Raw genomic sequence first — 285,560 nt, 5'->3', positions numbered from 1 at the left:
AAAAGGGAAATAAAAACAACCCAGGAAACTACAGACCAGTTAGTTTAACTTCTGTGCTAGGGAAGATAATGGAGCAGGTAATTAAAGAAATCATCTGCAAACACTTGGAAGGTGGTAAGGTAATAGGGAATAGCCAGCATGGATTTGTAAAGAACAAATCGTGTCAAACTAATCTGATAGCATTCTTTGATAGGATAACGAGCCTTGTGGATAAGGGAGAAGCGGTGGATGTGATATACCTAGACTTTAGTAAGGCATTTGATACGGTCTCGCATGATATTCTTATAGATAAACTAGGAAAGTACAATTTAGATGGAGCTACTATAAGGTGGGTGCATAACTGGCTGGATAACCGTACTCAGAGAGTAGTTATTAATGGCTCCCAATCCTGCTGGAAAGGTATAACAAGTGGGGTTCCGCAGGGGTCTGTTTTGGGACCGGCTCTGTTCAATATCTTCATCAACGATTTAGATGTTGGCATAGAAAGTATGCTTATTAAGTTTGCAGACTATACCAAACTGGGAGGGATTGCAACTGCTTTGGAGGACAGGATCAAAATTCAAAATAATCTGGACAAATTGGAGAAATGGTCTGAGGTAAACAGGATGAAGTTCAATAAAGATAAATGCAAAGTGCTCCACTTAGGAAGGAACAATCAGTTTCACACATACAGAATGGGAAGAGACTGTCTAGGAAGGAGTATGGCAGAAAGAGATCTAGGGGTCATAGTAGACCACAAGCTTAATATGAGTCAACAGTGTGATACTGTTGCAAAAAAAGCAAACGTGATTCTGGGATGCATTAACAGGTGTGTTGTAAACAAGACATGAGAAGTCATTCTTCCGCTTTACACTGCTCTGGTTAGACCTCAACTGGAGTATTGTGTCCGGTTCTGGGCACCGCATTTCAAGAAAGATGTGGAGAAATTGGAGAGGGTCCAGAGAAGAGCAACGAGAATGATTAAAGGTCTTGAGAACATGACCTATGACGGAAGGCTGAAGGAATTGGGTTTGTTTAGTTTGGAAAAGAGAAGACTGAGAGGGGACATGATAGCCGTTTTCAGGTATCTAAAAGGGTGTCATCAGGAGGAGGGAGAGAACTTGTTCACCTTAGCCTCCAATGATAGAACAAGAAGCAATGGGCTTAAACTGCAGCAAGGGAGATTTGGGTTGGACATTAGGAAAAAGTTCCTAACTGTCAGGGTAGTTAAGCACTGGAATAGATTGCCTAGGGAAGTTGTGGAATCTCCATCTCTGGAGATATTTAAGAGTAGGTTAGATAAATGTCTATCAGGGATGGTCTAGACAGTATTTGGTCCTGCCAGGAGAGCAAGAGACTGGACTCGATGACCTCTCGAGGTCCCTTCCAGTCCTAGAGTCTATGAGTCTATGCTCCTTTCATAGCAGCACTAGCTTTAGCTGTCGTTGTCTCAGAGAACTGGCTGCTACCATAGCCTGGAAATGGGGAGAAGCAGATGTCAGCAGTGCTGTAGTTCAAAGTAACAACAATGTGTCCATATAAGGATTTTGAACCGCCTGTCTCTCTTGGTCTCTATATGCTGTAGCGTTGAGATGGAGCCACCTACCCTTCCCTCACAGGATCTGGACGTCTCCAAGGACTAAGATGACATGCATCTGAGGAAGTGGGTATTCACCCACGAAAGCTCATGCTCCAAAACGTCTGTTAGTCTATAAGGTGCCACAGGATTCTTTGCTGCTTCCAAGGACTAAAGCACAGGGGCTGGATTCAGTCTTCCAGGAGGATATTTTCTGACCAGTCTAAGGGTAGCCTGGACTACTAAGCAGGGGGCTGTTGCTGCTCTGGGCCTAATTAGTCAGTGACACTTTCCCAGGCTTCTGCTGCTCGGAGAGGCGTATCTCCAGGAGCTTCAATTATACATTAGCAAAGCGACTGCACAGCCTGGTATGGAAGTGTTCATTGCAGTGAACAGGCTGGATGGAAGTGTAAACTGTGGCCACAGAGACCAAATACAGAGCTGTTTCCTCTGCAATAGGAAATATATTCAGAATGTGGCCAAAAATCGTCCCTGGCACTCTCATTACCAATGCGTCCATGGGAACAGGCTGCACTGAGCTAGCCCAAAGTTGCCAACATGTCTGCAGAGAAAGAGAACGGGACCATGTTTTTAGAAACTACAACCAAAGGGAAAAAGATAAAAACAGAACCCTTAGCAAATGGAAACTAAAACATACCATGCAACAGTCAATTAGCCCAGGAAGTCTTTAATATTCATCTGGGTCCAAGCAATCAGTGGCAGAGAGGTACCTCTCTGAGCAACAGCTGCCATGGGATGGAAGAGGAAAGGCTAGAGATTAAGAAAAGAGGCTTATATCTGCAGTCTAGCTTGATAGCATTCGGAACCACAGGGCTGTGTATGCACCCAAAAATCCCCGAATAACAACATTGCGGCCACACTGTTCTGGATCAATTTTCTGCCAGCTGAAGTGGCCACAAACGGAACATCTCTGAAAGCAGATCTCCTGAGCTTGTTGGAAGATAAGGCATCTGAAGGGTTGTTACTAGTTATGTGTATTACTGTAGCACTGCCACTGTGGCTTACCTTACCCTTGTTGGGATGGAGCCTCAGTTTCCCCTCAGCGGTTGGTTAGTTTAGCCTACTGGCTAAGCCAATAAAATTCCTCCTCTTCTGGCCTAAAGCCAAAATATATTAAATTTAGGAAGAAATGAGGTTGTTTCCTATCATTTTATTCAGTTTTTTTTTCACAAGATTCGTGGGGGGTTGATAAAGACTTAAAACAATTATTGTGGGCAGGGGGAAAAAACCCTTCATATTTCTTCCTCCCCCACACGAACATTTTCCCACCAAACCAAAATTTTTACCACAAACAAACCCTTCCTCTGCCATTTTCCCTGGGTCACAAGTGCAGCCTGGTCTGCCCACGCCCAGCTCTCCACCCACAAGAGCTCATGTAAGATCCAAAAAGTAAACAATAGCTTTTCCCATGTGTCCCCGAGGTTCCCAGCCCCGCACTGCAGGCCAGGGCAAAGGCCCCAGCGTGTTGCCAACTCTCCTCATTTTATCCCAAGTATTGCAATGTTTGGTGCATTTGGAAGCCTCAGCTCCTAGAGTCAGGTGACTAGTTAGGTTAAATCCAAAGCAGATTGTGAAGAGATAAAAAGGGATCTCAGAAAACTGGGTGACTGGGCAACAAAATGGCAGATGAAATTCTATGTTGATAAATGTAAAGTGATGCACATTGGAAAACATAATCTCAACTGTACATATAAAATGAGGGGGTCTAAATTAGCTGTTCCCACTCAAGAGAGAGATCTTGGAGTCACTGTGGATAGGTCTCTGAAAACATCTGCTCGGGGCAGCAGCAGTTAAAAACGCGAACAGAATGTTGGAAATGTTGGAAATCATTTGCAAAGGCCTAGATAATAACAGCATAATGCCACAGTGCGTGCAGTGTGTGCAGATGTGGTTCCCCCCAGCTCAAAAAAAGAGCTATTGGAATTGGAAAAGGGTCAGAAAAGGGCAACAAAAATGCTTAGGGGTCTGGAACAGCTTCTGTATGAGGAGAGATTAATGAGACCAGTGGCATAGCCAGATTCTAAGGGCAGGGGGAGCAAACATTAAAAAGGTGCCCCCCCTTGGCTCCTCCTGTAGCCACGCCTCCTTGCTCCTCCTCCGGCCGCTCCGTGCCCCCCCCCCCGCCACTTTGGCTGGCTTCTCCGGCCGCACCGTGCCACGCCGCCACCTCCCCCCATGGCTCCTCTGGCCGTGCTGTGCCACCCCCGTGGCCACCCCCCATGGCTCCTCCGGCCGCACCGTGCCATGCTGCCCCCCCCATGGCTTCTCTGGCTGTGCTGTGCTGCCCCCGTGGCCACCCCCCATGGCTCCTCCGGCCGTGCCGTGCCATGCTGCCCCCCCCCATGGCTTCTCTGGCCGTGCTGTGCTGCCCCCGTGGCCCCCTCATGGCACCTCTGGCCACGCCCTCCCCATGGCTCCTCCAGCCATGCTGTGCCGCCCTCCATGGCCAAGCCCCCCATGGCTCCTCCGGCTGTGCCGTGCCACCCCCCACAACCCCCCCATGGCTCCCCTGGGCACGTTGCCCCCCCATGGCTCCTCCGGCTGTGCCGTGCCACCCCCACAACCCACCCATGGCTCCCCAGGGCACGTTGCCCCCCCCCCATGGCTCCTCCAGCCGTGCCGTGCCACCCCCACAACCTTCCCATGGCTCCCCCGGGCACGTTGCCCCCCTCCATGGCTCCTCTGGCCGCGCTGTGCGCTGCCATGCTGCGCCCCCCTCGCTCCTCTGGCCACGCACCCCCCCCGACTCCTCCGTCTGTGCTGTGCCACCCGCGCCCCCCACTCATGGCTCCTCCAGCCACACTGCAGGCTGCCATGCTGTGCCCCACTCACTCCTCCAGCCACGCTGCCCCTCCGTCTCCTCCAGCCGTGCCGCCCCCTCTCCATGGCTCCTCTGGCTGTGCTGCCCTCCCTTGCCTGCAGGAGCCCAGCACAGGCCCGGCAGGCCAAGCGTCAGAGCAGAGCATGGGCCCCGCCCGCTGGCACCATGGAACCCCTAACTAAGGCGCGACTTTTGGAAAATGTCCTGAGGGGAAGCGGCTGCTTCCCCTGCACCTCCCCAGCTACGCTACTGAACGAGACTGGGACTTTTCAGCTTGGAAAGAGATGACTAAGGGGGGATATGATGGCTATGAAATCATGCCTGGGGTGGCGAAAGTAAATAAAGAAGTGCTTTTACTCCTTCTCATAACACAGGAACAAGGGGTCACTCAATGAAATTAATAGGCAGCAGGTTTAAAACAAACAGTAGGAAGTATTTCTTCAGCCAACACACAGTCAGGCTGTGGATCTCCTTGCCAGGGAATGTTGTGAAGGCCAAAATCACAGTGGGTTTCAAAAAAAAATAATTAGATATGTTCACGGAGGATAGGTCCATCAATGGCTATTAGGTAAGATGGCCAGGGAGGCAATCCCATGCTCTGGGTGTCCCTAAACCTGTGATGCCAGAAGCTAGAAGTGGACGGCAGGGGATGCATCACTCGATAACTGCCCCTCTGACACATCTGGCACCAGCCACTGTTGGCAGACAGGACACTGGGCTAGCGGGACCATTGGTCTGACCCAGTTTGGCCATTCTTATGTTCTTAATCTCAGCTTTCCTTACCGCATATAGTGCTTACCCAGCATCCCTTATGCAAGCAACTTTCCCAAGGCAGTGTTAACCCTCTGCTTGGCCCCCTTTGCAGAAGGGCCTACAAGCTGCTTCTCATCTCGCAGCAGAAAGATTCATCAGCCACCCGTTGCCTTTGCACCCAGACCCAAGCCACATCCAGCTACTTCCCTGGCCTTTTCCAAAGCCTGTCAGAGGTGCTGAAAGAGAGCGGATACACTACGCTCTTCGGGGCTCATTTACTTTGGGGAAGGAGGCTGTCTTTCCACCCCTGCTCCCTTTCCCAGCATGCCTTGCTGCCCCGGCCTGGGTTGACACCAATAACAGGCCGATAATGCCTCAGGCCCCATCCTTAAAGGGCGAGAGCATAAGCACATCATAACAGCCACTGGTCTGACCTGCTATGGCTGTTAATGTTGCACCCTGTTACACATGCCGCAGCGAGCTCAGGGCTCCGGGTGTTCGGTACATACATAGCAAACAAGACCGTTCGGAACGCTCCCCACGTGGCCAAGTGCCGTCAAAGCCTTCAGCCAGTTCTCAGGCGTGGCCAGCCTCCAGGAGTGGTGCCTCCAGCTCAGCTGTGAAATACACCGACAGCTAGCCTGATTGTGCCATAGGTGGTGACTCCACGGGTGCTCTGGCACTCAGGCACCCACCAAAAAAATAGAGGGGGGCTCAGCATCCACCAGCCACAACTGTTCAGCAGGGCCACAGGTCAGCTATATGGCAGGTGGCAGACAGCGCGCGCACACACACACACACACACACACACACACACACACACACACACACACACTCAATTTACAAGAGGTGACAAATTCTAACGTGTATCCTGTTCCTAGCAAGAGGGGCATCTCTCCACTCAGCAAAATGGCTGCACCGAGGCACACAGAATTAACACGCAAACTGCAAGGGTCTTGCTCAGTGTAATGAATAGCAGTGGATTCTGAAATTCATATTAGCCCATGCAATGAGTCTGAGCGGCTTTCACAAGATATTGCATGTCTGTTTACCGAGACGCAGTCTGTGAAGCCTGGGGTAGCGCTGGGATAAGCTGTGGGTCTGCTTCTGTTTTCATGATGACGTGTAACCCTGATCCAAGGGGAGCTGTGACTAATGGTCTGCATTAACATCTGCCCTTCCCCAGACACGGCGAACAGCCAGAGCAGCAGTAAACTAGGCCACCCGCTCTTTCCCCGTTCCATCACCACGAGGACATTCTCTGCACAATAAAGCCGATCTGTCAATTAGCAGCACCTCCTCCTCTGTTCCATGCACACTGGACTAATGCAACCGGTGCGGGAAGCGCCCACCTCTACACCAGCTCTTGCTGCCGGAGTGGTGTCGTTTCATTACTAGTGCTATCAGTTCATTTGCTTCTGCAGTGCATGGTGCTGCTCGCTGGGGGGTGGCGCTATTTGTAGGGCCTGGGGAAGGGTTCGAGGCCTAAGGGCTCTGCAGTGGCCCCACTGGGCATAGAGGGTTGGAGCTGAAGCCCACTGCACTGTGACTATTCTCTGCTTGCCAGTGCATTTATTAGAGCAGCCCTGAAGCTGCTCTAATTGACACGGGGTGCTGAACAGGCCCATAGCTTCCCCAGTACATTGGCACCACAAAAGTGACTTAAATTCACTTTCCCTCTTGCCTTCTGTTCACGCCCCACGTACAGGAACGGAGTAACCGAGGCAAGGGGCCAACATGTGTGAGAACATGCATGATCGTGTGAGTGAGTGACAAGTGATCATAGCTGGAAACAGTTCAAATACCTGGAAGACTGACAGTCTGTATAAACATGGCCCTTGGTGCTAGGACAAAGTGCAAGCAGAAATATGAAGTCCAGCGCTGTCCATAAATTAAGCTTCTTCTGTGGTTACTGTGAGGGGAGGTTAGCAGGACTAGAAAGTGACCCAGGCACTGAAACTCAGCTCATCGAGGAATTTCACCAAAGCCCAGATAATAGCCAAGCACTCAGAGGAGACCAAAGCTCTGTTTACTAATCCAGTGCCTGTCCTTCCCTTCCCAGCGATGGCAAATCTCACACGCCAAGATCGCAGGCTTGGGAGACCCATTATTTATGGTTCATAACTAATCCATCAGGGTGCAGAACTCCCATGGCCAAGCAGCAAACGGTGCAGCAGGTAAAAAGGCCACCTTAGCACCCCTTGACAGGAGGGCAGTTTGCGGGACTGTTGTGCAGGCAGCTTTGGCTGGCTTTGGAAAGGTAACCTAGCGGGAAAGCAAAGCGCTGGCTTTGGAAAGGTAACCTAGCAGGAAAGCAAAGTGCTGGCTTTGGAAAGGTAACCTAGCAGGAAAGCAAAGTGCTGGCTTTGGAAAGGTAACCTAGCAGGAAAGCAAAGCGCTGGCATTGGAAAGGTAACCTAGCGGGAAAGCAAAGCACTGGCATTGGAAAGGTAACCTAGCGGGAAAGCAAAGTGCTGGCATTGGAAAGGTAACCTAGCAGGAAAGCAAAGCGCTGGCACTGGAAAGGTAACCTAGCGGGAAAGCAAAGCGCTGGCTTTTGAAAGGCATCAGCAGAGCACAGCACATCGACTTGTCCTGCGCTGAGCTGCCAGCTGCCGGGCAGAGGTGGAATTATGCAGTTACCACGCATGCAGGGAAGCTCTTTGATCTGCAGCTGCTTTTCAAGCTGGCTAATGAGAAGAAAACAGCCCTACTCACAGTAATGGATAAACTGTCACCCCGGGGGATCAGTCACACAGGCCTGGACCAATCACTAACAAAATTGACACAAAATAGTCCTCTTGGGGTGATGGCCAGTGTCCTGGACCAAGTCAGCAGAGCTGGGGGCTAATCCTGGCTCTGCCACTGAGCTGCTGGGCGACTGTGGACAGGTCAGTTCCTCTCCTGGCCTTTTCCTGCTCGCTCTGTGGTAAGCGCTTGAGGGCAGGTTGCAGCTCAGTGTGTGCACACATCCTTAGTGTGATGGGGCCCCACTCTTGGGAGACACCGCTAGGTGCTACCGTACTACTAAACAATCTCACATTTCTCTCCATCTGGCCCTCTCAGTCTTTCTCTCCGCACACCCTTGCACTCTGTCCACCCCTCGGCGCTCCCACAGGCTGGCGGAGGGCTGGGCTGGACTCTGCTGGGTGATATCCCAGCACAAGCAGAGGCTAAGTGCAGCAAGTGGTTTGGCTGGCTCAGGAGGTGCACGTGTCCCTCGCAAGCTGGTGAGGGGCAGAGGGATAGCACGGGTGCTGGCTTTCCGGGCAGAGCATAAGACACAAGGTGAAGTGAGTAAAGCGCCCACAGTCTGGTTACAGGAGCAGTTTACCCTGGCCCGAGTCCAGGCTGAGAAACGCTGTTCTGCAGCGGAAAGCCAGCTCTGTGGCTCAGGCCTGGACTAGGACTCTGGAGATGTGGTTCAGTTCCAGTGTGGATGCAGCTTTCCACATGACCTTGGCCAAGGCACAGAGGCCCAAACTCAAAGGTATTTAAGTGTCTTTCAATGGGAGTTAGGTGGCTTCTTGTCCCCAAGAATCTGGCCTTTAATCTCTCTATGCTGTAGTTTTCCAGCTCTAGAATGACCCTGTGATGAGAGATAGTGAGACGTACCCAGATACATGTGTCTAACTCATTTTGTAGCTACTCTTCCCAAGAGAGCAGGGTGGGGTTAACCTCTTTGACATGCCTTCCTCGGAAGGATTGATTGGAAAGCTCAGGGGAGTTTGATAGCATCAGCTGGGGGACTGGGGCCAGACTTCCTTGTTAGCGCACGGAATTGGATTTCCTGGAGCCACCAACCTAGAGACAACCTGTTCTTTGTTACTTTCTAACCATTCAAGACATTCACAAGATGCCGGGCTGATCTAAAGCACTGACATAATTGGTCAGACGAACCAATCTATGGGCTAAGTAATATAGATTTTCTTTCAAATGTGAATGCACGAGGCATCAACTTGTGTTATAACTAAAGTGCTTCGGTTATGAATAACATTGTACAGCAGAGACAGAATTATAGGTGATTCGAGGCAGTTAGGGATGTGAGACTACGGAGAGCAGGCAGAAAACGCAAACAGCTGTTAATGATTAGAGCTGGGAAGAAAACTCTTTTCCCGTCCCACAAATATTTTCGAGATGGTGGAAATCCCCCCCAATCAGGATGAAGCAGAGACCACTTGAAGTTTTTTAGGGAAAAACAGCACAAGACATCGCAAGGGCCCGGTGCCTTGGGCACTGCTGGGAGATCCCAGCAAGTCCTGCGCCACTGAGCAGAACAGCTCGAGCAGAAGACACGGCTGGGCGCTGGGCTGTAGGAGATCGGGCTGATCAAGGCCCTGTTCTAACTCAGGTACAGCCAGGACTTGGATGGACACAGCTGCGTCCCCTAAGCACCAGCTATGGGCTGCTCTGGAATGAAGGGGGCAGCTTTATCTCCCCTTCTGACCAGGAAGTCTATCCTGGGCCCGAGAAGCATCTCCTGACAAAACTTCCTTCAAACTTGGCACGACCTCACCCAGAGTTTCAATGAATCTATTTTTCCCCCCAAACAAAAAACCTTTTTGCCAGAGAGTTCCCGGCTGGCTCTGTTCATTACGCATAACGCACCCTCAGCGCGTATGTGGGGCCCTACAGGGACACAATACCAATATTTTGACACAGGAGTCCCTGAAATTTGATGCTCAATCCCTCACAGCAGAGAAATTTGCTGCGGGGAACCTTCCCGGTGCTCAACTGCTCTGTTCATTTCTCTTCCCATAAAGATGAAAACATTTGTGCACACTTACAGCAGTGAAACGGGGAGGCACCATTACTTGGACAGGTTTCCGGGGGCTGTGAACCAGGGCCAGAATGCAGGTGTTTTGCTCCTGAAGATTATTAATGCACACTAGGTGAAAGTATAACTGGCTCTGGGTGGCACTCCCTCCCCCTGCTTCCTTACATATAAAGCTGATTAGCCTGCTCTAGTGTTGGCTGAAAACGGTGGGTCTTTTGGAATCGGAGTCCCAGGTTCAAGCCCTGCTCCCAACACCACACGGGAACACGGCATTACAAAAGTACTCCACTCTGTGGGCAGATTTGATTATCAAAGCAGTGCATCTCCCATGCCCGCCCATCACTTCAAAAATTCCTTAGCTAATAATCTGCAGCGTAGGGCTCCTGCCCTCGGATGGCATTGATTAGCCCTGACTGGGGGCTGCATAACCAACACGTCTGCCTCACTGAAGACATGAATAGAACCTTTGTATCTCTGGCCAATTACTGCTTGGTGACCTCTAGCAGAGAGTTCAAAAGTGCCACAGTTCCAAACCCAGCAGCCCACAGCGAAGGAGCACATTAACAGTGCAGCCCGAGGGGCACGTGGAAAATCGAAGTGCCCTGAGAGAGCTGCTGAATGAAAAAGTCTCAGGTCAGCAGTGGGATTTACAAAAAAACCAACAAGGTTTTGTATGCTCAGAGCCCCATAATGACCGAGGTCACCCAATGGCAAGGGCCTTGCCGTGTGCAGACGTGGAAATTGGTTGGGTTAGTCTGACAATTGGCCCTTTACAAGGATCTCTGCCCTCTTCGACAGTATAGGGCAGTGGTCAGTGGGCTCCGTTGGCAGGGCTTGGAGATCAAAGACCTTGTACGGGATTCTGAGAACATCCTTCCCAGGGCGCTGGCTTTCCCCGGGCACCTCCCGCAGTGGCAGACGGAGGCATTCCAGAGCCCTCAGGAGGGAGATTTTGATAAGAAAGATGGTGTCAGGGTCAAGGCCCTGGACTAGGGCTGTGGATTCAATTCTCGGCTTTGCCACAGACTCTGTGTGTGTGACCTTGGGCCAATCACTTAATACCTTTGTGCCTCACTCCCCATGTGCAGAACAGAGATAACCCTTCCTTTCTCCTGTCTTTGTCGTCTCTATGAAGGCCGTGTGAGTGGGAAATGCCGATATAGTTATAGAGTTGCAGCCCCGCCCGTTCTTACTGTGTCTGAGCATGGCTTAGCCCCCGTTCCCAAAGAGCAAAGAAAGGCCACTCTGACACCAGAATCCGTGTGCGCCCAGAGGGTTATACCGGCACAGCCACATCCGTTTAAATGCTGACCTTGGGTTATACACAAAACCTCCCCATGTAGTCAAGGCTGCAGGGATAAGCTCCTCAGGGGCTGTGTGGTTCACAGGGCCTAGCACTGTCTCAGGTGGAGCCATTAGGTCCTTCTAGAATAGAAATAAATAATAATGTTGATCCTCTGCTTAGCTGTAACAGATCTCAGGCCTGGTAGGCCGGCTTTCGCACCAGAGGAGAAATCAGCGCCATAGCGTCTGGGTCTGTGCTTGGTAAAACTTCTTTAGTTTACACAGATACAACAGTCCTGAGGGCCAAGCAGCATGCTGGGCAAACCCTTCTTTCAGGGCTCTCAGCCCAGCACCGATACCCGGTTCCCGGACAGCACCTTTGCCTCACGTAACACAGAGCGCAAACTCCCTGGTTGCTAGCCCCAGTACCCTCAAAAAACTGCATCAGCAAACTAACACTACAAGACGTCTTCCCAAGACTGAACACCAGCTCAGCCACTAAGAAAAAGCGTTTGTGAGACTTTGTATAACAGTGCCGCCCGGTGACTCCTGTCATAACAGTAATAACGAGGAGTCTCAGGAATGAGTTAGCTTTGGCAGCCATCAGGTAAGGTTAAGCATCAGCTGTCTCTTAGGTGTGGTGGCAGAATTTTAACAAGACATTTCTCTCAGCTGCTGCAACTCCATGCACCCCAATGCTCCTCCGTGACCTCGATGCACTGATTTCAAACCAATGGGAGCACAGCATTTGGCCCATGGAACGTAAGTGTCCTTAGTGACTATTTATGGCCAGAGAAATACACATGTACTCCGCATGCCCTTGGGGAGAATGATTTACAGCTGCAATCCTCATTTACATTTGCGGACAGCTGCTGACATCCTGATAAGTTCATGTTCGTTACATGGTGCTGCACACACGGCTCACACCACAGACACCCTAATTGGTTTTAATTATTACAGCCTGACAACAGGCTTTACTATTCTTGTACACATTGCTCCTCTCGGTAAGGATCTGAATGACAAGAGTGTTGGAAGAAGATTTGGAGTGACAGGCAGAGACAATGCATATCACAAAGGTTATCTTTATCTTCTTGCTTGATCAAATTGTTCCTTAGCTTTCCTTTGAGTTCACAGTCAATGGTTCCTTAGCAGTTATTGGGTTTGCTCACCAGCACAGTCTGATTAACAGAAAATGGGCAAAATCAGCAGGAATTATCTGCTATCTTGCTCCTGGCACATAACGGTAATTGGAGCTGGTTGAGAAAATTCAGACAGAACATTTTTCCCCTTGGAAAATGGTGTTTCCATTTAAATCAAAATTTTCTGCTGGGTCATGTGAATTTCAATGAAATTTCATTTTTAAAAAAGTCAAAAGGCTGCATTTTGATAACAGTGAAACAGAACATTTCAATTCTTCATTTAGAAACTTATTTGATTATAAAAATCCCCAAAATAAATAGCCACACTGAAACAAAACATTTCAGTTTTATTGAGACAAAAAGTTTTGAGCGAACTGAACGGAAAGTTTTTTTTAAATGTTGTTATGTTGGAAATATCAAAAATGGATATTTTGTTTGAATTTGGACTCAACTCACATTCTGAAGTTGTTGTTATTAGTTGTATTCCCAAAGCCCAAAGGTGCTAGGCACTGTATGAACAGAACAAAAAAATCACAGAATTTCCCGTGCACAGGATATTCCAGTTCACACACAGCTCTACTGGTGATAGACTGGGAGACAGATTTTAACTGATGCTTTCAGGAATAGCCACAGTGGAGCCATCCTGTCCAGTTTCCTGTCTCCAGCAGTGACCACACTCTTCTTCCAGAACTAAGAGTCAGAGTCTTTATGGCTGGAGGCACAGGTCAGGCAGAGGTGCAGCTTTCTGCTCTGTGGCTCTGACACGGGGGGGGCTCTGTAACAGTGGGTAAGGAAGGTAAAGATACTTGCAAGGATGGCTGCAGAAAGGAAGGGGAAGTGCATGTTCCCACCAACCTCAGTGTCCAGAAAAGGGAGGCTGGAGGCAGGGCCCTGCTCTTCTGCTATGCTGTAGCCTCATGGGCATGTTCACCCAGCCTCAAGGAAGGAGGGCTGAGCTTGAATTCTGCCTGGCTGCTCCACGGGTCTGTCCAGGGTGGACAAATTGTATTCGAGCAGCCACAGGTTCTTCTGCTAAACTCATCACAGCCATATGGCCCCTGGGTCCCTTTACGCATTTAGTGCATCCTTGTAATACAGGGCAGGATTTTGTTTGATTCCCAGACCATGGCCAACCCGGTGGTATCTGAGCACAGAAAAAGCCTGAAGCAAAGGCTGTGGGAGAGTGGGACAGGTGGGTGTGGGGCAGAACGCTGACCTGGAACAGATAGATCACTGTGTCTGGATGTGTCCTCTGGAGCCCAGGGACTGCTGACTGAGCCAGGCAGATGGTGCAGCGAAAGGCAGTGGGATGGAGTAGCTTTAAAAAAAAGTAATATCGAGTTCTTCCCAATCTTGTGCTGGTCACAGCAGCCAGCCCCAGCTGGAGGTGGTGGAAGAGACACATTGGGTTACAGGGGAGGCTGGTTTTTGGGGATTTCATTTTTCTCTTGCCTTAACCCCCCACCCCCTATGAGTGTCATGTCTGCGGCCGCCAGGCAGCCTGGCTGCCTGCTTGTGCATCCAGCATTAACCCAAAGCTTAGCAAAGAAACGCCTGATTCTCCCCAGTGGTTTGGCTCGGATGAATCCAGGAGGGTGAGCTGGGCTACTGGAGCTCAGCAAGTTCATATTAACCAACCAACTCACAACAAGCCCCTCTTGAACCTGCCCTTTCTGCATTTACTCACCATCGCCTATGCCACGGGCCAGGAGACTGGAGTCTCCCCCTCCAGCGCTCTGCTAAGGTGGGTTGCAAATCCTCAGCTGGGTCACCCACCGTGGCTGGATGTTGTGAGCTGGCAGCTTCCCTCTGGCCAGCCTGCCAACAGACCTGCTGGGCCACTTCCCAAAGCCAGGCAAAGCACCCAGGAGCTAGTGCCAGCCGTTGGGTCAGAACTACTCCCGGCCTCTCACTCCCTCTTTCAAATGTCTCTCTTTCCGCCATTCTTTACATTGCAGGTGCCCCTGGAAGATCCATCTCACATCAACCCACCTGCGAGGTGCTGGCCACACCCCTAGTAAGAGACAGCGGCTGCACCACGGAGCTCACAGTCTAAACACAGGAGAAAGGAAGAACGATGATCTTCCTTTTACATATAGGGAAACTGACGTACAGAGCAATGCTGTGCGCTTGCCCCAGGTCACCATGTCTGTGGCAGAGCTGGGAATTGAACCCAGCCCTCGAGCCCAGTGTTTTACCTGCAAGTCCAGCCTTTCTACCCTGGAGCCAATATCCATTCTTCTCCTCCTGACACAAGCACAAAGAAAAATCCAGTAATCCTGTAATGACTGAATTCTAACAGACCAGCCTGAAAGCTGAACAGCTAAAGATTCAGCCTGCTTTGCTGGCGCAATGGCTAGAGCCCTCAAGGCCGGTGACATTTGGCTCCAACAGTCAACTCGGCTTTTGGACCCCAATGCAGAAGGGTCATTGTGGGTGCTATAAATAGAGCACACAACAAAATCTGCCACGGAGACCTCACGAGCCAGGAGACCCATAGACGGGCCACCTGGTATCGCCCACATGAATGCTGTGGGGAAGAAATGTAGGTCACAGAAGTTGGTCCAATAGAAATGGCCTCACCCAGCTTTTACAGAAGAAATCACAGACCTGCCATCAGCAGTCCGAGGGAACATCTACGCTGTGATAAGAGACCCCTGGCACGGACCCACGGCACAGACCCACAGCACGGCTTCCCTTTACAGCACACACCTATATTCCGTTCCCCAAACTAACGCCAGCTCTAATGCTTTAATTTCACAGTCATCCCACAACTTTCCCCAGTATGGAGAGCTGGGCTCTCCAGGCTCCGCTTCAGATCCCAGACTCAGTCGTTCTGTCTCCACCACAGCTGGGCCAAGCCTCACAGCCCAGGCAGGCAGAGACGCTCTAGCCTGGCTCGAGCTAGCGCACTGCACACAGTGGCATGGACACGGTAGCCATGTGGGCAGCAACATGGGCTACCTGCCTGAGCTCGGCCCCAGGGGGTCGGGGCCCTTGTACCTGGGCAGCCAGGCCCCACTCAGTGAGTGCACTGCTATTCTGAGCACGCTACTGCTGGCGCCTGTGTCTCTAATCAGGACAGGAGGCTCACTCCCAGCTGCAGCGTAGACAGACCTGAAGGCAGATCCCAAATCGATTCCCACTCTAAGCTAATGCCTGGCAACTGGATTTGAACTGGATTTGCTTGACTGTGCTAATATGTCCCTGCGTCTCAGCCAAGCGCCTGGTTCTGGGGCTATTTCCATGGGTACAATGACCTCAACCATCCTTGGATCTGGCCAGACTTGTCTGTCACTGCATAGATCTCCCACGTGCCAGAGACTGATTGCGTTCAGCCCAGCGGGTCGGTCATTCCTGGCCAAAGTAAGGCTCCTTTCCTTGGCACATCACACCTGCTCTCCCTGTGCGGATCATCGCAAATACCACAAAGCAGCGCACAGGCAGCAACTACGTCCACCTCAGCCTGATCCTCCCGCAGATGGGTCGTGATGCTTTAGCCCAGCACGGGCAATTTATTATTAATACTGTAGGGCCCACAGGCCCCGGTGTGCTAGGCACTGGACAGACACACAGCAGAGCCAGACCCTGCCCAAAACTCAACGTCTGGGAAGAGAACTGGAGGCCCAGAAAGGGGAAGCATTTTTCCAGGGCCCAGACCCCGACCCAAAGGGCTGCAGCTGAGAGCTTATTTCCCCACAGGAGAGCTGAAGGTACAGAACTTTTTTCTTTCTCTAGCAAGTCAGCCCAGCAAACCCCTTGGCTTGCACCCAGCTCTGAAGTCATGCCTGCATTTCGAAGTCTAGACATGAGCTCCTCAGCTGATCTGACGGAGCAGAGCTGCCAGCTGATGGCATCCTTCCAATGTCTACAACTCCTTAGCCTGGAAGAAAACTGGGCAGCGACCACACCGCTGGTGTCTGGAGTCACAGAATAAGCTCTAATTGTACTCTGTCAAGTTCAGTTGGTGCTTTCTCTGTGTTAACGACACAACACAATGTGGGGCGAGGATTGTTGATGGTGCCCTGGTATCTGTGCCAGTGTGGTGTGTTCCATCCTTAATATGTCATTAGGGCCCCAGCCTCGTTAAGGCCTTTAAGAATGTCTTCTTTATTTTGCTGCACGGGCAGGTTATACGCTCGCTGTATCATCTGCATTTTCAGCTTGCTCTTCAACCCAGGCACACACACAATTCGGGTTTGTTTCAACCTTACTGAGTGGTATGTCCTCAAGCTCCTCCCTTCTCTGTGTTCAGTGTTTGCGCAGTGCAGAGCACCATGAGGGCTGATAGATGGCTCAGGCCAAGTGCTATGGGAATATAAATAATAAATAATAATAATAATAATAATACAGACATAGCAGCTTTGCCACTGGATTCATTGTGTGTCTGCTACATCAAGCGAGCTCTAGTATCAATTTTAACATGCCAAGGAATTTTACAAGTGCTGGAGTATCAGTTCTGATCCTTTTATCTTTTTTTATCCCCAAAGTCCCTGGTTGAGCTGCTGGAGATGTGTTAATGGATCCAACAAAGAATTCTGTTTCCATATCATCATCAGAGCTTTGTACTCCAGTGGTATGCTCGTGCACATAGCTTGCTTCTGCAATTTATGCAAGAGAAAAATCCACATGCAAAATTATTGCTTTTATTGCAGTCATGACACCTTACCCCTTTGAATTGTGTTGTATTTGCCTCCTCCATTCCTGTGCACAAATTGGGTCCCTGCTGATTGTGTCTCGTTATATTCCATACCTCGGTGGGCATTTCCAGCTAAATGCATTTAGTTTCTTCTGCCCTTTGCTAACCTCTTCATTAGGGAAGCACAATTTTCACTAGCCCTGCAAATAGCCAGTGTCCATTCTAATGGAAAGTTTGCTTTTTGGGCTCCCCTTGCTCTGGCCTGAACATCAGTTTCACTACGAATGAAGCAGTCTGTAACTGGCCCAGCTATTGCCTGTTCTCATCACAGGACCTGGCTTCAGTGTCTGCTTCTGAGGCAGTTCAATTGCCTCACAAGGCAGCTGCTTTGTTGTAGAGGAAAATGTGTCTTTCCCAAGTGACTTTGGTGCAGCATAGGAGGTCTGAGTTTTCCAAATCACTTTGCCTAGCTCGTGCGGAACAAACCCAGCTGGGTTGTCCAAAGGGAAATGAACCTGGCATCCCCCAGGCTAAGAGCAGAATCCTCCATCACGTGAGGTAGGGGACTAAGGCCAGGTCTACACTATAGACATATCGGTATAACTACATTGCCCGAGGGTGTGAAAAATCCACCCCCCAAGCGATGTAGTTATACCGACCCACATGCTGTGCCGACAAAAGAGCTTCTCCAGTCACTGTAGCTTCCTCCTTCCGGGGCGTGGATTAGCCATGCTGATGGGAGAAGCTTTCCAGTTTGCTTAAAGCGCTACAGCGCTGTGCATCAAGACGACCCCTAAGTCTGGTAGTGTTCAGCCAGTAGACTCAGATGGCTTTCCTGGTCCAAACACTAGAGGGATACAAGCCCCTAAACTGTGTTAATGTTTGCTTGCTCTTTTTTAGGGGTTTCAATAGTAATTAGTATTGTACAGTAGCAGCTAAGCAAGCGATGTTTGTTTATGTTACATAAATAGAAGTGTGCAAAAATGTAAGTTGAGTAAAAGTTTTTGGGCTGAAGTTTAAACTTGATAATGAGGCAGGAGAAATTCTGGGTGAAGTGAAGTGAGCCAGCGCAGGGGCAAGTGAGAAGAGTGAGGAGATGGACCCAGGCTTGCTAACAACAGGGCCTGGCTTAACAAGAGTGTCAGATGCAATGTGGAGGGAGTTGGAAGAATGCTATCTATACTGATCGTTATTGGCATGACATTTACACAGATGTTAATTAAAGGTGATGATAAATATTAACTAGCCAGTGAGGGAGTAGAAGGCATTTTAATTACAGTAGCAGAAATACAGATATGATAAAAGGCAGGCTTAATGCTAATTAATTACAGAGGGTTCTTGTAAATGATTATAAAAAGGGTGGCATGCTCAGTTCAGATCAGTGTGCTCAGCTACATCCAGATACCATTTGAGGGCCGATTGTGACCCATTCGTCTCATCCAGGTACCAATCGCCCTGGATGCACCATTTCATCTCAGAATGGGAGGATAAAACATAGTGCACAGTTACATTGTGATGCCCGTTCGCTTTAACTGTTCTTAATTCTATCACTCACCATGCCATTCAGCCTTCTCCACTCAATTAAGTTGATCTGTAACTGCCCTGGAGGCTGAAACCTAGAGAAATTAGAACACCAATACCCAAATTCAATTACATGAATTGAAACCATTTTAAATCCAAAGTTACATACTTAGAAGCCCCAGTCACAGACCAGGAGCTCACTGCACCAGGTGCTGTATGGACAGAGCAAAAAGATGGTTCCTGCCACCGAGGGGCTTATAATCAAAGTGTAAAATGAGAGACAACAGATGGATACAGGTGGGGAGTACAAGTACAACAGTGAGACAATGTTGGTTGGCTTGATAGGCTGCGGTCTTTACACCAGAGGTTCTCAAACTGTGGTCCATGGGTCACCAGTGGTCCGTGAGCTCCATTCAGGGGGTCCGCGGATAATTCCTCCCTCTAAGCTGCGCACCTGGGCAGCCGAACACAAGAGAATGAAGGGCCACCCACCTAATTAGTGGAGCCGCGCAGGCGTGACTCCATTAGCTAAGCACCTGGACCCTGGAGAAGATACACATGTAAGGTGAGGTGGTGGCCTTGCGGAGGGAATAGGGGGTAGGTGGGAGAGGGCAGAGGGGTAAGAAGAGGGCATGAGGGGAATTTGGGAGGTGCAGGGCTGCAGCAGCCAGAGAAAGAGGCGACTTTCCCCAGCTTGGGCGCTGCCACGGTGGGGGAGAGAGAGCACAGCCATTGCATTGGAAAGGTAAAACTACTGGTATTAAAATATGAGTTGTGCGCTTTTATTTGTAGAACAAAAAATTATCACTATTAAGGGGGTTTTTATCCAAAGCGCGTTACAATAGTTAACTAACGGTACAAATGACATTTGGAAAGATCATTAAATGGTCCACCCAGACCCTCAGCAATTTTCAAATGGCCTGCAGGAAAAAAAAAGTGAGAACCACTGCTCTACGCCAAAGAGCTTAACTAATGCCCAGTGGGTTGTAGGTGCCACAGCAAAGGAAAGTTTGAAGGGAGGATTTGAAGAATAACCAGGTAGCTCTGTGGGTGTCTGGGGAGCTCCTCCAAAGCCCCAGGGACTGCAGCATGGGAGGAAGCACACGGGGGCTTGTTTGAAAGTGCAGCAAATGGGAGATGAAGGCCGGTCTCGCTGGCAGACTGGAGGCAGGGACTGACAGCTCTCCAGTGAAAGAAAGAGCCATATGCTGGGGGTGGACTGAAAAGGGCCCTGAAAGCAAGGACAAGCAGCTTCTGTCTGACACACCAGCGAAGGGGGAGCCAGTGGAGGGATGCAGAGAGAGGGGTGACAGGGTCAAAGCGACAGGCTAGGAAAAGACCCTTTGCAGCAGCATCCTGAGCAGTTAGCAGGGCCAGAGCCCAGGACAGGCAGTAATTGAGATGGGAGATGGAGAGAATCATCAGGGCTGGTTGTCTGGTGAAGGTTATTTCAATAAAATTACACTCAACACCCCCTGCCCCTGGAATCCTCCCAAATTAGTTTCCTACCGTTTCCCAGCGTTTATACAGCCAGCCAGGAGCTTTTCCAAACTCCCTCGCACCTTTGCATTTTCCTTGAGCAACTCACAAAGCCTTTCCTCACCTGGAATCTGCCATTTGCTAATTGAACTAATTAGATTTAATTACTAATTTTTCATATTACTACCATCCTCACGTTACACATGTCATGGGAATAGAGTTTAATTACCACATAATATCAATCAGCTGCATAAATTAAAATATTCAAATTTTATCACAAGCCTGATTTCCATATTCATTTACCTAAGTGGTATTTTTGGAAAATGAGCCTTGCACAGAAGCATCTCTTATGTGAATTTTGTACCGTGCACGCGAGGCCTGTAACCAGGGCAGGGCAAGTGGGGCAGCCGCCCAGGGCACAAAGCCACAGAGGCACAAAAATGGGGCAGACAAACAACAGAAAAAATATGGTAGGGGGCAGAAGTGACCCGAACAGTTGATAGTGGGGGGGGGGGGCAGAAAACAATGTAAAGGTTCCAGGGGGCACAGAGATTTTCACAGTGTGGAGTGTGGGCAGAGAAACATTTTGGGGGGGGCAGGCAGTGCCACTCAGTGGCTTGGGCCATGGGGCCAGCCCTGTACGTCCACCCCGATTCACCTCAGCAGGCCACCCAGCCTGGGGGTGGGGGGAACATGACCTCAGTGCCAACTCTGCCTCGGACAGCCTCCCTTCGCCCTGCAGCAGTGCCCTGGCTGAAGCCCCGGGGCAAGTTCTACTCCTCACTGCTCCTGCATCTACCCTAGAACAGCTCCACTGATCGCCATGTGATGCAGGCCTGCGCGTGTGAGCAGCGTCAGGCCCTATGTCTGCCCCCTCTAGAGGGGCACAGGGAGGGAAGCGTCTCTCTCTCAGCACCTCTGCACCCATCCAGGACCTGGCCCAGCCTAGCCCAGGTTTGAGTCCTCTTGCCCTGAGGACACTCTCTGGAAGTAGAAAGTCAGCCCAGAGAACAGCCCCTGGGGACCAGAATTTGGCTTTTGCGCTATACTGATGAGGAACTGTAGTTTAACTCTTGACTTTGATAAATTACTTGATTAAATTAGAAGCCGTTAAGAGATAAAGGAACTGCATTTGGGGGGCAAAAACCAGAAAATTAGTCATTTGGAAAAATGCTTGAATAAAAAAAAAGGAGTCATTTTGTACAGGTATCCAAAAGCTCCAGTTATTTGGCTAAATACCTGCTTCGACATGTGCTATTAACCCGAACAAAATCATATTGTGTTTTGGGGCCTCTAATGCTCCCATAAGACTTTCTGGAAATATGCTTAGAATGTGTTTTATGCTACGTATGCCATGTAACATCTCTCAAAGGTTATGATCTACTGAATGTATTAATCCTATTTGTATGCAAGTATCATTTTTGTATTTGACGTTATGAATGTTGGCTTTGTACTGCTTGATTTCTAAATAACCTTAGTAGAGCATTTGGTCAGTTCCTGGAGAAAGGAATGTTGCAATGAAGTGCCTAATCAAGAAATACTTCAAGGACACTGGATCTTGGAATGCTCCAATCCCAGAAGAAGTCTACTTATGGAGTTCAAGACAGCATGTAAACAATGGATGCGACCTGTAAAAACTGTGAGTCGTGCATGCACATGTGACTTGCCCAGGTCATCTTGGAGCTGGACTTTGCGTAGGAGTGAGGAGGGGGTCTCCACCCACAAGAGAAAGTCTAGTTAAAGCCCTGGGAGACCCCTCCATTTGGTCTTCAGCTGGCTAAAGACAGAGCCTCTCCACCCCACCCCCTCCACCCTACCCCACCCCAGGATACCTGAAAGAAACTGGAACAAAGGGCAGTGACTGCAAGGGCTAAGAGTGATTGCTGGAGCCAGGCTAAAAGGAGATTAGTCTGTAAAAGGGAGCATTCTGGAACTGGTGAGGGTCTTATCTGTATTCAGTTTGATTAGACATAGATTTGCGCATTTTATTTTATTTTGCTTGGTGACTTACTTTGTTCTGTCTGTTACTACTGGGAACCACTTAAATCATACTTTCTGTATTTAATAAAATCACTTTTTACATATTAATTAACTCAGAGTATGTGTTAATCCCTGGGGGAGCAAACAACTGTGCATATCTCTCTGTCAGTGTTATAGAGGGTGAACAATTTATGAGTTTACCCTGTATAAGCTTTATACAGGGTAAAACAGATTTATTTGGGGTTTGGACCCCATTGGAAGTTGGGCATCTGAGTGTTAAAAATTGGCTGCTTTCAGGTAAACCTGCAGCTTTGGAGCCAGTAATTCAGACCCCGGGTCTGCGTTGGAGCAGACGGGAGTGTCTGGCTCAGCAAGACAGGGTGCTGGGGCCCAGAGCTGGCAGGGAAAGCAGGGGTAGAGGTAGTCTGGACACGTAAGGTGGCAGCTCCCAGGGGATTTCTGTGATCCTCCCGTCACAGGGTACACCCAGAAATCCCCAAAGGTGTGTCACTTGCACTAGTGGGCGGATTGTAAAATGGATCAAGTTAAATAGTTGCTGGAAATGTACATCCCACTAGCACCGACAATAACCACGTGCTGCAATTGATTCTGAAAGAGCAACAGCATACAGGAAGCCCACTGGGACTGGACAGTTTCGCTGCGGAGAACAAGACTGTCTACAATTACAACAAGACTATCTACAATTACAACAGTTACTGCTAACAAAAGAGCTCTTGGAAGGGATATAAAACGTCCTGCTTCTGAGAGTAAGACAATGTCTAGCTAGAGTGAGGCTAGGACTCAGGAGATCTGAGTGCAAATACCAGCTCCACCAGACTTTCCGGGTGACCTGTGGCAAGTCATTTAGGCCAAGATTTTCAAGAGTTACTCTGGATTTTGGGTGCCTCCGTTTTTCAGCATCCAGTGTGAGAGGTTGTGGAAGCGCCTGATTTCCAGAGGCTGGTGCTCAGTGCATTTGGAGAACTCAGGCCTTCAGGTGAGGCAGCCTGGGAACCTAAACATGGAGGCGCCGAAGTCACTCGTCACTTTAGAAAATGTTGGCCTTAGTCTCTGTGCCTCGGTTCCCCACCTGCACAATGGGGACAATAGCGCACAAGGGTGTTGTAAGGATAACCACAGCAAAGGTGATGTGCTCAGATACGGTTGTAAAGGGGGCCAGATAGGCACCTAACAGCTATGTGGGACATTCGGGGGCATGGGCTCTTATCTACCAAATTCTTTGCTCCCCCAGCAAGAGGCTTCTCGGCGCAGGGCAACAAAAATGATTAGGGGTGTGGAATGGCTGCCGTATGAGAAGCGGTTAATAAGACTGGGACTTTTCACCTTGGAAAAGAGACAACTATGGGTGGATGTAATTGAGGTCTATAAATCATGACGGATGAGAAGAAAGTAAATAAGGAAGTGTTCTTTACTCCTTCTCATAACACAAGAACTAGGGGTCACCAAATGAAATTAATACGGAGCAGGTTTGAAACAAACAAAAGGAAGAATTTCTTCACACAGCACACAGTCAACCTGTGGAACTCCCTGCCAGAGGATGTTGTGAAGGCCAAGACTATAACAGGGTTAAAAAAAAAAAGAACTAGATAAATTCATGGAGGATAGGTCCATCAATGGCTATTAGCCAGGAGGGGCAGGGATGATGTCCCTAACCTCTGTTTGCCAGAAGCTGGGAATGAGTGACAGGGGATGGATCACTTGATGATTCCCTGTTCTGTTCATTCCCTCTGGGGCACCTGGCATTGGCCGCTGTCAGCAGACAGGACACTTGGGCTGGATGGACCTTTGGTCTGACCTAGTATGGCTGTTCTTATGTTCTTATGACCCCTGACACTGCCCTACTGTTCCCTTCATGAATACAATCAGCCTTACAGAAAGCACATGCACAATGCTACCTGCAGCCCTACCGCACTTTTCGGGCACCAGCTGCCACCAGTATCTTGTACAAACACACTCGGCATTGCTCGCTTGATATTCACAGCTGCACGTTGCGCTCATGCTGAGCCAGATTTAAAAAGAATGAACTTGCTAATCCTTCGAAGGAAGAGAAGATCATTCTGCCTAATTGACGTCACTCAGCCTGCTGAGCGGTATCATCCCTGAGGAGCAGCAAAGCGGGCTGGGTAGGGCTAGAGTGCTCAACCCTTCTCTCTACCAAACGCCTGCTCAGGAGAGTATCCCCATATCCCCAATGCTCGCCAGCGTGAACTGCACAGTCAAACCCGTAAGGAATTCTGCTGGGTGCAGCAAGACACCTTCACAGCCGGACAAGCACCAGCTACCATAGCACCATGAATTCCAGCCCACTGTGTTGCAGCTCCACGCAGAGAAAGGCACAGCAATTATGGAAATTGCTGCCACAGTAAGATTCAAATGCAGGTTGTGTAGCTGTGTGTGACAGTAACGTCACCTCTTGTAGGTCTATTGCCTCATGGCAGCCTGAGCAAACAAGAGTCTTTCTGGCTGCTGCTGTTTTACATACCTGCGACCTAAAATGGACCAACATTTCTCCCACACACAAACCCTTTTCTGGGTGAAAAAAATGCATATTCCAAGTCCGAGACATTTCTTCAGGACATGTTGATTTCGCTGACATTTTTTTGTTTAAAAAAATGTTCAAAAAAATTCTGGAAAAAAAATATCAAAACCTCCAGTTTCAGCATTTTCTAAACAAAATGGTTTTGATTTTTGGTTTGAAGCAACTTCTCATTTCAAAGTTTCCTTTAATTGTATTTTTAAAAAATTCAAAAATATTTTAAAAGGCTCAAAACTGAAATGAAGTGTTCGTATTCGGTCAAAACAAAATGTTTTGTTTAACCCCAAATTGTTTGTTTTCATTTTTACTTTTCAAGCTTGCCAGTGAAACAAAACACCTGTCTCCCCCCCAGCTTTACAGGGGACACCTCGGCTACGTCTGCACTGCACTGACAAACCCGAGACACCGAACCTCAGAGCCCAGGGAACGGACTCAGGTTTGTGGTGCTCAGGCCAAGGGGCTAAGCAATCACAGTTAGATGTTCAGGCTGGGGCTGGAGCCAGGGCTCTGAGATCCACCCCAGGCTCCACCCTGATCCCAAACGTCTACACTGCAATTTTTAGGCCTCCATGGTGGTGCCGGAAGTCTTATTGCAGTGTAGACGTGACCATAGAGGCCTCAGCCGGTCAGGCTGGGTGAAGAGGGCAGAGACTGAAATTGTCTCCTGTCCCCAGAGCCCGCTCCCAGGGGTCCTGAGGCAGCTAGAATCTGGGGTCTCCCAGGCAGTGCCGCTCCATAGGAGCCATGGTGCCAGGGCTGTGGGGAGAGAGACAGCCCCACCCTGAGGGCCCTAGCAGGGCTTTTGCCTGCAGAGGTGATGGATCGACCATTGTACTCAGTGGCCTGTGGGGTCTCCCAACATCACAGCCCAGTCTAGATCCCATGAGCAGCCGTACAGTGAGGGAAGGACCCAGCCTGCAGCAGAACAGAGAAAGAGCTACGAGAAGTAGCCAAGGACAGCACTGCTGCCCCACAGGGAGGGGTCAGGCGCTCAGTGCATCTTTTGTCCAAGTGATGGCAGCAAGTGCTCTGCTGATCTGGCACTGGAGCCCACCCGCTGCCTCAGTTTACCTGCCATCTCACCTCAGTCAAACCCTCACAGCTGGTCTTTACACTGCACTGCTCTCCTTCTGGATCTGCCTCATTGCCACAAGGACTATAGCCCTGCAGCTCTGACTAACGAAGCTACAGGCTGGCTTTATATATGGGGGCTGGGCATGTGGCTACAACTCCCCACATGCCTGAGCAGGGCTGCCCAGAGGATTAAGGAGGCCTGGGGCAAAGCAATTTCGGGAGCTCCTTCCATTAAAAAAAAAGTTGCAATATTATATTCTCATGGGGGCCCGGGGCAATTGCCCTACTCGCCTCCTCTTCCCCGGGCGGCCCTGCTCCTGAGGGAACGACGTGTCCCAGCATGCCTGGGCTGAGAGGGGCTGGCCTTGGAACAGGGCTGGCGGTATCTGAACCCTGTTCCCCTTAAAGGGGACAGACCAGGCTCAGGGCTGGAAGCTGAAGCCAGACAAATTCAGAATGCAAAGAAAGGCCCAGACATGGGCGGCCTGTGACGGAGGCTGGGGGAGGATCGGCCTCTCCAAACATCACACCACCAGAGCAGGGGCAGTGGTGGATTACAGCACAGCCCATGAGGCCTGGGCCCAGGGCCTCCAGCCAATTTGGAGCCCCCCGAAAAATCCCCCCCCCAGGGGCCACGGCACAGAGCGTTTCCAGTCTTGGGACTGGGGGGAGGGCTCAGAGGGAAGAGGTGGAGTGGGACAGAGGAACAGGGGCAGGGCCACAGGGTGGAGTGGAGGAACAGGGGCAGGGCCATGAGCAGGCTGGGACCCATAGGGTGACACCACTGTCCTGGCCGGGACAGAGAGCCGGACCCCAGCCAGGGCTGAACTCTCAGCCCTCCTCCATGGCCCCGACCAAACTCTCAGCCACCACCCTCCTGATGTCACATATCCCCTGTGGCACCGAAATGAAAACCAGGCCACTGACCACTAGGAGCCAAGAAGCCCTTGGCACAAGGCACAAAGGGCAGAATAAACAGGAGGAGCATGCTGCCATCAGTGCTCAGCATTGGGGTATTTATCAGAGCTGCCCGGAGTTCTGAGGTCAAGGCACAGCCGCCTGCCTGCCGATTTCACCTGCCAGCCTCATCTCTGTTCCCCATTCCCCCCAGCTCCTTGCCTCCTGCCTCCCCACGCTGGCACAGCCGGTGATTTACGTTCCCCAGCTGCTCTGATTCCCATCCGGAGCACTCCTGGTGCAACTGGCCTCCTGCAGTCCTGCTCCAACCCGCATGTGCTCATTCTTCTCCTTTAAAGAACATGCTGCCTGGCTCTGCTCTGCTTTCTCCAGCTGGGTCACTGTGGTCCGTTGGAATCCCAGCTCCTCCCTCCTTCCTTCCTTCCTTCCTCTCTCCAGTGCCGTCTTCTGGCTCCCCAGTCTCCCACCCTCATCTGCCTGACTTCCATTCCAGGTCAGCGATCGAGGCTGCAAAACCCTCTACACTGGGGCGAGGAACATTTCCCTGTGTGGTGGCCTAAACTTTCCGTTTGTGCCGAATTCAGGTTTTCACTTCAACACAAACAAACGTGCTTCCCGCAGTTTGAGGCACAAAGACGCGCTATGGAACATCAATCAATGAGGTGCTGCCTTCCTGAGTCTGCAGCCAGACAGCATCAATGATTATGCTATTACGTGGTTTACGGTAGCAACGCAGGCCCTAACTAAGGTCCCAAGCGAGATCAGGGCCCCCTTGTCCTGAGCACCATGCACAAGTGAAACAAAAAGACAGTTCCTGCCCCAAAGACTCTGCAGTCTTTGTATAAGGCAAGAAGTGGATATGTCAGACCGGGGTGGGCAGGGGGGCAGAGGAATCGGGACATTACAGCGAGTCAATTATGATTAACATAATAAATCTAAGGCACAGCACACCAGTCACCTAAACATTGGCTTCAATGGGCTACCAGTTGGTCCTAGAGGGCAGGTCACATGGAGCTCATCGTGGGGTTGGTGCTTTGCATACAGAACAGCCTACATGGGCAGATGCAACTTGCTCCTGACAAGCTCTGCTGGCTCATCCTACAGCCCTTGTGAATGACACCCGCGAGGTCCATCCTGACGAGGCTGCAGGCAGAGCTCTCAGTGGGAACTGAAGACTCAAGAGGAACCTAGACTCAAAAATAAAAGATTTTGGTGACAGCAATTTAGCACCAGGCTACAAAGGGGACTTAATTCATTCAATTACAGGAAGGCCTTAAAGGACTAGAACTTCCCAACTCTGGAGAATCTGTTTGAAGAACTCAGCCACCGGGTTGACTCACTTTCACAGATATTGATCTGTGGATTAATAAACCGGTGACTAAGTATTGGTCTATTTTGAGCATTACTGCCGAAAGGCCAGTCCTGGCTTCTAAAAGCAATGAAAACAATCAGGCTCTAGTGGAACATGCAGGTGATCTCAAATATCTCGAGAGAAGTCATTTCCATAGCAGCCCAGCCAGAAGGGATTTTCCTTGAAAACACTGCACACAATGCCATGCCTTTCCTGCTGAACTAGAATCTATTGATTCGCTAAGTTGGGATACTAACCCAAGATAGTGATTTTGTATATCTCTGTATTGAAATACCCACACAACAGGATGAAAACTATGCCTTGGTCTAATAGCCTTGATTCCTTCATTTCTGTCTTAATATTGCAGCGTTATTAGGCTGAAATGCATAGTCATTTCACTAGCTTCTCCTATTTATACTAATATTCATGCTCCTTCTTCCCATTGTGGGTATCATACACCCTGTGGGGTTCAAACTTGCGAAGGCTCCACAGCTAATATTTCTCTGCCATGACTCTGCGAAGGGAGATCACAGTTCTCGCTTGCAGTCGGCACTGTTACCATTGTATAACGTCTGGTGCTCAGAGTGGGGAGAACTGGAACACTTGTGAGCCGCAGTCTTTTCCAGCTGACAGAGGCTGAACGTCAGTGAAACATCCTCAGGCACTTTGAAATACCACACACCTTTTTCTCCATGTTAAGTTGCTTTGGCGTTTCTTTGTGTAGCTCATCCCGAGTTATGTCTGAGAACGAGCACCTCATTGTTTACCCCTTTTCCCGGATCATTTATGAATATGTTGAACAGCACAGGTCTAACTACAGATCCTTGAGAGACCCTGCTATTTATCTCTTTCAGTTATAAAAAAGTGCCCATTTATTCCTACTCTTTGTATTTTTTAACCAGTTACTAATCCAGGAGAGGACCTTCCCTCTTATCCCATGACTGCTTATTTTGCTTAAAAGCCTTTGATGGGGAACCACGTCAAAGTCTTTCTGAAAGTCCAAGTACACTATAGCAACTGGATCAACATCTCCATGTGCTTGTTCACACCTTCAAAGAATTGTAATAGATTGGTGAGGCATGATTTCCCTTTATAAAAGCATTGTTGACTCTTCCCCAACAGATCATGTTCACCTACGTGTCTGATAATTCAGTTCTTTACTACAGTTTCAGCCAGTTTGCCTAGTACTAAAGTTAGATTTACTAGCTTGTAATTGCTAGGCTTATCTCTGGAGCCTTTTTTAAAAATCAGTGTTACATTCACTGTTCTCCAGGCGTCTGCGATAGAGGCTGACTTAAGTGATACATGTCACTGTTAGTAGTTCTGCAATTTCACATTTGAGTTCCTTCAGAACTCTTGGGTGAATGCCAGCTGGTCCTGGTGACTTATTCCTGTTCATTTTATCAATTTGTTCCAAACCTCCTCTAATGACACCTCAATCTGGGACAGTTCCTCAGATTTGTCACCTAAAAAGCATGGCTCACGTATGGGAATCTCCCTCACACCTCAGCCGTGAAGATTGATGCAAATAATTCATTTTTCTTCTTCACAATGGCCTTGTCTTGCTTGAGTGCTCCTGTAGTACCTAGATCATCTAGTGGCGCCAGTGACTGTTTGGCAGCTTCCTGCTTCTGATGTGCTTATAAAACAATGCCGTTCGGTTTTGTCCTTTACTAGTTGCTCTTCAGATTCTTTCTTGGCCTGTCTATTTATACTGTTACATTTAACTTGCCAGAGTTTCTGCTCCTGTCTAGTCTATTTTCCACACCAGGATTTGACTTCCAATTTTTAAAGGAGCCTTTTTGTTTCTCCCAGCTTCTTTTACTCTGTTGTTTAACCACAGTAGCATTTTTTGGTTCTTTTACTGTGTTTTTTGTTATTATTTGGGGCAGACATTTAATGTGAGCTTCTATTTCTGCTGTTTTTAAAAAGTTTCCATGCAGTTTTCAGGCATTTCATTTTTGTGACTGTTCCTTTTAATTTCCATTTAACTCACCTCCTCATTTTAGGGTAGTTCCCCTTTTCGAAGTTAAATGCTGCTGCGGTGGGTTTCTTTGGTATTTCCCCTCTGACAAGGATGTTACATTTAATTACATTATAGTCGCTATTACTGAGCAGTCCAGCTGTATTCACCTGTTGGACAAATCCTGGGCTCAACTTAGGACTAAATCACGAACTGCCTCTGCTCTTGTGGGTTCCAGGACTAGCTGCTCCAAGAAGCATCACTGATGTTGTCTAGAAATTGTACCTCTGCAGCCCGCCCTGAGGCGACATGTTCCCAGTCACTATAGGGATAGTTGCGATCCCCCATTATTATTAGGTTTTCCGGTTTTGTAGCTGCTCTTTGGCTCCAAAGACATGACTTTGGCTCTTTTGCTGCCAGGGACCTGCTGCCTCTTTGTGCTAAGGGTCTGGCCCTATTCACACCCTGTTTGGTTGCTCACCCTTCCTCTCTCCCCCATTACAGGTACAATCTGAAGGGAGAGCGGATATGGCTAGTAGCCAGTCAAATTGCAGACTGCTGCAAAGACCAAAGTGCTAAACCTCCTGACTGTCTTTTCACCAAACATTTGATGGATTAAATCCTTATTCTTGTGACAAAGATTATAACCAGAGCAGAAAGTGGCACCGCAGGAATCCCTGCTCCTGACAAGGCTCAGAATGAAAATGACATGAACCTTCACTGCTGCTGTACAAATGCTGCGCAACTGTCTTGCTCACGCCTGTCAGAAAAAATACAATCGTCGCAACGTCTTCCTAGCAAGACAAATGTCTAGCATGTGATGCAGTGAAGGGATTGGAAATATCTCTGTTTCCCATGCAGCTGTGTTCAGAACAGCTGGAATCCATTGACATACAGGCAGACCAGAGAAAAAGCAAACATCATGTCTCAGCACAGGGTATTCTGCATACATAAAGCAGGTTGGAGGGGTATTGCAGTTTGAGACACCTTTTCCATTGTGCCGTGTTGTCATAAACCCTTTTCACCGTGTGAACGAGATAACCTGTCATTGCCCTCAGCACATGCAGTATCTTCTACAATGCTGCATGCATCTTCCTTTTCTTCTATGCCCTTCAAAACACCCCAATACATCAGTTCATTACAAATCAAGTATATAAAGGACTAGCCAACTTGTCTTTTTTTTCCCATTTCCAGCTGCTATTGTTCAGCCTCCCTGTAATTTTCTGTAAGTATCACAGACTTAATTTGCTGCTGAAAGATCTATACCACTTCTGCTCCCACAGATGCAGGGCCGAGACTAGCAATTGCACCGCAGGGTGCAGTGGGCAGATGAGATAAAGAAGAAAATAAAAGTGGGACAAGATGAGATGTGATTAGAAATGGAAGAATAAAAGCTGATCGTGAAGAAGCCTGAAGTCCCCTTCTTCCCCTCACTGCCTCTGGCAAAGCACATCAGCTTTGGAACAGCTGCAAGGCCTGCTGCATGGAATGCAGGCACCACGGAGACTGGATGGTCCCACTACTCATGACTGCTGGTTTTCAGGAGCTGAGCAGTTGCTGAGTCCAGGCATATTTAAAGCCTCCCAGCCACGGAGAGTCTGAACTTAGTGGCTGTTCCAGCTAGGACAACTGAGGGGTATATTTCAACAGGTCCTGCAAATTACAGCGCGAGCCAACAGCAGGAAAATGTTCACTGTCTGTATTGCAGCTGAGGGCCCAGTGCTCATTTCTCATGAGGCGGGGGAGCCAATATCTGTGCTGGATGATGAGTTACCAACACCAGACCCTCCGCAGCTGTCAGTCTGCAGAGCCACGTTCAGTGACACCAGGAGCGGACCTGACTCAGAAGCAGGTGGGGTGTGGGGAGAGGGATCGCTGGGGCAGACTCACGGGCTGGATGGCCAGCCCTCAGCTGAGATGGGCATTGCAGTCTGCTGGGTCGGGCCCTGAGCAGAGACGTGGGCTGTGTTCCCAACTCTGACCAGCTGGCTGGTATCGGCCAAGTCACGTCACTAACAACATTTTGTGGTTAAAGGGACACAGACGGTTCTCCCTAAGGTGTCTTGCTTTCCGTTGGAGTCAGCCATGTTTTGTTATGGGCTGTCAGGTGGCTCTCTGATCATATGGCTATTAGGAGCTGGACCCCAAGTTTCTGTTCACTCTAACAGGCTGAGGATTAGTTTCTTTGCCCGAAGCATCCTCCCGTTCAACTTTATGGTGTGCCTGGTCACAAAATCAGGCGCCAGTGGCTCGGGGCTGGAGGTCACTTTTTACTTTCCTGCTTTTATGTGGAAATCAGGACAATTCATAAGGGATATCTGATCTGTGATACGAGTGTCCAGGGGGCTAAAATCTGGCTCGGATTATGCCCCTCCCCAGGGGGTGAGAGCCCCTTGGCATCCGTACATGGCTTCCTGGACCCGCAGCCCGTTGCAGAGGAGTGAGCAGAGCTACTGGCCAGTTTTACTCCCTGGCCAGGGCAAGGGGGCCGGGAAGTGGCCAGGGGAAGGTTGGAGCCAGGAGACAGCAGACCGAGGGGTGGAGTATGGCAGAGCTGTGGTGCATGAGTGGCCAGCTCAGCCCAAGGACATGTGGGGAGGGAGCTGTGCCTCTGACAGCATCTCTGAGATACAGCGCTCCCCAGAGCTAGGGCCTGTCACTGCCCCCCTGGGCTACAGGCACCATCTAGCCCCATAACGCCTCATGGCATGAGGCAGCTGCTGCCTCGGGAGTGATAAAACACAGGAGCCCCCCCCCAATACCTCCTTGGGAACCATCCTTCCAGCACAGAGTTCCGTTTTGTTATCTTTTGTCCTTGGCGAGTCCTTGGGGGGTGACGGAGAACAGCCTGAGAACCAGCCGCACACCCTCATTACAGTGGGAAACTCCTCAGAGCTTTTGCCTTCTCCCCTGGCCTGGCCCTGCCAGGTGTTCTGACCGCTCGCCAGAAGATTTATGGGGCCTGCACCTTCGCTAACGAGTGCAGTATGGGGGCAGTCGAACTGCTCCGGCTGCACGCCCTGCTGCTCTGAGCTTCCAAATCCAGCTCCCCCCTCTCCCATCACCGACATCTCCTCAAAGACCCACCACAGGCTCATCCTGTCAGCGATGAAAGCCTGGCAAAGAGCCGACTTCGTTACCCTTTCCTGGTTCAACTTTGTGGGTACTTTCATTTCGGAAACCTACATTACAACATGGCTGTAAGACTGAAACCGGGGTGGGGGAGGGCACATCTCGCCCTCTTTGTAATGCCAGGCCTGTTCTTCATCTCTTACCACTTGCAGTAAGAGAGATTTATAGTGCTAACAGGGTTCCACAAGACGAGTGGGGGTAGCCTGGCCTTCAGAACAGAGCAAAGCCGAAAGCACTGTCTTCTCCAGGCATCTGGCGCACACAGTGTTTCAGCCATCACTAGCCAGCTATTGGAATGCCCCTCTGAAGAAGGAGTTGATGGTCACACGCCAGACATGTGCAGTTATCTAGGAGCCATAAATGGCTTCAAATGCTGGTGCTTGTTCTCCAGCCTCAGGGAAGGCCTCTTGATTGATCTGGTTTGAGTCACCCACAGGATTAAAGTCTTTCCTTCCAACTTGGCTGTCTAACAAGAGACTCCAAAATTCCCATGAAGCCTTCCAAGTTTGCCCTGATTTCTCAAACATGCCCAGTACCTTCAAGCAGCTGTTGGCTTCAGCGGGAACTCAGGACGCTCCACATTTTAGGAGCGTAAAGTTAAGCACCTGTTTTTTTAAATCTTGACTTTGTCGTTGTATTGCAGAGTCAACAGCCAATTCCCCGCTAGGGCGCTTGGTTCACAAGGCCATTGCATTCATAGTGGCTTCCTGGCCTTTTCACATACAATTGTGCCTGGGTCAAAAGTCTGGTCTTCAAGTGGCTACATTTTTGGCTCCAGTATTTGGATTTGAACCTGAGTCAGTGGAAGTCGAGAGCATTCAGTACTCAGCACGGTGCAGCATTAGACCTTGCAAGCTAGATTGTCATGTGCTCAGGGCTGGAGTTTCAAGTGTTCAGTTCCCATCTAGGCACCGAAGTCAGGGCTAGACGTTCAAAAGTGCTCTGCACCGCACGTACACCCAGTCTGCTGAGCAACTGGCAAATCAGGCCCTTAGTCACAGGGAAGTTTATTTTGTTCAGAATTATTAAATCTGCATAACAATGGGCACATTGCTCTTCATTGTTGTATATTATGCTATTCTTTTATATTGATGACAATGGCCACTTGTCATAAACAGATAGCTAAGGGTTAATGTCTCTTTCACCTGAAGCACCTGACCAGAGGACCAATCAGGAAACCGGATTTTTTCAACTTTGGGTGGAGGGAATTGAGTGTTTTTGTCTTTGTTTTCTGGCTGCCTGCTTTCTCTGAGCTTTGGAGAAGTAGTTCTACTTTCTAGTCTTCTGTTTCCAAGTGTAAGGACAAAGAGATCAGATAGTAAGTTATATGGTTTCTTTTCTTTGGTATTTGCATAAATATAAGTGCTGGAGTGCTTTGATTTGTATTCTTTTTGAATAAGGCTGTTTATTCAATATTCTTTTAAGCAATTGACCCTGTGTTGTATCATCTTAATACAGAGAGAACATTTGTACTTATTTTTCTTTCTTTTTATATAAAGCTTTCTTTTAAGACCTGTTGGAGTTTTTCTTTACTTCAGGGAAATTGAGTCTGTACTCACCAGGGAATTGGTGGGAGGAAGAAATCAAGGGGAGATTTGTGTGTTGGATTGCTAGCCTGACTTTGCATTCCCTCTGGGGGAATAGGAAAGTACTTTTTGTTTCCAGGATTGGGAACAGAGAGGGAGATTCACTCTGTTTGGATTCACAGAACTTGTGTCTGTGTGTCTCTCCAGGAGCACCTGGAGGGGGGAAGGGAAAAAGGATTATTTCCCTTTGTTGTGAGACTCAAGGGATTTGGGTCTTGGGGTCCCCAGGAAAGGTTTTTCAGGGGGACCAGAGTGCCCCAAAACACTCTAATTTTTTGGGTGGTGGCAGCAGGTACCAGGTCCAAGCTGGTAACTAAGCTTGGAGGTTTTCATGCTAACCCCCATATTTTGGACGCTAAGGTCCAAATCTGGGACTAAGGTTATTACATGAGTGGCAGCTGGTGGGAGACAGAATCCAGAAGCCAGTAGAAATATTATATTTTCTTTTCTCTGCTAAGGGCTTTTTAGCAGAGAGAAACAGTTGGTTTTAAAAGGGAACCAGAGAGAATTTTTTTTTCTGCTCTCTCTGGCAGTTTGTGGCTTGCATGTTAAGCGAGAAGCCATTAAGAAACTGTTGAGGGTCTTTTGTCATGCAATAGCCCTCCCATTAGGAGGCAAGTACCGGCACTTATATGCATGCAAATAAAGTGGTTTTTCTGGTTTCCCTTCATTGAACATTAGCTAGAGAGAGAAAGGGAAAAAAGCACTGTTGCTAGGCAGACTTCAGGAGGCAACAGAGAACCTGCAGTTCAGAAGATAAACACCGGAGGGCACCCCAACACAAGAAAACAGGAACCATGACTTCTAAGGCAAAAATTGACGCCGAAGAACAAATCAAAGAAGCTGAACACAGGCGACAGATGGAGATGAAAGAAAAGGAAGAAAGCATCAAACTGGCAGCCTTCCAAAGAGAACAGGCGGCCCAAGAGGCAGCACACAAAAGAAAACTAGAAGAAGAAGAGGTGGCCCACCGCCGAGAAATGGAAAAGCACCAAAAAGAAATGGAAAAACAACAAAAAGAAATGGAAAAAACAACAAAAAGAGAATGAAGAGAAGGAAAAACAGAGAAAACATGAACTGGAATTGGCAAAAGCTGGGCTGCATGTGCCAGCCAACCCTAACAACCCGGTGCCAAATATTGCTCCACAGCACAGGAAATTTCCCACCTACAAGGCAGGTGATGACACCGAGGCCTTCTTGGAAAACTTTAAAAGAGCCTGTCTTGGGTACAGCATTCCCGAAGACCAGTACATGGTAGAATTGAGGTCACAGCTCAGTGGACCTTTAGCAGAGGTGGCAGCTGAAATGCCTAAGCACCAAATGAATGACTATAAACTTTTTCTAACCAAGGCCAGATACAGGATGGGGATAACCCCAGATCATGCCCGTCGGCGCTTCAGAACCCAAAAGTGGAAACCAGAGGTGTCATTTCCCAAACACACCTACTACATTGCAAAAAACTATGAGGCCTGGCTAACAGGAAACAACATTCAAACCTTGGAAGAACTGAACCTCCTCATACAAATGGAGCAGTTCTTGGATGGTGTTCCTGAAGACATCACACGGTACATACAAGATGGAAACCCCAAGAATATCGCTGAGGCGGGGGAGATTGGAGCCAAATGGATGGAACTGGCAGAAAGCAAGAAAGCTACTGTCAAGGGGAACGATTACCCCAGGGGGCACACAGACCATAAACCCTACAACCGAGGACAGCCAAAGACCCCACATACCACCCAAGTAAAGCCACAGATACCCTACCCTTCAACCTCACCAGTCTCCAGTAACTCACCTCGGCCCAGTGACCCATCAGATGGAAGATGCTTTAAGTGTAATGAACTGGGACATATCAAGGCCAAGTGTCCCAAGAACACCATGCGAGTGCAATTCATTACACCACCATCACACCCAAGATCCCCAGGCCCGGATGCCTCTCAAATACCCTTGGAGCGAAGGGAAAATTTGAGAGTGGGCGGAAAGAAGGTTACTGCGTGGAGAGACACGGGGGCACAAGTGTCAGCTATCCACCAATCCTTCGTTGACCCCAAATTCATCAACCCAAAGGCCAAAGTTACAATTTACCCCTTCATGTCACAAGCTGTAGACTTGCCTACAGCTCAACTGCCTGTCCAGTACAAAGGCTGGTCAGGAATGTGGACTTTTGCAGTCTATGACAATTATCCTATCCCCATGCTACTGGGGGAAGACTTGGCCAACCAGGTGAGGCGGGCCAAGAGAGTGGGAATGGTTACACGTAGCCAAACCAGGCAAGCTTCCAGACCCATTCCTGTTCCTGAACCGTCCACAGAGGCCCCGTCTGTGTTACCAGAGACCCAGACAGAGGTAGAGGACCCGGATTCCATGCCTACCACTGAAACAGCCACAGCATCTCCAGTCCCAGGCCCGGAACTGGAACAGCAACCAGCACCCGCAAGTGCAACCCCATCTTCAAACTCAAAGCCAGAGGGCGCCAGCGAGCCAGAACTGGCAGAAGCAACAGACAGCCATACCCAAAAGGCTCAGCCAGAGCCTGAAATACCCTCAGGTGCACCAGCGGAGAGCGGTTCACCAGCAACGGAAACAACCCCATCACCTACATCGCTTCCAGAGGGACCAAGCCCAAGTCCACAGTCTGAGGAAGAACTGGTGACCCCAGCCTCAAGGGAACAGTTCCAGGCTGAGCAGGAAGCGGATGACAGCCTTCAGAAAGCTTGGGCAGCGGCACGGAGCACCCCACCGCCTCTCAGCTCTTCTAATCGATCCCGGTTTGTTATAGACCAAGGACTTTTGTACAAGGAAATTCTTTCTGGTGGACACCGGGAAGAATGGCAGCCGCAAAAACAGTTGGTGGTTCCAACTAAGTACCGGGGGAAGCTCTTAAGCTTAGCCCATGATCATCCCAGTGGCCATGCTGGGGTGAACAGAACCAAGGACCGGTTGGGGAAGTCCTTCCACTGGGAGGGGATGGGCAAGGACGTTGCCAAGTATGTCCGGTCTTGTGAGGTATGCCAAAGAGTGGGTAAGCCTCAAGACCAGGTCAAGGCCCCTCTCCAGCCACTCCCCATAATTGAGGTCCCATTTCAGCGAGTAGCTGTGGATATTCTGGGCCCTTTCCCAAAAAAGACGCCCAGAGGAAAGCAGTACGTACTGACTTTAGTGGACTTTGCTACCCGATGGCCAGAAGCAGTCGCTCTAGGCAACACCAGGGCTAACACTGTGTGCCTGGCCCTAACAGACATCTTTGCCAGGGTAGGTTGGCCCTCTGACATCCTTACAGATTCAGGGTCTAATTTCCTGGCAGGGACCATGGAAAAACTGTGGGAAACTCATGGGGTGAATCACTTGGTTGCCACCCCGTACCACCATCAAACCAATGGCCTGGTGGAAAGGTTCAATGGAACATTGGGGGCCATGATACGAAAATTTATCAACGAATTCTCCAATAATTGGGACCTAGTGTTGCAGCAGTTACTGTTTGCCTACAGGGCTGTACCACATCCCAGTTTAGGGTTTTCACCGTTTGAACTTGTGTATGGTCACGAGGTTAAGGGGCCATTACAGTTGGTGAAGCAGCAATGGGAGGGGTTTACGCCTTCTCCAGGAACTAACATTCTGGACTTTGTAAGCAACCTACAAAGCACCCTCCGACACTCTTTAGCCCTTGCTAGAGAGAATCTAAAGGATGCTCAGGAAGAGCAAAAGGCCTGGTATGACAGACATGCCAGAGATCGGTCCTTCAAGGTAGGAGACCAGGTTATGGTCTTGAAGGCGCAACAGGCCCATAAGATGGAAGCATCATGGGAAGGGCCCTTCACGGTCCAAGAGCGCCTGGGAGCTGTAAACTACCTCATAGCATTTCCCAATTCCTCACTAAAGCCTAAAGTGTACCATGTTAATTCTCTCAAGCCTTTCTATTCCAGAGACTTACAGGTTTGTCAGTTTACAGTCCAGGGAGATAATGCTGAGTGGCCTGACGGTGTCTACTACGACGGGAAAAAAGACGGTGGCGTGGAAGAGGTGAACCTCTCAACCACCCTGGAACGTCTGCAGCGGCAACAAATCAAGGAGCTGTGCACTAGCTTCGCCCCATTGTTCTCAGCCACCCCAGGACGGACTGAACGGGCATACCACTCCATTGATACAGGTAATGCTCACCCAATCAGAACCCCACCCTACCGAGTGTCTCCTCATGCCCAAGCTGCTATAGAACGGGAGATCCAGAACATGCTACAGATGGGTATAATCCGCTCATCTACCAGTGCATGGGCATCTCCAGTGGTTCTGGTACCCAAACCAGATGGGGAAATACGCTTTTGCGTGGACTACCGTAAGCTAAATGCGGTAACTCGTCCGGACAACTATCCAATGCCACGCACCGATGAGCTATTGGAGAAGTTGGGACGTGCCCAGTTCATCTCTACAATAGACTTAACCAAGGGGTACTGGCAAGTACCGCTAGATGAACCTGCCAAGGAGAGGTCAGCATTCGTCACCCATGCGGGGGTGTATGAATTCAATGTCCTTCCTTTCGGCCTTCGAAATGCACCTGCCACCTTCCAGAGGCTGGTAGATGGTCTACTAGCTGGACTGGGAGAATTTGCAGTTGCCTACCTCGATGATGTGGCCATTTTTTCAGACTCCTGGCCCGAACACCTACTACACCTGGAAAAGGTCTTTGAGCGCATCAGGCAGGCAGGACTAACTGTTAAGGCCAAAAAGTGTCAAATAGGCCAAAACAGAGTGACTTACCTGGGGCACCAGGTGGGTCGAGGAACCATAAACCCCCTACAGGCCAAGGTGGATGCTATCCAAAAGTGGCCTGTCCCACGGTCCAAGAAGCAGGTCCAATCCTTCTTAGGCTTGGCCGGATACTACAGGCGATTTGTACCCCACTACAGCCAAATCGCTGCCCCACTGACCGACCTGACCAAAAAGACCCAGCCAAATGCAGTTAAGTGGACTGATGAGTGTCAAAAGGCCTTTACCCAACTTAAGGCAACGCTCATGTCGGACCCTGTGCTCAGGGCCCCGGATTTTGACAAGCCATTCCTAGTAACCACAGATGCATCTGAGCGTGGTATAGGAGCAGTGCTCATGCAGGAAGCAACAGATCACAACTTCCATCCTGTCGTGTTTCTCAGCAAGAAACTGTCTGAGAGGGAAAGTCACTGGTCAGTCAGTGAAAAGGAATGCTATGCCATTGTGTACGCCCTGGAAAAGCTACGCCCATATGTTTGGGGACGGCGGTTCTAACTACAAACTGACCATGCTGCACTAAAGTGGCTTCATACTGCCAAGGGGAACAACAAGAAACTTCTTCGTTGGAGTTTAGCTCTCCAAAATTTTGATTTTGAAATTCAACACATCACAGGAGCTTCTAATAAAGTTGCTGATGCACTCTCCCGTGAGAGTTTCCCAGAATTCAGTAGTTAAAAAGTGTTCTTAGAATGTAGAAGTCTGTTAGTTATATACTTAGGAGTATATGTAAAGGTGTATGTGTTGTATTAATCTGTTTATTTTCAAGTTCTAGAAGGAAATCGCCGCCAGTGCGCTTCCCCACTGTCTGCAATTTGGGGGGCGTGTCATAAACAGATAGCTAAGGGTTAATGTCTCTTTCACCTGAAGCACCTGACCAGAGGACCAATCAGGAAACCGGATTTTTTCAACTTTGGGTGGAGGGAATTGAGTGTTTTTGTCTTTGTTTTCTGGCTGCCTGCTTTCTCTGAGCTTTGGAGAAGTAGTTCTACTTTCTAGTCTTCTGTTTCCAAGTGTAAGGACAAAGAGATCAGATAGTAAGTTATATGGTTTCTTTTCTTTGGTATTTGCATAAATATAAGTGCTGGAGTGCTTTGATTTGTATTCTTTTTGAATAAGGCTGTTTATTCAATATTCTTTTAAGCAATTGACCCTGTGTTGTATCATCTTAATACAGAGAGAACATTTGTACTTATTTTTCTTTCTTTTTATATAAAGCTTTCTTTTAAGACCTGTTGGAGTTTTTCTTTACTTCAGGGAAATTGAGTCTGTACTCACCAGGGAATTGGTGGGAGGAAGAAATCAAGGGGAGATTTGTGTGTTGGATTGCTAGCCTGACTTTGCATTCCCTCTGGGGGAATAGGAAAGTACTTTTTGTTTCCAGGATTGGGAACAGAGAGGGAGATTCACTCTGTTTGGATTCACAGAACTTGTGTCTGTGTATCTCTCCAGGAGCACCTGGAGGGGGGAAGGGAAAAAGGATTATTTCCCTTTGTTGTGAGACTCAAGGGATTTGGGTCTTGGGGTCCCCAGGAAAGGTTTTTCAGGGGGACCAGAGTGCCCCAAAACACTCTAATTTTTTGGGTGGTGGCAGCAGGTACCAGGTCCAAGCTGGTAACTAAGCTTGGAGGTTTTCATGCTAACCCCCATATTTTGGACGCTAAGGTCCAAATCTGGGACTAAGGTTATTACACCACTGAACAATACTGAAGTGATGAGTATATTGAACCAAACAGTAGATATATCTGGAGTATATAACTAGATCCTGCTTTTACTGTTCCATTTTTTCGGCACGAGCGTAGGAGGAGTAGCATGTGCATTCACAATGTACAATAGAGCTAATACTGATGGGCTGCCTGTTTGCAACCCCTGGAAAATGTAGAAATTGGATTAAGAAGGGAGCTGCATCTTTTGTTCATGCAGTTTAAAGTGACACTGTCAGCTTGAGTCCTTGTACATCTGAAACATACAAATACAGGCAGGACCTTAATATTTAGGCTCACTGACTGTTCAGCACTTCATTTTGTCTTCACTGTTTATGCCTCTCCCCTGTCTTTTTAATTGTTGTTTCTCTTTGTTGTGTGAGTCACATCGGCAGTAGAAAAGTTGTGCAGATTCGGAACAAACATTTTCTAGCTGGAAATTTTCCATGGAAAAGAAATTCTGGATTTCTCCATTTCGGAAAAGCATCACCATTTCAGTTCTGTTTTCTCAAAAGGCCACGTAGCAGCTGGCTGCCCCAGCTTCCAGGCGTTCCTGTCTGGATCGGGGCCTGCAGCGAGCACCCAGATCAGACTCCTGGATTGCCTGAGAGGTGTCACCAGACCTTCTCTTAAGCCCAGGGGCAACCACTCCTGGGTCTGTCTTGTTTCTTGCCTTGCTCCAGCCTTTCTTCCCTATGTTCTCCTGACTCCAGCTCTGATCCTGGGCTTGGCCCCTGGTTCCTGACACCCTACGCCTGCTCCAACCACTAGGCATGATTCCTGCCCTAGTCATTAGGCCTGACCGCCCATGCCTCAGCTGTGACACTCTCTAGGCTGCTCTCAGGGAGTCGAGGGCAGCCCACGAAGTTCCCAGGAGTCAGGGAGAGTCCAATTCTGGGGCAGGCCACATGGCAGGTGTGTCCTGGAGCTAAGGACCCTGGAAGCCCAGGCTCCCAGCAGCCGCCAGAGGAACTAGCTGGGAAGCAGGTCAGAACCTGCCTGCAGCTCTTCAGAAGTTCATGGAAAGGTAGCAGGTTTGACAAAACTTTCTGGGTTCAACAAACTGCCAATCAGCTTCGGCTTGGCTTTACAGCCATAAAGTAGGAGACAGTCCTCCTGCCACCAGACATCGAAACAGGCAAGACAGACAAAGGGCAGGAGAAAGGAAGGGTTACTCTCCCCCTGTACAGAGGAGAACTAGGGCACGGTGCAATTGCAGGGACATTTTGATTATTTTAATGGGAATTCCATAAGGGATTCCCTGCCCGGGGACACTAACTGCTGTTATTTTTCTCAGATAGGTTCTTAGTGGTACCCAAAGACATTACACAGTAGTTAAACCTCATTCCAAGGTCATTTTAAATCAACGCTCTTGCTACAGCGAGCCCCATTTGAGTCATTCCGAGGCACACACTTCTTTGGCTGGAGAACACCAGGGGAACGCAAAGGCGTTGCCTGTGCACTGACTGCAGGGTCAGGCATCATGTGGAGCTCCCTCGATACCTAAAGTGAGCCCGACTCTTATTATTATGGTAGCAACAAGAGGCCACAACCAGGATTGGAACCGCTTTGTGCTAGGTGCTGTCCATACACACCGTAGCTGTCAGAGTGGTTGAACACTGGAACAAATTGCCAAGGGAGGCTGTGGGCTCACCGTCACTGGAGGTTGTGAAGAGCAGGTTAGACAAACACCTGTCAGGGATGGGCTAGTTATTACAAACTCCTGCCGTGAGTGCAGAGAACTGGACTAGACTGCCTCTCAAGATCCCTTCTAGACAGCCCCTGCCCCAGAGAAACCACAACCTACCTAGACAAGGCAGACACAGAGTGGAGGGAGAAAAGGAAGATTAATTCAAAATGATCTGGACAAATTGGAGAAATGGTCTGAAGTAAACAGGATGAAGTTCAATAAAGATAAATGCAAAGTGCTCCACTTAGGAAGGAACAATCAGTTTCACATATACAGAATGGGAAGAGACTGTCTAGGAAGGAGAATGGCAGAAAGAGATCTAGGGGTCATAGTAGACCACAAGCTTAATATGAGTCAACAGTGTGATACTGTTGCAAAAAAAGCAAACGTGATTCTGGGATGCATTAACAGGTGTGTTGTAAACAAGACACGAGAAGTCATTCTTCCGCTTTACTCTGCGCTGGTTAGGCCTCAGCTGGAGTATTGTGTCCAGTTCTGGGCACTGCATTTCAAGAAGGATGTGGAGAAATTGGAGAGGGTCCAGAGAAGAGCAACGAGAATGATTAAAGGTCTTGAGAACATGACCTATGAAGGAAGGCTGAAGGAATTGGGTTTGTTTAGTTTGGAAAAGAGAAGACTGAGAGGGGACATGATAGCAGTTTTCAGGTATCTAAAGGGGTGTCATCAGGAGGAGGGAGAAAACTTGTTCACCTTAGCCTCCAATGATAGAACAAGAAGCAATGGGCTTAAACTGCAGCAAGGGAGATTTAGGTTGGACATTAGGAAAAAGTTTCTAACTGTCAGGGTAGTTAAACACTGGAATAGATTGCCTAGGAAAGTTGTGGAATCTCCATCTCTGGAGATATTTAAGAGTAGGTTAGATAAATGTCTATCAGGGATGGTCTAGACAATATTTGGTCCTGCCATGAGGGCAGAAGACTGGACTCGATGACCTCTCGAGGTCCCTTCCAGTCCTAAAGTCTATGAATCTATCTATGAATAATCACATGCCACAGCTGGGCGAAAAGGCAGAGAGAGTAATTCGCTGGCTTGCCCGAGGAAGTCTGTGGCAGAGCCAAGAACCGAAGCCAAATCTCCCGAGTCCCAGTCCAGTGCCTTAATCACAAGATCATCCTGGCCCCTTAAAATAGCATGCTTTGCCCCCAGCTCTCACCCTCTGTCTGCAGTGCAGGCATCTCCCACTCCTGTGCATACACCCAGAGGTGCAGGCATGATGGCCACCCTATTGGCCAGCACACCAGGGATTGAATCGGGATTTAATCAGAAGCACTGCAGCTTGAGCTAAAAGTGCTGCATTTTGGGCCTACAAAACCTCAGGAACTCTGTGGGTCAGCACCGAACGTGCCCTGTAACACACTCCCTCCCCAGTGGTCCCATAATGCAAAGGGTACAACCTATAGCTCTGCATTTCCACCTGCCATCCGTCCCCAGCCCTGTACCCCATGCCCTGCGCTGTTCACCTCCACATATATTTTCATTTACTTTTTTATTTTATTTTTCCTTTCTCCCCTAGAGACGAGCCGCTCCTTCCCCCTCCCCCCGTCCCCGACACCAAGCGTTAAAGGAAACATAAACTTTCTCCTCTGTGACACCTAGCACCTCCGCAATCTCTCCATGGCCCTGAGCAATATTAACATATCCTAACGCTAACGACAATGACAGCCGGCTTCTGCAGCCGCATGCAGCCCTGAAGCAGTGCACGCGCACACACAGATTCAAGGAGGACAGGCTGCAGAGAGCTGCAGAGCAGCCGTCAGAAAAAATTATTGGCAACTTTGGAGGAGCTTAAACGGGAGGCAAGGTGGATTTTTCAGGCCCTGGTTTCTAGTTTAGTCTTGACCAGAGTGGCTAATGCAGGTTTGTAACCATGTCGGTCTCAGGATAGTGGAGAGACAAGGTGGGTGAGGGGATAACTTCCATTGCACCAATAAAAGAAGCTGATCTAATCAAAGATATCACCTCACCCAGCTTGTCTGTCCGAGTGCTGGAACGGTTAATCAAGTGGCTTTCGAGTGCATTTCCAGCCATGGAAAAGCAGGTTGTTTCAGGTGAGTCGATGACAGAAATTGTGCTCTGTGGGATTTCCTCCCTTCATGTCAACCACATGGAGGCAGCATGCATAGAAATGGCCATTTCCCCAGCTTTGACTCAAGTCAGTCTAGTTGGAGTGCTCCCATCCTCCAGTCCCATCCCGTCCCAGTGAGGGAGGTCAGACGGAAGGGTAAAGCACCCGACTGGGACTGCTCGCTCCGTAGAATGTCCAGAGGTTAGTGCAGGAGGAGGAAGCGTTTGCCCATCCCGTGAGAATGAAAAGATTTGGAACAATTCTCTCACCCCAAAGCAGGATAAAAGGTCAAAAGTGCAAAAATGTTCATGTACCAATAATTCTGGGGGTAACAGGATTGGGTCAAACAGAACATTGCACAGTGATTCATTTCTAGACGTTTCCTTTCGATTTCAGCCTTTCACATTTTTCATTACCTTGTTTTTAGTAAAAATTAATGAAACTTTCATAAGAACATAACATGACAAAGGCATTAAAACAGCAAAAACAACGTTTCGTTTGGGGGGAGGGAAATGTTGTGTTGAAAAATTCCCAACTGGCTCTCCCTAGCCTCGGATTGGCCTTCAACTGGGATGGGTGCGGGGACCTGAATGGGCCAGATCCTGAACTTGTGTCACTCTCTGCAGCCCAGCTTTCTAACTTACACCGGCTTGCGCACGGCAGCTATTCCTTATTGTCTGCTGGTCCTCTGCCCGTTCTTTGGCCTATCTTCTAATTAAAGCATCTCTTGGATGTGTGCAGCTGTGGGAGGGAACAGAGAGTCAAGCTTTCCAGCTACACAGAGCTCGTCTTCATTAAAAGGAGCCCAGCATCATTAGCAGGTCATGAGAGGAATGGAGGCAGCGTTCACGGTAGGTGCCCTGTCTGGGCAGCCCACAACCAAACTACCTGTGACTATTTCCCGGCCAGGGGAGGGCTCTGGGGAACACACAGCAGCCGGGCATGGCCAATAGCAGGCAGGGGACAGGTTGGAGAAGCAGTGGCATGAAAGCCCCATGGCCAGGGCTGATGAGGGGGGGAAGCCAGTACAAATTACCGAGGCCTGGCAGTCCCGAAGGGGGCCTGGGGCCCGGCTTCCCCTGCTTCATCAGGCCTGTTTAGCCAGTCCACCCTTGCTGTGGGACCCGAAAAAACATTTTCACCGGGGCCCGAACCTGCTCTCAGTGGCCCTGCACAGTGCCAATATGGACAAACAAAGGGGGATGCGTAAAGGAGAAAGCAACTCATGGACCCAAAATCTGTCAACTTCAGCCTGGCCTGCAGTCAGGGCCAGAGTAATCCATCCCTGGGCTCTCAGCAGGCACACGCCGATGCTGCTCCATTAGCCGTGCTGCTTAATAAACCTCTCCTGTCCTGGGTCAGTCCATGGCTGGCTGCCACTGCACAGACACTGCCCTATCAACTCTCCCGTATCCATACCCCCCGCCCCCAGGCTCCTGGCCAGCTCCCCGAGGGGCTGTTCAATGCAGCTCCCTGTGTAGCATGTGGACGAGCGTGGTGAAACCCTGGCTGGTGGCTTGTGTCAGCTGGTCCAGGAGCCAGTCCCCTGGCCGCGGAGAGGAGGAGCCGCCCTGGCCACCCCACCGCCCAGTCAGGTCTGGCCTCACTGCCCCTCTGTTCTGATGGGGGACAACAGGCCCAAATCCTAGCAAGTGGCGTGACCTGGAGCACAGATTGCAGCACCGCTCAGGTTGGGCCCACCCACGAATTTGGCCCTATGCACGTGTCTAGGGTGCTTGTGCCTCAGTCCAGCCCTGCTCCGGTGGCCAGCAGGGAGTGGCAGAGGACGGGCACAAGCCCCGGGTCCTGCAGCTGCATGGAGGAGGTTGGGAGACAGGGACTGATCCACACAGCACACGTGATGGATCAGGCTAGCCAGATGGAGCACAGACCACAGCCTGCTCCCGCTGGCACAGAGGCCATGGGCACGGGGAGTAGAGCCAACACCTCCCCAAAGCAGGGTGGGCCAGGCAGGTTCCGCTCTGCAGGGAGAGTTGGGCTGGCCATTAGGGAACGCGATCCAGCTCCTGGGACAGCGAAGCACTGGGACAGGCGAGCTGTGAAACCCCCGTCAGTGGAGGCTTTGAGGAGGAGCTCAGAACACCTCTTAAGGCTGACGCAGGCATCCTCAGTCCTGTCTGTGGCTACGTGTACACAGCGTCTCGGTGCAGGAGTCTCCTGCTCATGTACATACACCGGTGGTAGCCCTCATCCAGCCAGCAGCATCGCCACGGGAGCACAGGTAGCATCTGCTGAGCCGGGCTGAGGCCATAGCCATTGATTCCAGGCCCTGACACCCAACATTTCTGTGAGCCTGTGAAGGCTGCTCTGTCCTATCCCCCTCCACCCTGGGGCGGCCTGTGGACCTGGTCCTGCAGTGGCACCATCCTTTCTGCCCGCTGGGCGTGTGCTGTCAGGCACAAGCTCAGTGCACATAGTCCAAACCTTCCTTTTGCAGAGATAAATGCATCTTCCCCTATACAGACTATATTCTTCAGGACAGTCCCCTTCGCAGCCTAACACTTTATAGCAAGCTCAAATTTCGGACATAGCCTAATGGGGCCAGAGCCTCAGCAGGCGTAAATCAGTGTAGCCAGATTGACTTCAGTGGAGCTGTGCCAATTTACGCTTGCTGCAGCCCTCGCCCCAGGCTGGAGAGTAACTAACTGCAGCACAGAAGTAAAAGCACTTCACGAGAACTTGGCCAAGTCTAACTGAAAACAGTTGCATTTTAAAATCGAATCAAAACAAAATGATGGAAAAAAGACGCAGTAATACCCAGCCAGTGAGTTCCCTGAAACTGACACAATAAATGCAGAACCATACCAGAAGGTCATGCTTACAATTGCTGACATCCACGGTAATCATGAAGAATAGACCAGCATGACAATGCTCTAATAATGTATTCGCAAAAGCAAAAGACGGCCCCCCAAACCCACAAATCAGACAGTGCCCTGTTGCTCTGTCTGCAGATCTTAATGACTGAGAGAAACTGTTTTTAGAAAGCAAGGATTAAAATAAAAGTTGCAGCCAGTGCTACTGCAGAGCCAATTAAAATTTAATCAAGCCAAACGCATTCATTAGGGACTGCTTGGCTTACCTGACAGTTAAGGTGCAGTTTTCAAACTTGGACGTTTGAAGTTTTGGCAGCCGCTCACACACAATGATGGGTGTGGTATAGAAACTTGAGTAGAACAGAATTATTGGCCTGATTTTCAAAGGTGCCGTGTTGCAGCCATTAGCTGAATCAGTGAATACCGTCCCATCATGTGACCTTTGTCGGCTTGATCCCTTAGCATTGGGCTGGAACCAGAAAATAAAATCAAGTGGCTTTCCAAGAATCTGTATTTATACACAGCACCTCTGAAAATCAGGCCACTAGTTTTTTTTCTATTCGATGCTGCTGTGGGTGCTCAGCGCCTCTGAAGAACAGACTGTTTATATTTAGGCTCCTAACCATGGAGTTAGGTTACGCATCTATCTTTTTAGACCCATTCGTTCAAAGAAGAGCCAAAGTAATGCACATGAACCAAGGTAAGACAAAAATGCTTTTCCCCTTGATCTTGCACCTCAGTTCCAGCACTGACCAAGCTCTTCCTCACCTAGGCTGCTTAGAGCCACACTCTGATCCCCCTGGCTCGAGCAGTCTGTCTTGCAACGCAGGGTGTGTGACTACGGGAATCTGGCACTTAACCATTTTCATTGCTGCTTGGAATTGGATGGACCCAAACTGAAACCCCAGATCTCAACCGCCCCTTACGTTGGGGAAGTTGAGACCCAGAAGCAAAGTTCATGGTGCCTCCTCATGCCATAGAATGGGCTGAACTGAAAGCCCAGGTCTGAACACCCCCGGCTTTGAGGCGGTTGGGATCCAGGCTGGGGCTCCTGGACGCCACCACAACACACATCATAAATATTAATGATGCTCAGCTTCCTGGCCCCCTATAATGGACTGAACCGAAAGCCCAGGCTGGACCATCCCCAAACTCAGGGCACGTTTAGATCTGAAAATGGGGCCACTTTTAGTATCCTCCCAGTCAAACCCAAACTTTACAAAGTAAACATAAGAAGCCAACTTTACAGAGCCAGCACTTTCACAAGAGTTATCAATCAAGGTAATCCTTTGGCATGCTTGGCAGATAATCTTATCCCCACTTGGCAGATAATCTTATCCCCCAAAGCACATCACAGCCTCATAAGGGCCTCAGCGTGTTACACTGTCATACTTGGATCAATCCTGTTTGCCCAGCGCTCAGGTGCAAAATGGCTTTGCCAGGCAGCAAAGGATGAAGTGGCGAGAGTAAGAACAAATGGTCTTATCGCCTGGACTCCTCCGAATCCAATTGTAGCTACAAATGGTTTATAATAGCTGAACTTTATCCTTCTCCAGGGTGTAATTCACTGCGAATCTCTTGTTAACCTCTTTTATTCAAATCAGTTTTCTCAGCAATGTCTTGCCCTTCACGCTTTTGATTATTCTCCTGTTTGTATTTAAATAAACCCCCAAATCAGCGGCTGTCCTGCTGTCTAGCAGGAGTTCTCAGATGCTGCCAGAGATTGCCTCACACAGCAGGCCACACGCTGCGATACAAACGCAGGCCGATGTCGGAGGGAGTGCGGGTTGGTGTGTCAGGATGAAAATCCATTAGAACTGCACCGCTAGAAATGATGGGTGGCACGGCATGTACTTGTGAGCGTGGGTGTGGTTCTGCGCTGGGCCGTGTACCCCACAACGGTACAGCGAGGGCCAACGGGAGCACAAGAACTCCATTTACCCAGCTGATGGCACCCAGAGGGATGGTAGGTAGGTTGATTAGCAGGACCACCTGGAAAGGAGCCAAGTTTTCTTCAATGGATGAGGTACCCAGGGAAGTGGTGGATTGTCTATTGATCAGTTACACCACTAGCAGAACAGACCCTGGGAAACCAGCACAAACCTCTCCTGAGATCATCAAAGAAATCATTGTCGCTTCGTCCTGCCATTTTAGGTGCTTAGGAAACCAAGAAGAACATCCTTTCCTTAAGAAAAGCAGCAAGGAGGAGCTGGCAGATACCTCCCGCTAGCCCAGCGCCAGTGCGGCTTGTCAAGGTGAGTTTTGCAGAGATAGCTTGGGCCCGCAGGACAGGATTTTTCCAAAGCAATACACGAAATGTTAGTTTAAAAAAAGCACACACTGTACAGCCCTTGACAGAGGCTTGAAACACACTGCAGCTCTCCGCTGGGCTAAAACGCAAAGGAGACAACTCGGATGAGAGCTGGCTGTTCCAACAGCCATTTTAAAGGCCTGCTTAGCACACTGAGACCCTTTAAATATATCCCTTTGTGACTAGTCCATGTTTACATTTCTGTCAGCAGCAGCCTTTTATTTTAGCTCCATGCCTTGAGCAAGCTCCTTAAGCCATGTGCCCAGAAGGATGTTCCTGGTGGAATTGCATATGGCCAGACGGAGGCTGAGATAGGACAGAGAGCTGTTCACCGGCACTCTGCTCAGAAGTGCTTCTAGCTATGAGCCCCCAGGAGGGAAGAAAATATCCATCGCCAGATGAGCAGGGTCGGTGCAACCATTTAGGCAAACTAGGCAGCTGCCTCGGGTGCCTAGTGCTTGAGGGCGCCTAAAAGTCCCCTCAGGCGAGGAGGTGGAGTGGAGGTGAGCTGGGGGGGGTGCACAGGGAGGGCTACCCGCAGTAATGGGGGGGCGCACAGGGGAACCGCTCCCCTCCCCAGCTCACCTCCGCTGAGCACACAGCCCAGCTCTGAGTCTCCTCCAATCAGCGCCGCACGCCTGGGCGGGGAGGAGAATTAGAGCAGCGCCGGCGTGCTCAGTGGGGGAGGAGGAGCCAAGGTGAGCTGGGGCCGGCTACCCAGGCGGGGTTAGCTTCCACGGGGGTGGGGGAAAGGGGGAAGTCTCCCCAAGCAGGCTTAGCTGCCGGGGGTTGGGGGAAAGGGGGAAGTCTCCCCAAGCAGGCTTAGCTGCCGTGGAGGGGGGAAGTCTCCCCAGGCAGGGTTAGCTGCCGGGGAAAGGGGGAAGTCTCCCCAGGCAGGATTAGCTGCCGGGGGGGGGAAGGGGGAAGTCTCCCCAGGCAGGGTTAGCTGCCGTGGTGGGGGGAGGTCTCCTCAGGCAGGGTTAGCTGCCACGGGGGGAGGAGAGGAGGGAAGTCTCCCCAGACAGGGTTAGCTGCTGGGGGGGGGGGAAGGGGAGAAGTCTCCCCAGGCAGGGTTAGCTGCCGGTGGGGGAGGGAAGGGGGGAAGTTTCCCCAGGTAGGGTGAGCTGCCGTGGGGGGACAGGGGGAGTCTCCCCAGGCAGGGTTAGTTGCCATGCAGGGACGGGGGGAAGAAAGGTTAGCTATTGCGGTGGGGGGGGTAGCTGCTGTGGGGGGGCTCCCCGGGTGTGGGGGCTGAGTTAGCTGCCATGGTGGGGGCGGGGTTAGCTGGAGGGGGGGTGCAAGGTGGAAGTTTTGCCTTGGGCGCGAAACTTCCTTGCACCGGCCCTGCAGATGAGAACACCTGGTGAGTAGAGCCTGGCTCCCCACGCAAGTAAATCCACAGATATATACCAGGGAGAAGCAGGGGTGCTCTTGTCTTCTGACTGGTGCTCTGTTAACGGTGTTGAAGCATGTATCAGGGCCTAATTCTGCAACTACCTGAGAGCACAGTAGGGGGGTTTTAGTGCACACCAGCAGGGTCTACACAGACCAGCTAACATGCAACATGTGAGTGTGCTTTAGAAGTCACCCCCCGCCACATTGGAGCACATTACTTCTTTGTGGAGACAAGGCCCTAGGCCACTGCGAAGTGCTTACTCACATGAGTGATTGTGCTCTCACCAAAGTCCAGGGGACTCTTTGTATAAGTGGTCCTTGCTGTGAGATCAGGCCTGCACTGATATGGGATAGCACAGAGCAGACTGAAAACCCTGTGCTATATAATAACAATCTCTAGCTTTTATCTAGCGCTTGTCAGCAGGCAATCTCAAAGCACTTCACACAGGACATCACTATCATTATCTCCATTTTACAGATTGTGCAAGTCACTGCAGCCCAGCACCTCAGTTTCTCTTTGTGTAAAATGGAGCTAATGCTGCTGACCTTCTTGGCAAAACGCTTTGAGATCTACTGCTGAAAGGCTCTCCATAAAGGCTGGATATTACTACTGTTAGCAGTGTAGAATACATGCACAGACATACTAGAACAGGTTGGAAAATATTTTTCAATAAAATAAAACATATTTTCATCTAAAATGTTCCATGAAAATTTTCCAGTTTTTGGCAACAAGCCCAAAAACTGAACATTTTGGGGGTTAAAATCAAAGTTTGCAGCTGCTAAACATTTTTTGGTTTGCGGGATTCCTTTTTTGTTCCCCAATGATAAACTGAGTATGTTCACTAAAAACTACGTTTTTCCACCAAAAATTCATTGTTGATAAAACCCCATTTTTCAAGGAGACTGTTTTTTGTTAAAATAAAGTTGACCACCTATAAATCTTTACAGTTGCTAAAACATACGCAGGCCTCCTACAAGGGAACACAAAACATAACCCTGTTATTAGAGCTGAAAAACTTTTCAAATGTTAAAAATGTGATGAAAACTTCAATTGAAATTGGCAAGTGAAAGATTTTAGATTAAAATGTCACTATTCCGCATCATATCTCCTTTTTTAGCCAGCTCTAGCACCAGTTGTTTCAAACTCACAATTACAAAAGAATTGTAAAAAATAAAATCTTTAATTTTAATAAACAAACAGGAAATTGTCCTTGAAAAAACTTTCCATGATTTGATTTACCCTGTTTTGTCAGCCAAAGTACATCATGTATGCAACTAGAAACTTTTAAAACAGGGATATGCCTGAGTACAGTCAAGCTGTACTAAGTGGAGAACAAAGTAAAATATGGGGCTCGAGGGAAAAATATACATAGAAGAACTTCTTTGAACATCTAGAAGAAAAAAACTGAAGTCATTGTAAATTTGCTCTGTATAACAGCTCTTTAATGAACATTTCTCTTGAAAATCTGACAGCCAATAAGATCAGGACAAATGCCCGTATGAAATACCCAGCATGATTAAGGTACTATAACTGTACCCTGTAAATCTGCCTCAGGTGTTTGTAAGATTTGTAGGTTTGTACCCTAACCCAATCAATTTTGCCTGGAAGCCAGAATGAATTCCCATTATGGAAGTGATTTATTGCATGCGCATAGAAGATGCAGGTGAGGAGCACTAATTAAGAGCCTTTAATTATCAACACACCAGATCCAATGTCCCACTAATGTGTGCTGGGCAGCCTGGACTCAGCTGTGATGAAGACACGTCCATTTGACTCTTTGGTGCTTTTCTTGTCCAGTTCAGGCTATCAGTGACAGGGAGTGTGTATAGCTGACTGGCAACAGTCAATGTCAATGAATAGCTGCCTTTGTTCTTCAGCCATCTTGGATCAATTTCCCCTGCCAGAAGCAGACAGGGTCTCGCTAAGTCTGAATTGCCTTTCCTAAGGCTGGGGAGCCTCACCGGACACAGTAGCAGTTTCTTTGAGAATGACAAAGATCGTGATGAAAAGGAGCCTCAGAGTAGTCAGGCTGAATTATTGCTCTTTAAATCACTGGAGAGGGAGCATGTGTGAGCAGACCTAGCAGGAGAAAAGAAATCCAGGAGCCAGCTGATCGAGAGAACTCAACAAGGAAGCCAGGTTTTTTAACATGAGTAAGTTTTCTGAGTAAGTCCAGGGCAAGTGTTTCTTGGAGGAGCTGACTCATAGCAAATCTTGAATGTCAAACCAATGAGCAGAGATTAGACAAGTCGGAAGGAGATTGTCTTAGTAATTTAACAATGGGGAATTGGTTTCTTTCGCATAAGTTTTGGGGAAGGAAAAAACCCCAAGCCTAAATGTTAAATGAGACGTGAGATTCTAATAATAACAACAATGCTACTTAGCTCCTCTACACTGCTTTTCACCAGTAGGTCCCCAAGTGCTGTTACCAAGGAGGGTGGTATCATTAGCCCCATTTTAAAGATGGGAAACTGAGGCATAAAGAGGCGCCCTCGTGCAATGTGCTGTCCGCTAGCTCCCGCTGCCTCCCCGGTACAGACTGTAGACATGACCACAGACAGGCTGGTTTCTCAGGATCTGCTCCTGGCTGTGCTGCACCAGAATCCGCGTGGGTCTGCGTTTTGCATCACGGAGGCTGTGTGCTGATGTAGCGAGGTGAAATCCAGCTCATAGCAAGAAGCAGCAAGGGTGGGATTTTCCAAAGCTTTTCCCATTGCCTCCTCTCCCACCGAGATTGGCAGTAAAACTCCCTTTGATCTCAGAGGGAACAGGGCTCGTCCCACCCTAAAGGCCTGAGCACAGGGCAGGCTCCCTTTCCAGCCCACCGCCAACGACCCATCCGCCCTGGTTGCAAAACCTGTTTCTGCAACTGGTCTCTGCTCATAGACAGGTGCTGGTTAGAGCTCTGAGGGCTAAGAGAGCATCTCCTGAGCAGACCTGGGGGGGGCAGAGATCCTGAAACTGTGATAGCTGCAATATTCTATTCACGCCTACCAGCCACTGCCCTATTCACCTACTCAGCTGCAGAAACGGGGGAGTGTGTGAAAGGCTCCCTATGGCCTGTTTGAAATAACGTATTTCTAAGCCTGGCTGTTCCAGGCGTGCACGGTTCTGGGAGTGTGACTTTCAAGGCACAGCCGATCCGGGGCGGCAGGGCTGATCTGATGATTTAGTGTCGGTGTTTTTAACATTTGCATTCACTGGGCCGAGTTATGTCGATTCTGAAACTTGTTTTTGTCTTATATTTGTTGCATTGTGCTGTGGCCACAGGCTGACGCTGTATTAATAGACCTGAACCACCCAAGGCCAGTAAGTGTGAAAGTCAGACGCTCACAGTCTCAACTGTAAAGCCAGAAGGCTGAGGAGTCACTCAAGAATCGAGACCAAATTCACCCCCAACGTGGACCCAGAGTCACTTGACTGATTTCCCAGCTTTAAAGAACCCTGAGGCACCTGATCTACAATAAAATCGGAAACAAGGCACATTCCGCTCAAGGCTTTGTTAGAGAGAAGTAAACAAATCAATACAATTAAAAAGGCACAGACCCAACTGCAGAGCATTTCCTTTGCAGGTCCCCTGTCAAGAACAAAGCAGTGGGACCCAGCCGACCGGTATATACCGACCCTGAGCCTTCCCGGAGTGCTTTTCTGAGGGCGGGGGAGTAGCTGAGACAGACAGACAGCTTCTCATCTCCTACACCAGTGTCAAGCCAGTGTGACTCCAGATTTACATTGGTCCCTGGGATCAGAATCCGGCTCCTGTGGAGTGGAAGCCAGCCAGCCACAGGCCTGCGTTACAGGAGGGACCGACAGGTCCCGATCCAGCAAAGCACGGGAGTAACTTTAAGCACCAGAGTGGTCTCACTGAAGGCTACTCACACGATTCAAATTATGCCCATGATTGGCTGGATCGGGGCCTGCAGAAACTGATGCAAAACCTGAAAAAATGTTTCCAGCTGTCTTCGGGGGAGGGGGGAAAGAGAGAAATATTTGGGACAATTCCAATTTTGCACATATCAGCTGATTCATTCCTAACCCTGTTGTGATGCTCCGGGATGTCAGGATCCTCACACTGACTCACCATCTAATACATTATACGAAAGCCGCTCCTGGGCCTTTGTCACTATTCCCATTGCAAAATTACCTAATTTGGGGGTTTGTCTTAATGTTTCTTTATTGATTTTTTTCAAGAAAAATATAAAACGTGCAAAAATGCCACAGGCAAGATCTTTGCATTAAGACAGTGAGTGTCATTAGCAGCATCAGACCAAAGCTATGTAAACACGCTGCCAGCCTAGCAGGAAACCTCGGGCATTGCATCTCACAGCGTAGCTACCTTCACTGGATGCTGCTCAGTGATGGCGCCTCTGGCTTTCCTTAGACCTCCAAGCAGGTGAGCTGTACTCACTCTTTATTATACGCGAGGAAACCAAGGTGCAAGGAGCTGAAGCAACGCCTCCAGGGTCACCTGACAGAGCTGGGAACAGAGTGCAGGGCTCCTAAATCCCAGCCAAGCCATGCCACAATAGCCTCTCAGGTTTGGGAGCCCAAATTCATTGTGACTCACAGCGATCACAGGAGAAACGAGGAAGGGAAGGATCCAGAAATTGTCCTTTTTACACTGGATCGGAGCGTCTCTACAGAGAACAGCCCTCTAGGACCCAGACCACCAGGGAGGTGCCACCAACCAGTGTTGTGATCACATGTAACAATTAAACCCCTGTATGCTCCTGTGGACCCAGCATCATTAGCCAGCCAGACAACACTGACTAGTGAGCCATTTTTCTCGGGGCTAAAGGACAGTGCTGGTGGGTCCATGAAAAGGAAGACCTGTTTGTTTCACTCTTTCGTTCCCTGATGTTTATAGATACCCACTGTAGATAGATCTTGCCAATCGTGATGGGACAAAGAGGAATGGTTGGGAGGGGGAAAAGAGGAATATCAGAGCTGGTTTGAATTTTTTTCCCCATGGAATTTTTGGCCAAAAACTCAAAAACCAAAAGTTTTCAACCAAAGACGTTTGGTTTTCAGCTGAAGCATCTTGAAAATTTTCCACAGAAAGCAGACACTTTTCTCGAAAATGTTCATTTAATCAAAAATCCAATGTACCATCAAAAAACTGTTTCAGTAGGAAATTTTTGACCAGCCCTCAGGGATATCAAATAGTAGTTGGGTGGTGGTATCTCTTCTGTATGCGGCATCAGAAAGACTATTACTGGAGGACTGTGGCCAGTGCTGACATCCACACTTTCAAAAGGATGCTGAAAAACTGGAAAGGCTTCAGAACAGAGCTCTAAGAATGTTCTGAGGTCTGGAAAACCTGCCTTATAATTAAATACTCAAGCAGCTCAATTTATTTAGTTTATCCAAGGGAAGGTTGTGAGCTTATTTGATTATGGTCTACAAATACCTACATGGGGAAGAGATGTCTGAGCGTAGATGGCTCTTTAATTTAGCAGAAAAGGACAGAACAGGATCCAATGGTTAGTAGCTGAAGCTAGACAAATTCAGACTAGAAATAAGGCACAATTTGTTCACGGTAAGGGTAATTAGCCATTAGAACAATTCACCTTGGGACATGGTACGGTCACCATCATTTGAAGGCTTAAAGGCGGGCTGGATTTCTTGCTATAAAATATAATCTAGTGCAAACAGAAGTCATGGCCTTGATGCATGCATCACCAGCGGAGGTTCTCCGCTGTTATGGAGGAGGTCCGACTAGACGACTGTAATGGTCCCTTCTGGCCTTTAAATCTACACCTCTCTGAATAATGCAGCTCATTTCACTACAGTTTCTGACAGGAATCGTCGCCCCAGATCCTCGGCTGGTGTTAATCACCAGAGCTGCATCGAGCTCGCTGGAGCGACGCTAATTTACATCAGCTGAGGGGCCAGCTGACCAAGTGGAAATGTACAGAGATCAAGCAAATGAACGGCTTCCCCAGCTCAGCAAAATGAATTTGGCTCTTCTTCCCTGGGAGCGCTCAGCACTTGTCCTCTTACGGCTGTAATTATGCGGCACTGTATATAGTTCTTTTGCCTACCCCGAGGTTTACACAGCACCACAGTATTTTAGGTGATTAATCTAGACAGTTACTGCTTTCACCTTATTGCAATTACAGCTGATGTTTGTATTGACCGTTAGCTTTATGAGGGTCTGTGGTTATTTTGCATGGAGTCAGTTAGGGTAGGAATATAAAGACCCTCCTGTACTCCCCTTCAGGAACCCATCAGCTAGACCTGTCACTTCAGTGGCCAAGTTTTGAACCCGGATTAGGAGAGACCAACTGCAATTCTGTTTCTCACATGCCAGCATGGCTGGGGCAGCAGAGACATTTTCTCCTCCTTTCACTTCTCCTTGAATGTCAGGAACTCTGGAGGACACTCCCCATGGGGCAGTGATAGACGCACTTGTCCTTTCCCCTGGCCGTTGCAGGAACTGACTTCCACGGCAGCCAAATTAGCTCTTTCCCTGGTTTATATATGGTCACTTCCGAGCGGCTGGTTCCTGGGGATAGATGATTAGCTGTGTTATCACCACATTATTGGCTGCCTCTGATTTACTGCAGTATTTACTCTGGTTCCATAATGTGCTCAAATTTATGTTTTCATTTATTTTTATGGTTTAAAGAGACCAACCCCGGTTGAGTTTTGAGCTCTCTCTCTCCAGGTCTTAATTGCACCCTTCTACCATTATTCTTTGCAACGTGCCAACAGTAACATCAGTGGGCTCATTTTATGCAAGCAAGATTTACTCATAGTCATAGTGTAAGAATAAAAGAAACTGTGTAACGTATGACGAACAACTTGGTAACAAACAAACTGGTTTTACAACCTCTAACATCTGCCCTTGGAAATGGCTTTTGACTGCAATGCATCCACTGGCCAAGATTTTAAAAGAGCAGACTCCTAAAGTCAGGCTCCTCAGCCCCAGCATTCAAAGGTGCTGAGCATCCAGCTTCTTCCACTGACGTCAATGGGTGCTCAGTCCACTGAAGTCAATAGGGATTTTGCCATTGGCCACACAGCCCTGCGGAGGAGTAAGAATGCACCCTCGCACCCATAGCCTGGCTACATTGGCCTTGGGGTGGGGCAAGCAGGAGTGATGGATTGATGCACACTCACCTCTCCCTCCCTGTAGCCGATGGCCAGAGAGAGGGTGCAGGACAGGGATAGCGGGGGCTTGCTCCCTACCCGCTGGCCAGCACGGCTGATCTGTGATTTGCAGCAGCTGCTCCAGGCCAGCAGTACGTCACACCTCACAGAGAGGAGGCAGGGAGAAAATTGTATTTCAGAGGGTTTCTCTGCATCACGGCTCCTCCCAGGGCTGCTCTTGGGATGGGGCGGCTAGCACAGCGCCCCTCCCCAGGGTGACCTGAATTAAATAGCCTTTTCCAGGCCAGATTCAGAGCCTTCTGCACAGGCTGTGGAGTGTTTTGCAATCAGTGGTGCTGCCTGCACAGCGAGGTGCTACTCCAGGGGAGCCACGGTGGCCCAGTTGGGCCCTGAATTGTTGCCACTGTTCCCATTTGGTGGTCTCTGAGCTGCGCGCCCAGCAAGGGCTTTGTCCTGACACGTGGCCGGAGAGCAGCGCTCTTTCAGCGCAGCGCCCTGCCAAGCTGCTATTGCCTGGACCCCTTGGGCAGCCATTTCCACCCGGCCCAGCCTGTGAATGGACAGGTGTCCCCTGCCCCTGGCTGAGGGGCTGCTGTGCTAATGTAACAGTAACACACTTGGGAATTGGCAGAGCAGGGCTCAGTTTAGTCCAGTATCCGGGCCCACTAGCCAATCCCAGATGCTTCAGATCAAAGGTGCCAGGGACCTTCTGGGGACAATTAGGGACCAATCCAGAGCCCACTGGAAGACACACTCCCCCGCTGACTTAAACTGAGACTGGCTCAGGCCTGTGGGAAGTAGCACATCCAGAGGGGAAGGTTCTTTCGGTTCCCCAGGGTTGGGATATGTCAGAAGCACAAAGGATTCTCCCTCCCAACAGGAGATATTTGAGTGGCCCATTATTATACCCACCTGGTGCATTGTGAAACACCAGTGCAGAGACTGATCCCCCTAGCCACCTGAGGCAGGTATTGGTGGACGATGGGCATATGCCTGGCAGCAGGATAGAGATGCTGATAGCAGCGCCACGGCTAAGCCATTTGCACTGATTTTTGCACGGAAAGCACAGACTCCCTCTCTCATGTGCACAATGAAAGCTACAGTGGCTCCCTCCCAAAGGTGCAGCACTGGCCCTTTGAGCGAAGAATGAATATTCCAATTCTCATGGCTGAAAAATGGAGACGTGGCCCCTCTTTGATCTTTCCAGCTTGAATCTAACGTTTGTTCACTTTCCACTAGCTAAGGAATGGCTGCATTTTGAGAGCTGGAAATTGTCTCCCTCGGAGGTTTTACATAAATCTAAGATGGAAAGATTTGATTTGAGTTGCACTTTTCTTTACAACAGGTTCAGCTTGCGCCATGGAGACCGATGGCTAAAACATCTTTGTCAAGTGATGACACTGGAAATGCACTCCGGGAAATGCCTGCATTTTAAATTGGGATGGAAATGCTGTGGAGGTTGAAAACTTCAAAAGACAAGAGCAGCAGGGATGCCCTTCACATCTAGAGTTTATTTATTATAGAATTTTTCAGCCAGCTCTGCTTAGCTCCCCTGAAAACGCAAGCCACTTATGTAGGTGCCTACGTTTGGATTTAGGTGATTAACTTTATGCACCTGACTTTTAAACTGTTTGCCTGATCTTCCTCTGCCACAGCACACCCATCTGTGAGACCGTAGAGTCACTTCTCCTGCTAGGGATGGGATGACTGATCACACAGTCGTCTGAGATCCTTGGAGACCAGATCCGACATAGGGACAAAGGGGTAGCATTGTAACTGTAACCCTGGTTACCAGCGACAGTAAGGGCCGGATTTGGTAAACCTAGGATCCCTCTTGACAAATAACTAAACCACTTGGGACCCCACCCAGAAAAACTAACTGCACTTCCCTTGGTGCCCTTTTCAGGCAGCACCTCCTTATGCACAAGCACTCAGAGACCCTGCCCAGACAAGGAAATCCTTATGAGGGGAAAGAGAACACAGTCATAAGCTTGAGAAAACAGCAACAGAATACATTTGCACACGAAGAATAAACTACCCCCTTCCCATGACGTTGACAGTAGCCTGTCTCCTCCCAAACACTGGTGAGGATGTCCCACAGAGTACAGCCTCTTGACTGCACCACTTCACCCACCCCACCCCACTCACAAGCAAGTCTTCCATCTACATTGTCTCTCATCACAGAGTCTTCAGCTCTTACAACTGTCCACCATAGTCTCAGCAGGTAGAAAAGAAGCTCTTTGCAATGGAGTAAAAATACTTTCCTCTTCTAAATGCTCTCTGAGTGCACTGCCCAGAAAATCCACTGCACAGCTATGGTGACTCCCAAAGTGTCACTAGAGGAATTGTGGGTAAGCAGCCTATGCAAATGAAGTTTTCTATGGCAGCACTTTCCCCTTTTCACAACAAAGGGAGTAGAAAGTTATTTCCTCTCAGGGCTCCGGCCACAGGACTTTCACAACCCTACTGTCGATTTTGGACAAGAACTGTTTTGTAATACAAATTGTGACAAAACATGGCTGTCCTAGGATGTAATAGGCATCCCCGAACATGCTGTATATATTTTCTTTTATCTTCCTGAGACTATTTGTATGTTTCCTGCAGTACAAAAATATGCACCTCCCGTATTGGCGAAGGAAAGAGTCTGGAACTTCTGTAAATGTGGCCAATTCGATATGTAAATGGCTGCCATCGCCGTGGCACCTCCCAGTCTGTAATGTATTCTTCCTCACACACCCCAGGGAGGCAGGGAAGTGCTACTGTCCCTATCGCACAGATGGAGACTTGGCCAACAGGTCACTTAGGGGGTCTAGGACTGTGCTGGTAACTGAACCAGACATCCCCAGGCGTGGTCCAGTGCAGTAGTTGCCAGTGGTGCATTAATAAATCAAAAGCACATTGTTTATCTGTGACTTTACGTTGTCTGCATTCAGAAGAGAGCTCTACTCAGCCACTTGGCTTCCATTGGCCCTGGAAAACGTCGCAGTGTCTGGTGGTGTATGCCTTGAGTGGCAGCTGCTCTGTCAAAGTCCGCTTCATGTACAGACCCACGCAGCTTCTGAATTCAGTTTTTAATGGCATCTTTTAGCCTGTACCAGCTGTTGGAGAGTTTTTTCCTGTTGGAGTCAATTCCAGGGGTTTCTTCTTTTTCTCTTCCTTCCTTCCTTCATTTTGGTTGTTTGTTTCCACATCTGTGGTTTGCACACTGCTCAGTCAAGCACAGATTGAAAAACATCCTGACAAGCATTTGTGGAGCTGGAAAAGAATTACTCACATCACTAATGCTCTTTCACAGCCTGTATTTTTCGGCAGCTTCCATGGTCCTGAGGCACAGTTACTTCCCAGGGTGAGCATATGGAGCCATTGGCTTCCTGAGGAATTCAGAAGTGCAGTGTTGGTTCTGAAGTGCATTAATCTGAAGTTAATTATTGGTGATGTCATGATGTCCCCTAAAACTACAGTGGCCAGTACCACGATCTTCTTTGCAAACAACAGATAAAGAGCTGAGTCAAGTCAGAAACCAAGTCACTGAAGCTTGCTGGCAGTCCACATTTAAGTTTCCTTCTAGGATCTGGGGCAGTTCGCGGCTTCTTGTAGACCAAAAGGAAGACAACTGTGTAGCAGCTAAGTGACTGAGTGAAGCAACTGCCTTCTGTAACCGAAGCCCCCGGATTAAGGCCACAGCTCTCTGCCTGCTGAGCTCCAGGATGAAGTACTTTGTCAGCTAATGTAACACCACACCTCCCAACGTGGAATTTCTGGCTCTGTAAGCATAAGCTTCTACTGCCTGAAAGAAAAGTCCTGCCTCTGTTAGCCCAGGCTGTACCAGGCCCATCGCCCGTGGTCTCTGGCCCAGCCACCACAGGGGGACAGCACAGTGCACTGAGTGGGCGGCTTGCACTAGCCATAGGTTCGTATGCTCTGTGACTAGGCACAAGGGGGATGGGCAATGCAGGGGCCCACAAGCACTTTGCACTGAACAGGTTTTCTACTAGTCGGGAATAACTACTCAAAAGCCGTTCTGACAGCAGCTTCAGCCACCCTCCTCGCACATGCATGTCCCCCTATCTGCCTTCCAGACAAGCACCAGGAAGGAAACTCAGCTCTTTGTTAAGAGAATGCTCCTCTCAGCACCCATTCGCTGCTGCTCCGGCCAGCCCCGGTCACGGGAAAGTGCTTGGCTTGGCTCACAGCTAGTGAGCGTCCGGACAGAGCTGTCATTGAGGGAGAACCAGTACAGGCCTGATCCAAAGCCCACTGAAGCTTGCCTGAGTCTCTCCATAGACGTCACAGGGGCCATCTAACACAGTGCCACACGAGATGTCCAATCCCCTGGACTTCAGCAGGATGAGGCCAGTTTGGGGCCTAAGGGCCTTGCTTTGCTTTGAATCTCGTGAACGATCGGGACAGCGTGTAAACTGAGTGGAGATACACGTGGGCTTAGAGAGGGGGAGCTGCATGGCATTCAAGGGGTTCTAATCCACTCTGGCCACTTTGGGGATTTACAGGCGTCACCTTGGCTGAGGTTCTTCCTCTCTCGGTAATTAGTCCCCATTTTTTGGAACTTTGATACAATTCAGGTGATTCTAGCTGGTGAAAAGTGAGTGCTACAGAGATAACCTTGCCTCATTACAGTGCCTCTGTTTATAACCTCAATTCACATTGCTGCTAAATACATTAAAGCTAGTGAAACGCTTGGAGATCTACTGCTGAAAAGTGCTAGACAAGAGCTAGAGTTTATTAGCACAACCAGTGATTAAATTCCTGAGTTCATAGTCTGGGGGTCTTTTCTTCCCAGCAGCCTGGACATTAAGTCTGTTGCTTATGCTAAGATGTCGCTGATAACCATATCCTGCCGCACTATTGATGACACTGTTCCGGCGATACATCCCCCGCCCTGCTCAGACGCACCATTCAACAGCAGCAAATACAAAAAGCAGCTTAGGACTCCTGCGGAAGGGATTTCAATTGGCCAAGAAGAGCCTCTAGAAAGAGAAAAATCAATTTAAAAGTCAATTTTGAAGACAGAACCATGGAGAGCAGCACTTTCCCTCCCATGACCCTGGCTGCAGGCCAAAATACACTCAAATCATTTGGTTTTTTGCTGCTGCTAACCAGCCAAACAACAAATCCCCTTTGCTTTTGATTTTGAGTCTTTGGGAACCTGCCCAGAAATGAGAGGGGAAATATGCGGTTGTGTCTCTTATGCCAGTTTCATCTTGCTGACACCTTCGAAAACAAATTGAATAATGAGCTTCTCTGTATTATAATGCCTCAGGGCAGACATACTAAAGAAACGGCGAAGATGCAAACAGGCTGCAACATTAACAGCCCACTGAAAGTCCCAGCACTGGATCTCATTTTGCTAGCTGCGGCACAGCGTTCAGATTCCCTTACATAGCACAACTGGTATCGTATAAACATCGGCACATGATCTTCTCTTAGAACTGTTCTGCCTAATCGCTCCCTTGCAATCCGTAGCAGGAGGGGAAATGAAAGGCCATACAGACCCAGTGAGGCAAAGGGAGGCAAGGGTCTCCAGAAGAGGGAGAGGGACGACCGCAGTTTGTGTGAAGAAGGCACAGATTTAGGGGTTGGGAGCGAAGGTAGTTTGAGGCGTAGCACTTTCTGATAATCAAAGCCCCTTTACGGTTCACCCACAAACTGAGACACCCAATAGCATGAGTCACTTTTGAAAATGCAAGCCCTGGTTGCTTAACAGAACGTCCCTTCCCATCAGCAAGTGACTGTGTTAGCGAATTCTGTGCAGGAGGCTGCCCTTTAAAGGCATAAAGTATCTGTTTTGAAATACCTTACTGAAATTCCAACCGCCAGCTGAGATGTCCCAGGTCATTTTTTTTCTTGCCACAATTTCTGTTACAGAAATATATATGCAAAGGGAACTGCACATAGATACAGCTTTCTCCAAAAGTCTGGTACAGTACTAGCAGATGAATGAAATACCCCAGTGAACATTACAAACTGAGTGTCTGTTACTAACCAAGCAGGTAATGGAAATGTAACACACCTCCAATTTATTCAAGAGAGCTGGAAAAGTTGTCAAACCCAGCTTTGATGGAGAAAATAGCTGTCTGGTGTCAAAAAATGGAGAGAAATACATTAACAGTTGGTGTCATGTGTCTGTGTCAATGCAGCTGTGACATAACATGACTCAGGCACGTTGCCATTATTAAAACCTCACGCTTTACATCATAATTTAACATTGGTCGCCTCAGTGAGAACGGTGCTGCACAAACACGTCAGCCCTTTGTAACACGTATGCACTGGGATTAGACTCGCACACTGGCCGCCTCCTGTGGCACAATTTGAAAAGGAAAAGCAGCAGCAGATGTGTACATTTGCATTCCTTCATCCTGGGGTCAATAATAGCGATGGTGCCACCATTCGATGGCCTGCTCATGGTCTTTTGGGTGGTTTTGCATAGCCCCATAGGTAAGTCATGCCACTGGGACTCAGGACACCTTGGTTCTATTCCCTGCCATGCCACAGACCAGCAGGGTGGGTGACCTTGGCCCAGTCTCTCTCTATTTGCCCATGGAGCTCACTGGCTGGGGCACAGGCAATAAGGCCTAGTGGTTGGAGCAGGAGTCAGAAATCAGGAGTCAGAGCCAAGGCTGGAACATGGCTGGGAGCAGGGCAGAAACGAGTTATCACAGCTGTGGCAGACGCATACAACGGTCTAATGCGGTTGTTGGGCTTAAGAGCAGTACTGTTGGTTCCTGGCCAACCAAGTGATTCCATTGTAAGCCCGCCGTAGTTCAGCTGCATGTCCTCTGTGGCTCACGCAGGCAGCACAGCTAGCTGGTCCCAGGCTCAGCTGCAAGCCCTAATCCCTGACCCCCTGCGTCTCTCTTATCTGTTTCAGTTGTACGCTCTTCAGGGCAATGCCTGTCTGGCTCTGGGTGCAGCTACACTGCAGTTGGAGACATCTCTGCAGCATGTACAGAAAAATGCGAGCTAGCTTTGAATAACAATAGCAGTGAAGGCTGTACAAACCCACCCTGCCTCCAGCCTGCAGCATCGTCTCTGCTATTGTTATTGAAGCTGGCCCGATGAAAGCTGGCCCAGGTAGGCTTGCCGTCACCCCTTGGAGTGTGGGGTGAGCATACCCTGTGAGCACATGTGTGGCCCCAGCACAATAGGGCTCAGAGTTCTGCTAACACAAATACGTCATCCTATTGCTGCAGAATGGATAACGACAGTTTTCTTTGAATGGCCTGTCATTAAACCGACTGCACTTCAAAACATTTCTTCGGGGGGGTCTTTGCTCTCCCTCTGCCCATCCATTTGTCCTTCCTGCTCCTTCCTCCCCGATTTTATTGTGTGTGGTTGCAGCCTGTGAAGCGGTGTGCTCTCTTCCTGCTGCCTGGGGGCCTAATCCGTGCGGTATGTATTTATTAAGACCGATTCCCCACGGACCACTTCCCGCCACACAATGAATGGCCTGTCGAGAGCCATTACTAATTTATGGCTGAGAAATGTGGGCTCAAAAGTTTTTTATTTATAAAACCATTAGTCACAGTTAATAGTCTATTTGACCCAAAAGCATATGATGATTATTTTACCTGGAGTATTTCAGAACACTTGCCTCCAGTGTTGCCATGACAACATGCTGAGTGCATTTGACTGTAGTGTGTGCACTAATCAGCGGAGGGCCTGTATAAAAGGTGTGTTCTGACTGTAGAGGAATTTTTGCAAGATTGCCTGAAGTTCTATCCCAGGTGTGGGCGTGGGAGTGAGCTGCGTCTCTGGCCTCTCTCTGGCCCATCTGAGTGCACCCCGTCAGGTGTCAGGCCTCAGGAGGGTGTTAACACCTAGACTGGGGCCTGGGCTACAGGACCCTATGTATTGACCATGCCTAGCCAGCAGGCCTGGCTGCATTTGGTACATGCCCATCTTCCACATGCATGACCAATAGCAGCCAGCAGGCCTTCTCCAAACAAAGTATTGTTTGATCTTAAGAGTGGGAACTACGTGTGGCATCAGAGCAAAAGGATTTTAAACGTAATGCACATCTGTCTCACCGAGAGTTGTGCCATCCCTTGGCAGATCTCTCTTTACTGTCTTTCCCAACCACTACGCCTCACTTGAGTGTGTCCCATTTCTCTCTCTCTCTCTCTCTCTCTCTCTCTCTCTCACACACACACACACACACACACACACACACCCTTCGTTTCAGAATCCCGGGTGCTTTGGTTCTCCTGTGTTTACATCCCGGGACATCCCCCATGACCAGCTAGTCCGGTGAGCTCAATGAGTGGTTTGCAGCAAAGCAGATGGCTCCTGCACTGTCTCAAGTGTCAGCTGATGAATGCCTATCCGAAGTCACTGGCCTCTTTCCTACCTTCGTACGTGCACCCCCTTCTTGAATTACCACCATCTTTCCATACAGTAAACCCATGGACAACATCAAACACGTAAAACGTGCCGTATTCATAAATGGTAACAGTGCAGCCCCACATCCTCCGCATATGTCCAGCCTCATTCTATTTCTTCATATGCAGCAAAATTTTGTTTAGGCAGCACCTTTCGTCTCAATACTGGAAAGTAAAACAGTCCTGTCAGCACCCACGGGCTGTTTGCTCCTCACGGCTGGTTAGAGTCTCTCTGCAGTGCACACTCCTGCCAGGTCAAGGTTCTAAATAGTGACGGTGCCTCCGTTTTCAGAGAGCCCAGCTTGAAGGGCTTTCACTTTCCAAGGGTGGGCGCACTGTGTTACAGGACAGGTCCATGTCTGCATATGTGTGACCAGTGAACAGATGAGGTTCCAGGAGATGGTGCTCAAGGACCAATAACGTTTCTTCGTGTTGTACAGTGCAATTTGCTTCTGGCATCCAACTTCTTCCATGCAGTTGTCAGCAGCATTTTAAAAAAATAAGGCCCATCTATAGGGTTTCAAGTTGCACACCCAAAAATGGAAGCCCCCAAATCACTAGTTAGTTTAGAAAATTTTGGCCTAGGTTTCTAATTTTTGGCTTTGGCTCCAAATGATTTGTTTGTTATCAGGTCAAGCACACCCAGGCTAGCAGCACACAGGGCTTCCCCAGGACAAGAGGAGCTACTCATGGCAAAGCCCTGGAGGACAAGGAGACCTTCAGGCTGGGAGCAACTACTGTGTCTGGCCACTGAAATCTAAGGTGTCTGCCATCTTTGCGTGGGGCTGGGGAGAGGGGAGAAATTCACACTTTTTAAAAAGAGAGCAATGATTGCTGGCTGGGGAATACGGGTCACGTACCTAGGTGCTAACAGAAATAAATCTATCCTAGGACTATAGCCTGCTGCCCCTCACCATGGTATCGGGGCACTTCCCATTTGAATTAGATTGGCTGGCATAGTGGACTTTTATAGAGTCTTCAGCTCTTCTTTCTTCTCTGGCTTCAGGACACTTTACTTGGGGTAGAGTTTTCCTGGGATGGGAGGAGGACCACCTGCGGTTATAAATATCATATCATTATACACCTCTACCCTGATATAACGCCGTCCTCGGGAGCAAAAAATCTCACTGCGTTATAGGTGAGACCGCGTTATATCAAACTTGCTTTGCCTCCCCTCGTTCTTTGTTCCATAACTGCCCCCTCCAGAGACCGCCCTCCCTAATCACCCGCAGGACCCCACCCAACCCCCATGCTCCCTGTCCCCTGACTGCTCCAACCTCTATCCACACCCCCTGACAGGCACTCACCAGCAGTGGTGGGAAGCGGAGCAGCCCATCCCCAGCCCGCTCCACTCTGCCACCTCCCAGCCATGGTGCTCTGCTTCCTGTCCCCGGTGAGTGCGGGGAGGTTGGGGAAAGGACGGCCCCCCGCCACTCACCTGCAGCGGGAAGCAGAGCGCCACGGCTGGAAGCTGGCGGAGCACAGCGGGCTCCAGCTGGGCTGCTCCACTTCCCGCTGCTGCCAGTGAGTGCAGGGGGGATCCCCTCCCCCAATCCCCTTCCTCCGAGTGACACGTCTGGGCTGGGGCGAGGGAAGCAGAGCGGGTTGCTCCTGGCCCCCCGCTAATCCCTTGGGCCACTCTGGGACTGAGGGGCCCCCAAAAATGCCCCCACACAGCTCCTGCCTCCCAGATCCTGGTGGGGAGCCCCTGACCGCCCCCGAAACCCTCTGCCTCTTATCAAACCCCTCGACCCTGGCCTGGCCCAGCGCCCTTAACACACTGCTCTGAGCAGCGTGTCAGAGCTTTGCCGCCTTGTATGCAAACCCGCGTTCTATCAGGGCGCGTTATATCAGGGTAGCGGTGTATTATGATAGCATCAAGAGATGAACCAAGAGGTTCATTGGACCCATTGGACTAGACATTCTACATACACATAGTAAAAGAGACTCTCTGCCCCAAAGAGCTTATAGTCCAAACTGACAAGACAAAGAATTGGAGGGGAAACTGAGGCAGGGAGCGAGGAAGTGACTTAGTCCAGGGCTGGGAATGGGACCTAGGTCTCCTAGGACCTGTACGGTGCACTGTCCCTGGACCACACTGCCTCTATAGTTATGGTGGAAAAGTTGTATTACAAGGGAGTATTTTACAACATTACCTAAAAGTGGTCAGGCTCTGCATTTGGCTAATCTCCTCTAGAAGTTCGCTCCACAGCCCAATCCCCTCCCTCCCTCAGCTCCAGATCTCACGCGTGTCTTCTTGGCCTTTGTGCCCCGCCTCATCCCTGAGGAGCCTGTGATGGGTTCGGTCACAGAGATCCCCTTGGGACTATCACCTAATGCACTGAAATTACCCCTGAAGCTGTTTTCCCTGCCAGCTTGGGACTCCAGAGCCCTGCCTTGTTGAGCCAGACATGCTAGCCTGCTGCAACACAGACCCACACCCCCAAAGCTGCAGGCTTTAACTAAAAACAACTCAGCAGGTTACCTGTCTCCAGCACCCAGACACCCAGTTCCCAATAGGTTCCAAACACCACATAAATCCATTTTATTCTGTATAAAGCTTATACACGGTAAACTCATAAATTGCCCGCCCTCTGTAACACTGATAGAGAGAGAGGCACAGATGTTTGCTCCCCTAGGTATTAACCGCTTACTGTGGGTTTATTAATAAACAAAAGTGATTTTATTAAGTACAAAAAGTCAGATTTAAGTGGTTTCGAGTAACAACAGACAGAACAAAGAAAGTCATGAAGCAAAATAAAGCAAAAACACCCAAGTCTAGGCCTAATACATTAAGAAACTGAATACAGGTAAATCTCACCCTCAGAGATAAGCTTCTTTCACAGACTAGACTCCTTCCTAGTCTGGGCCCAATCCTTTCCCTGGTATAGTCCTTGTTAGATCCTGCAGACATCTCAGGAGGTAAGCAGGAGTTTTCTCATGACTAGCAGCCCCCTTTGTCTTGCTCCACCCCCTTTAATAGCTTTGGCACATAGTGGAAATCTTGTGTCTCTCTGGGCCCCTCCTTCAAAATGGAAAAGTATCAGATTTAAGATGGATTTCATTATCAGATGACGTGGTCACATGTCACTGTAAGACCTCTAGTCTCATTCTCCATGGGCTGGCCCACAAGTACACAAGAAGGCTTCCAAGTCACTACGGCTATTTACAACTGATTGTTTCTGGAGCACCCTTAATGGCCTCCACTTAACATGTTTACATCAGTGATACAAGTTTATATCTTATTTTCCTAACTCCAGATATAGAAATAATACATGCAAGCAAATAGGATGAACACACTTAGTAGATTACAAGCTTTCTAATGGCACCATACAAGGGGTATTTAGCGTAAGGCATATTCCAGTTATGTCACATTTATAAGCATATTTCAATAAAACATATGGAATGCAACATCACAGAGCCCACTTGTCTTGGCTGTCCATGGACAGAGGCGCAGTCTCTAATGTAGCTGGGGACCCGAAAGGCTTTGATGATCAGGCCTGAAGCTTTGAAGTGCCAGGGGACAGGAGCACTGGTGTGCTACATGCAGAATGGAGTTTGTGGTCAAAACCAGAGAGACCCCCATGACAGCCAACAGCCCTGGGGTCTGGGCACTCAGCAGGGAAGCGGCAGACCCAGGTTCAGGTCAAGTAATGCAGGGACTCGACCCTGTATCTGCCACAGCTGGCTCTGGTTTATTGGATGAAAAACTTCAACAAAGGTCAGTTTCCTCCCAGTGCAGAATGAGAACATTTTCAAAATTTGCAAACCATTTCCTGCCCAGTTCTAGGGAAAGAAGGAGTTTTACAATAGGGGGCAGGACACTTCACTCCATGATACTCCAGTGTCAGACCATTAAAGTCTGTGGGGTTAGACTGCAGCAGTAAATCAGGCTCTGTGGGTTTTAGAAAAGTTGACAGCGCCTCTTTTAAAAAGATTGTGAACAGCATGCAGCTAAAATAATCATTCCATGTATGCAAGGTGGGGGAGGGAAATCATGAAATATTTTTGGGAGGAAACCAATTTCAATCACACATACTGTGCACTATTAAGTGGTACAAATGGATTGCATGCAATTAGACAATTACAGTGAAGGTTAACAGGCTCAGAGAACACCAGGCAGGAGCCCTTACAGAGCTGTTAGATGCAAAAGAGCTAGATATGGTAATTAAATCACTTAGCACACAGAGCGATGTTGGACTAGGGGCAGGTTTCTCTAAATCGTCTCTGGAGCTGAGGATCTCTTGAAGGCTGTTGGCAAAGTCCCTGAGTGTCTCGGTAGGTTTTCAGGCCCAAGCAAAGAACTCTTTAATCTATTTGTGGAAGGCCAGGGGCCCATAACTCTAATCTAGGCACTTTGACGTCTTTTTGTTGCACTCTTCTGGTCATGAGGCCAGGTCTGCACCTCCAGCAGGACAGGGCCCCTGCCCCATCTGGCCCTACCAGAACCCCACCTTCTGGTACTCAGGGCCTGTGCAACATGCCTTCAGCTCCCACGAACTCCCACTGTAGTTGTGCCCCTGTGAAGAACAGAGACTTGGGCACCCTCTACCTAGGGTGTGTTTCCTGAGCAGTCGGAGGTGTGATGGCAGCAGGTGTAGACACCCCAGCTAACTGTGATCTAGCCCACTTGTGTACCCTGAGACTAGGGCAGGCGGGTGGGCCTAGCCCGTGCAACTGCCTGTGCTGCCGTCAGTGTTGCTGTCTACACCTGCGGCCATCACCCCTCTGACTGCAGTGCAGACGGACCCTGGGTCAACCAGGCAAAACGGGACTCAGCACAGCGAATGTCTTGCTAAAATTCCCCTCTACTATCTACCGCTGATAGAGCCAACAAGCCACTGTCTATGGTATATACATAGAGATATGTACACAAGTACACACACACTATAGATACACACAGATATATGTACACACACATTATCTACATATATCTATGTATACACACACTATATATACATAGATTGTATGTATATGTGTGTACACACACACACACACACACACACACACACACACACACACACTTACTTGCCCTGCAAGATTTAGGGCCGGCTCCTGCCCCATCACACCTGCTTTGAGTGCTTTCGCTTGTCAGCTTGCTGTTTGTCAGAGCGTGAATGTTCCTACAGCTTTATCTGCAATAACACTTCAGAATTTAGCAAGCGCTTTTAACCCCACCCTAGTTACAACTCTGTAGTTGCTTCCTGGGACCAGGCCCCTTTCACCCTCCTTAAACCTTTTTGAAGCCCCTGTCCCCTGTGCGACTAGAATCAGAAGGGAACAAAGTGACAGCAGGGATCCCAGCATTAATCACAGGATCAGGGAAATGCAGGGTGCAGAGAACCTCAAGGAGTCTAGTCAAGCCCCATGCATGGAGGCAGGGCCAAGTAAACCTAGACCCTGTCTGGCAGGGATTTGTCCAATTGGTTCTTAAACACCTGCAGTGATGGGGATTCCACAGCCTCCCTTGGAAGCCTGTTCCAGAGCTGAACTGCCCTGAGAGTTTGAGATGGTTTGCTAATACCTAAACCTCCCTTGCTGCAGATTAGGTCTGTTACTTCTTGTCCTACTTCCAGTGGTCACAGAGAACAATTGATCACCGTCCTCTTTACTGCAGCAGTTCACATAGTGGAAGACTCTTTTCATGTTAACCTTTCCTCAGAGGTTTTCTACCCCATCAGCTCTTCCCACAGATTGAGCTTCACCGGCCTGATCTTTTTCTGGTTCCCCCTAGCTCTATGGTTTATAAAGCTTTCACTTTTTGAATCTCAACATCTTCTGTCATTAAATAATTATCTGACCTCCTCCCATGATCTCCAGCATCTGTGAAAAACTAAATTGATACAAAACTAAAAAAAGATGCTTAAGAACATTAATATTTTCCATTGAAACTATAAGAAATGAAACTAAATTACTGTCGATTCTAATTACACCCTAGACGAGGTACAGCTACACTGGCCAACCCCTCCTAGTGTAGATGCAGATTATACTGCAGAGAGTGCTTTTGTCAGCATTGTTTATACCAGTTCAGTGAACAACAGGACTTTTTTGATGCTATAATTCCACCTACACTAGGGTCAGGGGTGGCTCTAGCCATTTTGCTGCCCCAAGCATGGCGTCATGCCGTGGGGGGCGCTCTGCCGCTCGCCGGTCCTGCGGCTCCGGGGGACCTCTCGCAGGCGTGCCTGCACAGGGTCCGCGTGCCTGCGGGAGGTCCACCGGAGCCACCTGCTGCCCTCCCGGTGCCGGCAGAGCGCCCCCAGAGGCATGCCGCCCCAAGCACACGCTTGGCATGCTGGGGCCTGGAGCCGCCCCTGACTAGTGTTTTTGCCATCACAGCTAGTTCAGTTAAAAAACCAACCCACCACTGATTAACAGTGCCCTGCCAGCCCAAGTTTTAAGTGTAGATCAGGTTCAGTGTAAAAGAAAAGCAGGCCCCTGAATGGATGAACACAGAGCTGCCATGAAAAGATAAATAAGGGGTGAGGAAAGTGACAGAGAAACATTTCTCCTTTCTGATGTATTACCACCATTGTCCTAGCTATGACAGCAAACAGTTACACACATCTAAGAAAACGAGTTTGCATTCAATTCACACAATTTGAAAATGGTCCTTGTTTTCCTTTCTGTCATCTTATATTTCAGCCCTGTTCCTAATTGTGCTGCTCAGCGTATTAGTGTTCTCCTCAGCAGGCTTTCAGCGAATACAGAAGAAGGGAGTGTCATTGGCTTTCTGGATAACTAGAGCTTTGATAAGGTGCTCTATTCAATACACTCGTAAAGCTCTCTCTCATTCCCAGAATGAGGAATCAGTGAGGAACCTCAGGTAAATTTTAGTAGCTCAGCAACCTGTGTATTGAATTAGGGCACATCATAAAAATAAATTAAACAAAAGTTACTGCAATGTGAAAACAATAAATGTCTCCCCCTTAAAAAAATATACTGTTGATTTCAGATAAAAGTTTCTATTAAAGTTGTTAAAACTTCTCAGAATAGCCAGAGGCAGAGAGGTGATAAATCAAGTTCTCTACGCTTCTGGGGCTGAAGATGTGGGAACAGTTGGATTCTAGTGAAAACTTATGGAATCCTCTTAGAAGTTGTCTTGCATGAGCACAGATGGATGCTGCGGTGGACCAGAGGGACAAAATAAAACTATTTAAAAATGGTCTTATGTAAACTGCAAATTCCCCCGTGGCCATACAATGGATATAGAGAATGATAGCGTCCAGAAAACAACAACTGCTTCATTGTAACCCTATCTACACTGCTCACTTTGCTCGGTCACGGACGTTCCAGAACCGCCGTACATCAAAGGTTCCTGCATAACTGGTAAATGAAGAACGAATGAAGAAATACAGACATACATGAGCAGATGCTTCAATAAGGTTTTTCAGGGGCCTGAGGTTAATGGGAGTCTTTCAGTGGGTTTTTGGACCAGACCCAGAATGCTTACAATCGATTAGAGCGCCACTTAATTTGTGTCCCAGATCCAGTCCTTGCGAAGTTGGCATCATGGGATGTATTAAAAACAGTGCTCCCCAAAAGAACGGTCTTCCAAGCACACTGTTCAACCATGACTCCACATCATCATACTTGGATCTGAGACTGAAGTTTTCATAAACACCGGTACGCTAGTGAATGGGCTGGATCAGCGTGTGTATGACGCCATGCCACAGAGACTGTTTGTACAACCAACAGCAGTAGCAGTACATACCTTTGGAAACCCAGAGCCACTGATGATGAGTGGTGTGTTCTCAGCTCAGTTTCTATTTAAGGATAGATCTGTTACCAGTCCAATGGACATGGTGACTAATGGCACAGATACACCGATTGGTTATGCCACAGCAACTGCACAAGAACTGATTCAGATGATCCAAATGGTACGGCCTACCAGGCTAATTCAACTCCTGAACATGTTAAGAGACAGCAAAGAAAACTGCACATTGATAACATGGTTCAGCCCATAGCTCTACCGTACAGACGTATTCCTTCCCGTGTCAGAGAGCCAGCGGAAGAAGTATTAGCACAGCTTGGCATCACCACATCAGGGGTCTCCCCTACAGCAGTGACCAAATCAACCAGACATAATCCAGATCTGCATGGATATGTGTTTACCCAACTAGCTATCAAGTGTTAGTGATTCATCACCCCACCACAGATGACATTAATGAAGATCTAAATGGAGCAAAGTTCTTCTCCAAACCTGACTTCACAGCAGGATACTATCAATCTGTGCTCCATCCTGAATCAAGGTACCTAACAACCTTCACAACACATGTGGGTCTATGTCAATATCAGCTACTCCGTTTTGGCATTTCTTCAGCCACAGAAATATTTCAAAACACCCTAAGTGAAGTTCTAGCTGAAATCCCTGTAGTTCTTAATAGGAGTGCTGACATATTAGTATGTGGCGCCACATCTGCAGAGCACGACATTCAGCCAGCAGCTGTTGTTGAACGACTGCAGGAGCAGAATCTCAGGTCAAACTCAGACAAATATGAATGCAATAAGCCCACATTTGAATGTTTTGGATACACATTCTCCAAAGACAGCGATGGAGCAGATCCAAAGAAAGTGAAGGACATACATGATGGCCCTGTGTCCACAAACCCCACTGCAGTTCGTAGCCTGCTAGGCCTTGCAAATCACTGTGGCAAATTCATTCCAAGGTTAGCCGCTGTCCTGAAGCCTCTGAGATACCTAACCTAGAAGGATCAAATATGGGTTTGGTCAGATGACCATCAAAATGCATTTACGGAACTAAACAAGTCCCTTACCAGTGCTGTAGTCATGTCATATTTTGATTCCAGTAAGAGAACAAGCTTTTCTTAGACTCCCACAGCCCTGATGGATTAGGAGCAGGCCTCACACAGGTTGACCAAAGCGGTCAGAGTTACATCATTGGCTCAAACCAGCAAGACTCTTTCCCCCACTGAATAACGATACCCGCGGACAGAAAGAAAAGCTCTTGCTGTAGCCTGGGAATGTTCCCATTTTCACGGATGCGTTTACAGATGTCTTCTCACAATTCTGACTGACCACAAACCTCTGGAACAATCCCTTCCTGCGCCCACCGGCTCGCATCGAGCAGTGGATGCTCAGACTTCAAGGTTATGATTGCAAAATTATCTATTGGCCCAGAAAAGCATAACCCTGCTGGCTACTTCTCCCAGTGCCCTAGTCCTGAAACAGTTCACAACCACAACACCATGGAGAAAGCAGAAGCTCATGTAAACCTCTTCCACTCACACCCCATTCCTAAAGCGCTCTTGTTACAACAAATAAAAACAGCCACTCAGTCTGACCTGACTCCAAATGGTCACCAAAACCATTGAAAGTGGTCAATGGCAGGAACTTCTGCGTAGCCTACTGCACTTGACTTCTGAAACACAAGGTGTTCTATGATCGTTTGCCCAGGTTAAAGGTGAACTTACTGTGACGGACAATGACATCCTACTCCGAGATACAAGACTTGTTATTCCACGTTCATTGTGGGATCACACAATTGATTTGACTCATGCTGGTCACCAGAAAACAAAATCCCTTCTCAGAGAAAGTTGCATTCAGTCCTGCAGAGTGTGCAGCAGTTCTGGAAAAATCACACTCCTCCACTACATGTATCACCTCTGCCCACGTCCTCTTGGAGGGAAGTCAATGTGGATTTTTGTGATCTCTCTAATGGAAAACATTTTCTGGCTCTTATGATGACTGTCCTCATTACCCAGCAGTTGAAATGATCTGTGCTACTTCTGCCAACACTGTTATACCCAAACTAGACAAGCTTGTGTGATCCTGTGGCACATACAAGGGGCAGAGCTGAGGTCAGCAGTCAGGAATCAGAACCGATGGCACGTTAGAGCCAGGTTACATGGAGTAAGAGAAGGCAAGAGCTAACGCAATTGCAGGCAAACACTTTGGGCTACCACCAAATTGCTGCTGCTGCTGGGCTTAATAGCTGGTCTGCTGATTCTTCCAGTCCATCAGGTGGTGTAGCCAATCCACGAGCCTACCCCAGGCCAGCTGCGTGCGCTAGATGGCCCGGAGACTGGCTTTGCTGCAGGCCCTGATTCCTGACGCTGTGAGTCTTCAAGCATAAGTTGTTGGAAATCGTACGTGAACTTTATATTTTCTTTGCAGAAAAACAGATAAACCTGTTCAATCAGCATCAAGCATCTCCATGACAGCATAAAACCAATCCGTGGGGGAGAGTGGTTTTAAATACCTTAACTATCAACTGTAACAGAACACTCAGAACATCTGATTAGATGATAATGGAAACGGTGTTAGGCCGAATATCCATTTGAAATGTGCTTATGTCACACTTCACAGAAAGGTCAAAATTAATGTTACTGCAAAAGCACTTTTCAAAGAACAATTATCTAGACTCTTGAAGCGAAAAACATTCCTATTAGGTTTACAGTCTGGGGTTTAAGTCTCACAAGTTTTATCTGGGGAAAATCGCAGATCAAATTGAAAGCTGAATTAAAGAGATATTGTAATGACCTTATCCCACCTGCTGCTTTTCTTCGTCCACTCTAATCCGTCAAACCTTACTCTCCAAAGTCTGTGATGCGACGGTTCTGAAATAAACTTCAAACGTAATGTTTTAGTGTCATAAACAGATAGCTAAGGGTTAATGTCTCTTTCACCTGGAAAGGAGTAACCTGACACACCTGACCAGAGGACCAATCAGGAAACCAGACTTTTTCAAATCTGGGTGGAGGGAAGTTTGTGTGTGAGTCCTTTGTTCTGGTCCTGTGCCTGTCTCTCTCTCGGCTATGAGAGGATTTCTGTCTCTTGCTTTCTAATCTTCTGTTTCCAAGTTGTAAGTACAAATATAGTAAAGCAGTAAGGTTTATATTGTTTTCTTTTGTATTTACATGTGTGTAGTTGCTGGAATGTGTTAAATTGTATTCTTTTGAATAAGGCTACTTATTCATATTTCTTTTAAGCAATTGACCCTGTATTTGTCACCTTAATACAGAGAGACCATTTTTATGTATTTTTCTTTCTTTTTACATAAAGCTTTCTTTTAAGACCTGTTGGAGTTTTTCTTTAGTGGGGAACTCCAGGGAATTGAGTCTGTGCTCACCAGGGAATTGGTGGGAGGAAGAAGTCAGGGGGAAATCTGTGTGTGTTAGATTTACTAGCCTGACTTTGCATTCCCTCTGGGTGAAGAGGGAAGTACTTCTGTTTCCAGGACTGGAAATAGAGAGGGTGGAATTCCTCTGTTTAGATTCAGGGAGCTTGCTTCTGTATATCTCTCCAGGAACCCAGGGAGGGAACACCTGGAGGGGGGAAGGGAAATGGTTTATTCCCCTTTGTTGTGAGACTCAAGGAATTTGGGTCTTGGGGTCCCCAGGGAAGGTTTTTGGGGGGACCAGAGTGCCCCAAAACACTCTAATTTTTTGGGTGGTGGCAGCTTTACCAGGTCCAAGCTGGTAACTAAGCTTGGAGGTTTTCATGCTAACCCCCATATTTTGGACACTAAGGTCCAAATCTGGGAATAGGTTATGACATTTAGCAGATTCATCTTATAGTCTTATGACTATATTACTTTACACTTTGCTTGAGGACTGACACTTCTCTCCTCTTGAAGGCATTTCTTTACCGCAGGAAGGAAAGCTGGCCAATCCTGGGGACACAGCAATTACAGGATGTCACAACCAGAGCCAGTTTTCTGCTGCCCGAGTCTGACATTTGCCTAGGACATTTCACTGGCTTTTCAAGCTCATTTGTCTGCAAATATTTCTAGTGATTTGATGTTCTTAGATGCAAGCAGACGGCATCGTGTCTTACAATCTTACACCTGCCACGTTACATCAAACGCTTGCTGACTGAAACCTATTCCCTACATGGTAATGTGGCCCCCTTAGCCCAGGCAGTTAGCCAACATTCAGAGCCTTGCTGGGCTGTTTCCAGGAGGAGGAAAAGCAGAGATTTCTCTGATGGAATCCTTTTCACAAAGAATGTTCCAACTCCTGCCTCCTCGCACACAGCAGGAATCACACAAAGGGACACGGTTTCCTGCCTCACCATTCAAAGCCTGCTTGTCTAGCCAGCTGCCGAAAAGCTCTCTCTTAAATCCATGCTAAGCACTTCTCCTGCTTTCCGGCTGCTGTATCTTAGTCTTGGTCTACACGACACACTAGGCAATCAGACTAGTTTTAGGCCAGTGGCTTCCACTGTTTCAGCCATCACTAAACAAAGGACATGTTCCCTCACTGAACCCGAATAGCTAGCACACCCATCAGCGTCAGCACTGCCTAACTGCCAAAGAGGAAAGCCACTCCTGCCGAGAACCACACACCTGCCAGCGTAATAATACAGAGTTACACAGGGCAATAAAACAATCTGATCTCTGACATGGGCCTCATTTTCCACTGCTTTGCACATGGCTTAGTAGCTGTATGCGTAAAAGGCTGCAGTCAGAGAGCAGCATCTCACACACCTCATCCATGAGTTCGCACAGGTTTAAGTGACAACACAGGGTGCCAGGCAGTGGGGGAATCAGGCACCGTCACAGTATCCGTAATGCCCCATTGTGATGTGCACAAAGGAGGGTGGCTTTGATTGTCGCACCGATCAGAGGATCAGATTCATTCCTAGGGCAGGCTCGTCAGAACAGCGAAAGGTCAGACCCATGCACAAAAATTGTGTTGAATTTCCCTTAGTGGCAGATATGTAACTCTTCTGCTTACAGATATAAATCAGATACTTGCGTGCACAGGTGAAGCTGTTTGCACCTGCATTTACATGTGCAGTTGTGGCAATTGTGCGTGACAACTGATGGTGCAATTGCACATGCATTGTTCTTGCACAACTCTGGGATTTTAATGTGTTGAAAAATCAAACTCCTCAGGCACAAATATCCTGTCTTCTTACCCAGGACATCAGTAAAGACAAAAGGTAGACAGGGAAAACAGAAATTCAATGATATACAAGCAGATTTTGATTTAAAAATCTAACACTAGAACCACCACGGGTGTAAAGCAGCCAGTGTGACTCCATTGAAATCAGAAGCACTATGCTGATTTGTACCAGCTAAGGATCTGACCCAAGACATACAATAAAGGATAATTGTCCAGTTGCAAGCCTGTAAAGACTGAAAATGTCCCTCTGAAACAGAAGTAGGGAAGACACGCTGATGGCCGAAACATGGTAGCAGCCACTAGATCTGTAGGACACTGAAGTACAGTTTACCTGTGCTTTGAAGGCAAGTTCTTTCCTTATACGACAGCTCTTCACTCTGCTGCCGTGTGATGCTAGAAGGCAGAAAGCCCTGCTTCTTAGCAACCCTTGTACGTATCACTTGCATGTTGGCAGTGGAACCTGGAGACGGTTGTGCGGTAAACCTCATTTTTGTTGCATTAATCAGAGCCATTTCTTGAGCATTTGTTTCAGAGAAGGGTTCATATACTGGAAATAAACCTTAGCACATGGCCCCTATTCTCCTTTTCTTCACCTGGTCACAGATATTTTGTTTCTCTTTGGCCCATCTCTGCTTGGAAACAGAGAAAATGAATAAAAGTAGGACATCTTGTACCTATCAAAAGTGAGGGCTCCAGAGGACTCATTATCTATGGGAGGCTATGCATGATGTGTGTAGCACTCGAGCAGCGAAATGCAGTACATGTTCAATTAATTTGACCAGAGTCCTGGTCCTGAGAAATGTTCTTACTCAATACGGAGATGAGACTCTTAACTCTGAATGACCCTGACACGCACAAACAATGCTGCCTATGAGTTAGACAAATTATGTAGCTATGCAGCTATGCTTCAATGTACAATTTTCAAAGTGAGTTTTGTGACGGCTGATACTCTGAAATTCCGCTCTCAGCCTCCTTTACGCACAAAAATTGTTAGCTTAGGAGAAGAATTCTGAGCTCCATTTAAACATGGGTCTTTTCCATTCCATGGTATTTACCTGTACCTTGTCCACGATACTTATGGTAGTCCAATCATTTCCAATGGGAAATGCAGCCAACACCACAGTAAATTTAACTACTCCTGGAAGTATCATTAGTAATAGAAACTGAAAGGCCCCGACTGAAATCAGGGCCCTGCCATGCTAGGCATCACACATACACAAAGGCAGAGACAGTCCCTGCCCCAACAGCTTACAGGAGAAACAGACAACACAGACAAAGGAAGGATTAGCATCATCAGCCCCACTACACAGACTGGAAACTGAGAAACGGCATGAATGCAGAATTGCCAAGTCTCAAGATTTTATTGTGGGTCACACGGTATCTGGGGGTTTTCTTAAAGCCCCAGATCCTGGAGTCAGGGGATTATATGAAAATCTCAGCCTTCTTTTAAAGTAAGTTTCTATCCTTCATGTTTGCAGAGAAAAGCTTGAAAACATGATCCTGAAAGGCTCAGCAAACAGAAAGCAAAAAAAAAAAAGTATTATTTTTGAGATCTCATGATTTTTAAGCCAATCTTTTGATTTTGAGGAGGGCCTCACTCATGATTTTTGAGCTCTCGTGATAGGCAAATCTGCGATAAGAGGCAAAAGTCACATGGGGAGTTTTTGGCAGAACCAGAAAGTGAACCCAGGTTTGTGTGTGTCTCAGAGAAGCGCTTTAACCTCCAGGGCTTCCTTTTCTAAATATGCAGTTTTAAGGCTCTGTCATTACATAGTGAACAATCAGCATTCAGCCCACCCTTGTAAACAGCCTTCTGTCCCAAGTAAACAGAACTCCTCATTCAGTGAAGGTAGAATTTTATATCTGAAATGAGCTCTCAAATTGCTGTACCGCACTCAGATGAGAGATGCTGCCGTATTGAGGTCAGGCAGCCACTGACAAAAAACTCGAAATGGTTTTCCCTAAATTGAGCAGATATGCAGCATCACGGGAGAAAGACAATGCTCTCAAGCTTCTGCCAAGCTTTGTGATACCGCCGGCAGTCAAAGCAGAGAAGGGCTGGAGCTGTGAAGTTCTCCTCTGAATCCAGATTCAAAGATTTGCACATTTCCACAGGACTTGAACGGAGAGTTTTGGTTCAGCCCAATGTAGAGAAGGGGGCTGCATCCTCACTCACTCAGGGCCACACTCCATGGAACACAAGCTCATGCCAATTCCGCTGCTGCTCTTGGCAACACTGCTTCCTGCTCTCGCTTGGTCAGGGAGGCAGCAACCCTGATGGGCTAAAAATGCAGCTGAGGAGGGACACAGTTCCCCTGCCCCACCCCCTTTCCATTAGCCACCTCCCCTGCGACACTGGCACAAGCCTTAGGAGCCCCTACGTTGGATCTATTCTCTGGGCCAGATTACAGCAGCAATATGGTACCAAGCCACCACCTCACACTGGGGGAGTGGGCTCATTGGCTGAGCCGAGCCCCGAAGCGTTAGCGTAGCCACCAGCTAATTTCATTACGAGACCACAGTTAAAGCTGTGAGCAGTGAGTTCCTTCAGAACACGGTTAAATGGCTACACAGTCTGTTTCATTTGGACTGGTGCTATATGCAGAACTGGGGCACCACCAATCATAGGCCTTCTTAGAGAAAGGGGTTTAGTACAGTACATTAGAGACAAATTAAATTACACTTGCTGACAAAAATCCATAAGCAACACTGTACAGTCAGAGCCTAGATATTCTGGGGAGAACAGGGAGGTTGAACTCCCAAAAATATAAACTCGAATCAACAGATTGTAAGCAAGATTACTGCACTCTAAGTGTGCACTGAGTAAGGGCTTTTATGAAAGCCAGGGCACAATGCTGATTAACATCATTGTGCAATGTCCATACTAACCCTATGTGAGGAATTATGGACATTCTCTGATATGATGCTTTTGGCTGTGAGTTCTCTACTTAGATTTCACCAATCAAGTGTAAACTTCTCAGGCACTATAACAGCTGTAACATGGAGTCCGAGACAGTCCCCTTGGGCAGTCTGATCTATCCTGCCATCTAGGTGAGCTTTTCTTTGTGATGGGTGGTCCCTTACCTCAAGAATCACAGCGATATTCAGGTTACTTCCAGAACCAAAGGACGAGCCACATACCCCAGTTCAACTGCAATTAGCTCTCACACCAAAGACATTTGTAGTCAGTCCTATAATAAACCATATAAAGAGTTATTAAACAGAAAAAGGAAAAGAGTTGTTTACAAGGTTAATGCAGGTAGACAGACACACAAATGAGTTACAATCTTAAATTTCAAAAGGTAGCAGCGGGCTGCTATAATCGACAATCTTTGTCCGTCCTTTAGGGCTAGCCCAGGCTAACCAGCTGAGGGTCTGTTTCTTACACCTAGCAAACCCTTGGCCCCCAGAGTCCAGGCAGCAGAGAACTAATCAATTCCTTCTTGTTAGGGGTTTTTTAATCCCCCTCCTGCCATGTGCTCTGAGCTGCAAATGCAGCAGATGTGAGAAGTCCGCTTGCATGACTCATCTTCATGGTGGAGAGAGCAGAACAAGTCTTTTGTCCTCTTTGATGTCCCACAATAATCTGTCTGTGTCAGGACCTTTCCTGTTGGGAAGAATGTAACACCTGCGGTTAACGATCAGCACTTTGTACTAATTAATGTCTTCCTCCTGTCTGATTTACACAGTCACAGGGCTCACAGGACAACCACTCAAATATTCCCTTACAAGATGGGGTGCAGATGTTACAAGGGAGACTAATGCCGGTAGCAACTCACAAGCTCTTAATAAAGTCTGAACACTCCACACATTCTTATCATTCTGTACCTGTTTTACCAACACAGGTGAGCCAGACGGGGCCCAGGCGTGTACTTCTCACTGTTCCATTGAGCCTTGGCATGAGCGGGCACCTGGTCTGCCAGCATCACAGCCAGATGGTGATGTGACCCCATAGCGGTCTGGGGGAAACCCCAAACGCTGCTGGCTCGGAGACACACACAGCGGGGAGTTAGGACAGCAGGATTCAATTCCCTGCTCTCCCCCAGACTCCCCAAAAGACCTTGAGCTAATCACTTAGGCCTGGGTTTTAAAGGTGTTTGGGCAGCTATTGATGAAATCAAGGGGGTCAGGTGCTTCTGAAAATCCCACAAGCTGCCCATCAGCAACTGTAGGCACCTAGATACCTTTAAACATCGCACCCTCCGTCTCTGTCCCTTAGCCCCACAGCTGTGAAATGGGGATGAGGATCATTCTTGTGTTTGTCTTGCCTGTGGAGCTTGTTTGCTCTCAGGGCTGGGACTGGCTCTTGCTATGTGTCTGCACAGGGCCAGTACAACGGGGCATCTAGCTGCTACCACAATATAACCAAGCTGGGCTCCTCCTGACCTCGGTGAGTGTCGCACAGGTCAGCTCTGCCCAGGCTTCCTGCGTCTCAGCTCACAGGAGAGGGTTTGAGCTGCATGAGCCCCACGCTTCTCGCAGACACCCCTGAGCAATGGGCAGGATATAGAGGATTGGTGCCTCCTTCCAAGCAGTGTCAGCACTGCAAGGCTCTCTCCTGAGAAGGGGAACCAGTGAATTTCCCCTTAATTGACTCTTACGGCTCCTCCATGGGGTGCATGAGTTTATGGAGCAAAGCAGACTGGAGGTTAAGTGGGAAATGGCTCAATAAGGCTCTTCTCAAGTCTGCTTCAGAATAGCACATCAGGGACAAGTGGCGACAAAATGAAAATTACTCACTCCAAGGGTGCAGCTGACAGACAGCACCTGGCGAAGGGAGCCAGCAGAACGTTTCCCCTCGGCTTAAAAAACCGCACTTTTCCCAGCTTGATCCTGCTGTCAGACACAATTGCTCACAACCATGAGATACATGTACAGACACACACGCATACACACAGACAAGCACAGATCCACGCAGACACGCACACAGAGACACTCGCGCACACGCAGATGCACAGACACGCAAGAAAAAAAGAAAAGAATCTTCTAATTCTGCTTCATTTTCTGACCCTTTTGTACAAACTCTGGCATATTTCAGGATTTACCTTGACCCACCTTCTCATTGGCTCAGATTCTGGCTGCTCCTCTGATCAGTGGGGTTTGGGTTTGGTGGAACCCCTGGCAAGCTCTTCCTTGCTGTTACTCTCGTGATTTGTGCCTGTGAGCCTCAAACAAATCTGCGGCCCTATTGTGCTGGGGTGAACCTGCATCTAGTGAGCTCAGTCTGACCAGACACACCAGGGAAAGGAAGCTACACACTCCATGGTACAGAGGGGAACAGAGGAGTTTCCCTAGGGTCCCATAGTGAGCTCAGGGCAAATGTAGACTTGACTCGAGCTCTCCTGAGGCCCAGTCCAGTGATTTAAGCATCAATTCCATCCTCCCGTTCACTCAGCCATGCTCCATACAGCACATGGACAGATGATATTCATAGCTCCTTGAAAGAGGAAGTCCAAGGGAAGCCTCCACCATGGAAGCCTTCAGCTCACTTGGAGAGTCTCCCCCACCCTGCCGGAGCTGGAGATATGAAATCGGAGCAGAGCAGGTGACTTCTTTTTTTTTTAATTTTTTTTTTAAAAGGTAGCCGACAGATGCAGGGAGCTTCAAATAAACCAGACTCCAGGGCTCAGGGGATTCATTGATGAAAGAAAATCAAAAACCGTTTGTAAAAGAGGAAAATCGGTCAAAAACTGACATTGCAACACAAATAAATCTCCTGAACCCAGATGTAGCCTCGGCTGGTAAAACCCATGGCAGGAGACTAACGCGGAGGAAAACTCTACAAGGATCTCTGCTTGGAGTATCTCCCTCCTCATTCCATCCAGGGTGTGGAATGGGTCATGGGGAACACCCCAACCTTCAGGGACCAAAGGCTGAGGTACACAACTGCTCTTGGGATTAGGTACCTGGAAAGATAGTTGCTTCTCTTTAGTAAAGGCTCTGCGAGAACTTGCACAGTTTGACTAGGACTTAGTGTAGGGGGAGGGTTTGGTTTTGTTTGATCGCAAGTTATTATAAACAGGGCAGAGCTCAACGAGTCACGGCCCAGCTGTCCACTCTGAGCTAGGCCCTGGGGGAGCCAGTCGCCTGGCAGAGTGGCTGGCCAGAGGGAAAAGGAAAGTTCTGTGCTTCCCAGCTCAAGAAGGGCAGGGCCATCTCCAGCCCCACTTGCAGCAGACCGAGAGCTGAGTACGGGCCTTCCCCCTACTTTCAGCCCGTACATCTAGTTTATCGCCAGGACATTCCTTCTGGCTTCACACTTTTCATTTGCTGTGGCTCCACCTCTCCTTCTTCCCCGCTCACCAGAGACAAAAACAGCTGAAACCCAAGAACAGTACAGCTGGCCGCCTGGGCCTTTAGACTGATTCATCACAGCTCTGCATCAGAGCCCCCCTGCAGTTCCAGCTGATTCCCAGCCCTCCTGGTCAGTTCCATTCCCTGCTCTGTCCTTTCCTCTCCTGGGACCTGATCCAAAGCCCATTGAAATCAATGGGAAGACTCGAATAGGCTTTGGATTGGGCCCGTAAGCCTTATACAGTTCTCTGCAATAGGATGGAGCGCACTGGTGCAGTTTGGACTTTCCTGCATGTAACCAAACACTCCAGCACGTTTCCATTTCCCTCCCACTATTCATCTAAACTACGTCCTGCTTTTCCACAGCCTGGGGATACAAGGAATATCAACTGAACATAAGAATGGCTATAGTGGGTCAGAGTAAAGGTCCATCAAGCCTAGTATCCTGTCTGCCGACAGTGGCCAACGCCAGGTGCCTGAGGGGGAATGAGCAGAACAGGGAATCATCAAATGATCCATCCACTTTCGCCCATTCCCAGCTTCTGGCAAACAGAGGCTAGGGACCCCATCCCTGCCCCTCCTGGCTAATACAGGAACATATTTCAGATCTTCTAGTGTGTATATTAATGTTTGACTAACGTCTTCTTTACCCATGAAAATCACACCGACAGCGCAGCTCAGCTCACATGTTCAAAGGTTTACAAGTGAACATATTATATCTTAATCATCTCTTTCAGACCAGGCATAAAACAGACCCTGACCATTTTTGGTTATTAAAGATCCCATAGCACATTTTGCAAGAGAAGAGGCATTAACCCACCTGTACATCTACCAGCATCGCCGCTCTGGGGGGAGAGCAGGGTCTCTCTTTCTGCAACCCTACCAGGCCCTTCTGTCTCTTCCTTCAGCTCCCAGGCTCTTTTCTAGAGTCAGTATAGAGTTAGCTACTGACAATAATACTCCCTGTGAATTTAGTCCCTTTTTTCAGTCTGTATCTATCCTCATTTCTGCAAGTGGGCCTGCTACTTGCATCTTTTCTTTGCATAATTTGAGCAAGTCATTTTCCACCTAAAATGTACTGTTCATGGTGGGGTCCCAAGCGACCTAGTACTATTTTGGCTCCCTGATTGGAAACCTGAAACCATGTAACCAGGAGCATAATGAATGCCACAAACAGGAATATCCCTGTTCGCATGTGAATTCCCACAGGAACATAGGAATTGCCATATTCACACAAATGTTTGCGAATAGCAAACAACAAGGCACTGTGGGCATGACTGAACTGAACAGTGATTCAGAATCTGGATGCATTAATTACTATTAATTATTATTATTGTGACACCACCTCAAGGCCCCAGTCATGCTGCAGGACCCTATTGTTCTAGGTGCTGTACATATATATAACAAAAAAATGTCCCTGCTCCAAAGATCCTGAATGCTCATTAGTCCTGCTGTGCTCTTCTCAGACAGCTCTGCTCCTGTCTGATGTAGGAATTCTCTGTCTGTGCCCTTTTCTCCTCTACCACCCTTCCTCTCGTTCTCTCATCATCTGTGTTTGCTTGTGGAGCGTTAATCCCCTCTCACTGGTCCGAGGGCCATGTCCAGACTGGGAATTTTTGCCCTGATGTAGTTACGCCAATGCAAACCTGCATCTAGCCATGCTGCTCCAGTGTGAGATGGGCCTTTCACTGGTGTGACTTACCCCAGCACATTACCAGGATACGTCCTATCAATGCAAGCTCCCTTTTATCCCTTCCAGTGTGTTTGCATTAGGAGTAGAAACCAGTAGCTACATCAGTGCAAACGACTGTAATCTAGACAAGCCTTCACACGCCATCTCTCCCCTTCTGCTTTCAGTACCTTGTCTCTATCCTCTTCCTCTCTTCCAAATGTCTCTTCCTCCAAAAAGCATTTCTCTCTCTGCTCTGTGAGTACTCCCCTATTTGCCCACAAGCTCTTTCCTCCCCCTCCCCCTTCTCTTCACCCCCTTTTTTGTTCCTAGACCTCCTGCCAACTAGTCCCTGACTCTGTGATCTTATTCCCGGTCAGCACCTCATCTTCCTTTCCAACGCTGCCATTTGCTAAGGATGTGGCACCTCCTCAATTGCTTTTTAATCATCAGATGCCAGATCCCAGCTATGAAAATCTATCAGATGCCAAATGAATCTAGGTGATGAGACAAGTCTATCACTTTGTGGGAAATCAATGTCCCGGTTCTTTAAAAGCAAAACCCACTTACAATTACATTAGCTGGCCACGGTGGCATATCTGGGCCAGTCCTTTCAGAGTCTGTAATGCAAAAGGTGGGATGGAATGATAAACTGGATTACGCTGTTCAGCCACGAAGTGGCACGGTGTGTAAAATACCTGATTTAAATACACCTCAGCCATACCTGGCAGAGCATTAAAGGATCTTAGGATGAACACATCTGCTATACATAAGCAAGCTCTGCAGCCAGGCCAGATCTGGTACAGAAACATATGACATGGTGTCAAGAGTAAACTAAGAACAGCAACAGAAGGAAAACAGTAACAAAGGTTGCAGGATCTCATCAACATGCCCTTCCTCAATGCCCCAGAGACTATCAGCTTGGACAAATCTTCAGAATGGACAGACTGGAAACAGTATTTTGCAAGATTTCAGATCACAGACAAACTCCACACAAAAATGGGAGATATGCAGCTATCTTTAATTTCTGCTATGGGGAAGTAGGCAGACCATATCTTTAAATCCTTTGACTCTAATGAAGACAGTCACAAAGATGACTATGAAAGGATTCTGGCTGTGTTTGACACACATACTTTATATATATATATAAAGATATCTCAGAGAAATGCAGTTTATGAAAGAGCATGTTTTCACCAGGGAATTCAAGAGCCAGAGGAAGAAGGTGAATGTTTTATAAGAGCTCTGCACGCACTGGCTGAAAACTGTGGTTTCATGCAAAACATGAAAATACCAGAGACAGGTTGATTATTGGGTTAACAGAATAAAACCTTTCCCAGCAGCTACAAATGAGAATTTTAACGCTAACCACAGCTATACAGAGAGCAAAGCAGTCTGAGCTTGTAAGACAGCAAAATCTAGAGCAATTTGACAACCTAAAAAAATCTTTAATTAGCTTAGAAACTGTAAACAGACACTTGAGTGTTAAAAGTCATGACCATAAAACCCTGAGGCAAGGAGAGAGAACTCTCAGACTAAGTGGGACAAATTCAGCCTACGTGCACAAGCTGTGGAAAAAGTCATATCCCAAGAAATGATCTATGTCCAGCCAGAGGCACATGGTGTAATAAATGCGTGAACTACAGACATTTTGCAGCAGCTGGCTGCACCAAAGAGGCCAGGGAGTTGACTCATATCACAGACAATTAAGAGCAGTTGTTTCTGGGATCTATCACTTGTGATGACATAGATCTTGCCTGGAGAGTGAAACTGAATATTCCTGGCAAGATGATTGATTTTAAAATTGACTCAGAAGCTGATGTCAGTCATCTCAGAAGGGCCTTACAATCACCTTCATCCCCTCTCAGAGCTGAAGTCACCTGACACAGCTCTGACTAGCCCTGGGGTTATTCTGATGCGCATGGGCCAGTTCACCACAGAAACAACTGATAAAGACAAAGGCTTTGCATTCAGAGTGTATGTGATCCAAGGATCAAAGACCACAATCTTCTCAGCCACAGTGTAGCAGCCATGATGGGCCTAGTGAGAAAGGTGGAAGAACTCAATGGAGGATTTGATGATACTGGACTTTTGAAAGGAGAGTCAGTAGAAATCAAGAGACAATGCTGAACCACACAGTACACAAACAGCTCTACCAGATAGACCTTGGTAGAGACTGCTGTAGGTGATGCGTAGGGGGTGCATGCAGCATCAAGTGTCCCCCCCAGATTTCTGCTTGGCCTGCTGCATGGGGAAGGGAGAGAGGCTCTGTCCTTCTCCCACTGCACCCATTCCCCACATGCTCAGCCCCTGTCTCTGGCAGCTGGGCCTGGGCAGGGAGCAGAGGGAGTGGACCAGCCACTTCTCTCATCACCCACTCTGGGTCACTGCTCTGTGCAACACAGCAGCTGCCTGAGAGAGAGACCGGCTGGGGAGGGAACAGCAGTGGACTTGGGAACGGGCCAAGAGAGCTGGAGTCCCGTTTCCCCCAGCACGTTTCCAGCTTGCTCAGCCTCTGTCCCTAGCAACAGGGCCTACAAGGCAGGGACGGCCCACAACCACTGCCACCCCAGCTGAGCTCTCTCTCAGGAAGCTGCTGTACTGCACAGAGCAGCGACCTGGAGCAGCCAGCTTCAGCCGCGTGAGAAGCGGCTTCCTCCCACTCCCCGCCTGGGCCCAGCTGCCAGGGGAGCAGCCGAACATGCCGAGGCCACGGCGCAGCAAAAGAAGGACAGAGCCTAGGCACAAAGGATTTGCCTTTGGCTTAGCTGGGAAATTTGTTTAGGAAATTCCCTGAACTGGTTCCCTGACCCCAAGGCATGTTCTGAGTGGCAGCACAAGGTCCCGCCGACAATTCCAGACCTCCTTTTCTAACTAATCTGCCACCGCTTTGCTAGCCACATCCAACAGACAAGAGAGCCCATGCGAGGCAAACGGAAACCCTGGGATTTATAAACCAGAGTTCATGTTCCAATAGAAAATGGTAGAAAGCACTGATCTATGAATATAAACCTGTGCCCCTGTCAGTTCTACCCCATCCCTACTGTTATCTATTGTTTGTCTTGCAGGTAGCGTCTAGGAGCCCTGTTCGTGGCCCAGACCCCGCTGTGCCAGGTGCTGTACAAACACAAAACAAAGAAAGACAGTTCCTGCCCCACAGAGCTTCCAATCCAAGTATAAGACAAGAGACAACAGATGGATCCAGATCGAGGACTACAAGGAAACAGAGAGACAATATTCATCAGCATGATGGGCAGGGCTCTCAGCTCATCAGCTGTAATTCATGTCTGAGTGAGACAATGGCTCCAGATCCACATACACACACCCCACATTACAGTCATTGTATCTGAGCAGCAAAGAGTGAGCAGCTACATCACACACTTTACAGGGGATCTTAGGGCCCCACAGTGGTTTGAGCATTGGCCTGCTAAACTCAGAGTTGTGAGTTCAATCCTTGAGGGGGCCACTTAGGGATCTGGGGCAAAAATTGGTCCTGTTAGTGAAGGCAGGGGGCTGGACTCAATGACTTTCAAGGTCCCTTCCAGTTCTAGGAGATTGGTATATCTCCAGTTGGTAAAAGTGCTTCCTTCTGCAAACCTATGCCTGAGTTACGTCCTTTGGCAGATATCACACTGTGCTCGAATATAAATCCACTAGAGTTAGTCTCCAGAACAATGGCTCAGAAATTTCAGGTCAGTCTCTCTATTATGACAATAAGTGATGGCAAATCCACCACAGCCTTTTAACAAGCCTCGGTCTTGTCTGCCTGACTCTAAGGGGAACCCTAAGGACTGGAGAGCCCCACATTTCCCACAGCTCTCAAATGTATCTGCCTGAAGTCCAGCCAGACGAGAGGAAGAGAGAAATGGTCCATGTGGATCAGAAACTTTCAGTTACTGAACTACAAATGTAAATGTTTATTACCTGGACATAGTGGTGCCAACTGAGACCAGGTCCTCATTGTGCTAGGTGCTGTGCACGCGCACATACACACACATACGAGTAAGACAGTCCGTGCCCCAAAAGGCTTACAGTTGAAAGACAGGTAAAAGGGTATAAGGGGAAACAGAGGCACAGAAAAGGAAAGGGATTTGTCCATGGTTACTCAACTGCTGGCAAAGGCAGGAATACAACTCAGATCTGCTCACCCCTTTTCTGATGCCCTAGGCCCACACCGCACTGTCCCCTCTCTTTGTCACACTGTTTTCAAATGTTCTCACTGACATATTGACCAGCGCTGCAATAAGTGGCCCCAAAGAGCCAGAGTGAAGGGACAGTCAGCACAGGACTCAATGTAAACTCACTGCAGCCCCCAGTCCCTGCCCTCTCAAATCCTGCGGCCCTAGAATTCTATGATTAGCCCTGGGATCCCTTGCAGCTGCTGGACTGAGAGTCAGATCAACCACAGAGCCCTCTGGAACACAGAGTTGGTCCCTGGTGCGTTCCATACGTCCAATCTCTCTGTTATATGGTGCAGGTTGGCAAACTGTTTCATTATTTTATATCCCTAAGGCCATGTAGCCTGTCAGTCCTTTGGGGCAGGGTGTGTCTTGTTCTGAGTTTGTACAGCACCTGACACAGCAAGTCCTGGGCCAGGACTGGGGTTTGGAGGTACTACCACAATACAAATAGTACAGAGGCTATAAAACATCTGGCCCTGCTTCTTAGGACTGACTCATTTCTCCCAGATGCAGGTCCCAAAGGTGCCTTCAAGCCATGCATGCGATCCTTGGACTCAGGAGCTGCTCTTCCGTCCCAGGAGCTGTGGCAGCAGCTGAGAATAGCCAGAGCAGTTGTGCTTCCCACGTAACAGGCTGCAAGGCAAAGTGTTACTCCCGCCAGTGGCGTTCCCCGTGGGCTGTCAGCCAGAGTGGCGCACAGGGGCTGGATCAGATCTCTCACTACATGTTCATGCTTTGCAATTCCGTGCCATATAACTGCCCCCGCTGCAAAAGCCTATCCCCCACTAGAGAGCAGCTCCATGGCCCAGGGGGTTTCAGAGCAGCGGTGATGTCAGAGCCTGTTGCATGATGGGGCATCTCCATGGAGCAGGAACCAGCCTGTGGAAAGGGAGAGAGGAGGAAAGGCACGCGGAGTTCTGTTCTGAATGTCCCCCCGTGGCCTTGCTGCACCAGGCATTCAGCACCTCAAGATCCCTTTGGCTCATTTTGTTTTAAAGCTTTGCAGGTCAGCTTGAAGTTTTGGTTTTTAGAGCCAGCCATTCAGGGCCGTCCTTAGGCATAGGCAACATAGGCAGCTGCGTAGGGCACCTGAAAATTTGGGGCACCACTGGGTCTTAGTGTCCACCCTCTTGTTTTCCTATCCCTGTTCTGACCCTTCCTGCAGCCGCCCACAGATGGCTGCTCTAGCCTGGTGAGTCTTCCTTGGGAGGGAATCTAGTAGTTAAAAGTGAAAAAACCTCCAGCCTGCCAGACCTATTAGCACAACATTGAAACTGTTAAAGAGACATTCAAGGGGTAATAAAGCCATTTAACAGGCATTTGCCAACCCCAAGGTATATACTGACAGGTTTCAGAGTGGTAGTCCTGTTAGTCTGTATCAGCAAAAACAAGGACGAATCCTTGTGTCACCTCAAAGACTAACAAATTATTTGGGCATAAGCTTTTGTGGACTAGAACCCATTTCATCTGATGTCCATGAAAGCTTATGCCCAAATAAATTTTTATACTGTCAGTTTCTGACTTTACTGACAAAAACAGTTGTGCATTAATGTAATATTTACACAGAACACGTCAGTCTACAGGACCTTAGTTTAAAATTTGCTTTAAAAATATTTCATTAGTGAGCTGGTGAAGATTATAAAATCACATTTCTAAAAAATGCTTGCATAGAGTTTTAGATGCACAATCATCTTTAGCCTTAAATGCGTGGATCTTCAGACATACAGTTTTTTAAATAAATCCTTCAAAAGAACTCCCTTATCTAAAATACACATTTTAATTACTATAGTTAAAAAAAAAAAGTGCTTCCAAGTCTTCCTGTCCTTTCTGTCCATCCCTTCACCACCTCTCCCCCCACTCCCCACTGAAGAGAGCCCTTAAAGGGACAACAGTCCTTCCCTTCCAGATAGCTGGACAAAGAGTTTCCCTTTCTTTACTTCTGACTATCCAACGAACTAGTTTTAAAAGAACCCTCCAGCAAAATCAGTACCTTAGTAAGACAAAATCCTTGTTATATCTAAAATCTTTGGAAACATATTTTTTTAAAGTTGGTGAAATTTCATAACCATGTCTCTTGTTATGGAGATCACACAAAGTAAATTACTGTTCCCTTTTTCTAAAAGCAATGAACATTGTTATGAACACACTAAACCTCTCTGATTAATTTAAAAGAATGTCTTTGTTTCAGTGAGTTAAATATGTAATAATCTGGAATGCTGGCTTAAGGTTTGAGTACATTTAAAATATAAATTCAACTTAGAAATACTGAATAAGAAAATGTAAAACAGAGAAGAGCTGCATCATGTATTCCATTATATGTAATGTTGTATTCAGCAGGACAGCTGACTCATCCTTACTATGAAGTTTTCGCAAATAAATCTCTGACAAACTTCAGGGCATATCAAAAAACTGTGACTGACATTTTTTATTCCCAAATTTTAGTGCTTTTAATTAGGTACTTTCTTCATGTCCATTCTGCATGAGGGAGAGGGCATGGAAGTCTCTGCAGGGAACTGTGACTCTCCGCCACCATGAGGCAGGCCGGGCATCTCATTATCCTTTGCTGTCAAGTCCCTCCTCCCCCTCCCGCACCAGGCTGTGAGCTTGGGCTGCCATCAGGCACAGGGGCACCAGTTTAATAATACTGCCTAGGGCCCCATAAATCCTAAGGACGGTCCTGCAGCCATTCGTCCTCAGAATTGCTGAAGAAATTACAGCTGTACTCGGCAGATGGTTTGTAAAAGGGGCTGAGGAAAATGGAACAGTCTCACTGACTATTAGCCAGGCTATTACACGAGTCTAACAGCCTGAGGCTAGAGTCATTTGCCACTTCAGAGAGCAAACACAATTCATATTATCCATAGGGGTAGCAAGCTGCTGGCTACAGGATTGCAGGTGTTAGTGCAGACGGGGGAGGGCAGCCCTGTTCAAGAACCCACCCCTCAGAGCCTGACCCAACAAACTCACGCTGACCAGGGCCCAGACTCTCAAAGGTATTTAGGTGCCTAACTCCCGTGGGAGGATCTGGGCCTGAAAGGCTGAGTGGGGCAGGATGTCTCACTTTTCAACCTCATCCCTTGCACTGGCCGGCCTGAGCCAGTTGGGATGATCTCCCAGCTCCCCTGTGAGACAGGGATTGCCTCCACATGTCACGGATGGGGTAACTGAGGCAGAGAGAGAGGAAGGGCCGGGCACCTTGGGGTCTGTTTCACTCAGTCTATTTCTGCACTCTGCAAAACACAGGGGCTGCCTACTTCTATTCCCCTGCCCCACACAAGGAGCTAGCTATGATCTGTGGATTCCTTTCACCAAGAAGGTCTAGTGAGACTAGAATGAAAGTTTAGTAAATAAAAGCAGTAGACTTCTCTCCATGGCACTCCTGCAGTTTCACATGGTGTAGCGCCATGGAGTCAGACCGGCACAAAACTGGACAAGCCCAGCTGTGACTCAGGGCCAGTATTTCCATTTAGTGTGTGCGCTACCAGAGAACAAAGACTGAGAAAAATATTAGCAGCAAATAAACTTCTGCCTTCCCATAGTTCCAAACCTATAGCTAACAACTGACATTGTAAGCAGCCCTATATAACTAGTGAGTAAAAATTACTTCTTTCAAGACTATTATCATGAAAAATTTGAAGGAATTTTACCGACTGGTAATTAAAATCTCATTCTTTTTTGTAGCATGTGGCAACTGAGGTAAAGCTATTTTGTTAAAGGTACAGGTTCCAAACTGCATTAGCAATCAATGTGTTTTATCTTCCTGGGAAAGTACAATAAAAGATTCAGAACTTACACGTGAGCCATATAAAGATACCAACAATCAAAAGTCAACATGGCATCTTATCAAACATCCAGTTTAAAGATGCCAGTATTTAAAGGTCTGGTTTTGTCTGTTTTTATTCTGCACTGTTTACTTGTCTCATCTAATGATCCAACTGTGAGATGAAAATTACCCTGAATCTCTCTTGAAGTTTTCTCCGTGTGACTATCAAAGGATGTTTTGTTTTGAATGGTTTGGTTGTTTCCCCTCCCCCCAACCAAAGTAGATAAGAAGACTAAGGGTATGTCTACATCTACAATTTTGCAGCGCTGGTTGTTACAGCTGTATTAGTACAGCTGTATAGGGCCAGCGCTGCAGAGTGGCCACACTTACAGCAACCAGCGCTGCAAGTGGTGTTAGATGTGGCCACACTGCAGCGCTGTTGGGCGGCTTCAAGGGGGGTTCGGGGAACGCGAGAGCAAACCGGGGAAGGAGACCAGCTTCCCCGCGGTTTGCTCTCGTGTTCCCCGAACCCCCCTGCAAACGGCAGGGAAGGAGACCTGCTTGCACAGGGGTTCGGGGAACGCGAGAGCAAACCGGGAAGGAGACCAGCTTCCCCGCGGTTTGCTCTCGCGTTCCCCGAACCCCCCTGCAAACCGCAGGGAAGGAGACCTGCTTGCACAGGGGTTCGGGGAATGCGAGAGCAAACCGCAGGGAAGGAGACCTGCTTGATTACCAGAGAGGCTTCCTCAGGTATGCTGGGATACCTGCTTATTCCACGAATGTCAAGAAAAGCGCTGGTAAGTGTCTACACTTGATTACCAGCGCTGGATCACCAGCGCTGGATCCTCTACACCCGAGACAAAACGGGAGTACGGCCAGCGCTGCAAACAGGGAGTTGCAGCGCTGGTGATGCCCTGCAGATGTGTACACCTCCTAAGTTGCAGCGCTGTAACCCCCTCACCAGTGCTGCAACTTTGTGATGTAGACAAGCCCTAAGGGCTTGGCTACACTGGAGAGTTGCAGTGCTGGTGGTGGGTTTGCAGTGCTGCAACTTAGTAACTGTCCACACCTGCAAGGCACATCCAGCGCTGCAACTCCCTGGCTGCAGCGCTGGCTGTACACCTGGTCTGCTTGGGGTGTAACGATTGCAGCGCTGGTGATGCAGAGCTGCTCATCAAGTGTGGCCACCAAAAGCGCTGTTATTGGCCTCCAGGGTATTAGGAGGTATCCCAGAATGCCTGCTCACAACAAACCAGAAGAATGGCTGACCTCCGAGCTCCCTCGAGCTGCTTATCTAAAAAACAAACACAGCTCCTGTTTGCTGGAGTGAGTGGAGGCAGGCAGGGGAATTGCTTTGGAAGGTTCACAGCTGTTTGCTTGAAGAGACAAGTCACAGGGCAGAGGAGGAGGGGGGAGTCCGTGTTGAGCAGCTGCTTATGTGGTCTGAAGGCTATTTAGGAGTGCATAATTTGCATTTCGTGAATAAGAGAGGGGTGGGAGAAGGGTTCGAAACTTTTAAATTGATTGCAGGTTGGTGCTGTGTATGTTCCAGTCCTTAGAACTTGCAAGGCAGGGAGCTGACAGCTCCAAAAATCCACTCTCTCTCTCTCCCCCACGCTCCCTGTCACTCTCCACCCCACCCCCCTCTTTTGAAAAGCACGTTGCAGCCACTTGAATGCTGGGATAGCTGCCCACAATGCACCACTCCCAACAGCGCTGCAAATGCTGCAAATGTGGCCACACTGCAGCACTGCTAGCTGTCAGTGTGGCCACACTGCAGCGCTTTCCCTACACAGCTGTATGAAGACAGCTGTAACTCCCAGCGCTGTACAACTGTAAGTGTAGCCATACCCTAAGAAGATTTCAAGAGGAATGAAAAAAACCCCACCAATGTCCTTGTACACTGGAGGCAGGCAGGGCAGCTGCAATCTTGGCGCAATTCATTAAAGGTCTGATCCAAAACCCAGTGGGAAAGATTCCCATTGCTTCAACTGGCGTTGGATTGGACCCTCAGAACTCACAATTTGTAAGAGCACCTCTTTAGTGACTAGGCTGAAATAATTATGTTTGACCTGTCATGACCTAAGTGATCCTGTCCAGATATGCCTGTGATTTCCAGTTAACTACCACTCTGATATATTATGTTCTCACAAAGGGAATCGATAAATGTGTCTGTTGGGTGTTGCCACCTCATCCCTCTTGTCAGCAGATACCCCAGCCTGCTCTACCCTTTGATCCCTATCATGGCGTTTCTGGAAAGTGAATTCATTCATGTTTTGCACAGAGACCGGAGCAGTGAAGAGAAGTCATCTGCAGCAGGCTTGTCCAGATTTCCAGAACACAACTTTTAATAAACAGACATTCCCAAGAGTATCGCAGATAAAATTTCGTTATTGCATTTGTAAAGTTAATACATCAAGCCAATAAAAAGAGAGAGAGAGAGAGAGAGAGAGAGAGAGAGAGAGAGAGAGAGAGAGAGAGAGAGAGAGAGAGAGAGAGAGAGACTGCAATGACTAGGGAATTACATTCTGTAAGAAAATGTCTGAATTTTCGTATAAAATGTGCGTGGTATAAAACTTTGTAATATATTGGTCAAGAGGGCTGAGGTAGAGAGAGAAACTTTTTAAAGTGATGGACCCAGGAAAAAACCAAGATCAAAAAATAAATCAGGTCTGATAGCTCCTGTGACTAGAGCTCCTAAATACAAAGCATGTTTGCCAGTCAATGCAGTATTGTAGTGCATACAAGTACAGTAGAACCTCAGAGTTACAAACACCCAAGTTATGAACTGACCAGTCAACCACACACTTGGTTTGGAACCAGGAGTATGCAGTCAGGCAGCAGCAGAAACAAAAGAAAAAAGGCAAATACAGCACCACACTGTGTTAAATGTAGACAACTAAACAGATAAAGGGAAAGTTCAAAAAAAGAAGTTTTGACAAGGTGTGATGCAGTAGGGACTGTCTGTGTGGGGAGTGGGAGAGCAGGGGAGGACTTTAAGGGATGGACGATGCCAGGGCCTGTAACCTGAGCTAGGTAAGGGAGGGGAAAGGTCAAACACCTTTGCCCGGGAAGGGGACAAAGGAAGGGAGCGGCAGGAGGGAAGCAGTTGGAGTTTGGGCTTGGGGCTGGATGGGCGGAATTCAGGGTATCCTAGCTAGGATCTAAGCACCCTGAAAGCCCAGAAGGACTCGGTGGAGGGGTCCTGACTGTGCCTGCAAGCTCTGCTGTAACCTGTGTTCCTGTTGTCCAATAAACCTTCTGTTTTACTGGCTGGCTGAGAGTCACTGTGGGTCCCAGGAAGAGGGGTGCAGGACCGGACTCCCCCACACTCCGTGACAACTGGTGGCAGCGGCGGGAGATACTGCACCCCGTGGACGGCGCTTCCTGCAGTAAGTGACCGGGGAGCAGTAAAACGAAGGGGTGGTTAACCCCTGGGAGTGTGTGCCCAGTGAGAAGGACTTTGCAGTAACAGGGTCCCCCGGGGGATTGCAGCGAGCGGTCCCAGGGGCGGAGGAGTCTGCAGCTCGACCCTGGCAGAGAGGTGGTGACCTCAAGAAGGGCTGGTGCACTAGGGGTCCCCTGGAAACCCGGGGAGCGGCGAGCACCCCGGCCTGTGAGTGGTCAGCAGTAAGATGTATGCCAAGCGGCGCAAGTGTGACCTGCTGGAGCTGTGTAAGCAGAGGGGGCTGCACCCGGGGAGACGCACCAAGGACCAGCTGATTGCCCAGCTGGAGCAGGGAGACCGCATGAATGAACGGAGCCCTGTCTCTGAGGGAAGCAGCCGAGCAGATGCAGCGCAGGCACCAGTGACTGTCCCTGCTGGGAGTGATCAGCCGGCAGACGAGGGCTTCCCGAGACCCCCCCTTCCTAGGCGTAGAGGAAGGGCGGGGAGGAGCCCAGTGTATACCGAGGGCACCGTGAGCCCCCCGGCCAGCAGGGGATCCTCCCGGCAACGCTCGGCATCCGTGGAGCGGATGCGGCTGGAATATGAAAGGGAGCTGAGACGGGAAGAGCTCGAGTTAAAGAGGCGAGAGCTGGAGGAGAAGGCGAAACAGCGTGAACATGAGGAGAACCAGCGTACACATGAGGAGAACCAGCGTAAACATGAGGAGAACCAGCGTAAACATGAGGAGAACCAGCGCCAGCGTGAGTGGGAGGAGAAGGAGAAACAGCGTAAACATGAGCTGGACCTGGCCCGGCTGAGGAGAAGTGAGGCCCCGGCTGCGGTGAGTGAGGGGGGACCCAAGCCTACAAAGAGCTTTGATAAGCACTTGCTGCCCCGGCGTAAGGAGGGGGAGGACATAGATACCTTCCTGACGGCCTTTGAGAATGCCTGCGAGCTGCACAGGGTTGACCCTGCAGACAGGATCGCAGTTCTCACCCCCTTACTGGACTCCACAGCCGTGGAGGTGTACAGCCGACTGAAAGGGGCGGAGGCAGGGGACTACGAACTGTTCAAACAGGCCCTGCTCCGCGAGTTTGGGCTGACTCCTGAGATGTACCGGAAAAAGTTCCGGAGCCAGCGTAAAACCCGTGAGGTCACATACCTACAACTGGTCAACCGGGCGCAGGGGTATGCTCGCAAGTGGACAGCTGGGGCCCAAACTAAAGAGGACCTGCTTGACCTATTCATACTGGAGCACCTGTACGAGCAGTGCCCGTCCGACCTGAGGCTGTGGTTGATGGACCAGAAGCCGGAGAACCCGCAGCACGCAGGCCAGCTGGCCGACCAATTTGTGGACAGTCGGGCAGGGGATGGCAGGGAGGAGTCTCGAAGGAGCAGGCCTGCCTCAACGCAGAGAGAGAGTCATCATGGGACCTCCCAAAGGGGGCCTATGGAGAACCCCCCCAAAAGGGGAACATCCAGCGGCAGGTCCCTCCGACCCACTCAAGGGGACCCACGAGATATGGGCTGCTATCGCTGTGGCCAACGAGGTCACATACGGGCCCAGTGCCCCAAGCTCAGGGACAGACCAAGCAGACCCAACCCGCAGAGGGTGGACTGGGTAAAAACCCAATCGGAGGAGGGGCTACATTCCCAGGAAAGGGGGGCTGGCAACATACCACCTGTGGATGCTCCCGGTTCAGGGTTTTTGGTTTACCGGGTGGGCGCGGGGCTACCCCTCCGGAAGGAGTGCATTGTTTCCCTGGAAGTGGATGGGAGGAAGGTCACTGGGTACTGGGACACGGGCGCAGAGGTGACGCTGGCCCGGCCCGAGGTGGTGGCCTCAGATCGGATGGTGCCCGACACCTACCTGACCCTGATGGGCGTGGGCGGGACCCCATTCAAGGTACCCGTGGCAAGGGTACACCTGAAATGGGGGGCCAAGGAGGGCCCCAAGGATGTGGGGGTACACCAATATTTGCCCACTGACGTGTTAATGGGAGGGGACCTTGAGGACTGGCCTAGTAACACCCAGAGTGCCCTGGTCGTGACTCGTAGTCAGAGTCGGCAAATGGCACTGCTCCCCGACAACGGGGAAGGTACTCGACCTGAGGTGCAGGACCCTAACTCAGGGAGCGGGGAACGCCCAGGGGCACGGTGCAGAGAGGCTGCGGCCTCAGACCCAGCCAGCAAGAGAGAGCCGGTCCCCATTCCTGTCCCAGCTGCTGAGTTCCAGGCCGAGTTGCAGAAAGATCCCTCCTTGCGGAAGCACAGGGACCGGGCTGACCTTAGTGCGGTACAGACCATGAGGAGAGGTTGCAAGGAGAGGTTCCTGTGGGAGAAGGGGTTCCTGTACCGAGAATGGGCTCCCCCAGGGGAAGTAGAGTCATGGGGGATCAGGAGGCAGCTGGTGGTTCCCCAGAAGTTCCGTCACAAGCTGTTGTACCTGGCCCATGACATCCCTCTCGCAGGGCACCAGGGAATCCGGCGCACCAGGCAGAGGCTGCTACAGAACTTTTACTGGCCTGGGGTCTTTACCCATGTCCGACAGTACTGCCAATCCTGTGACCCCTGCCAGAGGGTGGGGAAGGCCCGGGACAAGGGGAAAGCGGCTTTGAGGCCTTTACCCATCATAGAAGAACCTTTCCAGAAGGTGGCCATGGACATAGTGGGACCCCTCAGTAAGACGACCCGGTCAGGGAAGAAATACATCCTGGTGGTGGTGGATTTTGCCACTCGCTACCCCGAGGCGGTGGCCTTGTCCTCTATCGAAGCAGACACAGTGGCAGATGCGCTGCTGACAATTTTCAGCCGGGTGGGGTTCCCCAAGGAGGTCTTAACGGACCAGGGGTCCAACTTCATGTCGGCCCTGCTCCGGTCCTTATGGCAGAAATGTGGGGTCCAGCACAACTGGGCCTCAGCGTATCACCCCCAGTCCAACGGGCTGGTAGAAAGGTTCAACGGGACGCTGAAGATGATGCTAAAAACATTTATGAACCAGCATCCGCAAGATTGGGACAAGTACTTACCTCACCTGCTGTTTGCGTACAGGGAGGTACCCCAGGAATCTACCGGGTTTTCACCTTTCGAACTGTTGTATGGAAGGCGGGTGAGGGGGCCCCTAGACCTGATGAGGGACGAATGGGAGGGGAAGGCCGCTCCCGAGGGAGAGTCAGTGGTGGAGTATGTCCTGACCTTCCGGGAAAGACTGGCCGAGCTCATGGGCCTGGCCAGGGAGAATCTGGCCCGAGCCCAGAGGAGGCAGAAGGTCTGGTATGACCGCACAGCACGAGCCCGTGCCTTCGCCACAGGGGATCAGGTGATGGTTCTCATCCCCGTGAGGAGAAACAAACTCCAGGCCGCCTGGGAAGGGCCCTTCAAGGTTATCAAGCAACTGAATGAGGTAAACTATGTGGTGGAGCTGTCAAACCGGGCACATCACCGTCGGGTGTACCATGTGAACATGATGAAACCATACTATGACAGGGGGAATGTGGTGTTGGCCGTGTGTGGACATTGGGAGGGGCAGGGAGATGACCCCTTAGTGGATCTATTCCCTGGGACAAAAACTGGTTCCCCCCTGGAGGCGATTCCCCTCTCTGAGCAACTGACCCCGGGCCAGCACGCTGAGATCAGAGGGGTGCTGCATCTATACCGACAGATGTTTTCCAACCAGCCTGGATGCACTAATTTGACTGTCCACCGGGTGGAGACCGGGTCACACCCCCCTATAAGATGCTCCCCTTTTCGGGTCACTGGTAAAACTGCCCAGGATCTTGAAAGAGAGGTCAGGGACATGCTGGCTTTGGGGGTGATCCAGCCGTCTTCCAGCCCTTGGGCCTCGCCAGTAGTGCTGGTTCCCAAGAAGGATGGGTCAATCCGGTTCTGTGTGGACTATCGAAAGCTCAATGCCATCACCGTATCTGATGCCTACCCTATGCCCAGGCCTGATGAGCTCCTAGACAAGCTGGGAGGTGCACGGTACCTCACCACTATGGATCTTACCAAAGGCTACTGGCAAGTGCCGCTGGACGCAGATGCCAGGCTGAAATCGGCCTTTATCACCCCTCTGGGGCTCTATGAGTTTTTGACCCTGCCCTTCGGCCTCAAGGGAGCGCCGGCCACCTTCCAGCGCCTGGTGGATCAGTTACTGAGGGGGATGGAGAGTTTTGCCGTGGCGTATATTGACGACATCTGCGTCTTCAGCCAGACCTGGGAGGACCACGTGTCCCAGGTTAAACAAGTCCTGGACCGACTCCGAAAGGCTGGGTTAACAGTAAAGGCTGAGAAGTGCAAGGTGGGGATGGCTGAAGTATCTTACCTGGGCCATCGGGTGGGGAGCGGCTGCCTGAAGCCGGAACCAGCCAAGGTGGAGGTGATCAGAGACTGGCCTGCTCCCCAAACCAAAAAGCAGGTCCAGGCCTTTATTGGGATGGCGGGGTACTATCGAAGGTTCGTGCCCCACTTTAGTGCCATAGCCGGCCCCATCACTGAGCTGTGCAAAAAGGGGAAGCCAGACAAGGTGATCTGGACTGAGCAGTGCCAGGAGGCTTTCCAGGCGCTGAAGGAGGCTCTGGTTAGTGGCCCAGTTCTAGCAAACCCAAATTTTGACAAACCCTTTATGGTGTTCACTGATGCCTCAGATACGGGACTGGGGGCAGTGTTAATGCAGGAGGATGAAAAGGGGGAGAGACACCCCATCGTGTACCTGAGTAAGAAGCTGCTACCCCGGGAACAAAGCTACGCGGCCATCGAGAAGGAATGCCTGGCCATGGTGTGGGCCCTTAAGAAGCTAGAGCCATATCTCTTTGGGCGACACTTCACCGTGTACACCGACCACTCTCCCCTGACCTGGCTGCACCAGATGAAAGGAGCCAACGCCAAGCTCCTGAGGTGGAGCCTGCTCCTCCAGGACTATGACATGGACGTGGTCCATGTGAAGGGAAGTGCCAACCTGACAGCGGATGCGTTGTCCCGGAGAGGGGACCCTGAACTTCCCCAGGTCACTGGGCGGAGTGACCCCGCTCAGTTCAGTCTCGAAGGGGGGAGAGATGTGATGCAGTAGGGACTGTCTGTGTGGGGAGTGGGAGAGCAGGGGAGGACTTTAAGGGATGGACGATGCCAGGGCCTGTAACCTGAGCTAGGTAAGGGAGGGGAAAGGTCAAACACCTTTGCCCGGGAAGGGGACAAAGGAAGGGAGCGGCAGGAGGGAAGCAGTTGGAGTTTGGGCTTGGGGCTGGATGGGCGGAATTCAGGGTATCCTAGCTAGGATCCAAGCACCCTGAAAGCCCAGAAGGACTCGGTGGAGGGGTCCTGACTGTGCCTACAAGCTCTGCTGTAACCTGTGTTCCTGTTGTCCAATAAACCTTCTGTTTTACTGGCTGGCTGAGAGTCACTGTGGGTCCCAGGAAGAGGGGTGCAGGACCGGACTCCCCCACACTCCGTGACACAAGGTAAGGAAACCATTTCTGTGCCTGTTTCATTTAAATTATGATGGTGAAAAACAGCATTTTTCTTCTGCATAGTGAAGTTTCAAAGCTGTATTAAGTCAATGTTCAGTTGTAAACTTTGGAAAGACAGACCCTAATCTTTTGTTCAGAGTTACAAACATTTCAGAGAGCTCCAAACAACCTCCATTCCCGAGGTGCTCACGACTCTAAGGTTCTGCTGTATATCAAACACCGAAATACTGTATAGCATACAAATATAGCTGACAGTACAGTGCTGTATTACATACCAATACAAGTCTACCAGACAATACAAGTGTACCATCTCTTTACTGTGCACCAGGCAAGCTCCTTGGGGAAGGGCTCACTTCATTAAGCACAATCTCTTACAAACTGTGATAGAGCTTTATTCAAATCCCATTGAAATCAATAGGAGTTTTTCCATGAACTTTGGTTAACAAGCCTCGTCTACATTAGTCAGTTTTGTTGCTTTAATTACATTAGTGCATTTAGAGCAGTACAACCTCCAGGGCATGGACACAGTTGTATGTGTATAAAGCTGTCTTATACTATTATATCTTATTCCAGTTCTGGAACTGAGATAAGCTACAGTGGTATGAGACACTTTTATATTGGTATAACTGCATCTATATTAGGTTTTCTTCCCAGTCTAACTATGTTGGCAAAAAATCATACCTGTAAGCTAAAACTTTCAAGTCTAGACGAAAAAAAAAAATTGGAGATATACCAATCTCCTAGAACTGGAAGGGACCTTGAAAGGTCATTGAGTCCAGCCCCCTGCCTTCACTAGCAGGACCAAGTACTGATTTTTACCCCAGATCCCTAAGTGGCCTCTTCAAGAATTGAACTCACAACCCTGGGTTTAGCAGGCCAATGCTCAAACCACTGAGTTATCCCTCCCCCCAAAACTGTCCTTTTGCCTGACCAGGCAATTGAACCCTGGACTCTCAGATTAAAAGTCTGATGCTGTACCAGCTGAGCTAGCCAGGCTCACAAGCCCAGGCTCATATTCACCTGTCCTCACATTAGCATTCGCACATTAGCCCATTTGCTGGTAAATTCATATTGATCACTTTAAAACAACATTACTAAAATATTGTAGTGATGAAAAAGACACGCCATGAGATTTTGAGTTAAGGCCCCACAAGCTATTATAACTTTGAACCTGTATCCCTGACCCTAACCTGCATCTAACTAACAGGGAGACTGGTATTTTGCAAGCATTTGGTTAAGTATTGCAGTACAATCGGGGCGGCTCCAGGCCCCAGCACGCCAAGTGCAGGCTTGGGGCAACAAGCAGCGGAGGGCGCTCCGCCAGTGCCACGAGGGCAGCAGGCAGGCTGCCTTCAGCAACTTGCCTGCGGAGGGTCTGCTGGTCCCGCGGCTTCAGTGGACCTCCCGGAGGCGTGCCTGTGGAGGGTCCACTGATCCTGCTGCTTAGGAGCTTCTCCGAAGCCGTGGGACCAGCGAATCCTCCACAGGCAAACCGCCGGAGGCAGCCTGCCTGCCGTGCTTGGGGCGGCAAAATCCCTAGAGCCGCCCCTGAGTACAATCAGAACTTTTTCAAATCACTGGCTCCATTGCTGACCAGAAATGGAAATGCAATTCCATATAAAAATACACTGAAAGAACATAAAGGTTGGAAACTGATGCACCAAAAGTCAAGAAATGCTCAAGTGAAGGTTGCCCGGAGAACCCCTTGTGCATAGGCACTGATCTCTAATCGCATGCTGTGATTTCCAGGACACACCTGCCCCATTCAGTGCCCAGGTTAAACGCTGAGGGCCTGGTCCAAAGCCCACGGAAGCCACTGGACGTCTTTCATTGATTCATAGACCTTAGGGCCAGACGGGACTATTGGATCATCTCATCTGACCTTCTGTAGAGCACAGGCCACTACATTTTACCCAGTTACCCTGCACTGAGCCCAATAACGCATGCCTGGCTAACGCGGCTCTTCCAGCAGGCAGTCTCAGTTTGAAGATATGAGGAGATGGACAATCCACCCCTTCCTACACTAGGGTGTTCCACTCCACCCTCACTATCAAACATTTGTGAATTATTTCCCTTTTGAGTCTGTCTGGTGTCAGCTTCCAGGCAGTGGGTCTTGTTACGCCTCATTCAGCTAGGCTAAAGAGCTCTTCAGTGACCGGTATTTCCTCCCATTAAGGCACTTACACACTGTAATCAAGTCATCTCAGTCTTCTTTCTGAGAGGCCAAGCACTTTTCCCATTGATTCTATGGAACTATGGGGTCAGGCTTGGGAATGAGACAGGGGAGAGGTCTGTATTTTTGTTCTTGTTCAATGAGTTAAACAGTCCATCCAGACTGTTCTCTGAGGGCCCAAAGCCACCCCCAGATAAACAAGGGCCACTTCTAAAGGCTGCCACTGGCTTCAGTGGACTAACACTGGGGTAACAGCAAGAAGAATTTGTCCCAAAAAGGAAGCAGAGATCCACAGGACTCCAGCTTCGTTCACTGTGCACTCTGCCTCAGTCACGGCCTGCCGTCCATCCCGCACAGGGGAGTGAGACGGGTTATAGGTTTTCAGGCCAGAAAGGACCATTAGGAACACCCTGTCTGACCTCCTGCCATGACCCAGGCCATCCTGATCGTTAACAATCTGCATCCAATTTCCACTTTGAACGTTTTTTTCTTCACCTACCAGCTAATGGCTTTTGTTACATCTTCACCGGCTAGATAAAGAGTGCATCTGATGAAGTGGGTATTCACCCACGAAAGCTCATGCTCCAAAACGTCTGTTAGTCTATAAGGTGCCACAGGATTCTTTGCTGCTTTTACAGATCCAGACTAACACGGCTACCCCTCTGATACTAGATAGTGTCGCTTTGCCCAGGCAAGTCTTTGATCAATCCGCTCTTCACCTTCTCTTTCACTCACAAGAGAGATCGAGAGCCCTGTGGTGGCTGTATCGGGCTTGTCACCCTTGTTGTGGGAGGGCTGCGGGGCTGTGTGAAGTCTGAATTCTCCACACATACACTTCATATGGATTCCAAAGCAAAGATGTCAACACAGCAACCAATCAAATCATCGGGGTGGGGGGGATTGTTTGGTGTGAACGATGTTCAGTCCAATCTAATGTACAAGCCCCACCATTGCCATGGCAACCCCACTAATGGTTCTTTTCCTCTGTGACATTTCTAAAGGGGTTGGTCCATACTCAAGCGACTGCACTGAGGGCTGTGGCTGACAACTCACGTTTCTGCTGCTTTCTTCTTTCCCGCGGCAGGAGCAGCTGCCATTAATGAAGTGTGCTGCCCAACTCCAGCGACAAATCAGACACAAAAGCAGCAGTAAGGCCGTGACCCTGCAAATAACAGCAGCACTATTGACGGCTTAATTTGAGGGCTCGGTTTTATTTTCTTAGTAATCTGCCTTGTTCTGTCTGCTACCGTCTTAACCACTTAAAATACACCTGTTCTAGTTCATACGTTTGTTTCTGGTTTGTAATATAACCCAGTAGATGTGATTTCTAACTGGGGGGGCGGGGGTGCATACCTTCTTCCACATAGAGGGAAGAGGAGAGTATAATATATCTTTGGGTCTGCATGCCAAGGGAGGTGCACAGCTGAGGGCTGGAGCAAGTCCCCGAAGCGGAGTCTGCCCAGAGCTGGTCTGCGGCTGGGGGTGGCCCTGCCTGCAGGTGTGTTAGAGGAGGTTTTAAGAGCCCGGCTCAGCAAGACAGGTTAATGGAGGCCTAGGCTGGCAGAACAGGTAGACTTGGGGCGTCCCAACACACCAGGTGACTTCCCAAGGGGTCCAACCCATCACACCAGGCTTCCAGATTGAGAGCAGAAAATGAGGCCTCATTGGAAACATGGCATCTCTCATGCCTGGAAGGCCACCTCATGCCTTGCAATAATCTCCTGTATCCATTCACTAGTTACACAGGTCTGGGGCAGGGGAAAGCCGGAAAGCCAGGGGTGGATTGAGCTGGGTTAGCAGGCTGGCAATCCATTAAAAAGGCCTTGGTTCTCCAGAACATGGGTTCTCCACTGCACAGGTGGCAACTCATAGGGGTCGCATGCAGGTTCCAGGATATCATGACCCTCCTGCTCTTCCCGTACTGTTAAATGGGAGAGGGACTACATGGGGGAGGTGCTGGGGGGCTGCCGGTATGGAAAAGAGGCCCTGCTATGAAACAGCTAGAGAACCACTGTCTTAGTGCAATAGGTTCAAATCCCCACGGGACGGATTCATCCCGCCGAGGCACATCTTGAGTACTGTGCAGCCGAGGCCATGGGAGCAGCCTGTGCCAGAGTGCTAGGTCCCACTCTTCACAGCAGCCCCAGTCAGGCAAAGCAGATTGGAGCTGACTATGCCAGGCAGGGTGGGGCGGGGCAGGGCAGGGCAGAAAGGCCAATTAAGCCATTAGCCAAGAGCCCACAAATAGGCACAGGAAGGAGGAGCACAGGGGGAGCAGGCTGTAAGAGGGAGGGATACAAAGAGAGAGAGAGAGAGAGACTGATTGATTGCTCCTCTCCTCTGTGTGGGAAAGGTTTCTGGGATGCTGTGAGGCGCTGGGATGCAACTGTAAATAAACTGCCCAGGGTGTTTATTTAACAGAGCCAGAGATAAAAACACAAACAAAGACAAGTATAAGGATCCGGAAACAAAGTCATAAGCCAAAGAAAATCATAAGAACAAGCCGTAGCCTCTACTCATTACCAAGTTACTTTCCTGGCTAATAAAGTACGGCTCCCCCAAAAGCCAGTCCTTGCAGTGCTTGACCAACCCAAAGAGCTTTTCCCCTCCCCCAGGACTGAGAGTCCCCTCCTGGGTCATTTTCTGTGCTCCTCTACAGTCACAGACTATTGTCTCTTAGCTGAGGGGTCCCCACTTCCGAGAACCCTCCTGGGGTCCGTTTACCTTTGTAAATCTCCAGCCTGCATCTAATCCAGACAGTAAACATGGGCTGTCTCCATGGATTGTCCATTGTTCTCTCTGGGAACTGAGACAGTTTAGACACCTGCCTTGCCTCAGGTGACAAGGGTAATTCAAGAGTTTCAAACCCAATATCCTACATGTTCCAGAAATCAGATTATTTCCTGTACAAACATCTCGCAATTGTCAGGGTAATCAGCTCCTACTTAGCTTTTGGCAGAATCCACGCAGGGCTCCCTCCAGTGAAATAGCGAGAAGACGATGGTCTGACACAGGGGTAGCAGGTAATAGGCCTGCCTGGGTACACCTGGGGATACCTCTGACACAGGTCTGGTCTGGTGTGACACATGGCCAATGGAAGTGCCTGCAGCATTTCAGGACATTTTTCATCTCCTCCCTGTTCAGCTAAACAAAGAAAGTGAGAGCAAGATCTTGACAAGTCTCTTGTCTATTCTGCAGATAGAATAACCACACTGCAAATAACCAAGAATTATTGACACAGAGCTGGAGCCAGATTCTCTCTGTGGCTGAAGGGGGAAATAGTGACATATTCTTCTCGTTTCTTTCCCCATTACATTCCTGATGATTCCTGCAAAGTTATTGCTAGATCTCCTTGCAAGGAGCTCTGTATTTGCCCACAGGAAAGAGTCAAGGGTTATTTATTCACCAGCCAGGAACTATATTAACATAAGCAATTGCCATAGTGCCCCACGTAGAAACATGGTGCTTCTGCTAGAGACCACTGCAACCAACCCCTCAGGATCAAAGGCAGCAGGCAATTCAACGCGTTCAAAGAGATGTATTTCCGCATCCAAAAATATCATTCTTGGGTTCCTGGGCTGCCTGGGTTCTAAACCATCCAAAATCGTTTTCCAAGGGTGGTTTATGCATTTATCGTTGACAGTTTGACACTTTCCAGACGAGCTGACCCAGCCTCTCATTAGCCCGTTGGTGCGGCAATGCCCGAGCGCAGCTCTGACACCTAAAGTAATGGCACATCTCGTGCCTTCTGCCCCCAGCCCCGCACATCAGTGATTTCTGCCACAAGAGCTCTAGCCCCCTGCACATGAAGACTCGGAGAAATGCACATCCCTGACCTGGGGGGTGGTGACTTACAGACACATTACCTGTGGGCAGTATACTCCCCAACACCGTCACTTCTAGCTTGGCACAGCTCTGGGGCCCACTTCCTGTGCCATGCGATGGGCCAACACACAACAGCGTCTCAGCCGCTACTAATTATCACTCGCTCTTCTGCAGCGCCCAGCTTTGGCCTCCTAGCTAACTACATTTGGATCATCCTTCAAGTCCAACTCGTGACACAGTGCTAAGGGAGTGCCGTGCTGACGGAGGGCCTGGTCCCTGGTGGTTAAAATCACGGGGGATTTTTGTCCTGCCAGATCCTAGCCCCTTTCCGCTGCCAGTCGCTTTGCACTGACCCAGTGCTGCAAAGCAGCCTTAATATTGGTTTCCCCTTCTACAGAGAATCAGTGACACGGAGCTGGTGTTGGCTGTACGGCACTTCCCCCAGTGCAGCGATCATGTCAGGCTAGTCAGGGAAAAGGGACATGGCCCGACCACATGGAGCCCTGCAGTGCCACGTGCAGCACTGGTGCAAATGAGGGTCCCACCCTAGGTATTTACATTCCACCTGCTTCAGAGCTGAAGTTTCAGCTGGAGAAGTTATTCTTCACTTCCCTTTCTAAACTCTGCGCTGCAGTGTCCTGGGCAGCACAATGCTGCTACATTTCACCTCAGAGGCAGCTGCATTTCTGTGATGGGCCTTCACCAAGTCCCTGGAAAGTACGCTGGGGTCTCTGACCATGAAAGATGTCATGGAAATGTACGTTCCTGTGATTCCTCCCTCCTCTTCTCTCTGCTCTGTCAGCCCGTTCAGCCTCCTTTAACTTTAAACCCCAGATGGGAACAAGCTGAACCCGCAGAGGGCCAAACACAGCCTTTTGATCCTGGAGCCCTTTTAGCAGCCATCGTCATCCTAGAAAGTCTCTCTGGACCCTGCAGCCGGCTCTCTCAGAGTGAACAAGGTTAAACACCCACTACGCTATTATCCTGCTCTGTTCTTCCAACCACCCTTTCCTGGGGTACGTGGGCGAGCAGTGAGCTCCTGCTGTGCTGGCTGCAGAACGAACGTTGTGTTGGTTGCAGTGCCTGCAGCCAGTGCATCGCAATGGAGATTCCAGTCCCTGCTGCAACAGAGAGCGCAGCGCGGTCAGCAGCCTCGCCGGCTCCAGGGAGACCATTAGCTAGTTATTCCTGAGTTGGTATTTCTGGGGCAGCAGTGGAACAGGCAGTGCACCCACGGGAAATCCCTGGGCCTGCCCCCGAGTACTCTCAAGCTAAACAGCAGGTGAATTAGCCCTGGGCAGGTCCTCCAGCCCCTCTAGGGCAGCAGAAGGCCCATTCTGCAATGCTGCCCTCGTGAGTGGGCAGGGGAGGGAGGGCAGGTGAACACCAGTGGGGGGCATGGCCCATTGGGACGTGCCCGGATCCAACGTTCACAACCTTTGCATGGGAGGCGAGGCCGCTGCTCCTGTCCAGGAGTTACTGCAGTGCCACATCCTGGCACTGGGTCTGCCCTACAACCTGCCCCCAGGCTCACACTGGGTTAATTAAACTGCCAAACTGCCCCAACCCTGGGGGAATGAAAAGTGATGCCCCTGATAGGGGTGTTCCAGGCTGAGCTACCCAGGCAGAGAACACCATGAGCAGAGAGTGATCTCTGAGCACCATGGGGGTGAGTCTGAACTGCGCTGCCCCAAGGGACTCACTGTGCTCCATTGAGTACCTAGAGCAGAGCTTAGGTTTGGCAAAAAGCCCCCTAACAATTGCAAAACACCAATGCCCTCCAACAACCTTCCCTGTTGCCTTATCAGAGCCATTGCTGAAGCTGGGCATGCACAGACTGACACATGGGCAGATCCCCAGCTATCAGTAGTCTTACCTTTCTAATGCAATGGATTCACACCTGAATCCACGTCGCTCCAGGGGTCAACGGGCCAGATGTTCTGCTGGCATAAATCGGCACAGGTCCATTGAAGTCAGTGGGCCAGCACCTCAAACTCTGTAAAGCTGCATAGCTCCACGGAGTCAACAGGCCAGAGCTGCAGCAGGTGGAAATCACCACAGCTCTGTTGGAGCTTTGCCAATTTACATCAGCTGAAAAATCTAGTCCAAAATACTTTCACTCCCTTTTCATCTTCGTTAGTCCGTCCAAAGGAGGCAGAGCAAATCTCTCTTTTTACGTAATAACAAAGGTTAATAGTAAACAAACTGGGAAAGCTCAATAAACACCATAATCTAGAAGCACAGCCAGAGGGGAGCCTAGGTGAGTGAGACCCAGAGTAAGAAAGATTTCCTGTAAAAGCAGCAAAGAATCCTGTGGCACCTTATAGACTAACAGACGTTTTGGAGCATGAGCTTTCGTGGATGAATACCCACTTCCTCAGATGCATGTAATGGAAATATCCAGGGGCAGGTATATATATGTGTGCTAGCAAGCAAGCTAGAGATAACGAGGTCAGTTCAATCAGGGAGGATGAGGCCCTGTTCTAGCAGTTGAGGTGTGAAAACCAAGAGAGGAGAAACTGGTTCTGTAATTGGCAAGCCATTCACAGTCTTTGTTCAATCCTGAGCTGATGGTGTCAAATTTGCAGATGAACTGAAGCTCAGCAGTTTCTCTTTGACGTCTGGTCCTGAAGTTTTTTTGCTGCAGGATGGCCACCTTAAGGTCTGCTATAGTGTGGCCAGGGAGGTTGAAGTGCTCTCCTACAGGTTTTTGTATATTGCCATTCCTAATGTCTGATTTGTGTCCATTTATCCTTTTCCGTAGAGACTGTCCAGTTTGGCCGATGTACATAGCAGAGGGGCATTGCTGGCATATGATGGCGTATATTACATTGGTGGATGTGCAGGTGAATGAACCAGTGATGGTGTGGCTGATCTGGTTAGGTCCTGTGATGGTGTCGCTGGTGTAGATATGTGGGCAGAGTTGGCATCAAGGTTTGTTGCATGGATTGGTTCCTGAGCTAGAGTTATTATGGTGTGGTGTGCAGTTGCTGGTGAGAATATGTTTCAGGTTGGCAGGTTGTCTGTGTGGGCAAGGATAGGCCTGCCACCCAAGGCCTGTGAAAGTGTGGGATCATTGTCCAGGATGGGTTGTAGATCCTTGATGATGCGTTGGAGGGGTTTTAGCTGGGGGCTGTATGTGATGGCCAGTGGAGTCCTGTTGGTTTCTCTCTTGGGTTTGTCTTGCAGTAGGAGGCTTCTGGGTACACGTCGGGCTCTGTTGATCTGTTTCCTTATTTCCTCGTGCGGGTATTGTAGTTTTGAGAATGCTTGGTGGAGATTTTGTAGGTGTTGGTCTCTGTCTGAGGGGTCAGAGCAGATGCGGTTGTACCTCAGTGCTTGGCTGTAGACAATGGATCGTGTGATGTGCCCGGGATGGAAGCTGGAGGCATGAAGGTAGGCATAGCGGTCGGTGGGTTTTCGATATAGGGTGGTGTTAATGTGACCATCACTTATTTGCACCGTGGTGTCAAGAAAGTGGACCTCCCGTGTAGATTGGTCCAGGCTCTACAATACCAAATTCTACAGGCCACTTCCCTCAGATCCCACTGAGGAATACACTAAGAAACTACAGCATCTACTCAGGACACTCCCTACACTAACACCAGAAGAAATCAACATACCCCTAGAGCCCCGACCAGGGTTATTCTATCTACTACCCAAGATCCACAAACCCGGAAATCCTGGACGCCCCATCATCTCGGGCATTGGCACTCTCACTGAAGGACTGTCTGGATATATGGACTCTCTACTCAGACCCTATGCCACCAGCACTCCCAGCTATCTCCGCGACACCACTGATTTCCTGAGGAAACTACAATGCATTGGTGACCTCCCAGAAAACACCATCCTAGCCACCATGGATGTAGAGGCTCTCTACACAAACATCCCACACACAGATGGAATACAAGCTGTCAGGAACACTATCCCTGATGATGCCACAGCACAACTGGCTGCTGAGCTCTGTGCCTTTATACTTACACACAACTATTTCAAATTTGATGACAATATATATCTCCAGATCAGTGGCACTGCTATGGGCACCCGCATGGCCCCACAATATGCCAATATCTTCATGGCCGACCTGGAACAACGCTTCCTCAGCTCTCGTCCACTCACACCCCTTCTCTATCTACGCTACATTGATGACATCTTCATCATCTGGACCCATGGGAAGGAGACTCTGGAAAAATTCCACCATGATTTCAACAGCTTCCACCCCACCATCAACCTCAGCCTGGACCAATCTACACGGGAGGTCCACTTTCTTGACACCACGGTGCAAATAAGTGATGGTCACATTAACACCACCCTATATCGAAAACCCACCGACCGCTATGCCTACCTTCATGCCTCCAGCTTCCATCCCGGGCACATCACACGATCCATTGTCTACAGCCAAGCACTGAGGTACAACCGCATCTGCTCTGACCCCTCAGACAGAGACCAACACCTACAAAATCTCCACCAAGCATTCTCAAAACTACAATACCCGCACGAGGAAATAAGGAAACAGATCAACAGAGCCCGACGTGTACCCAGAAGCCTCCTACTGCAAGACAAACCCAAGAGAGAAACCAACAGGACTCCACTGGCCATCACATACAGCCCCCAGCTAAAACCCCTCCAACGCATCATCAAGGATCTACAACCTATCCTGGACAATGATCCCACACTTTCACAGGCCTTGGGTGGCAGGCCAATCCTTGCCCACAGACAACCTGCCAACCTGAAACATATTCTCACCAGCAACTGCACACCACACCATAATAACTCTAGCTCAGGAACCAATCCATGCAACAAACCTCGATGCCAACTCTGCCCACATATCTACACCAGCGACACCATCACAGGACCTAACCAGATCAGCCACACCATCACTGGTTCATTCACCTGCACATCCACCAATGTAATATACGCCATCATATGCCAGCAATGCCCCTCTGCTATGTACATCGGCCAAACTGGACAGTCTCTACGGAAAAGGATAAATGGACACAAATCAGACATTAGGAATGGCAATATACAAAAACCTGTAGGAGAGCACTTCAACCTCCCTGGCCACACTATAGCAGACCTTAAGGTGGCCATCCTGCAGCAAAAAAACTTCAGGACCAGACGTCAAAGAGAAACTGCTGAGCTTCAGTTCATCTGCAAATTTGACACCATCAGCTCAGGATTGAACAAAGACTGTGAATGGCTTGCCAATTACAGAACCAGTTTCTCCTCTCTTGGTTTTCACACCTCAACTGCTAGAACAGGGCCTCATCCTCCCTGATTGAACTGACCTCGTTATCTCTAGCTTGCTTGCTAGCACACATATATATACCTGCCCCTGGATATTTCCATTACATGCATCTGAGGAAGTGGGTATTCATCCACGAAAGCTCATGCTCCAAAACGTCTGTTAGTCTATAAGGTGCCACAGGATTCTTTGCTGCTTTTACAGATCCAGACTAACACGGCTACCCTCTGATACTTGACACCATGCAAAGATTTCCTGGAAATCCTCCGATTTCATTCTTAAGGATGACAGAATTAGCCAGGCCTCTGCGGAAAGCCCGAAAGACAGGGGACACAACACCTTGGTCTACACCAAAGGTTCCCAAACATTTTTTCATGGACCACTTGAAAATTGCTGATGGTCTCGGCGGACCACTTAATGATCTTTTCAAATGTTGTTTGTACCGTTAGCTAACTATTGTAAAGCGCTTTGGATAAAAGCGCTATATAAAAAAACAACAACAATAAACGTTTTTTTTTGTTCTACAAACAGAAGCCCACATCTCATATTTTAATATCAGTAGTCTTACCTTTCTAATGCAATGGATGTGCCTCTCCCCCACCACAGCAGCCCCCAAGCTGGGCTGGGAGGGAGGCGGGGCTCTCCCTCTCTCTCCTGCTGCAGTACCCCCATGGTGGGGCTGGGAAGAAGAGGGGGTGTCTCCCTCCAGCAGCTGCAGCCCTGGAGCTGGGGAAATCACCTCCTTCTCTGGCCACCGCAGCCCTGCACGTCCCAAATTCCCCCCATGCCCCTATTCTCAAACCAGTGCCCCCTCCCACCTACTCCCTATTTCCTCTCCCTCCCCAGGCCACCACCTCACCTTACATGTGCGTCTTTCTCCAGGGTCCAGGCACCTAATTAGTGGTGCCACACCTATGCAGCTCCACTAATTGGTTGGGGGGCCCTTCCTTCTCTTGTGTGTGGTCGCCCAGGCACACACCTTAGAGGGAACTATCCACAGACCTCCCTGAATGGAGTGATCCAGACCACAGTTTGCGAACCTCTGGTCTACACTACAAAGTTTTGCCAATGTAGCTATGTCAGCTAGGAGTGGGGGGGGAGGGAATCACCCACACACACACCCGACACAGCTCTGCCAGCTACATCCCTGGAGCAGATGCAGCCCCGCTGACAGCAGAGTACTTCTATTGGTTTAGCTAATGTCATGTAGGGAGGTGGTACAGCTAGACTAGCAGAATTCCTGTCTCCACTAGGGGACTCTGCCAGCAAAGCTATACCAGCCAAGGGTCTGTAGTGTAGACAAGACCTCAAGGAAACCAAAGGTCAGCAAATTTCAAACTGATGAAAGAAATGCTTTTCCACACAATGGACAGTTAGCCTGTGGAACTCACTGCCACATGATATAATTGAAGCCAAGAGTGTTGTTCTCCTTATTAAGGCACAGATAGCTTTAGCTAGCATTTCCATTACTTTCATTTAAGCATTACATGACTCTGACAATAGCAATTAGAGTCTCATGTTGACTGCAGCTTATAGGTCCCTGCTGCTTCACCTACATCCTTACATGACAGCTACTCCCAGGGCCGGCTCCAGGCCCCAGTGTGCCAAGTGCGTGCTTGGGGCGGCATGCCGCAGGGGGCGCTCTGCCGGTTGCTGGAGGGTGGCAGGCGGCTCCGGTGGACTTCCCGCAGGCATGCCTGCGGAGGGTCCACTGGTCCCGTGGCTCCGGTGGAGCATCTGCAGGCACGCCTGTGGGAGGTCCACCGGAGCCGCAGGATCGGAGAGCAGCAGACCGCCCCCCACAGCGTGCCGCCGTGCTTGGGACGGTGAAATAGGCAGAGCCGGCCCTGGCTACTCCACACATACAGTTCAGCAGAGTTCCAAAGAGGCTTGGACATTAATATGGGTAACAAGAACATCCGTACAGCCGTAAGGATAAAGCAAAGTTTGGAAGGTCTATAAACACTCATGCTTCAGGGTTTGGGCCAATCTCTAATGGAATCAGGAAGGAACTTTCCTTGTGGGCAAATTATCCCATCTTTGCCTTCTACACCTTTCTTCTGAAGTAGTTCGTACTCACCACCATCAGAGGCAGGATACTGGCCTGATGCTCTGATCTGATTGAGGGGAGAGGGGTGTTCTCCCCCGCCCCCCCCCAAAAAAAAAAACTTCATCAGAACTGACACTTCCATGAAACGTCTGACTTTGACAAGCTGGTACGTCCCGATGGAAAAAATGTTCCACCAGAAAATTTCTGACCAGCTCCACACTTAACCTACTCAACAATGTTTGGGACGTGCTACATAAGTGGGGCGCATTGCCATGGTTAGCCAGAGGTGAGATTAGAATTCAAGATCTCTTCTCCCAAGCCACAAGGCTACGTGACAATCAGACTCTTCCTCTTGCATTTTCTTCCAAATTCTTAAGTGCAAATCTTACAACAAAAATGGCCTTTTATATCTTCCCATGACTTCTAATGCAGAATTTCCTAATCTCCCAAAAATTCAGGGCTATGAAATCCTGCAAAACAGACTAGCAAAATATTTTGCACAAATTGCCATGAATTAGCGATTTTTCACTACTTTCACCCAGCTCTGCCTGTGACCAGTTCCTACTCGGCTTAGTGCACTGGGCTGTGTGTGTAACGGAGTGTGTGATGGAGCGTGTGATGGAGCCCCTCTGCGCTGGTCCGCCGAGAACACAAGTTGTTACAGCCCATTGCTAAACAGCCTAGGCTCTTTCGTTCAAGCTATAGCTGCTTGTGTTTTTAGCTCTGGAGGTCCCACACCAATCAATCCCAAGTGTGTTGGCCAAGATGGTAGCTCTTACCTGTGCTACTGACAGACACCCTGCTTACTACAGCAGTGCTAGATGCTGGGCTTTTGAAGGGCAGAGTCTGAAAAGCCCCTGGGATTGTACTGCCCATCTGCTCCCAAGACATCTACGTTCCTGGCGGGTGGAAGACTGCCCCATTATCTAAGTGATCTAAACCTGTGCAGCTGCTGGCTACAACCGAGGCATAGCTCCAGAAAGGATGAGAAAGATACTTTACTGTCACGTTGATAGGAACTGCCAGACTGGACCAGCCAGGGTCCATCTAGCCTAGTGTCCTGTCTCTGGCCGGCACCAGATGCTTCAGAGGAAGGTGTAAGAACACTGCAGAGATGGAGGTGGGATAATCTTCCCCCACGTTAGGTTTCTTCCTGATCTCTAATAGCTACAAACTGGCTTCAGCCTTGAAGCACAAGGTTGAAAACCCTTCCAATACCTATCATTAATAATATTCTTCATATCCATCTAAACAAACATCCAGTCCCTTTGGAATCTTATTAAGCTCTTGGCCTCAGTTACACCCTGACGTCTCCCTTAATGCCAGCATCACGCCTGGGCCCCACCAGCTTTATGTGGCTGTACACCTTGTCAGACCGGCCATGTGTCACTCGTGTCCCAGTTCTGCACTAGGATCCAGCACTGACCCCAGAGCCCCAGCCCATGGGTCTGTCTTTACTCCCGCAGCCCCTGACGGCAGCTCACACACCACAGCACGTGTGTCCTCACAGCCCTTCTGCTAGCAGAACGGAGCCAACATTTTTTACAAAATAAGTTTCCCGCCGACAAATTGGGCTGGATTGAAAGCGACGTTTTTCGGTGGGACGATGTTGCTTCTGTTCATATTGATTTGAAATTTCCTGTCAATAAAACAGGAAAGTCCATTGTGAACTGAACTTTTTTTTTCATTTTGGTTTTGACAGTTGTTCAAAAGTTTCAGATTTGGGGGTTATTTTTCTTTGTTTTGTTTCCTATTTCTCCCCCTTTTTTTTTTTTGTCATTGACTGCAATCAAATGAGTGATGTTTGAGGTGCTATTTTTCCATTTCCCCCACACCATGTAACTTTTCCAACCTTCCCCGACTTGGGGAGAGCGACGGGTTGGCGAAGGGCTCTGTGAAGTTCTGTAACACTGCTGCTGTTCTGGTGCTTTTCTGAAGGGAAGGTTTGAAAAGTCAGAGAGTGAAAAAAAGAAACGGGAAAGGAGGGAAAGACCTCAACACCTCTGGATGTTAATAACTTTACTGCCAGGAAAGAGGGAAATGAAATTTCAAAATCTCAAAAATTCAAAATTTTTGAAAAAAAATCATATATTTTTAAATTACAAATTGTTCCTCTTCAAACCCCACAAACTGGGAATATTTCTGCTTATTTCCACGCAGCTCTACCTGTGAGGTAGCTGGGGATTTCATCCCTGTTTTCCAGAGGGGGAGGCCGATATGTACCTGGCCCAAGGTCACGCAGTAGACCTGGGAGTTGAACCCAGCTATGCTGAATCCCTGCCTAGTGCTTTAACGACAAGCCCAGGAGCTGCTGCCCAGCTGGGGTGTCAGCGGAATTCCTGACCACTGAGCCTGACGGAGGCCGCTGGGTAAGGGGCTCCCACATCGTTCTTACAAAGGGATGGTCTAGACAGTATTTGGTCCTGCCATGAGGGAAGGGGACTGGACTCGATGACCTCTCAAGGTCCCTTCCAGTCCTGGAGACTATGAGTCTATAAAGCAGTTTTCTGGTCCCTGCTCTCCCTGTATTCCCACGCCGCGTGTTCTGTGCGCTCTGCATCCTGATCACACTGCACCAGTGGGGCTGAATGCCAGTGAGATCAGTGCTGGCCCTACCTCCAGAGATGTGCTCTTTGGAAAACCCTGCTATTGCCATTACCCAGCTATGCACTGTCCTCCATGGTACCGATCACACCCCGTGCAGGGGTAGAAAGTTCAGCCCCCCCCCACTCTCAAACTAACCCGCAGGGTATTGCACAAGAGCTGTAGCCCTCCCTGGGACATTAAGAGCAGAAAGCACAAGCTACTCGACCCTTATTCCTCCCGCTGTTCCATCCTCTCTGCTCTAGAGAGCTCACGTCTGTTGGCTGCTATAAATCATCACTCTGAATGCTCAGTCATCATTATCATTTACTCCATCGGGTTCTGCAAGGCTCTTATTTTTCCCCCCACTGTGTGGTTTGATTGTGAGCAGTTCAGAGGTACTTAGCGTTCACCACCCACTTTCCTTGCTGAGAAACCCCTGCCTGGGTGAGCACCGCACCTATAACCAGGGAGGGCCGGGCTACCGGACGCCAATGGAGCTTTGAATCTCTCAGAGGGAGGGAGAGGGAACAAATAAGGAAGATCAGAGACATTTTCATCCTTGTCTGCACTGGCCAAGGCGCTGTGCCCAGACACACAGGGCTCCTGGGAGATTTTTTGGCTGGCGCAGAGCTCACATTTAAGTTTCTCTTGTCATATGCAGCACAAAGTCATTGCTTGCCTGGTCCTAGTCACAAAGGACGCGATTGGATTCTTGCCTGGCTCATTCACTCACCATGTTGCTGTCGGACGGGGGGACCCAGCCTCCCCCTGCTTCACCCAGTAGCAAATGCACCATGGCCACGTTTAACATTGACGCCTCATGACAGCTCATGTGGGCAGCTTAATCTGCCCTTTCCACCAGCACCAGGGCAGGGAAGTCAGCTGGAGTGTGAAGACCCCCTCCCCTCTTCATCCCTACATACGTGGGTGCAGAGTGGGGCAGTAAACAAAGGGCTGCCCATTCACTCACTACTTCCTCAGTTCACAGGGGCAGGGAATGGCTCACCCCACACTCACTCCCCAGCTGGTGCAGGCCTGCAGCAAATTCCTACCCCTCCACCAGGCCGGGGGCAAGCAAGGGAGACAGTGCGACTCAGAGGGGTGTCTCTGGAGCACAATGGCTCCTGGGACGGTGTAACTTATACGCCTCCCATAGCGGAGAGCTGGGTCTAAGGGCATCATCCCTCCCCAGATGCAACCGGATACTGGTCAAAAGGTTTATGCTGCCTGGAACTGGTGAAACTGAGTAAATCCCTCAAGACAGGGCCTCCTGGGATTTCTGAGCGGGAAACACCACATTACTTTGATTGACAGCTCTTAAACTGCCTTTCATTCACTAGATCCCATCAGCATTGTCTGAGCCTTCCCCAGAAAGGTTCACCATTCAAAGAACCCTTCACAAACTAGCCCTCCCTCACTCTGACTGCGCCTTCCATTTAAATTCACCAGAAGATGATAGAACATTATGTTGGCTTATATGTGCCAGAGAAAATCCTCTGGGTTATTGACATTGGCTTCCCTGTGGGTCTCCAGTGTTGCAGCCCCAAGGCATCCTTGCCACTCAGACACATGGCACTACCGATGGTGCTTTATGGTCCGGTGTTAATTTGCCATCATGGCAGCTTTGCAGTAAAACCTGAAGTTATGTTAACAGGCGAGTCACAATTTGCTCAGAATCAAGTGGCTTAGGGGACAAGGAACTTTACCTTCACTGCTGGGATTCCAAAGCAAGCTGCCACCCCAGGAAAAGGGATAAGGGACCCTCAGGTCATTTAGCGACAGATAGCAGCACACTTCTATCACCAGACCTACCCCAGCACTATGTAGTGGGATCTAGTGTTTGACAAGTATTTACCATCTTCCGCTTCTGCAGAGAGACCCCCACTTGCGGGTCCATCCAAGCTACAATTTCAACCATAGGCACTGGAGATGGAAGGGCCAAACAGCCACCTCCACCCCCATTTTTAAACAGGGGGGGCCAGGCCCCCCCTTTTGAGAACCTTAATTCATATGGGGCACAATGTGGGGGAAGGTGGGTCTTACAGAGAAGAAGATGATACAGGGAGAAGAAAATACACTGAGGAGAATGGCAGGCAAAGGGAGGGTAGACAGAGTGTACGTAGAAGAAGTTTGTGGGGAGATGAATTTGGGACTCTCAGTGATAGATCAGCTGGAGAGCACATGTGGACATGTGGTAGGAATGGGAGAAGGTGACAAACAAAGAAAGCATAGGAGGAAAAGGACAGCAAGCAAGGAGATGGAAGACCAAGGACATAATGGAAAGACCATCAAGAGAAGTTTGAAGGGAAAAGAACCAGAATGCCAAGACCTATGAGCCTGTGCTGTGGGCTGGAAGGAGTGGGGAAGAAACGTAGGCACCTCCAACCCCACATAAATGGGAAAAGGAATTGAGAAGTGAAGTTGAAATTAAATGTTCCATTTTGAATAGTTTGTAAACCTTTCACTGAAAAATATAGTCAAAACCAGCACGTTCCTGTGAAACATTCGTTTTCAATGGCATTGCAGTTTGTGAGGAAAAGCCATTAACTGAAAAATTTCAACCAGCTCTACTTAGAATCAATTGGTGAAGGAAGCAAACCCAGCACAGGGAAAGCTTTTTAATCTCCAGCAGTTTCTTCATTAGCTCAATAGGTGAAGGGCTGCCCATATGGCTTCCCAGAGCCTGGCACTTTCCATCGGGCTTGGAGAGGAAAATTTTGGATTATGCAACATTATTTCACTTCCTTGTGAGCTCCCACAGTGCATCAGGGCAGTCTGTGACTGCAGTGCATCATGGGAAATGGGGCCCAGCCCATAGTGGAGAATGTCTGCATGAGGTACCTACACTACAGCTCCCATGAGGCACCGTGGCAGCTCAGGGATGCAGAGATTAGGGCTGAATTTATTCTATTCTATATACATTTTCATACCACACTCGTCACCACAGTATCTGAGAACAAAAATGTTTTGTTTATTTTTCCAAAGGCAAACTGAAATTTTTCTGCAAAATCTGAGAATTCTGATCTTGCATAAACCACATTTTCCATCAAAAAAATGAATCCAACAGTAAATGTCCAGCTAACTCTGGCACACAGGAGCAGTCAGACGGGCTCAGACTCCTGATCCAGCTAGTCCAGGATTCCGTCTCCGGCAGTGGCCATCACCGGCTGCTTCAGAGGATGGAGTAAAAATCCTGCAAGAAGCCATGATGGAATAAGCTGCGGCAAGAGAAAATTCCTTCCTGACCTCGATTAGCTAGAGGTTAGTTCAGGCCCTGAAGCATGTGAGTTTATATAATACTACCTAGCTCTTGTAAAGTGTTTGCTGTCAGTAGATCTCAAAGTACTTCCCAATCAATAATGTATTTATCCTCACAACACCCTTTGGAGGCAGGGTGTTATTCCCATTTTACAAATAGGAAGAAGAGGCACAAAGAGACTAAGTGACATGCTCAGGGTCACTCAGGAAGTCTGTGGTTCAGCTGGAAATTGAATTCAAGTTTTCCAAGTCCTAGGCACGTGCCCTAGCTACTGGACCAGCCTCCTAGAACTTCTGAATTGTTTTTTAATTCTTATTATTGTAACTCTTGATGATTCTTTTGTCAATATAAATACCCAGTCCGTTCTGGAGGATTTTCCTTCTCTTGCTAAAACGTTTTATTTACCAGACAGACATTTTAAAAAGCAGGTTCCTTCTGCAGCTGACATAATGTGAGAAGCTACATGTTTTGAGGAATGGTGTCTCTTGTCTCTAAAAGCTCTTCATGAAAGGAACCCCCCTAGTCATCCTTGTCTATTCTTTGGGTAGACACTGGATCTTAAAGGCTGGTTTCAGCAACGCCACAAGAGGGATGTTTTTTGTTTGTTTGTTTTTTCCAATGAAAAGCTGTTAATACCCGCTGCTAGCTACAGAACAGAACAGCCACAAGCACAGAGCTGGCAGATTTGCTATACAAGTGATTTTTTTTTTATTTAATCTCCATGCAAAATTGCCCCTATTACGGCTGTGTAAAGTTTTGAGGCAATATATTTATTCCTTGTTATGCCGATCAATTGTTGCTGAAGGAAAAAGACCAAATGCGGTTAGAAGATTCATCCACTCCCTCCAAAGGGAAACTAGTATTGACGCTCACATGGAAGATAATTAAGTACAGATTGATTCTTTAAACTCTTCTCTATAGAATGCATTTAATGAAATTTCTTTGGTGATGTATTTCAGCAGCTAGCATTTTGCTTTATGAAGTTGGGGCTGGGCTGTGGCTTCTCAGCCACAGCCTGAGCTACTGGCAGTGCAGAGGGACTATGCAGCAGCTGGTACCCTGGGTTTGGGGTGCATATACTGGCGTGGGTCCAGCAATGCCCTTTAAAGAAGAGCAACTGGCCATTATGCCACCCACGGACCCAGCGGATGCAGTCACCAGGTGTCTCTGTGGGAGGCTGCAGTACATCGTTCTAAATGAAACCGCTTCCTGACGGTATGCAACTGGAGGGCATGTGCACGGGATCAAACCTGCCACGTTCGGGGTGTTTGGAGCCCTAATTTCCAGACCCTCTCCATTGGTTAGATCCTAGTCACCCTCCTCCAGCAGAACACACACCCAGGCCCAGCTCAGCTGTTTACCGACACGCTGCATAGGGAAAGGGAACCTGTGAGGTGACCATCTGTTTTATACATCCTCTATTGCTACAGTATCCAAACACCTCACCATGGCAATGTATATCCCCTCACAACACCCTGGGAGGTAGGTGATCCCCATTGTACAGATGGGGGAACTGAGGAACATTGTACAGATGGGGGAACTCAGGCACTGAGCAGATAAGTGACTTGCCAGTGGTCACACAGGAAATCTGTGTCAGAGCAGGGAGTTGAACCCCACTTTCTAGTGCCAGGGTAACACCCTAACCACTGGACCCTTTTGCCTCTCTCTAATCTGAATACAAAACCCAAACATGACCCTGACATGGCAGAGCAGCAAGATGTGTGCGTCACTGCTCCAATCCCAGGCCATCAGAAAGGTGTTGCACACGGTGCCCACAACACTAATAAATCCTGGGGGAGGTGTGGCAGGCTGGCTGCTGGAATGCATGCATGCGGCATGAGGAATCCCCTACAACCTTCTGGTGAGACTCCAGCTTGTTCCACGAGAGAGAGGACAGCAAGAAAGCTGCCTTTTGTATCGCCTCAGCTGGCCACTGTCCCTTGTTAAATTGCTGCTGCGGAGAGCTTGTGCATAGCCAGACAACTCGCTGACTAGGACAGTGATCTTAGCTCTTTGCTTCATCCATCCTGGTTATTAGTGTGCTATGAAAACTAGCTTAGGGGACTGTTCCTACAGCATCTGTTCGGTGAGAGTGAATAGTTCCTCTCCCGAGTGTCTCCTAGACACAGACCCTCAGCCTGTGTAGACTGGGCTGACTAACTCCAGTTGTCCCAGCATCCTACCTAGGCAGTCTCCAGAGCTCCTGATGGGGTGGCCAGGGTCCCCCGCCAGCCTGGGGAGGACAGCGTGAGGCTGGTCCTACAGGGGCATAGAGCTGACGTAGCACACTTTGCCGCTAGCCTAGCAGAGGGACGAGGCCGTGGCTGGGGGAAAGGAGGCATGACAGGATGCTGATCTCCACCTGCACTTTTGGCTCCCTGTGACTGCTGAAGCCCAATTGAAACTAGGGCAACCCTTGGGCTACTCTAACATAGCACAGGGCAACTGGCCCCACTCCTCCTCCCCCCAGACAAGATGATGGAGGACAGTTATGACCGTCTTGATACCAGCTAAGAGACTGTCAGACAAGGGGGGTTTTCCTCCTAAAAACGCTCTCCAGCTAAAGGGAATGGGAGCCAGGGACACTATTCAAATGAAAGCCTGACTACACACCTCACATTTCAAAGGCTTGACCCGTTTTTGTCGAAGATACAGGAAAGAAGGAAAAAGTTCAAAGGCTGCTGAATGGCGTTTGTGTCAAGCACTGAGCAGGTGAAGGTCTCTGGATACCAACAGCCCTGCCCTGGCTTTACACGGTTTAACGCTGGACAGTGACTGGGTTATGTTAATGCCTTTGGCCCATGTTCCATCTAAATTAACAGGACAGGTCTCGGCCCAACTTGTGGAGAGTTTGTCATGTCACCACGTGCCCCAGCCAGCCCTCTGGAGTGGATAATGGAGGCGCTGCAGAAGCTGCTGAGAGACTCGAGGAGACAGCCCAGGAGAAAGGACTGAAGCAGTGTCCTGGGGAGGGAGGCTGGGAGACTGCACCGCAGCAGAGACCTGGGAGCAAGGGCGATGGCGAGGAAGGTTTTGTTCTGGTTGCGAGCCTGAGTGGAACTGCTGGAGGGAAATGGGAGGGAGCAGAGAGTAGCACAGCACCAGAGCCACATGGAGGGCTGTGGGATCCCAGATCCAAGAGGGAAGAGCCACTGGAACTGGTGCGTAGAGACTCAGTACGTTAGACTCAGAAGGGGAATCTTATTTTAAGTGCTTTGCACTGTGGAAGGTACAGGGAGAGCCAGGGAACCGAGAGTGGGAGGGCCTCATCTGGAGATGGCATCCCAGTCACACCAACACAAACCTCTTCTGAAAATCCCACCTGCAGATGCCCTTCATTTTCAGAAAGACGAAGGGACGGTCTCTGGAACTATACAGCTCTCTGACATCTGATCCCTTCCTCTCCAGAGCTACCTGCTTCTCTACATGCCGTCTGATGCGTTCGGTTGTGTACATCTCCTTTAAAGGAGTTGGTGTTTCCCAGTCATGTCCTGTACTGAATGTACCAGTGAACTGACATCACAGCTCTCCAGACTCATGCTTTCTGCTGTACATTAAACCCTATTTCTATATCTCAGCCAGAAGATCCCTCCATCTCCACCCTGTCAACAACAGCACCAAATAATCCCACCTGTCAGCTGGGCTCAACAAGCAACACGCTCATCAGAGCGCAGCCCTGCCCTTCCCACTCGCGTGGCATTATCTTAGCCTCACCTCTCAAGCACCGAGGGGGATACGCTCCCTGAACGTGTGGAGTGGAAGGAAGGGGGGTGGGAAGAACACAGCAATGCCAGCCCACGTGCTGACCACCTAGCTGAAGAGCATGTAACAAAGGGGCTGCTCGCTGTCTAAAGGCTGAGGCTCTCAGGACAGGCTGTGGCTCTCAGGACAGGCTGTTCTCATGGAGGTGGCCGCAGGCACTGAGAAGAGAGCACTAAGTAGCTGCCATGAGGTTAGTGCCATCCAGAGATACCAGGGGACGGGGGTGCCCAGAGAACTGTCTGTGGGGACTGGGACTTCGTTCACCTAAATCACTCCACACCCCCTCCCCAAGGAGCAGGTGCTGGTCCGAGCCACATCCGGCCTGGCCTGTGGGGCCAGCCAGCCCAAGGCACAGCATGCTGACAACACCCCTTTATAACTGAGCAAGCAAATCACAAGCCCTAGGTCCATGGGAATTAGATGCTATTTAATTGTCACTTTTCACACCCTTTATGTACATCTGCTGCCTTGTAGGGACAATCCTCTGAAGGATGCACAGCTGGTCTCTGTCAGAGATGGGATACCGGGTGTGGTGGACGTCAGGTCTAATCTAGTCTGGCAAACCCTCTGCTCTCGTGTCCTGTCCAGAGGCTGAACTGGGGGCCTAGGTGGAGATTTTAAAGGCAAAAATGGGAATCAGCTGGTGCCTTTGAAAATCTCCTCATAGCTGTAACAATTCATATGTCTGCATCAGACCTGGGCTCACCTCCCAGACTGAGTTCCTTGTTCCTCAGGATGAGTGGTGACCCTGGGTGTGGGAGTTGTTCACAAGCACGGTGCTGCTCAAAAGTGACCCCCTGCTGAATGTCTCCCAGGCTCTAAAGACAGCAGCAACTTTCAGCCTCCCTGTCAGAGGTCAATCGCTGGTGAGTGTGCAGGACCATCTGGAAGAACAGTTGAAAGGAGGTGAAAACAGAATAGGGCAAATCTTTGGTTCTGAAGCCGTCTCTGTTCTCTGTGCTTTCGCCTGTACTCATCTGGAACTGGAATCTCCAGAGCACTGTTTGGTCACAGACATGAGGCATTGATGTACTGTTATTGGTTACACTCTTATTTTTACACATGCATCTGATGAAGTGGGTATTCACCCACGAGAGCTCATACTCCAAAACGTCTGTTAGTCTATAAGGTGCCACAGGACTCTTTGCTATTTTTACACTCTCACTTCTGAGATTGTAACTAAGGCACTAGGCTGGGACTTGGGAGGTCTGGCTTCTATTGCAGCTTTTCCGCAGAGTCCCTTCATCACCTTGGCCAAGTAATTTAACCCCTCTGGGCCAAGTAATTTAACCCCTCTGTGCCGCTATCATTTCTATGCAGACTGTACCCTCTCTGGGGTAGGTACTGTCTCTTACATTTTCTCTGTGCGTGTGTGTATGTGGCTGGTGCTCAGTAGATGGAAACCCAGGGCTACTGTATGTGTCCCATGCCATTAAAATGTACTGCTATTAACTACTTGTACTCTATTAATTTGCATTCACGATAAAGGATTTACAATGATTTGCTCAGATTTACATTTTGCCTAATTAAATCCAGCACGGAGTCCTTCAGTTGCGATGCCCATGTTGGACGTGTACTGGATTGGCTAATTGGCTAGAATGTGAAGTCACTGAAGTGTGGAGTGTTTATTCAAATCAATGGAAACCACTTTGCTGATTCAGAGAAACCCCTTAACTGATGGAAGCCTGGTAAAAGTAACTAAACCCAGTACGCTAGCATTCACGTACACGAGAACTGATCAGGTGAGAACATACCTGATGTAGGAACACAGTCCCTCATTAGACCTGGCCGAACTATGGTTTTAAATTCCTTGGTCTATTAGCATGAGCAATAGGCCCAAAGCACATGTCCAAACAGAATGAGCTCCTAGGAAAGAGGAGCTGTTGTGTTAAACTTGTAGTGACCCTTCAAAATCCCAGCGCTTTCTTAGTTACGGTGTGGGCTAAAGCAGTGGAAACAAAACATGGTTAACTGGGCACCAGGCAGGGTAAATAACTGGCTATGTAAGTTTGTTTCATGTATTATAAAAAGTTGCTTCATCCAGACTTAGCTAAGGTCTGATAATTGGCAATGACCTCACTTGTTTGTTAAAGGGTATAAAAAATAAACTCTGAAAAGGTTCATTAGCTGAGCATGCTGGAGCTGACCGGTTGGCTCTACGCACTCCTTGGGTTAGCCTGTTTGTAAGTATCTTGAGCAGATGCTTATAAATGTTTTGTCAATATTTGGATGTAGTAAATTCCTTCTTATTTAGGCCTTTTCAGCTTGTTTATAGCAACTGTATAAATAGCATTGGGCCTCTGGATTTAATAAAGGAATTCACTGTTAAATTAGTGTCATGGCAATACACAAATACTACAAAGTCCAGCACTTGAATTAGTTCAAACTAAAAGCTACATCACACAATTCAGCTGCAGTTGAAGTCAATGGAAAGACTCCTGCTGATTGCAATGGGAGTTTGACTGGACTGGTTGAGCACGAAGGGTGCCCATATGCTACTGCATTAATAATGCACTGTATTGAGTCTTGCAGGAAAGCTAGTCTGGAAATGTAGTCACAGATTTGTAGCAATGTGGGGCTGGAAGGGACCTCCAGAGGTCACCAAGTCCAGCCCCCAGCCCTGAGGCTGGACCAATAACCCTAAACCATCCTTGATAGAGGTTTGTCTAACTGGTTCTTAAACACCTCCAGCGACAGGGACTCCACAGCCTCCCTTGGAAGCCTGTTCCAGAGTGTAACTGCCCTGAGAGTCAGAGAGCTTTTCCTAATATCTCACCTAAATCTGCCTTGCTGCAGATCAAACCCATTTCCTCTTGTCCTTCCTTCGGTGGCCATTGAGAACAACTGATCCCTGTTCTCTTTAGAACAGCCCTTCACATATCTGAAGACTGGAATCAGGTTCCCCCCCCTTGCTCTTCTTTTCTCAGAACTAAAAAACTAGACTTGTTTACCTTTCCTCACAGCTCAGCTTTCCTAAACCTTTGATCATTTGCTCTCCTCTGGCCTCTCTCCAGTTTGACCTTTCCTGGAGTGTGGTGCCCAGAACTGGACACAGTGCTCCAGCTGGGGCCTCACCAGTGCTGAGTAGAGCACAACAGTTACCTCCTGTGTCCTACATACAACATCCCTGTTTGTACATCCCAAATTATTAGCCTTTTTTGCAGTCGAATCACATTGTTGACTCATTCATCCACTAGCCGCCTCCGACCCTGTTCAGCAGTACGACTGCCTAGCCAGTTAGCCCCCGTTTTGTAGCTGTGCATTTGATTTTTTTTTTCTTCCTAAGTGGAGTACTTTGCACTTGTCTGTATTGAATTTCATCTTGTTAATTTCAGACCAATTCTCCAACTTGTCAAGGCTGTTTTGATTTCTAATCCTGTCTCCAAAGTGCCTGCAACCCCTTCCAGCTGGGTGTCACCCAGAAATTTTACAAGCGTACTCGCCACTCCATCATTCAAGCCATTAATGAAAATGTGGATAGTATTGTTAGACGAGGCACAGTATCTACCATTTCTTGGTATTTTACGCTAACCCACTAACCCTGCAGACACGTGCCCACATGAGTTTGGGGCAGGTCTCATGTATACAGTTACTCATGTGAATAAGCCTTTGCAGGACCAGGGCCTTAATGAATCTCACTCAGAGATCTATTCTGAATTCGTAGTAAAACTCCCAACCTTCCCATTCTGAGCAGAGAGACTGGGTGTGGCAGTGAACAGAGCACTGGACTAGAGGGCAGGAAACATTCTGCACTCTGGTTTCTGCCCCAGACTCGCACTGTATCTTTGTATAAGTCACTTCACCTGTCTGTGTCCCCTCTAAAAGAAGTATCATGAAACTTACCCCCGTTCTTTCAGTGCTTTTCACACACAAAGACTCCAGGAGAGGTCAGGAATCCACGGTGCTAGGCACTGCACTGATGCACTGTAAAAACAGTCTCTGCCCCCAAAGAGTTTACAATCCAAACAGCCAAGAGAAAGGGTGGGAGTGGAAACAGAGGCTCAGAGAGAGGAAGTGACTTATCCAAGGCTGCGCAGCAAGTCAGTGGCAGAGTTGGGAATAAAATCCAGTTCTCCTGAGTGCCCAATTCACTGTTCAGTGACCTCTGATCTAGTCTAACCCCCTCATTAAAAAGGGATCCAGAGATGGAATTCTATACAAATTGCTAATTTCCATCTCAGATATCCTTCGGGAGGGAGCTGGTGGCGCTGAGGGTTATTAATGCGCTGAGACGCTCCTTCCCACCAAGCTGCTAAAAGTGAACATCAGGATGAAATGAGTAATAAGTGTACCCAGGTGCTCCTGTAAAGCCAAAACCCACATCTCAATAAAATAAATGTTCCCTTTTTAATGCCACCACTGTGGCTGGAGACAAACTGACTGTCACTGTAGTATACATTTAAAATGCCCAGGAGACGGAGTGTAGGAGATGTGCAGTCATATCAAAAAGATAAAGGGGCAGGCCAGGAGTGAAATCTGGGTATCCTACAGCCCCACAGAGGGGAAACAGCAACACAGCAGCAAACAGTTGAGGGACCCTGCGTCCCGTCACCCCACACGCAGAGGCTGTGACTTCGCTGCAGAAAAGCTGTGAGGGGTTTATATCAAGGCAGGTGAGGGGACAGGGCTGATCTGGATGTAGTTACATCAGTGACCCATGCCTGGGCTCCAGGAGGATTCACGGGTATGTCTGCAGAGCCACGCGAGAGCAATTGCACTGACCCAGGGGACTCAGGCAGCTAGTCTGGGCTGCAGCAGAAGCCACCAGGGCCACCCTACTTTTTCTAGCCAGCTATCTCAAGCAGTCCCCAGACCAGGACTCGCACCACCCAGCTGCTACGCAGACACACCCCTAGATCGATACCTGGAGGGAGAGAGCTTCAGGCCAAGCAGCAAAGACAGAGCCCGAGTGTTTGCTCTTGCAGGGCACAGCGCTGCTGCTGCGGGAGACAGGGAACAAAGTCTCCCATGGAGCCACCCCTCCTACTTCAGGGCTGGAATGTCTCCACCGCAGTCCCTCCGGCTCCAGCTCCCAGGGCTGAGGGATGGAGTGAGAGCAGGAGGAAGCTGCTCTAAGCGGACAGGGCTAGTGGTAGGCAAGAGGGGTGGCTCCTGGCAAAGGAAAGTGGGGACATCTCCTGACCCAGTTCCTTCTCCCAGTGGCCATGGACTTTCCTTCCTCCCCAGCATAGAGCTCGCAGGTGGCCCCACCAAACTGCTGAGTCTTAGCCACTCCTACGTGCCAGAGGATGTTGTGAAGGCCAAGACTATAACAGGGTTCAAAAGAGAACAAGAAAAATTCATGGAGGATAGGTCCATCGATGGCTGTTAGCCAGGGTGGGCAGGGATGGTGTCCCTAGCCTCTGCTTGCCAGAAGTTGGGAATAGGCGAAGGGATGGATCACACGCTAATTGCCCTGTTCTGTTCGTTCCCCCGGGGCACCTGGCATTGGCCACTGTCGACAGACAGCACACTGGGCTAGATGGACCCTTTTTGGTCTGATCCAGTATGGCCGTTCTAAGGCTGTCTACACTGCAATGAGAGGTGTGACTGCAGCAGGTGTTGACACACCCCAGCTAACTTTGATCTAGCTCACTCGTCTACCCTGAGCCGGGTCTAGCCTGTGCAGCTGCCTGTGTGGCCGCAGCTTCACTACCAGCATTACTGTCTACACCTGCTGCCATCACCCCTCTGACTGCAGTGCAGACGGACCCTGGGTGCAAAGGGGGAGAACTTGTCCATTCCTAGCACTCTGCTGAACCAATACAGGCTTTTCAAGGGATAAGTCTGCCAAACACTGAAATTCAGTGACTTCTAAATTGAAGTTGGTAACCTAATCCTCTACACGGTCCAGATCCTTCATTAAAACAAACCCATCTGAAGTAGTCACCCTGGGGACCCTCGTGCAGGCTTGGTAATGTGAAAAAGATTAAAAACAAACAAAAAGAAACTATTGACGCTGGCAAATGCGTCTTAATTAAAACTTTTCTAAGAGTACAAGTGCATCCACTAGCTCCTTTCACTCTCCAAATGCATGTGAAAGTTAATGAAATGTATTATTCTTGCAGTCCTTATTGTTCCATTAATGCAGTCGGAACATCTAACATTATAAATGAAAAATGAGTTAATTGTATATACGGGCCAAACTCTGGTCTCATTTACACTAGTGTAAATGTGGAGTAACTCCACTGATGTCAACAAGGCATCATTTTAGATTTACTTTGGCAGCTGAGAATCGGAGCTGGGCTGATTTCTTCAAAGCCAAATCCTACCTGCATGCAAAATGGCATGAAAAATCAGTCTTATGCACCGCATGCTTTGCTTTTTCAACAGAAAAACAAGATGAAGATATGTGCTTCGTTAGATCAGTCCTGCACAGATAATAAGGAGAATGGTTGTTTTTTTTAAGTATCAGATGCTACTGTGAATCCTCACATCTAACAATCCATATCAGTAGAGACAATCACATAGGGCTTGTGATAAATATCAAATGTTTAAAGGGAAGTAAACAAGATGATTCTGTAGTGCTAGTAAGTCCCCTCTATTTGATCTAGCCCAAGGCAGAAGACCGTAAGTTAGATTTAGAGTAGGTCAGAGAGAACAGTTTGTTTATACCAGATACAATGTTTGTCTACAGATATTAGGTTCACCTTCTTTTTCAGTTAATAATCAGCCCTGAAAGAGCTGTCTCTCATAGAGATGGATGGAAATCTTTGAAAAACTATTTACTCCACTGAAAAATGCCCATTTGTGGAAACCAAAACTGCTCATAAAAAAAGGTCAGTTCTGACAAATCTCCTGACTTGAAATATTTCTGGAGGAAAAAAAACGTTTTGAAATTGACAGAACGTCCTCTTTTGACATTTTCAAAATAAAAAAGCTTTCTTTTTCAAGTCAAAGTGACTTTTCCTTTTGAATTTTAGCTAAGGTAGACACACACAAAAAACAGTTGTGAAAGAAAGAAAGAAAGAAAGAAAGAAAGAAAGAAAGAAAGAAAAGGCCAAAATTGAAACAAAACATTTTGATTGACCCAAACCGAAAATTTTCTGAAGCAACAACAACAACGCGGTTCAGTTTCTTGTCCTGATTTGGGACAGGAAAAATATTTGACCTCTTGAAAATTCTCACAGGGCAGGAAGAGAATTTCCCACCCAGCCCTGGTCTCATGGAAGGGATCCCTGCACCTAAAGAAACTATTACAGAATGTGATATTATGGAGCAGAAAACACCCCTTGGGGCATCCTGCATGCTTCATAGAAATCATAGAATCACAGAAATGTCAGGCCGGAAGGGACCTTGAGAGGTCATCTAGTGTATCCCTCTGCAATGAGACAGGACCAAGTGAACCTAGACCATCCCTGACAAGCGTTTGTCCAACCTGTTCTTCAAAACCTCCAATGATAGGGATTCATGTTTACGTAAAGGAGACATTTGCACTGGTTTTAGCAGTTAATATTTCCAGATAAGATGGGCCAGATCAATGTTAATAGTGCCAGAGGGGTTGAAAAAAGAAGAGAACCTGACTCACTATTTGAAATTGGTCTTAACTGACTTTAGGGTGACCAGATGTCCCAGTGTTATAGGGACAATCCCAGCATTTGGGGCTTTTTCTTATATAGGCTCCTATTACCCACCATCCCTGTCCTGATTTTTCACACCTGCTGTCTGGTCACTCTGCCTGACACGTACGCTCAGATCAGGGACGATACTGTTGCACTTTGCATTCCAAAATGAGAATGCCACATGGAAACAGTTGGAGTATCTCCTTAGAATACTATAGGCCAAATTCCACCCTTGGGTACATGCTTGTTACTTCCAGTGGAACCAGTATGAGTTGCAAAATATGGGTCCAGCTGTGATCAAATACATTAATTATTATTGTCGTGGTTATGCTGTGCGGCGGTCAGTCACACTGCCTCATTGAGTCTGTTGAGCACAGTGGCTGTCATCCATTCAGGCTAAATGAAGGAACAATTAAGTGTCTCTATGGTTAGTATTAGTGGATACAACGGGAAACCACTGCCCAAGGACCAGATCATATACAAACCTGGAGAATGGCAGGGCCATAAACTCCAAGGGATTTCCTGGGGTTCTGATAACAAGCACAGGGGCAGGAGATAGATTGTACTGCAGCTGAGTGAGAGAGGAGCAGGGCTGCAGAAAGCCAAAGAGACAGCCAGAACAGGCACTGGCAGCACGGCTCTGAGAAAAAGCCTAGGGAGAGTGTTTTGGCCAGAGTGCTAGCTGGAAGAGGCTTGGAACTGTGAGCAAAAAAACCTAGCTCCTGTTGTTCGATATAATCCTGGTCATTTACAAAGAATGCACAAAGTCCTTTTTCTCTGAACACAGTAGGCATCAAGGAAATACTTGAGTCCTCATCAACTTTGCCTACTAACATACACACACACAAAACCCCCTAACACCTTGAATATGCCTAATACTTAGGCCTAAACACTATTATAATGATCATTGTAACTCTTCTACCAGGTATTGTCAGCAGCAAAAACAGCCAGGTCCAACTTTCTAGGAGCTCCTTCTCAAAAACCTTAAACAACACTAGGTCACACCCCCAACCAGAAACCTGCGACACTGCACAGGCCTGCATGCCCTTGAGGGGCAAAACTTCCCCACGCACAAGCACTGAGTCCTGGGGCTTAAAACAAACAATGTTATTGGGAGGAAAGGAAAGGGGGGGGACAACAGATTACATTTGAGAAAACCAGAAGCAATTAATAAATTAACACTATTAGGCAAGACTCTGCCCTGCCCCAGGCTGTTTTAACACTAGCCCCAACCTCATTACAGCCACATCCCTCCCCCCAGTTCCCCACTCACAGTTTGTACTCTTGGGTTGGTGGAGTCCAAGGACGCTGGAAGGTCAGGGCTGCTCTGGAGGCTCTGCCCAGCCGGGGTGATTGCAGCTTTCATCGCCAGATACATGGATTGTTGCTCTCTGTACACCACAGCTCACCTGGAAGCTGCCTCAGACCTGCTGTTTGCTAGAGTCTCAGCTCAACGAAGAGCACACAGCAACATCTAAGACTCTGACTATAACCTCCCTACCACAAGGCAGGTGCCAAAGCGACCCATCGTGCCCTTTTCTCTTTCTTCTCTTAGTCTTAGCCAGACTCCCTTACACACCTCTTCCTGACGTTAGTCTCGGTCAGGGTGACCCCAGCACATGTGGTGTGTGGCTCTTGTCCCTTCACTTCCCACTGGGGTCAGTAACGGTTTATAAACCCCAAACTCAAAACTTCCCTGGATTTTAACCAAAATGCCCCAAACTGTTCCATAACTGAAATGCAAATGAGGCCTGGCCCACTCAGTCACCTCCCCTTGCTCTCCGGCAGAAGGAAGCAAAGAGTTCCACTTTGGAGTCTCGACCTCTCTGCAATTCTCAAGCAGCTTTGGGCCACTCTTCTTCCTGTTCGCCAGCAGTGTCAACAGAGCTCCCTGCTCTCCAGGGCTTCAGGCCCATGGCCTACATGACAGCAGCACCTGGAGCACTGTATCTACACAGCATACAAGACAGTGCCTGCTAGGAAGAGCTTGCCATCTAAACAGTCAAGACGGACAGAGAGTGGGAGACACAAAGCATTGCCTGTTTCACAGGTGAGGAACTGACACACAGAGAAATGAAGTGACTTGTCCAAGGGACATAGGGAGTAGATGGCAGATCCTGGAACAGAAGGAACCCAGGAGTTCTGGGCCCAGTGCCAAAGTCCCAACCAGAAACCCGTCCTTCTTGTGTCACTTAAGCAAAAGCTGCCCAACAAAAGAGAAAGAACACGTGGGGCAGTTTGGGGGTGAGATCAACACGTCATCTGCTAACTTAATGCTAGCACTGGTTGATTTGGCTGTTGCTTCCTGGGGAAAAACACTGGAGAGACTAATTCAGCGCAGTAATAAGCAGGTCACTTGGATGAGATTATCATCATCTTTATGTAAAGAGAAGAAAAGTGATGTGTTGGGGGCATAAATCAACTCTTCGTAAGCACACCGACTCTGCTTCTTTATATAAGAGATTCCTTATAAGGAATGATGGAGACCTCACTCCACGGTGTAAGGGTACAGAGGAGTTCTGGTGCCATACTAGACCAAGAACGCAGACCAAGGAGTTGGTTCATTTCACCAGCCCTTGGGTATGGCCAGCATGGACGGCAGAGTCTTCCATAGATAACCAGCCCGACCTGCCAGCAGAGTGAAACAGTACAAAAGCTCTGCTCTGCTCCAGGTTTGCTCTTGATTCTACATGGAAGGCGAATGGAGGCTATGGTGATGGGCGTCCGTGTAAAATTCTGATGAGGGGGACTCAAAGCCTGGAGCATGGCAGGTTTACAGCATCACAAGGCACCCTCCCTCTCTAAGCAGGAACCTCCTCATTCAATCCAGCTGTCTGCAGTAAACTGCCCTCTGGCTCCCTCAAGTGCGCCATTCCTAGAGACAGCTTATTTCTAGCTCTAGTACAAAGAGAAATCAAAAGGAAAAAGGTCTGGTTGCTTCAAACTTCCTGCTCCTCCTCTGGACCCAAACCAGACCTGTTTTGGCTTCATTGTTCTGTGGGGATGCTCTTCCCCAGCAAAAGCCTGAGAAAAAAGCTGAGCTATAAACTGTGCCCTAGAATCTAAGAAACAGACTCAGGCTCTCCAGTGAGAATGCCTGGCCGGCCCCGGCTCCCTGAGCTTGTCCTGTGCACAGGCCACTAGGCTGCACTCCCTCACCTGGCAACTGATTTCCAGCAGCCAGTTTAAAATAAAGGTACACTCAGAAGTAGTGTTGCCAGTTCCAAGCACTCAGAAATGAGGCCTCCAGCCCCAAAATATCATGAGATGAGCTTAAAAAACATTTTGTTTTTTTAAAAATAATTTTGTGGGGCTTTTTATGTTTTTTCCACAACTACGAGGACTAGGAACTTCAGATATATATATAAATGGAAACCGGGACTCTCATGTCATCCTCGGACTCCAGCAGCTGGAGCTTTAAGGAAAATTCCAAGTATCATGAGATTTGTGATAAAATCACAAGAGTTAGCAACACTCCTACAGCTTACCCTGCATCAGCAGGCCTTGGCATGGACAGACTCTCAGGACGGGAGCTATATTACCCACTGACTTTGGAGACAACCCCCAGGACCTCACAGCCCTGACTCTACTGGCTGTCTGCTGAGAAGTGCCCAGTTAACTCATTTCCCATTCCCCCACCCCAGCTGGCATACTGCCTCCTTCCTTTGTGCCTCACACCCCTTCCAGCCTCCCGACACCCCCGTGAATGTGGGGAACTCCATACTCCCTGTCAGCTGCAAGTCTCCTCTGCGGCGGCCGGCTCAGCTGCGTGTGATGGGGCTCAGGACACCCTGTCAGCTCCTGCCCTGCCTGAGAGGCAGAGTGCTGAGTGCAGAGTGCTCACATGGACATAGGGTTTATACCCTCTATTCATTTGTACCAGGCCAAGGTTCAAAGTAACTATTCCTCATCCCCTGGGGGCAGCCATGCTGCCAAGGAGTCACTGGTACAGCTTGACAATTGTCATTCAAAGTGTCAAGTCATCAACAGGAGATAAAGTTAATGCTAGACCTGTGGTCAATTTGTGTGTGTGTGTGTGTTCCTCCAGCAGCCAATGGGAGCTCTCAGACAGGCAGATCTTCCTCCTTGTGGGGAGCAGCCAGTTCTCTGACTGAAATACTCGTCACTTGCATCTCTGCTGAGCTGGTAGCAATGAGTTTTGGCTGGGGCTTGGCTCTGCTTTGCTATTTAAGTCTATGGGACTTAGCCAGGACCTCTAATGGTAAGATCAGAAAATAACTTCTATCTTCTTTAAGCGTAAGGTTTGCTGACCTTGTGTGTGTATCTACATACATGTGGCGTGTGTGAATAATAGCTGTGAGCCAAGTCTTTCTCTTTCTGAACTCCAGTGTGTCACAGCCATTGTCTGAGTGCAGGATTCCATATGTAACTTCAACTGCTCCATAGCCTTTCCCTACCTATATCAAACAGTGTGATCTGGGGAGACTTGTCTACTAATTCTAAAGTCAACTTGTGATTTTAATTTATATCAGAGTCTAAACTCTCCACGGCCTTGACTATTAACTGTAAAGACAGCATGTAACAATTACAGGCTGGCAGCGGAGTGATTAGCAGACTCTAATGAAGCATTCCTTTGGCTCCATGCATACTCTGCTGAGCCAGAAAACTCTCTTGATTACCGCTAGCCTTAAATCTTTAGAGTGGTAACTTCAAAGGCACTTTGTTTTTTAGGACTTGTGTCTTTATTTTGATACTAATGCAGAGAAAAGGCGACTGGGGCTCCTATGGATTCTGGTAACATGTTGCTAGATGAATCGATAGCTCTCTGCTTCAGCTGTGGTTTCCTTCTGGGGTTGAAGAGGGCTGCAAAAAGGTCTGCTTCTCTTTAAGCGTCTGTATAAAACGAGGTCTTGTTCCTCAAAGTGAGAGGGGAACGTTGAAAACTGGCCTCTTCTTACAAATCTACCTCTGCCCAGATCTTCCCCAGTGAGGAACACATTTAATGTCTATCTGAGTTTGCACCTCTGTTCTTGTCACTGATGCACAAAGCTTAGTAAGGTTAGCTTCATCTACCAGCCTCACTCCTCCAAACAAGAAACCACATCTGGGCCTCAGCTGCAGAATTTGGATCTGAATTTTATGAGGCCTGAAGTTTAGGGTGCAAGGATCTGATTCTCAGTCTGCGAAAACAGCCCCTGAGGATGACCTCTGCACAGAGGGAGGCCCCTGCTGGCACAAGGGTTTTGTGCTGGTTCTGCTCCTGGGATATGAGGAGTGGGGCTGCAGAGCACTGGACCCCCTTTCTCTATTTCTCAGGGCCTGTGGGGAGGAAAGCACAAGTCAGGGTAGCCCCAGGGCTGCTCTAACTTACCATGGCAGACAAGGCCCATACCGTCCCTGAATACAGAGAGCACAAGGATACTTCAGGCCATTTCAATGCACCCAGTCAGGCCCTGAGTACTTAGCCCATCTCTATAAGAACGAAAATCTGTGGCTTAGTACAGGGTGGTTGTGCTTAACTCTGGCAAAGGAAAAGTGACAACCTTACAGCTCGTACCCTTTAGCTTTTGGGCCTCTTGCTGTCTTTGAACAACAGGTGTTTAGGGAGTAGAGACTGAGGAAGGCAAGATACAGTCACTCTCTTCCTGCTCTGCCATCTGGGAAGTAAACGCTGACATGGATAGAAGATGGAGATTGAAATACAAGCATTTGATTGCCTGGGTAGGGCGACCACTCGTCTGTTCTAGTCTATATAGGTTTTCATACCATGCTCATCACTGCAGTATCTGAGTGCTTTCCGGTCGTGCATTAAGCACCATGAATAACATCTGCCACATATCTGTTCTTTGTTCCTCTCCGCAGGGCGAGAAGTGGGGCTAGAGCCTAGAACAGTTAACTAGCTCCAGCTAGAGTGTCATGTATCTCTCTAACACCTAGGAACAGAGGTGTCATTTGCTTTGGGGGAAGAGGGACAGTTGTCCCACCCCAGACCTCAGTTTGTGTCCCCTCCCCACAATTTCTCATAGGTCTGTGTGTCTTCTACTCTCCCCTTGTCACCGACCCATCCCAGCTGTGCAGGATGTAACAGAATCACACAGCATGTTCTGTATGCAAACTCCACTTTATCCCCCTGAATCTGTCTGAAATGATGCCCCTGCCCAGGACAGGCTGGACTGGGATTACGCTTTCCCCCTGCAACCATCAGTAAGGCTATAACCTTTCCATTAAAACTGCCATGGGGCCTGTCACAGCTAGCCAGCAGCCACAGGGCTACACAGGAAAGACATGGCTACGTGTGTAGAACTTATCAAGATGTCTTTAACCTGTTGGCTAAAATCCGACTGGGCTGCAATCAGCTCCAGTACGCAGCCCTGTTATGCGCATGGCCCTTGTGACGGTAGTATCTGAGCTGCACCTCCCAATATTCCTGGGAGCCTGAGGAGCTGCTTATTTCCTTTTCACAGGTGGGAGACTGAGGCTCAGAGAGACTGATCATGTGGGCTGACCTCCAGGTCTCCCAGAGAGTCTGTGGTACAGCAGAGACTGGAAGTGGGGTCTCCTGAGCCCCCCCAGTGCCCTAACCACTGAACCATCCTGCCTCTGACCTGTGACTTGGTATTTTAGGGAATGTAGCTTCAGTTGTGCATTGATGAACAATCCAGGTCATCAGGAGGACCTCCCTGGTCCCACCTGCGCCCTCTGCACAAAGGAGAGGAGACTCAGGCCCTGTATGTCAGGTTGGGACTGACCTTGCCAGGAAGGTTGTGGTGTGGGAATCATAGCTATGGCTGCATCGCTTGATGTGAATTATGGGCTTTGAGCTGGGCAAACTGTATCCGATGGAATAACTGGCCTGCTGGGTGACCTTGTGCAAGTCACTTCACCATCCCCTGCCTCAGTTTCCCCATCTGTAAGGTGGGGATAATGATACTGACCTCCTTCATGATGTGCTTTGAAATCTATGGATGAAAAGTGCTATACAAGAGCTAGGGATGATGACGACTGTTATTATTAGTGCAATTAACTCTGCAGTTGCCCCATGACTTGTGTTGAGATATTTATGACACACACACCAGCCTGTAATATTTCTGTTGCATCCTGTTCTAGTGAGACTCCCAAGAGATCAGATCAGAATCAGTCTTCTTGAGGTTTGCCCACCATCACTGGCAAACCATAAACTTTTAGTACAAATCGCTTTTGAATCATACGAAGATACAATCTCTCTGCATCCGTCCCACCATGCACCAAGGTTCCTTATGTGTTTCTAATGTGCCCACTGCTTGGGGTGTCCGGGTATCCTTCCTTTGTCTGAAAGGAAACTTCATCTGTCTGATATGATCAGTTAGAAGCTGGAGTCGTAGTTTAGAGACTTCTTTTGACACTGGCCTCCCCTTTTTTACAGGCAGGACGTTTAAAGCTCTTCACATGCCTTTTGTCTGATTCCCTGGCCAGGCAGAGCTGTTTCACCACTCTTACAAGAGGCTGTGACTCAATAGGTGTTAGTGAGCGTTAAGCCACAATGGGGTCGCACGCTGTGAACAAGAGGAAGAGGTTATCAGGTTCCTCCTACAGACACAGGGCCAATATCTACACCAGCCCTGAACAGCATCAGTTTTTCCATGCAGAACTTCTCAAATAACTGTCGCAACCACCCAGGGCCAGTGATGTTTTGCCAAAACAGATCAGAGCCTTGCTCTGGCATCCAGCCTTGGGCAGTGGCCTAGAAATGATGCTTCCAGGGATAGTTAAGTCACATACCCCATTGGTGGCACTAGTTAGCTCTGCAATGCTGTGTCAGGGAAGAGCATTGCTGCCTTAATAGCGTGAAGGGGAGGAAGAGTGGCCCAGTGGCTAGGGCACAAGCCAAGACCTGGGGTCAAGGCTCTGTTCTGCCACGGATTTCCTGTGGCACTTAGTCTCCCTGTGTCTCAACTCCCCATCTGTAAAAATGGGGATAATGCACTGCCTGAACTCACAGGAGTGGCATGAGGTACAGTAAAAATAGTGAGGTGTTCAGATACCATTATAGTGGGGGGCTATTAAGTACCTTGGATAGATCCTTGAAGGATAGATCCTACTCCTTGAAGGTGAGATTACCCTTATTTTAACACGTTTCAGAGTAGCTGCCCTGTTAGTCTGTATCCGCAAAAAGAACAGGAGTACTTGTGGCACCTTAGAGACTAACAAATTTATTTGAGCATAAGCTTTCGTGGGCTACAGCCCACTTTATCGGATGCATGCAGTGGAAAATACAGTAGGAAGATTATATATGTATATATATATATTAGTGTATGGTTACATCCATTGTTTCATGTTCTCTGTGTGTATATATATGTATATCTTCCTACTGTATTTTCCACTACATGCATCCGATGAAGTGGGCTGTAGCCCACGAAAGCTTATGCTCAAATAAATGTGTTAGCCTCTAAGGTGCCACAAGTACTCCTGTTCCTTATTTTAACATCTATTAAGAGCTGCAGCAGCAGTTTTACAGTTAAGGGCTTAATCCTGCAAATACTTATTATGTAATAATAAGTTTACTCATATACATAAAAGTTACTCACATAAGATGTTTCCAAGGCTGGGGCCTCAGATTGTAAAACAGTTGCCATTTGCATCTGGATTTCTTCTCCTTCTACACCTTTCCCTTTTTCAGTTCTTCCCAAATTTGAAACAGCTGCCTGCAGACTGGGTACTCGGCTGGTGGCAGATGAGAAATATTCTCATGAGAGGGCACTGGCAGTTAATTGGACAAACCATCTAGAAGTTATGAGGTGTAGCAAAAAGGTGGAGTTTTTCATCCTTTTTAATAAAAGTTTGTCTGCTCATAACTCAGACAGCTGCAAGTTTGTTTTACATCTTGATCCCCAGCAAAAAAAATTTTTTTTTTTGGCATCCCTCAATTATTTTATGTCCCCATCAGCAGCATAAACTCATGCTTGACTGGAAGAAGGGGAAGGTAAATTGTGCAAAGAATCGTAAGAGTCGGGTAGGCAGATAAAGGAGAATTCGGTGTCCTCTTTCATATGCATTTTATGTGCATTCTAACGAGTGCATGTTCACTTCATGTGCATTGTCTCTTATGCTTCACAGCAATGTGATCTAATTGTGTTCTCAGCATAAACTGTTTTAATAACACTTAATTTGCTCTGTCGCTTGGTGCTGATGAGAGACTAGGTGTGAAAGATAAGTTGGAGGAGACTCAGACTTAATTTTTACAGTAAATCAGCACAAGCTGTGTATGAGAGCAACTTACAGAGCCAGATCCTCAGCTGGGTTAAATCAGCATTACCAGTAAAATTGTGGTGATTTACACCAATTAAGGATCTGGCCCTTAATTTCTTTCTCTTGCTCTTGCTCACGCTACAAAACTCTCAGGAGCCCTGGCAAACAACTGGAAATGCTGCATTTTCCCATATTTTAGAAATAAGTGTTAGTTTTGCAGATACATTATCATAAAGGACTCTTCGGCAGTGAGCTGTTAGTTTATTTGTACAATAACCTCTCACCCACATGCATCCGTCTGTCTGCTTTGAACAGTGGATGTTACCAAGTGTAAATGCCTCTAAAACTGCTTCAAAAAAAGAACCCTCCCATTAAATCCACAGTGAGACGACTGACCTGGGATCTTATTTGAACATGGACCTAAATAGAATATTTCATAAGCTTCTAGAAACCAAGTATGATGAAACAGCACCTTTCAGCCCTCATCCGCAAAATAGCAGCCCCGGTACAAGAAAAGTGCCCCCTCTGAGAAAGTTAAGTTTAATCTCAGGGGGCAGATGTCCCAATGGAGCAGTGGCAGAGTGGTGTTAACCTGGAGACATACTGTGTTCTCTGGCCCTGCACAGTGTTTGTAATGGAGCATGTTTCTGGCATTCTAGTTCTCTACCTGCAGAAGCCGAATTCCACCACCAGACCTGGATTCCCCAGACCCATGAACACCAATGACCCCGGCGTTCGCAGAGCCGCTCGCTTTGGGGTTTATCGCTATAACAACAGCTCAAACGACATTTTTCTATTCAAAGAGTCTCGTATAACTAAAGCAATGGTGCAGGTAAGCACACCTTGGTCACATAGAAAATGTTTCTGACTCAGCCCAGATCAGCTAGGAGTAATGAGCTCTTGCCAATACAAGCGGGAGCACTCCTGTTCCTCACTCAGCAGCTGTAACTCGGTGCAGCCAGCGTAGCTCTGCTGCCTTCAGTCAGAGGTTTGGCCCCTCAGGCCTAGCAGTGACATAGCTCCTTCTCACATCAACAGTTAGAAGTGTTTTGACTCTTTTAAAAGGGGATTTCCCCCTACCTCTGGGGGACAGATAAAAAAGCAAAGTTGATTAGCCAGGATTGCTGCACTGAGTTTCCTCCAAGGCAGTCAGTGAAAGAAGCCACAGGATCCAGCTGCTGGTCTGTAACTCAGGCTAGACCCCACAGGGTTGACAAATGAAATCTTGTTTTCCACCTCGCTCCCAGCAGACACTTCCCCAATCCCACTGCAGTGATCAGTTTGGCCTAAGCACCTGCTTTTCAATGCTGTATTTAGACAGTGTCAGCTCTTTGGGACAGGTCCTCAGACATATGTTTGTACAGCACCTAGCACCATGGGCTCTGGCCCCAGGTTCCCCCTCAACCCCAAAGCCACCGAGTAACAGCGTATTCTCCCAAGGGGCATTGTTTGACACACCTAGAACACACAGGATGTTGTTGATTTAGATTAAGTACCCAGTTCTTGTTCCATAGCCCAATGCTCTGACTCCTTTTGGATACATCTGATCTTTTCTCCCTGCCCTGACTCTTCTCCCCTCTATTAACTAACCTGGAAACTGCTTCCTCTAGGTAGTCAGAGGGCTGAAATACATGCTGAATGTGGAAATTGGCCGGACGGTGTGTGACAAGAGGGGACACTCCAACTTGGACAGCTGCGACTTTCAGAAGAAGAAAAAGCTGCAACAAGTACAATGAGTTTCATTTTCTCTTTCCCTCTCCCTTGGGGTTGCTTAGTAGCTACATTTTTAAGTTCATGGGAGTACAGGGCCTGTAGTCAAAGGGAGTCTTTCCACTGGATTCAACAGGTATTAGATCACAATCAATTAAGGCCCCAATCCCACAAACATGCCTGTGCGCCACTCTTGATTTGCAGTGGGACGACTCTCACCAGTTCACTTATATACAACAGCCATTTCCATTTCACACTCTTCACAAAACTCAAGTCTATAAGTTTTCGACGCACAATGTTTTATCAGTTATGAGAGAGATTTTTCATTGACTTCAATGGGAGCAGAGCTGGGCCACTGTGGAGCACTCTGGAAAGTTCCACTCAAAATCTGTAGGGAGGCTTCCTGGAGGACAGATCCAATTTTATTATGCACGCATCCTTCCCCAGCCCTCCTGGAGAGTCATTTATGGTACACAGACTTCACCAGCAACAGGGGAAAGAACTGCTACATGTTTAACCTATAAGCAAGGATTCTGTACCCCCTCATATACTCCTGTTAGGATACTGGTTTAATGGTCTGCTGAAAGGCTAATGACCATTTTGTAAGGCAATGAACTTGGCTCAGCAGATGCTTTAACCATCACTTAGGGCACAGATCCTCAACACGGGGCCCAGGGGTCATGTCCACCCTTCCTTTCCTTATGGCTAGAAGGGAGGAAAGTCCCCAAACTTTTCTGCTGAAACATGGGGCCACAGCCTGGAAAAGGCTGAGAGTCAGTGACACATGGGCTGAATTTGGAAGCCTCACGTGTTCTTTTCTGCTTGCAGATGTTCAGATGCTATTTTGAGGTCTGGACTATCCCCTGGCTACACCGAGTCCAAGTGCTGCTTGCTCTCTGTCACTGATCCAGCTTCCCCAGCCACAGCCACACCTGCCTCAATGCACTCACAGTGAGGATTTCGGTACTGTCTGTTTTCTGTTAGCAGCAGAGACCAGTGAAGAATTGCTGCAAAGAGATTATTCCAGTGAATGGCTCTTTTTCAAGTATGACTCCTTGGGAAGATAGTTGAAAAGTCTACACCACAAAACCCACCGAGCAACAGGATCTTAGCGAATCAGGTTAATGTTTACTGCTGTCCAGCTGAGGCATTTTGACAAATTAACTAACCTGCAGAAGACAGTTTTATTTCTCCAATTGACACTGGCCCACCAGTCAGATGGAAAGTAAACTAGATTCTAACTGCATTAGCTGAAACATCCACATACAGTCTAAATGGACTATGGTGGCCAGCTGTATATGATTTCAGCTGCTGTATGGCAGAAGTGACACAAACTAGGCAGCACTTGTACATTATCCACAATAACCTATCCATGCACATGCTGAGAAATCTTAGGGAAAATGTTGTTTTGCCATCTCCTGCAGCATGGGGCATGGGTCACTTGCTGGTGGATTCTCTGCAGCTTGAGGTCTTCAAACCACAATTTGAAGACTTCAATAACTCAGGCATAGGTTAGGGGTTTGTTATAGAAGTAGATGGGTAGGGTTCTGTGGCCTGCTTTGTGAAGGGGGTCAGACTAGATGATCACATTGGTCCCTTCTGACCCTAGAATCTATGAATCTATTCTAAGAGGAATAAATTGTCTGCACAGTTTTATTTTACTGAAACTCGGTTACTTGATTATATTTTTGTAATTCATCTGGGAATTAAGCTACACTCTGTTCAGTGTCCAGTTATTCGCCTTTTCCACTTGAAATGTTGGTTGCCAAGAGCTCAGGTCTAAGAGGGTGAATCAGCTCCCAATGGCACTCGATAACCCTTCATCACTGACTCTTCTCACCTGTGCTTCACGCTGAATGGCCAAACCCACTTGGGCCATCAGCCGGAGTCAGACCCCACACCACATACACTGAAACCATGAGTCTCTGATGCCTGAGGTAAGGGACTAAGGCAGAGGTCAAAGGTATTTAGGTGCCTAACTCCCCTTGAACTCAATAGGAGATAAGTGCCTAAACACCTTTGGAGGAGCTCAGCCCTATATCCTCTAGCTGTAGCAGCTTCCAATCTTATCTAGACCAAGCTGGGGGAGGGGGGAACAAAGACCCCCTCTCCTCTAATGTGACGTTCTTCTGTCTTTCAAACACCTCCCTGCATCCCTAGGGCAGCCTGTGGCACTCATACCCCTGTCAGGCCGTGGCAGGAGCACCTGTCTTGGCAAACAGCTGCACTTTGACAAGGGCCTCTGCCTCCAGCCACTTTTACAGACACCAGTTAGACCTGGCAGACCCCACAAAGCCAGTGGAGACTGAGTGGGGGCAGGAGGGAACCCACATCATGGCAGCCTGGCCCTAGTGTAGTTCAAAGGCCCCTGTTCCCACTGAGCCCTCGTGAGCCCTGTGGCAGGATGCCCACCCTAAGCTGGTCACAAGTGACCACCAGACATGCTTCTCTCAATAGCAGAAGGTGCATGGTGCAGTGCCAGATAATAGCCAGTAAGAGCTGCAGGTCACCAGCTGCCCACATCCCTTGTCTCTTATAGTTGGAAAGAAGCCTCATGCTCATTCCCCGTTAGCTGGTACTTTGCATGGAGGTAGGGCTCAGGCTATGGTGTTCCATGCCTGGCTGTTATCTTGGGAGGAGGTGACTAGAGTAGTCTGGCACTCACCCAGAGGTCTAGCTTCCGCCTCCAGCTTACTGGCTGGGTGATATAATAGATTGCACCCAATTAAGTTAAAAACCAGTCAGCACTATGTGATGTTGTTCCTAGAAGGAACATATGGAAATTGGTCATGGCTGTGACACAGATTCAAGAGTGCAGCTAAGCATGTCAGTAGAACAAGATTTCTCAGCTGTCAGCTTTCCACAGCCTGTGATCAGAGTTTAAAGGCTTTGTCTCTCAGCCTTTTCAGTTTGAGTTAGTACCTCATTTGTTAGAGAAATAGCTGTTTGAGCCTAGACGCATGCAAAGGCCCATGCAATTGCCAGACACATCTGATTCAAATCTAAGGGCTGGTCTACACTACGGTGGGAAATCGATCTTAGATACGCAACTTCAGCTACGTGAATAACGTAGCTGAAGTCGAAGTATCTAAGATCGAATCACTCACCGTCCTCATGGCGCGGGATCAATGTCCGCGGCTCCCCCTGTCGATTCCGCAGCTCCGTTGGGGTTGGTGGAGTTACGGAATCGATATAAGCGCGTTCAGGGATCGATATATTGTGTCTAGATGAGACGCGATATATCGATCCCCGAGCAATCGATTGCTACCCGCCGATACGGTGGGTAGTGAAGACATACCCTAATACACATTTGGCGTGTGTCTGCTCTCTCTACATTAGGAATACAAGGCACAGTCAGGTTCCAAATAATCAGGGTTACTGACATCACCACCACCCACACCCCCTACCTACCTACCTTCTCTGGGAGGGGGCTGGTGGCTTCTGCAGCAGAAGACAGGGCCAATTACTAGAGGGCTCCTAAGCTATTTAAAAGGATATCACCCTATTCCTATACACCACAGCATTCTACCATGCCAGGTTATGCCTGCAACTATTGTCTGGTGTAGGTATTAGTATACAGACATGGAGACCAGTCTCCCACTCAGAAAGCAGGGAAATTCTCTCTCTTTTACAAAAAAACATTAAGATCTGTTGTAACCCTGGGGAACCAACTGTTCACCATTATTCACAAATTGATGTAATGTGAAATAGGCAGCATGTGTCTTCTCAAATAGATTCCATTGTTCCTCAAAACAAAGCAGAAATGAGCGGCCCCGAAGGTGGCTACCACCAAGTGGCACAGCAGAGGTTCTCTCTCCATGCAAGGGGTGGGGGGGGGCAGGTTAGTGTAATTAAAAGCTTTGCAGTGCGAGGAGATGTACAAATGTTGGCCCTAATAAGTGCTATGTGGAGTTTCCTTAACATTTGAGTCACGCAGTGTCACTAACAGTGCTCCGCCCAGGGATGGGTCAGACACCACCCACGGCCGGGGAGTGTATGTCTGCCCAAGAGGTGCTAGCCCAAGCTTAATGCTTGCCAGTTCACTCTGGCTACTTACTATCTTTGTACAGACATCTGTTCCACGCTACAATCATGTGGAGTTGACCCTAGGGATCAAACAATTAACTTGAGGAAAACCTTTAAAGACAAAGCACAGGACAGGAGGCAAATTGGCCTTGCACCAGCTCCAAGACACCAAGGCAGCCGCTAAAGATTGAACGTTCCACTGTGCAGCAAAAGTTTCTGGGGCAATTGGAGCTGCTGTTTCTTGCACCTCACCTCCCATGGGGTGTGTGAATCAGCAGGTGGAGGAGGGTTTGGAGTGGCATATTTTTTCTTTTTAGATTTTCAATATCCCCCTTGTTTCCCAATTGAAAATGTGTTGGGCATCAGTGGTGCTACCCAGCCCCTGTGCACAGCCCATTCCCCACTTAGCTGGCCTAGGGCATGACTCAGCCAAGTGCAGCGGGCCCTGTAGCCTGCCAGGGAGGGAACTTCTGAACCTGGCAGAGGCTAGGAGAACCAAAGCTGCGAGGTGGTGGAGCGCTGCCCCTTGTGCTGATGGGGGGTGGGAGGAGGTTGGATGTATCTGCAAAGGCAGAGGGGCGAGGCAGCCTCCACCTGTTTCACAATAAGGGTGTCCAAATATCCCTCAGCCTAGGTGCCTACAAACCCAGCCCCCCACCTTACAAAGAGCAATTAGAAAGCCACACGTGGTGCCCCTTATCTCCCAATACTGCCTCCCCCTGAATCAGCTCCACCGATATCTCCAGGGATTGAGACTCTCTGAAGAGGTCCTGTCCTACGATCTCAGGCATCTCTGGCACCCTTTTCTCAGCTGGGGCCCGGGTGTGGGTTTCCCGCTCCGGACGTTCCAGGGCCATCACGCTGAGCACCTCTGTTCTGTGGAGCAGCGTCTTGGCTTGTACTGAAGTGCAAGGGCTGGGAATCGGGTCTGGTTCACCACAGAATGGGCAGGTTCTCCTCCCTCTCCTGAGCTGGCTGCGAGCATCGTGGGCCTTGTTATATCACACCTTGAGACCTTTAACCATTTCCCAGTGCGCCCCGGGGGACCAAGTGATACTCTGCAGACACCTGCCTGGATCTCCTCAGCAGCCAGATGCCAGTGCCAGCACCAGCACATCTGCCTCTGGTCACTCCTAGGAAGCCTTCTTAAATATAAAAAAGTAAATAACTGGAGATATACCAATCTCCTAGAACTGGAAGGGACTGTGAAAAGTCAACAAGTCCAGCCCCCTGCCTTCACTAGCAGGACCAATTTTTGCCCCAGATCCCTAAGTGGCCCCCTCAAGGATTGAACTCACAACCCTGGGTTTAGCAGGCCAATACTCAAACCACTGAGCTATTGCCCATCTTCTGAGATGTGCTCTCACTCAGCTATGCACCATTCAGCGGCCAGTATGGAACAGATAGGGCAGGCTGCAGCCAGGGCAGGAGATGAGCAGCAGAACCCAGTGCAAGTGACTCGAGCTCTGAACAGGGTGAGACCACACCGTGGTAGAAACACCTGCACGCCACGTACTTTAGTACTTCCACCACTGCTGGAATGTACCTGCCACCACTGGGCAACATGCTGGGGATGCTCCATGAAGATAAATGAGCTGCACCTCTGCAGGGAGAAATCAAGTGTGATAAGACTCAATTGCAAAGAGCTGCCCCAGGATCTACACCTGGATCCAAAGGCCATCGAAGACAATGGGATTTCAGTGGGCTTCAGACTGTAGGCCCCCAAGCATACCATGGGAGTGACAGTGTGTTTCAGCACAGAGAAGTCATGAGGAAAATTAAGCAATTGTGCGATACAAACTAGCCCTCAGTCCCAGCTGAGAAAGAGACCTAAGAGGTCTGAAAAAAGCATGAACAGCAGCAATGCAACTAGCAAAGGCTGCGCATACGCTATGCTGCCCTCAGAAAGATTCATGAGGGAGCCCTCCCCTCATCAGATCAAGCCACCTGTTTTATCAGACGTTATGTTTCTGTGCAAGGTCCTGCCATGCACTCTTGATCCCAATCCCACCCATGATCAGCAAATGGACTAGGGGGGACACAGGTCCTGATTCTCCATTGTGCAGTCATTTAACAGAGTGCAAAATGGGTGCAGAAACACCATCAACCCACTTCACACAGCAGCAAATGACCCCACAATAAAGAATCAAACCCACACAGCACCAGACCAGTCAAGAAATAACAGCTGCTTAGCAGCGGTCTCATTTTCTCACAGCTTGTCATGATGATCTGCAAACTCTTACATCCTTAGCATTAAGATCAAGATTTGTGTTTGCCCACTGTAATGATTTTTTTTGTTGTGTTGTAAATTTCTCGAATAGAAGCTGCTCAGTGTAGTAGCTGAACCCCATCCAAAATGAATAATGACATAGTTATGACATCAGATAGCAGAGCTATTTTCTGACTGTGTATGCCCTGTGGTTCCCATTTGCAAAGGAGTCAATCCAGGTGCAAAACAACTGTAGTCTTTCATTCTACTTCGTGACAGCATCACCACCTAGTGTTTAATCACCTCAAGATGAAGAATGTGGCTGGAAGTAATTTATAAGCCCTTGTGCAATCAGCATTAAAGCCATGGTCTCTCCGGGTAATGCATGAACAGTCTGGGGCACGGTGCATGTGGCTACATGTTTTAATTCTTGGCAGCAAGCAGATGAAAGACATGACTTTGTTCATTAAATGAGGCATGGCTACTGCATGTGTATGGGTTTTTGTGCCCATTTATTGATAAAACTACATAAAAAACCTTCAGTCCACTTGAGTCCTGGTTTAAAATTCTTCATCTGCTACAGGACACATAGCAGCAGTACTGTTTGTGAGACACAATCTCCTGCTTGATGCTCTGGGGGTGGAGGATTGGGTATCAGCCACAAGTAAATGTGGTTGGGAACTGGTTTGTCCATGTTGGGCCAAAGTCCATGATTTCAAAAAATCTCTTCCAAAGCAGAACAAAACCAAAAAATGTGTTTCCTCCAAAACAATCCCCCCTCCTCCCCACAAAAAGTTGTTTCTAAATCAATCAAACATTTTGATTGTAACATTTCATTCTGATTTTGATGGAAGGCGAAGAAATCTAAAGAACACAGTCTTTCAATGAGCTAGGGTGTTCCCCAGAAGGCATGGGTAGCACCTCATCTGAGTGCATATTGCAAAGGCTACTGCATCATTTTGCATGCATGCAGTCAAAGAAGAGTCCAGAAAATAAGACTGTCTCAGTCACTGATGAAAGGAAAGCGCAGACTGCCTGCATTCAGGAGACCACCTGGAAACGAGCCAAGGCCAAATACACTAAGGAAGTCTACAAGCTACTGTACTATGGTATGTCAAATACGAGAAACAGAGCTGGTAAAGGTTTAGACACAGTGATGCAGGAATGTGTGATGGTTGCGGACAGGGTGTGACAGGATAATTTCAGTTAAGCTTGCTCTTGAAAATGGCCCCCTAAACATTGTGTACCTATGCATCCAAAGTGGGATATGACGAACAAGAAAAAAAAATTCTGAGTTCCATATTGACCAACCTATTCACCTTCAGATTTTCCACCTTAAACCTCACCTGACACACACTATATCAGGAGAATCCTGGCCTTCTATCTTGACAGGAAAAACACTCCCAAATTATTTGGTCTCTGTGGCAGATAGGTCAGAAGGGTCCACAGTATCTAAACAAAGACTTTCCAAGCAGGTATCTGGCTGCATTAGTTGTTGTTACCACTCTTGTAACCTCCAACCACCTTCAGAAATACAAACTCACTCTCTGGGGTCTATTTCCATCTCTACAGCCTTTCTCAAAAATGCTCCCATCATTGAAATACGTAGAGCCACGGCTTGGACCGCTCTACGTACGTTTGCTGAGCACTATGCAATAACTCATGACTCTGCTTCTGACTCAGCTGCACTTTATATTTTTTCCACAGGCAATTTTAATGCAAAGATAGCATCCATTCTTGACTTGCCTAGCACAAATCCAAACCGATTGTCCCTGACCGTTACTTCGCTTCATAGTCTCTTATCAATAACTTTCTCCCAAAGCTTTGTGTGACTTGATTATAATGCCATGGTAGTTACCACAGCCACGTATGTCTCTTCTCTTAAATATTGGTACTAATGTATTCTCCAGATATCAGGCATCTTCTCAGTCCTCATGATGACATTAAACACTTGTGCACATATGTTCCTGCCTACTTGCCCCAGGTATTTCCATACTTCTGCTGGTATGTCATCTGAGCCAAAAGCTTTCTTATTTCATGTTGCTCAATGCTGCTTCAACTTCTTCTAGAACTAATGCCACCAGTCAGTCCCTTTGGTTATTTTCAAGGGTCTTTGCCAGTCTATATTTTTCTCTCTCACCTTCCTTTGTTTCAAGATGGACAGATAAGCCTTCTATGGCTTTAGGCTTAGCAGCTGCAACTTCATTCTTTGCTATGTTTTTGGCTTTTTTATACTCCTGAAGATCTTGCCGTTTGGGTGTCGTTTGCCAGAATTTTAAAATGCTTTTTCTTTTCTTTCATGGTCTCTCAAACTTTCTCATTCCACCACCAGATCTCATGAGGGAAAACAGACTCTTGCTTTTGTTTCATCAAGCGAGCTCTTTGCACATTCTTATATTTTGCTTGCAATATGATCCCACCGTTAATTCATATTTTCTCTTAACCCTTCTAAAGAGATTTCTCCACTACTTTCACTTTAAACTCTTATTATAGTAGAAACCTTACGAATTAAACAGTCAACCACACACCTCATTTGCAACTGGAAGTACACAATCAGGAAGCAGCAGAATCACACGCCACGCATTCCTGTGCTCACTGGGCTGCACCCTTCCCTGAAACAGGGGTCTGGCTCAGCTCGTCCCAGGGATTTCTTCTTAGGCAGCAGCCGGGGGAAGTGATGGACTTTGCTGAGCACCAGCCACAGGCAGGTTTGCAGCCCGTGAAGGCATGTTGCAGCACTTATGTCCTTAACAGCAGCCCCATAAAGCTCCCTGGTGCTCCCTGGCAACTTCTGAATACCGTATATACTTGTTCATTAGCCCATTTGCTTATAAGCCGACCCTCCAAGATGGTTAGGTAAAAATAGCAAAAACTATGTGACCCTTTCATAAGCCAACCCTACATTTCAGGGGTTGGCAGACTCTGGCTCCCAGCCTGTTAGGGTAAGCCGCTAGTGGGCCTGGACATTTTGTTTACCTGGAGCATTCACAGGCACGGAGCCCCTCAGCTCCCAGTGTCCCGTTCCCAGCCAATGGGAGCTGCGGGAAGTGGTGTGCCACTTCCCGCAGCTCCTATTGGCTGGGAACATCAAACCGCAGCCACAGGGAGCCGAGGGGCTCCATGCCTGCAGATGCTCCAGGTAAACAAAACAACAATGTATTAGATATTCAATTCAATGATTCCATAGAGTTTAAAATCATCAAATTTTGGTGTAGACCCGTTTATAAGCCAACCCCCGTTCTTTGATGTGTCACTTTTTTACCAAACATTCAGCTTATGAATGAGTATATGTGGTAAGTTTTTGCTAAGCAGAATGCACTGTATTTCCATTTTTAAGAATATCCAAGCTCCTGAGGTTCTGACCTAGACACCTCTATTGCCAGAGGAGCCAGCTGGGGACAGCTTCTGTAAGATGAGCAGTACTTAAAGGCACAAGGCCAAGAATTTGAAATCCATATAACAAACTGTCTCCACATGATCCTACATATCAACAAAGGATGTAAACAACTGGATACCTTAATACCCATTGGAGCATTAGAGTATGTCCTTTGGTTAGTAGAACTTTAAACATGGCCTACAGAGCTGGTAACAGAAATAAGTTATTCTCTACTTCATTTCCTAAAAAACATGATTGCAGTGTGCTGCTGTAGGTGTCTGCCTTTCAGAAGTGGTCAACAGTAGCAGAGTGACATTACATAGAGAGAGGAAAGAAGGCCTTATTGTTAAGGCCGTGGACAGGGACCCAGGAGATCTGAGTTCTATTCCTAGCTATCAGACTTATGTGTGACCTTGGCCAATCTTCACATGAGGCTAATAACTTCCTTTGTCCATCTGGTCTATATGGATTGTAGGATCTTCAGGGCAAGGACTGCCCATTACTATGTGTACAATGGGGCCCTGATCACCACTCAATAAAAAACAGAATCCATGATGGCTTGGTGAGATAGACTGCGGTCATCTGACACATTGCTTATTACATTAATACCATGTACCATAATGTGATCCATACTTTACGCATCAAATTTTGATGTGTTTGAACACTCTTAAAAAAATTAACCTATATTATACTTGCTCTCAGAGCCTGGACAGGCAGATTTTACACCATCTAAGTAAATTGTGCAGGATTATGTGCTCATGATTTTAGTTTTCTTGCCAAGCTAAAGCATAAAGGCTTAATATCTACATCTGAAGAACTCTGTGTATTTCAAAAGCTTGTCCCCTCCGTCAGCAGAAGTTGGTCCAATAAAAGATATTACTTCACCTACCCTTTTTCTCAGTATAGAGAAGGATCACCCTAGTCCATTAGCTCCATTGAATGAATAGCCATTTCTCTGGGACAGAGTCCAGACACACCACCTCCACAAGCAATTCTGTTTCTAGTCCTGTTATATTTAATCTCTCCTTCCCATTTACACTTCTCTATATTCCAATCCCTTGTCCAAAAAACAGCAGAGGAGATGGGGTAAGTGTTAACTTTGAAACTACTGTGTTTCATACACAGCTCAGAGAGAACCAAGATGTTGCCTGGAAGTTCAAATCACTTCCATTGGAATTTGTGCAGCTATCAATTCTGCCCCGATCCTGCCCCTTCTGAACATACCAGGAGGCCTGGAGAGAACAAAGTAAAGAGTCAGACTTCATAACTACAGAGCATAGCTCCTAGACCCATTCCCCTGGTAGCCAACCAGGACATATCCTACTCTTTGAGCTGGAGATGTGACTAAGTTGAAGGACATACAGCATGCTAGCTTGGTCAGAACTAGTATGGGTAAAAGTAATGGCAATGTGAGCCGCTTGCCACCCCAACTACATGCTCATGGTTTTCAATGGGTCTATTCTTGGAGCGGGTAGCCCCTTCCACTGCTTCTCTACTGTTGGCACGTTACCTTGATCAAAGCTAGCACAGGTATGTCTTCTTGAGCTGGGAGTCACACCTCCAGCTCGATACGTAGACGTACTCTGGGTCTGCACAGCATGCTTGAGTGGCTATGAGTCAAGCTCAGCACACAACAATCCAGTGGTTGCTCCATAAAGCCAAAAGGAAACTATTTTTTTTATTTTATGCTTTGTTCTTGGTGCCGGACAATCACCCCTGCAGGGATACCAGTGATCCACATTTCACGTGGATCCTCCCTTCCACCACCAATCCCCCATCTGCACAAGCAATTGTTGAGAATTTTGGAGTTTCAAAACACAGGTCTTTCTTTGGGGAGATGTGTCTCAGGAAACCCTTGAGTAAACAACCTCACAAATTTGCACCAAACCACACCCTGAGCCATGATCTGGAATACCAGTGTTCAAGCCAATCACAAAGGACATGCAGATCTGTCGGATGGACTGAAAATTTAACTTTAAACAGAAAATCTGGGCTTGTCTACACTGTTCCATCATGCGCACCACATGGTGTAAATTTCAAAGCGCACTGAAATGTTGCACTCTAACTGCCACATGTGAATACTACTGGCATGAGCTAAAAGATGCTTAGTTTTTGTTAACTCAGCCCTGTCAAACCAGAGTGAAAGGCAAGCACAATGAAATAATTTGCAGTATATGCCTGTGATATTGTATCTCTCAGCATAACAATCAAGTAAACACTATTTCATCCTTTGTTTGAGAAGTGCAGCAGAGCACATAAAAGGCACTACCCCCACATAATGAACAGTAATGTAAATACACTATTTAAAACCCAGTTGAACCAATGTTCTGTTTAATAGTGTATAAAATATAACTACCATCATTGTCAAGTAACTACAATACTATAAGAAAGAGCATTCACAGACAAAATATCACAGGTAAAATATTTTATGTCACTTAACAGTCAAGTATAGTTTCATATTCTCATTAGATAGATTGAATTGAAGAAATCTAACTGATGTGACTAGATTTCTAGGCATGTTCTGGTGGTTACTGAATCTAACACTGAAGTATGGTATGACATGTGAATGTGCATAATTTTTTTTTTAAACCATGCCTACAGAGTAGGATCTAAATTGGACGTAAACACATGCAAGACATCCTCTTTTCAATACAGTTATTACTTCACTAAAACCATTTACCTATATCCAGTGTAATATCTTGAACTCAACGCCTATTAAAAGTTGACAGATGCCTTTAAGACAGCTCAAAATTAAGAGAAGCAACTTTGTGATTGTAATGAGTGCAACAGGTTTTGTTTAACAAAAGCATTTGGTTGTATTTACTTGTCTCTTTACTCCCTATGGACATTAATTTTATGCATGTCATTTTAAAAACATGAAGTAGTTAAAGCAAAAAAAGAGGACAAATACAGCAAACCATACACATTTTCCTATAGCAACATAGTAGCATAGGATTTCCCTGCTGCACATAATGGATGCATTTCCATCTCTCTCTCGGCCAAACATTGCTGCAATCTTCTTTTTACAATTCTAGAATGTTTCAGGATAACAATGGCATTTCATTTTGTACGGACAGTTATACATGCTCCAGGTTAAGTCTGCAAATAAACGGAGACCTGAAGGAGCCCAGGTAAAGATATCCATTGTGTTCATGTGCCTCACTAACATAAGTCACCACCATTCCATTGGGATCATGAAAGCTTCTTTTGTAGGATCCAGTTTCGCTAAGTTCAACGACAAGGCTATACTTGGGCACAAACTTTATCACAGTTTCTTGACTTAGCAGCTAAAAAGAAAAAACAGAAGAGTAAGTTGTCGTATAGTTATCTAACCATGAATTACATACACTATCATATATTTCAAAGCAATCCAGGATCATGCCAAACCTTGGCAGTAATCAGTGAACAAAATAAGCCTTCAGATTTCAGGTGAAAGTTAACTGCATAGATTTAACATCTTAAGAGCACTGAAAAGTCATCTGTAAAAGCATGTTTGATAGAAAATTCACTCCAATGTGGAACTCTAGGATTTACTCAGCATGACACTGATGCACAAGGCACTAGTGTTCTCACACAATTTCATGATGTGGTTGATGCCAGTGGCCAAAAATCAAACAGATTTTGTATAGCTCTCAACAGTGCTGCTTATTTGTGACTTGGTCCCCAAGCCTGGCTCTCTGTTGATATTCTTTTACTGCACTCAGAAATTAAAAAAAAAAGTTTTAACACAGCATGGCAACAGAGAGTTTAACTGAACTGTCATTTCCATCTTAAATGCCTGTTAGTCAAGACTGATGTTTTTATGAAAGAGAAATTTGGGGCTAATTCTATTTTTTTTTTTTTTTTAAAGAATGCCTGTTAAAATGTCTGAGGATCAAGAATTCTTAAAGTGATGTTGACGGAATATTTTGTAATTTGATTTTAATAAAAGGTAATCAAATGCCAACACCTTATGTTGATACACCAGTGAGGCTGAGAGTTTGATAATACAAAAGAAAATAAATGTATAGTTAAAAGACACAGTGGATTTGAAAGCCTGCCTTTCCATTTGAAAATTGTGTACTTCCTAATGGTAAGAGCAAGCCTTAGTTTTGCTAACTATAAAAAATGTGGATGACGCCTCCAACTAGCATCATGTGGCTTACCTGCAGCTTTAATCACAGCACCATGATATCTTCCAGTGAAAAAGAGCGAAAACAAAGCATTTTCTTTTCTTTAAATAAAGTAGTAAACTGTTTTTCCCTTTATCTTAAATACATTTACCTTAAATATTATTCTTTTAATCCATGGTTTTTCAGATATAAAATCCACCAAAGAAAATCCAGGATTGGGTCGAACAGCTGACATGGCTACCCAGTATCCCCCAGAGCTGCTTAACCGGATATTATCTGGAAAGCCGGGCATATTTTCTACAAACATATCTGCTCCACCTTTCATTAATCCAGAGACATAGTATCTGTAAAATCACAACAGGATAATCAGGACATCCTCTTAACCTAAACGAAGTTCATACAATAAACATAAGTTCAATATATTTTCTACTAAAAAACAGCTTTTCTTACTGCTAGCAGAGTGAAGTACAGTATGACCACATTCTTCTGTCTGATATGCACCTAGCAATGACTACAGCTTGTGCCACCATGCACAAGGGTCCAGCTGATGAAAGGAAAAGATTGTAAATCAGATGTCTCCAGTGAAGGAAAAAACTGGGTAGAATAGGAGTTTTTCGCCTTGCTACTGAAAACCTCAGAGGAAGATTTAGTCTCTCTAAAAGATGTTAGCTAACCTTTATGGTGTAGACAGAGATCAAAGTAAAGCCATAAATGGATTAGGAGTCTGGTCTGGGAAGCCAAATATGCAATGATTTAGCTGAAATACCAAAAGCAGCAAAGAATCCTGTGGTACTTTATAGGCTAATAGACGTTTTGGAGCATGAGCTTTCGTGGGTGAATACCCACTTCGTCAGATGCATCCGACGAAGTGGGTATTCACCCATGAAAGCTCATGCTCCAAAACACCTGTTAGTCTATAAGGTGTCACAGGATTCTTTGCTGCTTTTATAGATCCAGACTAACACGGCTACCCTTCTGATACCTGAGATACCAAGATCATTGTAGCACAGCTGCAATATCACTGACATTGTAAGAGTTAGTGGGACATATTCTGATGGCTAATATAAAAGCAGAGTAACTCCATTGCCTTCTATGGAGTTATTGCTGATCTCTGGTATAGCAGCAGAATTTGCCCCACATCATTTATATAAATTGTGGGACTGAGCAATTCAACTCAGTTTACTCATAAAAAAGATAAAAAGATATGGTGCTACAGTCTGTCACATCTACCCTATGAACTATGGTAGAGGAAAAAATGGGGTGAGAGCACCGACTAGAGTGAAGAATTAATTGACTCAAGTTTTACAGTCCCCCTTAACTTGTATGAGCCTTTTCTCCCATCTGGGGTCAACTAAGTTTTAATTTCAAAGAAATAAAGATAGATCAGAAATAATGTCTATTTGAATTTCAGCTGCTTGTGTAAGTAAAGCAGATGCTCTGTGGCAAACTGGAAGTTAGGTTAAATAGTCTGAAGCCTGAAAAACCTCTGAAACCTTTACCAAGCACACTTTTTGAACTCTGCATTCCCTTTTTCCCCACCAGTGTCACAATAGTTTTGACTTTAGCTCACACTTTATTGTGACCAGAAGGCAAGAATATTAATCTTTTCTTCTTAATGCTAAAAAAAACACCACAACACAAAACAGAGACCAGTCCCTGCTGACTGGAGGGCAGAGAAAGACAATGATATTGTTGTGTGTCCATTTTGCAGAGTGGCAAGGATGTTCTGCTGAATCACACTGTTAATAGGTATTCAAACTCTGCAGAGAGCTACTGAAATCCTACCAGTTCCTATCCTATTCACACTCAGGAGATTTTAAAAGTTCCCCACCCTTACTGTTTATCCCACCAGTATTGACAGCCTTCATGGAGATGGACCACCAGCTGCAGGGACTGTTTTAAACACCACATTGCTTAGATTTGCTCTGAGCAGGCCAAATTAATTGACAGTGTGCACAGAACAGTGTCAGCAGCTGTTGACCCATTTCCACTGATTTCCCTCCAGAACCCCAGTAGACCTGGACCAGAGAAAGCTGCACCAGGGTTAACAACTGCAGGAATTTTTTCAAAAATGTCTCTAATGTAGGCAGGGCCATTGCATGACACAAAGCTTGTTAACTCCAGCTGGATTAAAAGCTAAGTGGGGGCAGCTGCCTAAAGAGAAGCAAGAACCAAGAACAGAAGAGGCTCTGGATGGAAACCCTAGCGACAGCCAGACACAGGAAGGAGGGTTACTGCTAAGGTTCGTGTTGGGTTATTATGCTTTTGAGTTACCAATACAGCTAAACTGGGGTGAAATTGGATACTAATGCAGTGTTTGTGCACTTTGAGGTCAGGGTAGGGATTCGGTCTATTCCCCTAATGACCGAGGCACTCCTATGCCCAGCGATGGGAATCAAATACCTAGATAGAACCATGCACAAAAGACTAAAATCTGCCTTGACTACACCCTGTGAAGCCCTACTTGAAGTCAATAGGGTTGCATGAGTTGTAAGTCAGGGAAGTATTTGGCCCAAGATTTTCTTTTATGCTGTATAGTCGCATTGCTTAATGCACTACAGGAAAGGGCTCAGATAGTGATGAGGCTGGTATAAAAACCTATATAGAATAGAAGGTAAATCAATTTAAAGTCATTTGACAAAGTAAGATATCCCCAAGTGTCTCACTCACCTCCTTATTCTAGCTAAGGTCGTTTCTGCTACCAACACAAAATCTTCAGCAGGAGAGAGCTGGACTCCATTCGGAAACCTCAGTCCTACCATTAAGACTTTCACTTCTTTTGTCACAGTGTCATATTCAAGCAGGCTAAAGACAGAACATTACACGTGTACTTAAGTGAAGTTGGATAAGACAGTTTGCTCAGTTGCCATTTGCTTTGCCAGGCATTTCCCTTCCTCTTATTCCTCCAGGTTTTATGCACAAAGAATTTGAGAAAAAGCAGAGCACTCAGGGCACATTTAAGTTTATTTATTTATGACCTGAAGAGTGGGGCAGAAATACATCAGCTTTTTAAGGTTGCTAGACAATTGTCCATGACAGAATTTGGGTAAAAAAAAAAGTTAATTCTTTTAATTTTAAAAAGCACATTCCACTAGAGAAGATTTACACAAATAGGCTTTTTGAAAGAGGAGGAAATCTCTTACATTTGTTTCATTTCTGCATGTGCCAGTTTCTTCCACATATGCCCCCTTGCCATTTTCAGAGCAGCATTATCTGCATGGTTTATAAAGACTCAAAGGGTTTTTAAACCCAACTAAGCTGTCCTGGCTATTCCTATTGGTTTGATCTGCTGTAGAGTAGATGGATTGCTGTACGTAGATACTTGCCGTCCATCATCTGTGCCTTCCATAACCAAGAATGAATAATCCCTCCTTTGCCATTTACTGCTGGAGTCTGTGAAGAAGATTTTCCTCCCGTCCCGAGTCAATGTGAGGTCATTCACAAAGGACAATTTGTGATCCTCAACTGGTTCACTGGTTGATAATAGCATTTTCACGTCACCTGATTACAAAAAATAAATAAAATAAATAAATCTGCCCATCTTTTATCCTGCCGTTCCAATAATCTGAACCCTAACACATTCAGTTAGGTGTTAAATTGGCCCAGTATCTTTTCTATCCTCAGAAGAGCAGCTGTCAATGTTATACACCATTTGTATGTGTAAAATTTTAAGGTATCAGCATCTGACATTGTATCAATCCACATCCATGGCCTGCACAGAAATGGTAATGATGAAAAATGTTAATGGGGGGCAATATTGACTGAAATACAAGGTAAAACTAGTATCACTGAAAAACTTTTACATAGAAGATGCTTCATATTGTAGAGAGCCATACACTGTAAAAGCTTTTAAAAATGTATTTTCATTTAAAGTATACACTTAGGCCCTGATCCTGCAATTGGATCCATGCAAGCAGACCACTGCACTATCCTGGAGTTGGCTCTGTGGGGGAGAACTGTCTAATACTTAGGGCACTAGCCTGGAACGAGGTTCAAGAGCTTGTTCTGCCACAGACCCCCAGTGTGACCTTGGGCAAGTTACTTAGCCTCTCTGCCTCAGGTCCCCATCTGTAAAATGTGAATAATAGTACTTCCCTATCTCATGTTGGGGGCAAGGGGGATGCAAGGATAAATACATTAAGGATTGTAAAATGCTCAGATACTATGGTAATGGGGGGGGGTATAGAAGTACTTCAGCTAAATATGCTTTGTTTAGCTAAATAAAGCACTCAGCTCTATGGATAAAAAGCACTGGGTTGAAGTTAAGTGCTTTCCAAAAGGTAAGCATTGGTAGCCCTCTTTATGGTGACGGAAACACAGAAGCATGCAATGGCAAAAAGTGACTGGGCCAAAGCCACAAAAGTCAAGTAGAGACAGAAACAGAAGCCAAGCTGCCTGACTCAAAACTCAGTGCCCATAGCCCGGGGGCAGGGTGGGGCAGGGAGGAGGAGGAGGAGGAGGAGAAGGAGAAGGAGAACCATACCTGTGACAGTATCAATTTCATATATTCCGTAATACGCATCTGCCACAAACAGGGTATTAGTTGGCCCAACTCTGATGCCAAGGGGTCTCCCGCAGGTGGGCTCATCTTCCCTGGTTCCTTTTGAGACAATTTTACAGCTGTTTTATAGGCAGAGCAGTTTGCATATAAAGGTATTGAAGCCACTCCAGCAAAGAAAGTTCAAATATAACAACAAGACTATATTGCCAGCTTCCCACCACCACACTTATAAACATATAATGCTCTCATTTTTCCACCGCGAAATGAATTTTAATGATCAATGAATCAGAGCTGCTGGAAGGTTAGCGTTAACACTGCCCTCTACTGACAGGCCTAGCAAAAAACATACCTACGCTAAGTAGGGGTGGTTGAATATTTTTAAAAAATTTTGTTTTGATGGAAGTTTGGAATTTTGATTAAACAAATATTGACACAGAAAGTGGCTGTTCTCAAAAGTGTTTGACATATTTTAGTCAGAAAACCCCAAACCAAAAGTACTCTGGTTTTCTAATAAAAAGTCAAAAATTTCTGCTGAAAATAATAAAAAACAAAAAAGACTTTCCCCCAACCAGCCCTAACCTCAATACTTTGACAGCTAACAGAAATTCTCCCTTAGAACAGGCAGTAAAGATCTGTGTTTTCAAAGCAGATATTTAGCACTACTGCGTTTGCTGTATATACATGGCTTAGCCATTGACTATAGTGGTTTCATATGTATATACAGTTGAAATCATAGTATAAGTTACAATGGCAACTGCAAACTCAACTACTACATTAGCTGACAAATAACAAAGACAAGTGTGGCACTAGTACTGTGTTAGTAATAACTGGTATTCACTTAGTCACCTTCAAACAACACTGAAAAGGTTGTCGATAACAAAGAAGGAGTGTGCCAGAGGATATTTGGCACGTGCCTCAAGTTTCCCTTCTAATAAAAGATGGAGGAAAACTATTACAAGTGAGAGTCACACTATATATTTTATTCAATTTGTTTTTCAAAAAATGTCCATAAGGTGGTTGCTGCTGTTTAACGTTTAACCTGGGACCTCTTCTACTTATCTACTCTAACAGCAATGCTACCATGGAAATATCTCAATCATTGTTTGAGTCATCTCTCAATCTACTGCAGAAGTAACAAAATTTGTTTGCTAAACCTCCATAGATAATGTCAACTAGATAGTAGCACAACAGTAATAGTCAAGGATTTATGCAGAGATTCCATTAAGATTATCAGTGGGTATCGAGCTTTGGGAGAGTTTAAATGCACTTCAAAACGTCCCCCAAATTTCCTGGCACAGGCTGGAAAACAGCTGCCTGACTATTCTTTGGGCTGTGTTTTTAGTCCTTAGTTTTACTATGAAAGGAAATTACATATTGGGCCAGATCCTTACCTGGTATAACTGACAACTCTATTGATGTATAGCGACATAGTTCCATTGACAGCAATGGAGCTGTGCCATTTACACCAGCTGAGGATGTAAGTGATGTAGAAAGGCTAAAACAAACAAAAGCAAGGGTGTTGAGCAAAAGAGCTGTAACGGCATCCTTCATCACACTGTGTCCAGGTATTGCAGAGAATTCTCACTCATATTTCGTATGGGTATGTCTACATTGCAGTCAGGATAGCACATATAGACATCAATCTAATCCACCTTTGATGGAGCTAGCTCACTAAAAGTAACAATGTAACAGCAGCAGAATAGGCTAGCCCCCCAAATATAATCTCACCTGGGATTCCAGCCTGTACCACTGCTATTTTTTAGCAAGCTAGCTCAATCAAAGCTAGTTTGAATATACATACGTAGACTGCAATTGCACCTCCTGACGGCAGCGTAGACATACCTTAAAACAGTCCCCCACCCCACCAAGTACAGCATTGAGAGAGAAAGTTTGTTGCAAACCTAACTCTGAACTCCCTTAAGACTGGGGGTTTAACTCAGACTCTCAGAGCCCTGCTTACAAATTAAGCACTTTAAAGTAGGCACTACAGCACATTTAGGTAACATGCAACTAGCCCAATTACCAAGAAAAAGGGGGGAGGGGGATTTTAAATTCACAAACGCATGCCTCACCCAACATGTAATTGTGCAGTTCTATGCCTTACTGAACATGCAATTGTATGCTTCTAACCTGGGTCTATTTCATATGATGGGTATCAGATTTTTAAAAATACAGGGAAAAGGTAACAAGGAAAAAATAATTCAAGTAATTACATGCTGATCACCTTCATCTTGCTTAATATATAGCAATTCTAATTTATGCAACTATTTCCGCATTCCTCCTTCAAACAATGTGTCCTATCTACCCAAAAGAAGGGGAAAAGATGAAAACTTGTTTAACTGATGGAGATTAAAATATTTAGGTGTAGCTAAGATTCTTATGTCTCCAAATCTCAAACTCTTCAGAAATTACAAAAAAAAATCATAACTATTTCAGAGTTTTATAGATAACAGTCACAGTATAAAGTTCCTTTAATCCTGAAGACTAAGTTCTTCACAAACTGCGCGCAGCATTACTGAGATGCAAACGTATTTGGAAAGGATGACAGCAAGCAGGTGGATAACTGGCAAAGCATAGCCTTCATAACAAAGCAGAGAAGAGACTTTGGCCAAGGGAGCCAGGGCAAGCTGTTATTTGTTTTCTACACAAACAATCTTTATAAAGAACACACACATATAATCTCTAATGGTAAAAAAGGCTGAGCAGCACCTTCGTCTTTCATATAGCTTCTGAAAGAGCTGCAAATTAAGCTGTATGGACTCCTACTTCTCTGCCTTGATGACAGAAGAACTGACCCTTTTGCCTATAGTTCCAAGACATTTTCTCTCTTCTCAAGTTTCTATAAATTGAGAGCTAGTTCATGCCATTTTGGTATATCCCAGAGTAAGGGGAGGCGCTCCAGTGGCCCAAGGGAGCACAGTGAGGCATCTCTCCCCCTGAAAAAGTCTCTGGTACACAGGTAAGCATGCTCACTACTACACCTTCAAGGGGCACAGCCCACTTTCCCATGTGGAGCAGGGGGTTAAGCGCATGGTCCAACCTCCTCGCTGCCTCTTTTGCTGTCATACACCCCAGGGAGATGGAACAGTGCAGTTCTTCAGTTTCCCCAAACCACAAAGAATGCAGTACTGCCTGGGCTATATACAGGCTGTATGAAGATGAGCAGGAAAAAGGGAGAATACATGCTCCTGGTATTCCCCCAGCCCACACCCATACTCAAGAGCCACATACAGTCTTGTCTTGTATTACAGAAGGGCAGATCTAATTTGTCATCATTGTCAAAGCGTTCTCACCAGATATTATAGAAGCATTTGAATGCTCTTAAATAAGTCTTACTGTAACCATGCAAGCAGCTACATGTGGACATGAAATCTGACAGCCAAACCATAAATGCAAGCTGTGCTCTCTTTGGCTATGTCTATACAGGCAAAAATCAGAAGTGAAATATACTATTGATGCAGGGCTACTGCAATACTATAATAATGCTTACAATATGCTGCGGCTCCATTACTGTTGTTTACAAGTATCCACGGGTGCAAGGGATGTTAGCCAAGATTTTCAGACCTAGAAACCTAAAGTGAGGCTTTTGAACTGAAGAGGCCTCACTAACAAAGGTTATAAATATATACAGCTTCCACTGACTTTGTGAAAGATCATGAGAGAGGCATATTGTCACGTACATACTGTTAATATTCTCATGAACATTAGTTTAACATGTTGGGGTACATGACGTTCAATGAGAAATCATCAACGTAGCCTACGAAATCAAGGAAATATTGAGCATACATGTCAACTAAGCATGGACACGCTACTGTCAGCTAAAATCCAGCTACTGCACATGTGCACTATGCTGTGAAATATGTGAAGATGTGCACTTGCAGAAGAGAGCAAGATTCAGTGCTAGCTTATAAATCATTACAAAATTATCCCATGGATTTTTCAACTGAATGATAAAAGTGTGTAATGGTCAAGAATCATTATTTACTTACTGCATGGACCGTGGCCAAGTCTGGCTAACGTTTTTATTTCCCCATCTTCAATTTTTAGAATCTTTCCGTCAGCTGTGCCAGTAAACAGCACATCTGCATAAACAAACAGTATTATTAGCTTGGCTACAAAACTGCTGTAATATACAAAATCTTTTTATAAAGATGTAACACAAATGTCAGCATCGAGCCCACATTCCCTCCCACACAAAACTAATGCACTTTGAACACATTTAGTTAAAGATACATTCTTCCCTATTTATTCTTGTACTTCAACTGAAGTAAGTCCAGGCAATTAAATCACCCAACTAGCTAAGCTGGATTCATTCAAACAAACAGGAGGAGTTGAGTCTCAGACCAGGTCGCTGGTTTGAATCTGACCATGGACATTAGCGATGGTTCTGTGGCCTCATCTCAGTGAGCAGAATTCCACATCACCAAAAAAAGACTCAGACACCACCATATAAGTCAACCTTGTTACTACTTTCAACAGGGATGCCACCAACTGAATTATCCCCTCATGCTAGAAATGGTTCCTTCAGGTCTGAAACACTCAAGCAGGCATGTTTATTACACTGATACTGTTTAGGCTGTACCTGATCTGTGAAAAGATAACTTCAGTGCTGGATTCATTCCTTGAACTACGTCAATCAAAACCAAAAATGTAGCGAAGTCACATGACAGCAATGGGACAAATTAGTTCTTAATACGCCATGATGAGCTCAAGCCCCTCTCTGAACTTTGCCATAATTCTTTAAAAGTACATAGATTGTGGGTTAGAAGAATTGCTAAACTGTTTGGGCTTTTAAACCTCCAGTTTAGGTGCTTGAAAGTGTAATGGTTTACTCCAAAACTGTAAGAGGAAAAACTATTTTGATCATGAAGGAAGGAACAGCTTCTATTTCCTAGAAAAGTTCCAAACTTCCAGCCAGGTCAGAGATTTCAGCCATCTGAAGTCCCGTAATCTTCTTGCAACTACCACCTAGAGAATAGAATCTGAAAGACTAACTGAGAAGCAGCAGACAGCATCCATACTTTGACTAAACACTTCAACACACATTTGTGGAGCCAGGCAGCAGCAGCAGAAATTAGAGAACAAGGACTCTGGTAATGATTTACTGGGCACCTTCCTGATAAGGTTAAAGATAACTAGGGCTTTAATATATCTTTCTAGTTAACCAGGAAAAATGGCAGCAAGAACTGAGCTAAATATACTGTTACTAATCAATTCCACCTTTAAAGGAAACCGCAGAGACACTGTCTCAGATAGAAAACTGCAGCTCCAGCTCTTCGTTTACTGTTAGCACTGAAACATAAGGACCTGATTCTATAGCTAGGCCTGAATCTCACCACTTTCAGGGCACACTGCAAAATTCACCTGTCACAAAGGCACTTTCCTAAGAAATGGGCACAGTGCCTCCAATGCCACTTGAGTCTGGCCCTTCTGATAAGAAGCTGCTCAGTAGGAGACAGTGTAGAGCTAGTAGGGGCTTTCTGTGTAATGGGACATATTTATTTAAAAGCACCTCCAATGGTTGTGTACAGTAGTAGTAAACTTCAATGTTTAGGAGTCTGATTTACCAATACAATTTATTGACAGTATGTTTTATTTTATTTAAATAAAGCTTAATACTCTGAGAAACTCAATTACATAATCATACGGGTGGATATTTAAAAAGGCTTTATAACCACTGAAACCTAATTAAAAAAGTTACTACAAGTGAATATCGGAACAATAGTTTCTACAGTTAGGACCTTGACGTCATTAAAAGCCATGTTCCAGAAGGGTAAGGATGTCTTGTGAGATCTAGGGGTATGTCTATACTATCCGCCGCATTGGCAGGTAGTGATCGATCTATCGGGGATCAATGTATTGTGTCTCATCTAGACGAGATACATCGATCCCAAACGTGCTCCCCATCGACTCCGAAACTCCACCAGGACAACAGGCGGAAGTGGAGTCAATAGGGAAGCGGCAGCCCTCGATCCTGTGCCGCAAGGATGCAAAGTAAGTCAATCTAAGGTATGTCGACTTCAGCTACGTTATTCTCATAGCTGAAGTTGCGTTTCTTTGATCGATCCCCACTCAGTGTAGACCAGGCCTAAATGACTTACTTCTGGGAAAGGGGCTACATGGAGATATGTAGCTCTGAGTTGTTGGTTGCTGACCCAAGACAATATTAAATTGAAGACACATGGAAGTCTGCACAATTTGGTATCCAAGAGATATGTAGCTGAATCAAACTCTTAGCACAGAAGCAATAGTCAAAAAGCCACCCTAAATCCCCACAGCTTTCCAGTACTTACCACCAATATTGGCAATGGATTCGGGTCCAATAAGTTGGTTTTCAAATATCCTCTCTGCCTGTCGCAACTTAATATTTGGCTTTAACACACCAGTCAGGAGGGGAGGTTCTTTGAAGCTGTAAAATCAAAATGCAGGTCTCATGATTTTATCACAGAATAGGTACAAAGTCAAATGCTCTTGAGCAAAAAGTTGAGCAATTTTTCCAGGTTGCCAATTAGAGTGCAAACATGACAGCCGTTTTTGAAACAGTGTATTTCATTTTCCTGGACATCAGCAGACTTTTCTGATGCAATATATCAGCTCTAGCCTGCATCAAGTCTTAGGAAATAAGAGTTTTACAACACCAGCGTCTTGATGTTCATTTAAATACAAGTCAGTTTCAAAGATGTGGTTCAGCAGTCTTAAATAGTTGAAATAAAATTAAATTCAATGTTGCTACTTAGCTAGTTGATAAACTACTGTCCCAGTTATTATGGCCCCAAACCTTCAACTGGATCCATGCAGATGGATGCTTGAACCCACACAGATCTGATTGTAGGTTTGATGCCAGTAGGAGAGAGAATTCATCCTAGAGAATTATATTCTCTACTCCTGAAAGAGCCTTAATAATTGTGACAAACACCTCCTTTCAACCCTGATTCTGTGCTTATTTACACATGAGTAGTCTCTCCACTGAACGTACATGTGTAGTTATGTGGCAGCTGCAATCTTGGCAACACTAGGGTCTTAACCAGGATCTCCATAGCTAAAAGTCTGAGCTAAAGAGCTATGCTTTCTGACTGGGACCATAACAGACTCTCGGCCTCTGTGGATTGGGAACAGAGGGGGCCCAAGTAACACACACTGACCAGTAGGTTACATTTACTTACATGAATAAGCTTTGAAGCATTGGAGCCTATAAGCCTGACTGATGTGCTTAGTAGCAACTGGGACGGTAGAGAATTCCAATTTCTGTTAAAATAATCTAGATACATTTAAGTACAGCATTAGCAGAGCAGTGATAATTAGTTTGGCTTTGAGGGTGGTTTTTTAAAAATCTAGTAAACAAGTTTGCAGAGTATGAGCCTAAGAATATTGCTATCTGATCCACAGGGGGTCTGTGTTCAATGTGGTTCCCCACTGACGTCAGTAAAACTCCATGCAGGCATAAAACTCCAAACTGCAGCAGATCTGACTGCTGGACTACAGCCTTGGATTGTAGCACTTTGGGACAGAGACCATGGCCTTTGTCTAGGGCTTACAACAAACGGACCCCTAATTCTGCTTCTGCACGCTACTGCTTGATACTAAACAAAATCTATAAAAACTCTGTGAAACTGAGTCCCGCCCCAGGCTGTCACCTTCAGGCATGGGGCGGGGGGTGAACGGTTGCAGCTGTGAGCCCCACATGGCTATCAGTACCCCCACTTCAGCTGGTGCAAGCACGCCTGGGGAGGACATACACCACCGACAGAAGGAGGACAGTAAGGACACCAACAGCTGACTGAACTACTGTGGTGGCTGTAGGTCGACCTAAATATAGTTTACCTAATTTTGAAGTGTAAATAAGCCCTCAGTAACTTCATAAAAGTTGACTAAATTTTATCCACCAACATAAAATCAGTATTAAGTTACCTTGCAATAAAATTCAGTTAAAACAAAAAACACAGCTCACCTTAGAGGTTGAGGGTCTATTGGACATTCCAGGAGAACCATTGCTCCAAGCAAGGGAATAATTAAAGACACAGCCAAAATCATGAAGGTCACACGGAACACCTTACTGCTGTAAGCACTGCCATATACAAAAACAAGTTACGATTACAGCATAAACACAACTTTAAGATTTTAAGAATTCTCATTACAAAATTTTCTTTTTGAAAAGCCCACTTCTTTCTGCTTCACCCCCACTACACACACTTCTCTTCATGTTCAACCAACTGCTAAATCATGTAGCCAGCATAAAATCAGGTCTGTCATCTATTTGAGTACAGTATTGTATGTATACAATGCATCATAACTAGAGTATCCATGCATTAGAAATAAATATGGATAGACTACCATCTACCTTCTAAATTAACTTTGAGTCCAGTCTGGAAACTCCTATTCCAGTAGCTAATATTGCTGCCAAGAATAAGTTATCTCAAGTAACTGGAGCAAAAGAGATACTGAAGTACTTTAAAATAAACACTTTCTTAATTTAAGAAGCCTTAACTCGAAACTCATAATATAGGGGTGTGATGTTCCCCTCTGGTATTACCTAGACGGGTGATCTGCTAGGTCACGCCAATCTCTGACTCTGGGAGCCAGCCTTACCCTGCTCTGCTGTGAGAACCCCACTCCTGGGCTGTTCACGCACAGCCTCTGGAATGTAAGCTGCTCCCAGCTACTTGCAACCATATGACACCAGCCAATATCTCCAGTCCCAAACACAACCCTAGGAACCACCGTATTGCAGTGTCCAGTTATGCCTGCTGGACGCTGCAATTTTATATTAGTTCATCAATTTAACAAAGAAATTGATATGTACCAGGTTTGTTTTCCCAAGGGGAGTCTCTGCCATGCTTCAAACCAAACATACTACTTCAGGTAGAACAAACAAACAGATTTATTAACTATGAAAGATAGATTTTAAGTGATTATAAGTCAAAGCATAATGAGTCAGATTTGTTCAGATGAAATAAAAGCAAAACGCATTCTAAGCTGATCTTAACACTTCCAGTGCCCCTACAAACTTACATGCTTCTCACCACAGACTGGTTGGTTGCTCTTCAGTCAGGCTCTCCCCTTTGATCAACACTTCAATCGCTCGGTGTGGTGTCTGTAGATGTAGCTGGGAGAGAGCATGGCAAATGTCTCTCCCTTTTATCATGTCCTTTCTTCCCTCTTGGCTTTGTTCCTCTTCCTCTTTCAGAGTCAGGTGAGCATTACCTCATTGCACTTCCAAACTGACCAAAGGAAGGGGGGTGACTCACTTGAGAGTCTAAGAGATTCTTTTGTTGCTTCCCAGGCCAGCGTCTTTTGTTCCTGTGAGGCTGGGTTGGGTTTGTCCCATATCTGCCTTGATGAGAACTACCTCTCTGCTCCTGGAGTTTTTGCCTGGGCTTATTTTAAAACCATGAGGATACGTTTTCAGCCTCATAACTACATACATGAAATTATAACCTATAACATTACTGTAACAATTACTATGACATCATTATAACAGCCATGTTCAGTGCGTCATGAGCCTTTTGAAGACACCCAACATGACAAACTTCGCACTGGATACTACGCAATCATTTTATAAAGATGAACATGGGGGTGTAGGGTGTTCCCTCAAGGTACAGCGCATCACAAAGGTGAATATAAATAAACCCTTCAATTCACCTATGCAGGACACAATATCCATCAAAACATGAAACAAGACACTGAACTCTACAGTAACAAGTTTAAAACTGAGAGTGTGTGAATAGCAAGCTGATCATGCCGCTCAGAAAACAATACAGATAGAGTACCTTCCCAAACCCAGTTGCAGAATTTCACCCTGGGAGTACAACAGACTTCCGGCAGATATAGTAAGGCAGCCCATCTGCTGATAGTAGCCTGTGTTCTCCAAATTTACCATGAGAACCGTTTTCCTCACTCTTGAAAAAGATCATGATCGTGACAGTCTGTTGCTCTCTGAAGTTGGCCAGAACTCTTCTGTGGAGTTGAAAGGTGTAAAAGTCATGAATTATCCCCAAGCGTCAGAGAAAATTCAAGACTGAGTAGAGGGACCTGTCAGGGTCACTGAAGTCCTGAAATGGATTAGATTTTACATATTTACATAGCCCAGATAGGAAGGAAAATATACACTGCTTTTCTGTGCAAGCACACCAGGGCTGCACAACCTTCCTCGATGCAAACAGGGTCATCTCTTGGGAATGGTTCTTGCATACACTGTTTTTGACTGTAACAAGCTCCATGACACAGACAGCTTCCAGAGAAGAGAAATGCAAAGATTTTTGGAGCATTTGTGGTTTGAATTGGAAAGGCAGCCACTGAGACTTTCAGCTGCTCTCTAAAACAGCCATTAGCATATACCCAATCTCCTTGCAGTATCCATTAAACCAACAGCAACAGTACCTTGTGATGGTATGCATTAATCCTTGGAACCTTTCCAAGGTATTGTCCTTGATCAGCCAATCATCCAAATAGGGGAGAAATGTATGTCTCCGCCCTGTGTACAAATATCACTGGGACCACTAGGCAGTGAGCACATACACAAGGTGCTGACACCAGGCAATTTTGGGGATTATTAGTGTTGATCCCTATGTGAAAAATCTAAGTAGAATTGAATTTGTTCCTATTTGTGTGTAAGCATTCACAAATTTGAGCACGCAGCTGGTCATTTTCCTTTTGCAAAGGCATCATTGTTGGCAACCCAGTTCTGACTGCAACTGACAGGATCTATTGTTGTGTTGAACCTGGCCACTCTAGGCAGGCACTGCCTGGTAGCTGCTCATTCAGAATGGGCACAGCACGTAGCAGGCCCTTCCAGCACATACTGAGCTGTAGGCAGCAGACTACTTGCGATAGCGCTGAGCCAGACTGAGTCCATGATACTTGGCACAAGGCTGTCCCAGGGCAGCAGTCAGAGATCAGGCCAAATGTGCCATTATCACTGCTTTGGTTGTTGCCATGAAGATTAACCCTTTAGTGCTCTTTCACAGTTCAGATGCTTTCCAAGAGGACCACTCTATGGGTGTCCCCCTCCTGCCAGTTATCTTCTGCATTTTAAAACCATTCATCTGAAGCTGTGTGTTATTGGTAGCAATTGCTCCACTCTCCCTTCCTTTGCACCTGCACCAGCCCCCTCATGCTTCTGGGTAACTCAGGGAGGTACAATGGCATTCCCCATACCAGTTCCTCCATCTTCCTCAGCTGCATTACAGCACCAAGCCCCATATCCAATCACCACCACCTAAACTGAGCCATTTTGGGAACTGCCTTAAACCAATTTCTTCATCTCCTTCAAGTCAAGCATCTGCTGGCCCTGCAACAATTACCATGTTTAGAACTTGCACCTCAGAAGCTTCAACACCAGCTTCCAGGGCACTCCAACACCAGCAGCCTTGGAATTGAAAGGTGGGAGCAGAGAATAAAGGGGAGGCATGGGTCCTGATTAAAGTTGGCCTCTTATCTCTATATATCAGTTAACCAAGCTTCACATCTCTTATCACATCTCAAAAGATAAAGGCTCAATATCTTCAGAACTGTCAGAAATTACTCTGAGCTAAGAGCTTCAACCAAAACCTCTTTATAACAGCTGAAAACTACTTAAGAAAAAGTGAGCATCAGAGAGAAAACTGAAACTCAGCTGCTGAAGCCCGCTTAAACTTCAGTTAAATCTTGCTTTCCAGGATAAAGGTTACATTTCTGACCCCAACTAAACAATGGACAAAAGACAAAGAAAGGGTGCAAAAAGGACTTGAAACCTCACATTCCAAGACAACAAGCTACTGGCCTTGTGCAGGCTTTTTCTGCTCCTTGAGCTGACAGAAGCTGCTAATCTCTTTTAAAAAAAAAAAGGGAAAGACAGAATACAGACAACTTTCTATATTCCGAACAGTGGGCAATAAGGTGAATCACTGGAGTTAAAATGTACTAATTTTGATAAGCAAGATGTGAATTCTAAGATAAGATTAGACCTCAAGAAGCCAACATATCTGGAATCCTGGCTCTAAAGCTGGCTCTAGAATCCTAAAGGACAGATAAAGTTTCCAGCAAGAAGAGGCAGAGAGATACTTCTAGAAGAAGGAAAAAAAAGATCAGATAGAATCTGATGGGTGAAAGATTCTGCTGTGTCCTAACCAATTCTGCCTAGCTGGACAGGTGCTGAATGGGACTGAAAATTATTTTGCTAAAGGCAGTGCCACTTCACTCCTTTTTCCAACAAAACTCTGAGCTAGTTTACACTTGCCATCTAAGATAAAAGCAAAATACAAAACACATCATAAATGAATCACAGCCCTTTTGTAACTGGTGGGCAGAGTACATATCCATAAACATCCCAGGCTATTCAAGATAGATCTACAACTGAGATGTTGGAAAAAAATACATGCAACTCTCTATAGTTGCTTTTTCGTTAGACATTGTTGGTTGAAAGAAATCAGTGTGTCTGTTTTCCTTTATATGAAGTTCACTTGAGCTCAAGAGCACTCCATAAATGTATCCTATCATATTACTGAAAAAGTAAATTTTATTTTAAAATAAGAAAGGAGAGCCTTGGCAGATGGCGCCTTTGTACCAAGCCAGGAAGAGGGGGCTGCTGAAGCTGGCTCATGATCTTGGTGCAGGAAGTATCATGACAGGTTACCAAAGCAACCATCCCTAATATTTCTTCCATTTCAGAACAGTGTCAACACAGGAGGAGGGACATTGGTGCAACAAGTGGTCCCAGCCACTGGACTAGTGCAGGACATATCAAGGCAGGAAAAAGAAGTTGTCAAAGTAACTGAGCCTGGCCGGCACCTCCCGATACCTGGAAAAACTGGTTAAACAACCAGTCCTTGCAGCCAAGTTCTCTTCAGCCAGGAACTGTTGAGGCAGCAAGAGGCAGGTTACCAAGGCAGCAAAGCTTGCTGAACCTCTCTGACAGATGATGTGCCATAGGCCCTCAAGCTGAAGGATCAGAGCTCCTAATTAGAGAAGCATGGCAGCCACATATACTATTGGGTAATATACAAACAAAGCCACCAGTAGCAACTACTTCCTTCTGATTAACCTGAATGACAAAGGAAAGAGGAAAAATAATTGCAAGACATCAGGATGAAGAGGAACAGAAAACAAATATAATCCAAGGCTGTGCAAATCACCCACTGTCAAATCCAAAACAAAAAACAATTAAAAAGTTAGAAAGTAAAAATTGCCCCAGTCATATCAATTATAACTATTATCATTAGAAATGTGCAATTTATTCCATGGTTATGCAGATTTACATGAAGCTTACTGAATTAAAAAAAGAGGATAGTTTAAAATGGAATCCTTTAATCTAGTTGTGTTGAAATAACCTTTTAAAGCTATTGCATTATATAGCCCAAACTTAAGTATGAACTGTAAACTTACACTGCTGGAAAACAGAAATCCAGTACAGAGCAAGAATTGAATATATCTGTGCAACCTCAACACAGTCAATAGGACAACACAAGTACAACCAAAAGCAGAACTTGGCCCACAGAAATGCACGAGTAACTCTGGCCTGGTTAATGTGTATTTGTGTTGTTTTAAAAATAGGTTTTGGCTTAAAAGACTCAAAAGCACAAAATAGTACCGCTCAATTAAAAACCTCTTCTGCCAGAGAAATCTGTTAGATGTATAAAATACAGGAAAAGCCCACCACCTTTAGATTTTGATTATCCGATCAAAATATAGAGTGAAAGTCTGACATTCCCTGGTCCCTAAAGCAAGTGCAATGTTGACCAAGAAAAACACCAACAAGAGATGTTGCAAAAAGGGGAATAGCTGTAGCATAAAAACTATTTACTCCAGAAGGGATCCAGGGATGAGGGGGATGAAGTGCCACGAGAGGCCTAAGAAACAAGACATTTGAAATACTCCACCAGGCCAATGTTGCCTATATATCCAATGAAGTGGGGCTGTAGCCCACAAAAGCTTATGCTCAAATAAATTTGTTAGCCTCTAAGGTGCCACAAGTACTCCTGTTCTTTATACACCCCAGAGCTCTCTTCAGTGTCCAGCCACCCCTTTTCATGTAAAGACCCCAGACACCCAAGCATGAGCACCCCACAGTGTATCCCAAGCCAACACAAGGTGCAAAGCCAGGCTATGGCCACTAGCACCTCCTCCCTGCCCCTACTGCCCCCAGTCACTAACCCACACAGAGAGTGCCCCAACCCCCCTTTTCCAGTGCACTAAAACTAAACCATGCCCCACTCACCCCCCCTTCCCTCAGCAAGGTCAGCTCTTCCTCCCTCCCCTCATTCGCCCTCACCCCCACCTACTCACGTCAGCTCTTCCTCCCTCCCTCCCCACTCACCTCAGCTCTTCCTCCCTCCCCTTCTCCCCCCCACTCACCCCAGCTCTTCCTCCCTCCCTCCCCACTCACTTCAACTCTTCCTCCCTCCCCCCATTCGCCTCCTCCCCCACTTCAGCTCTTCCTCCCTCCCCTTCTCCCCCCCACTCACCCCAGTTCTTCCTCCCTCCCCTCAGCAAGGTCCGCGCTTCCTCCCCAGCTCAGCCCACTCGCGCCCTCCCTCTCCGCGAGGGTAGCTCGCTCTCCCCCCAGCCAGGGGTGCCGGGTGCGGCCCACACCTGCCATCCTTGGCCTCCGGGGCCGGGGTGTCCTCCGTGATGACCTGGGGTCGCACGGCGCGGCGCTGCCGCAGGCCCTCGGCCTCATTCATGCTGCTCAGCGCCTCAGCCCGCCCCGGGCCCCGCTCGGCTCCGCTCAGCCCCGCCCCACGGCACCGCGCGCGCGCACGCCCGGGCCCGCTCCGCCCCGCCCCCTGAGCAGCCGTAGACCCCGCCCCCTTGGCCGGCTCCACCCCGCCGACAATCACACGTCCCGCCTCTCCCTGGCGCGGTGCTCGGCCAACTGGCGGCACAAAGCCCCGCCCCCTTCTCTCGCACCCCGCCCCTCCAAATCCAAGCCCGCCGCCTCACAAGCCACGCCCACCGGCCTGGAAGCGGGAATGATGTCACCATCCGCGCAGAATGATGACGTAAAGACAATTAGCCAATTGCCGCCGCCGGCCTTTGGCGCGAAATGACGCGCGCCGTTATTTGAAACTCAGTCTCAGGGCTGGTGGTTGCGCGAGGCGGGCGGGACTGGACTGGCACCGCCCCGCCCCGCCCGGCGGTCGCTGGGCCGTGGTGCCTGCGTACCTCAGAGCTCCTGCCCTGCCCTGCGCTGTACCCAGCACAAACCAGGCTCCTGCCGGCAGCCAGCCGCCCCCTCCCACTCCACCTTCCCCCGTCACTCAGCCGGGCGGCGCGGCGCGGCGCGGGCCGTCCCCTGGGGACCAACGGTCACTAGCTCCGGGAGCTGCCCTGTGGTCACGGGCGCCTGCCCCTCTCCCCGGCACAGGGCTGAGCCTCGCGCCCCGGAGCCCCAGCTAGTCTGCGGGCAGCCGCCGACGGGCTCTGCGGGGCCTGTGCGCTGCGCCCGCCGCACGCGCTGGGGCGGGCTGTGTCCGCTCACACCCACAGCGTCTCAGGGCCCAAGCGCCAGCAAGTGTGAAAAATCGGGACGGGACGGGGGGTGAGCGGTAACAGGAGCCTGTAGAAGAAAAAACCCCAAATGTTGGGACTGTCCCTATAAGATAGGGACGTGTCAGCCTAGGCCCCCCCGCTCTAATCTAACGTGTCAGCCTAGGCCCCCCCGCTCTAATCTAACGTGTCAGCCTAGGCCCCCCTGCTCTAATCTAACGTGTCAGCCTAGGCCCCCCCGCTCTAATCTAACGTGTCAGCCTAGGCCCCCCCGCTCTAATCTAACGTGTCAGCCTAGGCCCCCCCGCTCTAATCTAACGTGTCAACCTAGGCCCCCCGCTCTAATCTCACGTGTCAGCCTAGGCCCCCCGCTCTAATCTCACGTGTCAGCCTAGGCCCCCCGCTCTAATCTAACGTGTCAGCCTAGGCCCCCCGCCCTAATCTAACGTGTCAGCCTAGGCCCCCCGCCCTAATCTAACGTGTCAGCCTAGGCCCCCCGCTCTAATCTCACGTGTCAGCCTAGGCCCCCCCGCTCTAATCTAACGTGTCAGCCTAGGGCCCCCCCCTGCTCTAATCTAACGTGTCAGCCTAGGCCTCCCGCTCTAATCTAACGTGTCAGCCTAGGCCCCCCGCTCTAATCTAACGTGTCAGCCTAGGCCCCCCGCTCTAATCTAACGTGTCAGCCTAGGCCCCCCCGCTCTAATCTAACGTGTCAGCCTAGGCCCCCCGCTCTAATCTAACGTGTCAGCCTAGGCCCCCCCGCTCTAATCTAACGTGTCAGCCTAGGCCCCCCGCTCTAATCTCACGTGTCAGCCTAGGCCCCCCGCTCTAATCTCACGTGTCAGCCTAGGCCCCCCGCTCTAATCTAACGTGTCAGCCTAGGCCCCCCGCCCTAATCTAACGTGTCAGCCTAGGCCCCCCGCTCTAATCTCACGTGTCAGCCTAGGCCCCCCCGCTCTAATCTAACGTGTCAGCCTAGGGCCCCCCCCTGCTCTAATCTAACGTGTCAGCCTAGGCCTCCCGCTCTAATCTAACGTGTCAGCCTAGGCCCCCCGCTCTAATCTAACGTGTCAGCCTAGGCCCCCCGCTCTAATCTAACGTGTCAGCCTAGGCCCCCCCGCTCTAATCTAACGTGTCAGCCTAGGCCCCCCCGCTCTAATCTAACGTGTCAGCCTAGGCCCCCCCGCTCTAATCTAACGTGTCAGCCTAGGCCCCCCGCCCTAATCTAACGTGTCAGCCTAGGCCCCCCGCCCTAATCTAACGTGTCAGCCTAGGCCCCCCCGCTCTAATCTAACGTGTCAGCCTAGGCCCCCCCGCTCTAATCTAACGTGTCAGCCTAGGGCCCCCCCCCGCCCTAATCTAACGTGTCAGCCTAGGCCCCCCCGCTCTAATCTAACGTGTCAGCCTAGGCCCCCCGCTCTAATCTAACGTGTCAGCCTAGGCCCCCCGCCCTAATCTAACGTGTCAGCCTAGGGCCCCCGCCCTAATCTAACGTGTCAGCCTAGGGCCCCCCGCTCTAATCTAACGTGTCAGCCTAGGGCCCCCCGCTCTAATCTAACGTGTCAGCCTAGGCCCCCCCCGCTCTAATCTAACGTGTCAGCCTAGGCCCCCCGCTCTAATCTAACGTGTCAGCCTAGGGCCCCCCCCCCGCTCTAATCTAACGTGTCAGCCTAGGGCCCCCCCCCGCTCTAATCTAACGTGTCAGCCTAGGCCCCCCGCTCTAATCTAACGTGTCAGCCTAGGCCCCCCGCTCTAATCTAACGTGTCAGCCTAGGCCTCCCGCTGTAATCTAACGTGTCAGCTTAGGCCCCCCGCTCTAATCTAACGTGTCAGCCTAGGCCCCCCCGCTCTAATCTCATGTGTCAGCCTAGGCCCCCCGCTCTAATCTCACGTGTCAGCCTAGGCCCCCCGCTCTAATCTCACGTGTCAGCCTAGGCCCCCCGCTCTAATCTAACGTGTCAGCCTAGGCCTCCCGCTCTAATCTAATGTGTCAGCCTGGGCCCCCCGCTCTAATCGCTTTGTCATTTCGCCTCAGGGAACAGCTTCAGCAGGTGACACTAGGAGCCCCACATGGGAATATCCCACCGCTTGGTTGTCAGAGCCCTCTCCTGAGAGGTGGGATTGGAACAGGGGTTTCCTTCTCCCCTGCTAGCAGAGAAAGGGGAATTCAACTTGCGTCTTCCACATTCCAGGTGAAAGATATAAGGTGGGTGCTGTTTCTTCCTCCTCCACAGTGCCTTGGGCGCACAAAGCTGAGGGGCGCAGAAAAAGATGATGTCAGTGCATTTGTCTGCAGACACAACAACCCTCATTCCAGTAATTGAGTTCTAGTGTTCCCAGTGAGCACACACTTATTATATATTAGGACTTCTGGGGTCTGCTTAAGACCCACCAAATGGTGAGTGCCTTTGCTTATCATTCCTTATTTCTTATGGATATCATAGATTGGGAATCTGCAATCTCTATAATATATTTTTGTTTACTGTTTAGACAAATTTAATACATTTATGTATTTTTAGTTTTTATTCCAGTCTATTGAACAAGACCCTGCTTTATGAATGGTATGAATTCTAAACTTCTGAGTGGGACAGAGTATCGTAAATGACGAAAACACGCTACAGTAGAAAATGTCAATGACAATGGGGAAATGGCTAGTGGAAAAATGCATCAAATGATGGGGATATGCCAATAGCTGACATCTCTGACCTCATAAGTTTGGCACCGCTGTCTAATAGTAACAATGAGAATTACACAACTTCAGGCATTACTGTTGCTATCGACCAGCAACTGGATCGTGAGGTTACAACTTCACCTTCAGTATCAATTACTGACAATGATGAGACACTCAACACCTTCGATATCACGACTAAAACTAATGCCAATGGCTGCGATCAGCAATATAATTCCTCTGCAAGGCAAATAATTTAAATCAATTTTAACAATCCACTATCTTGGCCCTTTAAAAATGGTAAAATAAGATGCCATCTTATTGAACATGGACCTGACCAGGGAAAATCTGCAGATTTCCATGAATCAACAGCGGAAGATGGAAGAAAATTTTCAGGAGACTGTTTTCTTTTAAAAAGCTTTTTAATGGTGAAACCGTAGAGTGTAATTGGCTTATTTACTCAGAAACGAGTGAGTCCATTTTTTTGTTTTCCATGCATGTTATTCGATCGGCACTTTACCAAACCTAATATTGCAAATCAGAAAGTGCGATTTAATTATTGGAAAAATTTAAACCATGTTGTGGAGCATGAAAATTCAACCAATCATCGTGAAAATTTCTGTAAATGGAAATCCTTACAAAAGAGATTACTAAGCAGAGAATGTGTTGTTGATACACTACTAAAAGCTGTTGAAACTGATAGATAAAAATGGAGACAAATTCTAAAAATAATTCTTGATGCCATGATGGTTTGCACCAAAAACAATTTACCACTTAGAGGATTATGTAGCAGTATAGAAAACCGTAATTCGGGAATATTTCTTAGTATATTGGAGTTTATAAGTCATTATGATCTTCAACTAAAACAGTATATCGTAACTCATAAAAAAGGTTCAGTGAGCTGTTTTTCACCAGCTATACAAAATGAATTTATTGGCTTACTAGCAAAGCAAGTTCGTAATGAAATTATATCCAAAATAAAAAAAGCTAAATATTCTATCCTTCTGGACTGCACGTCAGACATATCTCATCGAGAGCAAATGTCCCAGATTGTGAGACAATTCCATTATCATTTCTCACGTATTTATAGAAGAATGGTTTCAATGAAGTCTATAAAACTAAGAAAAAACGGGAAGTGGATTAGCCGAAGAAATAATAAAGAAGCTCAAAAATGATGGGCTTGATCTTCAGAATGCAACAGGTCAAGGCTATGATAATGGCACAAATATGTCAGGTGTGTACAAAGGCGTCAAAGCTGCCATTTTGCAAATAAATAGATTAGTGAATTTTGTACCATGTTCAGTCCACTGTCTAAATTTAATTGAGAGTATGTGCGACTTCCATAAATTCGACTATGGTTTCATCCTTTGCCACTGTAGAAAAGTTATACACATTTTTTTCCCTTAGTCAGCCAGTCGCTGGGATATTTTAATGAGTATGTTAAAAGTATCACTAAAAGGTCATGCTGATATTAGATGGTCATCAAGAGCTAATGCAATTGAAGCCTTAAATTCGCAGATTACAGATGTGACCAAGGCTCTAAAAAATTTCGCTGTTGCATCGAAATGTCCAGAAGCAGTATCAACAGCTAATGGTCTTCTTAAAATGAATTATGAATTTTTGTGCACGTTATCCATATGGCGCAATATCCTAACTCATATTGACAGAGATGAATAAAGCCCTACAAGCAAAAGGCATCACTGTTTCTCAGGCTTGTAAAATGATCAACGGATTACGAAATATTTTACAAGAGATATGTGAAAGCGATAACGATATGGTCAATATTTTTACAGATTGTAAAAAAAGACTGAAAATATAGAAATACCAGCAGAATTTACTGAATCCAGAAAGTAAAAAGGCAGCAACTTTGAGAGTGCAGACATGTCTTCTAATTTATCAGCTGAATAATCTTTCAAAGTACAAATAAAAACCGTATTTGACACCATAATAGTTGAGTTAAATTGGAGATATGAAACTTTAAATGAGATTTTCTGATTTCAATTTTCTTTTGGGTGAGTCGCTTGTTAAAATGGACACTACTAATCTTCAAAAAGCAGCAGTGGATTTAAGTCTCAATTATGACAGCTATTTGAATGCCTCAAATTTCGTCAGAGATTCAGAGTTCTAAACATCAAGCGTTTGCGTTGTTTCCAAACGTTTCAGGCGCAACTAGTTTGTACCTTTGCCAGTTAATTCATGAATATAATATGGCCAAATCTTATCCAGATTTTGAAATTGCATTAAGAATATTTCTCTACTTGTGAAAGAAGCTTCAGTAAGCTCAAATTAATTAAAAACTACCTTTGAGCAACCACGGGTCAAGAGAGAGTAACTAATATGTCCATCTTGTCAATAGAACATAAAGTAGCGAATAATATTAATTTTGATGCAATTATCAATGAATTTGCCTCCTTAAAAGCATAAAGTACAATTTTGAAAAAATCATTAATCGTATCTGATATGGTCCTACAGCTAAATTTTTATTTGTGATTATTTAAATAGTATATTACATGCAGTATGATGCACACTTTATATGTATTAATTGATTTTGTACATGGAACTTATGATTAAAATAAATTAACATTCTATTATTATTATTATTTACATATTTTTATCTTTTCTTTTTTTTTTACAAAGTAACTACTATGAAATTATATGGAGGAGGGGAAGGTACAATTTTATATTCTTGCCTCGGGCGCAAAAATAGCTTGTTACGGCTCTGTTCCTTTGGGTGGATTTTGGGTGGGACTTGAGCTAGTAGGTTTGCTCAGAGGCTCAAGCTCTATGCTGCCTAAGTTGCATGCAATGCCTGTCTTCCCTTGGTTAGTGAATCACTCTGGGGCTTAGGGAGGCAGTAATGTGAAAGCCCCAGGAAACTTTTACAGCAGAAAGTTAGGCGCCAAGTGAGATTTAGGTGCCTACAGGTGCAGGCAGCAGCCAAGCAGGAGTTTTGTGGCTTGCAGTGGTGTGTAAAACTGGGACTTAGGTGCCTAAACTCCACAGCTAGGTGCCTAAATTGCTTCGATCACACCCAATAATTGTCAGGACAACTAAGGCCCTAATCCTACACCTTTACAGTCAATGAGAACTTTGCCATTGACTTCACTGAGCAGAGGCTCAAGCTGTGAGTGACAGAGAGCTGGTTAATGGAGAACTTTTGTACGCACATTCTGGTCAGGTGTCAGCTGTGAACCGTGTAAATGAATCTCAAAAAAGCTAGCTGGAACATAAAGGAAGACTTTATTCAAGAGAACTTCACTGTATTGTGAAACTTTTTGTATCCACTAGATGGCACTAATAAGCTTTACAGATGGGATGAAATAGCCCAGTCAAGCCATTGGCTGATTTCTTGGCTACAAAGGAATATTTGGTATAAAGGATCACAGTCTATACAGGAGGACTGACATTCTGGCTGTGTTTAAGCCAATGGGAAAAGTCCCATTCACTTCAAGGAGGGGGACTGAATTTCACCACAGGTAAGTTAGATTAATAAGACCTGGGCAAGAGGTTCCCTCACTTTTTCAAGTAAAGGCAGACGTTTGTACATTTCTGCACAAAAAATCTGTATTGGACTTTGGTGGTGCCCTCATTTATAAATGAATTGCTTATGGCCCTTGGCAAGTACCTGAACTTTCACCTGCGGCCTTTGGTACCCAGTGCTTGCTGCAAAAGGGTGGATTTATGAGCACTGGGTCTACTGATGACCTTCAATGCCTGTAGTTTCCCATTAGTGTGGCCAACCTGTTGCAGACTGAGGCCACGTCCAGACTAGGAATTAAAATCGATTTTAGATACGCAACTTCAGCTACGAGAATAACGTAGCTGAAGTCGAATTTCTAAAATCGAGGTACTCACCAGTCTGGACGGGGCGGCATCGATGTCCGCGGCTCTCCGCGTCGATTCCGGAACTCCGTTCGGATTGATGGAGTTCCGGAATCGATGTAAGCGCGCTCGGGGATCGATACACCGCGTCCAGACTAGACGCGATATATCGATCCCCGAGCAATCGATTTTAACCCGCCGATGCCGCGGGTTAGTCTGGACGAGGGCTGAGATCTGAGTTAAAGACCTCTTCCCAGGTGTTTCAGCAAAAAGATGCAAACAATGCTCACCAAAAGCCTGGCATAACAGTTTGCAAAGTATAGAGGCACTATAAAACTCAAAGGTGGTAGGCAATGCCCTTTCACCTAATGTAGACAAGGCTTCAACTTAGCTCGTTAGTCTCCCAACACACAATGCATGCTCAAAAAAGCTGACTGACAATATACCACAACACAAGCTCCCTTTCTACTCTGTAACTTTATCTAATTCCTGGTGCCTGATTTCCCACTGCCTAGCACAGGGGTTCTCAGACTGGGGGGTTTGGGACCCCTCAGGGGATCACAAGGTTATGTGGGGGGTTGTGAGCTGTCAGCCTCCACCCCAATCCCGCTTCACCTCCAGCATTTATAATAGTGTTAAATATAAAAAATGTTTTTAATTTATAGGGGCGGTGCACTCAGAGGCCTGCTGTGTGAAAGGGGTCACCAGTACAAAAGTTTGAGAGCCACTGGCGTAGCACCATGAGTTGTCATTTGCACCAGTGCAAGTGCATGGGAAAAGCTGCTCTGAGGTGGTAGCATTTTACATCCACGCTATGCTTGCTTTGCATAGATGTAAATGATGTCCCAAAGTGCAAGGCAGGAGGGAGGCAGGCCTCCTGTGTCCTTTTTCTTTCTCCCTTTCTATCGCATTTTGTTTCCTTCCATTCTTCCCCGGTTCCTCCTGGCTACTTTGTTCACAAGCTGCCTTTGTTTCCTCACTACTCATTTCTCATGTGTTGATTTCCATTTGCACCTTCTTACACCATTGCAAGCCCTGAGCTACAGAAGATTAAGAATGGAAAGCCCCTTTGCTCCCCCCGCCATGTGACAACAAGGTCCTGTTTTTCAGCAGACGTTCCTAGTAAGGTTGCTCTAAGACTGTGCATTTCTAGTATTTCATTACCCTGGGTGGAGATGGATGGCAGGAAAGAGATCACTTGATCATTACCTGTTAGGTTCACTCGCTCTGGGGCACCTGGCATTGGCCACTGTTGGAAGACAGGATACTGGGCTGGATGGACCTTTGGTCTGACCCAGTATGGCTAATTATGTACCCTATGCAGGGAAGATTGGAGATGTCTACAGTGGAGCTGGATGTGTAATGTACTGCTCAGACACACATAACCGTGCTATCTCTGATTGAGCTAGCATGCTAAAAGTTAAAAGGTACCCATGGTAATGGGGGAAGCTAACTGCTCCAAATACCTTCCTGTCTGAGCAGGGGTGGGTAGTCCAGCCAGCTGCTTGTGCTGCTGCAGCTACACTTCTATTTTTAGTGTGAGCTCAATCAGCACCATGCATGTATGTCTGCCTGAGCTGACAATTACACCTCCAGCTCCCGTGTAAACTTATTCTTAGTTTCCTGCTTTCTTTCGGCTTTCTCAATTCCCTTAGAAGCCCTCAATCTGTCCAAGAGGTTTTATGACTGCTAAAGTGTTAAAACTTAATTGGCTCCTTCTCCATCCTTGGGAATGAGGTGGTGATTTCTATAAAAAATAGAATGCAGGGGTGTGGTGCTAGCTAAGGCATTGTTAATCATCCTGAAACAAAGTTTAACTTTTAGATGTTTAGATCAATAGGAAAGCAAGTGCCAGAAAGGTGAAAGGTTCATACCAACCAGGTTTTAGCATCTGTTGACAAAGAATCTATTAACATACTTCTGAACACTATAATTTTGATAATGCTCAAGGAGAAGGGACTGTGCTCAGGAAAATGCAAATGGGATGTGGAGCCTTTCACCATCTTTGGTTTGAATTCAGTCAGCATTAGATAGTGATGTAGGTTGACTGAGTTATGGGATTGCAGCCTAGTTCCTAGTAAACATCTGTCCACGTAAATAAACACCACAGCAGGTGGCAGATCCTTTCTTTCTTGTACTAATCTGGCTCCCATAGCATCTCACAATCTTTAGTATATTTAGCCTCACAGCACCCCTGTGAGGTAGGGAAGTGCTATAAGCCCCATTTTATAGATAGGAAACTGAGACACAGAGACCAAGTGCCTGAGCCCCAGCCTGAGTGGTAGTTACTTGGAAACTGTAATCTATACAAATAATTTATTAATAGCTCCAAAAGTCACCTATTATGTATCCCTGATTAGTGCTTCTCAAACGTGGTACTAGATTACAGGCTGCTTAGAGATGCCTTTTGCCTTGTGTGTTTACACTGCATGGTGATACCAAGGCCATGCTCAGGACTGTGACTAACATCCTCACACAAGAGAGGACTGGCAAGAAAAAAACTGACTTTTTGAACCTGAAAAGTTAAGTTACTTCTCAGGGTTACAGTTAAATAACAAATTCATTTTTCTGAAAGTAGGACATACTACTACAACAATAATTGCTACTGTAATAACCCAGAGTAGCAGAGGAGGTGTGAGCTGAAGACACAGCCACTCGCCCATTATACTGTACTGAGAAATTGTGCCAGGAAACGAATCACGGGTCAGCTAAAGCACAAAACACAGTAAGGAGGGAAATACATTTTAACTCGAGAGCAGCTCGCATTTTCAAGGTGATGCTTGTCAAAATGGGTGTAGGAGCATTCATTAGCTGCAAATGTGTTTGGATGCTTGTCCAAGTGTGGTTGCTGGGGGGGCAGCTGCATCTTTGGGGGGCCAGTTAACAACATGCTACATACTCATCTGTATTAGCTGAATGGTGTTATTCATCTGGTAGTCTAAGGCTTAAATAAAATCTTCACTGGACTTTAGGAGACAAGGAAGGCCCTTTGCAGAGATGTGCTATCCCTACTCTTGACATCTACAAATAGTATTCAGCACCTGGCAAAATACTACCTCACTTTCATCTGCTAAAGCAGGGGGTCTCAAAACTGTGGGCTGGGATCCCTCAGGGGGTTGTGAGGTTTTTCCCTGGGGGGGTCGCGACCTATCAGCCTCCACCCCAAACCCTGCTTTGCCTCCAGCATTTATAATGGTGTTAATTATATTTAGAGTTTTTAATTGATTGGGGGGGAGGTCATGCTCAGAGGCTTGCTATGTGAAAGTATGTACAAAAGTTTGAGAACCACTGTGCTAAAGCATGACTTTTGGATAGATGCAAATTCTCTTGAGATTGAACATTCCCTCCCATTCTCCAAAAAGTCAGTTTTCGTCTTTTTCATTTGTGCATCTCACTTTGCAACATGAGATACCATCTGGGCTTGCAGTGATGCAGTCTATGGCTGAACTGCCGGAAGAAATTAACAACAAAAACTGCCTAGAAATTTCATTGAAGAGACAAGTGGGGGAAAAATATCTCAGAAGTAGGATTCAGACTAGATTGCTCTTTGTAATGTGTTGTACCTGCCCAGGGGGCCACTACTGAAATAATTCAGTTTGTTTCTTCATTAGGAAGAAACACAGTGCAACTCACAACTCCACCCCCCCCCCCTTCTGTAGCTCTGTTTTGTGGTGGTAGTTTTACCATGCAAATACAGTGCTCCTTAATGCATTATTGTTCAGTACAAAAAGTCTTAAGTAAACCTGAACAATTTTGGCACTGTGTTTGAATCCAAGAGTGAGATTTAACTCATCTTGATCTAGGAAATTCCTTTGATTTTGAAAAGTAAACCATGTGTAAACAATTCACAATAATCAGTAAAGGCAGATTTGAGTCTACGAAGCTGAATAAACCCATACCTCAAAAACTTTAAGGGATAGGTGGTTTATGTCAAGGCTAAGGTGCATAAGCTATGCCTGGCATTGAAAAGAAGACACACTATATATAAAGACACGATTTATTTTAATGAAAATCTGAATACATATATTATTCCAGAGTCCAGTTTTAAGGCACTTATGCCCAGATCTTCACAGGTATATAGGCTCTGGTGCCTAAATACCTGTGAGGATCTGGATCCTGGTCCAAAAACAAGTTTTTACTTACACCATATGATTACAAGAAAACAATAAAATAGAAGTTCAAGGTGCTTTGTTAATTTGTTCCATATTTATATCCCACATCTACAAAACAATGACCTTAAATAAAATTAAGAGAATCATGGCATGTGTCCACAGTATTTAACAAACATGCATATCCACGGGGGTGGGGGGGGAAAGGCAATATGGCTAAAAGTCATAAGTGGGGAGAAGTGGAGTAATGAAACAACGTGCAGGTTAAACATGTACACAAATCCGTATGGAAAGCATTTGGTTCACTACAAGATTGTGACAACAGACAAAGAATCTGTAGTCAATTCAAAATCTTATTTCCCTTTTTAAAATTTCCTAGTAGCCCTTCAGTTAAAAGAGTGTAAAGGTAATTCAGGATGCTGTATCAGCTGCAGCAAAGGCAAATGTGATCTGGAAAATACAATTTCACAAGTTAATGTTGGCCAATAAGATGTTTGGAAGATTCCATTACTTTGTTTTTGTTCTTCATTAATGAAACCAACATCAGTAAATCTGTTCCATCCTCCCTCTTCCAAATGTTTTGCATATCTCTAGCTCCTACGTGACCAGCTTGGGTGAGGAGCAATTTCAAGAGGAGGAAGGCCTATGGCTATTTGGAAGCTTCATACCCTCCAACATTCCAAGGAAAGAAATAAGTACATTTTAAGGCCAGTCCTGCAAGCTGAGCCACATGGTCAGGTCCCTATGAATCCCTAATGATTTAAGTGCGGCTTGTGAATGTGACTGACTGGCTGCCTGCAAAGAACAGCTTTCAGAGCGGAGCCTCAAGAGTATTCAGTGAGTGACACTGTCCTCGGGAGGACTATGGTCCCGCATCCTTAAAGATGTTTCATTAATGTCTTACTATGTGAGTGCCTGCAAGCTAGAATGCACATTTTTAATTAGGCACCAAGATAGTGGTAAAGTACATAGTATTAAGTATAAAACACAATTCAACTTTACTTTGGGGCTGCAGCCAGTGCCTCCATAATCTAAGAGGAGATCTGAAAAAAATATTGGTACTTTACCTATTAGTTGGAAAATTTCATCTTGGCAAAGCCACCTATGAGCATATTTCATTTCTTGCAAAATGCAAAAGTAGCAGTCCTGAGCCCTGACAAACTGAGGTTCCCTCAAAGCAGCAATACCTACTTAAGGACATGTTTTCAATAGCTTGATTAACTTATGGAAATCATTGCAAGGAAAAAGAGGTGCTGAGGATTCACAGTTAATTGCAATACTCACTGGGCATGAAGTCTTCTGACCTTGATTAATGGGTTACTTTTTTAAATGATTTTAGTAGAGTTGTTTACATGACTTCAGAAATTCACAAGGTTTCTGGCTCATTATGGCTGAAATACGAGAGTATGTACATACCTTGTATGCTACCACTACATATTAGGGTGATTGCTATGAATTTGGCACCTTCTGGATGGAACAGTTACATGAATAAATCTGTAACCTATGTATCAGCTAAGTTCCATTAGTACTTTTATGTTAAGATTCACATTCTGTACAAACAGAAGATACAGCTTTGCCCCACTCACTCAGCAGAGCAGATGATGAATGAAGAGACTGTAGCTCCAAACCAGCAAACCCTTACCCACACACTTAACTTTACTCACCTGTGTCATCTCAGACTGACTGTTCAGGTGAGCAAGGAAGTGCATGTGAAAGTGTTTACACTATCAAGGCTCATGTTGGAAAGTTGAGGTTACTCCAATACAAAAAGTCTATTATTCCTACAACATAGTAAATAGTTTTCTTGCTTTTATGTGACTTTGATGGGTCTGTGGATGAGGGGAAAGCAGTGGATGTGTTATTCCTTGACTTTAGCAAAGCTTTTGATACGGTCTCCCACAGTATTCTTGCCAGCAAGTTAAAGAAGTATGGGCTGGATGATTGGACTATTAGGTGGCTAGAAAGCCGGCTAGATTGTCAGGCTCAACAGGTAGTGATCAATGGCTCCATGTCTAGTTGGCAGCCAGTTTCAAGTGGAGTGCCCCAGGGGTCGGTCCTGGGGCCAGGTTTGTTCAACATCTTCATTAATGATCTGGAGGATGGCGTGGGCAGCACTCTCAGCAAGTTTGCAGATGACACAGAACTGGGAGGAATGGTAGATACACTGGAGGGTAGGGATAGGATACAGAGGGACCGAGACAAATTAGAGGACTGGGCCAAAAGAAATCTGATGAGGTTCAACAAGGACAAGTGCAGAGTCCTGCACTTAGGACAGAAGAATCCCATTCACTGTTACAGACTAGGGACTGAATGGCTGGGAAGCAGTTCTGCAGAAAAGGACCTAGGGGTTACAGTGGACGAGAAGCTGGATATGAGTCAACAGTGTGCCCTTGTTGCCAAGAAGGCTAACGGCATTTTGGGTTGTATAAGTAGGGGCATTGCCAGCAGAGCGAGGGATGTGATCATTCCCCTCTATTCGACCTTGGTGAGGCCTCATCTGGAGTGCTGTGTCCAGTTTTGGGCCCCACACTACAAGAAGGATGTGGAAAAATTGGCAAGAGTCCAGTGGAGGGCAACAAAAATGATTACGGGGCTGCAGCACATGACTTACGAGGAGAGGCTGAGGGAACTGGGATTGTTTAGTCTGCAGAAGAATGAGGGGGGGATTTGATAGCTGCTTTCAACTACTTGAAATGGGGTTCCAAAGAGGATGGATCTAGACTGTTCTCAGTGGTAGCAGATGACAGAACAAGGAGTAATGGTCTCAAGTTGCAGCGGGGGAGGTTTAGGTTGGATGTTAGGAAAAACTTTTTCTCTCAGAGAGTGGTGAAGCACTGGAATGGGTTATCTAGGGAGGTGGTGGAATCTCCTTTAGAGGTTTTTAAGGCCCGGCTTGACAAAGCCCCGGCTGGGGTGATTTAGTTGGGGTTGGTTCTGCTTTGAGCAGGGGGTGGAACTAGATGACCTCCTGAGGTTCCTTCCAACCCTGACATTCTATGATTCTATGACTTGTACAGTCCTCATAAAAGGTTGTTTTTCTTTCCCAACATCAATCTTCATTACTATGGAGGCAATTTTACAATTGTTTGAACAAGTGAGTCTGCCCACTCTGTAAAAAGCATTTCTGAATGTTTTCTGCTTGAAGAGCACTTTAATGGTTTTGTTTAATGGTGGTGGAAGAAAAATAGGATGGGCACCTTGTGAAATTTTAATAGCCTTCTAACTACAAACTTGTAAGGGAGAGAACTTCTGGATCTATGGTCCTGGGACACCACAGGACCCCCACATAGATCTAAGGGGATTACAAGGGAATGGGGGGACCTCACGCTGCTTTTTTTGCACAGGAATGTGCAATGCACTGGAGCGATATGGAGGAAGCTCTGAGGATTTTCCATGGAAGAGGAGGATCCTGCCTATTGTATTTCTGTGTAATACTGCAGCCCCTAGTTACAATAAAAATGACAGATTAATCTAATATACGTATGTGCAAAGGTCACTCTCCTCTGTAAAGTATGCAACACAGGCAAACTATGATCTAAGAATGCATATGTCTGAGGAGTCAGATTATACACAAACAGTTTGAGATTTGCTTCCATGTTTAGTGACCTGGCATCAGACTCCTTTATGTCTCAAGAGCTCATAGCTACCCTCTCTGTAGGCTATTGCTTTAATACAGACAGATAAAATATGCAATTTTGCCTGCAACTCAGGTTCTGATTAGTTACTCTGATCCTGGGCCAAATCCTGCAGCTCTCTGATGCCCACAACGTTTAGCCTGAGTTTGGTTTGCAGTAGGATTGCAAGTTTCAGCTCGATGACTCCAAATGGTGCACGGTAGTGTAGAAATTACTGTGCCAATCACTTAACTATTTGATGTAACTACTGCTTGTGAAGCACTGACCCATGCCCATAGAGAGGATGATCAGGCCCAGTTACGGTACCAAGAGAATGTATTCTAACCTCCTAATACCCAAAAAGGAGCAGGGAAATCTTTTTGTACCAATCATTCCACTTCCGGGTTAGCACTCCTGAATGCCTGTTGCCAAGATAACATACAAATTAAACAGTAATAATGTGAACTCTGAAACTTTAAACCATTATAAAAGACAATGAATATTTTTCTACAACTATTTTCTGTTCCTCTTATTTTTTCCCTATTCTATCCTAATTATTTTCCTTAAGTAATTTAAAAGTGATTTTCCTTCCCCTTGTTCCCAGTGGAACATGCAACAAAGCTCTAATCACACACCTTGCAGAGAATTCTTTCAATGGGAGTAGAATGGAAAGACAATTTAGCATCACTCTAAAGGGAGGGGTACTCCTAAAGCATGATTTTAATCTATTAAATTTATTAGCTACTAACCAGGAAAATAATTAGAGACAAGCTTTCATGCTACACAGAACTCTGTCTCTGTCTGTTTGGGACCAACATAGCTACAATAACACTGCGGACAAGGAAAATTATTGTCTATTCAGGAAGCCCATGCATGGAGTCTGCATCCCCTGCCAGTAAAATTCAGCAGGGGCTGGCCCTGTGTCCACATGTGAAGGGGATATTTGGAAGTGGGGAAGCTATTCCTTCCTTGGAGAAAAAAAGGCGGGGGTGTTTAGCATGTCATGTCGACTACTTCAGCACCGAGATGGCAGCAAAATTACACCTCTCACGTTGCCCCCATCACTGCCATACCTGAGCCCTGTGAGGCAGGGAAGCACAATTGTCCCTGTTTTGTAGATGAGGCTCTGGGGCACAGGGCGGTGAAGTGCCTCACCCAAGATCACACAGAATTCATTACACTGCAACAACTCCCAGATGTCGCTCACTTTTTCTGTTCTTGAAATGTGAGACTCCCTCAGTGCTGACGAGCTGTCGTGGGGCTGTTCACCCCACACCGCTCCAAAGTGGCTCAGAAAGAGCTGCACCTGAGGTAAGCTGCACCTGAGAGGAGACCTGGGCTTGACTGACAAGCACTCATTGAATATGGAGTCCACCTAGGCAGGAGTATGCGGGGGGCCTGTATAAAGCCAGGAAATGAGAGCAGAAGGTGCAGGAGTGTGGAGGTCTGCAGTCACTCTTCAGGAGCAAAGAGGTGTTGAGGAGGAAACCCAGGGGTGGAGCAGAAGCCCTGGGATCCTGATCTTGACCCTGAAGGAAGGGGTTACCCAGAGGATGAAGAAGAAAGCCTGTGAACAGTGGAGTAGGAAGCAGCAGCAAGGGATGGGGCTGTGCAGACCTTGGCTGCTGCTGATAGGGTTCCTGGCTGGAGCCTGGAGTAGCACCCAGGCTACCCTACCAGCCACTGGAAAAGTGACAGTCTGGAAGGGGAAGACTGCCTGGAGTGGCATCCAGACAGCTGGTCCGGTGAGACTTTGTTACCCCACAAGGAGAAAACTGGTGCCCTGAGCAGAGCACCAAACAACAGAGGAAGCACTGCTACAACTAGAGAGCAAGAGAGGTTGCAGCACAAGCGAAGGAAGGAAGGGGAACTCAGACCAGGCAGAGCTACTCCACAAATGCAGCCACAAGGAGACACTCCAGTGGTGAGTGAACCCTGGTTCAAGCCTGTTCCCTAAGGGTTTCAAAATATCCTAGGGCTGTTTCGATGTTCCGTCCCTGCTCCATTAGGGAACAGGCTCATTTAAAGTTGTGCAATGCTCCTTTATAACATTGTTTGGCTGTCTGCTCTGTCCAGTGCTTGTAGGATTCTCTGGAAGAGCAGCAACTTTACGAGGGAGCATTGCACAACTTTCTCTTCTCCGCCTCCTCCACCTCCCTCCCAGAGCTTCCCCTGCTGCCAACCAGTTATTAGGACTTTCTGGGAGGGTGGGGAAGAAGAGCGGACATAGCGCACTCAGGGAAGGAGGCAGCGTGGCTGGAGGAGCTTCGCTGCTGGTGGATGCAGAGCACCTGTTAATTTTTCACAGTCAACCAAGACTGAACTCTGCCAGCATTCAGGAGGCTGGAGGGGCGGGGGGAAGAGCTTCACAAACATCATTGCTGAGTATAGTATTAAATTGTTTGTTTAAAATTGTTTAAAACTTATACTGTTTATGTATATAATGCCTTTTGTCTGGCAAAAAATTTTTCCTTGGAACCTAACGCCCCCATTTACATTAAATCTTATGGGAAAATTGGATGAGTTTAACGTCGTTTCGCTTAAAGTCGCATTTTTAAGGAACATAACTACAACGTTAAGTGGGGAGGTACTGTACTGAAGTCCTGCCTCAGTCACAGGCTCCTTGTATGATCTTGCTTCTGTTCTTTCCTTTTCCCCAGCTGCAAGGTGCTGGACTGAGGGCCTGAGCGGCATTGATGAAAAGAGAGATGTAGTTGCTGTAAAATGCAGTATAAGTGACAGCTGCATGCTCCATCCCTATCCAGCTGGGACATGAGGCAACATGGGCTTAGAGGAGGCTAATCAGCTGCAGGTTCAGATGAGTGCTGAGATCCATGTTACCTAGAAGGGAGTAGGTGCTGATCTTCAGAGGTATTTAGGAGCTTCAATGCCACTGATTTCAATGGGAGTTAGGCACCTAAAGACCTTTGAGGATCTGGGCCTAGGTTCGTTGAGTTGGGGGAAGGAAATGAAAAGGAAAAGGCTGGGATCCTTTGGACCCAGATTGACTGTTTGGACCCAAGTGTGGTGAGACCTAAAACCATGATCAGGCACCAAAGCAACTGTAATGAAAATATGGCTACACCATTTCACAAATAGTGCGCATGCAATATACACTGCAGTATATAGCATTGCTAAAAAGACACCACTGAACGGGAATAACCAAGTTAGATTTAAGTTGTGGCTTCCCCATCATTGGATATGTTTAAGAACAGGTTGGACAAACCCCTATCAGGGATGGTCTAGCTTGGTCCTGTCTCAGGGCAGGGGGCTGGACTTGATGACTCCTCAACGTCCCTTCCAGCCCATTTCTATGATTCTAAGTGGAATGAAAAACTGAAGATACGCATTCTCTGACTATTCTCCAAAATGGCAAAATGTATTATAAAATCTCTCCCCATGAGTATCTGGGAGCAGAGGGGAAAAAAGTATTGCTTCAAGCATTAAAAACATCACCTACCTCAACAGTCATAAACAGTTTACTAGCTGTTTATTTTTAATGCAGCTAGTGGAAACCTAAAAAGGATGCTATACACTTTCCCTAAAAATAGTGTGAAAACACTTAGTTTTGGCAAATTTAGTCAGGCACTTGTTCAGAATGTTCTTAACATACGATGCTTCACAGTGTGTATTCCATGGTTTCCAAGGAAAGAGAAGGCAGCTCTATACCATGGTCTATGATAGATTATAGTATGTTGTGAGAGGAATCATTTTGTTCTCTTAGGAGTGAGCAGAATTTGATGATAGTCCATGAAAGAGCAAAATTATCTAGATAGTTGTTTATGTTCCTCTGAATTCCTTTTGGAAACAGACTCAAGACCTTCCTATGAAGATGCAGACTGCTGGGTTTTGTATTTCTGGTAGGCATCTAGTATTTCTGCGACGATGCTTGGATCATCCAGCGTGGTGACATCTCCCAAATCATTGCATTGGTCAGTGATGATTTTCTTCAGCACCCTTCTCATAATTTTCCCTGATCGTGTTTTAGGAAGGCGTTTCACCACCTGAAGAAAAGAACAAATACACTTGCCTTAGAACTTTCATCCTAATAAGAATGTTTGAGTGAACCGAGCCTTGAAATGATCCCACTGCATATGCCCAGTGAGATTCCTGGGAACTGTTTAAGAGCTGGGCATAGTAGTCACTGTCCAGGAAGGAGGAATATAGTGATGTTTATTTTTTTATTAGTTAACTGATTTTTCTCCTTTCTTTTTCCAGTTTTGGCCCCATGGGAGATGCTAGGTGCTCAGCACTTTTGAAAATCAGGCTACTTATTCAGGTGCTAAACTACAGAGTTAGAAGCCTACCCATAGGCACCTGTGTCTAGTAATCTTGGCCTCTACTCACATAACTCTCAACGTGGCTTACAAAAACAGGTAGGTATCATCATCCCTATTTATAGACAAGGAATCTAATGCCCGGAACAGTTCAGCCACCTGCTCAGGGTCACCTAATACTGTAAGTCAGTGGCAGAGCCAGAAATACATCTCAGGTCTTCTGATTCCAAGTCCCATGTCCTATCCTCTGTCGTCCGCCACCTCCCGTGTACAGGCAACGGTTAATGTTAACTGATAAGGTTCTAGGGAAGGCCCCAGCAGTGGACCTGAAGGGTTACAATTTGACTACACTGGCAGTTGAACGACAAAACTTTTGTCTTTCAGAGGTGTTTAAAAAAAAATCCCGAAAGACAAAACTTTTACCAGTAACAAGTGCCAGTGTGAACAGCGCTTTGTTGGCTGGGCGCAAACACCGCTCGTTGGAGGTGGAAGTTTTAGGTCGGCAAGAGGGCCGACAAACAGCGGCTACACTGCGCAACTTTTAGTGGGATACCCACGTCGCTAAAAGCTGTGTAGTGTAGACATAGCCTTGGTCTGGCTTCTGTAGGATAGTTCCTTTGGACAGACAAGCCACGCAAGCCACCATACGACTGCTCTGTTTTTGGATATATATGCCGAAAACAGGCCAGTGGATAAGAAAACTGAAGAGCATTAACTGCTAATCTGTAGGGAAAGGGAGCAGTATGATCAGCCATGGACTTTACTCTGGGAATCCGGCGAACACCCTGATGGCTCTGGGAGTAAGTCTTTCGATGCCTGGGTGAGATGAGCATTAATTGGTAGTGCAAAGTACAGGATGCGTTACCTCCTCTTGGCTATACTACAACAGTAGCTTTGCTCTTGTATGTTCCAACCTTTCCATTCATTTTTTTTTTAAAAAAACACAGGGATATTCCAAATACCTCTGTACTCCCATCAGTGCATCCCTCATCCTGATTAACCGTACTGTGGGTCTAACAGACATAGAGGTACATGAATGCAGCAGAGATGCTGTATTAAGATGGAGGCAGAAAACATCAGACATTTTAAGCAACTTGGCTGTTTGTACATGTTTGAACAGGAGGGGCCAGATGCCTCGTGCCAGAGCTTTGCTCAATGTGGTTTGGAGGCGGAAGCAGAAAAGCTGGTTTGAAGCCCCCTTTGTGTGCTCCAAATTCCTAGGGTTGGTTCAGTCCTTGGCATAAGCAGAACAGCCTCAGGGCTACTCTAAATTGTACGCAGCAGTGGTCCCCAGGAGGATGCTTTGCAACCCAGGATTCCCAGGTGCACTAGCACTCCAGCCATCCCCCTTTTCCTGCAGCCATGCCTTTGATATACTCCTGACACCAGAGCCTGGAGGAGTGGCGTAGGGCTGCTATGCCAGTTCTGCACTACAGAGGAACTCCTCATCTATCTGCTTAACCTGGCTTTAAGGCTGCTCTGCCAAGGAGGAGCAAGGCAGCATTTCTGGGGGCAGGATCAGGCCTGTTAAATGGGTTACAGATGAGATGTCTTGCAATAACACCTACCAGAACGTGATCAGGCACAGCATACTTCGCAATCTTGGAAGCAACTATAGATCTGAGCTCTTCTTTAACACGTTCTGTATGAGCTGTGTCTTCTTTTAACACTATGAAAGCAAAGGCACCTGAAGGGAAGTAAACAGAGGGCGTGTACTGTACATTAAATCATTGTTGAGAAAGGCATTCATTTCAGCTGGACTGCGTGCACAGGTGCTGTTTCACATGCCTGTAGCAACTGTCAGGGTTAGGGTCTACCTTGCCCATTCTGAGTAATACCTCACACTGCAGGTGCTTCCAAGAATACCAGCAGTTTACACAGTAGTGGTGAGTAAGGATGTCAGAATCAGGTCCTTAATGATTAATGTGCCTTGTTCTGGAGTCCCTGAACCAGATGCTGATCTCAGTTACAGTGATGGTAAAACTGAAGTAACTCCACTGAAGTCACCAAGCATAAATGAGATTAGAATCCGGCCCATGGAGGTCAGGGTTTTGGATTCTGTTTCACATTGCTTTCTTGAGAACAAACCTTTATTTTCATTTACTAAAATGGAGTCAAACACTACAGTAAAACACTATCCCCTTATAGTGGTAAGGCTTTAAGGGACGTCCAGGAAAATTAATCCAAATTAACTAAAGATGTGAATTTGAACTGGATTAGTTAAACCAAATTAAATCCCTCTGTGAACACCCTCTTTTGGAATAAAAATGGCCTTAATTTGGTTTAGTTTAATTCAATTCCAAAGTGAATTAAACAAAACCAAGTTAAAGTCACTTTAATTTTGAATAACAGCATCCACACAGCGATGTAATGTAATTTAATTAACCTACTTCAAATTCACACCTCTAGTTGATTCAGATTAATTTTCCTAAATGTTCTTGTGTAGACAAGCTCTTAGATAATTTCTCCCTCCCCACAAGGTAGGAAATTAATGCCCAGTGAAGTTCCTTCACTTAATCCTTAACTCATCTCCTTCTGTCTCAGTGTATGGGACATAAGACTCATGAGGGGAATCTGGTATCTGAGATCCCTGCACCCCATAAGCATGAGTTATGGAAGCATTGCTATTCTACTGGCCCAGATTTGGTTTCACTTACACGAATGCAGCTCCCATTAACTTTAAGGAAGAGTATGACTTAGGTCTGGTCCATGCTACGACCTATATTGGTATAACTATGTCACTCAGGGGTGTGAAAAATCCACACTCCCAAGCAACGTAGTTATACCGACCTACCCCTGGTGTAGACAGCATAATGTCAATAGGAAAGCTTCTCCCAACAGCACAGTGTCATCATTAAGGTGCTACATTAGTACAGCTGGGCTGATGCAGCATTTTAAGTGTTGACTTGTCCTTAGAACAAAAAGGGACCCAATGATTTATGCCAGTATCTTAACAAGGGGCTCCCACAAATATATTCCCCTTCAGTCTGTGATAAGCTCCCTGGGGCAGAGATCACAGATGAGAAAGGAGGTAGTATCCAATTCTTTTTTAAATTTTAAAAAAAAAGTATTTCTCTGAGTTAAATAAGCAATGGTGACTGAATTCCAGAAAGAAAAAGATTGGTCTGTTCCTTAGCTTCATTAGCAGGGGTAAGGAAAACTGTGAAGAGAGAGATTTGAAGGTGGCAAGATTCAGGGTCTGGTGCTTGTCAGTTCTAGAGCCCCCCACTGAAAATGCCTATCCCTATGCCTTCTGCAGGCTTTCCTCTGGAGACTTCAAACTTTAATGTCTCTCTTGATATCATCTGTCACAGTGAGGTGCAGAGAGAAATGGCCTTTGATTAGCTAGGTTCTTCCCATTAAGGGCTTTAAGTATCAAGAGCGGATCATTGAAATGGATCCAGAAGTGGACAGGGAGTGAAAGCAGAGAACAAAGTATCAGTGTGATTTGTTGAACTAGCCAATCTCCCTTTCAGACTGCCTGCTGCTCTGTGTACTGGTTTGGCAGAAAGTTGAGGGAAAGGTTGCAAAGGAAATTAGCCATCTGTATATTTCCATTAAGGACACTATTTTACACACTTACCTTCTCCTTTGATCTCATGGGGGTAACCAATCACAGCTGTTTCAGGCACAGCCGGATGTTCATCCTTAAAAAAAGAATGTAGCAAAATATAACAGCCCCCTCTTTCAGGCCATGTTAGGTATGTCTACAAGTGCCGGCTGACTCAGGCTCAAGGGGCTGAGGCTAAGGGCTGTTTAATTCTGCTGTGGACATTCAGGCTTGGGTCCCCACACATCGCAGGACCCAAGCCCAAATGTCTACACCACAATTAAACAGCCCCTTAGCCCAAGCCTGAGTCAGTTGGCACATGCCAGCTGCAGGTTTTTAATTGCAGTGTAGACATACCCGTAGTTTACAAGAGCCTGTGCGAGCTCTTCTGGGAACTGTAACCAGTTGTGTGTGAAGTTCTCACTACCTTTCCCACTTTTCTGAGCCTTCTGTAAATGCACAGTACCAAAAGGCCAACTTCTACATAAGAACGGCCACACTGGGTCCGACCAAAGGCCCATCAAGCCCAGTATCCTGTCTGCCAACAGTGGCCAATGCCAGGTGCCCCAGAGGGAATGAACAGAACAGGAAATCATCATGTGATCCATCCCCTGTCACTCATTCCCAGCTTCTGGCAAACAGAGGCAAGGGACACCGCCCCTGCCAATAGCCATTGATGGACCTATCCTCCATGAATTTACCTAGTTGTTTTTTAACCCTGTTATAGACTTGCCACATTAATGCTATGCTTAATGAAATTAACAGGAGCCATGTGTGCCTGTCTCAAAGCAGCATTTAACTCATTAGTTCTGGTTCCAAAGGGCCCTGTTTTTAAACAACTGAATAGTATTTTCTGACATCCCTTTTGGCTAATAAGAGTAAATCCAGAAAAAATGCATTCTATCTACAATTGGGATTAGCCCCTATGCAGCCAACCGCTGCCAGTGACTGGAGCAGCTGCACTGCTGCAAACCGCAAGTAGAGAGGAAGCTGTGGTTTGCACTAACTGAGCCTCTCCTTGCTGGAAATGAGCTTTTCTTGCCTACACCTGCCTTGATGCAGAACCACTCACTGCTGATCCGCAAGTACAGTCAAGGCCTTGAGGTTCATTCTCCACCGCTTTGCACTTTGGGTAGTTGTCGACACCAAACCAAGTGCAAAACATCTTTCTTATATCCACTTTTTACTGGTGTAAATCTGTGCACAAGGTACAGGACAAGGCAGTGGAGAAGTGGGCCTCAATCTTCCAACCGATGGAGGAGGCACTGCCAGGCTGAATATAGATCTTTATTATTTATTATATGGCTTCATAATACTGACTTATTCTGCCCATGATTCATAGTTAACACTGACAATCTTTCTACACTGATAGAGCAGATCATGTGTACAGGTTGATAGAGCATATATTCATCGTGAACCAAAAATGGGTTATGCTATTTTAAATATCATTAAAATATGGAAGAAATTTCTCTCTCAGCTGGGCTTCTCTGAAAAGGAACCTGCATGACAAGATATAGTTGTAATCATATTAGGTCTTCAAAAAGCTATCATCAAAAGTTTGCACTAATGTCGCTAAGAGATTTATTTGTAGATATGATATTACAATCATCCCTGCAATGTAAAGATGATTTAGTTTTATCAAATTTCACATCTGGTTAATGTTTGCAAGTGAGGCACATAACAGGCAAATAAATGCTCAGGTCAAGCTGTGTATAGAGCTACTTTGAGAGATGATTTGTTCAGTTCTGTGGCTACCATGACCTCTCATCTAGATGATGGACCAGATCCTCAGCTGCTGTAAATTGCCTTTGCTCCATATTTAATGTTGGAGAAGGTTACAAAACAGGTTCAAGTAGCCACAAAGCTGAGAAAAAAACATTAACTCCATCAAAGCAACTGGTGGGGGAAGCTAGAGGGGAGTTTTGAAGCTCCCACCATCCAAAAGTAAAACAACCACGGTATGAAGTCACAGATGCATCTTGAAGAGATGAAATACAATTGAGATCTTATCAGTTCAAACAAAGGAACTGCATGTAGCCCGTCACTTTGATATCCTCCATAAAAACTATCTTACCCCTGAATGAGTTTCATCTATATGCCCTTCCATGGTTTACATAACAAGATTCTTTTCTTAGCATAATTACAGCCTTGTGTATTTAGTATCAAGGGTGTGTGTAGGTGAAACATACACGAGAAAGATTCAGTGGCAGCAATGTTAACCCTTACACATAAACCAATGGGCTAGATCCTCCAGTGATGTACAGTGGCATCGCTCCTTTAAAGTACTTGAAACACTTCTGATTTTTACCAGCTGAGGATCTGGCCGTATGCATGAAAAGCTTTTCTGGGATATTGAAAATTACCATGGCATCTTCAATCTCTGCAGTTCCAAGCCTGTGACCGCTGATATTTATGACGTCATCCATCCGCCCTGTTATTTGATAATACCCCTCTGAGGATCTATAGGCACCATCCCCTGTGAAATAATAACCTGTAGCAACAAAGAACACCATCCCCTGTGATCAACAGCAGCTAGTATAATAATTCATTATCAGTATTTGTGGTTATTATTTTTATTATTACTTTATACTTTTATCCCCTTTCAGTCACAGATCTCGAAGCACTTTACAGGCACCAGTTAACTGACCCACACACCACTCCGGAGGGCAAGGTTTTGTTACATCCACTTTACAGATGGTAATAGCCACCCACTTCTAATTATGATTCTTCTTCGAGTGATTGCTCATATGCATTCCAGTTAGGTGTGCGCGCGCCGCGTGCACGTTCGTCGGGAAACTTTTACCCTAGCAACCCAGTCGGGTCGGCTGGGCGCATCCTGGAGTGGCGCCGCCATGGCGCCCAATATATATCCCAGCCGACCCGGCCACCCTTCAGTTCCTTCTTACCGCCCGTGTCGGTCGTTGGAACTGTGGAGCGCGGCTTCGCTGAACTCCACACTCCCTAGCAGCTCATTTAGCTTTCGTGGTATATAGTTACTCATTGTATATACTTCTTAACAGCAGGAAGCCCTCCACTCGCTCTACGTACAGGGCCAAATGGAAACGCTTCTCTTGCTGGTGCGCTTCCCAAGGGGTGAACCCCACGCAGTCCCCAGTTTCCACAATCCTCGACTACCTCTGGTACCTTAAACAGCAGGACCTGGCAACTTCCTCCTTAAAGGTGCACTTAGCGGCCATTTCAGCCTTCCGGCCAGGTGAAGGTGGCCGCTCCATATTTTCTCATCCGCTAGTCGCCAGATTTCTTAAAGGACTGGAGCGACTATACCCGCCTGTACGCCGCCCTGCCCCTACGTGGGACCTTAACTTAGTCCTGAACAGGCTCATGCTCCCACCATTCGAGCCACTGGCGACATGCTCGCTCACACACCTATCATGGAAGACAGCTTTCCTGGTGGCCATTACATCGGCCAGACGGGTCTCAGAGCTGAAAGCTCTCACAGTGGACCCACCTTACACCGTCTTCCATAAGGACAAGGTACATCTACGACCCCACCCGGCGTTCCTCCCTAAGGTGGTGTCCACCTTTCATACCAACCAGGACATCTTCCTTCCCGTCTTCTTTCCGAAACCACACTCTTCTCGGCGGGAGCAACATCTACACTCCTTGGATGTACGTAGAGCGCTTGCCTTCTACATCGAGAGAACCAAGGGGTTTCGGAAGTCCCCTCAGCTTTTCGTAGCGATTGCAGAACGCATGAGGGGACAACCTATATCCTCTCAGAGGATCTCCTCCTGGGTGACTGCTTGCATCCGCACATGCTACGACTTGGCTCGTGTCCCATCTGGCCACCTCACAGCACACTCCACAAGAGCCCAGGCGACATCAGCGGCCTTCCTGGCGCACGTGCCTATTCAGGAGATATGTCGTGCGGCGACCTGGTCATCGGTACACACTTTCACCGATCACTATGCGTTAGTCAGACAATCTAGAGATGATGCGGCCTTTGGCGTAGCAGTTTTAAATACCGCCACATCTCGCTCCGACCCCACCGCCTAGGTAAGGCTTGGGAATCACCTAACTGGAATGCATATGAGCAATCACTCGAAGAAGAAAAGACGGTTACTTACCTTTGTAACTGTTGTTCTTCGAGATGTGTTGCTCATATCCATTCCAAACCCACCCTCCTTCCCCACTGTCGGAGTAGCCGGCAAGAAGGAACTGAAGGGTGGCCGGGTCGGCTGGGATATATATTGGGCGCCATGGCGGCGCCACTCCAGGGGGCGCCCAGCCGACCCGACTGGGTTGCTAGGGTAAAAGTTTCCCGACGAACGTGCACGCGGCGCGCGCACACCTAACTGGAATGGATATGAGCAACACATCTCGAAGAACAACAGTTACAAAGGTAAGTAACCGTCTTATTTGTATCCTGAATGAGGCATTGGACTGGAATGCAGGCGATCTGGGCTCTATACCCAGCCCTGCCACAGCCTCCCTGCGTGACCTGAGGCAAATCACTTATTCTCTCTGTGCCTCAGTTCTCTGGTGTAAAATGAGGATAACAATCGTTCTTTTCTCCCAGTGAGTGAGTGATCTCTCTGGTCTGCTTAGGCTGTGGGCCTCAGCACCACGGGAATACAAAAAATAATGATAATCAAGCATTCTGACAAAATCCAATGACTCCTGCTGTCCCTCCGGAGGTGGGGTGAACGGCCCCCTTGCCAGCATCCCCCTCCCAGGGCCCCACAAGGCACTGACACACTTAGCACTCTGCACACACTTGGCTTCCCTTCACACACACTCCTACGGGGATCACGGTTTAAGAGCCAGGAGTTAACCCTTAAACCTCGCTTAAGTGTTAAACATACATGGGATGTCCATGACATCATGACCTGATGTCCATGATACCAGGATTTAGCTCCAGGAGAGGCCGCATGGTCCAGTGGATAGAGCACCTGAGCAGGACTCAAGACCCTGGGGCTTATCTACATGGCAAATCAATGGCCAGCCAGGGAGGGAATCTATAGCACACTAGTTTGACACACATTAACTGGCCATGTAGACAAGCCCCACATTTCATAACACCCTTGAGAGGTAAGAAAGTAGAATCAGTAAAGGGGATTGATCTACTCAAGGTCACACAGTGAGGTATTGACAGAAAAGATCCAATAATCTTGAGTTCCATTCCAGTGTTCTACCTGTTAGGTTGCACTGACTCCCTGATGGTTACTTTGAATTAAAAACAAACACACTTGTAAGATTGTTTGAACACACAACCTGTGCCTATCATAATGCACACAAACAGGTTTGCATGGGTGTCAAACACCCCAGCTTCAGTACTCTGATCAGTGGCAGAAAGACTATCAGAGGAATCTTTTCATCTTTATCTATTAAAAGAAATACTACTTTCAAGGGAAGTGATTTTGAGGACGTGGAATTCTGACGCTTGGAAACCTTCTGCTGAAGAGAAAAAGATCAGCTAGTTCTGACAAATTCAGGTATTGCCGAACACATGAGTTTTCTGACACGTGCTGTGGAGATGGGTTTTTTCCCCTATTCCACTACCAATCCATCGATGCTTCTCCACATTTCTTTGGGTCATTCCTGCAAACGTTTCTAGACACTGTAAGGCAGCACTGGAAATGATGGGTGAAATTAGATGGTGGTGTTTGGCAGGATGAATTAACTCCCAGCAAGACAGTGCAAGATGACCACAGAACAAAGATATTTTTGGTGGCATGATAATAAGAGGATATTTTTGGTCAGTCTTATTTTCGCAACAGAGAAAAACAACTTTCTAAGCAAAACAACTTGGTTTGTAACAAATTCATCGCTCCCTAAGTCTTCATTATTATAATTGTGCTGCAACCAAGAGTTACTGGAACCTCATTGCACCAGCTGGAAGAAGACCAAATCCTCTAGCTCTAAGAGTACATCTACACTGTGCCAGCCAACTCAGGCTCCTGGGGCTCAGGCTGCGGGTCTGTTTCATTGCTGGGTAGATGTCTGGGCTTGGGCTGGAGCCCAGGCTGTAGGACTGTGGGGTGGTAGAGTCCCCGAGCTTGGACTGCAGCCTGATTCCAGACAGCTACACAGCAATGAAACAGCCCTGCAGCCTGAGCGCCAGCCACAGGTTTTACTTTGCTGTGTAGCCAGACCTGTAAATCACTACTGCATTTAAGCAGTTTTGATTCAGTTCAGTAAAGGGCAGCTGTAAAGATACACAGCAGCCAATTCACTAGAACAATATCTTGTATATAGCACTGCTGACAACCTGCTGGTACTGATATTGCAGTCCATCACTCTTCCCTGACACCCTCCTTACCTGGATACATTTTGAAATAAGTATCTATAAATCTTTGATGATCTCCATAGATGGTTCTTGCCAGGCCAGGCCAGGGCTGTGCAATGCACAGAGCACCAGAAACATCATTTCCTTCTATAACTCTTCCCTGTTGGTCCAAGCACAGGAAGGAACATCAGACCAGATGGGAAACATCCCAGATTAAAGGAAAGTAGCTGGTTAGTACGATCTAGCTATGTGGAGCGGATTCTGATTTTACTCCGGTTTTACGTTGACTTCAAAGGTGTCACTCCTTCACATTCTGCAGATTTGCAGACTCAGTGTCTATTATTGCAATGGTTTATTCTTAATGTTTCCCACTCACATTTTGGCAGCAATTGAACATGTGGGGGGGGGGGGGGAATGTACCCACTAGAGGAATTACTGTGCATTGTCTGTGTCATGCTTTCATCATTCATGTACACAAATAACAGCATCTGATTCTATGACTAATACGCTATTCAGACAAAAGGAAAGGCAAGTGACCCCTTGGAGTGCAAAGAACAATACAAGATTCACAGAATCCCACTCTTCAGCATTATGGTCCATATGCTGGATTCAAACTGGTGCCAGAGCAGAGCCCAGCTCAGTGGCAGAAGGACTGGCACCTTCTTGATCCCAGAGCTGCCGTGGCTGACTCTGTGCCCAGTACAGGCACAGGGCAGCCGAGTGTCCTTGCAACAGCACCCACCACTCTCCATCCCACCCTCCCAACTCTCACCAACATGTCCCTGGGCTACAGCCTCCTGTGGGAGGGCAGTGTCCTTCCTAAGCCACCTGACAGCCAGGCTGAGTGGACTGATAACAGCTCCAGGACAGCTGTTGGCTAGCGAGGCCAAGGCCCCTCAGAGCAAAGATATCGCCGAGCAATGTGAAGAAAGGGCAGAGCATCAGTAACTCCCACAACCCAAACCACAGTCGTGAACTTGATTCCCTTCCTCTCCCTCACTCAGGAAGTTACTGCACCTGTCACATCACCAATTATCTGTCTGCCGCAGACAGACATTGTGAAGAGGAGTTAAGTATTATTCTTCCTATTTTACAGCTCAGGAAACTGAGGCAGAGAGGCTAAGGGTCAAGTTTTCAAAGGTATTTACTCGCCCAAGACACAGATAGGTGCCTAGCAGGATTTGTGAAGCATCCAAGCAGGTTTAGTGCCTAAGTCTTGTTATTTGAATGGGCGTTAGGTGCCTCACATGCTTAGGTGCTTTGGAAAATCCCACTAGGCATCAAAATACCTTTGAAAACCCAGTGCTAAGCAACTTGCCTAAGGCTACACAGCAAGGCCCCAAGTATTCAATCCCCTCAGCCCATGCCAAAATCCACTGCTGCCTATGGGGCACTGAGCACACAGATCAGGCCCCAAATCAGCAATACAGACTGGCCTGGAGCTCAGATGTTTTGGGTCTTGGCCCTGTGCCCAAGGTATTAGACAGCACTGCCTCACCACTGGGCAATGAAAATATTCTCACTGTGGGAAAAGGGGCCACTAACAATGGAAAAATTTTGTCTAAGGTCATGTACCCAACTTTCAGAATATCTATTTCTCAGCAGTATCAATGAATGTCCACAGACAGACACGCCGAGCCTGACTCTAGTGGGCACTGCGCAGGGCACTGGTTATACAGAGATCACAGGGGGGTTCGTTGGCTACAATCCACATTCAGCAAACATTTTAAGGAGAACAATTCCCTACAAAGCTGTAAGTTGGCTGCGTTCCCAGTGCACTTCACTCACGCCAGTCCCGTTGGCTCCAACGAGACTATGCGTGAGTAAAGTTACACACCTGTATGAGTGTCTGCAGCATTGGCACTTACATTATACAATCATCACTATCACATAGGGGCCAGTCCAAAAACATTACCTCGCTACTCGCTGTTGGCTTTCTAACTAGAATATTTAAATATGCATGAATATGGCTTGATTCCCTACTGTGCCATTGGAACAGATGAGGCACAAAACATTTTCCTAAATGCTTTTGGCATGAAATAGGGGAATTAGCCGGACAACCCCAGGGCAGCATCTCCAGCAGCTCTTTTCCTGTCTTTGCACTATTGCCCGCAGTGGCGGAGCACAGTCCCAACTCACGTTCTCATCCATCAGTGCGGGTATAATCCCAAAGAACGGTCTCATTGCCATAGCAGGAATGACGTCAGCTCCTTCCTCCGAGGGCCGGGGAGCAATGCAGATGCCGCCTGTTTCTGGAAGAACAATGAGAAAGTAAAAGAGGCTGGGACACACTGGAATGGCAGGTGAGGCTGGATGAAAGCAAGCACCTACTTTTCTCAGCTACACAAGACCAGCAAATTACAGACACCCTCCCAACTAAAAACACTTTGATTGTTGTAGTGAATGTGATGGTCCCAGGATATTAGAGACAAGGCTGGGGAAGTGATACCTTTTATTGGACCAACTTCTGTCGGGGAGAGAGACCAGCTTTCGAGCTTACACCGAGCTGACCTGAAGAAGAGCTCTGTGCAGCTCGAAAGCTCGCCTCTCTCACCAATTGAAGTTGGTCCAATCGAAGATGTTACCTCACCCACCTTGCTTTACCAAAGAGTACCCACAGTATACCCAATACATTTCCTCTCCATGGGCTGGACAGATAGTGCCGTGTACAAGGTCGGGAAAGATCTGAGCTCAGAAATGATTTTGAGAATCCAAACAACAGCTGCTACATTATCATATTCTTCAAACCCACACCCATCTGTGCCATGATGCCTACAAAACACTTGCCAATGGTTAGCCACTGGTGAGCGGTGACTCCTGCTTGTCACACTGTTCATAACTGTATCGTTGTTACCTATGAGCACCCCATCTGCCGCATCCACCTGTTGTAGCTCAACAAACGTCGATTGTTGGCCAGCAACTCTCTTTCTGGTCTGTTTGCACAGTGGCTAGCAGAGTGGGGCTCTGGCCTCTAGGCGGTGCCATAACGACAACATTGGAAGAATAATTAATATATGCATTCCTTTCCTCTTCTCTTCTCTTTGACTTCCTTCCTGCACATTATTTTCTAAACCCTTCACCACTAAGTTTGCTCTCCTCTAAACTCTCTGCACACCTGTGTCTTTTGAACACCAGGATGCCCAAAACCATTAAGTGAAGGTTGGCTGACATATCAGTGCAAAACCTCTGGATGTCTTGGCCCTCATAAGCCACACAAAAGCAGGTGTCCACCTTTATAAAGAGATGACAGTCAGAAATAATGGGGCCGAGGGTAGCAGCTGGCCTCAGGTGCAGAGAAGCATCACAGTGCACTGCATTGGGGTAACTGACTCCAAGGGCTTGGTCCTGTGCTCGCTGACATCAATGGCAAAGCTCCCATTGACTTTAAAGCTGCAGAAGCAGTGGCCAAAGCACCATGCAGGAAGGGAAGCAGTGGCCCATATACTTTGTAGGAGCAGCTGTGGCCTAGCGAGTACATTTCTAAGAAGGAGGAGCCCATTGGTTCAGCCTATGCACTCTCTTCCTAGAGTGTGATCCTAAATTAACACACGCACTCCTAGAGTTATCCAGGGAATAAAATAATTCCATGGAAATCAACAAGAGCTGACTGTAGTGAGCACTAATGTGGCACTTACACATTTTCAGATTCCTTTCTTATACATGATGCTACCTGGAAAATGCTGTTCAGCCCCATTTTCTACGCCACAAGGGATTGTAGCAGTGGGGATATAAGCACAAAATAGTAGGGGATTTATTTCCTTGTGCTGTTTTTACAGCACTTTGAGGAATTTGTACGCAAAGTGCTTTGTGAGACTAAATTACTACTATTACATAGTATTAGAATAGCCCACCCATTAGGGGCATCCTGAGATTATTTTCCATTCTGAACTGAGCCTCTTAATCATTCTTTCCTCATTTCTGCTGGGATGAATGTTAAATCAGATCAGAGATTTCAACCTTAATCAGATCTTTTATATCCTGACACTAATTCAGATGCACAAAAGAGAAGCAAAGAGACAGGAATCTCAGACTTTAAAAATATACGAGCTATGTCCTTGACTGGTATAAATCCGCATTGCTCCACTGGCTTCAGAGACTACACAGACAGAGCCTATGATTTTGCCTCTAGTCTCTTCTCTATAACTAGGAGGAGGAGAAGGTATCTCTAGGTGGAACCATAGAGCTGAAGTATCACTCCACAGAAAAAAGGGCCCAGAGCTGGCTGGCTTATATATCAAATGGGAAATGCTTTGGGAAGTCTCTTCCTCAGGGACGGTGTACACATCAGAAACTTCCGTGCAATGCGACATGACTGCTGCGAGGCCTGCCAGCACTTCCCTATTTCAGAAAGCACACACCATCCTCTGCTAGCACAGATAGAATCCAGGGAGGACTGCGTCTATTATTTCACAGTAGTGAAGGCGACAGAGTACAAAGCTCATGCTGCATGTACAATATGTCTGTTCAGCTCCGTTGTAGTGGATGTTCTTTACAACTGAACATGAATTAAAATCACTCCTGTAAAACAACATTTAAAATATAGACCCTGGCATCTGCTACACAGCACAGTGACTGACTACATAAAACCCAGCAGAGCAGTGCAGATCCAAAGGAGAGATGCACAGTGGTAGTGGGGGGAATGGGGCAAAATCCCTGAAGAAAGTAAAAAGATAAAACAAAGGCAAGACAATGCAAAGAGTGGGAGGAAATTACAACTTTCCACCCTTATGCACAGCGGGCAGTACCTTAGGCAGAGCCCATGCTCCAGCTTGCACTGATGTAATTAAAGGAATGTTTTTTCCACTGATCTAGTTAAACCCGTGCACATTTCTGTGTGGACACTATTAAACTCAGCAATTTAGCTTGTCATGGTAAAGAGCCAACTTCAGCTAAGTTGACACAAGCCAGATTTTAACCCCAGTGTGTCCGTGCAGGGGTTTTACAGCAGTTAACTAAATTGGTCTTTAATTAAGAGAAGACAAAGAACTCCAGAAAGAGGAACAATCCACTCCAAAGCGGCACATTGCACAAACTAAATCCATCCAAAGCCGAGAAAGTCAGGTACCATGGTGTGTGGGGACTTTGAATGTGCACACCTTGCATTTGCTTGTCACATAGTCCAAGCTGACAATGACCTTGATAGAATCGCTCAGCAATTGTCACTCAGGTCTTTGAATACCTCTGCAATGTGTTAAGCACAAACAGACTTTTGCTTAAATATCACACATGCATGCTTCTTGTTTAATCTATTTCCTTAACTATTTCCTCTTGACAGTCACCAAAACCTCCTCTCCTCCCCCACCCATTCTGAGTGCTCCTACACTCCTCCAACAGAGTTTGTAGCACTGCAAATTTGAAGCCAAAGCCACCGCTGTTCTATTCTGTACTGCCCAGTAAATTCAGTACTTCGGAGACCAACACAGATTTTCTTGGTCTTAGAAATAAAGTGTGTTCCTTAGCTGACTCTGCAGTGGCATTAACACTGCCATGGAGAAGAGCAGGGTGCAGTTGTGACTGAGGTACCCAATATAAGCAGGACTCCTTGGTGAGCAATGCTGCCTAGGCGGAGGATCTGCTGGGTTGGACACTCCTTGCCCCCTCCACTCGGAGGGGAACACCAGTTAGCAATTTCACCAGCTGAACTCACAGAGTTTCCTGGACCTTTTGTGCACTTCTTGTGGGCTTTATCACAGAAGGTATGATCTGGCTCTTAAGAAAGATGCACAAATGGAATTTATATGCAGAAAGGCTCTTATTTAAAGCCTTACCCTCCTGTGTTCCTTATCTACTTTCTGCTTCTGTCTTTCCATTCAATAAATCTAGTAACTTGTGGAGCAACTCACAATCCATTCTTGGGTCAAACTATACTTACAAATTAGCAGAAAAGAGTTAACAAAAAGTAGTGACCCAGAAAAGTTAACACATGATTCAATGTGAATATGTCTAGCTACCTGGCAAACATTCATAATCTTACTGCGACTGAAGTTGATGAGAGTTTTGCTGGGTTTTTTTAACGGGAGCAGGAGCAAGTCCATTAGCAGAAGCCACATACCCTTTGTGTGACAGAGAAAGAAGAATCTAAGCACTGAAATGCCCTATTAAGAGACGTGTTTCTAAGAACAGCCCTTATTTATTCTATAATACAATTCAGTGCCTCTAGAATCATTTACAACAGTTTACCTTTGGTGTCACTCTAATTCAAAAGCTAAACAGTCTAGTCTCTATTCTACATCATTTAAAACTAGACCGAAAATCACACCAGCTTTGAATCATATTATCACCCACAGCACAGACACCACAGCCTAATATATTAACACTAAGGCCAAGCCTCCACTATCACTTATGTCACTTAGGGCTGTGAAAATAACATCCCCCCAAGCGACATAAGTTTTGCCAGCGTAAGTGGTCATGTGCACTGCGCTATGTTGGTGGGAGAGTTTCTCCTGCCGACGCAGCTACCACCACTCACTGGGGCTGGTTTAGTTATGTCGACAGGAAAGCTCTCTCCTGTCAGCACAGAGCAGCTACACAAGAGATCTTACAGAGGCATCATTACAGCTGTGCCACTAATGCAGACATGGCCTAAGAGCCAGCTTAATCTCCCTCTCTCTCTTACACACAAATTCTCTCTCATAATCCCCCTCTCACCTTATCTGCTCACCCAAATACTTTCAAATGGATTCTTCAAGTATGGTTTGCTAATTTTTATGCCTGTTCAGTTTTATTCTCTGGTGACATAACACTGCTTCCAAAGACAATGTTCCACAGAGGACAAAGGCCAATTAATAAAGTAAATTACATTGATTGCGAAAGATGAAATTGAGCTGACACTATGGTCATCAATTCACCCACTGCATCGGCAGTGGATGGGAGGCTAGGGAAGTGGGAGGGTCTCCTTTGGCAGAGGAGAGGGAGAGGGCCATGTGCGGCTATGTGGACTACTACTTTAAGTCTGTAGCAAAAAGTCAGGCAGGAGGGGAGCTGCGGAAGGTTCAAGGCTGAAGCTGTAAGTCTTTGTGAAGCACAGAACAGAGCCAGAACTAAGGGTACGTCCAGACTACTAGCCGTATCGGCGGGTAGCGATCGATTTATCGGGGATCGATATATCGCATCTCGTCTAGACGCGATATATCGATCCCCGAACATACTCCCCATCGACTCCGGAACGCCACCAGAGCAAGCAGCGGTGGTAGCGGAGTCGACAGGGGAGCAGGGGCCATCGATCCCGCGCAATGAGGATGGGAGGTAATTCGGAATAAGATTCGTCGACTTCAGCTATGGTATTCCCATAGCTGAAGTTGCGGATCTTACATCGACATCCCCCCACCCAGTGCAGACCAGGCCTAGCACTGAGCTCCCTGTTCAGTGAGAGAAGGAAGTGATTCTTTCCCACCATCCCATGGCAGGGAAGAACAGGAGCCTGTTGTTGGGGTATGAGCAGGCAAGGGTCTAGAGGAGGATTTACTTCAGTGAAGTCCTTCAGTAAGAACAATCAAGATGACTGCGTTTTTCTTTAGTGACCTCAGGGTATGTCTATATCACAATGAAATGCCTGTGGCTGGCCCATGTCAGCTGACTCAGGCTCGTGGGACTTGGTTTTGCAGGGCTGCTTAATTGGGGTACAGATGTTTGAGCTCGGGCTGGAGCCTGGGCTCCTGGACACCACAAGGGGGAGAGTCCCAGGGCCTGGGCTCCATCCCAAATGCAAACGTCTACACCTCAATTAAACAGCTCCTGGGGCTCGCAGGGCTCAGGCTGAGTCAGCTGGCACAAGCCAGCCACAAGTTTAGATATACCCTCTGGGACTAGACATAGCCAATCCAGGCAACAGATTAACAATATGGGCCTGACTGTCACTCACACTAAACCCGCCCTAAACCACTCTGGTCATGTTAAGACATCTAAGGAGCAGATTATATTTACATCCAAGTTAAGGCACCTTTCCATTACTAGAGCATTGCAAAATGGCCTTAGTGCAGAGGTGGGCAACCTATGGCCCGCGGGCCCCATCCAGCCCACGGGCCCGTCCTGCCCAGACCTTAAGCTCCCAGCCAGGGAAGCTAGCCCCCATCCTCCGCAGCCTCACCTCGCCGTGCTGATAGCGCTCTGGGCAGCACAGCGGCGTGGCTGACTCCAGCCGGGCGGCGTGGCTCAGGGCGGATTTACCAGTGAACACAGGGTGCACTGGCACGGGGTCCCCCAACAACAGGGGACCCCAGGGCCAGGCACTCGGGCAGCTCAGCACCTGCACCCCCCCATCCCTCCCGCGCAGGGGAGCAGGGAGGGGGAGGGCTGCACTGTGGGGGCAGGTGACAGGGAGGGAGGCTCACCTGCAGCCTCAGGGGAGCAGGCAGGTGGTGCAGGTGGCGGGAGCACAAGGAATGCCGGCGGAGGACTCAGGAGGACACAGGGCAGCCGCGCTGGAGAGAAGCAGTGCTTTGAAGGGGAAACCGCTGTTCCTTTTTGGCTGCAAAGCTGCCCCTGCTCCTCCTGAGTCCTCCACCCATGTTCGCAGGGCTGCATTCTGAAAGGGGCTTTGGGGGGGGGGTTGGATAGGGGGTGGGGTTCCAGGGGGGGCAGTCAGGGAACCAGGAGCAGGGGGGGTTGGATAGGCATGGGAGTCCCAGGGGGCCTGTCAGGAGGCGGGGATGTGGATAGGGGGCAGGGCAGTCAGGGGACAGGAAGCAGGGGTGGTTGGATAGGCTGTGGGGTTCTGGGGGGGCAGTTAGGGGCGGGGGGTGTCAGGAAGGGGTGGTCAGGGGACGAGGAGCAGAGGGCAGTTGGCTAGGAGGTGGGAGTCCTGGGGGACTGTCAGGAGCGGGGGTGGGATAGGGGGCAGGGCAGTCAGGGGACAGGAAGCAGGGGTGGTTGGATAGGCTGTGGGGTTCTGGGGGGGGCAGTTAGGGGCAGGGGGTCTCGGGAAGGGGTGGTCAGGGAACGAGGAGCAGAGGGCAGTTGGCTAGGGGGCGGGAGTCCTGGGGGACTGTCAGGGGCAGGGGGTGGGATAGGGGTCCGGGCAGTCAGGGGACAAGGAGCGGGGGGGGCTGGATGGGTTGGGAGTTCTGAGAGGGGGGCAGTCAGGGGGTGGGGACCAGGCTGTTTGGGGAGGCACAGCCTTCCTTACCTGGCCCTCCATACAGTTTGGAACCCCGATGTGTCCCTCAGACCAAAAAGTTTGCCCACCTCTGCCTTAGTGTAACTGAGAGACAAGCCTCACTTCATCAAGATGGGAAGCACAAGAATCAGCCTCGCACATTGACGAATTACAGAAATGCACTCCTGCTCTCTGCAAGATGGCTCAGTGCAAAAGCCCCATTAAGTCGCAACATGGCCACTCTTCTGTCACTGTCAAATAAAGCTACCTCATTCACACGGGGAGGGCTGCAGAGAGCTAACTGCAAAAGAGCATAACAACTTCTCCCCATGTCCCTCCTGAAACAAAACAAAGCAATTTTAATTGTCTTTTCCTATGAACTCTAGTCATGAAACAATTACCCTTGGCTACACAGTTCCACTTTCTAGAGGGAAACAGAACAAACAAAGACCTAGGCACAATCTGTGATTCAATCTTATAGTTTGCTGTACCTTAAGTAGTTTTTTAAAAATTTCCGTTTCAGTTCAATTCTCAAAATAACTACTGTGTGGTTTCCATTTCAGACAGCAGCCTTTCAGTTTCAACTGAACAATGAACATTGTTTTCTGCTTCTAGAGCTGTTCAAAACTTTCAAATGTTCAAAATTTCAGTGAAAATGTTTCATGAAAAAACATTGCTGGGTTTCAGCCAGTTTAAAGAGCAGATCAAAATTTGCTGAAAACTCAAAAGGTTAACAAAATGTGTTCAGGGAAAAAAATCTCCAAAAGGTGGCAAAGTTGTCACCACTTTCTAGCCATTCCATGATAATTCCTCGTGAACATGTTTTTCTTCCCCATCAGTGCTTTTTACCTGTTTGCCACCAAGTGTCAACAAGGGTGCACCGGCTGTCTCCCACTACATTGTAGAACCATTGCCAAGCTTCATGGTTAATTGGTTCTCCCACTAAACCCGAAACAGTAAAAAAAGAAGGGTGAATTCAGGTGAAAGGACTTGTATGCAGGGTGCTTTCCCTTCAATATATGTAGGCTTGGAAGAATTAGATTTTATTGGTAAATGTCGGTAGGTGTCAATATCACCAAACCATCCAAAAATATTTCCATTGATAATAACTGAAATTACAGATAGGCAAAGTAAGAAAAATGCTGCTTGAGAACTTATTACAGTTTGATTTAAGAATATTTGCTTTGCAGATTTTGACATGTGATTTTGACAATTTGTGTTTAACTTTTTAAATCTCAAAGTCTGTCACTGAATAATTATTGTCTAACTCCCTCTTTAATTTCCCTCAACTATGAAAAAGTAAATTGATAAAAATTGGGAAAAAATGCTTAATACTCATAATTTTGTGCATATCTGAAAATTTAAATAGATAAAAAAAATTAAAATGCTTAAAAATAATCAATATTACCCACTGAAATTATAAAAAAAGGAAAATCGAGTTCTGCCAAGCCTAAATCCATTGCATGCCTACTGCATGATCTCAGGCATTTCTGATCATAAATAATTTGTCTACAGCTACTAACTACTGCTAGCATTTTGCTGAAACATGAGAAGAAGCTTAATGCACCTGTGTAATATGATTAGGGCCCTACCAAATTCACGGTCCATTTTGGTCAATTTCACAATGATAGGATTTAAAAAATGATAAATTTAATGATTTCAGCAATTTAAATCTGAAATGTCAGTGTTGTAACTGTAGGGGTCCTGACCCAAAAGAGGGTTGTTGGGGGGGGTTGCAAGATTATTTGTAGGGGGCTCATGGTATTTCCATCCTTAATTCTATGCTGCTGCTGGCAGCAGTGCTGCCTTCAGAGCTGGGCTGCCAGAGAGTGGTGGCTGCTGACCAGGTGCCCAGCTGTAAAGGCAGTGCTGCCACCAGCAGCAGCGCAGAAGAAAGGATGGGATGGGATGGTATTGCCACCCTTACTTCTGTGTTATTGCCTTCAGAGTTGGGCCCTCAGCCAGCAGCTGCCACTCTCTGGCCATCCAGCTCTGGAGGCAGCAGCGCAGAAGGAACGGTGGCATGGTATGGTATTGCCACCCTTCCTTCTGCACTGCTGCTGCTGATGGGGCACGACTTTCGGAGCTGGGCACCTGGCCTGCAGCTGCTGCTCTTCGGCCAGCCAGCTCCAAAGGCAGCGTAGAAGTAATGGTGGCAATGCCACAACTCCCCCTACAATAACCTTGCGACCCCCCTGCACCTCTCTTTTGGGTTGGGACCCCCAGTTTGAGAATCTAAGGGAATGTAAGTACTAACTGAAGGTAATTTGGGGGGAATTTAGAAAATCGAAACGATGCTGATGCAAGGGCTGTCTACGCAGCCCAAGCCTTAGAATTATACTGCTCTATGATGCCACAAGCACAACGGAATTTCTTTGGCATCTTTTTCTGGAGAATGTTATTCTCAGAAAGGAATCTAGAAAATGGGGAATAATTCAAAGATATTTATTCAATTGCCCTGGTACTGAGCTCTTCATTTTTTCTACATAAATAGTAACTAAACAACTGTATGTGAAACCTGTTTTTGAAAGAACATCTATTCTTAGCCATTCCAAGCCAATCCTCCAGTGGTGTAAATTGGCATAGCACAACTGACTTCAACTGAACGACAAGATTTACATCTGTTGGGAATCTGCCCCTACAATTCCCTTCATAAGACCATTTAGTTCCTCTCACCTGAACCCAGGGTTTTTAAGGAAGATCTGTCATACTTCTTCACCCACTTATCTCCATACTTCAGCAGCAGGCGTACAGCAGTAGGTGCACCGTAAAACTGATTAATTTTTAACCTCTGCACAGTTTCCCAGTAACGACCTGCAAAATGCCAAATATTCGTCTTTAGTCTGTCTGGTTTTGGAACAAAGCTATTGTTATAAAAGCTGCACACTGAAGTAAACATGAAGACAAAACTTTACAGCAACTATTTGCTGTATCTATAATATAATACTGATGGCACCTTTTTACGCTGGGTACATACACATTCGTGGTTTGCATAGTAACATCCTCAAAAGAAACAGGACCGGTGATAATAGGAAAGAGAATACAGCCACTAAGGTAGCCAGGTCACACTTGATAGGCTCCTAAGCCATATACATGTGCAAGTAAAACTGCGACCATCAGTCCCTCACCTGGGTCAGGATACAGTGGAGTGCTTTCAAACAGGACAGAGGTGCCTCCATTACAGAGTGGTCCATATACAACATAGCTATGTCCTGTGATCCAGCCAATATCAGCCACACAACCAAAAACATCGCCTTGCTGGTAGTCAAACACATGCTGCAAAGATAAATAGTGAGGCTGTTTTCATAATGCTGAAAGAACTAATATATGCTGCACAGGATCAATTATTTCAATACAGTCAGCGAAGAATCATTTAAGGCTTATAAACAAAGTAAGCATAAACAGACAGATGAGATATAAATGCACAGAGGCAAGGCTGGCCTAAGGATTGGAGGCTACAATACATCTCATACTCAAGGAGTGGGCTAAATCCTGTGGTTCTTAGTCCTTAAATCAGACAAACTCCCATTGGTTTTAGTGGGAGTCCGCTGAGTAAAAATGAAGGATGCGATCCCACACTGTGTAGGAAGCCACTTGTGCCTGTGCAGTGTCCCACCAAGGCCAATGGGCTCCCCAGAGAGGCAGAGCTCATGGCAGGTTGGTCCTCAGGATTTAACCAACATTACAGTTACAAAGTGTTCTGTTTATTTCCTGTTTAATACCCTGGGTATTAATGAAGGTATCCGAAGGAGACTCACTGACATTCAGCTTGCTCTAGGAACTCCTCACTCCAGCCACACACTTAGAGCCTTTAACATCACATTTTACATAAAAAGCATCTGGGGCTGATTATACTTCCTCAGCCATCAAAAATGTTCTGCCTAGGAAATCTACCTTCTTGCACCAGCTGATGCATGTTACCAGAGCTGGAAAGTTACAGCTAGATATACCTTTTAAATTAAAAAAAACAGAGTACAACAGAAATCCAACACTCTACTCTGAAATCAAAATCAAAGGGTCATAGAATGGAGCAGCAGGAAAGATCTCATCAGTCAGTGTCCCTATCAGTGCTGGATTATTCCTACAGTACATTTTCTAGTGCTTGAAAGGCAGGACATTTTAAGAGGAAAGCATCTGTGAAGGAAGCAAGACTCTCTGAATGCCTAGACCAAAGTTGGGAACCTTCCTCTTGGACTGAGAAGCAAACAGATTTGTGTGCCTCACCATGTTGTTTGAAGGAAAAAAAAAACTCACTGGTGTGACTCCACCCCACTGGAAAAAGGTTTTACAGCTCACCCCATCATCTTGAATGGATAATCCTCAAATGTTCTGAAATTCACCTCTGAGCTGAGATTAACCCAAAGACGAATATCTCAGAAAATTACAAGTGAAAGAGAGGCTGGGACTAGAACTGAAATCTCATCTAGACACTTCAGTATGATAATCGATTGATTTCTATTACACTCTTCGGGAGGGGATTTCAAAGCAGAAACTGTAAGAAGTGAAGCCTCACAACACTCCTTTGGGATGGTCTCGTTAGCCCCATTTTGCTTATGGGGAAATGAAGGTCCAGTGAGGCTAACGGGCTTGCCCAACATCACATTGCAAATCAGTGGCAGAGGCAGAAATCCTGAGTGTTAATACAATTTGTTTGCTCTTCAGCAGACAAGCGTCACAAAAGGAGGTCCCTTGTTTGGAATCCAGCACCTCTCTGCAGTAAGAGCAATCAATGCAGAACTGGAGTGCAAACTAAACCAGTAAATGACCAATGAATTCAAAATGCTCAGGTGGAATCACTGCATCATTTGGAGTCTTTACAACCCCTGGGAGCTAATTTACTAGTCGTGTACTTCCTGAAAGCAAATCAATACTATTTAATTATTAATATGCTCTCGTGTACTTTTCAACTCGATTACACACAATATGCCACATAATTTGCAAACACTGACAGAAGCAGCCTTGTGAAACAAACAAATGTCTCACATTAATACTGATAAAGCACAAATGTTCTTTTTCAGCAAGTAACATTGCTGAAGTACCTTGTGTGTCACAGCAGCATAAAGCAGATACCCAGCCTGAGTGTGAACAATCCCTTTGGGTTTTCCCGTGCTCCCGGAGGTGTAAAGCATGAAGAGCATGTCTTCACTGTCCATACTTTCAGGAGCACACACAGGAGCCTCCTTGGCCATCTCCTAAGACGAGAGAAGTAGCAAAAGAAACACATTAGCCTCCCGCAGCAAATCCTTTCATAACATTCCAGTGTTTCACCAGGGTCCTAGCTACGTATAGAAGAACTGTCATTTCTTTAGCTGATGCCATCTTTTTCTACAGAGAGACTGGCAAGAACAGAGTACTTACTAAAAGAAAGGCAAAGAAGTAGATGAAGAATGACCTGGCATGAGGACACAGCAGATGAAGAATGACCTGGCATGGATGCTCAAATGACAGACACCCTTTCTTCCCCTGACTCCGAAACAAAAGAATGTGTGCAGCACACCCCACAGAAGCATCCATGTGGCATGTATGCAGCACCCATTCTCTAGACCCACACTTCTGAGAGTCTCAGGTGTTAGAAGGAAGTGGATTAATAAAGCCATCTATAAAAACAGCAGGGACTCTCATAGGTTTCAAGACCTTGGGAGGATAAAAGTTGCAGAAAATAGAACTGTGATTCCCATAATGAGGCACACTTTGCAATAATAGAAAGGTCTTTAGGGTACAAGTTCCATTAGGGAGTCTTCTTTTTCTAATTTACACTTCTCAGTTTAATTTTAAGTCACATTTAGGATTTCCCAATGCCTGCCTCCACTTCCTGGTTAGAGAAGGAGCTGAGAGCCACAGCTGATGATACGTAGCATAGACTTGACTTTTTTTTTTTTAAGAGAAAATCCACGTTTTATTTTTCCCTCTCTAAACACAGACCCAGCTAACTTCCTAGCAAGAATCCTTTGCTCCCTACTGGATAATGTAACCCAAAAGGCACAGCTATCGGTAGAACTCCCAGCAGAGGGCATTCAGGATGCTATGGGCTCAATTCTGACACATTCCAGGGAGTGAGGAGGAATAAGAGCCTTATATCCCTACACAAGTTACCCTGACCGTGGGCCTGGCATGCAGGAGTATGTGGGGTTCCTGGCCTGTTTATTCCCTCCCCAGAACAGGTGACTGGAGACAGGATGAAGGCTCAGCTTCAACCCTCACCCCTCTAATGCGGGAGAGTAGCTGGCCCAATGGTGGGCAGGTAGCAATTTGCTGTCAGTATAGGTCAGCAGTAAATCTATACCCCAGCTCTCCTCTGGAATATGGAGAGAAAAAGGGTGGAATTCTGCCTCAGCAGGGGTATCTGAGTCCCAGTGCCGCCTAGAGCTACTCCTGGGATGATGCAGTTTACACACCACTCCTTGCTCAGGCCTGGGCCTATATTGAAAATACAGCCCCATGAGGCTGACTCCCTATTGCCTTCCACCTAGTGGTGTCATTTACGCCTGTGCAAAGTGGGTGTGAAAACACTCCCATTCTGCTTTAACGGTCTTACATCCCCTGGGCACAGGTTCACCAACCCAAGGTGCAAGGCAAGGGGGAGTGGGCTCATGGTGCACATATCAGCACTTTATGCTCCACCCCAAAAATCAGAAGTTCATTCCGGTGGGAGGCTGATGAATTAGTCCTGGCTACAATCTTTCATCCTTAGCAGACTCCTTTCCTCTTTCATCTTCGAGTTCACCCAGAGCAGCAATCAGATTTTCAGATTCATTCAGCACTACCTTCCTGCCAGCCTTGCTTATGTTGAGGAGTACTTTAATCACGCGAGTAGCCTCATTGACAGTAATTAGACTATTCACAGAGAACTTGATGGGACACTGAAGTCAATGGAAATTTTCCACTGACTTCAGCAGGCTTTGATCAGGTTCCAAGTGCGGTACAACTCAGTATGCCGAAGGGCGGCAGAACCTGGCCCTGGGTTAACAGAATCCAGAGGCTAGCTAGTCACTTCCCTGGATACTGAGTTAGTAACAGCTGGCTCTGTGGTAGGTGAAAATGGAACTTCCATAACCTCAGAGCATTAATATAATATAATTAGGGCTGTCAAGCAATTAAAAAAATTAATCGTGATTAATCGTGTGACTGAAAAACTGTGATTAACCACACTGTTAAAAAATAATAGAATACCATTTATTTAAATATTTTAGATGTTTTCTACATTTTCGAATATATTGATTTCAATTATAACACAGAATACAAAGATTTCTGAGTGGTAGCTGTGTTAGTCTGTATCAGCAAAAACAACGAGGAGTCCTTGTGGCACCTTAGAGACTAGCAAACGTATTTGGGCATTTGCTAGGCTCTAATGTGCCACAAGGACTCCTCGTTGTTTTTACAGAATATAAAGTGTACAGTGCTCACTTTATATTTATTTTTATTACATATATTTGCACTGTAAAAAACAAAAAAAAATTGTATTTTTCGATTCACCTAATACAACTACTGTAATGCAATCTCTTTATCATGAAAGTTTAACTTACAACTGTGGAATTATGTACAAAAAACCTGCATTCAAAAATAAAACAATCTAAAACTTTTAGAGCCTACAAGTCCACTTGGTCCTCTTTCGAGTTCAGCCAATCACTCTGACAAACAAGTTTTTTACATTTTCCCACTTCTTGTTCTCAATGTCATGTGGAAGGTGTTCTCCTGGCACTGTTGTAGCCAGCGTTGCAAGATATTTACATGTCAGATGTGCTAAAGATTCATATGTCCCTTCAAGGATCAGAGGGGTAGCCGTGTTAGTCTGGATCTGTAAAAGCAGCAAAGAATCCTGTGGCACCTTATACACTAACAGACGTTTTGGAGCATGAGCTTTCGTGGGTGAATACCCACTTCATCGGATGCATGTAGTGGAAATTTCCAGGGGCAGGTATATATGCAAGCAAGCTAGAGATAACTAGGTTAGTTCAATCAGGGAGGATGAGGCCCTGTTCTAGCAGTTGAGGTGTGAAAACCAAGGGAGGAGAAAACCAAACTACAAAACCAGTTTCTCCCAAGGGAGGAGAAACTGGTTTTGTAGTTGGCAAGCCATTCACAGTCTTTGTTTAATCCTGAACTGATGGTGTCAAATCTGCAGATGAACTGAAGCTCAGCAGTTTCTTTTTGAAGTCTGGTCCTGAAGTTTTTTTGCTGCAGGATGGCCACCTTAAGATCTGTTATAGTGTGGCCAGGGAGGTTGAAGTGTTCTCCTACAGGTTTTCATATATTGCCATTCCTAATATCTGATTTGTGTCCATTTATCCTTTTCCGTAGAGACTGTCCAGTTTGGCTGATGTACATAGCAGAGGGGCATTGCTGGCATATGATGGCCTATATTACGTTGGTGGACGTGCAGGTGAGTGAACAGGTGATGGTGTGGCTGATCTGGTTAGGTCCTGTGATGGTGTCGCTGGTGTAGATACGTGGGCAGAGTTGGCATTACATATTAGGAATGGCAATATACAAAAACCTGTAGGAAAACACTTCAACCTCCCTGGCCACACTATAGCAGGTCTTAAGGTGACCATCCTGCAGCAAAAAAACTTCAGGACCAGACTTCAAAGAGAAACTGCTGAGCTTCAGTTCATCTGCAAATTTGACACTATCAGCTCAGGATTTAACAAAGACTATGAATGGCTTGCCAACTACAAAACCAGTTTCTCCTCCCTTGGTTTTCACACCTCAACTGCTAGAACAGGGCCTCATCCTCCCTGATTGAATTAACCTCATTATCTCTAGTTTGCTTGCATATATATACCTGCCCCTGGAAATTTCCACTACATACATCCGACGAAGTGGGTATTCACCCACGAAAGCTCATGCTCCAAAACGTCTGTTAGTCTACAAGGTGCCACAGGATTCTTTGCTGGTTTTACATATCCCTTCACGCTTCAATCACCATTCCAGGGGACATGCGTCCATGCTGATGATGGGTTCTGCTCGATAACAATCCAAAGCAGTGTGGACCAATGCATATTCATTTTCATCATCTGAGTCAGATGCCACTAGAAGGTTGATTTTCTTTTTGGGGGGTTCGGGTTCTGTAGTTTCCACATCAGAGTGTTGCACTTTTAAGACTTCTGAAAGCATGCTCAATACCTCATCCCTCTCAGATTTTGGAAGGCACTTCAGATTCTTAAACCTTGGGTGGAGTGCTATAGCTATCTTTGGAAATCTCACATTGGTACCTTCTTTGTGTTTTGTCAAATCTGCAGCGAAAGTGTTCTTTAAATGAATATGTGCTGAATCATCATGCAAGACTACAATAACATGAAATATATGGCAGAATGTGAGTAAAACACAGAGCACGAGACATACAATTTTCTCCCAAGGAGTTGATTTTAATTAACATTTTTTTTTTAATGAGCATCATCAGAATGGAAGCATGTCCTCTGGAATGGTGGCCGAAGCATGAAGGGGCATACGAATGTTTGGCAGATCGGCATGTAAATAGTTTGAAATGCCAGCTAAAAAACTGCCATGCAAATGCCTGTTCTCACTTTCTGGTGACATTGTAAATGTAATCAAACTGTTTGTCTTAGCGATTGGCTAAACAAAAAGTAGGACTGAGTAGACCTGTAGGTTCTAAAGTTTTGCATTGTTTTGCTTTCGACTGCAGTTATGTACCAAAAAAACCTTCTACATTTGTAAGCTTCACTTTCACGATAAAGAGATTGTATTAGGGTATTGTATGAGGTGAACTGAAAAACACTGTTTCTCTTGTTTATCATTTATACAGTGCAAATATTTGTAATAAAAATAATATAAAGTGAGCAGTGTACACTTTGTATTCTGTGTTGTAATTGAAATAAATATATTTGAAAATGTAGAAAAACATCCAAAATATTTAAAACAGTAGAATATCAATTGAAATTTAACAGTGTGATTAAAACTGCAATTAATCATGGTTAATTTTTTTAATCACAATTAATATTTTTGAGTTAATTGCGTGAGTTAACTGCGATTAATCGACAGCCCTTAATATAATATAATGTGCTGCTCACAGTCCAACTAGTTCTGAAGAACGTTAACCCTGAAATGTCATTACATGGTCAATGTGTACTTTACATATTCCAGACCCAATAAAAACTAGATATATTAAAAGACTCAGCCTCTTTCTGCTGGTTCTAATTTCCTAATTCTCTTCCTCTCCTGGAACAATCGTACTATCACTTTCTCACTGATTTTCACTTCTGAATTATTGTACCATAGCCTAGGCTTCTTGTCTCTCTTGCTTTGTTTATACCGATTTGAGCAGATTAAGTTTGAAAGAGTAAATCTGTTTCTTAACCATCATTTCAGAAATAATTCAGCAGCTGAGCATCCAGTAAGTGTCCAGAGTGAACTGGTACATGAGAAATAATTTGCGGATCAGGCTGTAAGCATATGCTCTGATGAGTCATCATGTTATCAAGCACCTGAACTCTGCACGAAAGTGTAATGAAATAACTGCTGGTTCATACTAGCAGGTAGATTCAGTTAGTTCAGCTGAGATATGGGAGAGGTTGAGGTCTCTCTTAAGGGCAGAGATCTGGAACAGAGGTCCTGCAAAAACAACTCCTCTAGGAACAGCTAATCTTGGAGAGAAAGTTTAGACTGAAATGTATGTTGTTGTAACTTAAATGACCAGTTAAGTCAAACCCTAGGAAGGGGATAAGCTTGGACTATATCTAGCGTGTGTAAACTCTGTTCAGAACAAAGTACCTGTTACAGGATCATTTCATTTTTACTGTCTCAGTACTTAGTGCTTGTTTCTTCAGTGTCCCTACAGATCTATTACAGTTTCTTTCCATTGGAAGAGGAGGGATGTTTTAATTTTCTTCTATATAAATTGCTGGAGTTCTTCAGTAGTTACTCATGGTCCATTATCAAACACCATCTTCCCAGGGAGTATATATAATGCAGATAAACTCCTTAGTGGCTTTTGTTAAGGCTGTTGTGGATGCTGAAATTACTTCTTACTGCTGCTGACCTATACAAGGAAGCATCATTTATCTTTCTCAGGAAAATTAATATGCAGGCACTGCTATCCTCAAGTCAGCCATTTGCCCAGATGCACAGGTGCTAAGGTCAGAGTGTTCATTACTATCATATGCAAACTCTAGAGCCTTTTGCTCAATTGTAATCAAATTCTGAACACAGAAATAGCATCTCACTTCAGCCCCCATGTGACATGACCCAGAATGCTCTCTGTGCAGATCCTGTCACATTCTTGCTCCATAGCATGGAGAGATTATCAAATACAGTCCCCTGATGTAAACCACCTTGTTCAGTTTCTCACTGATGTTCCAAAGCCTCCTCTGACACAAAATTTGACTGGCCATTTATTGCACATCTACTAATTTGGGAGGGAATAGGGTCTTTCCAAGCCTCTTCAGCAGTATTCCTCAAGGACACAACGCAGTTAATCAGTGTATGAACCAGAGAAAATGTCCTTTTTTTCTGTGGAACTCTCCCCAAAATTCAATGCAACTTTAGTAAACCATCGGCATTACTAAGTCCTGCAGATTTCTGGCCTTCAGTACTGTAACAATAAATACATAAGATCAATGCCCAATGTTGCATGTTCAGTCATCCAACGTTGGTACAGCTGACTCAAGGGGTTGGGTACTGTAACTAAGCAAATTTTTCAATGACAGTGATATTAGTGGAAATGTATCATAATAAACGGTTCATTGTTATAAACAGAGATTCTTTTCTTATTTGTGTCTCCCATTGCTCCCGCTAGAACAGTGGTTCTCAACCACAGTTACGCACGTACCCCTGGGGATACGCAGAGGTCTTCCGGGGGTACATCAACTCATCCAGGTATTCACCTAGTTTTACAATAGGCTACATAAAAAGAACTAGCAAAGTCAGTACAAACTAACATTTCATACAATGACTTGTTTATACTGCTCTATATACTATACACTGAAATGTAAGGACAATATTTATATTCCAGTTGATTTATTTTATAATTATATTGTAAAAATGAGAAAGTAAGCCATTTTTCAGTAGTGGTGTGCTGTGACATCTTTGTATTTTTATGTCTGATTTTGTAAGCAAGTAGGTTTTAGGTGAGGTGAAATTGGGGGTATGCAAGACAAATCACATTTCTACAAGGGGTAGAATAGTCTGGAAAGGTTGGGTGCCACTGCTCTAGAACAGTGTTTCCATACTGCCTGCAGCATAGGGCTGTGCCTAATTGGGACAGTAAAGACCAGGCAGGGTGGAGACAAATTCTTTTAAATCTCTGTAAAGTGCCATGCAAAGTTAGGGCACTGTATAGGCCACAAATAAAGGGGGGGAAATGGGGACACTTTGGCAGGATACGGTCCCAGTGAGGGACCCAGCCAGAAGCAGGGCTGGTGCAACCATTTAGGTGACCACCACTAGGATTTGGAGGGTGCCATTTTCTTTGGCTTCGGCCGCCCCGGTCACCGACGGCATTTAGGCGGAGGGAGCTGGGTCAGGGGAGCGCGGGGAGGGCCACCTGCAGCAAGTAAGGCGGGGGGGTCATGCAGGGGAACTCCCCGCCCCAGCTCACCCCTGCCCCGCCTCCTCCCCGAGCACGCCGTGGCTGCTTCACTTCTTCTGCCTCCCAGGCTTGCAGCGCCTAAGCTGATTGGCACCGCAAGCCTGGGAGGTGGGAGAAGTGAAGCAGCCATGGCGTGCTCGAGGTGGAAGCGGAGCAGGGGTGAGCTGGAGGGGGGTGCCTCAGGGTGGGAGGTGGGGAGCTGCCGCAGAGGGGGCGCCTCAGGGCGGAAGGGGGGAGCTGCCGCGAGTGGGGGGAGGGCCTCAGGGCAGAGCTGCTGCGGAGGGGGTGCCTCAGGGAGGAGGCTCGGGGACGGGCGAGGGCACAAGGTGGAAGTTTCGCCGAGGGCATGAAACATCCTTGCATCGGCCCTGGCCAGAAGGCCACAAGCTCATCACCATGAGAAATAAATTCAGACTAAACTGTGGACGTAGGAATTTGATTAAATGTTATTTATACAATCTCCGTGAGTATGTTTATCTCTATACATCTATCCATGTGGGATTGGACAGGGGCCAAGGTTACAAGTGTGCCCCAGGTCCAGTGCCATGTTCCTTGGGGGCCTGCTTTTATGTGAAAAAATATTTAAAATATAATATATTAATAATTAATAAAGACAACCCATCTTTTCTTGCCGTCTTCAGCTCTGTGCAATATCACAACTCCTATTCTTTATGGTGATACATCACAGACTCTGTGGAGTGGTGTGTATCATAATACCCCAAGGTATTGATTGTTCTTGCTTTTGTTTTCATTTCTGAAGTACAATCATACTCCTCTATTTCCACAGCTTGTCACTGCAACAACTCACGTGAAGGTCTTACCATGGCTGAAAGATCTCCCCAAAAGGTCATAGAAATGTAGTAGGCTTGAAGATGATCATTCTTCATGAAACATTTTTGAGCCTGGCTGCCAGGACTACAACTGCAACCTCTTCCTCAGGTGCATCCAATCTGTGGCACTGAGCATATTCCAGATACTCACATGTGGTTGGAAAACTGACAGGTAGCCTGCTTCCCGCAGATTCTGTACTGTACTTGGGGAATGAGCACTTCTCTCAAGATTCTTTAGGCGTCTGTCTCCTGAGATCCGTGTGACTAACTGCAAGTGCCCTTTACACACTGTAAGGAGATCTGTATTTACAAGCAAATATGCCTCAGAGCCTGCATCTAGTTCCAGTCACTTCTAAGCATTTGACAAATCAATCTTACCAAAACAAGCACCCAATAGAGTCAGAAATAAATTTTACACAGCAGGCAAGTGATAGATCTCATCATGTCCTGTATTTATTGTGACCTTTAGTCAATGCATATTCCAATGGTCATATACCCAACCCAGGCAAGACAAAGTTCCCACAGGCTCCACAGCAAGATGCACTTAAAATTTGCAGCACAACCAACCGGTACCTGTGACACTCCAATGCAGCAGCGTAGATTCAGTTCAAATTTGGAGTAATATTAGTGAATTAAATATGAAAATGAATACTTTAGTCTGTGTCAGGATCTCGGGCAAAGGTAGATAGGACCTTGAGAGCCAGGAACCGAAGCCAAGGGTCAGAGCAGGAGTCAGAGCCCGAAGTCAAGCCGAGGGTCAGAGACAGGCTGAGGGTCAATTCCAGGCATCAAGGTCAGTGTTGAGGTTCCAGGGGTCGACTGGGAGTCAGAATCCAAGTCAGACCCAACATCAATCCCAGGATTTCAGAAGCAGGGCAGTCATAGAAACCTCTGTGGACTGTGGGTCGCAGGGGGCAGCCAGGTTACAACTGCCACCAAGTGACAGTGTGGGGATGTTGGTTGCCTGCAGGCCTGGGTTCAAGTACTGCTGATCCATACAGTATCCCTGTATCATTTATTTTAACACAGAGGTCAATTTCTTTCACACTATCCCCCTATTTTCAATGTGTCTTAGATTTCTGTATTAAAAACACACAATACACCGAAAAAAGAGAAGCTGGAAGTTTTTTGTCAACTACTAGAGAAAGGAATAGTTAGGGCTTTCAATACCTTGGATCGCATGGAAGGCAGTTTGGGATTGTGGGATAAACATAGTAGCGGGATGTTTCTACTAAAATGATCAACAAGGAAAGAATTAATAACACTGATAATTATGTTGCTAAGCTTCAGGATTAACTGATGTCTCGTCGGTTTACGTCTCTCAGACCAATAGTTTCAGGTTATTTGCAGACTCAGGGAGACATCACTACCCCAGTTTATGCATGGTTCATGGACCAACAAGGCAGGCTTGTTCTGGTTAGCGTTTATTAGCTGTACCTCCTATTTAACTGAAATATACTTGGCCCAGAACATGTATTTTCACTCCTGAGTAGCTTTTTAGCTGGAAAGAATTGATTTCCAGTGGCAAAAGTGCCAAGTTCTTTGTTTAGTGCTTCTGGCAAACTGACACCGCTACTCTGCATCAAGCTGCACGTTCCCAGGTGTAAAAAATACATTTTAATGGTCACTCCTTTCTCTACCAGGCCACGTAGACTGTAAATATTCCCAAACAATCATTCTCAGTAGAGATGGGACAATTACACTGTCCTTTCCATATATTAAGGCCTTTCCTGTGTCTTGTTTATTTCCTCAGCTCCATACAGTATGTCCAGTTTTGGGAGATAAATGACGTTCTACAGAGACTGACAGAACCATCCTGGCATGTCCAAACACAGCATGGCTACAGCTGTAGTAGTATCAATATATTCTGGAATTCCTGAAGCACTCCTTGATTCTTAGCACTCTTGCAGGGAGAGAGGATTTGGGGTAATTTCCAAGCACCAGGCATTGCAGTCCACTGTGGAAAGGAATTCAAAGGGCCATCTTCTCAACTGATGCAGTTGCAACATTTAAGGTTCCTGCCCACACTGGGGAGAATCTGTTGTAGTCTGCTCTGGTTCCCTCAATGAAAGACATTGTTCTGGTCATGGCAATTAACCAGTACAGTCAGTACCTGTAGGACATCTAGGACACCTGCTGTGTGTAAACGCAAGGCTTTCTTCAGGCAGCAGAAGCTGCAGACACTGTAAGTAACACCATTTTGTTTAGAGCACTCTTAGGGCCCAGATTAGGAGAAGAGTGCCGTAACCATTACTCTGATCTGGGGGAGGAGGCTAAGGCTAGGGCGGCAGAGGGAGCCTTGGAGTAGGGATGTAAAATATTAACTGGTTAGTCAGTAAGCATTAGTCTTACCGGTTAACCTGCCTTAACCGTTAACCCCCAGGCCAGCTGACTGGCTGGCGCCAGCGGCCCTGCCAAGAGAAGCCCCAGCCTCACCGGCCCCGCCCGGAGTGGTTCCAGACCCAGCAGCACTGGCCAGATCGGCCCCAGCCACACCAGATGGCCCTTTAATCAGTTAACCGTTTAAACAAAATATTTCTTAATCGTTTAAACAGTAAACTTTTTATGGTATTTACATCCCTACCTTAGAGTAAGCAAAATTGGTGACTGAGGATTGAGGGTACACGTCTACAGAGGATAAAAGCCCAGTGGCATAGCTGCAGCTGACTTGGGTCAGCTGACTTGGGCTCAAAGGACTCAGGCTGCAGGGCTAAAAATTGCTGTGTAGACATTCAGGTTCGGACTGGAGCCTGAGCTCTGGGACCCTCAAGCTGTAGTTCGAATGTCTACACAGCAATTTTTCAGCCCCAGAGGTCAAGCCCCAGGAGCCTGAGTCAGCTGATCCAGGCCAACCATGGATTTTTTACCCCTGTGTAGACATAGCCTTTGTTACATGTGTCAGAGAGGACAGACTTAAGCCATCAGCCTGCATTTGTAGCAACCAGTTCAAAATAAAAAACACTGAGGTTTAAAATACTAAAAGGAGAGAAAAGAAAATACATAGTTGCTTCAAATTCTTTTAATCTACCACATTTATAAAATGAGAATACACAAACCATATAGATATTCCTAGTTAGGACAATGAACAGAGACTATATAGCAACAAAGGCCAATATAGAATAGTCTGAGTTATTTACAAGTGTGTCTGTTCTAGATTAAGCTGATTGTACTTTCTCCTTAGCTCTGCCAGCGGGGCCCTTATGTAGTTATTTTAATAATACAGGTTCTAGCCCTGCCTCTGACTTTCCCTGAAAATGTGTTGGTTAATTGGCATGGGGACCTGCTGAGATATAAACCATCACACCCTGTAGGAAATACCTAGATAAAAGGGCTACATTTAACAAAGTCAACGTACTTCTTCAAGAGGAATGTCACGATTACCCATGTGGACTGTGCTGTCTGTTCTTTGAGCCACGAAGACATGCTTGATACTTGGACAATTCTTTACAGCTTCATCCACAGTCTTCTTCAGCTCTACAGCTCGTCCTCCCCTGAGTCCCTGGTTGTAGGTAATGACAGCTTTGCAGCCAGCTAACAAGAGAGAGATTTTGCAGACCTATCAGTTTCTTTTTCACTACTGTTACCCTGTGGCACGCATAGGGATGTTAAGTAGCATATTACAATGGTGCGGCCAGGGGCAGCTCTAGGTATTTTGCTGCCCCAAGAATGGCAGGCAGGCTGCCTTCGGTGGCTTGCCTGTGGGAGGTCCCCGGTCCCACGGATTTGGTGGCGCACCTGAAGGAGGTCCACCAAAGCCGCAGGACCAGCAGACCCTCCGCAGGCATGCTGTCAAAGGTAACCTGCCTGCCGCCCTCACGGTGACCGACAGAACGCCCCCCGTGGCTTGCCGCTCCAGGCATGAGGTTGGCGTGCTGGTGCCTGGAGCTGCCCCTGAGTACGGCTACTCAGAAATTCTATCAGATGGTAACTGCCAACATCACTGACAAACACTCCTTGTAATCCTGATACACTGAAGGCAGGATGGCCTTTGCAATCTCTAAGGTAGCAGAGGAGAATTAGGGTCTGATCTGAAGCCTACTCAAATCAATGAATCTTTTCACTGATTTTAACGGGAATTGGATCAGGTCTCTTAGTGAGTAAACACCATCTTCTTCCACACAACTCTCATACCTTTTCTATGGAGTAGATATTACAGCCCCTTCAACTCTTCCATTAAACCCCAATCCAAGCAAATTCAGGGTCCTTTGTTTTGTTTGTTGTTGTTTTTAGAGATCTCAGTGGATTTCTAGCACCCAGTTAACTCGTGGGGTTTTCAGGATTTCTGGATTTGTCTGGGAGCCATATCACAACTGTACCAATTCAAAATAGCACTTCAAATTGCAACACACATTTCATGCTATGTTATTTATGTAGCAGATATATAGCTATATAATAAAAGAATGTTTATCCATAACCCCTACACTAGTTACCAGAGATAGGAGAGAAGCCAAAACCTTTACTTGCCCCACCTAGATTACCTTCCATTCAAAATACACCGAGACTTAATTCCTCGTGCTAGCCATACAGAAAGATGACTTTTTAAAAGATGTATTGTAATAATCATAGCACCTAATGTTATGTATTAAACCTCTGCCTTTTGATACTTTGTTTCTGTGTTGTCTATCACTAGTTTATCGAATTATATTATAAGCTCTTTGGAGCAGCAACTGTCTCGATATGTTTAAACCATGATTAGCACAATGGGGCCCTGATCTTTAATTGGGGCCTGTAGTGGGGTGGTCCCCCCGATCCTGCCCTGAAGGGCTTATAACAGCCCTGGGAGAGGGCTGTGGCAGGAAAAGAAGCCTGGGCTGATTGGGGAAAGTAGGCTCAGCTGTGGCCAAGCCCCAGTCAGGCCCAGCTGGCCCCTATAAGAGGCACTGAGCCAGGAGCCCAGTCAGTCTCCCTCCGGCTGTAGAGGGAGAAGGGCCTGGCTGCAAAGTGCTAAGTAAGGACCCTAGACTGGAGCAGGGCTGGGGAAGGGCCAGAGGAGCTGGGAGCTCCAGCCTAGGCAGGAGTGGCGTCAGGAATTTTGCCACCCTAGGCGGCCAGCAGCGCTCCTCCTCTGACCATTCGGCGGCGGGGGTCCTTCCGTTCTGTGTCTTCTGGGCACTTCGGCGGCAGGTTCTTCACTCGCTCCGGGACCCACCGCCGAAGACCCGGAGCAGAAGGACCCTCCACCGCCGAATTTCTGATGAGGACGGCAAAATGCCACTCCCCCAAATCCTGCTGCCCTAGGCGACCGCCTAGGGTCGCCTAGAGGAAGTGCTGGCCCTGGGACTAGAAAAGCCCCAGGCTACAGGTCTGGTAAGGCCTATTAGATACTAGGTTGCCGGGGCAGCCTATGGGTAGCCAGAGGCAGCAGGTCCGAACCCCTTTGCCTGTGATGAGTGGCTGATACTGCAGTCTGCCCCATTGAATGGAGGCTAGATGAAGATTGGGCAGCAGCCAAGACTGAGACGAAGTGGGGATAGTGGGTGGGGGTTCCCCTGCGAGGGGGAGACCCAGAACTGTGGGGCTATTGCCAGGGGGGCAGCACCCAGTTAAAGGGGCACTGGGGTCTTGAGAGGGACACGGCAGCCAGTGGCAGTGGGACAACAGCCTGCAGAGGGTGCTCTGGAGGCTGGATGAGCTAATTCCCTGAGACAACCAGCAGGAAGTGCCGCCAGGTGAGTCTGCGCTTGATTACAGGGCCGTTAGGCACTTTAAAAATACAAATAAATAATTATACGCTGCAGAGTTAGCACTTCACAGGAATGCATTAGGAAATTGTCACTTCACTGTAAGAGAACACAATCAGCCTTCCCTTCCCCTCAAGAGGTCTCAGTTTGCCCTATGGTTTAAACATTATTTGACAGCAATTTAAAACTGATTGAATGTTACAGAGATTTTAAAAGTTTATTAAACCCACGGCCACTCATGCCAATCAGGAGCATAGAAAGTCAATGCAGTGCTAGTACTCTGATGCTTCTGCTAAGCAGAGAACTGAACTTCCCAGTAAGATGAGGATAAGCGAAACATATTCTGGGTGTGCCTTTCTTTGAAAGCTGAATGTTGAATCTGGATCAAAGGATCAATCCTCCAAGGAGCAGGGCACTTTCCTAATATGCTTGATCATCATTTAAAAACTACTTACAATCAATGATCCTCCCAGCTAAAGATTCTGCACTGAATCCAGCAAAGACCACTGTATGAATAGCACCAATTCTGGCACAAGCCAACATGGCAGCCACAGCCAGTGGAGTCACAGACATATAGATTGCAACTCTGTCCCCTCTTTGTACTCCATATTTCTTCAGTGTGTTGGCCAGACGGCAGGTCATGTCCAGAAGTTCCCTGCAGCATAGAAAGAGAGTTTCTTATCATTTTCACCTGCAAGCTGCTTTACATTCATTTACTCGTAAAGAAAGATTTAGGTCTACATAGAACAAACGTATGAACCTGAACCCAGAAGGCCATGATGAGCAACTGCTCATCCACTTTCAAAGCTCTTATCTGTATAGTCCCACAAGGTTCAATCTTCTCCACCATACTTTCCAACTTCTCTGGGGACAGCTATACCACACGGGAAGACGTGACTGTATCATGGGTAGGCATACCCAAACTAACTTTATATCTAGCTAGCCCAGGTACTAATAGTCATAAAGGTGGAGGTATGGATTTCAGTGGAAGCTAGCAACCCCACCAAGTAGGTGCCTAGGGTCCCTGGCTGGCTTGTACTCGGGCAGCCAGCCTGTGCTGAAGCCCATGCCACCTTGTCTTGACTCCTATTGTTACCTGTGCTATCTGGATTAACACCAGGAGAGGTATGCCTACCTTTGCCACAATCACATCTTTGCTTGCAGTGTAGACATACCCTATATGAGGCCATTGGGGAGCTGATAAGACAGTACAGGCTGAAATGCCAGCAGTTCTCAGTCTATGCCCTGATCTGTATCTCCTTTACATTTGATGTAAACAGTGCAATTTTCCAGCTTTCTCAGCTCCCAGCCAAAATCAACACTTGCACATAACCAATGCAGCACTCAGAAGAGAAGCTGAGGAGACAGTCACGAAATAATGAAGAGGAGGCTATTCAGAGATATGTGGAGGCAAGAAATGGTTCAGGGTTCATACAGACACAGATTATCTTTAATGATAGGGTAACATATTTAGACTTACAGATTTTAAGACCAGAAGGGACCATAATGATCATTTAGTCTGACCTAATGCACATCAGGCTACTAGAATTTTAATCAGGCTAATATGTTTTTATATGAATTTTGGTTTATGCTAGTTCACTGTTCCAAGCTGCCCACTCATTTCTCAATCCAGTTCACCATCTGGGTAAGATAATGATTTAAAAAAAAAAAACAATGGTTTGCCGAGCCACTAAATTTAGTCCCCGCTAGCATCTGCTATTCTCACAAACATCTTCCATTTTCTGCAGAGGCAGAACACCTGGCCACGTGACTTAAGAGAGACACTCCCAGAACAAGCTGCCTTGGTCTTCAACATTTCAGGTTGCTTTCAGCTCTCTAGAGAGTGCACAGCAGCCCTTCAATGAAGTTCACTGGACATGCTTTCATGTTATTGTATACTGTCTTTAATCCAGATGGGCACCTGTACTGGTGAAAAACAGGGCCAGCTCCATTTTTTTTGCCACCTCAAGGAGTGAAGTGGGGGGGGGGAGATAAAGCCGCGCTTCATTGTTCGGCGGTGTCATGGTATAATCCCCACTCTGAACCTTAGCGTTCAAAAGATGGGGTACCAGCATGAATTCCTCTAAGCTCAATTACCAGCTTAGTACTTGTAGCGCTGCCACCAACCAGGAATTCCAGTGCCTGGTACACTCTGGTCCCCCCAAAACCTTGCCTGGGGACCTCCCAAGACCCAGACCCTCTGGATCTTAACACAAGGAAAGTAAACCCTTTCCCTCACCATTGCCTCTCCCAGGCTTCCCCTCCCTGGGTTACCCTGGAAGATCACTGTGATTCAAACTCCTTGAATCACAAAACAGAGAGGGAAATTCACCTTCCCCTCTCCTTCTCTCTCCCCCTCCCAGACTCTCCCTGAGAGAGAAAGTAATCCTAACACAGAGAGAAATTAACCTCTCTCTCCCCCTTCCCTCCTTTCTCCCCACCAATTCCCTGGTGAATCCAGACCCCGTCCCCTGGGATCTCACACCAGAATAAAAAAAAAATCTTAAACAAGAAAAGCTTTTAATTAAAGAAAGAAAAAACAGTAAAAAGTATTTTTGTAAATTTAAGATGGAATATGTTACAGGGTCTTTCAGCTATAGACACTGGGAATACCCTCCTAGCCTAAGTATACAAGTACAAATTAAAATCCTTTCAGCAAAATACAAATTTGAACTCCTTCCAGCCAAATACACATTTGCAAATAAAGAAAACAAACGTAAGCCTAACTTACCTTATCCACCTAGTACTCACTATTCTGAACTTATAAGAGCCTGTATCGGAGAGATTGGAGAGAAACCTGGCTGCACGTCTGGTCCCTCTCAGAACCCAGAGAGAACAACAACCAAAAACTAACAGCACACACAAAAACTTCCCTCCGTCAAGATTTGAAAGTATCCTGTCCCCTGATTGGTCCTCTGGTCAGGTGACAGCCAAACTCACTAAACTTGTTAACCCTTTACAGTCAAAAGAGATATAAAGTACTTTTGTTCTATTAACTCCTACTATCTGTTTATGACAGGCGGCAATTCAGCGGCGAGTCCTTCACTCCAAGGGGGACTCGCCACAGAATTGCCGTTGAAGATCCGGACGTGCCGCCCCTTTCCATTGGCCACCCCAAGCACCTGCTCCCTTAGCTGGTGCCTGGAGCTGGCCCTGGTGATAAAGTCAATGGGAGCTGCATATGCAGATTAAGTATACGGTCCTAAGCATGCAAACTGCATTAATAGACAACAGAATGTGAGTAGTTTTCAAAATCACCTCAGGGAAGCAGAGACTTAATTGCGACAAAAACAAAAGTTGAAACTCCTCTGTCTGTATAGGGTAGCACACTGATAAAGTAGAGATGCTTCAGAGAAGAGCCATGAGAATGATTAAACGATTAGAGAACATGCCTATAGTGACAGAATCCAAGAGCTCAATCTGTTTATTTTAACAAAGAGAAGATTAAGGGATGACTTGATTGCCATCTATATGGAGCTACATGGGGAATAAATATTTAATAATGGGCTCTTCAATCTACCAGAGAAAGTTCTGACATGATTCAATGGCTGGAAGTTGAAGCTAGACACATTCAGACTGGAAATAAGGAATAATTTTTTAATGCTGAGAGTAATTAACAAGTGGAACAATTTACCCAGGGTTGTGGTGGATTCTCCATCACTGACAATTTTTAAAACAAGACTGGATGATTTTTTCTAAAAGATCTCCTCTAGTGATTATTTTGGTGCAGTTCTCTGGCCTGTTATACAAGAGGTGAGACTAGATGATCACAATGGTCCCTTCTGGCCTTTGAATATATGAACGAACCTATGAATAACGTAAGTGGAACAACGTAGATGGCAGTAGAATGGACAGTAATGTGTCTTTGTGTTTTGCCTGGTTGCCTAAGCAATGCAGAATTGCAGTAGCTGCATACCTATTACTATATTTGTCTCCTCATAATGGTCTCATTTTCAGAGCTGTTGAGCAGCACAGCTCTCATTTACTTCAGTGGAAGCTCTGGCTGCTCAAAGTCTCTGAAAATCAGGCCATACATTCACTTAAACAAAACAACTTTGGCATCTTGGAGCAGAACTGCAGTAACTACTTGATGTTTCAGAAATTTCTAAGCTGCAAGGATAAACACTGCATTTATTTTACATGTATGAGAGCAGAGACAGAATGAAATATACCAGAGAGACTAATCTGAACAGTATATTTTACAAGAATGTGATCAACAACTGGGTCATGCTCCTTACAATGTATAATTTCATTACAGTATGACATTATTTGGAATGGCGTTACAGGGGTTCATTGTCACAAGAACAAAACCACAATCCAGTTCCTTGTAGAAAGAAACCCAAAAGCAATGAATAAGAACAAATGCACTATTCACACTGCTCGTCCATGTGACACATTGGGTTAATAGCAGAAATGTTCCTCTAACAAACAAAAAAAAAGACAACACTGTGCACGTCACAGATTGCAATTTCTCATACATTTCCTTCAACATCTGTATTGTGGAGAACAGACCAGAACTGATCTCACCTTGGGGTAAGATATTCAGGGCCGCTTTGGGGCGGGGGGCAAGTAGGGAAATTTGCCCCAGGCCCTGCAGGGGCCCCATGAGCCCTAGCCGAGAATCCCTTCCCTGGCTAGAGGCGCCTTTTTAATTTTTACTCACCTGGCGGCGGTCTGGGTCTTCGGCGGCACTTCAGTGGTGGGGGGCCCTTCAGTACTGCCGAAGACGCAGAGCGAGTGAAGGACCCGCCACCGCCACAGATTCGGAGCACCACCCGGGGAGTACAAGCGCCGCAGCGGGTGGCTCCTTTTTTATGTCCGCTCCTCCGCTTTGCCTCAGGCCCCCTGAATCCTCTGGGCGGCCCTTAAGATATTGTCACGTTTCACAAACAAAGCAGGTCTAAGCATGGTTTAGTGCTTGGATTGAAGAACTCCAAGAGCAACCCAGCTTGCTCCAGGATATGGTACTGGTAAAGGAGCTAGCGTGAGCCAAGTAGCCAGAGGGGTAGGGAAGCCTCTGGGGCCCCGTGAAGGCAGCAGGAGCTTCAAGCTGCTGATGCCATCACAGCCCAGGAAACAACAGCCCTGGGCCACGGCAGGGAGATCACATGTGAGGAAAACTCTCTCCTAGGTTCTGAAATTCATTGGATCTTGGTGTCTGTGGGTGTAAAATCTCTGATCTCCCCTAGCACCACACTGGTACGTTGGGGTCAGTACTGACTCAGACAGGAAAGTACCCTCTAGTAACTCACCCACCTCATCTCTGCAGCACAGTGCTCCCTATCACCACATTAGGTCCAGGGATGGCTTCAGCATTTTGTTTGACAGAAGCTCATGATATTTTGCATCCAACCATTAAAAAGAAAAATTGACTCTGTTCTACTCTCCCTTGCCACTCTTCCACTCGCCAGCAAAAACTAACTCACTCTTGTCTACACAGACCACACCGCATTATGAATTAATATGGCCAAACCACACAACCTTACTAAGGATAGGTTTATACTATGGAGACTAAGCCAGCACAGTCCAGTAGTGCAGTTGCAGCCTACACCCACTCACACAGCCTTCAGCCTGCAAATTCGCTCCCAGCTAAATGCATGAGCACTCTGATCAGTCATTCATGAATTATACATGGGGAGACACCTGCAAATTCTTGGTCTCAGCCTTGTCCCCCCAGAAATGTGTGTCTTGTTCATTAATGTGCTGGACAGGGCAAGCTCACAGGAAGTCCCTCATTTCATCAAAGGGAAATGCTACATGCTCCACCCTTGTTATTCCAAATGGAGTTTCCCACACTAGCCCAAACACACTGGTTAAGATAAGTTAAATAACTACAGAAAGATAGATTTTAAGTGATTACAAGTGATGATGCATACAAGTCAGGATTGGTTACAAAAAAAAATAAAAGAGTAAAATGGAGCTAATACTTAACAAGCTATGTGAACTTAAAAGCAAAGACTTTATCTCACCATATGCTGCAATAAATTTCACAGGCTGGGTCTCCTTTCAGCCTGGGACCCCTCCCCTTAGTTTAGTTCTTTGAGAGTCGTTGATGTCATGAGCAGAGATAAAGGAGGAGAGAGGTCATTTGTGTTGTGTGTGTCCTCCATTCTCATACCCTTTCCCCCACCTTGAGGATTACCACTGCCCACACTGGGGTGCAAGCAACAAGTAGTCTCTTGTGGATGTGAGGGTTGAACTGTCCCTGTGATTAAATGTAAATTTCTTATTCACACCTTCCTGTTACTGGAGAATGGCGGCTTAAGCAAGTGATAGCTCTTTAACACCTGGCTGAGGTGTCAGTGTGTCTTTGTTTCTGGAAAAACTGGTTTGGGCCTGCTTTTCTTAACGTTGGAGCATGTTATAACAATGCTACACAGCAGAATCTTATAACTTTACATACAATGTTGATACACGTATTTTACCAGGACAATAATGTTCAGCAGATTATGAATTTTCAAATGATACCTCACAAGGCATACTTTGTACAAAAATATATCCTAGTCTTGTAAAAGTGGTCAACATAATAGTATAGACCAGCAGACGTGGGGTAATCTGCCCCTTACATTAGGTCTCACCCTGATCTTTAATAGCTATAGATTGCAAATAGCAGCTGTCTTAAATCTGAAAGCATGTTTAATATCCCTTCCAAGACTTTTGTTAGCAATAAGTTTTTTAACTCAGAATATTCTTGTTATCCATATGAATGTCCAACTTTTTTCCCCTTAATCTTGCTATGTTCTTACTAAACCCCATTAACTTCCTGTGCAATGAGCTCCCATATTCTTTTTACATTTTGTTCCAAAAGGTCACATAAGAATAAATAATTCTATCTATAGTTCACTTTATGATGTTCTACACCAGTGTCACCAAACGGTCAATCACGATTAACTGGTCGATCCTGGGGACTCTCCTAGTCGATTGTGATCTCCCGTGGTGTGGCTGGGCTGCCGCTAAGGCAGGCTCCCTGCCTGCCACGGCCCCACACTGCTCCTGGAAGTGGCCAGCATGGCTCCATGAAGGAGGGCAGGGGTCTCAGCATGCTGCTCCTGCCTGCAAGCACTGCCCCCGCAACTTCCATTGGCCAGGAACGGGGAGCTGTGCCAATGGGAGCTGAGCAGGCAGTGTCAGCAGAGAGGGGACACAGTGGTGCATTGTCCCCTTCCAGGAGCGGCATGAGGCCGGGCAAGTAGGGAGCCTGCCTTAGCCTTATTGCATCACCGACCAGGAGCCACCCACAGCAAGTGCCGTCCAGCAGGAGGCCACACCCCAGTCTCCAGTCTCCTCCCAGAGCCAGCATCCCATACCCCCTCCTGCACCCCGAACCCCCTCCTGCATCCCAAGCCCCAGCCCTGAAACCCCTCCCAGAGTCAGCACCCCAAACCCCTTCCTACACCCCAAGCCCCTGCCCCAGTCCTGATCCCCCTCTTGCACCCCAAGCACTAGCCCTGAGCCCCCTTCCAGAGCCAGCACCCCAATAAACCTCCTGCACTCCAACCCCCTGCCCCAGCCTTGCCCCCCGCCCAGGGCCAGCACCCACACACCCTCCTGGACCCCAACACTCTGCCCAGGGCCGGCTCTAGAGTTTTCGCTGCCCCAAGCAGAGCACCGAATTGCCGCTGCGGGCGGTGGGGGCAGTCCGTGCACCCTTATGGCGGCAGGCACGTTTCTGTGGCAGTGGCAGTTTGGCAGCAGCTTCTATGTTTAGCTGAAGCCACCCCCGACAGCTAAACACAGAAGCTGCCGCCGAATTGCCCTCACCACGGAAACGCCTGTGCCAGCTTGGGGGGAAAACAACAGGGACTGCCGCCACTTGCAGAATGCCGCCCCAAGCCCTGACTCTGCCCCAGCCCACAGCCCCCCTCCTGCACCCAAACTACCTCCCAGAGCTTACACCCCTCATCCCCTCCTGCACCCCAATCCTCTGCCCCAGGCTCAGCCCACAGCCCCCTCCCACACTGTAAAAAGAACAGGAGTACTTGTGGCACTTTAGAGACTAACAAATTTATTTGAGCATAAGCTTTTGTGGGCTACAGCCCCACTTCATCGGATGCATGTAGTGGAAAATACAGTAGGAAGATATATGCTTAATGACTGAGCTTGAATGAGTTAATAAGCATTAGGACACATTTACAGAACCTTAAGCTCTTTTTTCCATTGACCTATTAACTTTACATCCCCTTTGCACCTTAAAGGCACAGAAAAGGAGGACAGATCCATGGCTGCTAAGCCACTATTACTCTGCCACATTGTCCCTTCTTGGACATGGGGTCCATAATGGAAAAGACCTGGAGGGGAGGTAGCTATTAGAAGGTGGGGCAGCTGGAATCTACAAGGAAGAAACTTAAATGATATCCCAGTCAAACATCTAAAATATTCCTATGCAGAGGGAAGGCAAGAGAAGCCGTCTAGATCTATGGAGGGAGTGACAAAATAATAAGGAAGCTTAGGACATGTGGTCAAAAGCGCCTTGAATTCAGGACATCAAAGAATGGGTTTATGAAGAAAGAGTATTAGATTTTTGAGAAAGTCAAACATTTAGTGAGTATGGTGTAAAAAGAGGAAACATTCATATTTACCAATCTAAGAGAAAGCTGGGGAAATCTTAAAGACACTCCAGTTTATGGCACAACAGACTGCAGTGCCTCTGAAAAAGCCGATTCCAAGAGTTAAGAGCTGGACAAAGAGGTTTCATAACAGGGCTGCTCAAAGCTCGGTAGTTAATAAAAAAAACCTGTACTAGAAATGAGAAAGGGGGAGGCAGCGAAATTCAGAGAGTCAGTTGCAGTCTGCAGAGAGAAGATAAGGACAGCAAAGGCAAATGAACTCCTGCTAGCAAAAGGGGCTAAGGGGAATATGAAGGGGTTTTACAGATGTAAAAAGGAGAAGACCCAGGAGACAACAGGTCCATTAATATATGAAGATGGAGATAAAATTAATGATGACCCCAAAAGGAATGAGATTCTGAACGCTCTTCTCAAAAATGTGTCTTGTAGCAAGAAAAACAGAGACAAGAAGTTTGAAGAATTAGTTGAAATGAAGGATTGACACCAGCACAAAACTGGAATAACGGTCTCACAAAATGTTACTTGAAAAATGAATTGCTACTAGCCTGGATAACAGCATGGCTAACTGGCCATAAACAGTTACATGTCCGTTTGGGAGAGGGTGCTAGTGGCTTACCTCAGGGACCAGGGCTAGGTCTGGTCTTATCTAACATCTGCAATAACGATCTGGGAGAGGAAGTAAGCAACTTGTTACCCAAACCACTGTCTCTAGTCTCAGGCTCCTTCTAAACCACACATACACTCTTCAGTCTCTGGCAGAGGTGAAGGAATTGGGGGGAAATCAATTCAATTTTTAAAAAATTAAAAACTGACTCTGTAGGAGTTGAATCTATAACTGAAGAGCCACACTAGCAACACTCAGATGCCCTCCGCCAGGGTGCTGCATGGCTAGCCTATTCTTTCATGGAATTTGACGTGGCACTATTAGGAATATTAGCAGGAGGGAGCTAACATGCATATTCCTGCCTGCTAAGAAGCAACAGCACTGCTCACGCAGCTGGCTCCGTGGCCATGGGCCTGGTCTAAAGCCCACTGAAATCAATGGGCCTCCAAGTTTTCCATTGATTTCAAAGGGCTTTGGTTCAGGCTTCTACATGGAAGCAGCACGCCAGACGGAAGCAGGCTGCTGGGATCATTGTCACTTTCTTCTTTGAAAAATGGTTTGCTTTCCTTTTCTTCTGAATGCTTGACAAATGCTGTGCAAGCTCTCCGAGCTGGCCCCATTAATCACAGCAACATCTGCTGGCAAAAGCAGGGAAAACTTGAACTCAGCCAGCAAGTCACTATCTGAGCCAATGCTCCTGTTAAAATCATAATCTAATAAATGCAAACGTTTTTCCTCTTCTCTCTACGGCACCTCTGTTAAAAACTCCTGAATCACATTTTTCCATTCCTTCCCCTCCCAGAGACAGAAGCAACAAGGTCCTCAAAGCCCACCGCCCAACACCTGGAACAAACGGCTGACAGAGCCACCAGTGCCAAGGGTTCCTGGAAAAGCTGGCTGTTATCAGCGTGTAGCTGTGTTCTCACCATGGCTATGAATGTTCTTCTATCTTACTGAAACATTTTCCAGTAACTCTGGTGTGATCTTTAACTACAGCAAGATCATCTACAGCTCTCTAAAGGAAAGAGGCTAGTTATTTTCACATAAGAGACTACATCAAATACCCTTTCTGTATGTGGTATCTTGCAAAATAAATGTATTTAGATCATTTTCCTAACAAATCTGATCCCATATATAGTCACACTACAGTAGTTTGGAATGTTATAACACTAACTTGTTAGTTTGAATCATCTTTAGGCACAAGCTACACAAGCCACCTTCTTGGGACCTGAACTTTTGAACCCAAGCTGGCTCAACAACTCACATGCTGACCGCATCTTTCCATGCAGCAGCAAAATTTGAGCTGAAGGAAATTCACCACTCAGCCCGTTCCTCCACTTTGAAATAGGGCATGGATGGGAATGTAATACACAGCCCAATTTCCCCATTCGGGAAATACACAGCCCAATTTCCCCATTCGGCTGCCAGTAATTGCCTGAGGATCCACAGATTATAGTCTTGGCTTGAGTCCCATGTACAAAGTTAATAAAAGGAAAAACAACCTGTTAAATATTTGTATTAGGAGGGTAACTCTGGTTACTAACCCAACTGCCCTCTGACACTGTTTTTCTTTTACCTGTAAAAATTGTAATTGGTTATAAATCTTTTTTTCTTAGGCACTAAAAAATGTAACACTCCCAAACATCATGGCATTTGTCAAAGGCAGGTGTCATTATAAGCAAAGTGTTGCAGAATTATCCCACATCTGTTCTTAGGAACATTACAATAAGTTTTGGACTCTACCAGGGCAAAATTCTGATTTCACATGTGAGTGAATTCAGTAGAAGCAATGTGTGCAGAGCTTTACCCTAAATGATCAAACTTTGCAAATGCAGTGGGTCAGGTGAATACATTTTTAGTACAACATCAACTGTTGGGTATTTTCAAGTTAGATCACTTAAAATAATGCCCCCAAATTTGCCAGTACAGAATGGCACCACAAATTAGCCTTCATTTGTTTTAGAGTCACTACAGTGAAGCTAAAATGCCTTAAATTTTTAATAATGCATAACAGCTCTGTGTTACAGACCTTTGTGATCAGCAAAGACAAATTGAAATGGAAATAAATACATATTTTTATTTACTTAAAACTAACTAGGTCATGATCAGACTACACAAACACACAAGTGAGCAGGAGGGAATGAGAACAAATGCTGACATCTGTTTTCAAACTTTATCCATAAACATTTGAGCCAATACACAAGAATGTTCTAATGTTTCCCCATCACAAAAGGGATATAAACATGGCCTAAGAAGTGGATTCATTTAGAAGTTCTAACGAGAATTCGCAGATATTTTTTGGTCAGCTCTACTCCCTTTTACTTTGTATGAAGAACAAAACCAAAACCCCAGTTTTACTGAAGTGCCACCAGGAGGCTTTGCTCTAAATTTACAAGTTACATGAAAAACAGTTAAACTTATGACTCATCCCAATGGTCGACAAAAGGATTCAGCCAATTAGCAAAGCAATGTCTGTTATACATGCATCATCAGTGAGCTGGTCATTCTGACCTCATGTAGACAGGATTTAAAGGTGTGAAGTTAATATATTTGAGCTAACTCATTTTAGAAGTCTAGTGTAAAAAAGGACCCCTATGGGAAATTCTGGCCCCATTTCAGCCAATGGGAGTTTTACCATTGACTTCAATGGGGCCAGGAGTCTACCCTCTGCCATTAACCTACACTGAGCTGGTCGAGTTAACAAGACATTGATTCAACCTACTTAGCATGTGTTAAAAGCAGTGCCTTCCCTACACTAGACTTTTATAACCTGTTTGCTAACAAGTGCTAACATCACATCTTTAAATCCTAATCTATACAAGGCCTTTGAAAATGAACATGCAAGGTGCTGAGCACTCTCTGTACCCAATGATCTCCATGGGAGCTGAGGGTGAAAAACACCTGATCGGATTGAGTGCCTTACCCCAAACATGCACTTGGACAGCTGGATCTCACTTCACTGGCTTCCCTCCCCAGTGAACATCAACCTGTTTCTCTCTTGCTCTAACAGCTAGCTTCCTCAGACAGGCTGTTGCCTCTGACAACCAGCTTCAGACATGTCCCAACAATGCTTAGTTCCTTTACAGCCCTTTCCATCCATGTACCTAAAAGTGCTTCAAAAGACGAACCTTATTATCCCCATTTTACAGATGGGGAAACTGAGGCACAGAGCAGCTCAGTGACCGTGCAAGGGCTAAAACCCAGGTCTCCTAACTTTCAGTCCAGTGCCTTGTCTACTGCACCACACCGCTTCCCCGAGGAAGCAATGCTCTCCAGTGGCCTAACGGACAGGACATGATCACCGAGAGATCACTTATAATTCCCATCCTCTGTTTCAAATTCATCACTCTGTCTTTTGTTCCTACTCTCCTAAGTTATCTTGCTTGTTGTCACCTGCTATCTCTGGTCGCTCAACAGTGACAGCTTGTCCCTCCTAGCAAACAGTTGGGCGTGGGCTAAGGCCCCTCTTCAGAGGAGTCAATTCATCTTTATGGCAGTTAGTTTTATTAGATGATATAGGACCATTTAAATCTAGCTGGTAAGGGCAGAGATGAAAGTCTGCACAAAGCTGTTTGTTTTAGCCCATTCCTTCATCGATCTTTTCAGATATAGAAACATTTGAATTAACTTCCAAGAAAAATGTACTTACCTCGGTTGCTATAATACAGTCAACTTTGCTGATAACATTCCCTTTTGCATGCCTGACTCTGTATCTCCTCATGCTAACTGGAATGCAGGCTACAAGCTACAGCCACAGTAGAGAGACCATGTTTGCTGTGGTGCCTGCCTTAGTTCAAAGTGGGATAAGGAATTGGTAACGTTAGGCTGGATTGGACATTGCAATCCAGCCTGAGTAAAGGCCAGCGTGTCATTGCACTGCTCGAAGAGCAGAGTCAGGAACAAACTGTGATTCTGAGAACCCCAATTCAGTTCCTCGCTCCACAGGTGAAGTAATCTGTGCCAGCCCTTTTTCTGGTGCAATTTACTTCCCTATCTGTGCTGGCCAGCACATCGGGATGGGAGTAGAGCCAAAGCTGTGCCCACCCCTCCCCTCTGCCTACCCATTCCCTGCCCACCTGAGTGAAGAAGAAGTGTCCTTCCCTCCCAGGCACAGACTGGCAATCCAGATAGGTGCTTATACTATGTTTAGGCATCTTATTCAACTCATGACTGAGCCCAATAATCCTTCTCTCCTATAATGTTTCTATTTTAGAACACCAACAATTATATAGCACTTCTCACCTTCAAAGCACTTTACAAATATGAACTAGTTAATCCACATACCACCTGTGTGAGGGAAGAAGTATTACTGTTCCAGCTTTATAGCAGGGGAAAGTAAGAAAGAGGTTAAGGGACTTGTCCAAAACTAGCTGGCAAGCCAGTGGCAGAGCTAAGATGATTATGACTGCACATATTTCTAAGGCTCTCAAAACCATTAATGACACATCTAAATACTATTAAAAAGGGCCACATTTTCTCCTACTGTCACTCAGCCACAGCCACATTACTTCAATAGGGAGCATAAGAAGAACATAAGAACATAAGAACGGCCGTACCGGGTCAGACCAAAGGTCCATCTAGCCCGGTATCTGTCTACTGATAGTGGCCAATGCCAGGTGCCCAGAGGGATGAAGCTAACAGGCAATGATCAAGTGATCTCTCTCCTGCCATCCATCTCCATCCTCTGATGGACAGAGGCTAGGGACACCATTCTTTACCCTTCCTGGCTAATAGCCATTTATGGACTTAGCCACCATGAATTTATCCAGTTCCCTTTTAAACACTGTTATAGTCCCAGCCTTCACAACCTCCTCAGGTAAGGAGTTCCACAGGTTGACTGTGCGCTGTGTGAAGAAGAACTTCCTTTTATTTGTTTTAAACCTGCTACCTATTAATTTCATTTGGTGACCCCTAGTTCTTGTATTATGGGAATAAGTAAATAACTTTTCCTTATCCATTTTCTCCACATCACTCATGATCTTATATACCTCTATCATATCCCCCCTTAGTCTCCTTTTTTCCACGCTGAAGAGGCCTAGCCTCTTTAATCTCTCCTCATATGGGACCCTCTCCAAACCCTAATCATTTTAGTTGCCCTTTTCTGAACCTTTTCTAGTGCTAAAATATCTTTTTTGAGGTGAGGAGACCACATCTGTACACAGTATTCGAGCTGTGGACGTACCATGGATTTATATAAGGGCAATAATATATTCTCAGTCTTATTCTCTATCCCCTTTTTAATGATTCCTAACATCCTGTTTGCTTTTTTGACTGCCTATGCGCATTGCGTGGACATCTTCAGAGAACTATCCACGATGACGCCAAGATCTTTTTCCTGACTCGTTGTAGCTAAATTAGCCCCCATCATATTGTATGTATAGTTGGGGTTATTTTTTCCTATGTGCATTACTTTACATTTATCCACATTAAATTTCATTTGCCATTTTGTTGCCCAATTACTTAGTTTTGTGAGATCTTTTTGAAGTTCTTCACAATCTGCTTTGGTCTTAACTATCTTGAGTAGTTTAGTATCATTTGCAAACTTGGCCACCTCACTGTTTACCCCTTTCTCCAGATCATTTATGAATAAATTGAATAGAATTGGTCCTAGGACTGACCCTTGGGGAACACCACTAGTTACCACTCTCCATTCTGAGAATTTACCATTAATTCCTACCCTTTGTTCCCTGTCTTTTAACCAGTTCTCACAATCCATGAAAGGACCTTCCCTTTTATCCCATGACAGCTTACTTTATGTAAGAGCCTTTGGTGAGAGACCTTGTCAAAGGCTTTCTGTAAATCTAAGTACACTATGTCCACTGGATCCCCCTTGTCCACATGTTTGTTGACCCCTTCAGAGAACTCTAATAGATTAGTAAGACACGATTTCCCTTTACAGAAACCATGCTGACCATTGCTCAACAGTTTATATTTTTCTATGTGTCTGACAATTTTATTCTTAACTATTGTTTCGACTAATTTGCCCGGTACCAACATTAGACTTACCGGTCTGTAATTGCCGGGATCACCTCTAGAGCCCTTTTTAAATATTGGCATTACATTAGCTAACTTCCAGTCATTGGGTACCGAAGTCGATTTAAAGGACAGGTTACACACCTTAGTTAATAGTTCCGCAACTTCACATTTGAGTTCTTTCAGAACTCTTGGGAGAATGCCATCTGGTCCCAGTGACTTGTTACTGTTGAGTTTATCAATTAATTCCAAAACCTCCTCTAGTGACACTTCAGTCTGTGATAGTTCCTCAGATTTGTCACCTACAAAAGCTGGCTCAGGTTTGGGAATCTCCCTAACATCCTGAGCCGTGAAGACTGAAGCAAAGAATTCATTTAGTTTCTCTGCAATGACTTTATCGTCTTTAAGCGCTCCTTTTGTATCTCGATCGTCAAGGGGCCTCACTGGTTGTTTAGCAGGCTTCCTGATTCTGATGTACTTAAAAAACATTTTGTTATTACCTTTGGAGTTTTTGGCTAGCCATTCTTCAAACTCCTCTTTGGCTTTTCTTATTACACTCTTGCACTTAAGCAGGCAGTGTTTATGCTCCTTTCTATTTGCCTCATTAGGATTTGACTTCCACTTTTTAAAGGAAGTCTTTATATCTCTCACTGCTTCTTTTACATGGTTGTTAAGCCACGGTGGCTTTTTTAGTTCTTTTACTGTGTTTCTTAATTTGGGGTATACATTGAAGTTGGGCCTCTATTATGGTGTCTTTAAAAAGGGCCCATGCAACTTGCAGGGATTTCACTTTAGTCACTGTACCTTTTAACTTTTGTTTAACTAACCCCCTCATTTTTGTATAGTTCCCTCTTTTGAAATTAAATGCCACAGTGTTGGGCTGTTGAGGTGTTCTTCCCCCCACAGGGATGTTGAATGCTATTGTATTATGGTCACTATTTCCAAGCGGTCCGGCTATAGTTACCTCTTGGACCAGCTCCTGCGCTCCACTCAGGATTAAATTTAGAGTTGCCTCTCCCCTTGTGGGTTCCCGTACCAGCTGCTCCATGAAGCAGTCATTTAAAGTATCGAGAAATTTTATCTCTGCATTTCATCCTGAAGTGAAATGTTCCCAGTCAATGTGGGGATAATCGAAATCCCCCACTATTATTGGGTTCTTAATTTTGATAGCCTCTCTGATTTCCCTTAGCATTTCATCGTCATTATTACTGTCCTGGTCAGGTGGTCGATAATAGATTCCCTAATGTTACATTTTTATTAGAGCATGAAATTTCTATCCATAGCGATTCTATGGAACATGTGGATTCGCTTAAGATTTTTACTTTATTTGAATCTACATTTTCTTTCACATATAGTGCCACTCCTCCCCACCCCACCCCCCACACGACCTGTTCTGTCCTTCCGATATATTTTGTACCCCGGAATGACTGTGTCCCATTGATTGCTCTCAGTCCACCAGGTTTCTGTGATGCCTACTATATCAATATCCTCCTTTATCACAAGGCACTCTAGTTCACCCATCTTATTATTTAGACTTCTAGCATTTGTGTACAAGCACTTTAAAAACTTGTCCCTGTTTATTTGTCTGTCCTTTTCTGATGTGCCAGATTCTTTTTTATGTGACTGTTTATCATCTGATCCAGCCCTTACATTATCCTCTTCCTTCCTCTGTTCCTGATCCAGATAATAGAACTCAAGAGTTCCTGAGCCCTGGTACTAAATCCATTCCCCTAGTATATGCTTTGGCCCCAATCCTTAATTGCTTTATGGGCAATCTGCATTAGTGCAGAGGCAGAATGAATCTTCAAGTCAGCATATCTGGCCCTGGGAGGGTCACCCTACAGGGATCTTTGGGTGACACAGACAGTGTTGCAACAGCTTCTAGGCCACCTTCTTTTCCAGCCACTGTCACCGATTTCAGTGGAACTATTCCTGAATGACACTGGTGTACGCAAGTGGAGAATCAGACCCAAAGAATGCACTCTGCTCTCAGAACACAGGATTTGCTTCTGCAGTTCCCAGCCATTAGAAATTTGTGCTGTAGGATATCACGATCCACCTAATCCCTGGATTTGATGGCACTCTCCACTTCCAGCAGCTGTTTAGCACTTTGCAAGACAGAACCTTATTGAACAGTCAAATGAAAAAGAGTCCCATTCAATTACATCACATAACGGCAGATAGCTAAAAAGTGATAATTTTAAGTGTTTATATACAATTGCTAGAAGTCTAAATACTAAGATGTGTGAACTAGCATGCCTCATATTAAATGAGAATATCGATAAAATAGGTATCACAGAAACTTGGTGGAATGAGAACAATCAATGGGACACAATAATACCAAGGTACAAGATCTACCAGGAGAACAAAATAGGTCATACTGGTGGGGGAGTGGCACTATATACGAAAGAAAGCGTACAGTCGAAGTAAAAATCTTAAATGAACCAAACTGTACCACAGAATCTCTATGGACAATAATTCCATGCTTGAAAAATAAGAATATAGCAGTAGGGATTAGGACTGTTGATTAATCGCAGTTAACTCAGGCGATTAGCTCAAAAAATTAATCATGATTAATCACAGCTTTAATCACACTGTTAAACAACAGAATACCAATTGAAATTTATTAACTATTTGGACATTTTTCTACATTATCATACATATTGCATTCTGTGTTCTAATTGAAATCAAAGTGTATATTATTTTTATTACAAATATTTGCACTGTAAAAATGATAAACAAAAGTAATAGTGTTTTTCAATTCACCTCATACTGTAACACACTGCATGTACTGTAGTGCAATCTCTTTGTCCCGCAACTGCAACTTAAAAATGTAGATTTTTTTCGTTACATAACTACACTCATAAATAAAACAACGTAAAACTTCAGAGCCTACAAGTCCAGTCAGTCCTACTTTTTGTTCAGCCAATTGCTAAGACAAACAAGTCTGTTTACATTTACAGGAGATAATGCTACCCTCTTCTTATTTGCAATGTCACCAGAAAGTGAGAACAGGTGTTTGCATGGCACTTCTGTAGCTGGCATTGCAAGGTATTTATGTGCCAGATATGCTAAACATTCATATGCCCCACAATTCCAGAGGACATGCTTCCATGCTGATGATGCTCATTAAAAAAAATAATGTGTTAATTAAATTTGCAACTGAACTCCTTGGGGAAGAGTCCTCTGCTCTGTTTTACCTGCTTTCTGCCATATATTTCATGTTATAGTAAGCTCAGATGATGACCCAGCACGTTGTTCATTTTAAGAACACTTTCACTACAGATTTGACAAAACAAAAAGAAGGTACCAATGTGAGATTTCTAAAGCTAGCTACAGCACTCAACTCAATGATTAAGAATCTGAAGTGCCTTCAAAAATCTGAGAGGGACAAGGTGTGGAGCATGCTTTCAGAAGTCTTAAAACAGCAACACTCCAATGTGTAAACTACAGAAACCGAACCACCAAAAAAGAAAATCAACCTTTCTGGTGATGGCATCTGACTCAGATGATGAAAATGAACATGCGTCAGACAGCACTGCTTTGGACTGTTATCGAGCAGAACCCATCATCAGCATGGACGCATGTCCCCTGGAATGATGATTGAAGCATGAAGGGACATGTGAATCTTTAGCACATCTGGCACGGAAATATCTTGCAAAACCCCAGTTCTCACTTTCAGGTGACATTGTAAACAAGAAGCTTGCAGCATTATCTCCTGTAAATGTAAACAAACTTGCTTGTCTGAGCGATTGGCTGAACAAGAAGTAGGACTGAGTGGACTTGCAGGCTCTAAAATTTTACATTGTTTTTTAATGCAGGGGTCTTTTGTACATAATTCTATATTTGTAAGTTCAACTTTCATGATAAAGAGATGGCATTACAGTACTTTTATTAAGTAAACTGAAAAATACTCGTTTTTTTACAGTGCAAATACTCGTAATCAAAAATAAATATAAAGTGAGCACTGTACACTTTGTATTCTGTGTTGTAATTGAAATCAACATATTTGAAAATGTAGAAAACATCCAAAAATATTTAAATAAATGGTATTCTATTATGGTTTAATCACGCGATTAATCACAATTAATTTTTTTAATCACTTGAAGCATGTCAGAAGCAGAAAGCCTGCTAAACAACCAGTGGGGCCACTGGACAATCAAGATGCTAAAGGAGCACTTAAGGACAATAAGGCCATTGCAGAGAAACTAAATGAATTCTTTGCATCAGTCTTCACGGCTGAGGATGTGAGGGAGATACCCAAACCTAAATCATTCTTTTTAAGTCATTTTTCTCATGGATCAGTAACTGGTTAAAAGATAGGAAACAAAGGATAGGAATAAATGGTCAGTCTTCAGAATGGAGAGAGGTAAATAGAGGTGTCCCCCAGGAGTCTGTACTGGACCGGTCCTATTCAACATATTCATAAATGATCTGGAAAAAGGGGTAAACGGTGATGTGGCAAAATTTGCAGATGATACAAAACTACTTAAGATAGTTAAGTCCAAAGCAAACTGTGAAGAGATAAAAAGGGATCTCACAAAACTGGGTGACTGGGCAAGAAAATGACAGATGAAATTCAATGTTGATAAATGCAAAGCAATGCACACTGGAAAACATAATTCCAACTATACATATAAAATGCTGGGATCTAAATTAGCTGTGACCACTCAAGATAGATCTTGGAGTCATTGTGGATAGTTCTCTGAAAACATCCACCCAATGTGCAGCAGCAGTCAAAAACACTAACAGAATGTTGGGAATCATTAGGAAAGAGACAGATAACAAGACAGAAAATATATTGCCTCTATATAAATCAATGGTACGCCCACATCTTGAATAGTGCAGATCTGGTCGCCTCATCTCAAAAGAGATATATTGGAATTGGAACATGTACAGAAAAGGGCAACAAAAATTACTGGGATATGGAACAGCTTCTGTATGAGGATAGATTAATAAGACTGGGACTTTTCAGCTTGGAAAAGAGACAACTAAAGGCAGATATGATAGAGGTCTATAAAATCATGCCTGGTGTGGAGAAAGTAAATAAGAAAGTGTTATTTACGCCTCATAACTAGGGATCACCAAATGAAATTAATATACAGCAGGTTTAAAACAAACAAAAGGAAGTATTTCTTCACACAATGCAGTCAACCTGTGGAACTCTTTGCCAGAGGATGTTGTGAAGGCCAAGACAATAACAGGGTTCAAAAAAGAACTAGATAAGTTAATGGAGGATAGGTCTATCAATGGCTATTAGCTAGCATGGGCAGGGATGCAAAACCATGCTCTGAAATGTCCCTAGCCTCTGTTTGCCAGAAGCAAATGGAATGGGAAGGATCATTTGATGATTACCTGTTCTGTTCATTCTCTCTGAAGCACGTGGCATTGGCCACTGTCAAAAAAACAGGATACTGGGCTGGATGGACCACTGGTCTGATCCAGTATGGTCATTCTTATGTTATGTTCTTATGAGTTAGCCAAATTTTCTTACATAATGGTTCACCCCTCCCTTCCTGGATCAAGTCAGAAACAAACAGATTTACGGAAAATCTACTGCACAGTTTGGGATTGTGAGATGTTATCTGCATCAGGCAAAAGTGAGGTAATGCTTCTTAGTTCTTCCTCATATAAAAGAGATAGCAATTCACCATACCCCAAAACTCTGCAGTGGCCTCCTTTTTATTATTCAATATGACTACCTTTCATAGATACACAAAAGTTTATTCTGTTTTCACTGGCATGCTCCTCAGCTTCAAGCTGCTTCCAGTCACAAGTCTGTAGGCTGAAAAGTGCTCTCCCACAGTCTCCACTTCTTGGCACAATACAATAAGTGAATTTCATCTCTTTGTTCCTAATGGGAAAAGCAGCCAGGCACTCCTCACAAAGTCTCCAAGTGCATGGTCAATGGCTCTCCTTCTGAGCAGCAAGGGAACAGAGCAGTGCATCTCAGAAGGCAAAGCCTAAGCGGGTGGCTAAGACAGCCTAAAGCTATGTTTGTGCCCTCCAAATTCTGGGCCTGCACTCAACCTGTGGGGCTGCTCTAACTTACAGAAGCTTCCCAGAGCCCTTTATAAGCTGCTTTTCTGGCCAGCACACAGAGCTGCACAGGAATACCTATGCTGTCCTATGGCACCCAAGGAACATCTCCACTCTGGGAGAATACCTGGCACAAGGCGGGGGAGGGGTCCCTGGGTTCTGGCACCAGAATGGCATAAAGGGATGGAACATGGCCCAGAATCAAGGCCAATGTGTCTAGCAAAAACCAGTCAAGGTTTCCTTAACTACAGTTCGTCCTTGTGCTACAGTTGCTCACTGATCATATCAGAGAGATGATAATGCACCTGCATAACTGATCGTTAATAATTCCATGGCCCAAACTAATCTACTTCTTCAGCAATTTTATAGATGCTATAACTGCCTCATTATGATTACTGTTGAACAGCACTATAATTCTGCATTGCCATAAAATGTATTCAGTTGCAAGTCCTGTTTTTTCTACTGACCAGCTCACACACTTGAACCAGCCCTCTTTTAAAACAACACTAACAAATCCTGAAGTTAAGAAAGACTATAGGAAACTACAGGTGTTCAAATAAATGCAAGGAATCCCAATCATCCATACCTTGTAAAGAATATTCTGTAGACGCAAAGGTCAGATTCCAGCACACACCATGTGCCCTACACACTACTCAAGTGAACAAGCAAACTTAAAGCTGCCCTGAGCAGGTTGCTGAGGATTGCCCAAAGGTGGGGGAATCCTTAGCTGTCATAGAGACAGTGTAGCCGTTCCCCTTCCCTGCATGTAGGGTCATGCTAGGCATGAGAAGGGGTGTGGCTGAAGTTTACTGTGCTCCACCAATCCCCAGCTGATGTAACTGTCACTAGGATCACTACAACCTGGTATGGTTTTTAGAGCACCTTTGAAGCTACTCTAAACTACACTGGGACAGAGTTTGTGTACACAGGGAGCAGCAAATAGTTCTTTTGAGACTCTCCACTTCAGATGCACCCAACTGGGTGTGCCTTGAGTGCAGTTGACAGTTCAGCCCACGGCTACATTTTGAATACACAGCTCAATATTGTTTTGCACATTTAGACACATTTACTACCGTTCTGAAAAATTACATGTAAAATTCAAGGTTTGCCATCAGTGAAGAAGATTGCTTTTCTTCCCTGTCATTATTATCCACAGTACAACTCTGCTGGAAAAACTGGAAAATAAAAGCTCTCTGTAACTGTGGGTTACCATCATTAGTCCGATTCTAAAATGGGGAAAGTGAGGCACAGCGAGGCTAAGGGAATAAAACCAATTTTCCCAGCTCCCAGCCTGATGCAGCTGATGTCATCACAGTTTGGGTATGTCTTCACTACCCGCCGTATCGGCAGGTAGCAATCGATTGCTCGGGGATCGATATAACATGTCTCATCTAGACACGATATATCGATTCCAGAACGCGCTTATATCGATTCCGTAACTCCACCAACCCGAACGGAGTTGCGGAATCGACAGGGGGAGCTGCGGACATTGATCCCGCGCCGTGAGGACGGTGAATGATTCAATCTTAAATACTTTGACTTCAGCTACGTTATTCACGTAGCTGAAGTTGCGTATCTAAGATGGATTTTCCCCCGTAGTGTAGACCAGCCCTTTCACATGACAAAAGTGGGTAATCTGACAGCATCTCCACATTTTAATTGACTGAAAGTCTCCACTTCTAGTACTATTCATGTTAGAAGGTGTACTTAGAGTGCCCAAGTTTTGCATTCTTCCCGCAAGTCCCAGCTTTTTCTAAAGGGCAAAAAGGAAAATTGACAGATTTGAAAATAAGCTGGATAAAAGAAAAACGCTGAGCCTTTCAGTCCTGAAAGTGTCCACTCAGACTATGGGCAGTTCTAGCTAAAAATGTAACAGAAATTTAGAGCCAGATTCTCATCTGGTGTAAATTGGCAGAGTTCCTTTGACAGCAACGAGGCTGTGCATGTTTATACTAGCAAGGAGCTTGCCCTCAATATTCATGTTAAAATATGCTCATTCCTGGGTGTGTGAAAGCAGGGAACCTCGCCCAACCCCATGCAAGAGAGAGAAATAATCACCTGCCAGGACCCAGAGTGCAAAGGAAAAGGGGCATATAGTTCTGTCCAGAGCTCTGACAAGCCCCGGGCAGGGCCTCATTTCTGGACAGGGCCATGGCTCCACCTCCCGTGCAACAGAATGATTGATGGAAACATATGCCACACCTGTTAAACGTAGGATAACACATCTAGGTAACAGTGCTCCTGCAGTGTGTCCATTCCAATCCCCAACACTGCTCTGCCTCTAGAGGCAGAAGATTTAATATAGATATAATAATATTTCAGTGCAACAGCTCTTTAACTAGCCAGTAAAACTGCCATATTGGTACGCAAGACCCATTTTACAGCTGTCTGAGAGAATAAGCCATACCTGTATGTGATTTTCACTTCAGTGCCAGGCTCATCTTTCTCCCAGATCAAAGCCACTCTGTCTGGAGATTGATGGACATGTTGGTCTAAACAGTTTACTATACGAAAAGAAATATTTAAGAAAGCATTTTATTTGTTTTGTATTAAAGTCAAAGATGTTTGCAATTTGGCTAACTTAGCTCCCTGGTCATACAGGCATGGAAATGAATACGAGGTGAAATATCGGAAGTTAGCTAAATAGACATGTAGTCATCTACATTATTTGGAAAGTTTTTATTTAAGCTATTCAGAGTGATGCACTGGATCTCATACCTCAATTTGATCAGTAAACAGCCAGATCCTTGGCTGGTTTAGGTCAGTGTAGCTGCACTGATTTCTAAGGAGCTATGCCAACATAAACCTGCTGAGGTTCTGGCCTGCTGTGTATGCAAACAGAAGAACCACTGATGCCACTATTGTCCTTTTTGCCTCAGAGAGGAGTGTTTTATTGGACAGCATCTTCATGCTCTAACTGGCCAAGAGATTCCACTTCTGGTATAAGGTTCCTGTTTACACTGAATGTGAAAGGAAAGTCCCTGTTTCGTGGTGATGTGGTTCTTTAGCCAACCTTACTACTGATTTTCTATTCATTTTACCATATGGCTTACAAGGACTTACAATTCTCAGTGGCAGGGCTGTTAGGTGTATCTTAAAAACCATCTGTACTTTTGGCGTATCTAAAAATTATGCAGTGGTTATTCAACTCCACTGCTTTGGGTGTTTCACGTGACTTAACCCTTTAATACACCCAGCCTGCCTTTGAAAAACAATCCAAATGTTTGTATGCCCTCTAGTTCAGCAATATAGGCTCAAAGAGTTGGATACTTTTCATATTTTCTGCTGTTATGCCCCAGACACACTCATAGAGAGCTGATTTTGTTTGTATAAAGACCAATGCTTAAAATTACTTCCACACTTTTTATAAACAGTATCTGATAAGTTGTATGGCAGTGGGAACTGGCTGAGTCCCTTCACTGTGCATTTCCTGACTTTTCAACATTTGAGAGTTTTTTAGATGGGTACAAATTTTTGTAGAGAAAGTATAATATTTGGAAGGGGAGGGGAATTAGCTAGAGACTATTAAAACACACTTTCAATTGTAACTCTTTTTAACTAAATTATTTCCATAGGAATATATGTAGATCAGTTCCTATTACGAGGTCTGAGAGCACAATGTTATTTCTATTTTCTGTACTTTCATTACTTATTACTTCATCATTTTAAATCTCTAGCTATATAGCAGGAAAAATGGGTTAGGTTTTTCCAAGACATTAAAGGACACCCTATAATGAAGTAGTTGCTATGCATATTAACCACTTTATGATGCATTAGATATTAACAAGAAATCTAAACTAAAAGTTAACGATCTAATTACATGGTTTTAAATGCATTTAATTTACTCCAACAGGTCATTATTAAAAGCAAACATACATAAATAAATAGTTTTTGAAACAGTAACTTTTAAAAACAATTGATGCAGAATACCCAGTAATGTTAATATCTGTGGGGTAAACAAATGGTTTTCTAATGTTACAACTTCAATGTAAATTAAGCATTCTGGTGTCCCCACTTGTTTGTGGAAGGGCGAAGGATGTTTTTTTGCTTTTGTTTTAAAGAGATGAGCTGCAGTTCCTGGGCCTGATTCTGCTCTCCCATCAGGTTTATGTTCCAATGTTGTTCTGTATTTGCACTGCTGTAACAGAATCAGCCCCTATACACTTTACATACAGTAAGTGCAATTCCCAGTAAAGTCAGGAAATTTGTCCCACTGTATCTAAATTTCAAGAAAACATATCCCTTCCAACTTAGAAGTATCCACTGGGAGACTTGGTTGTAAAAATGCATTAACACAAAAGTTAAACAAAGTAACATATGTCATCATAATATTGCACACTGTCCAAGGTGGTCAGTACTAAGGCTATAAGAAGTACAGGCTGTGATTTTGGAAATCACAACTTTTAACACTCACCACAACTTTCAGCACTTGTCAAAACTTTTTAAAATTGCCACAAGTTTGAGTGGCATTGAGACCCCGTGTGACAGGTTGCAATACCATGCACTCACAGGGTCACAATGCCACTGAAATTTAGCAAAGGGGCAGCCAAGCCCACTTGCTGCGCCATCTCCATGTATTGCCACCTGCAATCATCTCTGCTGGTGCTGACCTCACACTTTGTCTAGGTACAGTTCTGAGCAGCAGCAGCCAGGGCCAGTACTACCATTTAGGTGGACTAGGCGGTTGACTAGGGCGCCAGGATTTGGGGGCGCCAAAAAGCAGCGCCCTCCAATTTTTTTTTAAGTGTTTGAGTGGCCGCTGCCCTGGGAGGGAGAGGGAGTCTGAGCTGCCACCAGCAGCTCAGGGATTCCCCTGGGTCAGCGCGCCGCTGCCGGCAGGCCAGGGGTTCCGCTGAGTCAGCAGGCCACCGCCAGCAGCTGGCAGCCCAGGGGTTCCCCGGGATCAGTGCGCCGCCAGTCCAGGGGTTCCCCTGAGTCAGCGTGCCAGCAGCCGGCAGCCCAGGGGTTCCCCGGGGTCAGAGCGCCGCCGCCGGCAGCCCAGGGGTTCCCCTGGGTCAGAGCGCCGCCAGCAGCCCGGGGGTTCCACCGCGCAGTCGCTGCTTCGCTTCTCCCACCTCCCAGGCTTGCGGCGCCAATCAGTTGTTTGGCGCCGCAAGCCTGGGAGAATTAGAGCAGAGGTGAGCTAGGGTGGGGAGGAACCGCAGGGCTCCCCAGGCCTGGGGGTAGGAGCCTCAGGGCAGAGGGGAGCTACTGCAGGGCTGGGGGAGCGCAAAGTGGAAGTTTCACCTAGGGCGCGAAACTTCCTTGCACCGGCCCTGGCAGCAGCTCCTGCGTGACTTCAAGAACTTTGTGTTCCATGCCTGCCTGGCCACACGTGGGGGAGGCCCCAGTGAGTGTGGCTGGGTAACAACTGGGGCTTGTGCATCCCACAGGGCTGGGACAAGGGAGCCTGGTAATGCTTGTCCCACACAAGGCCTCCATGGGTCTCTGGGACTGGCTCAAGGGCTTGCCCTGCCCTGCAGATTGGAGGAATGGGGTTGGGTTTCCAGCCCCTGTTGAAGGGTAAAGGACTCTGCTGCCATCTCCACATCTTGTGAATTATAAAACAAGAGTTTAGGTCTGCACCCCCCACATCTCTGCCCCGAAGGGAACCCATACCTCTCTCCTGAAGGCCCTTTCTGTTCTGAGGGCACCTCTACACACACCTGCACCTGCCTGTCATGACAGAGGCACAGCCTTGCCAAATTTGAGTGGTGCCAGTTCACAGCACCACTCACTCAAATTAGTGTGTTTTGGTTTGTTTATGGTATTTAACTGACTGCACCAAAGCCACAAATGTAACAAACAGTGGACACAACTTTTGAACCAAAGAAATCTCAACTTATCTTCTTATGCTCTAACTTTCTTATGAACTTTCTCATTATATGCCAGGGACGCTATAGATCAATGGTTCTCAACCTGGGGTCCAAGGCCCCTTGGGGGGCCAAAAGCAGGTTTCAGGGGGGCCACCAAGCATGGCTAGCATCAAACTTGCTAGGGCCCAGGGCGGAAAGTCAAAGCCCCACCACATGGGACTGCAGCTTGGGCCCCTGAGCCCTACCACCAGGGCCTGAAGCTCAAACCTGAGCTATTTAGCTTTGTGGTGCCCCCTGCGGTGTGGGGCCCCGGGCAACTGCTCTCCTTGCTACCCGCTAATGCCAGCCCTGGCTTTTATATGCAGAAAAACAGCTGTTGTGGCACAGCTGGGCCGTGGAGTTTTTATAGCACGTTGGGGGGGCTCAGAAAGAAAAAGATTGAGAACCCCTGCTGTAGACATTCAATTCCCAGGTTCATTCCCTGCTCCAACATAGACTTCCTGTATGACCTTGGGCAACTCACTTAACTTCTCTGTGCCTCAGTTTCCCATCTAAAAGATGGGGATGACAGTACTTCCCTCCCTCAAAGGCAGGTTGTGAGAATACATACATTAAAAGATTGTGAGGTTCTTTGAGATCTACTGAAGAAAAGCATTATATAAGAGCTAGGTATGATTATTATTATTTGCACACAGTTAAGCCTGCTGTGAAAAAGCACTGAGTCTAAACTTAGCTCAGAGATCATTCACCATTTATTCAAATACAGAGAATTCTTTTTATAAACTCTTCTAGAAGTGAGCCAAAAATCTGCAAGCATGCAGAGGGGGAGGGGACAGGACCAGGAAAGAAGTGGAGGGACAGGGACCTGTGGGAATCTGTGCCCCCAAATCTATGCATTGTGCTCGGGTACTTTGCAGCACCCATTCACGTGCAGCTATGGAGCACGGCAGCATCAGAAGGTCAAGCTGACACTGACTCACCGCCCCAGCAACATTTTGACTCACAGATGGGGGTAATGGAGCACTCAGTGGGAGTTACTGCTGCCTCAGGGTATATCATCTACACTGCAGCTAGACACCAGCAGGTGGCCTGTGCCAGCTAACTCAGGCTCCAGGGCCTCAGCCTGAGGAGCTGTTGAACTATAATGTAGATTTCCTAGCTTGGGCTGGAGTCCAGGCTCTAAGTCACTGCAGGGTGGGAGAGTCCCAGACCTTGGACTGCAGCCAGAGCCTGGATGTCTTTACTGCAACTGAACAGCGCCGCAGCCTGTGCCTGAGGGATTTTCATTGCAGCATTGACATACCTTCAGACTCCAACTGACCAAAGAATGCTCTTAAGTGCTTTGCTGAATAGGAATGGACTGCTGAACTGGGGTCTACTAGCATTAATTGTTGACTGATTATTCACCCTACATTTTCCTCTTATTTCACCACACTGATTCTAGTATATATTCCAATGGACCACCCTGCACAAATATCTTCATTCCTTACTACAGAGAGAGGAAGAGAAAAAATGCTAACAACAAACAGGCAAGGAAATCCCCTGATATCCTTGGTTTGCTTCCAGCCTGGGCTCTGTGACAGCAACATCCTGTTTCTTAAAAAAAAAAAAAAAAAAGACAGCCTAAGAGCCAATCCTTACAAAATAACAGGGTAAGGAAGGGTGAACTTGGAGCCATTTTTAAAAAACATTTAACTCTAGTTTAAGGTTTTTCTTAGATTACTATTATTATCGCTTGTATTTGCTTTTAACGCAGAAAACCAGATTGTTCAGAAAAACAATACCTGCAGAATCCTGAATGGTTGGCATCCATGATTTTCCAATTTTTCTGGTGTATAAAAATCTTTTCACATTTTATATATCCGAGGGCATTTGAATGGCATTTTTTGTAAAAATCTGTGGAATAAAGCTATGTGTCAAGGTCTTAAAGACCACCCTTCTCTAAGGCCAGCATCGTTCTGAAAACACGTCAGACTGCTCTATAACAGAAACTGTGAATGGTTCCCTCCAAATGACTACTGTTATTTCTAGGTCATCTGCCTACCACCTGACAGTTGGAACCACACCATAGTACATGTCTGAGAATAAATAAAAAACCTAAAGCATAGAGTGAATGAACATGCTCTGTGACCTTGCAGCAAAACATACAGAGCATGAAGTACAGACATCTAAAGAAATCATCACTTTCCTATGGCTAGATAGTGAAACTCTTACTCCATGAGTGGTACCACTGAAGTCAACGGGACTACTTGTGGAGTAAGGGCTACTGGTCATGCATAAGAGGGTCTATAGTTATTAAAATGTCAGGGTCTGCAGGACGATGCCAGGATAGCATTCTTCTCCCTTACATAGGCAGTTCTTTGCTTTCCACTCACTGGTACTCAGAACAGTCACGACAAAGTATTTTCTTTTAAAAATGTTAACAAAGATGGGTGAAGAGACCAGCAATCAGCATCTCATTTGAAACAGAAAACAGAGTGATGATGCCTACATTCTTTATCACTTCTTCATTTTCCTCAATAATTTAACAATATTTTACATGAGTAATAGGATGCCCTCATGCGGATACTGCAGAGCCCTTTACATCACCAAAGTGCAGCCATCTACAAACTAGCGTAGAGCATGCTGCACAACAATGGTCAGAAGAGCAACTATGGTCAAGAATATCATGACAAAGAATACTGGCCTGCTAAACCCAGGGTTGTGAGTTCAATCCTTGAGGGGGCCACTTAGGAATCTGAGGCAAAAATCTGCCTGGGGATTGGTCCTGCTTTGAGTAGGGGGTTGGACTAGATGACCTCCTGAGGTCCCTTCCAATCCTGATATTCTATGATAAACAATATAGTATCCCTTAATATCACTGTACCTGTAAAATGTACAGTGAATCTGTATGCACCCACCCAACAACCTCTCTCTAATAACTATCTGAAAAGGACTCCAGTATCTTTTTAAGAATAGTTTTCCTTAATTAGAAAACAACATATATAACATCTGAAGTTTTATTTCTAAAGGTGTGTGACCAGGTAGTAAAACATTACCTCAATAATGCCTATGCAAGAGAGGGCAGAGGTAAAGTCACTGAGGTAGTCTTAATTTCGCCACTTCTTGATTCTGAGTATTAACCTTCATAGTCTTATAGTGTTTTCTTAACTGAATTTCATAGTCTTTAGAGGAATAAAGATTAAAAAAAACATTCCAAGATGTGCAACTATTTGCTCAGCAGCATTATAATGCTCTGTTCAATAAGTGCAAGCATGATCCCTGCACATCTATGTTAAGGACCACTATAAGTGGTCCTTCGGAGACCCTGCACAGAAGGCTGTGACAGGTCAAAGCAGGGCAGCGCTAAAAGAGAAGAAAAGAAATCTGTTTTTTCATGGTTCAGATGACCCAGTTCTACATATTGTTGTTATAGAGTGGCTGCAAAGGAACTTGCTGACATAAATAAAACATCTGTGATAACACTTTTAAATGAAATGGACATTTTCATCTGTAAGTCTCAAAAGCAATGTGCATAGACGTAATCTTATATTACAGATGAAGCTACTGCAGCAAAGATTTTTACAGGTTCACAAACCAAATTAGTGTCAGATTAAGGATTTGAAACAGGTATTTTGGCTATAGGCACCAAGGGCTATCCCAATACCACACAAATTTTCTGTCTCTAACTTTTTTAATTTGTCAAATATGCCTAATAATGAGTACTTTTTCATGAAAACCCCCAATGCATTTTGCAAAGCTAAACACAAATTAGAAGCCCAGGTTGGCAGATGGATTGACCAAGGCACCAAAAAAATTAAGTGATTTACCCAAGTTCACACGTACATTTTATAAAGTGAAACTTACTTTATTCACTGTGCACTTTAAGAGAGACGTATTAACTACGCAGCTAAGTTTGACGCCCACACATGTGCTGCAGAGCCAGCCTGCACTATGAAAACTGGTCCGATATGCCAAAAATAAAACAAAAAAATGGCCTCTGCAGCAGCAGTAGGAAAAGTGCCACTTACTTAACGACCATTACCTATTCCTGCAGCGACTGTTTTCTGTGCAGGTCTCTCATACAAACACTAGCAACTTCACACCTGCTTAGCTCAAATTACACCTCAGGTGAGAGAACATCCCAAATAGCAAGGCTATTATAAACTATATCATTTCTGAGACATATAAAAGTAGATTAAAAACAGACACTTGAAGCATCCCAGTCTGTCTCCCTCCTCGCTAAGAGCAGGGGAGTTTCCAGCATATGTTTATGTGGCATGGGCTGGGCTTGTAGAGACAACGCCTCCTTCTCCACGAATCAGTCCACCAGCATGAGCCCATCCCACATGCTGCTTGTGAATGGAGAAGTTGAGGAAACAGAAGAAGCAGACATAGGCAAAATAATTAAAAGCAAGCACCAATAGAGAGAGTTGGTGGCAGACTTCTCAATAGGCCAGAGGTCATGCCGACTGGGAGTTAGAAAAAGGATATGTGGGTACAGGGAAGCTAGAAGACTGGAGGTTTGGGCCTTGGGTGGATGGCCAGGAGGTTATAGGGACTTGGGAAAGATAGAGGTTTAAGGGTTTGGATTTCAAGGGGTAATAGAGAGGGACCAGAGACTGAAAGTGCCTGGAGATGATATGGGGGATTGATGCAGGGTTGAGGTGGTGGGAGACTGATGAGACAAAGAGGATGTGGAACTAGGGGGACTGGTACGATGGGAGTGTAGGGAAGAGCGGAGTGATGGGAGTTAGGAATTATATAGTGGATTATATTGAGTTGGGAGGGTTGGGTACAGCAACGATGGGAATGGGAGATAACATTGGTGTGCAGGTGATGGAGGGATTATGGAGGGTTATGACCAAGGATTATATGATGTTTGGGAGATAAGGGATGCAGGGGAGTTGGGATGGGCTATGGGGAGTGACAAGGATTTGGAGATGAAAAGGGATTGGGGAGAAGATGATTGGGGATGATGAAGGACTAGGGCAGAGGGTAGGGGACACCCAGGGGAGATGTCCAGTAGGGAATGTCTGCAGGTGGGTGAGGGTCTGAGGATGCTGGGAGTGGAGGTTGGCAGGGGACGGATGAGAGATTGCGGTCCTAGGGGTCCAGCTGGGGATGTGCGGGAGCAAGGTAGAAGGTTGAAGGTTGGCTGGGGATCCAGGAGTGGAGGTTTGAGGGTCTGGGGGTGAAGCCCAGAGATCCAGGGTGGAGGCTGGGGGTCCCCCTGGGAGAGGACAAGGGGTCCCAGGCTCCAGTTGCAGGCTTGGGGAGGCTGAGGGTGCCCGGGGGTCCAGCAGTCTGAAATGCAAATCTGGGGGGGCCCAGGGGAGGTTGCGGGGCCCTGGATCCCAAGGCTGGGGGCCGGGGGGAGGTTGGGGGACCGGGATCCCAAGGCTGGGGGCCGGGGGGAGGTTGGGGGACCGGGATCCCAAGGCTGGGGGGCCAGCGGGAGGTTGGGGGACCGGGATCCCAAGGCTGGGGGCCAGGGGGAGGTTGGGGGGCCGGGATCCCAAGGCCAGGAGGAGGTTGGGGGGCCGGGATCTCAAGGCGGGGGGCCAGGGGGAGGTTGGGGGGCCGGGATCCCAAGGCTGGGGGTCAGGGGGAGGTTGGGGGGCTGGGATCCCAAGGCGGGGGGCCAGGGGGAGGTTGGGGGGCCGGGATCCCAAGGCCAGGGGGAGGTTGGGGGGCCGGGATCCCAAGGCGGGGGGCCAGGGGGAGGTTGGGGGGCCGGAATCCCAAGGCCAAGGGGAGGCTGGGGGGCCGGGATCCCAAGGCGGGGGGCCAGGGGGAGGTTGGGGGGCCGGGATCCCAAGGCCGGGGGGAGGTTGGGGGGCCGGGATCCCAAGGCGGGGGGCCAGGGGGAGGTTGGGGGGCCGGAATCCCAAGGCCGGGGGGAGGTTGGGGGGCCGGGATCCCAAGGCGGGGGGCCAGGGGTAAGTTGGGGGGCCGGGATCCCGGGGCCAGGGGGAGGTTGGGGGGCCGGGATCCCAAGGCCGGGGGGAGGTTGGGGGGCCGGGATCCCAAGGCTGGGGGCCAGGGGGAGGTTGGGGGGCCGGGATCCCAAGGCCAGGGGGAGGTTGGGGGGCTGGGATCCCAAGGCGGGGGGCCAGGGGGAGGTTGGGGGGCCGGGATCCCAAGGCTGGGGGCCAGGGGGAGGTTGGGGGGGCCGGGATCCCAAGGCCGGGGGGAGGTTGGGGGGCCGGGATCCCAAGGCGGGGGGAGGTTGGGGGGCCGGGATCCCAAGGCGGGGGGCCAGGGGGAGGTTGGGGGGCCGGGATCCCAAGGCTGGGGGCCAGGGGGAGGTTGGGGGGCCGGGATCCCAAGGCTGGGGGCCAGGGGGAGGTTGGGGGGCCGGGATCCCAAGGTGGGGGGAGGTTGGGGGGCCGGGATCCCAAGGCGGGGGGAGGTTGGGGGGCCGGGATCCCAAGGCTGGGGGCCGGAAGGAGGTTGGGGGGCCAGGATCCCGGGGCCAGGGGGAGGTTGGGGGGCCGGGATCCCAAGGCGGGGGGGAGGCTGGGGGGCCGGGATCCCAAGGCGGGGGGAGGTTGGGGGGCCGGGATCCCAAGGCGGGGGGAGGTTGGGGGACCGGGATCCCAAGGCGGGGGGCCGGGGGGAAGTTGGGGGGCCGGGATCCCAAGGCGGGGGGGGAGGTTGGGGGGCCGGGATCCCAAGGCCGGGGGGAGGTTGGGGGGCCGGGATCCCAAGGCTGGGGGCCAGGGGGAGGTTGGGGGGCCGGGATCCCAAGGCTGGGGGCCAGGGGGAGGTTGGGGGGCCGGGATCCCAAGGCTGGGGGCCAGGGGGAGGTTGGGGGGCCGGGATCCCAAGGCGGGGGGAGGTTGGGGGACCGGGATCCCAAGGCTGGGGGCCGGGAGGAGGTTGGGGGGCCAGGATCCCGGGGCCAGGGGGAGGTTGGGGGGCCGGGATCCCAAGGCGGGGGGAGGTTGGGGGGCCGGGATCCCAAGGCGGGGGGAGGTTGGGGGGCCGGGATCCCAAGGCGGGGGGCCGGGGGGAAGTTGGGGGGCCGGGATCCCAAGGCCGGGGGGAGGTTGGGGGGCCAGGATCCCAAGGCGGGGGGGAGGTTGGGGGGCCGGGATCCCAAGGCGGGGGGAGGTTGGGGGGCCGGGATCCCAAGGCCGGGGGGAGGTTGGGGGGCCGGGATCCCAAGGCGGGGGGCCGGGGGGAAGTTGGGGGGCCGGGATCCCAAGGCCGGGGGGAGGTTGGGGGGCCGGGATCCCAAGGCCGGGGGGAGGCTGGGGGGCCGGGATCCCAAGGCGGGGGGCCGGGGGGAGGTTGGGGGGCCGGGATCCCAAGGCGGGGGGCCGGGGGGAAGTTGGGGGGCCGGGATCCCAAGGCGGGGGGCCGGGGGGAAGTTGGGGGGGCCGGGATCCCAAGGCCGGGGGGAGGCTGGGGGGCCGGGATCCCAAGGCCGGGGGGAGGCTGGGGGGCCGGGATCCCAAGGCGGGGGGCCAGGGGGAGGTCGGGGGGCCGGGATCCCAAGGCGGGGGGCCAGGGGGAGGTCGGGGGGCCGGGATCCCAAGGCCAGGGGGAGTTTGGGGGGCCGGGATCCCAAGGCGGGGGGAGGCTGGGGGGCCGGGATCCCAAGGCGGGGGGGAGGTTGGGGGGCCGGGATCCCAAGGCGGGGGGCCAGGGGGAGGTTGGGGGGCCGGGATCCCAAGGCGGGGGGCCAGGGGGAGGTCGGGGGGCCGGGATCCCAAGGCGGGGGGCCAGGGGGAGGTCGGGGGGCCGGGATCCCAAGGCCGGGGGGAGGCTGGGGGGCCGGGATCCCAAGGCGGGGGGCCGGGGGGAGGTTGGGGGGCCGGGATCCCAAGGCCGGGGGGAGGTTGGGGGGCCGGGATCCCAAGGCGGGGGGAGGCTGGGGGGCCGGGATCCCAAGGCGGGGGGCCGGGGGGAAGTTGGGGGGCCGGGATCCCAAGGCCAGGGGGAGGTTGGGGGGCCGGGATCCCAAGGCGGGGGGCCGGGGGGAAGTTGGGGGGCCGGGATCCCAAGGCGGGGGGCCGGGGGGAAGTTGGGGGGCCGGGATCCCAAGGCGGGGGGCCAGGGGGAGGTTGGGGGGCCGGGATCCCGGGGCCAGGGGGAGGCTGGGGGGCCGGGATCCCAAGGCGGGGGGCCAGGGGGAGGTTGGGGGGCCGGGATCCCAAGGCCGGGGGGAGGCTGGGGGGCCGGGATCCCAAGGCGGGGGGCCGGGGGGAGGCTGGGGGGCCGGGATCCCAAGGCGGGGGGCCAGGGGGAGGTTGGGGGGCCGGGATCCCAAGGCCGGGGGGAGGTTGGGGGGGCCGGGATCCCAAGGCGGGGGGCCAGGGGGAGGTTGGGGGGCCGGGATCCCAAGGCCGGGGGGAGGTTGGGGGGCCGGGATCCCAAGGCCGGGGGGAGGCTGGGGGGCCGGGATCCCAAGGCGGGGGGCAGCTCGGGGGCCCGGGGAAGGTGGAGGCCGGGGCCCGCCCCCCGCTTACCGGACACGTTGAGGCGGCCGCCCGGGAACCAGCGGACGCGGTCCGGGCCGAGCTGGCTGTCGCAGGCCGTGTGGTAGGGGCTGTCCCAGCGCAGCACCTCGCGGCCCAGCGCCCCCCAGAAGGCGGCGGGCTCCCGGGCCGCCCGCTCCCGCAGCTCCTGGTAGCCCGCGGCCAGCAGGGCGGCGCCAGCCCGCTCCCGGGGCCCGCCGGGGCTGCCGCTGGCCGGGCGCGCCGGGGGCTGCCTCAGGGGGGCGCCGCTCCGGCCCCAGGGGCTTCCCCGGCTGAGGGCGCGCAGCGCCGGGCCCCACGCTGCGGCCGCTGCCATGGTCCTGTCAGCCTGTCTGCCCGCCCGCCGCGCGCCGCTGGGCCGGCTCCGGGGCGGGGAGCCTCGCCCGGCACCGCCCCCAGCGCCCGCCCCGCGCGGGCCCAACGGCGCCGCCCGCTGCCAGCGCCGCCCGCGTGGGACCCCCGAGCGCGGCCCGGCCCCTGCGGACCCCTGTGCCCCGCACACCCCACAGCCCTCAGCCCCTCCGTGCCCCACACACCCCTCAGCCCTGTCCGTGTCCTGCCCTCCCTCCGTGCCCCACACACCCCACAGCGCCTCAGCCCCTCCGTGCCCCACACACCCCACAGCCCTGTCCGTGTCCTGCCCTCCCTCTGTGCCCCACACACCCCACAGCTCCTCAGCCCCTGCGTGCCCCACACACCCCACAGAGCCCCACACACCCCACAGCCCTGTCCATGTCCTGCCCTCCCTCCGTACCCCACAGCCCCTCCGTGCCCCACACACCCCACAGCGCCTCAGCCCCTCCGTGCCCCACACACCCCACAGCGCCCCTCAGCCCCTCCGTGCCCCGCACACCCCACACCGCCCCACACCCCTCAGCCCCTCCGTGCCCTGCCCTCCCTCTGTGCCCCGCACGCCCCTCAGAGCCCCACACACCTCAGCCCCTCCGTGCCCCGCACATCCCACACCCCTCAGCCCCTCCGTGCCCACACACCCCACAGCCCTGTCCGTGCCCTGCCCTCCCCTCCCTCCGTGCCCCACACACCCCACAGCGCCTCAGCCCCTCCGTGCCCCACACACCCCGCAGCGCCCCACACCCCTCAGCCCCTCCGTGCCCCACACACCCCACAGCGCCTCAGCCCCTCCGTGCCCCACACACTCCGCAGCGCCCCACACCCCTCAGCCCCTCCGTGCCCCACACACCCCACAGCCCTGTCCGTGCCCTGCCCCCCCTCTGTGCCCCGCACACCCCGCAGCCCCTCCGTGCCCCACACACCCCGCAGCGCCCCACACCCCTCAGCCCCTCCGTGCCCCACACACCCCACAGCGCCTCAGCCCCTCCGTGCCCCACACACCCCGCAGCGCCCCACACCCCTCAGCCCCTCGGTGCCCCACACACCCCTCAGCCCTGTCCGTGTCCTGCCCTCCCTCCGTGCCCCACACTCCCCACAGCCCCTCCGTGCCCCACACACTCCTCAGCCCTGTCCGTGTCTTGCCCTCCATGCCCCACACAGCCCTAACCCCTTACAGGCCATGTGACAGCCCTGTGCCCCGCGGCCCCGTACATTCCTCTGTAATCCCCCAATCCTCCACACACCCCCTAAAGCCCTTGACACCCCCACATACATCTCCTAAACTCCTCTATATGGTCTGTACACTCCCCTATACACCCCCTAAACCCATATACATCCTGTGTACTCCATCGTACACACCCTAAACCTCTGTACGCCCTGTGCACTTCCCCCATATACCCTTAAGCCCTATATGCACCATACACTTCCCCATACCCTCCCTATATACCCCTTAAACCCTCTCTTCCCTGATACACTCCAGAAATACTTCCTAAACCCCTATGGATCCGATACACTCTTCCATATGCCTTCTAATCCTCCACACCCTCTAACATCCCATGCCCTCCCGGATACACCCAATACATTCCCCCATAACCCTCTAAACCCCACACCTTCCCTTAGGATCCCCTAAATCCCTATCCAACCCATAAACTCCATCATATACCACCTAAACCTCTACACCATGTACTTCCCCGAAATCCCCATACCATACCCTATACAGCCCCTAAACCCCTGTACACCCTCTAAACTCTCACACACTCCCCTATACCTTTGCTAAGCCCCCAAACATTCCCCCATCACTTTCACAGCGCTCCCGGTATACTCTCCGTAGGCCCTATATACACCCCTTAGACTCCTCATTATTCCCATACAGTCTCTTGAACCCCTGTGCACTCCCCCATCCTTCTTACAGCCTTCCCAATCGTCTCCCACCCAATCCCCTATACACTCCACATCTTCCTCACAGCCCTTCCTATACCCTGCACATCACCCTCCCCAACTCCCACACACTTCTTCCTCAACTGACCCTAACCCTAATACCCCATGTAAATATCCCTCCTGTAAGCCGTCAAACATTTGGCATTGCCCAAGGTGCAACTTATTCTCTGGCCAACTGTTTCTTTTCCAGAGATGGTTTAGAGGATTATTTTTTTTAAGCTGACTTTTTTCCCTAACATCCAAGGGGAGGTCGAAAAGACAGAGACCAACCAGACAGGTAGTAGAGATTCTGCACTAAATTACGCCAGCGTTCATGTCTTCTGTCAGTGAGGTTACACTGTTATATTACCAGTGTGAGAAGAGAATCAGGCCCAAGAAGTCATTTCATACATAGAGAAGACATTACACTGTGGCAGATTAGCACAGGCAATATTTACACTGCAGGATCATGATGTGACAGTGTACCACAGGCAGTAGTTTTGACACATATCTTGCATCTGTCCCCTCCTTTTTCTTATCTACATAGCTCTGATGCGCCCTTACCATGGTATCTGGGCACATTTCAGACATGCAGCCAAACAAAAGGAAAGTACTTGTGGAAGAGAGCTCTGTAGCTGATAAAATTCTCAGATCACTTCTGTCTAAGACATGCGTCTGATGAAGTGGGTATTCACGCATGAAAGCTTATGCTCCCATACATCTGTTAGTCTATAAGGTGCCACAGGACACTTGGTTGTTTTTTAAGAAACATAGTTAGTTTTTGTCCTCACTGAAGAGCATCTTGGGTAACATAAAGAATGGATAACTACAGCTTTGATATCTAGAGCTGTACAAATCATCTTTATTTGCTTACGTGGTCTATACCCATGCCCACTCGCCTGCCCCTCAACAAACACACATACAGAAATGGCTGCATTACTGGTTTCTGATTTCTCAACGGCACCACTCACAAACAAAAACGAGCTGTTTATAGGGGCAGTTTACCTCTAATGTCATAATCCCACCACTCAACACTGACCGGTTCACGGGGCAGGGTGCCAAAGTTGAATGCACCATACATTTTGGAAGCAATGACTCATGAGTAACTGTTTGTTTTAAGCACATATTTGGCCTGACAGGGCTGTACAACCTGCAAGGTTCATGTGCATCAATAAGTAATGCAAAAGCATTTGAGTGATACTCAAATTCTGTTCACTCTTAGAACATTTATTGTTAAAAGGGGCTAATTTATTTTCTCAGAGTAACAGCTCTAGTCCTCACCTCCTGGTGCAAGTCAAGACTTTCTCAGGTAGTAGTAACAGCAAATATAATTTTATTTAATTTTTCCCATTCTAGAACAAACAAATAAATGTTAATTTGATGATTAACCTGGCTTTTCTCAGGGACCTGCAAAGTAGCTACAAGATCAACACCTTTGAATTCCTGACACAGCCGGAATCTTCACCTGTACGACAGGACTGATGTCTGAGAACAAATATACTTATATTTATATATATAACAAAGTCTGTTTCTGCAGTGCTAATGTAATTCTCTATACCCTCCTGAGCACTAGAATGTTAATATTTCTTTTGGGTTAGTTACTAAGTTATTCCCTTTCACAGCAGCCTAAGGGATCTTTCCATCTGTGTGGTGTTACAGGAACGCTATGTGCTATCTATATGTATTTGTGTATGTAGATAGTTAATAGAATGAGTGCCACCTACTGGCATATAAGAATACGTGTCCTTCATAAATTAAGAGGATCGGTTAGGTTTGGTCAGAACTTTCCCATTAAAACTATTTTCAATGAAAAATTGGGTTTCCAACTAAGCAATATTTTCTGTGAAAAGTGTCTGCTTTCCCTGGAATAATTCTATTTTTGTAGGGAAAAAAACCCCAAACATCTGAAAACTGAAATATTTTGGCTGAGAGCCAAATATGTTGATTTAGCTATGCTGTCAAATACCTCATGGGAGTTGTAGTTCAGTTGCCTCATGTCCCATTCTGCTTTATAAGCCGGGTTTCCTGGCCAAAGTATATTTCCCAAGATGCACCATGGGCAGGGACTTCCATGGTATACCACCTCCCTTTTTCAAGAGCAACGACCTTGGTGCATCAAGGGAGCTATAGGAAATCTAGCCTATAGAAGAGAATTGAATCACAGGATACCCAAACTACAACTCCCATGAGACACTGTGACAGCATTTCCCAGTCAAAATGTTTTGGTTTTAATCTGAAATATTTTGGTATTTGAAATTTCAACAAAAAAAAAATTTCCATGGAAAAAGACTCCACTTTCAGACCAACTCTAGGTTCAATAAAATTGTTTTCCTTATGCAATGGTCATGGTTCCCTGCTTGAGCAGGTGGTTTGTTTCATCATTTATCTTCAAATCCAGAGCTTTGGAGATCCAGAGTTCAGTGAATGAAGCTGGGTCAGCTGCTTTGATGTCCTTCTGTACAATAATTTTAATTTTTTCATTTAGCTCTGGTTTCCTATATTTTCCAAGACAAACTGAGTTTTGTTTTCCTTTATCCAGAAAGGCTTGAGACTTTTATTCCAGTCAGATCTTGTGCTTGCTGCTTTACCTCTGCACCGGGGCCAAAGCTAACCTGTCTGATTTACTCAATTTTCTATTAGCGGTTCATACATTTTCATAAAGCCAAGGCCATATGGGATTATTATGGTCATCTAGTCTGACCTCCCTCTTAACACAAGTTAGAGAACTTGGTTCCTGATTTAAGCCCATAACTTCTGGTTGAGCTACAGCATATCATTTAGAAAGCATCCAGTCATGATTTAAAGACCTGAAGTGATGTGGGATCCTCTAGATCTCTAGGAAATTTGTTCCAGCGGTTAATTATCTGGGTCCTCATTGTAAATAAATGGTGCCTTATTTTCCATCTGAATTTGTCTCGCTTCAGCTTCCAGCCATTGGATCTTTTTATGTCTTTGTCTGCTAAATTTAACAGCTCTCTAGTGTCAGAAATCTTCACCCCACCTCGGTAGTTTTAGATGATGATTCAGTCATCTCTTAACTAAATGAAGTTAAATAGACAGAGCTTCTTCAGCCTTTCACTGTAAGGCAGGTTTTCCAGACTTGGAATCAGTCTTACAGCCTTTTTTCTGAATCCTTTTCAATTGTTAACCTCCTGTGGCCATCAGAACTGGACACAGTATTCTAATAATGGTCTCACCAAGGCAATATACGGGGATAATAATACCTCCCTACTTCTACTCTGTATCCTCTACCTATGCATTGCATCCAAGGATTGCATTGGATACCTTAGCCCCAACATTGTACTTTGAGATCATGTTCAGCTGGTTTTTACCATGACCCCTAAGTCAGCGGTTCCCAAACTGTGGGTTGTGCCATCAGCCAATGGGGTCATGACAATTCCTAGTCTGCAGAGGATGCCATTTTTCTCCACACGGTGTGACTGCACAGAGGTGCTGGAACAATGTGTATAGTGGGGGTGCTGAGAGTTATTGAACTAAACTGTAAACCCTGTGTATGATGGAAACCACTTCAAGCCAGGGGGTGCAGCAGCACCCCCAGCATCCGTAGTTCCAGCCCCTATGTGACCTTTCATGTACGGTGCATCTGAGGTCACAATGCAGAGAGGGAGTGGCGCAGAGGAAGGGGAGCAAGTGGGCCAGCTGAACATAGGCTGGCACATGTTGCTTCACACCTGCTACAAGATACCTTTGACGAGCTGGGCCTTTGTGAAAAGTAATAGGAAAAGGGGTGTGGGAGGGGTATAAAACAGAAACACATGTGAAGTGGGATAAAGTTGCATTACAGTGTCTGTAACTGTGCTGTGGTATTCCAAGGGGAGCTGTGTGAAACAGCTGCACTGAAACCAGAACCACAACCCTGCTTTTATGTTTTGGTGCACACAGGCTTACAGAAAGGTTCATAGAAATATCCCCCTCTGGCCAGGTTGTGCTGCCCTTCCTCACGCTGCATGTTGCCTAGTTCCAGGCACAGTCCCACTGAAGTCAGTGGGAGTCTTTATGGAGCAAGGATCTATTCAGGGTGAGTAGGACTGTCTAGATCTGGCCCAGCAAGTGTTGGGAAGCTTGCAATTAATCTAGGCCCATTTTAGTGCAAATGTGGGGTGATGGGGCTTATGCCCCATCCTGGTTCGAGAAGAGTTAAAGAGAGCGAGAGAGGCCAGTTAACCCACCTCTTTGCACCTGGAGGGTTGGTCAGGCTTAATTAAAAATGAGAGCAGGATGGGGAGGAGCTGAGTGATACTGTAAAGACAGGACATCTGGAGCAGAAAGGGGCTTTACTGAGAGGGACAGGAGCTCTGCAGTGCCTCTCTGGGCAGAACTGACTGCAGCTGGGAACCCCACCAGCAGAAGGCTTGCCTGGAGACTCCTAGGCCAGGGGAAAGAACCCAAAAGCAGTGGGTGATTTTGGAAGAGCTCCGCAGGGCAGCCTTTGCAGGTGGAAAGTCTGCAGAATGAAACTCTGCAGGGAGCCTGCTCACAGGAGTCCTGAGCAGAGGAGAATGCTCTGGAGGAAGAATCCAGGGAGGCAGCAGGCTTTGGCTGCTGGTTCTAGGGTCCCTGGACTGGAACCCAGTGTAATGTGAGGGCCTAGGATCTGCCTAGGAAGGTGGTTCAAAGCCCCTAAGGAGATAAGGACAACTGAAAAACCCCAAGAGAAGGGGTGCAAGGACCACAGGGCCCAGAGTCCAAAGGCTGGATGTAAACCCCCTGGGCAGTTGGGGGGGTCCTGGAAAAATTGGCACTCCTGTGCCCTGACCCGCTCCATCTGGCACTCCTGCCAGGGAGCGGGGTCGGGGCATGGGGGATTGCCCCAGTCCATCCATCAGCCTGGTGCTCCTGCTGGGCAGCAGAGGAAGCCCCTGTGACCCGACCCCACTCCTTGGCAGGAGCGCTGGGCGAGGGAAGCCCCTGGGCCCCCACCTCATTTTCCTGGCAGAAGCACCGAGGGAGGCCAGGGGGACTGCAGGCAGAAAGGGTGGGGAGGGGACCCCACTTGCTCTGGCCCAGAGCCCCACAAATCCCTAATCCGCCTCTGACTTCAGAACTTGTGCTGTCACATATGTCTGACCTGAAAGTGGGCATTCTTCTGTTACCACCTCGCCCATTCCCCCTCCAGACCGTCCCCAGTCTTCTGAGTGGACCCAGCCACTGACTCTTGTGTGCTTCCAAGCCAGCCGGGTCCAGGCAGAGTATCGTCCCTGTTTCTAGCTCTGGGTCTATAGGGAACACTCCTAGGCTCAGACCTTTTTTCTGACACCTTCCTTGGGACACGGGGTGCTGTCACCCAGCCATCCTAAACCCTGAAACCAGGGCTTCTGACCCCCCTAGCTGTTCACAGATGCCAACCGCTATACCCCAGGGCTCTGCTGAGGTTGTGGGCACTCAGTTTCTAGTGTAGGGACAATGCGGTGGAAGGCAAGTACTCGAGAGCTACAGAAAACAACAGAAGTCCTGAGACGTGTCCTCCCTTGATCTGATCTCTCCCCTTCTGAATCTGCTTTTGTCAGCCTTTCTGGCAGGGCAGAGTCCATGCAGTGCTCTCTCCTACTAGTCCTGATAGGTAGGTCTCTGTGGCCTGGTCCACACTACAGCGTTAAATCGATTTAAACAGCGTTAAATTGATTTAACGCTGTACCCGTCCACACTACAAGGCACTTTAAATCGATTTTAAGGGCTCTTAAAATCGATTTCTGTACTCCTCCCCAACGAGAGGAGTAACCCTAAAATCGATATTACTATATCGATTTAGGGTTAGTGTGGACAGAAATCGAAGTTATTGGTCTCATTCTTTTACTGAGCTACCCAGAGTGCACCGCTCCGGAAATCGATGGTAGCCTAGGACCATGGACGCACACCACCAAATTAATGTGCCCTAGTGTGGACGCGTAAAATCAATTTTATAAAACCAGTTTTATAAAACCGGTTTTAATAATTTCTATTTTATGCTGTAGTGTAGACGTGGCCTGTCTCTCTGCCACTGGGAAACTCCAGCCCCCTCCAGCCACATACTTCTCCTCCTTGTGGGCCCCCATGTGGAGAGACCCTTGTTCCAGGAGGGTAGGGGCCAGTCACTGGGAGACAATCAAAACTGAGGGGCCCAGATTGCAGTCTTGATGGCTCCTCTGTGATGTCCATTCAATGAGGTGACAAGACCCTTTCCTGGCCAAGGCCGCTGTCTGTGGGTACGTCTGCGCTGCAGCAGGGAGGCGGGATTCCCAGCTCAGGTAGATGTACACATGCTCGAGCTAGCACCTGAAAATAGCAGTGTGTCCATGTGCATGGGCTGTCAGCCCAGGGACGTACTCAGGGAGTTGGGGGACATTGCACTCTGGCAACCAGCCTGTGCCACCACAGCCAACCCACCCCCTGCCTGCAGCTAGAGAAGTGCCTGTCCATCTACCCATGCTGGGAATTACAGCTCCTCGTTGCTGTGTTGACTTATTCTGGAATGCAGTCCAATAGGCTGCCCTCAAGCAAGTTAAGACATGTTACAAATGGAGTTTACAATTTGCTACAGGCTTATCCTATTCTGCCATGTATTCAGCCTCTGTTTATTTCTGATGAACACGTCTGTTCTCAAAGCAAAACACCCAGTGCGGAACGAGTTTTGCAAATCAATGCAATCTGCACCCAGATATTCATGCAGTCCCTAGTAAAATACAAACACCGAGCTTCACCCAGCTTTAACTGCAGGCTCTGTTGGCACCTTGCTTCCCTGTTATAGCTGCTCTCCGCAGACTGACTGAAGCATCACAAGCAGCTACAGAAAGCAATAGCTAACTGGGTGGGTCCTCAGGGTGTCCTGACCATGGTTCTTAGTAACCACCAGCAAAACTGGCAGGTGTTCAGTGCTGTCAGCACACCTTCCAACTGCCCGCACTTCAGCATTACAAATTAGCTCTGTCCCTTGTTTAACTAGCAGGGCCAAATTCTGCTTTCCGTTAACACTGGTGCAATCCCATGGAAGTCACCTAGCCTGACTCGCCTCTCACTGTCCCCAATGGCAATCAGGAATTAGTGCATTGAACTCAACCGCTCTTCATCAGCATGAGTGAGGTGAACCCATCATGCTCTCAGACTTGGTTTGCGGCCCATCCTCCCTAGCAGCCAACCTGGCCCCTATTCACTGTGGCCCAGCACGTCGCCATCAGCCCCAATGACAAGTGGAGGTGAAACATATACCTGCAAATGACTACGCCCATTTCTTCCCCAGAGCAAGGGGCTAAGCGGGAAGGTAACTGTAGGGCCCAGCATCTGTTCTGTGCTTCTCCTGGGAGATCACAGCTATACACTGCCAAGGCTTGTGGTAAAGCTGCAGCCTGTCCCCTGGGTGTTTGTCTCCTGGAGCTGGAATGTTCTTGCTGGCTTCTTTGACCACTGGCAGCCTTTGTGCCTTTCCTTTGTTCTGACATCAGGCAGGTCCCTTCTGTGGCTTGGCAGGAACAAGAAGAGGGAACAAATAGTTCAATGAATCAGCTGTCTTTGTCTGCTTTGTTCACACTCCTTCCTGCTTCCCCACTAGGGGACTTTTCTTTGGAAGAAAATAAGTTCTCAAGTGCTGTCCCAGACCTTTTCCATGTAGCCCTTCAGAATGCACATCCAACTGGAGCTGCGCTTTAGAACAAATGAGCCAGATCCTCTGCTGGCCTAAATCGCCATAGCCCTGTTGAAGCCAATAAAGCTACATCACTTTGCCTGGCCCAGGAGAATTTGCTCTTTGGTTCCTGGAAACCTTGCCCCAGAGTTACCTCTGGAGTCCAACATGGCTCCAAAGTATTACGGTGAGGAAAACAATCCCACTCGAGAGGCTTCAGTTCTTTGCTTCATCTTATTTTCTGTTCAATTTTATATAACTTCCCTTATGTTCATTTCCTTTTCTCCTGCACCTGGTGCTCCTCTTCTGCAAATTAGCTTTAAAGATAACATCACTTCTCTAGAGCGGTAAGGTTACATCTTCAAAGCACTTCTCAAAGAAGGAAGTCACAGCATGCATAGGAGGCACCAGAAACTTTCCTTGAGCAGAGTTAGCTCACTGTGACACTTGAAGGGCTGTTGTGCTCCATTGCTTCCCTCTCCGGGTATGTCTACACTGCCATCAGAAGCTGACTGGGGCTCCCGGGGCTTGGAGAGCAGGGCTATATAATTGCAGTGTAGGTGTTTGGGTTCAGGCTGGATCCCGGACTCAGGGACCTTCCCCCTCATGGGGTCACAGTGCCCATGCTCCAGCCTGAGCCTGGACCTCTACACTGCAATTTTATAGCCTCGCCAGCTGCAGCCATGCTGCAGGTTTTTCTCGCAATGTAGACGTACCTTCTGAGGCTCAGATTGGCACCCTGCTCCCTAGCCTGGCTTTGCCTCTTCGTAGATTACTGGGCTGGCAGTTTTAGCAGCCTGGCTCTAGCACGTCTCTTCTGTCTGCAGCAGGAAGAGCTCCCTCCTGCTGGTCCCCCCATCTCCAATCTCTTTACTGCTGAGGATCTGGTGCTGAACATAAAGAAGCAGAGTGGATAAGCTCCCAAAGGAGCCCTTTCAATCTTCCAGGCACAGAACAATGGTGGCCACAAAGTTCTCTCTTAGGCTAGGGGGATAAAGTAGAGAAAAAGGGGGAGCTTTGACTGTGACCTGGAGGATTCCCCCTGGGGGTTCTGTTCTGCCTTTGGAGTTTTTGTAGAAGGGGGGATGGGGTGGGAATAGACACCAGCCAATTCAGCAGCATAGACTCTGCGCCCTGTTAAATCTCCTTTGTGCTGGTTCCATCCTTATATATCCTCCTTCTCAGCCCATCCTTGCAGAGGGAGGGGGGCAAGGATGGGTGGAGGGCCTGACCAGCCTGCCCTGTGAGCTGGCAATCCATGACTAGGGTTCGGCCCCTTTAGACTGCTCTGAACGACACCAAGGGCTAGGTAGGTCTGGAGTCAAAGCTAGGAGTAGAGTGAGCAGAAAGGTGGCACACGTTATTAATCATGGGGTTATGGTAAAGCCTCCTGACCAGCCAGAAATAATTTTTCCACACAATGCACAGTCAACCTGTGGAACTCCTTGCCAGAGGATATTGTGAAGATCAAGGCTATAACAGAGTTCAAAAAAGGACTAGATAAATTCATGGAGAATAGGTCCATCAATGGCTATTAGCCAGGAGGGACAGGGATGTGTCCCTAGCCTCTGTTTGCCAGAAGCTGGGAATGGGCGAGAGGGAATAGATCACTTGATGATTCCCTGTTCTGTTCATTCCCTCTGGGGCACCTGGCATTGACCACTGTCAGAAGACAGGATACTGGGCTAGATGGACCTTTGGGCCATTCTTACGTTCCTATACCCCATCTCATTCCAGTGCAATAGTCCCAGTTTTAGCTGCTCCTGGCAGCTTCAGTCTCTAGTTGGCTGGCTGCTCCCTGCCCCTTCTCTTCCTGCCTCTCAGAGGAGCCAAGAGCAACTCCCACACGTCTGAGGATAAATGAGGGGGATTTTCAGAAGCAGCTAAGTGACTTAGGAGCACACGTCCCATTGGATATCAATGGGATACAGTATTATATAGTCCTGCTGAAAATCCAGGGAACGCATGCTCCTAAGTCACAATGGGCTAGACCCTCAAAGAGACTTAGACGCTTAACTCCCATTGATCTGGGCCTTTGATGTTTATGAAAAGCTCGTCCTCAGCCCATTAATTCACACTTTACAAACATAAAAAGTTTGATAACCAAAAAGAGGCTCTTTGATTTTTCTGCACAAGGTCTGCTCTCCAGTGCATCAGCTCCCGGAGCCCTAACCCTGCCAAGGGTTAACAGCAGGCTGAAAAGTGTTGAACTACACCAACCACAACACTCAGTTGTCTGCACATGGGGGCGTGGAGGACTTGGCATCATGTCTTCAGCAAACTCTCTGTCCGTTCTGGGGCTATGGTAATGAAAAGAAAGGAACATTGCCACCTTGTGTTCTGTAGTAGTGCCTAGCACTGCTTTTTAGGCAACACTGTTGAAGTCCTTCTGAGCTGCCACCTTCACCACAGTCTATGCCCCACCTGCTCCTTGGTGAGAAAATGGGGAGATCCTGGCCAGGATTTTCAGGGGGCACTAGTGATTTGAGGGGCCTTGATGTTTAGATGCCCAACTTGAAATGTGTTCGAGGGACCGGACTTTCAGAAACGACTGAGCAGCTTTTCTCTGAAAATTAAGCCTCATTCAGGTGTCTCAAATGCACCACCCACAACCACTAGTCACGTCTGAAAATCTTGGCCCATGATCCAGACTGTACCCCGAGGTGAGAAATGAACGGAAGAGGAGCCATGTGTGTGCAGCTGAGGATGGTGTGCAGCCCTGTACAGCCGCGACAGGGGCTGAAATAAAGCAATGGGAACTTGGGCTCAGATCCTCAAAGGTATTTAGGCGCCTAACTCCCACTGATTTTAATTGGAATTAAGGGCCTAAAAACCTTTGAGGATCTGGACCAGAAAGCCCAGTTCTGAAACATCTGTGCACTGAGCCCTTGCAGTAGCGTGTATTGAGTTGGGTGAGGGCTGCAGGGTCAACCCACTGAGCAAAGGAAGAGACAAAAAGAAGCAAAGTGGGATACTAATAGAATGATGAATCCCCCTTTATCCCTGTGTGTGCTAGACACATAGAGCCTGGTAAATGGGCACTGGGGGCCTGCTCACTCCGTGTGCCCCCAGAGCAGGTGGGAGTGGGCAGGGAGAGATGAGGAATAGGCAGGGGCTTGATTCTGCCCTGTCAGGGTTCCCTCCCCACTCTGAACTCTGGGATACAGATGTGGGGACTCGCATGAAAGATCCCCTAAGCTTATTTCTACCAGCTTAGGTTAAAACTTCCCCAAGGCACAAATCCTTTCCTTGTCCTTGGATGGTATTGCTGCCACCACCAAGTGATTTAGACAAAAATCCAGGGAAAGTGGCCACTTGGAGTCCCTGTTTCCCCAAAATATTCCCCCAAGCCCCTTTATCGCCTTTCCTGGGGAGGCTTGAGAATAATATCCTAACCAACTGGTTACAAAGTGAGCACAGACCAAACCCCTGGGTTTTTAGGACACTGAAAAACAATCAGGTTCTTAAAACAAGAATTTTATTTAAAAAGAAAAGGTAAAAGAATCACACCTGCAAAATCAGGATGAAAGGTAACTTTACAGGGTAAATAAAAAGATTTAAAACACAGAGGATTCCCCTCTAGGCTCAGCTTCAAAGTTACCAAAAAACAGGAATAAAACACCCTCTTAGCATAGGGAAAATTCACAAGCTAAAACAAAAGATAATCTAATGCATTTCCTTGCCTTTACTTAAAATTTCTGTAATTTTATATGTATCATTTCAGATATATTTTCAGGAGATGGGTTACCTGCTTGATCTCTTTCTCTCTCTGTCCAGAGAGGGAACAACACAAACAAAACCTATCTCCCCCTCCCACCCACAGATTTGAAAGTATCTTCTTTTCTTATTGGTCCTTTTGGTCAGGTGCCAACCAGGTTATCTGAGCTTCTTAATCCCTTACAGGTAAAGTGATGCTGTACCTCTGGCCAGGAGGGATTTTATGTTACTGCAGACATGAAGGTTGTTAGCCTTCTCTTTATATTTATGACATGCCCCAACCCCCAATGCACAGCCCAGTACAGCTCAGCTGGCATGGCTGTTGTACTATACTGCTGATAATAACCAGTGGCAAACTACAGGCGCGTGCCCACCCCAAGCAAGGAGCCAATCGGGGGGGGGGGGGGGCGGATACAGGGACTGTACCTCAGAGGTGTGTCTTGGATACTGATGACAGCACCTCCCAGGGCTTACCTAGGCTAGCCTTGGTTGTTTGGCTTTCTCTGTATTCATGGGTGCATTGTTCTGTGGGACCTTCAGTGGCAAG

General features: G+C 47.3%; 3 protein-coding genes and 1 non-coding gene across 8 annotated transcripts; 1 reads left to right on the top strand and 3 right to left on the bottom strand.

Moving 5' to 3' along the window:
• Nucleotides 1-105,386: 105,386 nt before the first annotated feature.
• TRNAK-UUU (transfer RNA lysine (anticodon UUU)) lies at nucleotides 105,387-105,459 on the bottom strand. The gene has a single exon. It is a non-coding gene; the product is annotated as a tRNA-Lys (tRNA).
• A 33,618-nt stretch (nucleotides 105,460-139,077) lies between these two features.
• CST7 (cystatin F) lies at nucleotides 139,078-147,711 on the top strand. The gene is made up of 4 exons (XM_050951271.1): nucleotides 139,078-139,147; nucleotides 144,771-144,943; nucleotides 145,722-145,838; nucleotides 146,650-147,711. Exons 1-4 carry the CDS (start codon nucleotides 139,078-139,080, stop codon nucleotides 146,725-146,727), a joined length of 438 nt encoding a protein of 145 aa, XP_050807228.1. The 3' UTR covers nucleotides 146,728-147,711.
• Nucleotides 147,712-157,734: 10,023 nt separating this feature from the next.
• APMAP (adipocyte plasma membrane associated protein) lies at nucleotides 157,735-178,757 on the bottom strand. 3 transcript variants are annotated; one of them, XM_050951221.1, is made up of 9 exons: nucleotides 178,611-178,757; nucleotides 171,994-172,110; nucleotides 170,339-170,454; nucleotides 168,035-168,127; nucleotides 164,028-164,144; nucleotides 162,871-163,045; nucleotides 162,215-162,349; nucleotides 159,696-159,888; nucleotides 157,735-158,719 (listed from the first exon to the last, which is right to left on the bottom strand). In XM_050951221.1, exons 1-9 carry the CDS (start codon nucleotides 178,700-178,702, stop codon nucleotides 158,510-158,512), a joined length of 1,248 nt encoding a protein of 415 aa, XP_050807178.1. In that variant the 5' UTR covers nucleotides 178,703-178,757; the 3' UTR covers nucleotides 157,735-158,509. The 3 variants fall into 3 exon arrangements, with proteins under 3 accessions (XP_050807178.1, XP_050807179.1, XP_050807180.1); XM_050951222.1 differs by lacking the exon at nucleotides 178,611-178,757 and adding an exon at nucleotides 173,055-177,500; XM_050951223.1 differs by lacking the exon at nucleotides 178,611-178,757 and adding an exon at nucleotides 171,209-171,303 and having other exon boundaries at nucleotides 171,994-172,087.
• Nucleotides 178,758-197,193: 18,436 nt separating this feature from the next.
• On the bottom strand, nucleotides 197,194-271,729 carry ACSS1 (acyl-CoA synthetase short chain family member 1). 3 transcript variants are annotated; one of them, XM_050951199.1, is made up of 15 exons: nucleotides 266,792-266,960; nucleotides 264,466-264,541; nucleotides 259,537-259,633; nucleotides 236,402-236,601; nucleotides 233,621-233,796; nucleotides 221,931-222,083; nucleotides 220,020-220,167; nucleotides 219,568-219,705; nucleotides 217,741-217,833; nucleotides 209,937-210,049; nucleotides 207,831-207,957; nucleotides 203,911-204,038; nucleotides 201,581-201,644; nucleotides 199,566-199,684; nucleotides 197,194-197,724 (listed from the first exon to the last, which is right to left on the bottom strand). In XM_050951199.1, exons 4-15 carry the CDS (start codon nucleotides 236,586-236,588, stop codon nucleotides 197,545-197,547), a joined length of 1,626 nt encoding a protein of 541 aa, XP_050807156.1. In that variant the 5' UTR covers nucleotides 236,589-236,601; nucleotides 259,537-259,633; nucleotides 264,466-264,541; nucleotides 266,792-266,960; the 3' UTR covers nucleotides 197,194-197,544. The 3 variants fall into 3 exon arrangements, with proteins under 3 accessions (XP_050807156.1, XP_050807155.1, XP_050807157.1); XM_050951198.1 differs by lacking the exons at nucleotides 264,466-264,541; nucleotides 266,792-266,960 and adding an exon at nucleotides 271,405-271,729; XM_050951200.1 differs by lacking the exons at nucleotides 259,537-259,633; nucleotides 264,466-264,541; nucleotides 266,792-266,960 and adding an exon at nucleotides 271,405-271,551.
• Nucleotides 271,730-285,560: the final 13,831 nt, after the last annotated feature.

This window comes from Gopherus flavomarginatus, chromosome 4 (genome assembly GCF_025201925.1).
Source record: "Gopherus flavomarginatus isolate rGopFla2 chromosome 4, rGopFla2.mat.asm, whole genome shotgun sequence".
NCBI classification, from domain to species: domain Eukaryota; kingdom Metazoa; phylum Chordata; order Testudines; family Testudinidae; genus Gopherus; species Gopherus flavomarginatus.
The sequence above is the reverse complement of the archived record's forward strand: the minus strand, read 5'-3'. Positions and strand labels throughout refer to the sequence as shown.

Excerpts from the sequence above, each read along its gene's own strand:
- CST7 (XM_050951271.1), top strand. The coding sequence starts at position 139,078 with ATGAGTTTTGGCTGGGGCTTGGCTCTGCTTTGCTATTTAAGTCTATGG. Across the intron at positions 144,944-145,721 it reads TAACTAAAGCAATGGTGCAG|GTAGTCAGAGGGCTGAAATA; the intron begins GTAAGCACACCT and ends TGCTTCCTCTAG. Across the intron at positions 145,839-146,649 it reads AGAAGAAAAAGCTGCAACAA|ATGTTCAGATGCTATTTTGA; the intron begins GTACAATGAGTT and ends TTCTGCTTGCAG.
- APMAP (XM_050951221.1), bottom strand. The coding sequence starts at position 178,702 with ATGAATGAGGCCGAGGGCCTGCGGCAGCGCCGCGCCGTGCGACCCCAG. Across the intron at positions 170,455-171,993 it reads ATAGACCCTCAACCTCTAAG|CTTCAAAGAACCTCCCCTCC; the intron begins GTGAGCTGTGTT and ends TTGATTTTACAG. Across the intron at positions 159,889-162,214 it reads ACCTTAGCTAGAATAAGGAG|ATACTATGTCTCTGGATTAA; the intron begins GTGAGTGAGACA and ends GTGATTTTACAG.
- ACSS1 (XM_050951198.1), bottom strand. The coding sequence starts at position 271,729 with ATGGCAGCGGCCGCAGCGTGGGGCCCGGCGCTGCGCGCCCTCAGCCGG. Across the intron at positions 207,958-209,936 it reads CCGCACTGATGGATGAGAAC|GGAAGAGTTATAGAAGGAAA; the intron begins GTGAGTTGGGAC and ends TTGGACCAACAG. Across the intron at positions 204,039-207,830 it reads TTATTTCAAAATGTATCCAG|GTTATTATTTCACAGGGGAT; the intron begins GTAAGGAGGGTG and ends TTGTTGCTACAG.